Below are 243,793 nucleotides of genomic sequence, written 5' to 3' on the forward strand. Positions count from 1 at the left end.
GAAAATCTTCACCACCAGCCATCTAAAGGGAAATAGATGAAGTGCTAAAACAATAACACCCAGTGTTAGGACTGTAACAAATACCATCAATCAGACCACTGGCAGGCTGGCCACACCTCCAGCTGTGAGGCTGTCAGGGCTCATAATCTTAGTAGGGCTGGGCTGGAGCCCAGGGTCAAAAGCAGGCTTCCCAAGAGAGTCAAGCCACTGACTCATTGGTTGGTCCTCTTCCCCTTCAATTAAACTCCAGAACATGCATGACCAGGAGGCTGGAGCTGTTGGGGTGGCCTCACCCTGGTTAGCTGTCCTGCTGCCTGCACAGGGGAGAGGTTTCCAAGTTGGTGAGTGGGTGGTGGTTGTGCGGGCATGGGTGTGGTGAAGTGGAAAGAAGATGAAGGACTTTGGAATCAGACTCAGGGTCCATTCCAGCTCTGCCACTTAAGAACTGCGTGATTTAATTCCCCAGAGTCTCTGTTTTCTCAACTGTAAAATGAGGACATTAGTAGTTACCTTGTAGAGGTGTCGAGAGGAGTAAATAAGATAGAGAAAACAATCACTTACGGTTATAGTCAATATCAAAGCTCTTTGGAGGGAAGGAGAGTTTGTGAGTGGCGGCCTGGGGAATAGCCCAGCAAGTAAATAGTTATTGAGAGAAGCAGTGGTGCTTAGAGAATCAGAACACTGGCTTTGGACCCTGACACCCTTGGGCTCAAATCCTGGCTTGTCTACATGGAAGCTGTATGAGCCCAGGGAAGATCCTTAAGGCACCGCAGCACATGTGCACACATACACATATGTGAGTGCACACACACACACATGCAGCCGTTGTCTCATCTATAAAGCAGAAATAAGAGTAGCACCAACCTGGAAGAGTTGATACAGGATTAAATAAGATCACGTTTGTAACACGCATTGTGTAATATTTAACATAGAGACAGAGCTCCATAAATCAGCTATATTTAAAATGTTCAGGAAATGAAGTTTGTTTCATTTATATACACTTATATATTTTATTCAACACATCAATATATAATATAATATAATTACATTATAATATATAATACTTTGTCCCATATATAATATTATGATATTTATTTTCTATGAATTATTGAAAGATGCAACCTACATTGTTGATTTAGGAAATCTCCCACACATGTTTGATGTTGGTTAACTTGTTCAAATGGTTAAAATAACTAATAATTGTATGTAATCATACAGGCACATACATCTATTATAGTGACTTTCCAAGAGTCCCTATTTATTTGTGTTATTGAACAGTTACTATGTGCCAGGAACGATGCTATTGCACTTTACATATATTATTTTAAATCAATCCTCACACATCCTACTCATGGGGCTATTTTATTACAATAATAATTATTATTAGAATCATAGGGAGTGGGTCCATACTTCAGGCCTTGAATTTATTCCACCTCCATCCCCTCAAATAAAATACATTTTCTTGGAAATATTACCCATAGTAGGATGCGTACTTACTTACTGAAGATACCACAAGTATATGGAATTTTTTTCAGGAACCATAAACTCAGAGTCATGAACATGTTGATGGTACCTGCATGACACAAAATTACCTTTTAGAAGAAAGGAGGCTTAGGTACAAAATGGTCTTGCACAACTGGATAGTCCAAGAAAACCTGACCAGGCCACCGGATCTGCCTGAAAGAATTCTCAGCTAGCTCAGGGGACAGGTGAGTGGCAAAATGCCTAAGGCCCTTCTTCTTACTGGCCCTGAGCACCAATCAGGGACCCCTCACTCCCCATCACAGAGAGGAAAGAATGCCATTGAAATTCAAGTTCTTGGCAGAATCAATCTTCAAGGGGAAAAACTAACTCAATCTTGCCTGTGCAGTCACCAGGTCATCCAGGGGAGAGTCTCAAGCTGCAGTCAAGTGAAGTGATGAAGGGGACACTGAAAGGCAATCCAGGAGGCCAGATCTGATGGGCACCGCTCCGGCCAGCCCCAGCCAGGGCCAGCACAGCCAGCCACATGGGATCTGGGCTCGCTCCCTTTCCCATGGTTCTCTGTGCATTTGAGGACTCTGGACCTTTTCCAGCATGTTCAAAATTTACTTATTATATTTATGGTCCCCAAAGCTGTAAATAAGTCAAACATAGTAGATACAGCCAAAGCTCCATTGCTGGATCAATCACCCAGGTATAGTATGATTGTTTTGTGTGTGTGTGGGGGGGGTTGCCTATCAGAAAACATTTTTAACATTTCTTCCTGGATTCGTGCGAAATTTTTTGTGCTCTTTGCATTCGTGATATTTTAGTCACATGTGAATGAGCTCTTCTATTTGAACAGAAAAGTGAGTCCAAAGCATTATTTTCTCGTTTAAAAGTCATACAGATCCAATCATTATGAATCATTTAAGAGACTAAGACAAGGCCTGTCAAGTGGTTAAATACTTTGTAAAAGTGGATCTGCACTGACATACAAATGCAAAGATGCTCAAAAGAGGTCGATTCTGCCTTTGCATTGTATAATACCACGTTAGAACTTCTCGTGGGCTGAGGCAGGACGGGGAAAGTGGAGGGACGGGGGCAGGGGGGTGGTGAATGCGGCAGAGGCGGATGTGAGAGGAAGAGAAGGTGCATGGGCAGCAACACAGATCACGGGCCAGTAGAGCATCTAGTTTCTTCCACCACCTGGCAAACTGCAACCACCTCAGCCCCTGTGCTGGCGGCCAGCACACTGGGAGCAGCCACCCACCTGCCAGAGCCAGCTAAACAACTACCCAACTACTCCATCGCCCTATCAAAATGTATATCATGCCTGAGAAAGCAGCATTCTGAATGAAAAAGATAAGCCCCTCTTGTGCTGTACTGGTGAAGTTGTTTCTCCAAAATTCACAGTGAGTGAAAAATGTAAGGTCAGTGTAACTGACACACATCCTAACAAACATCCCCTCCAGGCTACAGAACCACCAATTTGCTTCTCCTCAGAGAGAGGGTGAGGCTCTCCTTGGCCCTGGGGCAGAAATTCAAAACATATATTGGATTTTAGGTAAAGACAGCAGAACAAACCCTGATTACAAAATCCTTTCCTTCTGGTACCTAACAAAATGCATAAAATTTAATGTACAAACAGGCAAACAAACAAAAGCAGCCAAAAAAAAAAAAAAAGAAAGAAAGAAAAGAAAGGGATTAAACCTCATGACATAAATGTTAAGAAAATGTCAAAGAAAAACAACAAAAGATTCCTTTGTGGCTTGCTTCTTAATGCCACCCTTCGAAAAATTATAGTGGAGAAAGAACAGACAAGAAACACTTCCCAGTTTGCACAGAGACAGGCTGTGGGAGACAGTGCACAGCTCAGGGGAAAGTCAAGGAAAAGTCTTAATGGGGAGAAGGTCCTAAACGCCGCAAGGGTCCAAGCCTGAAGCAGGAAATGCAGCCTGGGCTCTGAGCTGATTGGGGAACAACCCCAAACCATGGGTTTGTACTCCTGCAGAAGTAGGACCTCTTGAAACAGAGAGGAAAAAAACCCAGAGAGGATGCAGGGCTCCTGACAAAGACTGCATCCAGCCCCCAGCTAGTCTCCCCCTCCCTCCCTGCTCCAAAGCCTTCAGGCTACAGAAAAGTGGACAGAAATTTAAACTCAACCCTCAAACTGCAGCTGAGAGAGGAGGAAAAGTAGGCTCAAAAAAAGAAGGCAGGGTGATGAGGAACATGTACTCATAACCTCTCAGAGCAAAGAGAAGACTGGTTAGAGCTGTCTAAATTATACATTAAATATAAACAAGACGAGAAGAGGCATGGCAACTATGCAAACACACTAGAAGGAAAAAAAAAAAGAAAGCAAAAGGACAAAAAGGAACATAGCAAGCAGAAGATAGATGATGAACCTAGCCTCAAAGGAAATCTGTTTCAAGTAGCAGAAGTCCTTGGAAATGCTTTGAGATATAAAATTTTTTAAAGTATCTGAATCCAATACATGAGAATAATACAACTATAGAATGTATTGAAAGCATACCCTGCAAAGCTAAGGACACTATTGATTACCCCCCCAAAAGTGTATAACATATCAATAAGTAATAGCAAAGAACAAAATAGATATGTATGGCTGAACTCATTAATTTGAAAGAAAGAATTTGAATTTAGCACAACGTATATAGGTGAGAATGAGAAAGTGATGATAGCAAATAGAGAAGAGATGGTGACTATATAAAGAACAGATCAAGAAATGGTCTACCACTTCATACCTCTCAGGATAGCTATTATTTAAAGAACAAAACAAAATAGAAAACAAGTGTTGGTAAGGGTATGGAGAAATCGGAACTCTTATGTACTGCTGGTGGGAATGTAAAATGGTGTAGCCGCTATGGAAAATGGTGTGGTAGTTCCTCAAAAAATTAAAAATAGAATTACCATATGATCCAGCAATTCTGCTTCTGAGTCTATGCCAAACAGAATTGAAAGCAGACACTCGAGCAGATATTTGTGTACCCATGACCATGGCAGCATTGTTCACAATAGGCAAAAGGTAGAAGCAACCCAAGTGCCCATCCACAGATGAATAGATAAACAAAGTGTGTCAAACACACACAATGCAATGTTAGCCTTTAAAAGGAAAGACATTCTGGCCTGGTGCTGTGGCTCATTCCTGTAATCCCAGCACTTTGGAGGCCAAGGTGGGAGGATCCCTTCAGGCCAGGAGTTCAAGACCAGCCTGAGCAACATAGTGAAAGCCCATCTCTACAAAAAATAGAAAAATTAGCCAGGCATGGTGGCATGAGCCAGGGAGCCTGAGGCAGGAGGATTATTTGATCCCTGGCGCTCAAGGCTGCATTGATCTATGATGGCATGACTACACTCTAGCCCAGACAACAGCAGAGACACTCTCTCACAAAAAAAAAAAAAAAGAAGGAAATTTTCTGACACATACTACAATATGGATGAACCTTGAAAACATTATGCTAAGTGACATAAGCTAAGCCAGTCACAAAAGGCTTATTTCTAGGTAATATCAGTTACCTAAAGTAGTCAAATTCATAGACAGAGAGTAGAATGGTGGTTGCCGGGGTGAGTAAAGGGAGGAATGGAGAGTAGTTTAACAGGTAGAGAGTTTTAGTTTTGAAAGATGAAGAAAGTTCTGGATATGAATGGTGGCTATGGTTGCACAACCATGTGGCCTAATGCCACTCAACTGTACAATTAAAAATGGATAAAATGGTAAATTTTAGCAAAAAAAATTTAAAAGAAATGATCCAATAATATAGAGAATTTTGTGTCCCCCATACCCCCTCCTTTTTTTTAAGCTACAAGGCCCTGCTATGTTGCCCAGGCTGGAGTGCGGTGGCTGTCATTGCACAGGGCAGCCTGGAACTCCTGGGCTCAAGTGATCCTTCAGCTTCAGCTTCCTGAGTAACTGGGTCTACAGGTGCAGGCCACTGCACCCAGCTTTGGTGTCCTTGAAGTAAAACATCCAGTAAATAAAACAGAAAAAAAAATCAGAGCTATAATAAAGAAAAATTTCCATGAAAAGAAAAACCTAGAGATAGAAAAGAACCTGAAAAAAACCTGCTATATTGATCCATGTAGAGACATATCCTGGTTCCTTTATTGAAATTCAAAGAAACGAACAAATAAAGAATGAATGAGGTATTCAGGCAAAAGAAAAAGTTACTTATAAGGGAAAAAATGTCAGCCTGGCCTCTAAATTTTTCTATAAGCATCATTTAACTATTTTTTTTGATGTTCTTGTCAAAACTCTAAGGTAAAGAAACTATAGTACAAGAATACTATACCCAGCTAAGTTCATATTCAAGTAGAGAAAGGCATCAAGAAGGTATTCACAAATTTGAAAAACTCACAAAATATAACAACTGTGAACCCTTCTGGAAAAAACCTATTTGATGATGAAATCTAGCTAACTAAGAGATGAATAAAAATAAATCATTCAGAAATGGAGATACCATAGTGAAAAAGTGGTGCTAAACACTAAATCCATTTATATATAAAACATAACTGAAGATATTGTGTTTGTAGGACAGAATATAAACATACAAAGTTTTTTTTTAAAGTTACTACTTTTGATGCTGTAACAAACATAACTAATATCCTTCTGGCTTATAATAATACACATTTGTTTCTTGTTCACATTAGATACGAGCAGTAAATCAGTGGTGGCTACATTGGCTTCATCTCCACACATTTTCTCCTTGCTGAATCCAGACTGAAGGAGAAGTTCCTCTTCAGAACATGCTGTTTCCATTGTGGAGATAAACCAAGAGATCGCAAGCCACAGCACACATTCCTATGAAAACCTTCCGCTTAGAAGAGGCAAACATCAGGTCCAATCATAATTCCTTGGCTAAAATAGGTGACATCACCAAGCCCAAAGTTATTGAGATGGGACTTTAAATAAATACGGGACTTGGGGGAGAGAAGGGGGTGGAAGTGTAGAAATACTAATCTCATCTTTTCTATCAGGGAATCAATTGATACTTTACATAGTCCAAAGGTATTGTTATAAACAAATGTAATGATTTCAGCCTAATATTTTTCCACCTTAACTTTCAAGGAATCTTATACAAACTAGTATCTGTTATGATAAGGAAACAATTATGTGAAGTACAACAATTCCTTTAGTTTTATTTCAGTATTGTTTTTTCTATATTAAATATGAAATTCAATTAAAATTAAGTATATTCCTTTTTACTTAAATATAGCATATATAGTGTGACCCTATCTTAATAAAATTCTCTCTCCCTCTCCCCCTCCCCTCCCCATCCTTTTGTCTGTGGTTACCCATAGAGATACATCTAGAATGAGGCTCACCAACTATTAACATAGAATTGTTTTCTCTCAGTGACAGTATTTGGTATATGTTGCTTTCTTTGTTTTTTTATAATAAGCATTTATGACTTTTATAAATGATATAAAGTCACTGTTGTAAATTGCAACAAAATGCCAAACATGAATACAGTAAGTATATACTGATATTTCATTTACTACTCAAAAACTCTAAAAAGATTTTTTAAATTTTTTTTAATTAATAAAACTAAACATTTCTCCTAGGTCCCTATAACTTTCAGGAATGTGTGCCATCATAATAGGGTGGGGGAGTGGAACCTTCGACCCTCAACTCATCTCTACACTGGTTGTCCTGCCACAGCTACTATTGTCTGAATGTCCCCCAGAGTTGATGTGTTGAAACATAATCACCAATATGACAGTCCTAAGAGATGGGGCCTTTAGAAGGTGATTAAGTCATGAGGCAGAGCCCTTGCGAGTGGGATTAAGGTCTTTATCAAAGAGGCTTTATCCAGCATTCAGTCCTTTTTTGCTCTTCCGCTCTTCTGCCAGCTGAGGACACAGTCACAAGGTGCCATCTCGGAAGCAGAGAGCAGCTCTCCCTAGGTGTCAGCACCTTTTCCTTGGACTTCCCAGACTCCTGGACTTTCAGAAATAAATTTCTGTTCTTTACAAAGTACCCAGTCTGTGGTATTTTGTTACAGAAGCGCAAACAGACTAGGACGACAGCCTTCATTCATGTCCACGTGGCCCTGTAGTCTGGTGTACTCCTCTTCTCCTCATTCGAGACACACAGATCTCACTGAGGCCGGCTGTGGCATTATCTGCCTAAACACAGCAGGGAGCAGTTCCTTCCCTGGCATCTTGACAGCTCTCTGGGACTCTACTCCAGAGGCCTGAAAACCTGCTAATAGCATCCCTCCGCCTTTAGCGCCACCCCAATTCTTGGGGATATTTTCTAGCCTAGAGACACTGGGAAAAAGGAAGCTATTCTCTGTTTCTTGAAGCAGATAGTCAAGGTACCAACTGAGGCTCCTGATTGATGATCCTTCTCTCTTGAAGTTTGCCTCAAAGGCACCCAGCATAATCTTATTTATGTGCTTAGGTTTTTCCAATAGATAGGTAGCAAAGTTTTAAGTCCTGTTGCATCTCTTCCCTGAGGCTAGCTCCTTGCTGCACGGAAGCAAGGGAAAGAGGAAAATTACCTACAAGGAGGTAGGAGGAAACTCTTTTGTTAATGGCTCAAAAGTATTGTTTTGCCATATTAGCATTGAATTACAACACTCTGTGAGCTCAACCTAGAAGACAGTGTACCTGCCAGGTTACAGACTATTGTTTTTTGTTTTTGGAAAGGAGATGCTCACAGCTGATGGTGGAGAGGTTGAGAGAGAGAATGATTTCCTGGAAGACTGTTCTCAGTTTACCTCCAAAATAAAAAGCACACTTTGTCTCCCTCTCCAACAACCCAAGTACTCTGCAGACCAAGAGGGTGCTGAGGAAGGGTCTGGAATATTGGCAAGAGAAATAAGCAGGATATTCAAGCAATCCAACAAGAGCATTTATGGCTGTTGGGATACTCAGCCAGCCAGACTCTCATTCAGAGAGAAGGCTAAAGGAAGGAAAGAAAAGCAATACCACTGCAGCAAAAAGAAAAAAGGAAATGCGTTAATAAAGAGGTAGGAATATGAAAGGGCAATTACAGATCTGAATTTAACTTGAGGAAATCTTTCCACACCACAAGTGTACACTAATGCAGGATAAATCAAATAATTTTCAAAGGCATAGATGCACGATGCGTGCAGCATGACTCATACAATGAGTATGAAATTTTGAAAACACCTTTGCCTTCTACTGGTACATTAATCATAGAGCCACTTAAAATGAAGAGAACATCTGCTCAAAAAATGAGGGTTCAAAATTGTCTATGGAAAGCTCATATGCTCCAGATGACACATCTTCTAGCATAATACTAGGGACATTTTCTGTATTCCTACCAGGACTCTCTCTAGCATATCACATTTCCCAAACAAGTAGTGTTATTGTTTTTAATTCAGCTAAAATAGGAAAGATTGTTAAAAAAAAAAAAACCTTATAAGTAAACAAAGCTTAAAATAAGTAGAAATCTAGAAATATTTCCAGAGAGGAGTATTTTCCTAAAGTCAATCTTATGTGTTTGAAACAAAAGTTTTCACTCAACTATGCCTGAGGATTTGATTAAAATGTATTTACGTCCCACTTCATCCCAAAAGAATCTGATGCATCTGATATGGACAATGTATGTCATTGTGGCACAAACATTGGCAAACTCCCATAATATAGGTCTCACTGTTTTCCTTGATGTTCGTAACCAGAAGGTCAAGTTTCCAAAATCACTAACTCTCACTAATTAAAATGAAGGGCTTCCGTCGTTGTCAGAAAGAAGACCGTTGAAATGTATCTTACCATTGATTTTAAGCCTTTGAAATGGTTACTGGCTCAACTGTGCATCAAGAGTTAAATGAGTTTTAAAGTCTCTAATGCCTTTGAAAGAACTAATGCTCGGCAACTGCCTCCCCATCATTTCTGATCCTTTTCTTCCCAGCATCTCCCATAAGTTCAGAGCTATATTGATGATCTAAATGATACTTTAGTCTGCCATCTGTCCTTAACATCTAGTAATTTCTGGACAAAAGAATCTTAGTCTATCACTTAGGACTAGTGTTAAATCTAAGGAAATTTACAAAGCAGCAAATGTTAACTTTTCTAAATCAATTTAATTTTAAAGCAGGGGTGCATTTATTTTATTTAGTAACTTATTACCAGGATTATTTATTATCTATAATTTTCTTTTTAGCACAGCTACGGTCTGAATGTTTGTATCTCTCAAAAATTCAGGTTGCAACTAACTTTCCAATGCAATAGTATTAAGAGGCAGGGCCTTTGGGAGGTAATTAGGTCATGGCGGCTCCACTGTCATGAATGGGAGTAGTGCCTTTATAAAGGACGTGAGGGAGCCTGTTTTCCCCTTCTGTCCCTTCCCTCATGTGAGGACACAGTGGTCATCTTCTCCAGAGGATGCGGCAACAAGTGCCATCTTGGAAGCAGAGAAGGAGCCCTTACCAGACACTGAATCTGCTGGCACCTTGATCTTGGGTGTCCCAGCCTCCAGAACTACGAGACGTAAATGTCTATTATATATTAATTACCCAGTCTGTGGTATTTTGTTACAGCAGCAGAAATAGGCTAAAAATAGCATTCTCTCAAAAGGGGGCTCTTTTCTCCCACAAACATTGACATACTCTTTTATGCTTTATGTTATCTTACATTCAAAAGATTAGGAGTTACTTTATAAGAATCGTGCTTCATACAATGACCTTAGAGGGAATATTGGAAAAGTTGATGCCCTAAGTAAATGCATTGGACAGAATGTAGGAATGTTTGGTTTAACAATTAAATTGTTTCTTTTTGGTGCTATGAAAATATTCCAGTTTTACTAAAGCTCCAATAAGGATACGGTCCTCAACATTTATAAAAGATTGGTGCCTGGTTAAGAATTGTGATCTTTATGGAGAAGAAAATACACACCTACCTTAAATTGTGCTCTTAAATTTGTTTGATTTTTAAATTAGACTTTCATGCTACAAATAAGGAACTTCCTCTGTTTCCATTTTGAAAAGAGTTCACATCCTATGCTGTAGAATTCCAATATTTCTTAATCGACCCTAAATTGTTCACTGGTTTTATATACTACATAAGAATGAGGGAACATTTCTTGGTACATAGCCGTCCAACCTCCTGAATGCATTTTCTAATCAAATCCTCATGTTCTGCTCATAGATGTTCCTTATATCTGGGTGGGAACAACCTCTCCAAAGTTCAAGGCTGAGGTCACAGGCCTCTGTTTAAACCACAGGGACTGAGGGCCTGGCAGGAGTTGGGGATGAACGGAGTGAGCCACAGGCATTTAGGGAGTTGGGGCTGCCTGCCTGTCCCTGTGAATTTCATGTGACATCTGATACTATAGGGAGCTTTTTAAAGAATGAACAATGTTAGTTCCCCATATATACATCAGTTGCTGAGAATTTGCCATGATTCTTGGTTGAGAATGAAAACATGGATCCACAAGTGTGTACAACTAATAGTAAAATTGGTTTTCCCTGGGGCTGGAAAAAGGAACGTTGTAATTGGGAACGTTGCAGGGGTGTATAAGATGAGCATTCTACGCTGGAAAGCATTAAGCAGGGGGTTTTACAGGACGGGAAATTCAGCACAGTTTTTCTTTATGCGCCTTCATGAAGAAAGAAACTGTTACATCATCCTCCCTGGAGACAGATCACCCATTGGGCAAAAACAGCCACACCATGAATGAGGGGCAAGACTGGCTTCATCGACACAGATGTCCTTTTAAACTGGTGAAGGGGGGAAATGGTTTCTTTTTTTTTTTTTCCCAATAAAAGTACGCTTTGAGATCTTTCAGAGTGTCATTTCTTATTTGTAACTTCTATGACATAAATAGTGTTGAATTCTCACATTGTGGAAGGAACATTACCAAATGCACGCTTGATTCTCAAGGAGATATGGGACACTGACTTTGAAATAAAGCAAATGAACAGAGTTCCCTTCCCAGCCCACGGGCAAGAGAGAGGCTTGGTAACGATGTTGGAGCCATTTGCAGGCAGGTGTGAGCCAACTTCCCGATAGGGAAGTTCCACTTCAGAGACCCCAGCATCACACCTGGAACTAATTGGCCTCCTTTTTGGCAAATTCAGTTACTAGGCCAAAGATTAAATAGACCTTGGAGACTGTACAACCACTTCCGTCTCTAAGTGCCGTCAACCCCAGGGCAGGAAGGGGGGATGCCGGGGAGGTGGCCCGGAGAAAGGGCTGCCCCACAGGCCCCGCACCTGCACCAGAACACACAAAACACACGTCAGTGCTCAAAGCACCAAAATTAAGTGCCTGAGCATCATGTTGATGATTTCTTTCAAGTTATATCTTTCTGCATTCTGTATTAAGAACATTCACTTTTAAATGCACATAGGTACACAAATACAAAATAATGACACAGCATACCCTGGAGAAGGCTGTATATGAAATATAAAAATTGTTTTATTAGGAAGATGAGTTATTTTTAAATAACTTGGGGTATTTTCTATTTTTAAAAAATTATTATATTTTTCTTTCAATGTATGTGAATCGAATTAACATGTTTGGTAAAATTATATTCACTCATCTTTCAACCAGTGTTTCCTCTGTGCCCACTACATTCTCGTCTCCCTCTGAGACTCTGAGCATACGATTCATGAGAAGACCTTGTCCACAAGGAGCTCACAGTCTACTGGGTAAGAGAGATTAATGCCCAAGTGTTGCAGTGACATCATTGGCAAAGGGAAACACAAGGCCCTGTGTGAACCCAGAAGAGGGTTGGGGCATGAAGAAACAGGAGCTGTGTGTTTCGTTTGTTTGTGTTTGTTTTGGAGTCTCTGAAGACTCTCAGCTCAGAGACCCCCCCAGTCCCTGCTTCTCTGTCTGACTAGAATGTCCTGGCTCTGGAACCAGGTGAATGGGGCTTGGGTGTGGAGAAGTGAGGAGAGGAAGGGTGGGACTTTAAGTCCAAGGGAAAAGCCATCACAGATAAGGCTAAGACTGAAGTGGAAGCCAGAGTGTCAAGATCTGTGTATGTCATGCAGCAGAGTTTGGGTTTACCCTGAGGGAAATGGGAAGACTTTGAAGTCTTTTGGGCCAGGGAGTGCCACTAGCAGCTTTGTGCACGGGAAATACCCTCCGGCTACAGTGAGAAGGATGATTTGGAGGGTGATGAACTCAAGTCAGGGGAAATCAGCGTGAGGCCAAGGCTACAACTTTTGTTAGAGCTGATGTGGGTCTGAACTGGAAATGAGGGTAGAGAGATGAGGACTAAGTTTAGAGATATCAAGTAGGTAGAACTAGTTGAAGGATACTGAATGTTGGGGAGAGGAAAGAGCCTAGGGTGAATTCCAAGTTTCTGGCTTGGCTTATCCAGGGCAGTTTAAAATCTATTGCCCTGAATTACCTATTCTCATGGGAAGAGGTATCATTCATTCATTCGTCTATGGAACCGACATGCATTGAGTATGCCAGGCGCTGTCTGGGGTACCGGGGATGTGTCACTGAACAAAGCAGCAAAAATCCCTGCCCTCCCAGAGCTTACATTTCAGTAGAGAGAAGGACAATGGATAGACTAACTCGTGTCAGAGGGTAATAGCTGCTAAGGAGAAGGCAGGGAAAGCCAGATAAAGGCATGGGGAGTGATGGAGGGGTGCTAGGTGACACAGGGTGGCCAGAGGGTCAGAGAAGAAAACACTGGAGTAGAGAGACCTGCAGAGAGTGGGGAGGAAAGAGAAAGAATGTTCTAGAGAGAGGGAGCTGCTAACGCAAAGGTTTTGAGGGCAGAGCAAGGTGCTGTTAGAAAGAGCCCTGACCCACACAGAGGCAGCCACCACCAAGGGCACAGCCTGTCTTCCTCCCAAGACAGCGTTGCGTTCCTGTGACAAGAACTAATTGAGCTGGTGTCCCTCTGCCTTCCCAGGGGGGGAAAAAATGCCTGAGATCAGTTAAAGTAATTAATTGAGAGGTCATTAGACTGAGGCAGCTCCAGCGCCCTGGGTTCCTACATAAGAAAACCAAAATCCAACTGAATGTAATTGGTCATATTCTAGGAAAATGAAATTTAAGTTTAACCGATGAGAGATTGCCAAGTAACTTCCGGCTAGCGGCTCTGGACTGGAATGATCCAGCTAAGGCTACTGCTCCACTTTAACCAACCAAATATTTTCTTTGTCTTGCTTCTGTATTCACCTTACAAAAGCCTTCTTCTCCCGCCCCTTTAGAGCAGCCCCGAACAACTTCCGGTAGTGTTCTTTCTCATGTTTCTGTGACCGACGGGCTCAGAGGGGCAGTTCTCGCCTGGGGTCCCTCACGTGGTTGTGGTCAGATTCAGGCCGGGGCTGGGGTCACCTGCAGGCTGGGCAGGTGGCTGGGCAGGTATCTGGGCAGGAACGGCCGGACCAGCTGGTGACTGGGTGAGCTCCTCTCCCCTGAGAGAGCCCCTCCTTTCTCAGGGAACATGGTAGGATTGTTTTTAAAGCCTGAGAAGGAGGGTAGCACGAGGTGGTTTGGGATAATCCTAACACTCAGTTTGAAAAGAAGGGGGTGGGGCAGGGACGGGGCACAGACCTGAGAAGGTCCAGTGGAGGCAGTGGGGAGGGCAACCGAAAACGTGGGCTTTAGAGGTGGGACCCTCGGCTCACCAGCTGTGTGGCCTTGGGCAGATCCATAGCCCCCAGAGCTTCATTTGTCCCTCTCTAAAGGGGCTGATTGATAATGCCTACCTTGCAGGGTGTTTGTAAAGAATGAATAAGGTAATGAAGCGCTATGTTTTGTGTTTAGATGGTGCTTGCTAAGTGTCCCATGTTGGCAGGAGGCAGCATTTTAGGAGCTGAGTCTAGATGCAACCCAACAAATGAGAAATCCCAGTGCTAAGAAACTTGGTCGGTTCCACGATCTCTGGTGATGGCTAGAATCAAACATTCCTTGCACTATTTTAAGCTAAGACAGAAAAATTTACTTTTGACGAGCAAACTTGCTTTTGGATATTTGTTTCTACCTGCATCAACGTCCTTGTAGGGTGTCCCCAAAAGAAAGCTATGACTGTGGCTTAGGCTAGTGTCTTGTAAATGGGGTTTTTTTTTTTTACTGCAGTGGTTGAGGCTTCTCTTCATTCCGTGTGTTTGGCTCTGGGGGAAGGGGAAGCGCAGATCACAGCATGCTCTAAGTGGGTGTGTGCTGGGCATGCCCACCGCTGGTCCTTTGTACATAGCACCTCTCCCATAAACTGTCAGATCGCTCAGTGACAGCCAAATACATGCTTCAGGCATGTGTTAAAACTCAGGCCCGCCAGGCAGGCTCAGATCTTATCCTACTGGATCACCTGCTGCACGGGTCTTTAGGAAGGCGGCAGCCTCGAACAGATTAAGTTGCTTCCAGGTAGAATTACAGGACAAGGGTCTGGCTGGGTAAATGTTCTTATGATTTAAGGGTATCAAAGAGAACCTACTGCTTTAAGAAATACGGAAATTGGCAAGTTTTGGGTTTTTTTTTTTTTTTTTTATCTTTGTGAGGGTTTAAAACTCAACTTTAAGCACTAGTTAAAAACTGGAAAGGCAGCAAAAATTTATATCTCCATCAATATTAATGCTGGAGACAAGCCCTCCACCGAAGTGACAGGAAAGCATCCAGAACTAATTTGAGTCCCCAGGCAGATTTAGAAAATTATTATGCCTCAACAAGGGGTAGAGCTGAATCTATCTGCTTTTGGCCCACTTTGGAAGATGATCTTTTCCCACTACAAACAAACAAATGATGGAACATGCAGGCCAGGGATAAAGAGGGCCTGACTAGGCAATTTTAGCCATTGACACAGAGAATTTTTTGCTGTTCACCAAGGTCAAGGCTAAACTTGGAGTGGGCAGATTTCCTCAGTATCTCCTGTGGCTAAACATGCCGCTTGGCAATTAGTCAGGAGAGGCACGAGCACAAGATACTTCCCCTTCAGTTGGGACACACAGCCCAGCCATGCTCATCACAAGGAGGGTCTGTTTCTTTTTCCTGTATAGAAAGGTCATTTTAAAAAAGGACTAGGAAAAATCCTTGTCCAAATTTGGAGTATGAGGTCAAGGAATAAAATCATCAGTGAGCTTCAGTGGAAATAGACACAGAGACATCAATTACTCAGAAACGAGATTAACTGAATATATAACAAGTATTTAACAAATATTTTTTGAAGCTCTAACTATGTACTCAGCTGAGACTTCTAAACCTATTTTATTTAACGATATAGAGATGAAAATGGATTTCTCAAGGTAATTACCCAAATAACGTGACCACCAAAATCTAAACAAAATTTAGGCAGCATTAAAAGTATAGAAACTAGAAAGAGGAAGGTGAATCTGTTGTTCCACTTGTGCTGTGGGTTCCAACAGGACATTTTAAGAGGGGGTACTGACAACGTGGGGCATGTTCAAAGGAGAGGAACCAGGGTGGTAGGGAGATGCAAAACCCTGTCATGTAGAGATGTTCAAGAATTGGGCAGCTTTGGGGGCCAGAGGGGATTAAGGGACAAAGGGACATGATGCCTTTATAAAAATAATAAAGGCAATCGTGATTTTTAACTTGTTTGTATAAAAGTTCCAGGACAAGTACTAGGTATAAGCTGCAGAAAGTCACGCAAGCGTGGAATGGGGAGCCTCAGCAGTAGCCTGTTCCTTGCCATGGGAAGGGTGGATGGTCCCTTGCCAGTGGTGTGGTAGATATGTTTGAGCATTGGATGAAACTGCATCAGAATGACATAGAATGAGATAAACTGCGAGGCAGAGTGGTGCAATGGTTACATTAAGAGCTCAGCTCTAGAAAGAGACACATTTGGGGGCCTCGCCCACTCATTGTATATGGTTCTGAACACTCTACTTACGTTTTCTGAGCTTCAGTTGCTTCATCAGGAAATGGAGATAACAATACCTGTCTCATAAGCTTGTTTTAAGAAATAGATGCCTTTTTGTTTAGTTTTGTTTTTGTTTTTGACCCTCTGTGGCTGTGGCTAGAGTACAGTGGTGTCATCACAGCTCAGTGCAACCTCAAACTCCTGAGCTCAAGTGATCTTCCTGCCTCAGCCTGCCAAGTAGCTGGGACTACAGGTGCATACTACCATGCTTGGCTAATTTTTCGCATTTTTTATAGAGACAGGGTCTTGCTATGTTTCTCATGCTGGTCTCAAACTTCTGGCCTCAAACAATCCTCCTGCCTTGGCCTCGCAAAGTGCTAGGATTACAGATGTCAGCCACTGCACATGGCCAGAAATAAATACCTTAATGCACACAGAGAGCTTCTTATTCTGCTTGGCATGTAATGCTTAATAAATGGCACCTATTCTTAGCATCAGTTACAGGTATCATGGTTTTTATTAGCCTGATAGTCAAATGTAAACTTTCCAAATTCTCTAGATTCAAGGAACTTCACCTACAATACTTATATTTCTAACCACAAGGTGGAAGACAGATTGTCCCCCTAACTCATACTCTGGGACTGAGTTTATAGATAAGAAGCAGTAAGAAAGCATGTATATACTCATCCCTTCCTCCCCCCTCTCATCTGCCCGACACCCAGTGAATGTTATTACTGTATGTGCTCTTAGGTGTTGATCAGTTAAAACCAATTTGATGGTGAATATATGTGGTGCTTATTTTTCCATTCTTGGGATACTTCACTTAGTAGAATTGAAGCAGCAAAGGATGAAAGAGGAAAGAGAAATGAACCTGGACCTGGTGGGACCTGTGACACCAGGACAAGGATTTACAGGGAGTTTTTGTGCACTGACTTTTATATAATTAGGTATTTCGTTTGGCTTTTATAGGAATAACATATCTGTTGAATAAACTGGAGTTTTCCTGAAACCTGATACTTGTGGCAACTGATAGGGAGACAAGTGAAAAAGATGGTTAAAAAGGGACGTGTGTATTTACAGTCACACAAGGAAAACACCAGACGTATAGATGGCAACACCCTTCCCACCTGTCTGCAGCTGCCTCAGACTCAGGCTCACATCCACCTGCATGAAGATATAACCCACACATCCAGACACCCGAGTCCTTTCTTGCCAACGTTTCCAGCAAGCTTACCCTCCAAACTCCTAGTAAAAGAAATATAAAAGGACAACTTTCCCTGGGAAAGGACATTGACGTGGGACCAGATAAGTGGATTCTAGTCCCAGCTGAGCTACTTAAGGAGCTCTTTTGTCTCGGACAAGTCACTTAATTAGTAAGTGCTCTCACCCATATTGTGAAGGGGGTAACCTACCCTAACTGATCTCCAAAAGGTTCTCCCATCCTAGTAGTCACTTACTCTCTAAAGCAGAGAACAGTTTCCTCTGAAGCCTAGCATCGAATCCTTCGTTACCTGGCCCATGGGTTACAATTCACACAGAAGCACCCAGGTGCACAGAATGTTAGAAGAACTGGAAGAAACCTTAGAAACCAAGTAGTTCTGCCCCTTCAGTTTATAGATGAAGAAACTGAGATTCAGAACAACAAAGTCATTTTTACCAAGGACAGACAGCTAATTGGAGATGAGGCCAGGATTAAGGCCCAAGTCCTCAGAAATTTGGATGATCATTCCCACACATGCACGTGCAAATACACACACTCCGCACCACACACACAGTGATATTTTAAGAGCTTTGTTGAATATAATTGAAACACCATAAAATTCAACCATTTTAATTATACAATGTAATAATTTTTAGTAAATATACAGAGTCATAAAACCATCAGCACAAGCTAATGCTGGAACATTTTCATCACCCCATAAAGATTCCTTGTGCTCATTTGCAATCACTCTTCGTCCCACCACAGGCAAACATTAATCCGTGTTCTATCTTTGGCTTTATAGATTTACTTTTTCAGGACATTTTATATAAATGGAATCATACAATATAGAGTCTTTTCCCAATTTTAGAGGGAAAAGCAGTCAGTCCTTCACCAAGAAGTATGATGCTACATGCAGACTTTTCATAGAATCCCCTTTATCAAGTTGAGAAAATTCTTTTCCATTTCTAGTTGACTGAAAATTTCCATCATAGATGAGTGTTAGTTAGATTTTTGTCAAATGCATTTTGTGCATCTATTGAGATGATCCTGTGGTTTTTGTTCTTTATTCATATTATAGTAATATAATAGTACAATGACTGATTTTTAGATATTAGACTAACCTGGCATTATTGGGAGAAATCCTACTTTGGCATGGTGTATGATCCCTTTTGTATGTCGCTGGATTCCTTTCGTTAATATTTTGTTAAGGATCTTCACACCTAGACTCAGGAATAATACTGGTTTGTAGTTTTCTTGTGACGTCTTTGTCTGGCTTCGGTAGGAGGGAAGTACTGGCCTCGTGGAATTAGTTGGAAAGTGTTCTTGCTCATATTTTGTGGAAGAGTTTTTGAAGAATTGATGTTGTACAGAATTCACCATGGATATCTGTGCCTAGGCTTTTCTTTGAGGGAAGACTTTCCATTATTAATGAATTTTTTTTACTTATTTGGTTTTATTTAGATTTTCTATGTCTTCTTCAGTCAGTTTCACTAATTTGTATCATTCCATGAATCTTCCTATTTCATCAAAATTGTCTAATTTGTTAGCTGAATGTTATTCATAGTATGTCCTTATTATCCTTTTAACTGATGTAAGGTTGGTAGTGATGTCTTATCTTTCATTCCTGATTTTGCTAATTTGTGTCTGCTCTCTCTCTCTCTTTTTTTTTTTTTTTTGGTTGTTGTTGTTGGTCAGTCTAGATCAGGTTTCTCGAACTCAGTACTATTGATCTTTTGGCCCAATAATTTTTGTTATGGAGGGGCTGTCTTGCATTGTAGCATATGCAGTGGCAACCCTGCCCACTAGATGTCAGTTACACACACACACAAACACACACACATACACCCAAGGTATGACAATTAAAAATTCCTCCAGACATTGACAAATCTAGACATTGACAAATGTCTCCTAGAGGGCAAAATTACCCCTGGCTCAGAACCACTGGTCTAGACAAAGTTTTAATTTTGTTGATCTTTTTAAAGAATCAACTTTTATTTTCATTGATTTTATCTAATTTTTTGTTTTTCATTTCATTGATGTCTGCTCTTATCTTTATTATTTCCTACTTTCTGCTTGCTTTGATTTTACTTCACTCTTTTTTCATTTTCTTAAGTTGGCAGCTTAGGTTATTAATTTCAGGTATAAAAGATGATTTCAAGACAAATTGTATTTTAGAAAACCTAGCCTCTTAGCTGGAAGAACTGTCTATATATTAACAACCAGCAAATGATAAAGAAAAGCTTTTCTCCAGTATTCAACTTGACTTCCCTAAGCAACATACTGTAAAAGAAACTTAGCTGTGGAGTCCTTCTAGTCTTCTCTCTTATCTATCAATCCTGTCTTCCTTAAATTATGGAAATCCTCTGCTTTTACTTGAAACTTTTTTTCCACCTCTCATCCACATCCAGACTTATGGCTCCTCTTTGCATTCACTCACACTGATAGATTAGCTAATCTGATTGAACAATTGTTGCTGGTAATATAAGAGAATATTATCTTTTCTAAGTGCTGTAAATAATGAATAGTGCATGTTAGCAATCAATAAACACTAGCTGCTAATTTAATCATTGTCAGTGTGGTAGTAATGTAGGTAATAAAGGAAATATCTTTTCGAAAAATTAGACTTTAAATCAAAGATATTTTCAAGTCATGGAAAGACAGTGGAATTATGGTTGGGCACACCAGAAAGGAAAACTTAATTTAGTCAGGCTGATGGTCAACCCCCATGCCACGAGCAGGTGCTAAAGCAAGGATGGGGCTACCCTCAGGAGCTAGACAGAAAGAGGACATGAAGCCCCCTTAATAAGCAGAAGAGCCACCCCATGGAAACCAAATTCAGTTAGTGGGCACCAAGGTCAGGAACAGAGTTGACAACAGAAGACTGGACAAAGATGAGGAGTAGGGCAGAAAAGGAGTATTTGGTGCACAGAAAAGATGGTCTTGGGTGGAGAATACATCAGTCTGAGTGTTTGAGGTGGGTCTTCAGGGAGAACAAGTAGTCTGTGCTAACCTTGGGTGGTGAGAGGCAGTAGGGACAGTCTTTCTCTCATTAGGGTGCTCTCCCCTAGAAGAAGTTCATTAACAGTCTGGAGCAGGAGAGACACAGCCTCCTCAGCATCGCCATGGATGCTCTGGAAAAGGACATTCTGCTAGCAGGTGGGCTGTTTGCAGCTGGAGCAAAACAGGCTGTGTAGTCAAGGTGTGGGATTCCTGGGACAGGCTAGCCAGGCGGCAACCAGCATCAGGCCCAGATATCAGCACCAGCTTGGGCTACAGACACCAGAGGACCTGCTTCAGAGCAGTTTCAGGGCTCAGGCTGAAAAGAGAGTTAGCCTTGGCCTGAGTGCAGTTCCTGCCTGAAACAGAGTTAATTGACTCTGGTGAACATGGACATGGACATGACCAGGAGTCCAGGGGAAGCAGTAGTCACGGCAAGAGCCACAGGACCACCACGACTCAAGCAGGTGCAAAGACTCTGGGCCCAGGCCTTGCAGCAGCAGTTATAGTCACCAAAAGATGGGGGGAGAACACAGGGCAAAGAGAGAGGATGTGCCAGCAGCGACGGCCAGAGGACACAGCTCCCCCAAACACACACAGGGGGCACAGCCTTGGCACAGCTCTTACAAGGATATCCTGTGAGCTTCTGGTTATGTTCATTGGCTATGAGTGTTTTTATGACCATAGACTTTGATTTTTACCCTTTCATATTGGTAGGGCTAGCAAGTAAACCTGTTAATATTCTCAAACTATTCAGAAAAGCTACCATATTTCATAGTACCTAAGAGACCACATATTGTTAGAAGCACTATTATTTTATACACTACTAATATGCATAATACTGCTGATTAATTTTAAGATACAACCAATTGTAAGACATTTAGTTGTCATCTGTCTCATTGCCAGATCTCTGCCTGTCTCCCTCCGTACTGGGTACATGGTGGGACTGCGCCTCCTGACCACGCTGGCTGGGTAAAGTCATATGACTAATTCCTGCTAATGAGCTATGAGTGGAAGTGACTCACTACTTGTGAGTTTGAGACCTTCTAGGCTCCTTCATCTAAGTCACACAAAGTTACCATGTGGGCTAGTGGCAGCCATGGAAATGGTGCCCAAGGTGCATGACTCTCGGAGGTCACACAGTGCAATCCAGCCCGAGCTGGGAGTCAGCTCTGAAAAGATTTCTTTGTGTTTCTGTCTTCTCATACATTGGGAAAGACCATGGTTTCTGAGGTTAACGAAAAGTACTATGATTCAGAAAGACGTTTCAGGATATACAACTGGCATCAACTAACACAAGTTTCTGAACAGAGAAGAGCTATGTGTTTTCAAATGAAATGATAACAAACCACAACTGTGAGACATAATAAACGTGCCAGAGTTGTCTAGGGAAAACTTTCAGGACTATGGAAACAAAACTCACACATTATGTTAGTTACTTTTCCTGTCTACCTTCACTCTCTGTGTTAGGTTTTCTTTTGGAGGGTTGATATTTAGGGCATTTGGGAATTCACATGGAGAGCAAATGCTTTGGCAGGGCACTAATGCAGTCCTGAGATACTCAGAATAAGAGACAGCAAGAGAACGTATAAGTGCATGGAAGCAGAATTTATGAACTTTATTATTGAGAATTAAAGAAGCATAAAAAGTTTAGAAATGTGAACCCTACCTACATTTGCCATTTCGTTTCCTCATGTCTGTGCCCCATTTAAAGAGTGAGGTCTTTGTACTTGTTGATGGATATATTAATAATTTCTAGAAATGCCCTCATTTCAAATATCTAGTTTCATTCTACCCATAAGTACGTTTATGTTTGGGTGGTCATGCATTGCAGTTGCCTAGTTTTGGGTTCAGAACACCTGGTTGCTCTATGAATTGTTGGAAAGAAGGACTCTGAGGAGCTTGCAAACAACTTTGTAGCCACAGGGGGAATAGATATTACTACAAAGATGAGAGCAAACAGGTAGAAGCTTCTTCCTGGAAGACAGGAGGCAGCACATGGGTCCGGCCTGGGGTTGGAAAAATGGACCTTGGGTCTTACATAGCAGAAAGGCCCAGAAATTTTTCAAGAAGTGAAGTGATGAAACCAGGGCTTGTAAAAGTATCATTTGGAACATCTCAGCAAAAATAAACAAACATTAACACCCAGATCTTGGTTTCTAAATACTGCGGTCCACTAAAAGGAATCAAGCCTCCTTGAAGAACTGGCCGATTCCAGTAGATCTGGGAGAGTACAAGATGAGCCTGGAATACCTTGCTAGGCCAGAGGATAGAGATGTGCTCAAAGAATGTGGGGATATGTCAAAAGAAAAAGGAGTTAGTTGAAGGGGCTCAAACAGGGCCAATCTGAGCTTCAGAATAGATATTGATAGTATAGATTATAGCTCACAGACTACAATAAGAACCCAGGGGTCCGCACTTATGTAAATAACTTCCTTGCAGTAGAATGGCAACTGATAGATATAGAAGAAATGATGCAAATGGAATTAGGGAAAAAAATCGCCATTTGGCAACAGCCATAGTAGCAACTATTTTAGGCAGGAATCACTAAATGATGCTAAAACTAAAGTAAAAGAAAGGATTTTTAGATAGTCTGGAAGTATCTTCCCACAAGAATTTTATTAATTACAAATGAAAAATAAAATAATAACTTTACAGTATAGAAACCTCACTGACTCCACTTGATCCAAGGGTTCAAAGTTGACATAACTTATAATGCACAATCAATATCCTTTGCCTTCTGAGATCATGAGCCAAGAAAAACACATCATGATTTCTGTGCATTGCTTCCAAAGGGCATGACATGAATCTAATTCTGGGGAAGGATCAGACAAACCAAAAATGCAAGACATGCTACAAATTAACTAGCCAGTGCTCTTCAAAGATGTCTAGGTCATGAAGAAGATCGAGGAACTCAAAGGAGACTGAAGAGACATGGCAACTAAATGCATCACGTGATCCTAGATTGGATCTTACCCAGAAAAATATATTATTCTTTTGATATAAAGCATATTAGAGTGATGACTGGTGAAATTTGAATAGGTCTGTAGATTGGATAATAGCTGTGTGAATATTAATTTCCTAGTTTTGATAATTGTGCTATGGTTATGTAAGAGAGTGCCCTTGTTTCAAGAAATGCACACTGATGAATTGAGGCATAAAGAGGCTTTATATCTTCAATGTATTTTCAAATGATTCAGAGAGAAAATGATAAATCATCTCTGTGAAATGTTAACATGTTGGGCATCTGGGTTAAAAGTATATAGGAATCCATCACAATATTTTTCCAACTTTGCTGTAAGTCTGAAATTATTCCAAAAGACAAGACTTTTTTTTTTTTTAAAGATTTAAAAATAAATCACAAATAATTAAAGAAAAAGTGTCCAGGGGGTTTCTACTGAACAACAACAAAAGTTTCATAGAATCCCATCCAGGAGGCATTGGAGTAAGGGTGGAGGTAGGAAAAGATTTCTTCTCCTTGTACCCCTTGTGGGTCCAGAGTGGTGATTTTGCCCAGCCACATTTCCTATTGCCTCATGTTTTCTGGTCTAATTCCATAATGTGTACAACGGCCCAGAAACACTGGTTCTCCACCTCCATTCACACAGGTACCACATATGCAATGCCCAGATGGCACTCCTGGAACCCCCTCCGAGCATCCCTGAGATCACATTACCTCAAGGGCAGAAAAACCCCAAAGGCTCTGATTATTTTGCTGAGAGCATTGCCTCTCCAACTTCAGTCTTCTTTCCACTCCAAGAACCTAACCAGAGTTCTACAAGGTTTCAATTAGGTCAATGCACAACCTCTTCTGAGTTTTAATCATATTCTACTTGGTTCACATTTAATCATAATCTAATGGGAAAAAAATACTAAATTGGGAGAAACCACATGCTATAGTGGGGATAGTATTGAACTGGGAGTCTGACCTCTACCACTAAGTAGCTGTGTGAGCTTGGGTGATATCTATAAAATCAGAAATATGAACCAAATCTTCTTAAAAATGTTCTCTTCTAACTCAACAACCCATTGATGATTATTTAAGAAAGGGTCTCTGTGACTTTAGATAGGTTGCACCACCATGAGAACAAAACTTTTCTTTCTGTAGTAAAGAGATTCTCAAGGTTGACCTTGGTTTCAGTTCACAGCATTGACACTGCTTTACCCAAAGGAAGGATTATAGTTGAGAGGCAGCATTCCCACACCCAAGTTCTATTTTATAACAAACCCTGCCAGCTTTGCTATGTTTAGCATAAACTATTTCTGGATGCACAACAGTCACCTCCCCCAGTGAAAAATTAAAGGAGGAAAAAAAAGAAAAAAGAAAAAGTCCTATAATCACTCATAAACGCCCCTAAGTCTTCTCCTGGATCCCTGTCTCCCATACCCACCCTTCATCTCTAAGATTTCTCTGCTGTCACTGCGGCAGTGTGCGCATGAGCTGTCCCCTGTGTCTGGAATGCTCAGTTATCTATTCCTTTAGTCCTGGCTCAGATTCAGCAACTCCACATTGTCAGGGAGTTGGGAGAGAGAGCCTGGCTGTGCCCAGTTTTGCATGAAAGCAGGACTTGGACATCCACATATTAGAATCATTCTCTAGGCTTTGCCTCTCCATCTGGGCTGTTCATCCATGCTAAAGTCTTTGGCTCTTTTTTCCAAACTTCCAGAACATCGTCTCTTCTCTCAGTGACTATTAAACACAACTCCATTTATTTTTTCAGATTTCACTTTGATCTGATTTTTCTGTCACTCAAAGAAAAAAAAAATCCAAGTTAGCAAGAGAAAGTTATGCTCAATTTCCCTTATGGGGCCAGACAAGGGAATACAATGGGAGTCTTATATCCTGGAGGAATGCAAAGAATCCCGAAGATGGGCACAGTCTGCCTGAGCTGAGTGCTTTTTATAACAGAAAACACAAGAGCAATGAGAGAGTGGACTATATCCAGTTAGCACAAGCAAGATAGATAGACCCTGAGACTTAGGGGGCCTGCTGAAGTCATGAAATTTCTATACAAACAAGCAGGTGAAAATATTTTAAGTCCTCTAACATGTCAATTTTGTAAAGTCATAAAAATAACAAAATATGAAAAATGCCAAACACACAAAAAAGAGGTTAGTATAATGAACACCCACAGCATTTTGCCATGTTTGCTTTCATATTTTCATATATATTTCCATATTTGCTCTAATATATTCTTATGTATCTATCTATCTATGTATATATATTTGTATTGCTAAAGCATTTTAAAGGAAATTACATACTTCAGGATACATGATTTCTACATACTTAAGCTTTTATTTCCCCCAAAAAGGACATTTTATGACTTAACATCAATATTATTACTCTTAAAATTAACAATAATTTCATAATATCATGAAACACCCTGGTGTGTAGTCAATTGCCCAGTCATACTAAAAATGTGTTTCATAGTTGGCTTCTTCAAAATAGGACTCAATCAGAACAAGCCAGTTGTCTGCACTTATCTAATTGTTTCCTCTGGGTGTCATTTAACTTATCTGTCGCCCATTTTTCTTTATCCTGGCCATAAAGGCTTGGCTTGATTCAGGTTCAAGATAGTTGGTCAGAACTCTTCCTAGGTGATGCTGTATAGTTCCTATTACAACATATTGGGAGGCACACAGTGTCTCATTGGGACACTAAATTTGACCACTTGGTAAAATACAGTCAGTTCTGGTATAATGCCACATATACAGTCTTAAAAATCGCTGTGCTATGCACAATTGCACAGTATAAACCACAGGCTTATGAGGACAATGGGATTAGGGGTACAAGATTCACAAACTTTGTCAGGGACACATAAAAACAAAAAGAGATAGGTACCTATTAAAAATAGCACTACAGTTTTACATATGTAAAGTGGTTAAGAAATACATAAATACAACAACAAATATGACCCCTTGCCTTTAAAAAGACCTGAAGTTTGATTGTGGAAGTGGGCATCAGAATTGTTGCAGCCTGTGAGTTATTATGAGGTGGTGGAAGGAGAGTCATCTGAAATTGGATGGAAAGTTCCAATACCACATGTGGATGTGTGTGGCTCACCACACATGCAGTGAACGGGGGTAGCTGGTGCATGTCTGAGGTGTGCACATGTGTGCATTTTGTGTATTCCTACATGGCTTGGTTCAGCTGTATATAGTTTTCTGCACTTCGTGTTTCTTGTGTACAAAATTACACATAACCATACACAAAAGTATATTACGCTGAAAGTGTTCCCTAGTGTATCAATTGTGCTGGAAAGAATTTACATTTCAAAACAAATATTATATGAGAACTGACTGATTTGGTAATTTACATCTTCTGTCTTTTTTTCTTGATCAGTCTAGCTTGAAGTTTATCACTTTTGTTGATCTTGTCAAAGAATGAACTACTTGTTTCATTGAATTTTTCTATTCTTTTGTTCCCTGGTTCATTTATTGTGCTCTTATCTTTATTATCTCCTTCTTTCTGGTTACTATGGGTTTACTTTGCTTTTTTTCTCTAGTTTTCTAAGGTGGAGGTTTAGATTACCAATCACAGATTATTTTTTTCTAAGTTTTTAGGAGATATATTTCTCATGAAGTGCTGCTTGATCTGCATCTCACAAATCCTGATAAGTTGTGTTTTCAGCAGCATTGAGTTCAAATATTTTCTAGGATTTTCACATCTGAAAAGATAGAGTGGACATAGTTTTTTCTATTCTTCCTGTCAAGCAAAATTCCTGGACATTATATATAAAAGAAACATAAGAAGACTGAAGGGTAGAGAGCAAAAGGCAGACAGGCTAGGGACCTTGATAGTTGAGGAAGGACATGGCATCACAGTGATACCCATGATATCAGCAGAGGCTTGGTGGGGATCCTGAATTCCCACCTCTGCCCAGAAGTAATGAGGAGGCACCTGCCCCCTGCTACCCAGCAGTGAAGGCCAACTGGGAAACCTGGACTTTCATCCCCATGTGTCAGCAACAAGCCAGGTTCTCTTCCCCACTGGAGCAGTGTCAAAGGAAACCTGCTAAATAAAATAGATTATTTAAGTAAGATCCAGAATCTCATAATATAATACCCAAATGTTCAGGTTTCAATTTAAAGCACTTGCCATACCAAGAACCAGGAAAACGATGACTTGAATGAGAAAAGACAATGAATAGATACCAACAGCAAGATGACACAGATGTTAGAATTATCTGACAGGGATTTTAAAGCACCAATCATAAAAATGCTTTAACAAGAAATTATGAACACTCTTGGGAAAAAAAAAGTCTATGCAAAGAAAGAAAGCCTGAGCAAAACATGTATAGAACTAAAAATACAATGAGTGAAATAAAAAAAAAAACTCAATAACTGAGCTCAACAAAAGAACAGAGAAGACAGAAAATCATAAGTGAACTTAAAAACAGAAAAATAAAATTATCCCATATAAACAACAGAGAAAAATAGACCGGGGAAATAAAAAGAGGAAACAGAGCCTGGGGACTTATAGCACTATAACAAAAGATCTAATATTCATGCCACTGGAGTTCTAGAAGGAGAGGAGAAAGATGATAGGACTGAAAAGCATTCAAAGAAATAATGGCTGAAGGCATAAACCTACAGATTCAAGAAGCTGAATTAGTCCCAAACAGGGTAAACTCAAAGAATTTTATGCCAACACACTTCACAGTCAAACTTCTGCAAACTAAAGACAAAGAAAAGTTCTTGAAAGCAGTGAGAAGGGAATGACACCTTACCAATTGGAGGAAAACAATTCAAATGACAGTAGCTTTCTCTTCAAAACTATGGAAGTCAGAAGCAAGTTATACACAATTTTCAAGTGCTGAAAGGAAGTGGCTGTCAGCCAAGAATTCTGTACCCAATTAAAAATACCTTCCAGGCCAGGCGCGGTGGCTCACGCCTGTAATCCTAGCACTCTGGGAGGCCGAGGTGGGCGCATTGTTTGAGCTCCGGAGTTCGAGACCAGCCTGAGCAAGAGCGAGACCCTGTCTGTACTAAAAATAGAAAGAAATTATATGGACAGCTAAAAATATATATAGAAAAAATTAGCCGGGCATGGTGGCACATGCCAGTAGTCCCAGCTACTCAGGAGGCTGAGGCAGAAGGATCGCTTGAGTCCAGGAGTTTGGGGTTGCTGTGAGCTAGGATGATGCCACGGCACTCACTCTAGCCCGGGCAACGGAGTGAGACTCTGTCTCAAAAAAAAAAAAAAAAAAAAAAAATACCTTCCAGGAATGAAGGGGAAATCAAGATACACTCAAGGGAAGGAAGACTGAGAGGATTTGTTACCAGCAGATCTACCCTAAAATAATAGCTAAAGGAATTTAAGTAAACAGAACAAAATGATAAAAGAAGAATCTGGAAACGTCAGGCAAAAAGAAAGGAAAATGGAAAGAGCAAAAATATGGGTAAACAGAACTTTGCTTCTCTCGAGTTTTCTAAATTATGTTTGACAGTTGAAGCAAAAATTGAAACACTCTATGATTTGTTTCTCAATGTGTGTAGGGGAATTTTTTAATTTAATATTTATTTTAGATGATTATATTATAAATGGAAGAGGGTAAACAGATGTAAAGTGAGGTAAGCTTTCTGCACTTCATTGTAACTGGTAAAATACTGACAACAGTAGAATGTGCTAAGGGTGTGTGTGTGTGTGTGTAGTCTCTTTAGCAGTAGACATATTCTAGGTAGGCTCAAAGTTGAAGCAATTAACATTGACCAATTTAGGTTTAGAGTCCTATTTAAAAAAAAAAAAAAGCAAATGTACATTGAATAGCTGTTTGCGTGGCCATTAATCTCTTGAAGATCTAAAGAGTTATACACTGATTGCCTCCAGGTCTGGGAAAACCAGATTCACACACCACAAAAGAGGACTAAGAATGTAAGTAATAAATAGATTATGTAAGTGTTCAGAAATTAGAGAGTACTTTGCTTGATCAGGTGTTCAGAGAAGGCTTCACCAAAGATAAGAGACATAAAATGGGCCTAAAGAAGAGTTGGGATAGAGAACGGAACATGGAGAAAGGCCTGGCAGAGCACAGCGCAGTTCTCAAGCCTGGCTAACATCAGAAGGTCCTGGTAACTGTGACAACTACAGATTTCCAGGTGTCAACCAGAAAGCTCCCCAGGTGTTTGCAGTGATTAGCCAGGTTTGGGCAGCCACAGCAGTGACACGTGTTCACTGCTTCAATAACTGTGGAACAACATTTGGCTGTTTCCATACAATTATTTGATTCCTATAAAGCATATTTCATCAAAAACTACAAAGTCCATTATGAATACAATACCAACTATAGAAATAATTGATGTGATAATATGAATTATTTTTCCTATTTACAAGTAAGCCCAGGAACAGCACCATTTTCTAGGAAAAAGCTTTCTATGAAGAAACAATTATTATTATTATTTTTGTTGGCTTGCTTTCCAGTGGCATTTTTTTGCTTCCTTTTTTGTTTCCATCAGCTCCCACCACCCTGGCAGCCCTGTGGACTTCCTGCCTCAACAGCCTCCTTGAGATGACTGAGGATCTCTTGCTTACAAAGCTTCCCACAGCATTCAGCTCCTTCTCTTTCTTGGTATACTTTTCCTGGGGCTTGCCCCCTCTTCCCTGTGAAAGGTAAGCTTCAGAAACCCAGGATTTCACTGTGGACTTGGGAAAACGGAGTCCAGAAAGTTTGCTCTTCTGCTGTAGAACTAGATGTTAGGCTACTGCACTCCTGGTGAGAGACATTCTCCAAGTCCATGGGAGCTGGCTGAGCCAGACGCCAGGTTAGACCCTTTGCTGTCCTCATCCTCTCCTCCCTCAGGCTCAGGGGGATCAGAGGCTGTGGCAAGAGGGGATCTGAAGTTTCTGGGTCATCTAACCACCTATAAATCTCTCTCTACAAGATGCAAGCTCCATAAGATGCAAGATATTTTGTAGAAGCTTAGATGTTGGAGACTTGCAAACCTCATAGAAACCTTAATCACCATAATTAAATCATTGAAATCTAATTACTTTTAAAGTAATTTAGCATAGTAGGGTAATTGTGGAGTGCTGCAAAACAGCTGTGGACTAAGACAATTCCACCCTAGCACATGCTAAAATAACTACAGCATGATAAAATGTTCTCATCATTCTGGAATCAGAGTAACTTGTCAACTAATTTATAATTATCCTAGAAATAAGAGTTAGGGCTGTGTGTGTGAGAGTGTGTGTGTGTGTGTGTGTGTGTGTGTGTGTGTGTTCAACAGAGGTCCTATTCAGGGATTTTCTAAAGTCCATCTGTAGGAGTAAGTTATCTCCAAGTTACTCAGGAAACACTCAAATACACTTCTCCCAAGCTCTCTTCCTTTGGTTTTCAACCACGTGGATACTGGGTCTGAATGTGTAAACTATCTCCACAACTTTCTGTTCCTGTACACTATTATGTGCTTGTCTGTATTAGGGGTTTGCTTATATGAAACCTAAATTGTGCTCACAAATGTTTTGATGATGGCGATGATGAAGAATACAAGCTTATAATGAAAAAAAAGCAAACAAAACAAAAAACACAACAGTCACCTGCATAATCTGTACTGAATTTCAGATGGGTCCCCCAACAAGCATTCCCTCATGATCCCTTTGGCCCCTCTATTCCCAGAGCCTGAAAATCATATAACTATTGGATGAAAGAGTTGGATCAGAGGTGGCGGTGCCTTGATCCAATAACAGAGCTGTGGGAGGCTGGGCTGAATGTGCAGGGGGCATCTGATGGCACAAGTCAAAAAACAGTCTGTCTCATGCCCACTGAAATGGCCTGTCAACCACGAATTAGGACCTTTCTAGCTCCACCTGAAAAGATATGCAATTATTCCTAATCCTGCATCTTTAAAATGCAGAGGATTATGCTAGCGGTAAGCTTTCTCAGAGATCACAGAAATAACCTTTTCAAAAGCAGCATATGGAGTCAGACATCAGTGGCAGAGAGAGGGCCAAACCACATATGGATTCACATGTTGATTCATTCATAAATTCATTCACTCACCAGGATTTGTTGATAAACCAGTAAGCCAGGTCCTGAGTTAGGTTCTACAGGTATAAAAATGCATAATTCATGCTTTGTTCTCCCAAGTAGTTCACAGTCTAGCAAGAGATATAGACACACAAACAACAAATCATAATACAACACACAACAGCCATAAAGGAAATGCTTCCGCTACACCCTCTCCTAATGCCGCACACACCAGATCAATCAATACGACCCAAGTATAGGCAAGATGGGCAGCACACCTTATGGATAAGTTTTTCAGTGTGTTATGTTTTTATGCATTTCCTATGCTTCCTTAATCCTTAAATAAGAAACCTATGTCTAGCTTCCCTTGGAAACCAGTAAAATGAGTAGAAGTCTAAGCCCCCGAAACTCCTCTCACCCGAGGTTGGTCCCATTGCACTGCCCCCAAAGTGGCCATTGAGATGCTCCTGGTACCACTGGGGAGCAGCTGCTGATGCTCTTCTACCACCATTTTCCCATTCTGGAGTGGACAGGGAAGGCTTCCTCGTGCACCAATCTTTGTGGCTCCTAATTAGGCTCCAAGATAGGAATATGCCCCTACTGGTATTTTAGTCTCCTGTCTTCAATTTAGGTCCACATTTCCTGGGGTTTGTCTATAAGACATTTGAATAGTACTACCTGTATCTAGTTTTACATTAAAAATTACTCCCTCCCACCCCCAACCCTGAACTAGATCATACTAGATCATAGCACTCTAGCTGTCAGCCCAGAGGCAGGCATTAATTGTGAACTCCTAACATTGTTTAAGAGTCTTAATCTGGGTACTGAAGGTCTTGACTGTATATCTATCAATCAATTTATCATCTAACTACTTACATTTTTCTTTTGCCTTCTCCTTCTCTCATGAAAATAATATTTCTTCACACCCCAGAGCTCCCATGGCAGCATTTAGATCAGCCTCTTCCCCCTGCAGATACAGGACCAAGCAGGTGTTTGCAGATGTTACACCCTTCTGGGTCCAAAGCAGCATGAGAAGAAAGCTGAATCCATGCAAAGCTCTATATTTGTAACTTTCTTAATTCAAACAGAGTGTATAGAAAATGCTTCACTTCCTTTCTATTTTTATACCAGAACTCTCAAAACATTTTAAATTGCACAAGGGAGAAGGGGAAGGTAAGACAAAAATGGAGTTCTTTATTTAGCACATATGTGACTAGAACTTTACAACACATTGGGTAAATTAATTACATTTAATCTTATTCATCTTATCCAAAACATGTTAAATCTACAATTAATGCCAGAAAGTTCAAAGTGCTCTTGATAGGAGAGAGGGGCAATTCGATTTACTGTCTGTGGTGAATTGGGGCATAGCCCGTGGTTTATAAAGTGAGGCATCCCCAAACCTCATCCCAGTGAAAAGGGACATTTGGTCATTCCTCTCAGAATTCTTACATGAACTCTTACAGAACATTACAGGAACTCTTACAATCATCAGGAGGTGCTTGAGGACCAACAAAGTTAAAAACAAAATCTTTGGGTCTTTACTCGACAAGCAATCCATAAGCATGAATTATACCTCTGGTACATAACTAACCCCTGACATGTGACAGGAAGTAAACAAAACCTGATCCTCAAGTAGTGCAAGACATATATTCATATCATCGTAAATAGGAAAGGGTTAAAGGCATCCTGGCACATAGAAATCCCTTAACAAATAAAAGCTTTGGTTATTAGCTGCACTGTAACAGGGGCACATGAGGTTTTAAAAATCGCTGTGGCAGCGCAGAGAGGAATGGATGTGGGGAAGTGGCATGAGCTCTTCAGAGGAGGTGCTTTCAGCTGAGCTTGGCAGATCAGTAAGGAGTTTCCCAGGGAAAAAAGAAAGAGAATTCCAGAAAGAAGGAGCAGCACAGAGAAAAGCAAAGGGTTGAATTTACATTTGTACTAGTGGAATCCAGCGTCTCCTGAGTGTGTCCAACGTCAGTAGAACACAGGGTTGAAAAGACGGGGTGGGGAGAAGATGTAAATGTAAAGACATGCTGAGCCCCAGTTATGGACCTTAAAGTTCACACTTTATTCTGTAGACAGTGGGAGCAAAAGTTTTGAGAGGAAGAGTGATATTATTAAACCTGTGATTTAGAAAGATCACTGTGGGGTTTAAAAAAAGAAAGAAGGACTGTGTGGGAGAGGTGAGGGCCAGGGACTGCAATTAGGAGGCTCCTGTTGTGGTAATAAGAGAGATATGGGGTGAGGGTACCCCAAAACAGGCAGCGAGCAGCAGAGAAGGTGAGAGACGCAGGAAACATCAAAATGACAGGCTTTTTCATTATGAATTCCTATGCAAATACTCTTTCCAAGTTATTAGGCACAATTTTTAATGAAGTGCATATCCATATACTGCAAGTTCTTTTTATATAAAAGAAGTGACTGGATTTTGCATTCTACTCCTGCCAGCTCTGTTACCCAAGCCTGGGCGGCTCACTGTTGTGCTTTGCAGGCGCCACTTGGTGGCAGCTCACTGAAGTACAGGCACAGGACCCAAAAGCAGCAGCATCAGCCCAGACCAAGGGGTGTTGCCAACCTGTCTTGAAGTAAGAATAAATGCCACGCTGAGTTTTCATTGCACTTTCTCAGAAGGGACAGAAAATGTTCTTTATTGCTTCAGCTAACAAAATAAAGTGCTGTCATTCCAGATAAAAGAGCAGAAACAAGGCAGGGGTGGGAGGCGGACAGAGGACACTAAAGGCATGAGCAGGTGACTGGTGCTTGTGTTGCACCTGCAGATCACCTGAACCTGACCAACGGACACTGTCAATCACAGAGCAGGGAAGGAAGCCTCCATTCTGCAGTCCTGCTGTTTGAAATCGCAGGTCCTCATTGTGAACAGTGTAAACAACATTTGTTCAGTGCTAGGCTTAGTGTTAGGAGTCAAAAGAGTTCAAGGTGGATGGCTGGTTCAGCCTCTGTTTCAATTGCAGCCTCAGAAAAGAAAGAAACACAACGAGACTCTGGATTGGGCACCTCCCTTTCTCTCATGCCCTTTATATAATCCATTGAAAATCCTGGCAACTCAATCTTTAAAATCTCAAATGAAGCCTAATTTGAGCACTACATGCCACTTCCCTACTTCCTACAAACACGAAGCAGCGTTAGATTCAAATCCTCTTATGGCCCGAGCACCAGGTCCTGGACCCTGGACTAGCCTCCTGGCCACACAGCCTGCTTCCACAGCTGACCACCCTCTCCCACAGTCAACGGGATCTTCTTTTTAAAAAAATTAGATCAAGTCAGTCCTCTGCTCACCGTCCTCCCACAGCTTCCCAGTACACTGAGAAGAAAACCCCATTCCTCACCGGGACCATCCAGGCCCCCCTCATCCACCCGCTACCTCTCTGGCCTCACCTGCCACCCACCTGCCCCATGCCCCAGCTCCAGCTCCTGGAGCCCTTTGTAATCCCTTGAACATCCCAGGGACTCTCTTGGTTTGGGTCTTTGCACTTGCTGAACCCTCTGTCTAGAACATGCTTCCCTCTGTGGCACATATCTGAAACAGCACCCTCCCCATACCCCCAACCCTTTATTATGCCTTAGTTTTTTTCAGAGGAGTTTTCCTGTTATTATGTATTTGTTTGTCTCCTTTCCTGGAATGTAAGCTCCGTGAAGCCATAGACTTAATGTTTCATTTCACTGCTGTGACCCAATGCCTAGAATAGTACCAGCACATGATAGGTTCTCCGATATTTATCAAATGCATGAAAGACTAAACCAGTGAGTGAATGATACACTATCCTCATTTCCTAACCCAGATTCGTTCCCTCTCCATTTCTGAAATAACACTCCCCTTTCCCCTCCAACTTCCAAGGCCAAGCTGTCCTGATTTCCCACAGAGTGAGGAAATAACAGGCTTTGAGACAGGTGAAAAGTTAATATTTTCAAGACACCAGATTATGCTCTTCAGACCAACCACTTTAGTGCCTCTCAAGAACTCAGCAGCTGCAGCCACTCTGCCTTATGGAGGGAAATTTACAGTGTGCATCATTTTAGCAACAAACTTCAGAAGACTTAAGTGGAGGTACGCCTCAACTCTGAATGAGCTCAATATATTCCTTGGATGCATTATACAAACAAAATATAAATTTGAATAACTAAGGCATGAGTTCAGTCCTTTGATTAAAATACTCAAAATCAGTACTTCTTTTGAAGCAAGTAAAAAGAAATGCAAACAATGCTACAGGAACCAAACTGCCTCCAAAGGGCACTGTAGCCAAAGGCCAGAGTGCCCTCTACTGGCCATTGGTAGCTAACAAAACCATGGGGAAAAACATCACAAAGAGGAAGCAGCTTTATATTCTAATCTATTAATGCACTTATTAAAAAAAATTAGTCCCTTCAAAGAAAATGGGCTGTGGCTATCATAGGGGGAAAGACTCAGTTTCTATTTTCAAGGGGGTTGAAGATTAGTATGAGAAACAGATATTTGGTATTACAATAGAGTAGGATAAACGATGCAATCCAGAACATAAGATGGACATGTAGTCCAGCACGTCAGGGTCTGGGGTAATGCCTGTGCTGAGGCTTGACAAAGAGGAAGGAGTCAGCCAGGTGAAAGGAGGGGTGTGTACATGGGGAGTTACATTTCAGGTGATGGATCCACAGACAGAGAGGCATAGAGGTGAGAGAGACTGTGTTTAGGGACTTCAGGAGCTGAAAGTTAGGACAATTACTTTTGGCTGCCTACACAGCAACCATCCCCTGACTTGTTTTTCCTTCTGGTCTGCTTTCATGTTAGTGGCTGAAGTACCAGGTACAGATTTTCTCAGCTGCTTTATGGCGAGAGATAGCCAGGTGATCCAATTCTGGTCAAAGAGAAAGAAGGGGACATTTGCTAGGAAGGTGGCCAAAATAGAGTTTATTTGATGATACAAGAGGAGACACCCATGAAGAGAACCCACTGCTTTCAATGTGCTTGTCAAAGCTGTCAGGTAAAGATGTGGCCCTTGTTGCTGTTGCAGCTATCTGGTGACCATGAAAGGGAGCAATGCACACCCTGTGAAGATGGCAGTCCTTGATGACATCACAGAGCTACTGAACCACACGTGGAACCACCTGTCTCTGGACTTCCTGTTATGAGAGAAAAAAAAAATAACCCTTATGGCTTAAGTCACTCTTGGTTATGCATTCTGGTATTTGTAGCCAAATCACACTCATTGGTATGCTCACATTCTATGACAAGAGGAACCAGTGAGTGACTCTGAGAAAGGATGTAATGCAATGGAATTTTCATTTCAGAAAGATCAGGCTGAAAACAATCAGAGAATGAATCAAAAGAGAGCAAGACAAGAGGCAAGAAGACCAAATAGGTACTTATAATGGCATAAGGAGGGATGGAGGGAGACAGGGAGAGATTAGGGCCTCACCTAGGAATGAAACAGAAGGGAGAAACAAATATTTAGAGAGTAAGATGGACAATATTTGGTCATTCTAGGGGGGGCTGGAAGATGAGATGAAGGGAAGAGACAAGAATGAATCCCAAGTTTTGGGCGTAAATAATGAGGTAGGTGGATGGGCCATTTCTTGACATACTGAATTTAGGAGAAAGAACAGATTTAGGACGGGATGGAAATGGTGAATTCTGTTTACACACTGGGTTTGAGGAGCCATGTGGAGATGTCCAGTGGGCACTTGAATTTTATACATCGAAACCAGAAAATCTGGACTTAAGATAAAGATTGTTGATATATCAACATGTACAAGGTAACTAAAGATATGAAAGTAGATCTGTCAGCCTTTTTGGAACATGCATATATAAATGAGAGACAGAGAGAAGAAAAGAGGGCCAGGGAAGAGTCCTCACATCACAATGACCAAGACTCATGGACAGACAGGAAGAAAAGCCACATAGAGATGATGAAACAGCAAAGGGAGAAAGCAAAGGATGAAGTATCTCCAATGGCAAAAAAAAAAAAAAAAAAAAAAATCACAAAGTTTCCAGAGGGAAACTTCCTACTTCAGAGGAGATAAGAGAAATAGGGTCAGAAAAGGACACCCTGGTGACCTTAACCTGGTGATTCTGCAGAGTGCTGGGTACAGAAGTCAGAGTCAGTTAAGTTGAAGAGATGAAGTGGATATGACAAAAGTAGATTCTTCTTGCAAGAAGATGCCTAAGAAAGGAAGGAGGAAGATGGAAGGATAGTTGGGGAGCGCATGGGGAAGTATATGTTTTCAAGATACGAGACATTTGAATGTATTTACATGTTGCAGGGAAAGAACCAGCAGAGGCAGCGGGTCAGAGGGATGAGAGGGGAGACGGGTGACAACTGGTGGATGAGATCCTTGAGGTTTCAGGGGGAGTTTTAGGCATGGTCCTTGCAAACAAATTCAGATCACAGTTCCTTCAAAAGCAACTTAAATCCAGCTTTTTGGTGGAAAATTCAATCCCAGTCAATACTGGGGTTCTCCTACCTTCCAAGGATCATGCAAGGGTCCTAGCACAGAACTAAAACATCTGGTTGGACACTCCAGTGTTACCACATAGATGCTCAGTCTTCAAGCCTCCAGGGACTGACCTGCTGGGGGAGAGTGGGAACCCATGGCCTGGGGAGTCAGCATTGTGAGACTCACATGTCACCCCAGCACCCCAGGTACTACCCCTGAGCCCCCATTACTGTTCAGAATTCCCCTTTCCTTTCCACCTCCAACCCTCTCCTACAGAAACTCATTCCACTCCTACACATGGTAGCCTAATTGTATCATATTTTAACCCAAATAAACTCCCTCTCTACCATAGAGGAGGAGAAGCGAAAGAAAGTTCTGTGTTCCTCCAGAGACAAAAGCCTGTAGCCAAACTCCTCAGTAAAAATATCACATGGATATGCCTTCTCATGCTTGTACTTGCTAGAGAGACTTTAAAACATGATATTGGCACCACATAAGATTTGCATTGCTTTAATATCAGCCAGAAAATGATACAATGTCACACTATGTCAGGGTCAGACCACCAACTGGATTTAGTCACTCCATATCCTTAGTCTTATCTGATGATCAGATATGCAAACATGCAACTGTAATTTGTTGTTCTCACCCAGCAATCAGCTCTGTGAGTCAGGTGCTCCTTTGCGCATCTTTAGGTCGGAATGAAGTGCATCAATTTTGGAAACCAAAGTCAATAAACCTCTTCAGTTGTGTGGACAGGGCCAAAGTCTTCACGCATTTAAACAAATGCTGAGTGCAAAGCAAGCAAGAATTCCTTCAGCTAAAGATTCTAGGACCCTCTAGTTGACCTGCATCATAAAACGCATAAAACACCATATTTCTAAGACAGCAGGGGAGGTGGTGGTGTTAACTCATTTATAAAGAGGAGCCTTGCTCTTTACACAACCTGGAGGGTCTCCAGCCATGTCCAGGGAAGGGGGAGCTTGACTAGTGCAAAAGCGCATTCCAGACCTCCTGGTAGGAATGCCCCCATGGTGAAATAATTATATCTGGCTCTCCCAGCATGGTGAAGCTGAACGTTACGATTAACAACTAGCTGAACTCAGACAAAGCACACTGAGCTTTAAATTGAGCTTTCTGCACAGCTCACCTGTACAAAGAACATGCAGATTGGATGATAGGGCCTTTTCAGCCTATGTGATAGTTTTCCCACCAGCTGGCATCCCACATTACTTGGGTGAATGTTTAACCTTCATTAAATAAATAAATCCTCGCTGCTAGTCCTCCGGAGGCCTATTATAATACATAGGGCTGCCCATGTGAGAAACAGCTTGCTCACACAAATCAATGCCCGACATTTGAAGCATCTGGCCCAGTGACTTCAATTTTAGGCTTATATTTGAAAGCACAGTTTGATTTCTCTGTTCATTTAGCATATCTCATGTGATAGCAGTTCCCCAGGCCTTTCGTTGGATCTCAGCCTCAGCTCCTCTGGAGGAGATAATGCGGGGGGGGGGGGGGGGGTGGATTCCACAAAATCATTTAAACATACCTATGTTGCCAAACATACCCTGCAAATTTTCTGAAAATTCATACAGCCTTTTCATGGAATTAGTAAATCAGAGATATTACTTTTATAGATTGTAATTGAATATATTAGCATTCCTGTAAATTCAGAAAGTAAAATAACCCCCTAGCACCTAGGCTATAGTCTTGAAATTCTATCTCCTGCTCAACAGAACCAGGACTCCATGAAGAAATGTCCAATTCCAGTTCTGGGACAAGAAACCTATCAGAGGAGGCTGGTACCTCTCATCTCACTGGAAAGCAAGGAACTTAGAAGACACCTAGGTTGTATCCAAAGGGCTTGTAACTCAACTTGAATGGATTCACACTGGCCAAATGGGGACAATTTGAGTATCGATAAGGAGGACTCCAAAGGAGAAAAACATATTAGATATGTTTAGATCCATGAGTTCATAATGATACCTTAAGAAAATTATTGGTCACCATTAAAGATGCTAGTTTATTAATTCTCTATTTTGAAAACAGGAAAATTGAAGAAAAAAATCATGATTTTATTCTGCCTTTCTTATATAGATTGTACCACTGAAAAACAAGTAGCAGACAAAAGGAAGTTTCTCTTTATACAAGTATTTTAGCCAATAAATGAAGGAATGATAAAATTAAAATATAATTACTTTGTAACTCCTAACGAATTAATGCACCTAAAGAATGACCATCAATGGCTGCCAAAATCACAAAAAGATCCATTATCAAAGATTAAATGCCTCCTGATGGAAGAACACACTATGAAAGAGGTAAAAACTTGCTAAAAACTCAGGCACTTCCCTAAATCTCACTATCAAACTATTGGAAACAGAGAGGATATTAGGAACATGTAAAACAACACCATGGGGATACAATAAGTGGCACAATAAGTGCACCAGACTGTGGCACATTCTACAGAATGAATAATCTTGTATCTTCAACAAATTGCAAGAAAAAAAGAAAGATATGGAGAAGCAACCAATAGATTCAGTCTTGAGACATATCAACCCTTCCCCACATAAAAGGAAATTAAAGATGCCCCATGTTTCTGATTGACCCTGGAGTGATCCTGCTCCCTTTAACTTCAAAGCCCCAGTTTCCCAGGACTTGAGCTATGGCAATGCTCTTACTCTGATACACTGTTGGTCCTCAGGTCCTACCTCCTACTCCAATGCTTCTCCTCCTTCTACTCTAATGTTCTTGAGATCCCCCCCTCCTCAGTCCCTTCAGTGCGTTTATATAAAGCCTTACTACTTACTACCAGTGACATAAACTCTAAATACAACCCTGATGTCACACAACATCTCTAGTTCTGTGAAGCTCAAGGAGACTGGAAAGGTGAAACTGGTGCTAGGAGCTGGGTCTTTAGGGCTGGGTAATTGTCCAAAGCAGAAAGAGTGGTAGAGCATATCTGAACCACAATCCTTGAAGTGCAGCAAAGAGTCAAGAGTCAGGGGGTCATATATATAAATATTAAGTCTAAGGACAGATGATATTGTAAAAGATAAACCAAAAGCCAGAAGCCAGTTTGTACCTAGACTGGAGGAGAAAGAGGACAAGAACAATTAAGAAAGCCTGAGATTGGATACAAGGGGCAGGATGGACATCAATTGTTTGTTTGTCCAGCAATCCTGTTTCACTGTGGGAGCTACTGTGTGTCTGGCCTAAAGTCTTGCCTGTTCTACTGACCAAGGCTGGGACTGCCATGGGGCCCTGTCCACCTAACCATAGTGACTGGCCCAAGGATACAGATCCAAACAGGGCTAACCAGGCTTCTTCCATGAGATTTTCCTGTTGGGATATTGGAGAGAAAGGGTACTTCTTCCTTTAAGGATAAAGACTTGCATCTGTCAGCAATCATCTTTCTCATGACATGCAGAGTTGTCTGTGGCAGGACAGAATTAAGCCAACACATTAAAACAAGAGCAAACAAGCACAGTTGAGATTTTTTTTTCATAAAAAGAGCAATAAGCTCCAATGACATTGCTTGAGCCCCTAGATCTAGTCTTGCCTGAAGTGAGTTCCATCCTTGAGCTTACCCATTACATGTACCAACTCACTCCTTTTTTGTTTTGTTTTAGTGTGTGTTAGGTCACTGTCACAACCAGGATGTTCACTACTATACTGTGCAGGACAGTTATGAGCTAGACCCATTGCTATGCCCACAGGCTTGACTTGTCTTGCTCGGCTCCATTTATTTGGTCTCCCCAGTTCACCTCTTCCATTCTTTAAAGTTCCTTTGGCTCCAACCTTATGGTCTCCTGCTCTTTCCCTGGTCTGAATTTGAATTATTCTATAATAAATGAATTGAATTATTCTATACTGGTTGTAGTCTACAAATTTTAAAAAGCCATAAATTGTAACTATTCAATGCTATCATTGCTGAAAAGAGCATTTTGGAAAATGCAGCCCATTTTCCCACTGACTTAAATGACCATTTCAGAAATGTCCCAGACTTTGGAGCAGGAGTCTGTGAACCTGCTGTGTCTTATGCTATTGTAAACATTTCTCATATATTAACTTATTTAATTCTCGACAACCTGCCATAACAATTAGGTAGGTACTATTATATCCCCATTTTACAATTAAAGAAACTGAGGCACAGAGAGTTAAATACCCAACATAACAGAAATAGTTAATGGTGGGGAGAGGGGAAGGTCATGTGTTTTGAACCCGGGGACTTGTGTTCCTCATCCACCAATATTAGTTATTTGAAATGCTATCTACTATAGTACAAAGAGAGCATAAGTTTTGGAGTAAAAAAAACTTGGGCTAGAATTCTGAGCCTCAGTTCCTTTGCATGTAAAATCGACATCTTTCTCTTGGGTTTGCTGTGTCGATTAAATGGGATAATATAGGTCAAGCAGCTATGAAAACCCTTGGGAATATCCCTTCCTCCTGTGAAGCAAATGGGATTAACAGACTGTTGCCTATAGATTTTTAAGCAAGATACTTGAAGCATTCGAGTCCTTTCCTGGGACAGGGAGCTATGTGCCACAAATGAGGTAAGAGAGTGACAATTAGATAGCACCATGGGCCTTTAATTTCTACCCTGAAGAAAAATAGCAGAATGTGTCAGAACATGTACTCCTTCTCCCGCAAAATACTCACCTGGTGGCCACTGCAGAGGCTCAGCTGTGTGCAGACAAAACAGCTCTATGTCCACAGTCATCAACAAGGGAGCCTCACCAGCTCTGGGGTTTGGATTGTGAAGATCATGGACACATCCTGGCTTCAGCGGGGGTCTATAGTCAACAGAGTTGATATCTGAATAGTGTTTGGCCTTGAGTAGACAGGAACAGAGAGGAGAGTAAAACCTTCTGACTTGTCTCTCCCAACACTTCCATCTCCTTGTGATTAAAAGAATTGGAGTAGGAATTCTGGTAAGAACATGGCAGCATGACAGAAATTTCCCAGTTCTCTTCTAGGATGTCATACAAAACAAGATCAATAGAAACAAAATCAGAAGGGACAATGCCATTTTGAGCAAAGCTAGGAGAGCGAGAAAAAATCCTCAGGCTCAAAAAACATCTAAGGGCTACCCAAAGTAGCCAAATGAGGTGCAGCAGCTACACAGGAAGAAGCTGTGCAAGGCAGAAGCTCGGTGAGCTGGCTCGGGGGCTCACAAGATGCCTGCAAGAATACACTTCCTCTAGGTGCGGGGTTCCCCCTGATACGATAAACATCCTTGACTATAACAGGAGCTGCAAAATCTGGTGAGAGAAGGGCAGAAAGGGGCTGAGTGCACAGTGTGCATCACTTCAATGTCTTCTTGGCCCTACTTCTTGCTCCAGCCAACACTTCAGCACCCACATCCGTGCACACTTTGACTTGCTTGCGCAGATGCAGTTAGACAGTGCTTTGCTCTGGGTTAAGGCTGCCTACCTCACTTCCTGGGAATCCACTCATGTATGCAGCCACGTGAAACCCAGAAGTGCGTGGGACAGGAGCCAGTAGATGAATGCTTGCCCCTTCCATTCCCCAAGTGCATACCCATTTCTCCTCAGTAGATTCCAGTAGGGTGAAGCACTATTTGCAAAGCAGGAGGACACCTCAAAAATGTTCCTTTGTTGGCTATTCGGCTTCCCTGTGCCAATTATCTCCTTGGGATCAGTTAAAAAAAAATCTACCCACATGCAAGCCTTTGTCTCAGCTCTGCCTGTTGGGGTCCCAAGCTAAGAAAGTACTGAAAATGGCCCTAAAAAAGCAAATACTCGAATGGGTCTGGGGGCTGGTTACCAACCAGTAAGATGGCAATAAGAACATCATTTACAGTGGCTATTGAGGGACACAGCATCACAATGATTAACTTTTTCCTGTGGGGGTTAGGATTAGGTGCAGGTGGGAGGTGAAGATGAGACATGGAACTCGGACAGTATGGGACAGTAGTGATTATAAGGTTTGTAGCATTGACCAATTTGATAATTGCTTTATCTTGAAAAAAGAAAATGATAGCTATAGGTCAGTCCACCATAAACTGTGAAAACCAAAAGACCTCTAGGGAAGTGCTAGGAGACCCCTTATCTTCTGCAGCTGCAGGGAAGACTGCTAGAAATCAAGCTCAGAACCTGTTAAGGAGGCAATAAAATGTGCAAAATGGAATATACAGTTTTGACAGTTCTCTGTCAAAGTCAGGAAGAATGGGACACAGAAAACAGTGATGGAGCTGTCTAGGGGGACAAGGCTAAGAATCTTGAAGTCTTGGATTCCCCTGGAATATCCCATCTGACACAGGCAAAGCTTTCCTCCATTTTTCTGGAGAGAACAGCTTCCCCTTGCTTGGAGACTCTGCAGAGACTTCACCTGCCTCTTGGCTGATAAAGTGTCATAGCTCTGGACACCCAGGGCAGGGCATACACTGCCTGCTCTGGAGAAATGGTCTATGCACCGAAGGAAGAGTAGGCAGACATGTACCAGTGGGAACTGAGAGAGACTCGTAGAAGTGAACCCAGGTGCTGAAATGGGGATGGATGTGAGGAATGTAAAGTTGAATGGGGGAAGAATTATTGACACGGGAGGACTCTCCTGTGACTCAGCACTCAACACCTGGAGCCAGGCCTGACATGTTGCTGGGAGAGCTCCTTGAAGCTTGGATGTGGTGATAGCCCGAAGTAAACAAGCCAGAGATGCTGGCACTACCTTGCACAGCACTAAGGAAGTGTTGAGAAGATTCATGGAAGTGAGCATGTTAAATATTTTTCCAGTTGGATATCCAATTATACCGGTACCATTTATCAACTAAACCATTAGATTTTTCCACTTAACTAAAATGTCTCCGTTTTTGTACTTTAAAACATTACTTACAAATTAGTGGTTGCCTAGAGATGCAGGTAGAGGCAGGGACTGACTACAAATCGGCACACTGTGTGTATGTATATGTGTGTGTGTGTGTGTGTGTGTGTGTGTGTGTGTGTGTGTGTGTGTTGGAGGGGTGATGAAAATGTTCTAACACTGGATTTCAGTGATGATTGCACAATTCTATATATTTACTGAAAACCATTAAACTGTACATTTCAAATGGGCAAATTTTATCGTATGTAAATTGTACCTGAAAAAATCACTGGTAAGAATACTGTTAATACTTTGTAACTTTTATCATTGTCTCTGAAGATGGCTGCTGTCCAAGGTGAAATCCTGTGACTGAGAATGTCCTTTTCAGCTTAGTTTCTGACAGCTGAGTGAGACTGCAGAGCTACACTGCATCAGGCAACTCAGTCTGGGTAACTCTTACACTACGTACACGCAGCCATTCCAACTTGCCGGTCACTTGTGCCTGAACTGGGTAACTGTACCAGATGATCCCCAATCGTGCTTTCTTATTAGAAGAGCAGAAACTTGGTTCTCTTCCTTAAGATCACATATGGTTTCACTAGATTATCAACCTGGCACCCATACTTGCTAAAAATGACTGATTAAAAGAGCAATGGCCTGGGCAGCATGCCACGGGACAAAGGCGGATCTTACACTCTGCTTAGGTACATGATTATAAAATAACCATGCAAATCTGTCAGATTTTTAACTGATTAACATATATATAGAATATATATGTTTTGGCCAGCAGAGGGCAATCCAGGTCCCATGAAACTAGGAAAAAGAAAAAGAAAAAAGAACATAAAAGGCAATATACGATAGATGGCACCAACATTTTGACGACTGGGCATGGTGAATCCTTCAGTCCAGGTTTCCCCAGACTCATGAACAGCCTTCCTCCTCCCATCTCTACTTCATATGTAACAAACTCAGATCTTCTGATATTCCGGAAAAGCAGAATCAAGAGAAAAGGCCACGTTACCGCTGATGCCAGGTGTTAACCTGCACATTCTGCAATACTTTTTAACTGTCTGTTTCTTCATGGGAAGCATTACAAGGCAAGAGGAAACTGGTTCCCCCTTTCCCCTTGCTGGTTGCCAACCCATGTCTGTTAACTGATCCTCTTCTGTGGTAGTCACAAATCAAAGAACTCCCAAGTCTGAACTCAGTGGCCCTGAAGATGCAAAGAACTAAGGGGTGGGCAGGATGCCTGTTAAACACACAGATCCTGGCCCCACTCCAGACAACAGTATCTGAATCTCTGATGTCGGGACCCAGGAATCTGCACTTCAGTATGTGCCCCTTGGGATTCTGGTATGAACTCAAGTGTGGGACCCACTGATCTAAGTAAGAAAAGCAAGAGCTCTTAGAGCAGCCTCATCTGAGGAGTTTGGGTCTAACCGTAGACACTCCTCTCTCTGATTCCCTCACAAGACGTAAGTGAGCAGCAAAACATAAATGACCAGGATGAAGGTGGGAATTCCAAGTCAGCACATTTAATGTGTCTTTTATGTTATCAGCAAAGTTGGAAAAAACACCAGGATGCCCTGGATTTTCAGGATCACGCTGAGAGTGGAAACACAGGTGTCCAATGTTATTGAATCAATCAGTAAATGTCCTAAAGCAAAAATAGTAAATAAGAAAAAGTTGGTGAGCAGTCGGCTGCTTATTTAAGACAAAAAAATATATATAGACAAGTGCTTCCCCAACTTCTCTGAATCTGGGAGTTGCTTGGGAAGTTTGCTAAAAATACTGATGCAGACTCTCCAGAGCATGTTTAAGCAGCCACCAGAGCACAACTCAGGTGGGACTTCTCTAGTCTACAAAAATGTCTGGCTTTCCCCAAGCCATCATTCTCCACAAGCTCTATTCAGTGAGCGCAAAGAAAAATTTAGTTGGGGAAAATAACCGAATGATGCGTCTCTATGCTTTCTCATCATTCTCAAGACCAAAGTCAGAGTCTAAATATCGGAAACAGCTGGCTCTTCCTAAGGAATGTATTTGCTGGAGCAGCAATACCCCAAGTGTGGTCCAGGGACCAGCAACATTACAGAACTTGTCAGAAATGCACATTCTTGGGCCCCACTCCAGACCTATTGAATGAGAATACCTGGACTGGTGCCCAGCCATCTGTTTTAACAAGACCCAAGCGATTCTGATGCATTTCAGAGTTTTAGATGCAGTGTAGATTTTTTTCTTAAACTTTTCTGATGGTAAATAACTTTTAGGCCTGTGGGCAATTCTGATTGAGCCGCTGGAATGAGAACCTGAAAATTCAATTTGTACAGTTATCTCAGGTGACTGTTATCATCAGGTAAGTTTAGGAGACTCTAAATCCCTTCCTGATTTATTATCTCCATGAATCCTGATAGACGCAGATGTTTTGATAAGAGATGCACATAAAAATCACTGGTGGAGCTTTTTAAAAATGGATTCTCTGGCCTTTTCCCAAACTCTAGTGAATCACTGTCTTCACTTTCCTTTTTGAGAAAATGGTATTGAGATGTGCTTCTCCACTATTTTGCTTCCAAAGCTGACGACCTGCTCCACTCCTGTCAAGAATTACAGCTGCCCCTGCCCCAAGTGGAAGGCTGCCATCGTATGTGATAGCTGAGTGACATTCAACTGCCTGATCTTTAAGTGGTTAACATTCAATGGGCCCTTAAAAAATAGCTTTGTTCTTTTCCTCGACTGCTCCTTTAACCTGGGTGCTTATAACAGGTCCCCAATAAGTGGGCCAAGAAATTGCTGGTATGGCCTGGCAGCACCCCAAGTCTTCGCCAGCCACCACCCAGTCCTAATGGGGCTTTGGCTGCCTCCCTGTTAAGCACGAAGTCCTTCCTACACCCACTCACCATCCCCATGGGAGGAAAGGCAGCCTGCGAGTGAAGCAGTAACTCTTAACCTGGCTAATGAAACTCAGGCTCGAACAGCGCCCACGCAGCGTTTCCTGCTATCGCAGTGGGGAAAAAAGTGCCCACATGGTTCCATCCAGAACACTAGAAGCTGTCTTGAAAACAAAGCCTTCGGATAATCCTGATTCCTAAATAATGTATGCAGAATAGGCCTTAGCACAGTCCAGAATATATGCCGTATACTATACACAGTTCCAGGGAAATTTCCATTCTTGGTCATATCACTCTTAGTGTCTACTTACTTATAGCCAAATGAAACTAAGTGAAAACATCTATTTTTCCTAGACTTTTCTCTTTAAGACCTATTGAACCCATTAGAAAAATAAAAAGAAACAATTGCCCCACTGAACTTATTTACCATTTTAGTTCCGTTTAATTTAGTTCTGCTTCTGTTTCCACTTCAGATAGTTTGTTCCTGTGATTAGACTTAGAAGAACAAGTTGGGTAAGTTCAACTTTCAGTGGTGGTCCACGGAGTTGCATGTTCTTTTCTATATTTAAGGCTTTGTAATAAGGTATTTACTGTATGTCAACAGAAATAAAAGAATTCAGATGGTACTGAATCTGGTAAGTGCATTAGTAATGGTCTCCAAAAGACTCCTTTAAATAAAGTTCTTCCTGGAATCTGTGGTCATGACACTTCTGTTTCATTTGATACTGACTCATAATGAGATTACTGTACTGGTGCAGGGTTTTGATGTTAGTTTCCCTTTGGGGTTATGGAACTAATATTAAACAGGTATGGTTGATAGGAATGATAATGGAATTAAAGATAATGGAATACTTTTGGTTCAAATAGGCTGAATGCCTGTATGTCTCTTTCTGGACTTGCTATTCTATACAGATCATCTATTCTATCAGAGCATCAACAGTATACTTAAATTTTTTTTTCTTTTTTTTAGAGACAGGGTCTTGGTCTGTCACCCAGGCTGGGGCATAGTAGCCCAACCACTGCTCACTGTAACCTCAAACTCCTGAGCTCAAGAGATCCTCCCATCTTAGTCTCCCATGTAGCTGGGATTATAGGTGTGTGCCACCATGCCTGGCTCATGTTTGTAAAGTTTTTTTGTAGAGACTGTATCTCACTCTTGCTCAGGCTGGTCTTAAACTCCTGGCCTCAAGTGATCCTCCCACCTCGGCCTCCCAAAGAGCTGGAATCATAGGTGTGAGCCACAGCACCGGGCCAATAGCATACTATCTTAATTACTATAACTTTATAATGTTTTATCTCTAGAATGAGTCTTTATTCTTTGAGAAAAAATAACCCTTTGCTTTTCCACATAAATTTTACAATAGGCTTGAAAACTGAACTTGTAAATTCCTAAACCCATGCAGAAACAAACTTCCTGAGATTTTGGTTCAAACTGCACTGACTTGACAGCTAATTTGGGGAAAAAAATGATACCTTTACAAGGCTGAGTTTTCTAATCCATAAATAAAGAACATCTATTCACTTACTAAGATCTTTTTTTCTCAAACATGTTTTATAATTTACTATGGAGAGATATTGTACAATCTTGCTAGATTTCTATCTATGGGTTTGATTTAATGCCTTTGTAAACATTTTTTAAAAATTGCATTTTCTAGTTATTGGTATACAGAAATAAAAGATTTTTATATATTCGTCTTATATCTAGTAATCTCATTAAATTCACTTATTTATTCTAATAGTTTACCTTTGGATTCTTCTTGATTTTCTACATTCAGAATGTCATTGGTAATTTATTTTTAAAATTGGTTTAAAGAATTGATCTGTAATACTCTAGAGCTCATGCAGCTAGCAAAATTATTCTCATGTTAGACTAGTTCACATATAAAACTTAGTATATTAAAGCTATTCCTGTTAGATTAGAAAATCTGAACTATTGTCATTAGCATAAAAAAATAGAAAGGGTACCTAATCCAGAAACAGCATGTTTACCCTCTTACTTAGGAGCTCAGGAAATACCTTCTGAGTGTGCACTGCTCCTCTGCTCCCAGCCACCACCCGCAACCCCCCACCACATCACGAGAAAGGAATGCTGGCTTTTGACCCAACTATATTTCCACATCTATTTCTTCCTCTTCAAGTATGAAAGAAAACAAAAGACTGGTTGAAATGATATGTTTTATTCACTCTTCCTAATGTTATATTCTCTGATGTTATCACCATTGAGATCTCATTTAACTTTTAGGAGACCTCCTTCTCCCCACTTTCTTATCTTCTTTCCCAAATTCTCCTTCTTCCTGGGGTTACCAAGAAGTTGCCACTGTCCAGGCTAGCTCGCTCCTTGCTGTTTGAACTTTTCCTACGTACAGAGAGAGAGAGAGATGAGGCTGGAGCCAGGTCTGGTTTGGTTGCATCAGCAGGCAATGGAGACAGAAGTGAATCCTAATCCACCCATCGTCAGACCCAAAGAACTGACACAAAATGAAGGAGCGGAGCCTTTGGTTCTGTCTTTAGCAATGTTTATTGGAAACAGCGATGCTTCCCATGGTAAGAGTTTATACAATAAGCAGTAAGATTTGCCTTTCACTCCACAGGATCCACTACTGCAGGTGGCACATCGGAAGCAGCACGCTACACCTCTGAAAGAGCCTGTACAGCTAGATAAATAGAACTCTGAATACCTAACAGGACTTTCATGGCTCATACAAAAAAAAAAAAAAACCAACACTGATAAGTATACACACGGCACTGTACACACAAAATGAAGATGGAAGAGAAGGGAGTGAAGAAAAAGTAACGACCGAATTGGGAAAGAGTTTTGCATATGCAGCCACATATCTTAAGCTGCTAAGCACAAAAATCACCTTTATTTGGTCCTCATTGAGGGCAGAATATGCACAAACGATGTTCAAAGAACACAAGGTAAAAGTGGAAAGAAAAGATACTGTTTCTTGGTCTGTGAACTAGTGGTAACATGGTTACTAGTGTTTTTCCCCTTGAGTCTCTGCCAAATGGGTTCATGAAACATGTAATTCACAAATAATACTAAAGTGAAGATATCTGTTCCCCTTCGCTGAACCCCTCAGAAATGGCCTAAACACATACATGGTTTCTGTACAGCAAGAAATTTAAGCTTAGACACCAGATTTCTTCCCAGTTCCACATAATGGAGAATTTCCTCTTTTCCCTCCCACAACATGCTGATTGCTGTTCTTACTTGAAAATCAGCTGGAATCGCTCCTCTGGCTTTAACAGCAAGGAGGGCAGAAAACTGGCTGGACCTCAGAAATAGGTATGAGGGTGGGGAACAAATATGACTGTTTTCAGAGAATGCTTTCAACCCACAATCAACATTTTTCTATTGATAGCATCAAGAGACAAATTCACTCAGACCAGAAGACAATTTGCTGGTGAGGGAGGCTTTCTTTGACAATTCTGTGACTCACGTATTTGGGAAGGGGCAGTGGGAAAGCAAGCACTTTCTCCTCTTTGCATGGAGACCTTGGGACGGCCCCTGGGGGGGGGGTGATAGACGCTATCTTCGGTAGGAAGGTTTTTCTGTGATGTGGCTCAAGGTCATATTCTAAGAAGCCACAGCCTCCTGAGAACTGTGCAAACAGCAGTTCTGGGACTACTGGCTGGTCTCAGAGGGTGTTTAAAAAGCATATGTCATGCCCACCAGGCCAGGAAGATACCACCCATCACCATAACCCTTGCAGGTACACACAGGTCAACCAAAGACACTTGGTGGGGCTTGATGACGTGGACCACTGCAGCCTGCACTTGGGATGTGTTGTAAGCAGCGTTACCAAAGCAGTGGTTTAACCATAACTATCTGGGCCAAGAGGAGATGAGCCAGCCAGCGTAACACCCTAATGGGGCAGGGCAACCAGAATCTCCACATAATTGATGGGGAAGAAGCCTGACTGGCCACGAAGCATCCCCTCATACCAGTTCTCATCAATTTGGTTAGTGAGCGTGATGATATCACCCTCTTTAAAACCCAACTCCCCTTCATTTTCAGGCTCAAAGTCGTACAGGGCTCGGCAGCAGGGCTGATCCATTGGGGCACCTGGGAGCAAGAGTAGGAGAGACACAAAAGGACAAGGAGCGTTTAACTCACAGCATCACTGCCTGTGGTACCCCCTCCTTTCCTCCCTCATTCCTCTTCCTGCTGCAGCTTCCTCTTGAGGCGAGGCCCCAGTGTGCGTGGCATGGGCACCTTGCCCAATACCAGTCTTCAGGAGCTGTCTCAGATTTTTGGAAGTTGTTGGATATTCCCGTTTCTGTGTCCAATGTGAAAAATGGTCACATCTATTCTTGTGATACAGACAACAGAGTTCATTAAGGTTTGCCTTCCTGAGAATGCCCAGATATGGGAGACCCAATGCTTAGAAGTTTATGACGATTTAGGTTATCAACACAGCATGGCCAGAGTTCTTTCATGTTAGCACTTTAACATCTCTGCATATTTGAAATAACACAGTTAATTACAGGGACAATGCTTTGCAACCTCAGAACAGCAGCTCAGTTTTCACTCTTTGAAACAATAAATGTGGCCTCTGGAAAATTTCTGTAATGCTGTGAAAACAAAATACTGTAAAACACTGGGTTCAAGTTCTAAACTCTATATAACCTTGCACAAGGCACTTACTCTTCAATTTCTTTATTTGACATTGGAAGTAGCCATAGAATAACTTACTTTGCATTCCTATTTTGTGGTTATTAAATGAGATTATGTAAAAAATTATATAATTTATACTTGGTAAGTTGTTGCATATATGAGTAGTGCATTGGAGCTATGTCATATAAGAAATAATGTACTCTACACCTTGAGTAAAATAACGAAGGATGGAATCATATCTTAAAAGGGATATACTTCAAATGACCAAATATATTAATATAACCTGAATACACATTTATATAGACTCAGACAAGTGTACACAGCTCCTATGCCATTTTTAGGTGGCTTGGAGGGGAAACAATGTGATTTATTTTTGATTTAGAGACAGCCAATGAATGAGTCTCCAAATGAAAAGTGAAATATATGGCTGGTTTCTGGGCAGGGAGAAGCACAGTTATACATAATTTATATGACTAGTCCTGGTCGCCAGCTAACTTCAGAGAGCCACTGTTGTTTATGCCACACACTGGGCTCTGCGCACAAAAGACAGAGAGCTCCACCTGCCGGCTCAGACCTCCCTTTTTTTCTTCCTATTTTCCTGAGAGCATCTGGTAAAAAATTCTACTGTAGAGCATCAAGCACTGAAGATACAAAAGGTAAAGAAAACTGCATATCTTTAAAACCCATATCCAGGAAAAGATAGTTCACACCTTTTTGACCAAACAAATGTTAAAGTTGGAAATGTGTCAAGCATAGGCTGTTGTCTAAGCTGCATGTAGGGAATGGAGAGTGATCACGACACCAGAAAGAATGCATTACTGGGTATGCAACAATATTCCTGAGAGAAAATAAAATTTAGCTTTTATTATACCAACCTCAGTACCACAGCACGATGAACTGGTCAGGGACTGGGGGGTGGCTGGGAAAGGAAACCTAGCAGGTGTTGCAATTCAAAATATATTCTTTTGCAATGATACACTTCTGTGACTGAAGAAATCCAACTCCACATGTTCCTAGAGCTGCTTGCTGTCTGTGGGTTGTATGTGAATTGCACACGGGCACACATTGCCCAGGGGCATTCATTCTCGTGCGCGCTGGATTCACGTAAGGGAAAAGCCAGGAAGAAGGATGCCATTTCCAGCACCAAACTGACAAATAAAAGGGATTTACGACCACAAAGGAGAGTCAAAACCAAATCTGTATGTTAGGAAGTTAGCGTGTGCTGATGACTGAGCGTGAGAAAAAGGGACACACAAAGAAAGTTTTATGGAAAAGGAGGGAAAGATAAGGCGGATGAGAAAAGCAAAAAGGGTTCCTTTAACAGAGTTTCAACCTGACAAACTATCCCGTAAGACATGGATCACCGTATGTTTCCTATGCAGCCAGACTAGATTGCTCCTAGGATTTATGGCGAAGCGTCCACAGATGTGTTCAAGGCCCTTGTGATGGGATCTGCAGGTCTGGGCTCCTTACCTGAAGGTTTGGGAGTGCCCGTGTGGGAGAGACCCCCGTTGGGCTGAGTACTGTCTCCAGTTGGGAACTCCAGGCTCATTCGTGGTTTAGGCTGATACTCCCTCCTGGGCTGAGATGAAGCTTGTCTTATTCTGTATTGAGAAGAAAAGGGGGAAAAAAGATTATGTATCCAATTAAGAAGTGAAAAGAAAAGAAGTAAGATTCAGGAAATGCTTGGATCATCCACCAATCTACCATGATGAAAAGTGGAAAATCAGAATAGGACCCTTAGTTTTCTTATATGTGTATGTCCCTGCTGTTGGAGACGTCCCTCTACAGTCATGTCCTCACTGTCTTCATTCTTTCTCTCAACCCCTTCTCTCCTTCCCTCATTTTTTCAGAGCTCTTTATGCAAATATGCATAGTGCTAAGTTCTAGGAACACAAAGATGAATTAAGACAAAGTTCTTGCCCTCAAGCAGCTTATGTTCTGTAGGGGAGACAGAACACAAACAACAGATTACCACAAATTCTAGGAAGTGCTCTTATAGAGAAACCTACAAAGTGTCGCTGGAATACGGGCTGGGACTGAGGGGAGTAGTCTACCTCTCCTTGGGGAAACTGAGGAAGGTTTAAGGAAAGAGGTAAAAAATATGTAGGAGTTGTTTCCAGATGAACATGTGCAAGAAGGCAATTTCAAGCGAACGTGAGGGAGCGAATGGAGGGAAGGAGGAAATATCATGTGCTCTGAGAAAAGTGAGCAGTTTGAGATTGGAAGGGGGAAGCAAGGGGCAAGGAACAAGGCAAGATAGGAGAAAAAGCAGAAAAGTATGGTCAATAAATGCATTCTACACACCCCCAACTATGTCCCACAGTTTCAGGTATTCAATAAGCAAAACATACAATAGATTTATAAGAGAGGGGAGGGTTTAGGATATGGTGATTGTAGTACTGACTTTTTAAAAAAAAATTTATTGCCTGTTTTCTTTTAGTGAATTGACACGTTTGACAAGGAAACACCTTTACATTTATGACCTGAACCACCTGCTGCAAAAACTTGTTTCTTTGCCTACTGGTAACTATAAGGTGAAGCTGAATATCTGGCTCTAATACACAAATGAAAGCATACTTGTCAAAAGATGCCTCATTACCTGATTTCAGATACTGACTTTGAACATATTTCAAAGGAAAAAAAGGAAAGTGACCCCTTTATGCTCAACAGATGCATAAAGACATACTATTTCTTGAGTATTTTGAAGTGCATGGTTTTAAAACCTTTCTGGAGGCTTCAGTGTCACACACATTTCCACAAGGGTGTGTCGAAGGAAGATCTCGATCCAAGCACTAATCAAAGACGACACTGAGAAGAGGAGACCAGCCAGATGGAAACAATGGAAATGGGTGGCATTTCCAGTAGTCTGGCATCGTAGGACTGGAGTCTGCATTATGAATGCAGCCATCCGATCCGCTGTAAGCGTCTGACCTGGCCATCATCTGAGAGTAAAGGCTGCTGAGGTGGGTGGATCCTCTGAGGTATATACGTTTATCAAAATCACCCTGCTTAATCTGGCTAAATAAAATAACACGTATTATAATGCAGGGCCACCGCATAGAGCTGTGCAGGCTGGGCCCACAACCCCAGGGGCACCATTTACCCAGGAAACCCCTGCAGCCCCACTGGGAGGTGCATCTCAGGAGGCTGAACAGGCACATGAAAGCAGCTCCCTATCAGGGTGGAGGACTTTACCACCATTCAGAGAAACACAATGTGTGAATAGAAACCGGCTTTCAAATAGGTTATGCTTGCTTGTGCATCCCAGTCACACCACTGAGTGACCCTGGGCTAGTCACTTCACCTCCCTGAGCCTCAGTTTGCTCATCTGTGAGCTGGGGCTAAGAATACGTGGTTTACAGGGATGTTAAAAGATTGAGGATGATATGCATTTAGCACCCACACACCATATGTGGTCAGCAAATCGCATTCACTATTGTCAGAAGTATCCTGGTGTCTGTCCCGTCTGCAGCAGCCAAAATATAATCCGAGTATCAACCTCTTGTAAACATTAGATGAGATTCAACAGAATAATGTAAAAACACAAGACAAAATAAAATCAAAAACAATCCACAAAGTGCCTGTGTAGGATAAGCAGGAATTCTGGCAGATGTTTGTCTCCAAATGTATTCTATTATTTCCACTTCTTTATGTATCATTTTATAGCAAGAAAATGCACATATGAAATGCAGGGAACTGTAAAATACCTTTCTTCCAGTCTGACAGTGACTTGCTGCAGGATCTGGACTGCCTGCTTGTGGTACTCCAGCTGGGCTTGCACAAGCGCAGAGAGCTGGCTCACTTGTTCAATCTGCAGATCGATGGGGAAATCGTGCCTTAGTTACCAAGCTACTGGCCTTAAGCAGCTACCACTGCCCTGTACATACAGCAGAGACGCCCTCCACACACAGCCCACGGCTTGGGGAAGCTGTGCATGGGGTAAGCCAGGCTAAGACAGACAGTCCTTCAGGTTTCACATCGGTTAAGGATAAGAAAGCATCCTTAGGTGTGGAAGCGTGCCTGTCGGCGTCGTAAGGAGAGGGGCATCAGTAAGGTTCCTCATGGAGATCACACAGCTCTCTAATTAAACAACTCACATTTAGCTACAAACTTGTTTTTACGATTTGGCTTCTTTTATTGATTTCCTGTAGAAAAAAGGAATATTGACCAAAGGGACTCATTGTTCCTTTTACTTTCCTTGCTAAGTTAATAAAAATGTGAATATTGATTTCTCACATAAGGCACCAGGAGAGGCAGCATGCTATGATGGAAATTCTTTTGTCCTCTCCGAGCCTCATCTGTCACATACAGGGGTTGAATCAGGGGACATCTGGAATTCACTGCAGCTCTGTTATTCTAGGCATCCTTGACTGCTCTTCATTTTGTGTCTCCTGTTGGGACCAGCTGAGTAGCAGCCTCCAAGTCAACAGAGCCTATGGTCCTCTGAGTCTAGGGGTGGGGCGTGGTGCCCTGGGTGCAGGGAAGGAGCACAGTGATTCACATCACCCCTCATGTCCACAGCGTTCCCCTCGAGTAGTTAGGTGGATACAAATGTCTTACGCAAACACAAACCTACGCTCTTTCCGGGTGGTGGAAAAGTCTAGATATGTTCAACATGCCTCCCTTGCCAGTCGGGAGTAAGGCAATTAAGCAATGTACTGGTTAATTTTAGCTGTCAGCTTGACTAGCTTAAGGGATACCCAGGTAGCTGGTAAAGCATTATTTCTGGGTAGGTCAGTGAGGGTGTTTCTGGAAGAGACTGGCATTTGAATCAGTGGAATCAGTGGGCCGAGTAAGGCAGATACGCCCTTACCCTCTGTGGGCAGACACCACCCAACAGGCTGAGAGTCAGGATAGAACAAAAAGGCAGAGGAAAGGCAAATTCCCTCTCTCCCCCGCACCAGGTTCTCAGGCTTCCACCCTCAGACTGAGAGCCACACCTGCAGCTCCCCTGCTTCTCAGCCCTTCAGACTGGGACTCAGCCATGCTCCTGACTCCCCTGGTTCTTCAGCTTGGAGACTGGAGATGGCACAGTGTGGGAATTCCCGTCATCCATCATCACATGGGCCAATCCCCCTAATAAATTGCCTCTCATATGTCTACATCTATACCCTACTGGCTTTGTTTCTCTGGAGAACTCTAATACAAGCAATAAGTACATAAAAGCTCTGTAAACATCTTGGCAGAGGTTGATCATCCACTGATGGGGTGAGAGGTGGAGATGCACAAGGACGGGAAAGATGGTTTGACAGGTCTCACTACATGAGTGGCCAGAAGGAGGGACTGCCCTCATGGCTTCGAAGGCAAAAGGACACAGCATAATATAATCTCTAAAGCCATGAATAATAATTTAGTGCTCTGGAAATATAAACGCAACTTTTAACATCCATACTCAAAATGCAGTACCTATGCTACAATCATCAATCTCAATAAAAATTACTTTTTCAATGAAAATGTCAACTTGACTTCAAAATACAGAACATCTTAATCTATGCTTGGCACTCAATTTTGAGTGTATTTTAGTTGATATTCATTTATAGTCTGAAGTCAATCTATCCTGTATTTCAACAGAGTATTTTTTAAAGCTATTGCATTTACACATGGATCATCAGAAACATTCTTTATCTTCCTATTGGTAAGACAAACTGTCCCCAACTTAAGCTGCTTCAATTTAGAATTTTTTGACCTTATGATGGAGCAAAAGTGATACGCATTCAGTAGAAACTGTACTTTGAGTACTCATATAACCATTCTGCTTTTTACTTTCAGTGAAGTATTCAATAAATGAGATATTCAACACTTCATTACAAAACCAGCTTTGTATCAGATGATTTTGCCCAACTGTAGGCTAATAGAAGTGTTCTGAGCATTTTTAAGGTAGGCAAGGCTAAGCCATGATGTTCGGTAGGTTAGGTGTATTAAATATATTTTTGACTTAACAATATTTTGAACTTACAATGGATTTATCGGGCCATAACCCACCCCATAGTCGAGAAGCATGTGTACTTTAAGATTCATTAGTAGACAAAAACCCAGGTAAATCAAACTATGGGAATACAGAAATAAAGTTACCATTTCTCAACCTACTTTATCACTTAAAATTATGTAAAAGAAACAACTATCTACTGAAGTTCTGACCACACAGTTTCATCAGATATTAGTGCTTTTAATGACATACCCTTCAACACATTAATTTTGCACCTCAATGATAAAATTAAATTAAAAAGCACAGGGGAGTCACTTACATCCATCTCTAAGAGATTGAACATGCTTGACTCAGCAATTTCTTTCGATTCATCAAATTTCTCCAGAGCTTGACGAAGCTCTTCATCTGGAATTTTGCCTTGTCGTTTCTTCTTATAATCAAAATCCAGGCGACGACCTTCCAACTTCTTTAGATGATGCTGAAAAAGTCAAGGGCAGGAATATGCTTTGAAAGGACTTACGGAAAAGGCCTATTTGAAGCTTACTTCTCTATCACATCTACTAGCTTCCAAAACAGAGACAGGCTAAGTTTTAAAATATGTCACCAAAGAAATAAGAAACATGCATAAGTGGGGTGAGCACTTCTAATGGCTAACTGTGGGGAAGTAGCTTTAAAAATAATTAAGAAGAAGAAAGAAACTGTGGGAAACACCAGTGCCCTTTATTTTGGCCTTGCCAGGCCAAAGCCACGCTGGACTGCGCCTTTCCATCCCACGAAGACAGCAGGGAAGGCACGTACACACCCTACACATGCTGAAAGGACACACTCACAGCACCCACCAGTTCTCACATTCAAGAGAAATCATGAGAAGGCAGATGAAAAGCACTTTCCTTGAGATAAAGCGAGACAGAATGGCATTCTTGCTTTTTGAATCATCCAGTCTATTAGAATCACCTAAGTAGCTTATTAAAAATATGCATTTCTGATTACCGGAATCAGAATGTGCAGGGCTGGGGCCTAGGAATCTATACCTTAACCCTCATCCCGGTTGACTGACATAGCTTTTGGAGAGTCACTGATTTAGGTTAAACCTCCTACTTAATGATGAAACCCAAGCACAGAGGCCCCCTGGGAAGCAAGCGCAGAAGGGATTTCACCTCATGCTCCACACAGAGCTTCAGTCCTTCTGTGCACCACCCCCAGCAGGTGGGTGCCCGGCCTCTGCCCAACATCGCCAGTGACCAGGTAGGAAAGTAGCTTTCCAAAGCTAAAAAGTATCGTTTTTCCTGATAGCCACAGTCTTCCACTACTAATGGGTGGGAGAAAATGCTGAATTCTCTCTTGTTCCTGGTGTGTATGATAAGGAAGGGAAAGAGATGAAAACAGAGTTGGGAGTGGTAAAGAAATGAGCAGGAAAGGAGGGAGAATAATATCCTAGATCTTCCCACATGCACAGCTTCATCAAGCACTGGGCATCTCTGCCCCCAACCCATGCCCGGATCCAAACCAAATGTTTGTTCCTTTGGAAGGATTATTCTTTTAAGATATTTGAACTTATAGTCAGCTGTAGGGCAGAGCACTGGAGTCAGAGCTATATTTTGGATTTAAGGAGAGTCTGCCATTTACTGACTGAGTGACCTTGAGTGAGCGGTCAGGCTGAAGGGGATTTAAGCTGGGGTAAGCACAACCAGGAGGGCTCAGCTCAGGCCATGGCAGTCCACTTTACAGTCAGTAAAATTAAATTTCAAACAAGTTCAACAAATATTTGCTGAATGAATGAATGAGCAAATATTACACACACAGAGACAAAGCCCATTGAACTTTTTTTTTTTTTTTTTATTAGAAATAGCTCAACTGTCCTACATGTTTTAGAAAGAGGACAGCTGGGTATTCTTCCTCAATCCTAATGGTCATTATGAAAATACAAAAACATATGTTTACAGAGTGATAGAATATTTATTTAAGCTAAGAACTAATACAATTAGCATTTTAGGTGCTGAAATCAGCCCAGCAAATCATAGAATAATTAATAAAATTGTGTATTCTCAGGGAAAGAACATTATCCTTCTTTTTCTGGGAGAGAAAAAGTTTGAGAAAACTATTCGATGTGGAAATTGAATGTAGAGAAATCAAATATAATACTCATGAGTGGCACAGTCCTAACAGCAGGCCGAAACGCATCACATTTCTCGTTTCTCTCAATTTGTCTTGCTGGGTGCTTTTGCAATTCATGTGCCCAGCACTGACAACATGCACAGTAAGCTACAAAGGGATTTCTAAAGGAAATGGGCATCTGCACCTGCACGATTTCAACTGCCCACTTTCCAGAGAACAAGTTGCACATACTTGAATTTCCCTGAGATCTTTGTCATGAAGATTCTGAAGAGGGTCGATGAAGTTTTGCTTCACTTCCATGTCCAAAGAGTCTTTCACCTCTGACAGTTCCCGCATGGCCTCCCCCACCTCACCAAGAGCTGGGCCTGGAAGGGGAGAATGAAGCTCTTTTATACTGAAGAATAAAGATGACTTCATCATTTGCAGTAATAGGGCCCTTCACAGATGAAAACCCAAGGATTACTCTGTCTTCCGAAGGCAACACCGGTAAGAGACAATACATGATGCTGTCCAGGGAACAGTGACTTTTCCACTTAATATCAGTTAATTCTGGGCAACTGACTTGGAGCCCCCCAAGGGCATTCTTTTATCAAGAATGTGAGATTGTGCTTTCCTTTTAAAAAGCCATTTGGGAGGGTCCCTTGGGAGGGTCCCTCCCCTCCCCTCTAAGTATTATCATTCCCTAATATGGCCCCAGCTTAAGAGCACTGCATTTAGCAGAAGCAAATACCAGGGATAGTGAACACGGTTCAACAAGGAAGGACAGTCATTTGCTGAGACCTCACATGACAAAGGGGTGAAAACAGAAGGTGTTTAGTGTGGTATCCGAATGTCACAGGAGAGGGGATGAAGGAATATACTGTGCCTCACCTGGGGCAGGAGAATTTGGTACCACATACAAATAAGCAAAAGATCTAAGAGAAAGCCCATGTGGCAGGGAGTTGAATCAGGCCCATGGTGACTGTTCACTCCATCTCAATACTCAGCTACTGCCAGACACACCCGACAGAAAGTACAGAGGCATCTGGATAGGTCAACGAAAACTGATGTAAAGATTGGGGTCTCACCAGAGAGAGAGAAAAAAAAGAAATAAAACTCCTAAGACAAACCATCTTAAAAATGATGAAACAATTCTGGAAATGAATTTTTAGCCAATACAGACAAGATCTAAAACTGAGAATCAAAATATAAAATGGTTTGCCTCACTTCCTACAGAGTTTCTTACTGGCACTGAAATCCCCCCGGACAGATGCAGGAATTACGGGGTGAGAAAGCACTCCTTACCGAAGTTGCAGTCGTCTCCCAGCTCTCTTCCGAACTTGAGCATGGCCTCTGCCAGCAGCGCCTCCGCCTGCGGGTAGCCTGGCCCCTTCTCCTGGCCGCGGATTTTTGACATGGTGTTGATCATGCTGAGCTTAGCTCTGGAAGCTGAAGGCAAAGAGAGAAGAGGCTTTCAGAGCAGGCAATGTGACGCAGTGGAGACAGGACTGGATGCAAGACCCGGCCTCAAACCAGCCTGCAAACCAGCCCGACCGCTGGAAACTGGACCTTCATTTTCCAGGCTTCAGTGTCCTCACCTTAAATACATATATAAACTCTCCCTGTCCCTTAAACTGTTATGAGGAATCATGTAGAAAAGGCACAGCTGTCCTGGGGGAAGCATGTATAGGGAATCAGAGCCCATCCCTGGGCGCTCTTCTGCGTCCCCCTTCATTTTGGTGGCCCTGGCAGGCTCTCTGTGGAGCTGGGTGGTTCCACGGAGAGCAGTTTAGAAACTCCTGGATTCCACGGTGATCTCTAAGTTTTATTCTAGTTGTATATTTCAATTCTAGGAGTCTGTAGATTAAGGTAAAGAATCAATGGTAAATTCTTAAAGTGCGGGCCTTATGCCATCTTTCACTTATACTGTGTATGAAACAGAACTGTTTTCAAAATCATGTCTCAACTGAGATTCTGATAGTAAAGACCCATGAAGAACAAAAATAGTGTGTTCATTAAAAAGACTTAATCACTTCTCTAGCACCTAACTGCACCTGCAAATTAGTTTGTGCCTCAAAGATAGCATCTGAATTTTTTTTGCTTTTGTTTTTCTAAAAGAAGATGCCTAGAAAGGAATTCCAGTTTTAGTGGAAGAAACAATTTTATTAACAAATTGATAAAGCCTATGAATTAATGGATGCTACGATACCTGGGTTCCTCTGATTCAAAATTAGAGTTAGGGTTTCACATTAACCTGGGACTATGCCCAAGATCCCATCTGCATGGACACCCCTGATAAAATCACAGCTTAAAGTATGTCTAGCACTTAATGACTGACATTTAACCTGAACATCTATTTCAAATAGTCTAGCCTCAAAGGGATAGACTAGAGATGAAGAGAGTTATCAGGAGAGGACCCCCACCCACCACCGCGAACCCTGTCCTGGGGATACTATAATGAGCAAGACAATTATAGTTCCTGCTTTCACAAAGTTTATAACAAACTGAGGGTAGAGTCTATTTTAAAAGCAATTAGAGCAAAGCATATATACTAAGTGCCATGATGGGGGATTGCAGCGAGTCATAGAAATATGGCACTGGGCTGTCTGTGAGGGTAGGGTATTACAAAAAAAAAAAAAAAAACATTCCTGAAGGGAAGTATCTTTACACTTAGAACCACACAGTATGTAGAACTTAGGCTAACAGCAGATGCAAAAGCTGGTAGTGACTGGAGCAAATGTCTATTTGTTTTTGTTTTAATTTTCAATTATTATGGATACATAATATTGGTATACATTTATTTTCACAGAAAAGTATATCATATATGTCAAATTTCAAAAATTGAAAATGCCACATGATCATTTAGGAGACTATTATTTTCTGCAGTAAGTCATACTTGAGATCCAGGAAAGGCACAATCTCTGCTTTCTAGGTGCTCACAGTATAGTGAGGAGTCAGGTAAACAGACAACGGCCACAAATATGGTAAATATTATAATGGCTAATATGCACAAGGTACTAGGGGAACACAGAGAAGTAACACCAGCACAAATCAATGAGCAAAAACCAGACAAAAAGTACAGAATAAATATGAGGAAAGGAGATAAATGGAGATCAAAGAAATAATGAAACCATACATGGCAGGTAATCCCTTCAAATCTTATTCTGACCATTTTACTTTTAAAGATATGTTCCTTTTATAAAAGCTGGTATTGGTGTGTGCTTATATCTCTGTTAAGAGTTGTCTACTGTGTGTGTAATTTTAAACAGTCTAATACAGTGTGGCTGATTTTCAAATTCATCATTTTGAATGTTCAATTATGAAAGAGATTTATTCTCTTACTAATTACTGAAGAACATCTTTTCATGAGATGGAAGAAGAAAGCCATATTATATTAGCTTATCTATTTCTTCCAATGATTCAGAAAAACCTATTAATCCTCATATTTGAAGAGACTGGTTTTTAAATTCATTCACAAACTCATTAAGTTTTTATTAAGACTCTTGGGTTACTAAAACTTCTGTGTTCTTGAAAAATATCATCAGGCCTCTGAATAAACCATCTATAAATGTTAACACAATTCGTTTAAAATGACTGTTTAAAGCAGTACTTTAAGAAACTGAAGGTAAACCTGGAAAATACAAATTTAAGACACTCAAATTCCTATAACAATACGGGGTCTCAGCCTGGATTGCCTCACCAAGTTGTATGTGCCCTTAGAGCCCTAAATTCCTTCTCTTCTAAAAAGACCTAACTCCTCTCCTTCAAACTCTTTTTTACCCATAGTTTTGCTCCTTATAACAAATTGTCATCTCTCTGAATATGCCCCCATCTTTAACTCTCCCACCATCACTATCCCAGCTAAAGCTGCCCGCACTTGGTTTACTGCAGATATAGCATCCAAAGAGCAATCTCTGCTCCCCAGAGGGATGAAGCCTCAGGTGCCCACCATTGGACCTTGCTTTACATGATGCACCTTTTATTGGCTTCCTCTCCTTCCCTACTACCCTAACAGGCTTTCTGGAATCATCTCCCAAATCAACCACTTATGCTCAAATCTTTGCTTCACTGTTGGCTTCTAGGGGAATCCAAACTAAGAGAGCAACCAATCCAGAATGCGTTATTGGATGTCCCAAAGAGGATGAACACTTGACATGTTTCAATGTATTGACAGGAAATTCTTATGTGTGGCAGAGGGTTTGGGAAAGAATTAGCAGAAGTTACACAAAAATTTAAAAAATAAAAAACAAGACAAAGATTAACTCCAGGAAAAATAAAAAGGTTATACAAGAAAGGAAACATAATCACACTATTCTACATGTGTCATCTTTGCACAAAGGTTACCAGAACATAAAATATAAACACTGAATACTGATTTAACAAAAACTATGCTGTAAACATACTGGGAAAATGAGAGAAGGGAAGTATGTCGAAGAACGGGAAGACAGGAAAAGGGCAAACAATTTCCATCTTCCAAATTGGGGATCAAACAGAGAACACCTAAAACTGGAAAACCAAGCAGGAGCAATAAAAGCATGTTGTTTCAAGATTGGAAGCAAAAACTAAGGAAACAGCCCAAAGGGTCTCGGAAGTAGAAATGAGGCAGGGGAAGCAACCTGGAGGGTCTGCTATTTCTTGTAAAACACTTTACAAAACTGTTTTTTTATAATGTGTTCATGTATTATGTCCATCATAAAAAACTAAATTTAAAATATTTCCCACTTCTTTCCTCAGGAGAAAAGATGTTTAAAATAAGACCTAACCTTATGGCAGACACGATAAAAAACACGTGCAGTGTCTTGATCATCTGGCCACTGCCCTAACCTTTAGGGTCTTTCGACCTAAAAGTTTTACTAAGAAATGTGTTCACTGGTACGAAGAGAATCGGCCAGGAAAAGTTAATGAGGATTAACAGGTGAAATGCTATCAGAAAACGCCACCAAAGAAAAGGGCTTGATCAATCTACATCCAGGTGATTTCTGGAAGGAAATTTATTAGGTGAATGGAAACAGCAGGAAGTGACACTAGGATGACCATAAAAGGCTGATCTATTCCCCCAAGGGCTTCCACTGTTTTGTCCTCTAATAAAAAGAAGTTTCTTTTTTTTTTTTTTTGAGACAGAGTCTTGCTCTGTTGCCCTGGCTAGAGTGCAGTGGCATCATCATAGCTCACTGCAACCTCAAAGTGCTGGGCTCAAGCGATCCTCCTACCCCAGCCTCCCGAGTAGCTGGGACTACAAGTGTGCACCACTATGCCTGGCTCCTTTTTTCTGTTTTTAGTAGAGATAGGGTCTCGCTCTTGCTCAGGCTGGTCTCGAACTCCTGAGATCTCCAGTAATCCTCCTGCCTTTGCTTCCCAAAGTGCCAGGATTACAGGTGTGAGCCACCACGCCTGGCCTTATGCTCTCTTTTAAGGGAGAAAAATGCAGCCAAGGCTCAATCTTAATTAACTCCCAAATCTGAAGCATAATCTGTAGCATTCCTGGCAAAGTTTCCAATTCTGGGAACAGCCAAAGGGAACTCCAAGCTTTGCTGAGGATAAAACAGAAGCTCTAAATTCACACCTAATGGGTACAATGCACACTATCTGGGTGATGGACACCCTTAGAACTTTGACTCAAACTGTACAAAAGTAATTCATGTAACCAAAATGTTTATACCCCCATAATATTCTGAAATAAGCCTAAAATGGTAAATTTTATGGTATATATACTTTACCACCAAGAAAAGATACCATTTAAAATAGAAACAAAAATTTTAAAATACCTAACAGTAAATTTAAGATGAAAAAATTATAAAATCAATTGAAAATCATTAAAGAAGAGAAAATAAATAGAAAGATACATCATATTCACGATAAGGGAGAGATTCAATAAAGGTATCAGTTATTCCCAAATTAATCTGCTGATTTCATGAAAATGCAATTAAAACTCAAACAGGCAAAAACCCAAACCAAACCAAACCAAAACAAACAAATCAGAAGCGCTGCTAGCCATGCCCAAGTTATTTTCCTCTGACCTAAAAGCAGTGTCCATGTGAGTTACTGCTTAGTCTCTCCCAAGGCTGCTTATCTAGTGTGGCAACTAGCCGGAAATGCTGAAAACTCAGTACTTCTGGTTAGTCTTAGTTTTTTACATTTCTAAATCCAAACAAACAGAAAAATAAACCCTCAGGTCTTGCCTCTCACAGAAAGCAACAGAGTCCATTAAAGTAAACATGAGCTTTGAGCTCATATGGACATAGGTAAAAATCCAGGTTGTAAGTCTTGCCAGCCAGCTCTGCACCCGAGAACTAAATCATTTATAAGACTGTCAATCAGCATCAGTGATAACCTGCAACAAGAGTAACCAGCACAGATGACATGCCAGGCACTTGATACAGGCTGGAGCCCTCCTTCTTTCCCTCTTCCAGGCTGTTTTCTGAGTGTGTGTTCTGGAATGCTCTACTGACAACTTGGTTGTGCAGGAACCTCATTTCCCAGAGTCCCTTCCCTGCCTGTTCCCATGGACCAAGTTAGAAGTGGTCCCAAGGGAGGCTGGGCAAGATCTGGGCAGGAAAGGGGATGCAGCAGCCTCCACACTCTTAAAGCTGCCCTGTTAGAGGGGTGAGAGGCAGATGCAGAGGTGCTGGTGGACTCCCGCCCGCCTGGCTCCTGCCCACGGTGGCTGCATTATTCCATTAGAAGTGTTAATTTTTTATAAAATGCTTACATATACATCATTTTTTCTAATCCTTACATAACGCTTCTCTGTTTGAAAGCACGACAACCTCCCTCTGTGATCGGAATGGCGCTAGAGGCTGCTGATAAAATCTGCTCACACCACTCACTGTGGGGTCGGACGGGAGAGAGCAGGTCATGCTGCTGGTGGCAGCCTGCTTTGCCCCTACGCTAATTAAATGTTAAGGAGTCCGAGGTGGCTGGGCTTTTTCACTCCTCCTGACTCCATTTCGTAAAGAGCAGACGGGTACAGTCCCACTTCTCAGGTGGTCCAAGGGGCTGTGATCTGCCCCCCATTCACTCCAATCTCCCTCAGTAACCTGGCTCCCTGGAAGCACTACGTAAGTGCGAAAACCTGCCCTATGTGTGAATGACAGAAACTGATCACCTCTCCCAGCATCAGGAAATCAGTTCTTATTTTCCTCCACAAAAGAGGATTCCTAAGCTAAAGTATGAGCCCTAGCTAAGGAGTTAAAAAAAAGATCAAATTAATGAAAATCAATAAGTAGGTTACACTGCAAACAATTAGGTATTCCCCATACCAAAATATTTTAAAGTTGCACTGCCTGATTGAATTCTTATTTACCAAAATTCTATTTAATCTGTTTTTAAAAGATTTCCTCTACAATAAAATGAACAAAACAAATATGTATTAAGCACTTATGTGAATGGGAATGCTAGCGAGGCTCTGGAAGAAGTAAGGCCCAGCCTCTGTATGTTACAGATCCGAAAAAAGTATTAATATCTGTGTCCCACTCCCAGGGATTGTGATATAATTGGTTTGGCACGTGGCCTGGACACTGATGGTTTTTAAAGTCCCCTAGGTGATTCCAAGGTGCAGCCAAGGCTGAGGACCACTGTGTTTAAGTGTCTAGACTGACTACCTGGGAGGTGAGGATGTAAGTCTGAGATGAAGAACCCAGGATGAAGAGAAGGTTTGGGAAAGGAAGTGAGGACTTCAATTTCAGCAAACACAGTCTAACAGCGTATCCGTGCAGTTGTACGGCAGATAACTAAGCAGATGGGTCTTCAGCTCAAAAAGGGTGGGCTACATAAAGGGAGGTGGCTTATCTGACAACATCTGGACTCCTGAAAGCTAGGCCATTGGATAACAGAAAGGGAAAGAAAATCCCCTGAAATTGAGATGAAACAAAATTCTAGAACAGTTTTGTCTTCAGGTGGTTTTATATTTGGCAGGTGAGATTAGCCTTTAACTAGTGTCTACCATAAACCAGGAACTTTACATAAACAATTTAACTTAATCTTCACAACAACTCTGTCGTATTGTTCGTATTTGTAGAAAGAGGATGAGCTGTATCCATAAAGGGAGGATATGGAGGCTCAGAGAGGCTGAGAGACCTGTCCAAGTTCTCATAAGTTACTAACAGGCAAATACAGATTCAGATTCTGGTCTGAGTCACTCCAAAGCCCATTCTCTTCCCCATTCCATCAAATTTTCCATATGACTTAAAGTTGCAGGTGGAAAGTCTTCACAAGGCTCAAAGAAAAAATAAAACATCCTTTTATAAAGGCTTTTACCAGTGTCTGTCAACTTCATGCATATAAGAATTACTCAGAAAACTTTCTAAAACCATTGATTTAAGGACCCCATCTCTGTCTTGCTGATTTAGAATATCCAGCAGATTAGGCCAAAGAACATGTCTCTGAGGGTACTCGGACATAAGAGCAAGTCTGGGTATTGGGGTCCCTCCTCTTATTGGCTACCCGATCCCAGAATGTCCTTGAGGTCGTAAGCAGGTGATTCTCAAATGCACCTCTCCAGACCAGCCCTTTCCACCATACTACAGACTCATGTAGTGCGATACCTACTCGTCTGCACTAGGATACGTACGCATGTCAAACTTAACATTTGCAAACTAAACTTCAGATTTTCCACCATCATCCCATACCTGCTTCTCCCACAGTACTCTCAATATTAATGAACACAATTCCATTCATTCTTCTACTTGCTCAGGCCCTAAACTTTATAGTCATCTTTAATACCTCTCTGTCTCACACCCCATATCCAATTAGTCAGTGAATTCAGCACTACATTCAAAACATATCCAAGAGCAGACCACTTCTCACTCTGGTCCCAGCCATCATCATCTCTAGCCTGGATTACCAAAATAGGCTCTTACTTGGCCTGCCTGCTTCCACTCTTACCCGCTAAAATCTATTCTCCATGTCAGCATCAGGGAGGTCCTATTCAGTGCAAGTCAGATCATATCACTCTGCTCCTCAAAGCCTTTGATGTGTTCCCATGTCATCCAGAGTAGGAGCCAAAGTCCCAACAATGTGACAAGGTCCTATGTGCTCTGGCCCCTCTAACCTCCCCGTGCTGTCGTGGCTCTTTGCTACTCCCTGAACACACGGAGCATACCATCTTCCCAGACCCAGTCACTCTCCCCCGCCGACCCCCCACTTAGTCTTCATTTCCCTTCACTGCACTGATCACTGCCTGACATTAGGCGATTAGTCTCTATCAATCTCTTCCCACTAGAGCATCAGCTCCAGGAGGGCAGGGGCTTTGTCCACTCCATTCACTGACTTAGTAATAATAATATATCCAAGACTTAGAACATGGCCTTAGAAGAAATGTGGCAGATAACTGGGGGGGGGGGGGGGGGGGAGAATGGGCTTCTTACCTACAGAATGGAGAAAATCAAAGCTACCTTGCTGGATTATCTGAGGATTAGAAATGTTATTTGTAGAATACCTGGCACTGTGCTTGGCACTTACAGAAATACTCAATAAAATGGAGGCTATGAACAATATGATAAATTATTTGTATTATGGAAGTAGGTTAACCAAGAGGTACACTGAATGAATACATATGGCATTCTCAGATTATCATGGCCAAGAGCAAAGTTTCTCAGAATTTGTGAGCATAGATATAAATATCTAATGTCGCCCCTAGTATAACACTAAGAATGAGACAAGAGAGCCCAATTTAGGCCAAAGGAATACAAGTAGTAAGTGATGAAGGTAAAAAAAGAAGACTGCTATGGATTGAATTATGCCCTCCCACCCCAATTCACATGTTGAAGCCCTAATCCCCAAGTGACTGTATTTGGAAATAACGCTGTTAGGAGGTAATCAAGGTTAAATAAGGCCATAAGGTTGGGGTCCTCATCCAATAGGACTGGTGGCCTTATAAGAAGAGGGAGGTAAGATCTCTCTACACACACATTCACCAAGAAAGGGCTATGTGAGGACACAGTGAGAAGGTGACCACCTACAAGCCAGGAAGAAAGCCCTCATCAGAAATTAAACTGGCCAGCACCTGGATCTGGGACTGTCTAGCCTTCCAATCTGCAAGAAAATTAATTTCTGTTGTTTAAGCCACACAATCTATGGTATTTTCTTATGGCAGCCCAAGATGACAGAGGTCACATTCTGACATTCTGAGGGGACATGAGTTTTGACATTGTTCAATCCCTTATATTATCTTTTTATATCTGATTATTTTAACAAACTTTATATCAAAGTAATTTTTACAAACTAGTTGAATTCCTACATTTATGAGCAGATCATTTATTAAATACTTTTCATTTCACATGGATTTCTGAAGCTTTTATCTTTATAAAGATCCCATCTGGGTTTATTCTTCCTGAATAAGGTTACCTAGAAAAATAACTTTGAAAGAAGCCTCATAGAAATATACGATTTCTTGACTGCATGATTTACTGAATGCTTGGGTGACAGGTATTTTATTGACAAAGTGCTTTATATCGACAAAAGCATGAGATCAACCGATCAATGTATAATCTTAGATTTTCAGAAATAAAGAAGAGGCAGATCCCTAACATCCTCCATTCTACAAAGGTCTCACTGCCTCCATCTACAGGTATTTGCTGAGCACTTACTGCCTACCTACCTGTTGGAGCTACTCTTTCTTGGCAGCTTTACCCAGTGATGTGCCAGATTGAGCCAGCACTGCTCATGGGAGCAAAACATGAGCTGCTTTCTGCAACTCTAAGTTCAGTGACGTCATATTGGTAGCTTGAACATGGCCATGAGAGATTTTGCAACACAAAAATTGGCAAACGTTACAAGTTAATGTTACAAGTTAACGTTACAAGTTTTTCTTCCAGAGCCATGGCTGCTAAACCTTCAGCAGCACACTGCTGGTTAACCTCCCAGCTCATGGGGAACTTTATTGCACTCGAATTCTCATCTGCGGTGGCTAAGTACTATTCTACTTCTTGGCTTAAAAAAGATGAAATAACTTGAACGTTTGAAGAAGTACCGAGAATAACTTAGCACACTGACATTTATACCATTCAGATTTCTCACTGTTGAATACAATGTCCCTGATAATCTCTGGGCAGATACTTCTGTAATACCGTTTCTGTCCAGTGTGTCTATAAGTTCACTTGTCTTAGTGGATTCTAATGCATGTATCCTAGAGTTTTAGATTTGAAAGGCATCGCAGAAATTGGGTAAGCCACTCTTCTCATGCTGAGTGAAGAAGCAGAGGTTCAAGAGGTTAGGCAGCTCATCGAAGATCACGGACGTGGAACGATCTCCAACTCCTACCTCACAGTGTAGTGCCCATCCTGCTTCCTGAGTCATCCACACTGCCTCACCTCTGTATTTTTAAACACCTAACCGGTGTAAATATAGCTAAAGCTTTACATTTTGCTGCTGAGAAGTCCTAATTTGACCTATCAAAGTGGATACTGATGTTTTGACAGACATTTGTAGGAAAACCCTTGAGATTCTTGTTCTAGAAAGGTTCTGTGAAATGTCAGGACCTATATAGCTCACAGACCTCTGAAGACCAGACAAAAGGTGTTTTTTTGAGGGGATTTAGTCCCAAGGACAATGATTCCAGAATATGGAGTGCTCCTTTTCCTAAGGAAAAAAATAGGGGTTTCAATGTCATCTTTTTTTTTTAGTTTCATACACAATAATTCAAAATCAAGGTTTGTAACAAATGGGATTTCTGTAGCTCTGGAAACCAGCAGTTGCTGCAGAGAAGGAAGCTGGAGTGGAGAGGCCTTAGCACGGCTGGGGGTGGAGGGGCCTAGGGGAGGTGAGAATGAGTGTTCACTGCTAGAGGGGCAGCGAGGAGGAGTAGGTCTGCCCTTCTGCACCCCATTTTCCTCCCCACCCTCAATGATTATGACAGGAGTGTTTGGGATAAATAAAAGAAAAAAATGCAATCTGATTGAAACTGCTATATTATGGTCTCAAGAGTGGCTTCCTTCCCTCTTCAAATAAGGAAACATATTGACAGGGCATCTGTCTGTCACAACAGGGAAGAAGAAAATCCAGCCCCCACCCTTGGTTGGTGTTGATGAACACAGTTGACACACTCAGGCAGAACAGGTGGCCACAGTTTTCCAAGTCATGCTCATGTCCTGTTAGGGGAAACCTAGTGTATTTAGCATCCATAAGGGAAAACCACAGACATGAAACAGGTGTTTTGGAAGCTTTTCACTGCTTTTAGCGCCTTAATTCCTTTGTTATCTCTACCCACCTCATAGAAACCAAACCTCGCTGCCCAAGAGAACAGAGATCTTTAGCAGGACAAATGCTGAATGATTTGTACTAGTATTCACAAATGCTACTATCTGGTCTGAAAACACAGAAAGAGCCCTGATATGTTTTTGAAAAACTGAAGATCAGAACCACATTTCATCCTACAGCTATCATTTCAGAAAACATCTATTATATACAATTCACATACATTATCTCTTTAATCCTTACAGTAACAAAAGGACAGATTTTGTTTCTCCATCTTACAGATAAGGAAAATGAACCAAAGAAAACTGAGGTAACCTGCCCAAGGACACATAGCAACAAAAAGCTGAGCCAGAATTTGAATCATAGTTGTGTCTCAAAAGCCTGTTCTCTTCCCAGAATGCTACACCGGCTCTCACTGCTGTATCATATCCTTCATTAAAATAGGTCAAATTAGGACTTCTCAGCAGCAAAATGTAAAGCTTTAGCTATATTTACACCGGTTAGGTGTTTAAAAATACAGAGGTGAGGCAGTGTGGATGACTCAGGAAGCAGGATGGGCACTACACTGTGAGGTAGGAGTTGGAGATCGTTCCACGTCCGTGATCTTCGATGAGCTGCCTAACCTCTTGAACCTCTGCTTCTTCACTCAGCATGAGATGAGTGGCTTACCCAATTTCTGCGATGCCTTTCAAATCTAAAACTCTTGGACACGTGCATTAGAATCCACTAAGACAAGTGAACTAGATCTTTTGCAAATGAGTAAATGGTATCTATCGCAGAGTACAGAGAATTTTATTGTACATTTTCAAAACCAAAGAAACTCACTCCTTTACAAAACCATTACTGAAGTCAAAACCAGTAGGTCTTACTTTAAAATACCAATGATAAGATTTTATTTTTTTTATCCTTCCTCTTTTTTAATTTCTACAAAAATGTATACTACAGCCAGATCATGTGCTAATGATCTGGTTTCTGTTTATGGGTCTGTGCAAAAATAAGAATTTTTTTAAAAGATCAAATGAATATTTTAAGGAAAACAAAAGGTAAGTTATTCTCCCTTCTTGCAGAAAATTGTCAAATTTCATTAAGTATTATTAATTCCTGAACACAACTAACATTGTGAACAAGCATTGTTAAAATTTAGAGGATCAATGACACTTAAATTTGAAACCAGAACCTCCTTTTGAAGATTAAAAAAATTAGAACTGTATTCTGCTGTGACAGAATCCATTATAATTTCCTACTAATTAATGCAAGGATACATGGTAACAAAGGAATAACATAGGGCAGGGTTCAAAATGTTGTGACGGTGAAATGAGATGATGTGTATAATCAAACTGGGCACCAAACAAATGTCAGCTTTTTTCTCTTCTTTCCTATTTTGGCTGGAGAAGATTGTAGTTGATATCCATTTCATTGAAATGGCCACCAACAGCTAAAAAAATACTCACCTCTTTATCACCTATCAAGGCTCAATCATGTCTTTAGTTGAGGGGAAAAATTAGAAGTTGGTTCTTGGAAAAGATTAACAACATTAACAAACATTTAGCTAGATGGACTAAGGAAAACAGAGAAGACTCAAATTACTAAAGTCATAAATGAAAATAGGGACATGACTGCTGATTCTACAGAAATAAAAAAGATTATTAAGAGAGTACTATGAACAACTATATACCAACAAATTGTATAACCTAGATAAAATGGACAAACTCTTAGAAACACGAAACATACCAAGACTAACTCAAGAAGAAACAGAAAATCTGAAGAGACCTATAACTAGTAAGGAGACTGAATCAATAATGAAAAGATCTCCCAATAAAGATAAGCCCTGGATCAGATGGCTTCACCGGTGAAATCCACCAGACTTTTAAAGAACACACACCAGTCCTTCCTCAAACTTTTCCGAAAAACTGAAGAAAAAGAAACAGTTCCTAAATCATTTTACAAGGATAGCATTACCCTGATATCAAAGCCAGACAAAGAGACTATGAGAAAACTACAGACCGATAACCCTTATGAATACTGCTGTAAAAATTCTCAGCAAAATACTAGCAAGCAGAATTCAACAGCATATTTAAAAAAAAATTATACCCCATGACCAAGTAGGATTTATTCCAGAATGCAAGGATATTGTTCAACATATAAAAATTGATCAATATAACATACCAGATTAACAAAATGAAGTTTAAAAAACTACATGATCATCTCAATTGATACAGAAAAAGCATTTGACAAAATTCAACACCTTTTCATAAAAAAAAAAAAAGCACCCAACAAACTAGGAATAGGAAGAAACTACCTCAACCCAATACAAGCCATGTATGAAAACCCTACAATGAATGGACATCATACTCAATGGTGAAAGACTGAAAACTTTTCCTCTAAGATCAGAAACAAGGCAATGACCACTTTCACCATTGCTATTCAACACAGTACTGAAAGTTCTAGCCTGGGCAAATGAGGCAAGATAAAGGAACCTAAATTGGATATGAAGAAATAAAATTATCTCTGTTCATAGATGATATGATTTTATGTGTAGAAAACTCTAAAGATTCTACACACAAAAAAACCCTGTTAGAACTAATAAATGAATTCAACAAAGTCAACACAGAAAAACTAGCTGCACTTCTATACACTGACAATGAACAATCCAAAAAAGAAATTAAGAAATGAATTCCATTTATAATAGCATCAAAAAGAATAAATACTTAGGAATTAACTTAACCAAGGAGGTGAAAGATGTGCTCAATGAAAACTATAAAACAGTACTGAAAGAAATTAAAGACGACAAATAAATAGAAAAACATACCATGTTCATGAATTGGAAGACAATACTGTTAAGATGTCAATATTACTGAAAACAATCTGAAAATTCAATTCAATCCCTATCAAAATTTCAATGACATTTTTTGCAGGAATAGAAAAACCCATCCTAAAATTCATATGGAATCTCAAGGGACCCCAAATAGCAAAACAATTTTGAGAAAGAACAAAGCTAGAGGACTCATACCTCCTGATTTTAGAACTTACTACAAAGTTATGGTAATCAAAATAGGGTGAGACTGGCATCAAGTTAAACATGAAGAACAATGGAATAGAATAGAGAGCCCAGAAATAAACCCTTGCATACACGGTCAAAGGATTTTGACAAAGGCACCAAGACCATTCAAGGAAAAGGATAGTCTTTTCAGCCAATGGTCCTGGGAAAACTGGGTATCTATCTACATGCAAAAGAATGAACTTGGACCCTTTTCTAAGACCATGTACAAAAATTAACTCCAAATGGATCAAAGGTCTATTTTTAAGACCTAAAACTATAAAACCCTTAAAAGGAAATATAGGCAAAAGCTTCAAGACATTGGATGTGGCAATGATATAACAACCAAGGCATAGGCAAAAAAAGAAAAAACAGATACTTGGACTTCATGAAAATTAAACAATTTTGTGTATCAAAAGACACTATAAACAGAGTAAAAAATCAACCCAAAGAATGGGAGAAAATATTTGCATATCTGATAAGGGATTAATATCTGGAATATATAAAGAATTCCTAAAACTCAACAAAAAACCAAACAACTTGATTCAAAAATGGGCAAAGGGCTTGAATAGACATTCCTCTAAGGATAGGCAAATGGACAAGCACATAAAAATACTCAATATCACTAATCATTAGGTTAATGAAAATCAAAACCACAATGACATACCACCTCATACCCACCAGGATGACGACCATCAAAAACTAGAAAATTACAGAAAATTGTCAAAGATGTAATTAGAACCCTTGTGCATTGTTGGCAAGAATGTAAAGTGGTGTTGCCATTGTGGAAAATGGTATGGTAATTCCTCAAAAAATTAAAAATAGAATTACCGTAGGATCCAGCAATTCCATTTCTGAGTATATACTCAAAAGAACCAAAAGGAGGGTCTAAAAGGGATATTTGTACACCCATACTCTTAGCAGAATTATTCACAGTAGCTAATATGTGGAAGCAACCCAAGTGTTCATTGACAGATGAAATAGATATACAAAATGTAGTATTTACATACAATGGAATATTATTCAGCCTTTAAAAGGAAGGAAATTCTGACATATGCTATTACATAAATAAACTTTGTGGGCATTATGCTAAGCAAAATAAGCCAGTCATAATTACTGTACGATTCCATTTTTATGAGGTACTTAGTGTAGTCAAAATCACAGAGGTAAGAAGTAGAATGGTGGTTGCCAGGGCCCGGGAGCAGAAGGGAATGGGGAGTTATTGTTTAATGGGAATAGAATTTTACTTTTACAAGATGAAAAAGTTATGAAGATGGATGATGGCAATGATTTCACATTAGGAATGTATTATGAATGTACCACTGAAACGTACACTTAAAAATGACTAAGATAGTTAATTTCATGTTATATGCATTTTACCACAATAAAAAAATTAGAAAAAAATTCTAAATTATTTTAATTAAATTTATAAAACCTAGTACAGAGATTATAATTGAAATATAAGTATAAACCCTCAAATCACACTAAATTAGATCCAGGCCTTAATACTTGCAGCAAAATGTATGTAATAAATAGCACTTGAGTATGTAGTCATGCTGCAAACACGCAATGACTGCGCATAATGGCCTAATTTTCCTGGGTGAAATCTCAGAACACCTACGAATCTGAAATGTGGCCCTCTGATGCTCTGTGCATGGTTAGCAATGTGTTTCCCTGCCTTGCACACTAACAATTAATAAAGGACACAAAAGATTTACATGGTAATAAGGACTTAGGTAAACGTCCTCAAACCTATGCAGTTTCTTTTCAAGTTAAGTATTAGAAGAGATTGAGGAAAGGGAAGAGCAAGATTTGCCTGCTGACTTACACAAATTGGTAACTCTAGCACTGGATCATGCTACTCTCAGCCCAAATAATGGTATTTATGTAACACCTCTCTCCAAGGCAACAGAGCTCTCTCTCATGCCCCTGAGTGGGAAGCAGCAAGGAGGTATTTTAAGACACCGTGCTGTGGTAGTCAGCAGCCCTAAGAACTCGTGACATGGGACAGCAAACGTCTCCCACCTCAAGTTGTGGTTCTGCAAGGCACCAACATAGGTCTTGCAGCATGCCCTGGGAAAACAGATGCATAAAACTGTGCAGTTTGAGAAACACACACTCTCACTGTAGTAACATCACTACGATGAGCCTCTGCCTCTTCGGGTTTTCAGAGCACATGGAGGACACAGCTCAACACTGAAGTTGCTGTGGGGAGGGTCCTGCAGTGGACTGAGAAGCTCTGCCCAGGGAGGATTTGCTGGGTAAGCATCTGAAACGCCCTTAGGCAGAGCCACAGGCCCCTGAGAAGGGACAGTGAGCGACATTTCTTGAGCCCCTGTTAAGTGTTAGGCACTGTGCCGTGCCGAGTACTTTGTGCTATCATGTTTCAAAACACAGAGACATCTTCAGTCTCAGCTGGAGTGGATGATCCTGGCAGAGGTGGGGAACCTGCAGCCTTGGGGCCACATGTGGCCTTCTAAATCCTTGAGTGCAGCCCCTCGACCAAATCCAAACTTCACAAAACAAAGCCTTTTAATAAATTGTAAAATTTGGATTTGGTCAAAAGGCCACATTGAGGGATCCAAAGGATCTTAAAAGCTGAAAAGATAGTGACAGGTGTTCCCAAGCCAGGGAACCTAAAAGCAAAGGGCAATGGCCGCATGGCCCCAGCAGACAGTAGTATGCTTGAAATGAGGGCACTGGGAGGGCACAAACCACTCTGCATTAGCTTCTATGCTGCATAACAAAGCACCACAAATTTAGTGGTTTCAAACAACACATGTTTATTATCTCACAGTCTTTGCAGGTTAGAAGTCTGAGCACGACTTCACTAAGTCCCCTGCTCAGGTCTCAAAAGGCTGCAAACAAGGTGTGAGCCAGGCTGTCCTGTCATTTTGGAGCTTGGGTGGGGAAGAATCTGCAATGCAGGCTCACCCAGGTGGTTGTCCTCCTGAGCCCAGGCTGCTCACCTACCGGGGCTGCATGACGCAAAGCCCTGGCTTCTCACTGGCTGTTGGCTAGCAGCCTCCCTTAGCTTCTAGAGACCATTCCCAGTTCCCTCTGACAGGGAGCCTTCTCCTTAGGTAGCCACAATATGGCATTTTGCTGCTTCTAGACCAGCAGAAGTATATCTCTCACATTAGCCTGCTTTGACAGTCTTCCATAATGTGACATGATCGGGGAGTGACACTCCCCTCAATTTTGCCATATAATGTAACCTAATCAGGGGAGTATTGAGAGGTTGATCCTATTACCTTTGGGCTCCATCCACACTCAAAGGGAAGGGATTATGCAAGGATGTGAATCATCAGGGGTCATCCAGGACTGTATTTGCCACATACACCAAGACTGCAAATATCTTCATATTTTGCAGCATAACACATTTTGACAACAAAATGTATTTTGGAGATAGTCATATCTGAATGCAGATTCTGACTCTTCAACGATAATGACTTTGGGCAAATTACTTAATCTATTTTATCATTTCAGTTTTTTGACCAAAAAATAGGAACAACTATTATCTAGATCTGTAAATACGAACAGTCTATACATAGCTTTAGCCCAATAACTTATACATGAGAGTATGCACATCCACACTTTTTCCAAAGCAACTGTGAAATGTATGAATGGTGCCTGACACCAACGAGATACTACACAGACAGAGCAACGGCTCTGATCCTAGCCTGGGCACGTCTGCAGACCAGGACTCTACAGAGCTTAAATATGCTTCATGTAAGAATTGATTCATACATTCAGCAAATTAAGCAACTGCTAGAACCAAACACCGTGCTAGGCACTGGGCATATATAAATGAGGAAAACAGACACAGTCTTTGTCTTCAACGAGTTTACGGTACACAGAGAGATAAACAGCAATCATTCAACAAATATTTACTGAGGGCACTGTTTCTACATTAGGAATTGTACACAAGATAGACAAGTTCCTAGTCATGTGGAGATTACATGTTAAATGTGAAATATGGGTGATACAAAGACAATAAATAAAAAGATAAAAAAGAATATAATTTCAAATGGTGATAGGAAGTAACAGAAGGGGGTGGAGAGGGGCAGGGAGAGGCTAATTCAAACAGGGTGGCCAGGGAAGGGCTGTGCAGGGAGACGGCATCTGACTGAGGCAGCGTGGTGGGCAGCAGCAGCCATGACAGCAGCTGGGAGGAGACTGTTCCAGGCAGAGGAACTGCCTGTGCCAAGACCCTGAGGTGGGAACAAGGCTGAGGATCTACTCTCAGTCTCTTAGTTCAATGGAAGCCACTATAGAGTTAAAAGCAGAGGAGTGACAAGATTTACACCTTTAATAGATAAAACCGACCGGCTGCTATATGGAGAACGTAAAGTAGGAGAGTAAGAATTGAAAAAGGCAGTGTATTGAGCAAATCAACAGTATGAAAAGTACAATGAAATAATAGAATTGGGCGGGCTTTCTGCAGTGTACAAACAATAATACTACACCCAGGCCACTGCACTGTGGTGGCAGAGACAAGCAGCACTTTAACAAGTAAACATAAAGGTTTAAGTGCTATGAAGAAAAATAAAACAGGAAAAGGGTACAGGGAGCGATAAGGGTTGGTGTCTTAAACAAGAAGGTCAGGAAAGCTGCACAAACAAAGTGACATTTGAGCAGAGACCACAGTGAAGCTTTGAGAAGCTCTGGAGAGGACGTGGTTCGGTCAGAGGGGCTGGCAAGGCCTGGTGGAGGAGGTGACTGTGGGTTTGAGGGCAGCTGGCGAGGCTGGCACAGAGGACGCAAGATGGAGATTGCTGGGAACGCAGGACATGAAGTCGGATCCTCAGGACCTCATAACCCACAGTAAGTACTTTTAATTTTCTTCTAACTGAGGAACCACTCTAGATATTTCTGGAGGGAGACTCATGTGACATGAAGGTGTCATGAGAATGCAAAACTGAAGTGCACCTGATCGGGGGCCCAGGAGACGCCTCTTAGAGGAGGAGATATTTAAGGTGAGACAGAAAAGATGGTAAGAAAACAGGTGTCAAATCAGGGGCAGGTGGGGCAATCCAGGAAGAGGGAACAGCCTCATGCAGGAAAGAGCTTGGAGCACTAGAGAAATTAAATGCCAGTGAGCCTGCAGTGTGGTGAACAAGTGGGGACTGTGAGTACAGGGGCCACCACAGGCTGACCGTAAAGGTCAGGCCAAGGATTTATACTCTGTAGTGTATCAGTACCTTAGGACTATCCAAGCGAGACTCCCAATTTTCCATATATGTCCACACACATATTTTAAATGTATATTTGTTATGATTAATAGTATTTTAAATAAGGCCTGGCTTTAGCATTCTTTAGAGACACGGGAATGAATATGATTAATCCATCAGTTCCAGCTGACTTAAAACTCTGGATTACTTGAACTGTCTCAAATATATTAGGGGCCAGTTAACTTTCAATATTTCCCCCCAAGATGTAGTAAAAATAGGAAAATCCCTCCAGCCTTTTTGATACATACTGTACATGAATTATACCACTTACTGCCTGACTTACACTTTCCTCTTTAATATGTTTATCCTTAGAAGATCCTATTCCTGTGAAGTATAATGAGAGTTTTCTCACAACTGCATGTATAATCTGTCTTTTATGCGTTTTGATTATTTTTCAGTGTCAGGATTTGTAAAAGTAAAAGCTCTGGCTGCTAGAGTCAGCACACATCCCTATTCTTTAAGGGAAGGACGGATATATTCACTCATGCACCTGCTCAGAAAACGTACTGAGGGCAACGTGCCAGGCACAATGCTCAGGACTCTGAAAGACACAGAGATGAATACAACTCGCCCTGCCCTCCAAGAAAGGTAGCGCATTCAGTCTGTTGTGAAAGGACCTGGGTACATGAATGCCAAGTATTAATACATGCATTAATTTTCAGTTCCACTACCACAAAACACCTTATAATCACTGTATTTATTCATCTTTGGAAGGAGATGATTGAGAGGGCAGTGTGTGAGAAAGAAGTATACTAACTTTGATGCAGTATCTTTGCAGAGACTAATGAGACATTTCAAAACTAATCCAGCTAACTTTTATTTCCACAGGCAATCTTCCACAAATGAGATTTGAAGTAATTATTAAAAAATTCTAAATAGACATCTAATGACCCCAGTTGAACACCCCAATCTCAGGCATGCTGGGAAAAGCTAGACCATGTAGGCACCCAAGGGAAACGCGTTTCCTCAGAGAACCAAACCTGTACCGTGCACAGTGTTTTTCACGTTCAAACTGCTTTTTATCTAAGCAGCTCGGACATTTGTATTGGATTATGACATCAGGGTCAGATTAACTTCTCAGGGCAAACTGAAAATGTCTCTGTCTTAATAAGTCTGCCATGGCTGGAAAGGGCACACAGTCTAATTTGGCCATGTCTATTACTCCACTTGAGGGAACAATCTCCACAATAGTATCATCAAACAGATTCTTAAAAGAGTTAAAAAAACAAACAAACAACAACAACAAAAAAAAACCCACCAGACTTAAAGATAGTCTGATCCTAAATCAAGAGTCCTTTTCTCTATGGAAAAAAAAAAAAAAACCACTAATATAGATGAAAACCAAAGAGCTAAACATTAAACATATATCAAACATTATAGTTTCATCTTATAATAGTTTAAGGGGCAAACTATCTGGTGCTGTGCTATTATGGCAACCACTGGCCACAGGGAACTACTGGGTACTTGAAATGTGGTGAGTCCAAATTAAGGTGTGCTGTAAGTATAAAATGCACACCAAATTTCAAAAACTTAGAGAAAAATGTGTAATATTTCTGTAATTTTCAATACTGATTAATATTGTGGATATGCTAGGTTAAATAAAATATATTTTTAAAATCAATTTCACCTTTCTTTTTACTTTTTTAATGTGGCTCCTAGAAAATTCAAAATGACATGTGGTTTGCATATTTCTAATGGACAACACTGATTTTGTGCCTTTTTCTTCCCCATAATGCATGAGAATACTTAAATAAGAAAATTGATTTATATCTTCTCTGATGATCTTTGCTCTTAAATACCCTGAGAACAGGTGCTTATAACCAGTAGAAAGAAATTTGTGCACAGTACTTTTCATATTCAAATTATTTCTTATTTAAGCAGCTTAGAAATCTGTACTGGTTAAGGCTGCTCCTGTCAGAACAATGTCACAGTCCAAGCTGGAAGACTTTATAGCTGTTCCATATTCTCGAAAGCCCCGCTTTGCAGGGCAGACCCTTAGGCTTGCAACCCCAATCACCCTTCCCCACCTCCTCAATCATCTGGCATTTCCAGAAGGAATTTGCTGTGAAGTTTTCTGGGCTACTCTCCTTAGAGTATGTGTAATTTATGCAGTTAGATCGTGAGGTTCCAGAAGGCAGGGGCCCCAACTTGGTCTTATTTCTACCCCAAAGCACCTTAGAATTGGTCTTTGCATAACCATAAACACATGTGATAAATGCTGGTTACCTGGGAGGATCTGATGGTTTACGGCAACATTTTTCCTTCTATCCTTTGTATGAAAGCAGTTTTATTCCATTAGCCACAGACTGTCAACTGTGCTTTGTAACTGACTTATTCAAATATTCAAGTGCCTACTGGCTGCCTGCACTGAGCCGGGGACTGGAGGTGCAGCAGTGAATGAGACGGGCATTGCTCTGTCCTCACAGGGCAGGGAAGACAAAGCCATAAACATGACACAATTTCAACAGGCGTGGGACTACGAGAGGGACACTGACAGGGGAACCTAATGCATTCAGGAGCCAAGGAAGGCTTCCAAGTGACCTTCACACTGGCCTAGCAAGGTGCAGGGGAAAACACGAGATAGCCATGCACAGACGGCCTGTAAACCACATTGAACATTTGAAATGTAGTCCTAAAAGCATAAAGAGCCATTGAAGGGTTTTATGCAAGATAGTAACATGATGAGATTTGCCTTTTTAAAATATCACTCTGAAGGTGGGCAAGAGTGGATGTGAGGCCTTCACAGAGTATATCCACAGACCTTTGAAAATTAAGTAAACTCTCTGTGGTCATCATTTCAATAGGAACTGAGTTTTAAGAACATAAAAGATGTGTAAGCTCCACAACCACACGATCTGAAAGCCAACAAGCACGCTCGAGTATTAATACAGGGCACTTTCAAAGTATCCACAAAACATCAACCTCCACTAATCCTACTGGCCGGTCCACATAAATTTGTAACTTGGCATCAGTCAGTCCTGTCGTGACCCAAGCCAGATCTTGCTCATTCAGAACCAGCATCGACTTGACCTATTGCAGTTGTTTAAATACCAAGAAATAAATGTGCATTCAAGAGATCTTTGCATCTCTGTGGAATATAAAGTTTACCAAGAAAGTTCTGGGTAAAAATTAGAAACTTGATTTTTGCTGCTTCAACTAATTTGCTAACCATTTGAAAACTTACCTAGTCTACTGTCAGTTAAATTCCTGGTTCCTATAGCTTACCTTATTTTCTCTGATATTTTCCTCCCTCACATAGTCTCATCTCTAATGTGTTTTAAGAAGGAAAAAAATGCAGAATGTTATTCCCGTATAGTTTATTCATCTTCAGAACAGCAGCTGTGTTGGTCACAGGTAAATAAAGATGGAAGGAAAGCTGCAGCAGAGGCAATAGCAGCTGGCCAGCACGCACCACTGCACCCACCTGGCTCCCTCTTACCCCACATCCTCCTCATCTCTTGCTCACTAATGCCCAGTATCCAAACCCACTGGGACTAAAGCACTTGCCTGTACCATCTTCCCTAGGACTATAAAAGACAAAGAACCCCAATCTGAAACTCTCAAAGAAACTAGTCTCAAGACTAAGTTTTCCAAATATTCATATATCTCACTCAGATACAGTCAGCCTTGCTTCAAGTTTCTACATCCTGCAGTTAGGAACTAACACACAGGAAGTACAATGAGGAGGTCTACGAGGTAGGCTGCTTTGCTCTGCTACACCTGGTGCCTATAGAGATTGCTCCAATTCTATCTGGTTCTCTTACCAAGGCATAGGTCCATTATCTCTATTACAACTCCTTTTTCCTACAGTGTAACTGGTTAGCAGGAATGAATGCTGATCTGTGATGTGCTTGGAGAAGAACCCCAATCAAGAACGACCCCCAAAGACTTCAGTGATGTCATATGAACAGAGACCCTCCGTATTTTACAGAACTATTAATGTTCCTACTTTTTCACATCTTCTGGGAATTACTGTATATCTTGTCTTAAAACTATCCCAATTTTCTTTCTTACTATCTCTTGAAAATTAAAGGTCAACTAATAACACCTTATAGGTGTAGCTCATCTGATATTATGTGACACCCCAAGCTGTCCACACACACTGTTTGTTAAATACATCACAGTTGGACAAAATACCATAGATCTCCAGTTACTTCAATGTGAACTTTACAAAGCCCCTCTCTCCAAAGTGCTGTATCTGAAGTCAAGGAAATTCCAAGAAAGTAGACAGAACTTAAAACATCTAGAAAACAGAACTTAACACATCTGCCACAGAGAAACCAACAGTAACATGGAGGGATACTTTGAATAGATAATAAAATTCCTTACCTGGATTGGGTTGAAGGTATTCAATTGTTTTAGTCATTATTTCCATCACAGCTCTGCTGGTGACATCCACTTTCTGAAATGAGAAAATAAATAACAAAAATTATTAGAACTTTAGTTTTTGCTTGAGTCTGTATACAAGCACCAGGGGTGCAACAGAGCAATGACAAGTCTCGCAGGATGTGAGGAACACTGGGGAGTGTAGAAGTAATTGTACAGTCCAAATTGACACTGTATTCGGCAGAGTTCTATCAAGATTTGGAAAGCCCATTTGGCTGGTAATTTCATAAAATTTGTTTCAAAATACAGTTCATTATCTTCTGGCAAAAATAAAGTGTATATAATAAACCATATTTTGCCTCAGAGATCTGATGGATGCCTACAGTGGGGTTAGGCGTGGTGGCAAATTTGTGGATATATTGTAAACATGTAACTTAGAGCAAGCCTGTCATTACTGAATTTCAGGCTAAGCAGAAAGATATCTCTAAAGCTCATCTCATTTCGGGCTCTGCCCTTCTTATAATTGTACACTGCAGGGTGGGTGTCTTAGAACAGAGATCCCACCTCCTCCTCTCCTGCCACACCATGAAGGAGGCATCTGTGGGCATGGCAGACGTCCATGGCGCACCCAGGGATATGTGTCACTCTGAGCATGCTGGCTGGAACTTGACGCCTATCTCTCCCATTTGAGAGAGATCACTGGAATCCAGTATGAGTGACATCATTAAAAAGTGTCATTACTTGTAACAACCTAACCATGAACCTTACAGAAGATGACTAGTGGCCTTTACGTGACAGGTGGGAACTGTGGGTCAGCCTCTCTTTGAACGTGAGCAGTGACAGGGAATCCAATAATTCCTGAGGCTTTTTTTTTTTTTTTTAAACAGCCAAAAATTTTTTTTGCTATATTGAGCCAGAATCTATCTCCCTATGGTTTCTACTCACTAATTCTAGTTCTGCCACTTGGGGTTTTTAGAAAGATTGAACCACTCACCACCCGGTGACTGAATGCATGACAATAATGACCATGGACATCTTCCTATTGGCTTCTCCCCACACCCGCTCTGCCAGCAATCCTCTCTCACTCTCATATGGAATGGCATTCCTTCTGTTCTTTCTCAACATCTTGCTCTTCTTAACACTTGAGGCTACCGCTTAAAAAGAATTCCATTTTTATGAAAGGGGCTATAGCCATGTTTCCAACCCTTGGATTCCTTCTGGTTTCAACAGAAGGGAGCTCCCAGGACACTTTTCAGGCTGCAAAAAAAGATACTATACCCCTTGGCTGGGAATTCTGCATTACCCAAATATACAGGGACAAGAGAAAATTTCAGAATTTAGCTCAGGCACTCTGTCTCCTACAAAGCTTCCACTGATCTCCCCAGCTTGAGTTAGGCATCTCTCGTAGTTCTTCTATGGGAATCCTCCCCAGGGCACCAAGCCCTGTAAGCTCCTAATTTATGTACCTATTTTTTCCATCAAAACTGAAAGCCCCTTGTAGGCAGGGACAGTGCCTTAATCATCTTTGTATTCCTACTGCCTAGCACAATGCCTGCCACATGAAGACATTTACAGATTTTCCAGGTGAATTAATGAATGTAATTATACACACACACACACAACCACCCACCCAGACAGAATCACTGCAGCAGCTGATGGAAATTTAAGAAGGAACCAGAGGTCCCTCAAATTTCAGAACAGAAAAACTTGCAGCTCTTCAAAGAACAATTCCACTTAATCTCTGCACCATAGTAAGACATTTAGCCTGTATTTTAAAAAGCTTGTAAGCAACAGACAATATTTAAAACTAAAACAGAAACAATTCCCTGCAAGGCATCTAAGAGAAGGACAGAAATCACTGTGGGCAGGGATCCTGCAGAGACAACACAGCCATAGGATCCGCCCAATCACTCAGGGAAGGAGGCTGCAGGGGTATTTTACTGCATCAAGGCAGGAGAGCGCTAAGGCAGCTGATTAAAGAAATACCTCTAGGAAAACCCACTTCTCTCTCCCAGCAGTACTGCTTGATGCAAACCTCTCATTTATTTATTTTGTTGTCTAATTGTACCTCTGAGAATACAACTAAACAAAGGTCTCTCTATCCCAAATGCTTGATCAACAGAAAACCAACTATAGAAACGTGATTGTTCTGTAGGCTTGGGAACACTGAGTGAAAATCTTTTTGTGAATAATAAATAACAGGAGAAAAAAGATTTCAGAGTCTGAATCCAAAGCACAGTGCTTTTCAATTACTGCAGAAATCTTACACTATTAATGCAGATTTAGCACAGGTAGAGGGTACAAAATCTGCAAGAGTCAGCAACAAAACAAAAGATGTGTGAAATAAAATGGAATAAAACAAATTCTACACTGCAGTGAAATCTTAATCTCTCAATTTACTTAGGTATAAACTCACACACAGAACCATAAGTATGTTCCTGAAACCATCAGAAGTTTACTTTATTGCAGGAATATCTAGATTTTGAAATAAAAGCTTCAGAAACTTTTCTATGAATTAGGAGAAATAAACTTTATACTTTACTTTCAGACTCAGAGGAACTTATGTTGGTATTTGCCTAAACTATAATGAAATCCTTGCAAGATCCTCTTTTACTTTAATTAGTTTGCCAGACTGGCATACATTTCATAGCAAAATAAGCCTCCAAAGCTCTAATTAGTTGCTTAGTGATCAACTACTCAATTCTCCTGTTCTCAATTTCCTATTCTTTTCAGTTTCATTTAAGAAACAAAGCTAGTTTGTCTTAGCTTAGACAGTGAGCTACCTAGCTTATTCCCTTTAGTCCTGACAGAAATTAAAAGCAGGAGCCAAATTCTGATTCCCAGTACTTAGTTCCAAATTCCTAAATACTTTTCTAATCTGTCATTAACGACACGACTCCGGCCACATGGCATATTATAAATGCTCTCTTGAGGATGGGAGACGGAGCAGCATCAAAGGATAGGGGGGCCCAAGTAAGACTGGGTGTAGACAGAGGCCGATGCAAATGAACAGACCCAAGGGGCCGTTCATCACGAGGAGTGAGGAACTCCAATATTACAGGGAGTGGAGGAGTCAGAGCCAAGTCATTCTGGGAATGTGTCTCAGTGTCTGGAGACTTGGATGCTGTTTCCAGAAGTATGAATATCAGTGGCTACCAGCTTCAGTGGAAGATCAGGTGGTATTTAGAACTATTCAGAGATGAGAAACAGGGACCAGTGCAGACTTCAGTCCAGTCAGGGCAAGTAGCTGCCTGCTGGGCATTAGGTATCACAGGCTGGCTGCCTAGACTTCTGGCTGGGACCTAGGACTCTAGCAAAAAATGTCCGCAGCAGTGGTGCCCATTCCTAAGGCCAATCCTAAGATTTTAGCCAGAATGACCAGCTGGGTCAACACTACACAGTCTCATTTCACACGACTCCTGCCTCTTGGCAACTCATGTTTTTTTCAGGAACTCAAATGTTCTCTTCTTGCCTGCTTGCATCTGTTTCCTTACCAGAAACACAGTAGGCTCTGCTAATTCTTACACACCTTCACTTAAGTATCAGGGAGGGCTTCCCTGACCACCTGCCAGTGAGCTTCCTCTGAGCCAGACTTCTCTAGCATGTTTCATGAACTCTGGCCACTCTGGTCATTACTTGTCCCAAGTTTGTCTTCCCCACTAGACTATGAACTTCATACACTCAGGAGCCTTGTCTATATCCTACGTGCCTAGCTCATAGGAGGCACACAGCAAATATCTGCTGAATTTATCAACAAACTCCTCAGGAGAAAAACGGAAAAAGATAAGGCAGAAAGCACCTAGGAATTTTGTTTGATCCTTTGCACAAACATAGCAAAATAGCAAAACTGAGGCAGCCCCTGGAACTGATGTGGACTAAGAAAAATATTAGGCCCCTAAAAAACTTCTGGTAGAGTCAAAATTAGAATATAAATAAAATAATTGGCTTTGTTAAAATAATGTACCAAAGCAATATTCTTAATAATGCTTAAATGTGGTTTCCAGGTATATCACAGGCTTGCTACATCTTCTTCTGCCCAAGTACAGGATTTGTACTCCTTTCCTTATCCATTACCCACAAGCCACTTAATACCTGAAATATTTGCACAATTCCATGCACACTCTTCATCATAAGCCTAAATATCACTTGCTGTGAACAGCCTCAAAGTGAAAGAAAAAATATGGCTTATGTCCCAAATGAAATGAGATATTTTGTTCACTACCTCCACCTTTATTTGTTGAGAACCTGCTGTCTTTTGGGCAGAACGTTAAATGATTTACATTATTTTTAATCTTTAATAAAAATCCCCCAAGGAGGTATCAGTAGTTTCATTTTAAATTTATAAAAAAATAGAGGCTCTGAGTAATAAAATGGACTTGCAACAGATGGCAGAAGTGGAGTCTGGGCCAAAGTTGAAAGACTCAAAAACTGCCCAGCTGCCTCTAGCTGACACTGTCCAATCAGGGAAGTCCTCTGAAGCCAAAGAGTGACTCAGACTCTCCTGAATACATCTGAGACATCATCCTCCACCTTCTCCTCTTTTCTTACCACCTCACCCTAATTCAAACACCAGATCCACAGGGTCCTTATTTGAAGAAGTGCAGTATGACATTTCACCTTCACTGACGTTTTGTTCTTGGGATGGTATAAAGGCAGGACACTTTACATTTTCTGTTTTAAAATATACACTAAAAGGACAGAATTTTTTTAAAACAATAAAATATATTCTCAGATACCAGTGGCGAACAGTTTACCTTTTTCTCTCGTCCTCTTATGATGGTGGACAATCTTACGTTGAAAAGAACTCTAGGTGGTGAAGACTTACCCTCTCCATCTCTTTGAAGTCATCGTCTAGCTTGGTTCCTTCAGCTCCCCCAACCTTCTCACTCACTTTCTGTAGAAAATAAGAAAAGGAGAATTACCAGAAATCATTTCTTTTAAAAAGATGATGTGTTAAACATTTTAAGCACTGTCACACATCATGTAATGTCATCTCCTAACCATTCTCTGACTTAGGTGGAGGCTCCCATTTTCAGAGGAGCAAACTGGGGCTCACAGGGTTTAAACAACTTATCAAAGGCCATGCGCCTGGGGACACTGAAGCAAGAATTCAAACTTGTATCTTCGGATTTCAACCCCAGTGCTCTTTCTATTATATAAATCATTATATAACCACCTAATCACTAACATTTTCCTCTTGAGAGTTCTAAGGGTCAACAGCATCACAGCACAATCATTTCCCTCTGATAATGGATCTAAAACGCTATCTAGGTAGAAAATTGCTACTTCTTCAACCTATTCCTCAATGGGCTATTGAACAGATAATCACAAACATCTATCAAACTGTTAAGAAACAAAAACTCAGCCCAGCTCATCTTCAGATAAAAGGACTTGAATAGTAGTCTTACAAAGCTGCCTGTCTCGTAAACTTGTCTACATCCTTCTATATATATATATAAATATACTATAAGCTATGTGGAAAGATGTTCAATCATTTCCCATTATCAAACATTGTATATTAATATTTACCAATTAATGTGCAAATTTTCATTTTCTGCATGTAAAAGTATATTCATAAAAAATTAGATATCCTGTTTTATTCTGAAAAAATGACTCAAATTAAGTCAAGTAAAAATGTATGAGGGGATCACATGAAAGATACTTTGATTTCATCAAAGACAGAAATACTGAATGCTAATGACACAAGACTTTCATTCCCTTTTAAATTACCCTAAATGTAAAGATAGATGCTTTTTCCTAAGATGTCACTGTATTACATAAAGTTATCATACACAGATATCAAAGAATGATTTCTAACTTGGATTGGGTTAAGGGCTTTGCATAGGATTCCCCCTTATGGCCAACCTGAAGCAGTCTCAACAACAACCTGGGTCATTCCAGTGAGCTTGGTTCACCTCCCTCTAAAGGGGCCCCTGGATACCTGGCTCCATCTCTGGCCATGGACACTCTGATGTCCCCTTGTTGGGGCCTGAACTGTATTCTTTACCCTCTCCTCCTCTCTGTCTTTTACTCCTGCTACCTGCCATCAGGAAAACCTTCAAAGGAGACCACCCTTTGGAAATCTGAGAGTCCAAGTTCTATCACCACTCCAGCCCTGCATAGTAGAGGCCATTCATTTCACTCATCAGTAGTAACAGGAGGAATATAATTCCTCCTCTCCTTGGTACTTACACAGAGTGGTTATGAAAATTAAATGGCATGATAATTGTAAGAAATTGTACTAACCGGTGTACAAACCTATAATAAATCCTAGTTCCCTTCTTTCACCAACAAAGTGCATTTATGCTTACAGTATCCTGGTTTCTCTCATCAATTTATTTAATTGTTGTTTCAAACTTTGAGAAGTAGTAGCAATTTGCATTAACATAATACAATCTTAGATATATACAGGTCAATGATTCAAAGTGAAAGGTTAATAAAAACATATTAACAGTGACACATGCTCACACTTGCAATTTAATGTGTACCCTTAGAACTACATAGAACAGATATTACTATGTTGCATAAAGTGAATTACTTGTCCATAATAAACATCTTTAGCTAGGAAGAGGTGGAACTAGGACCTGAACTCACTTTTTTCATGCCAAACTTTGGGCTTCTTTACATTTCCACCACAGCATTGAAGAGCTGTCCATGGTGCTGGCCTTCTCTGCCTGAAGTTCCATTGGATTCAGATGGCCAGAGGTGTATTCACTACCTTAACTCTTGATCCTGGACATCAGCCCTGTCACTTAACTTTGCCCTGGATGATGCTATCACCTCTTTCAGCAGTCTGCACAGATCCCAGCTTTGTCTGGCAGCAATACCACCTCACCTTTAGATAAGCCTGTACCAACTGTGATCTGGTCTGGCAGCCAGCTTCTTGGCTTGTGTTCCTAAAGGATTTTTACCAAACTTAAAATTGAAGGGAAAGAAGGATAGAATTCAGTTTAGAGTCTTCTAGTGAAATTCCAAGTGCCAATGACTTGACCTGTATTTTGAGATGTAAGTTATAGAAAATAAGGAATAGCAGGAGCCTTAAAGATAATTAATACCAAATTTTCCCTATCACCAAATTTTTTATTCTGTAACACTGAATCCCTCCTTCCCACTTTGCTCAATGACAGCAGTTTTAGCTCATATGTCAGCCCATCTTGTGTCTTATTCTTGAAGTACATGGTTTGCCATTAAATTTAGCTGGGAAACTCTGATCTAGTTGAACTCTGACACAATAAAGAAACATCTGCTACACAACCCCAAAATCAATTATCATCTCCATTTTACATGACTGTCTCCAATGTCAGGAAACTCACTATATCCTAACATGTCATTTTTGCCAAAGAGGATCGATCATAATAGACTCACACTCACATGACCTGTGTGTCCACTTATTTGCAAAGTGGACACACAAAGAATGTACCTGAGAAATGCCTCCATTTATTAAAAATCCTGATAACCTTGGGTTAATCACATTTTGACCAATGCTGAGAATAAAAAGCACAAGGGCCTATATCACACTTTCAGTCCTATGTTTTTCAGATGATAGTGATTTTAATCTCCTCCTTTTGCATCCATCAACAGCTTATCAACACAGTAGTTGGCTCACTGCATCAAAGTGCATACTGGGATCCCACTGGCCATTAATAATTCAGAACTAGTCCTGGTAACACACTGTGGCCAACTCCTCAGTGTACGGGCTTTAACGATTTGGTTTACAAGCATGATGTATGCATGTTCAAAAAAGAGAGAGGGAGGGAGATAAGAAAAGGAGAGGAAGAGGGAGAGAAAAGCACATCAGTGAGAAGAGAGGAGGAGAGATCATTTCTCTTCTCCATAAAAGCTGACATTTGAGCTGCTCTGGGAGAGTTCACCAAATGTATGATGCCAGCAGTTAAATACTGATACTGGCCTCACTGGTGGGTTGATATAAAAATTTCTCCTCTAATTAGATTCATGGGGAGAAAAAGTAATATTCAAGATGACATCTATATTGTTCTCTGGGCTATTTTTCCAACTCACAAAGGATCTAAACATATCAAGGCCCTGAATTAAACAGTGGGCTAAGTAACAACTGACTCATTCCTTAGGAGCATGGCAAATATTTTCTCTTCTTTTTCTTTAAGTAACATTACTAAAACTTCCTTTCACTTTATGCATAAGAATCAAGGTGAAGAATACAGGTTCCCTGAGTCCATCTGGCCTATAATGAAGAGTTCTGGTTTCCTCAGGTACTACATTTTGTGCTATTATTTTCTAGTGAAGTGGTACCTAAAACTAAAGTTTCATAGTACAGAATATTTCTGTGATGCTGTTTAGTATACTTTGACTAATATACTTGCCATTGAAGAAACTGATCACCTATTTAAATGACCATCAGCAAAAGGTCATGTAACCAAAATGTTTGTAACCCCATAATACCCTGAAATTAAAAAAAAGAAGAAAAAAAGAAACACAGTATAAATATAACTGCATAATTTAAACAATTTTGGAAAATGTCTCATAGTATTTTTTTCCCATATTCCAAATTAGAAAAATGTCAAAGAAGACCAGCAGCAAGAGACAGCCTAGATAAATGACCACTGTTTTCAGCCCAAAGGATGCTGCAGTGCTTTCCAACAATGACTCATTCTCCCCAAGTTAGCTGTCACCGCTAGGCAGAAGACATTCCATCCTCTAGCTGCAGCTCTGATTCCTCCCAGCATTGCATTTCATTAACCAAATGCTTAAAAGCCAACTACTGTATCTCCCACTGCCTTTTATAAAGGTCTCCTTGAAAATCACATTGCTGGTGAAATTCAATAGGCTTAAGACTAAATTTATTCATACCTTCCACATCTGCAAAGTTGTTTACCTCCTAACTTCCCTGTTTTTGTTTGGCTGTATCTCTCACTATTCATCATACAAAGCCAGGTTTCTTTACAATCCACCAAACTGTGCTGTGTTTATTCCTCCTGCTTTGTACCTGAACCTATTTATCTTTTCTATTCTTCAAATTCTGCCACTTGTCTAAAATGCCCATCCAGATTTCACCTTCTCCACCATCTGTGATTGTCCATCCTAGCTGGAAGATATCAGACCTCCTTTGCACTCTCAATAACATTCATCATCTCCTGGATTACCCAAAAGCAACTACTTGAGTAAAATTGCTGAAGATCTTTGCTGATCTAAACTGTAACATGCTAACAGCAGGAATTATAATATACAGTACATGCTCTGTTGTTTGAAAATGTGAGACTGCAGTATTTAACATAGTGCTTGTAGAGCAGAAAAAATTTTTTTCAATGAATTATTCTAAAACCAAAAATTGCATGTAAATTAAAGGAAGACCCTTAACTATAAATTAGCATTGGCTCTGTATCTCCTTCCTAACAATTTAATCTCCCCTCTAAAGTATAATACCTTTTTCTCTGTCAGCAATAGGCAAAAAATCAGAAAATTCAACAATTATGTATCACATTTTATTTATAGCCAAGGCTAAAGAAAATTCTATCTTCATTGTAACTATTCTACATTCATCAACTATATTACCTTTAATACACCTACAATTACTATTAATGACATACATTCTTCCCACTAATACTGGGGCTATCCAAATATATTTTAGTTCATATGCATATGTACATATGTTCCTATATAAATACACACATATGTGGGCAAATGTGTTTGTGTACTTACACATATATGATACAAAATAAGCATAATACTTTTCCAAAATGCTTTTTTAAAAATCACCATAAATAATTTTCAGTATGGCACTACATCTTTACTCATATTAAAATGGAATTACTTTAATTGACATTCTATAAATTCAGTATACCTAGGTTTTAAGAGCAGAAATTGTAACACATCATAAATTATCCTGCCCAATCTGTATTATATAACAATCCATAAAGTAATTTATTGTTATGTACAAAAATCTCACTGACAATTCAGTAAATGAGAGTCACTTGAGGCAAGGTTTTCAAAAATTGGATTTAGACTCAAGAGACACGGATTCCAGTCCTAACAATGTCACCTAATAGTTGTGTGAAAGAGAAAATGCATAACCTCTTACTGCCTCAATTCCTTCACTTGAGAAACGAAAACTGATATCATCTAACACTGGATTTTTTGAGAAATAAATTACAAAATATGTGTAAGAGCATTTTGTAAACTATCACAAAAAATCATTAAAATAAGGATTACACCTTAATTTAATAAGAAGTCTTACTCATATGAAAGGTGGAATTCTTAGTTTCTTACATTTAACAACAAAAAAAATTCTAAATGTAATTTAAACACATTATTAAAGAACAACATTACTTAATATACAAGCTCTTCAGAAAGAAGTTACAGTAACTACCCTGCAGGACGCTGTACTCCGGTTTTCTCAGTTTGTAGGAAAGGCTGATTTTTTTTTTTTAACCCCAGCGAACCACACTAGAAACAAGTAGAGCATCAGGCAAATCAATTTCTGCATTTTCTGTGAAGTATTTCACAAGGAACAAGATAGGCCAGAAGCTGGGGAAAAAGCCAAGTACTTAGCTCACCCAAATTCTGATAATAAAAGCCCACCCTCTAACTCTTCATGAAAGTTCTTTGTTATTCATGAGCAAAGTACTAAAAATTTAAAAAGTTATATTACAATACTTTATGAAATATCAAATATTTAGAGGCAAACAAAGTCAAAATCACAGCAGCATTTTCTTAGTATTTGGCTAAATACATATAGATCTTGTTCTTCCAGATGGTGGTGGGTTCGCTTTATGGGAGACAAGTCTCACACTAGTTTTTCTCAGCTGTCATTAAATTGGAGTGCTTAAATGTCATGATGCTTTGAAAATGGATTTCAAAAAATACATGTTTATTTTTCCAATCCAGAAACTTACGATTTTCTTAGAAAATGAGTAAAGGCATTTTTGTCTATATACATTGAGATAATTCTATTTCTCACTGTCAAGTAGAATTTGCATATTGAAGAAAATCGGAAAGATTCCTATCATAAAAACTAGTGATTTTCTCCCCGAGAATTCGACAGGATGAAGACTGGTTTTCTTTGAATATCTAGAGCTAAAAACTTTTAAATGAGTTTGGGTGAGCTAACTACTTGGCTTTTCCCCCAGTTTCTAGCCTATCTCGTTTCTTGTGAAATACTTCATAGAAAATACAGAGATTGATTTGTATGATGTTCTAATTGTTTCTAGTGTGGTTCACTGGGGTTAAAAGTAGTAACTTTCTAAGCCCCATTTCGCCAAAGTGAGAATTTCCCATAGACTATGGGGATAATTACTTGCATACACCTGTCAAGGGGAGTTGGTAAAATTTATTATAGAGCTATCCTGCAGAGCTTTCAGTTCTCTGCTGGAAAAGTAATTTATAGGTATTATCTAGAGTTTCATTTGCAAGCAGTCCTATTTTTATTTTATAGAAAAGTTGTAGAAGTATGTACACTGTGCAGAATGAAAAATAACCACCATTTCTTTTGCAACTCCCTAAAATAATTTAGTTCCTCATCAGATGTTAATTTAAGAGGGCAGTTTGGCAGAGGGGGATGATATTTCCATGAAGTTTCCCACCCCTGGCAATAGGAAAAATTTTATACATTTTCATAGTCCACTGTAATAAGCCAGTGAAGTTAAACAAAATATAAAAAGACAGTATCTGCTAATAATAGAATTTAAGACTTGAGGCCAGAATTATGTCATATAGTAGTTTTTAAAATTCTGTTTAAAACTAGTCATAAATTCCCTTGAGTTAAAAAAAAAAAAACTCATAAAGAGAGGGGGGAAAAGGTGCTAGTAATGCTAGTAATTAATTTGGGATTTCAAAGCTTGTTTATAAATGGTGCAAACCCAATGCTTGATGACTCAGTTGCTAAGTCAAGCAAGAATCAACCAGGGCTTTCATTTGTAAGGGCTTCCTACAAGCCCTCTTCTACCAACCAGTTTTGTGAATTGAAGCTATAAACTACCCTGGGCCTCTTTCCTCATCCACAAAATGAGGTCAGAACAAGGTGGGATTGGATAACCAGGAGAATTCTAAGATAACTTATACAACTAAAAATGTGATGGCTATTTCTGTGACGGTTAGTTTTACATGTCAATTTTGCTAGGCTACAATACCCAGCTATTCAACCAAATGCCAATCTAGGTGTTACTATGAAAGTATTTTGTAGAAATGGTTAACATTTACAATCAGTTGACTTTCAGTAAAGGAGATTATCCATGATGTCGTGGGTGGGTCTCACCCAATCAATTGAGAAACCCCAAGAACAAAACTGACGTTACTCTGAAGAAGAGATTTCTGTCTCAAGACTGCAGCATCAGCTTCTGCCTGACAGTCTCCAAACCTGCTGAGCCGCCGGCCCTACAAATTTTGGACTTGTCAGCTACCACAATCACATGAGCCAATTCCTTGAAATAAAACTCTCCCTCTCCCTTTCTCTCTACATCCATATCCATATCCTACTGTCCTGTTTCTTTAGAGAACCCTAACTGGTACAATTTCTACCTGCTGCAGTGCTATATATAGTACAGCAAAGGAAACCATAAAGTAGGAAAGGAATGGAAAGAGAAAATACTATGCAAAGAGAAAATGCCATGGCACTTTCTCTCCCCTTACCCCTCCCAGATTTGGGTTATTCTGGTGTAAATCCCATTCTTTAAAAAAAAAAAAAAAAAAAGGCAAAATCATCTTCAGAGTACATCCACTAAATGGAATAAATATAACAGGATTTAAATTGAATGCCTACTATGTGCCAGGAACTTTCCAAGCACTCACGGTTTTAAATGCAAATCAGGGCACATGTGCCCTGGGAACTTACAGTTTGGTGGGTTATATGAACATATAAAAAAAACATTTCAATACAATGGGGTAAGTAAATTTTAAAAAGCACAGAGCATCCTCTGAACTTAGCATGGACAATCTGACCCTAGTTAGGAGAGAACGCAAGGTTGAAGAAAGCATCCTGTAGCCTTGGCTGTTTCTCACGTGAGTATAAGTAAGCCAGAAGGACAGACATGGGAAATGGGAAGAAGCTTTATTACATAAAAGGTTCTTCATGACAAAAAGCAAACAAGCAACACACACAGTATATGTACAGGAAGGTGCATACAGTTCAGTGTTGCCAGAGCTCAGAACACAAGGCAGGGAATGACAAGGACTGAGGCTGCTGGCAGAGGGAGGGATCCAGTGGTAGTAGGCCTTCTACCACATGCAAAAGACCAGAGGTGTTTCGTTTTGCTTTTTCTTGAGCCTATTTGTAGTCACAATGCCATCTCTTACTTACCCTTAGGCAAGCAAGCACTGATCTGCTTCCCATCCCTACAGTTTTACCTTTTCTAGAAAATGTCATTTAAGTGGAATCATATAATAGTTTTAAATATCTGGCTTTTTTCACTTAGCATAATGCCTTTGAGATTCATCTGTGTTGTTATTGGTATTAGCATTTCAGCTCCTTTTCGTGGCTGAATAGTATTCCATTGCATGGATATACCACATTTTGCTTATCCATTCACCAGTTTATGAACATTTGGATTGCTTCCAGTTTGGGAATATTATGACTAACACTCCTATTAATATTTGCCTACAAGTTTGTGTGAGCATGTGTTTTCATTCCTTTGGGATAGAAACCTAGGAATAGAACTGCTGGATCTTGCGGTAAGTGTACATTTAACTTTTTAAGAAAATATATTTCTAAGTGCCTTACCATTAAGACCTCATATTTTCTCTTAGTGTTTTTTGATGGGGCGCCATTAACAGGTTTTAAGCTGAAGAATGACACAGATAAATCCATTTTGTTGTTATCTTTTTCTTTATTTCAAAGTATTAGGTATAAAGGTTTCTGGTTACATGAATCGCTTTTGTAGTACTTGAGTCAGGGTTAAAGGTGTGCTCGTCACCCAGATAGTGTTCACTATACTCACTAGGTAGGTTTATGCCCATCCCCTCCACTACCCGCCACTTTATTAGAGATTTACTTCCCTCTATGAACATGTGTGCTCATCAGTTAGTTCCAATTTAATAATGAGTATAGGTGGTGTTTGTTTTTCCACTCTTGAGATACTTCACTTAGGATAATGGTCTCCCGTTCCATTCAAATTGTTGCAAAAGGCTTTAATTCATCCTTCGTCATGGCTGAGTAGCATTCAACGGTATACACATACCACATTTTGTTAATCCATTCATGAACTGATGGGCATTTGGACCGATTCCACATCTTTGAGATTGTGAACTGTGCTGCAATAAACATTCTAGTGCAAGTGTCTTTTTGATAAAATGACTTATTTTCCTTTGGGTAAATACTCAGTAGTGGGATTGCTGGATCAAATGGATCAAATGGTAGGTCGACTTTTAGTTCTTTAAGGAATCGCCATACTGTTTTCCATAGAGGTTATACTAATTTGCAGTCCCACCAACAGTGTATAAATATATCTTTCTCTCTGCATCAATGCCAGCATCTGTTGTTTTTGTACTTTTTAACAAAAGCCATTCTAACTGGGGTAAGGTGATATCTCATTGTGGTTTCGATTTGAATTTCCCAGGTGATTAATGATGTTGAGTATTTTTTTCATATGTTTATTGGCCATTTTCTATCTTCTTTTGAGAAGCTTCTGCAGATAAATTCATTTTAAAATTATCTGATTACAGAGTAAAGAGTGATTTGAAAACAGGGCTGGCAACACACCAGTTAGAATGCTACTACAATCATCCAGGTGAAAGATGAGGCCCTAAACCAAGAACTCTGGGAGTGGGAATGGATTCAACAAATAGGGCACAAAACAAGCAGGATTTTGTGACTGATTTGATATAGGAATGAAGCAGAGAATTCTAGGATGACTTCTAGGTTTCAGGCTTTGACATGTGGACAGAGGAATACAAATGAACAGAGCTCAGGTATGAAACCACTGGGTTTGAAGTCCACTTAAATATATCTGTCAGGGAACTGAATATATGAGTCTCAGCCTGTAGGGAGAGTTCAGGGAGAGAGATAGATATATGGAGTCATTACATTTGTAAAACCAGAAAATCAGATGAGGTTGCCCAGGGAGAACATGCATCCAGAGTGCAGCTATGAGTCAAGAAAGAAACTCTGGGTATCACTAACAATTAAGGACTAGGCAGGGAAAGAACCAGCAGAAAAGACCAAAAACCAGACTGAAAGGAGGAGGATCAGGAAGAAAAGGAGTCATAACAGCCAAGGAAGTTTCCCAAATAAGTATAAGCCAGCCCCGAGGAGGGGCAAGGAGGGGGTGGGTGGTGATCGGAACAATCATTGCAGAGCCATGATAATCTAAGTGTCTGATAGCTCAGTGGACGTGCAAACTGCTTTGCATGTGATGTAGATTAGTACAGTGGGATCAAAGGCAAAATAAACATGATCTAAAGGATACCAGGAATCAGACAATAAGAACTACATTCTCTTATGTTTGTGTATAGTATTTGTCTCTTTCTATATCTCTTTCGGGCTGTAGAAATATCATTGGGAAGTGTAGGAAATATTCATAAAAGGTAGAGAAATGACAATTGTTGGGTTCCAGTTACAGGGCAGGCAGCTCAGAATATGCTGTTTCCATCACTAAGATTTGGACAGCTTCCCTCCACCAATTCAAGGTAGGCATTTCAGCTTTGCAGAAAGCAAACACTAAGGACAAATTGCAAGCCAGTAGGTATTTGAAGACATTAGAGAGACTGCCTATTTCATACACGAATATATTCAGTTCTCCATATAGCATTTATGTCACCAAATGTGGCAGCCAAACTTGATCCTGATATAAATGCTGTTTTCTTCCTAAGCCAAAAGAAGCTACTAGCACCATGCTCACAGCTGCAATAATAAATCATAAGCTTTACCTTAGGTAACAGTAAGAGATATGAAGAGACTTCAGAGGCAGTAATGTAAGTAGATGGACAACCAGTTGGCATGCAAGGAAAAGACCACAGACTCACCATCTAATACAGAAAATCACTAGCCTTACTATGGAGGAAATCAAAGCTCTGTTTACTGACAAATAAATTAAATTAGGACAAAAAAATAACCACACGAAACTCAGAAAAATGGATTCTTGTCTGGAGAATCAAATTTGATAACTAATATCTGCAGAAATTCTATGATCCAAACCAAAATTTTAAAAAGCACCTTAGTGACAAGGAAGACATAAATACATATATTTCATGTACAGTCCTAGGCATAGTTTCCTGAATGCTAAGTGGCTCGTCACTGCCAGGGAAGGCTGTGCACTGACAGATGCTCTACTTTTCTTCCACCCCGTGCTCCGAGGTCTGCTGCCTGCACCGCCGCTGACTCTCTGGAGACTGATTCCTCGTAGGCTCATGCTGAAGGAGTGGCGGAGGCTGCCCCATCACACAAATTCCTCCTGGGTTGTTTTCTGCCCACAATATCAGGTATTAGAACTAAGGCGTCCCCTGCCCCTGAAGGGCCTATGTGTGTAACAGGAGAGGCTGCTGCAGTAGATGGAACATATATTCAGAGTCACTGCATCCTACACCATCTATGAGCTAACTGGAGTCCTTTCGCAATAAGCTTTCAGTGTGTGGAAAGAAGCTGCCAACTTTATCTTCCCATTTCCTGCCACCACAATCAACTATGTACCAATACAGTTGTCCCTTGGTAGAGGAGGGGATTGGTTCTAGGCCTCTTGTGTATACCCAAGTCCCACACTTGGCCCTGCAGAATCCGCAGATACAGAAAGGCAGCCCTGCATATACTCAGGTTTCACAGCATGCAAATACTGTATTTTTGATTCACATTTAGTTGAAAAAAAAAAAATCAGCATAAGTGGACCCATGCAGTTCAAATCTGTGTTGTTCAAGGGTCAAATGTAGTTGTACTTCACTCTTATATAAACACAAATACGTACAAACACACACACACACAAATATAGAGAGCATTTTATAAATGACAAGGAAACATCTGGCTTTCCTAAAGGCTTGGAGTTGCTCAAAGTCATGCATTAAACTGAGGACAGGTGCTAAATATTACTCCAGGATTCCAAACTGGCACTAATGGCTTCCTTTTCCTTCAGGTTTCTGTCCAGTGCTTTTCAAGCCCTGTGGAAGACTTGCTTTTGAATGAGTTGGACTGCTTGCAGAGTTCTGATGAAAATATGCCTTAAAATAAAATATGGAAAGGACACAGGAAAGCATATTCTCCTTTTAATTCTGCTCAGGCTTAGTAATGTGCTAATGTCAACATCTGCTAGTGAGTAGTAGGTAGTGAATACAGAGATCGTAAGAGGCTGCCTTCTTATTTGCTCAAGTTATTAATAGATATGAGAGGAAGGGAAGGAGGCATATTCAGAAAGAAATGACTTTTAAGAGGACGCTGGGTACCTCTTCTTAGGGCAAAAAGAAAGCAGAATATGTACCAAGAAGGGGGCCTGGAGGCAGTTATTTTGAAGTTACCTGTCCTCAAGCACTGGGGTGTAGGAAAAAGAGTTTAAAAACTTTACTGAGACATAATTTAAAGCCCATGAAGTTCACACATTTAAAGTGCAAAATTCTGATTTTTAGTATATTTACAGAGTTGTATTACTATAATAATCACCATACTCTGATTTTAGAGTTTAATCATACCAAAAAGAAATCTTGTACCCATTAGCATTCAATTCCCAGTCCTTTTCCCCCAACCCCACTCAACCACCAATCTACTTTGTCTCTATATGGATTTACCTACTATGCATATTTCATGTATATGGAATCATACAATTATGTGGTCTTTTCTTTCTGGCCTGTTTTACAAAAGTATAATGTCTTCAAGGTTCATCATGCTATAGCATACATTCCTTTTATGGCTGAATAATATTACATTGTATGGATATAGCATATTTTGTTTCTCTATTCATAAGCTGATGGACATTTTGTGCTATTTACTAAGTTGGTAATCTTGGGCAAATAGTTTTTCTCTTAAGTTTCCTGATGTGGATAATTAAAAGTTACCTCACTGAGCAGTTTTGTATGAAAACTATATAAGATAACGGAGGAAGTACTTTATCAACTGTCAATTACTTCACCAAAACAAGAGATTAGTGTCATTAATCCGTGAGCACTGATTTATGCCCTGTTACCTAAGAGTCACGAGGTGACATCATATGGACACTCATGGATTTGGTGACTGTAAACTTTCAGAAATACAGGTCAATTATAAGTTTAAGGGCAATTAATATATATCACATCATTCCAGATGATCTTTAAAAGCAAAATGATGTGCCTGTGGGTACTTATTATTAGTGACAAATTTAAGGTTTACATTGCAGGATGTAATGCTCTACTGAAAGCACATTTTTTAGAATTCTTATCAAATCAACTCATATTACCAGATTCTGTAGTACATTGGTTCACTGAGTTAGCAAGTAGAGGTTAAGCAGGAGAAGATGAGAGGAAAATGAATACATTCGTGATTCTATGCATTTTTTTTTTCAAAATGAGGGATCAGAATTTTGATTTTGGGTGAGGGCTGTAGGAACGAGAAGATCTGGCCAGCTATCAAGAGAAAATCTCTGAATGAGCGGACTTGTGTTTTTGATGGGAAGACACTATGCCACAAGTACCTATGTGTGTTGAAGCGGGTGGGGGAGCAGGGAAGAGAACCACCGAGAAGGTGGGAGCTAGATGAGCAAGTGCATTGTGGTCAAACAACCAGGCCATACCAGAGACCGGACTAAAACCAAGGTCCCCTGAATCTATGCCCAATCAAACTCCTGCTTCTGAGGAAAGGGTCTATTTGGCTATAGTCAATATGCAAATTTACTGTGCAAAACTTCTTTAAAATTTTTAATTTGCTTTCCAAAACTATTTATATTGCTAAAAATTGTTGGTAAACATTTTCTTCGTCACTAAGAAGAATTGATTAACATCAGTTAGGTTTTATTCTCCTTCAATAGTAAACTCATAATTTCCTGCCTATGCCTATATGTCTACTGAATCATATTGGCACTAGGTCATTCATACCCTGCCCTGTGAAGACTTCTAAACCCTGCTGTGCTCCCATAGCCCCAGGCCTAACTCCATTCAGCACTTGTTAGATTGTATATTGAACTATCATTGCTTATTTGAATGCCTCCCCAACTTTTCTGAGCTCCTGGAAGGCAGTGATTTTGATTCTGTTCATCTCTATTTCCCACTGTCTAGTGCAGCCGTGAAACATGGTTGCCCTGCAATGTATTAATATAAACAGACAAGGCAGTGAAACAGTACACTAACCTCTATACCAACTTGGTCTTATTTTTTCTTCAATTTCCTTTTTCTACTCAATTCCCTTTTATAGCATTCCCCTGAACAATGACTGTAATTAATTGCCTTTTCCTCTTTACTAATTTGACAGTGAGAAGGCAGCTGTCTACCAGTCAGGAAGAGAGCCCTCACCAAAACCCAACCATGACAACACCCTGATCTTGGACTTCCACCCTGCAATGGACTAATATAAACAGACAAGGCAGTAAAACAGTGTGCTAACAGTATGCAGGTTAAATATATTAAAGCCTCTTAGTTAAATATATTCAACCTTCGTGGTTAAATATATTCCTAGATATTTTGTTTTCTTTGTAGCTATTGTGAAAGGTATTGAGTCTTTGATTCTCGGCTTGACTGTTGTTGGTGTATAGGAATGCTACTGATTTGTGTACATTGATTTTGTAGCCTTAGACTTTGCTGAATTTATTTATCAATTCCAGGAGTCTCTTGGTAGAATCTTTAGGGTCTTCAGATATAAGATCATATCATCAGCAAAGAGCGATCATTTGACCTCCTCTTTCCTCATTTGGATACCCTTAATTTCCTTCTCTTGCCTGATTACTCTGAGTAGGACTTCCAGCACTATGTTGAATAGAAGTGGTGACAGTGGGCATACTTGTCTCATTCCAGTTCTGAGTGGGAATGCTTTCAACTTTTCCTAAAGAATGGGAACAAATATTCACATGCTATACATTCAATAAAGGGCTTATAACCAGAATATACAAAGAACTCAAGCAAATCAGCAAGAAAGAAATCAAGCAACCTCGTTAAAAAGTGGGCAAAAGACATGGACAGAAGTTTTTGAAAGAAGATAGGCTAATGGCCAATAAACATATGAAAAAATGCTCAACATCACTAATCATCCGGGAAATGCAAAATCAAAACCACAATAAGATATCACCTAATCCCAGTGAGAATGGCTTTTATCAAAAAGTCCCAAAACAATAGATGCTGGCATGGATGTGGAGAGAAAGGAACACTTATACACTGTTGGTGGGAGCGCAAACTAGTGCAATCTCTATGGAAAACAGTATGGAGATTCCTCAAAGAACTAAAACTCAACCTACCATTTGATCCAGCAATCCCACTACTGGGGACTTACCTGAAGGAAAAGAAGTCATTTTATCAAAAAGACACTTGCACCAGAATGATTATTGCAACACAATTCACAATTGCAAAGATGTGGAATCAACCCAAGTGCCCATCAGTTCATGAGTGGATTAACAAAATGTGGTATATGTGCACCATGAAATACTACTCAGCCATCAAAAGAAGAATTAATACCTTTTTGCAACAATCTGGATGGAACTAGAGACCACTCTCCTACACAAAATAACTAAAGAATGGAAAAACAAACACTACATGTACCACTATTAAATTGGAACTAAACAATCAGCACTCATGTGCCCAGATAGAAGTAAAACTCAATGGAAACCACGCAGGTGGATACGGGAGGTAGGCATGGGTGGTACCATACCTAATGGGCACAATGTACACTATCTGGGTGATGGGCACACTTTTGACTCAAGCAGTACAAAAGCGATCCATGTAACCAAAACATGTGTACCCCCATAATATTCTGAAATTAAAAATAAAGGTGTTAAAAAAAATCAGAAAGGAAGGAAGAAAACACTCAAGATGAAGGTGAAGGTGCTAGCTGAAGCCAGACCCTGCAGGCCCTTTTAGACTAAATAAAGGCCTTCATCCTAAGAGCAATAAAGGATTGTAGTAGTTAGCTGGGGCTGCCATAACAAAATACTATAGACTGAGTGGCTTAAACAATATAAATTTACTTTCTCACAGTTCTAGAGGGTGGAAGTCCAAGATCGGGGTGTCAGCATGATTGAGTTTTTGAGGGCTCTCTTCCCAGCTTGCAGACAGCTGCCTTCTCATCCTGTTCTCACGTGATTTTCCCCTTGTGTTTGTGTGAAGAGAGAACTATTTCTCTTTTCCTCTTCTTATAAGGGCACTAATTACATCATAAGGGCCCTTATGAACTCATACAACCCTAATTACCTTCCAAAGGACCTATCTCCAAACTATATCACACTGGGGATTAGGGCTTCAACATGTGATTTTGGAGAGATACAAACATTCAGTTCCTAGCAGGAAGAAAACCTAAGTTTCATGACTTTAAAACATCATTCTAGATATACTTAGTGCAAAGCCACTCAGCCAAATCAGAGCTTGGCATCACAGAAGGATTCTGCTTTAGGAAAAGGTTTCATTCGTGCCATAAGGGCTACATAACATTTTGTTTTCATTTGCAGGACCACAGAATCGTGATTGTCGCAAGGCTGGCAAGCACAAAAGAACATATGGCTTCTCTCTGGAAGAAGTCCTGCATGCTTCAAGTCCCAAATTTGCTAATAAAAACATCCTTTTCTCTTTTAGTGAACATTTTTTTTTATTGTTGTCCTCTTGTTTTTCTATTTCTTTTTTTTTCCTTTTTGGTTTTAGTTCCCCTCCTTACACAGCATGTGAAAACTCCCGGTGGGATTTAATTTTCTGAAACCTAAGAAAAATTTTACGATGAATTATTGTATAGTTTTCTGAAAATATTTTTTCTCTTGAGTGAATTACCATCCACTCTTACATAATATTTCCTAACTTAGAGCATGCTCAACCTGTCATTTAAAACTCAGGAGAATACTTTTAATAAAGCAGAAGGTTTTAGATACCACTATACTGCTGGAAGAAAAAGTTATACTATGAAGTACAAAATAATGGAGAAAAAGCCTCTTTTAATTCAATTACTGTGCTACATTATCTCTCCTCTATCAGTTAAATGCAGGCATCTTTCTTTTATTCTTATAGCAAATTTCACTCAGGACATAATGAACATGCCAAGGTAGAAATCTGATCTTAAGCACGACAAAAATTAAGTTCCTAAAGAATTAAAAGTCAAGGAAGACTAGCTTCAAATAGAAATCTGGCTCACTATTTCAAACTCAAAAATATAAACACCCAGCATTTAAAAAGTGAACATTTTGCCACATTTGTTACAGATACTTTCAAATAAAGAAATAACATGTAACAAATACAATTAAAGCCCCTTTTATGCCCCCATCCTCCCTGAGATAACCACTCTCCTTCCCAATGACAGTTTTATTATTTTACTGCCCATGTATCTGTCTTAGTCTGAAGGTCCCCAAAACAGGGTCTGGCACACAGATGGGAAGGGACAGTAGTCTATCTGGGCAGTGGTCCAACATGCAGAGTGAAGGAGTGGGAAGAGAGGGGCGGTGAAAGGCAAGGCCATTAAAGGGTGTGTCCTGGAGCTGATCATCACATTAGGCAGCGTGGCTGCAGCCTGCTGGGGGCCCTGGGAAGAACCATGTGGAACACACCTTAGCATCGTTCCTTGGATGAACAGCAAGCTAGGGCGATCATCATCAACTGACTCATGTTCCCATTGGTTGAAGGTTGTCTTTAACTCCTTATATTTCAGGTTGCACCCAGAACATGGGAGAAATTCCTGGGCCAGAAAGGCCAGAGGTGGGAAGCTGGAGCTGACCATCAAGCCTGGGCTGGAAGACATGGCCCTGGGCACACAGACCAGCTGTACAATAGGGGTCTTCAACCTTTTTTAGTAAAGGGGCAAACAGAACTACTTTAGGATTTGAGGGTCAGATATAGTCTATGTCACATGTTCTTTTTTTGTTTGTTTTCATAATACTTTAAAAATGTAAATATCATTCTTAGCCTGTGGGCTGTTCAAAAACAGCCCATGAGTCAGATTTGGCCCACCTGTGCTATAGGATCCATGAACAACACAAAGATTTTTGTTTTTAACTTACATAAATGGTATCATATGGTACACACCCTTCTTGTTACACATCAAACATATACATGCTATCTGTAGAGGTGGGCAGTTCATTTTTAACTGCTGTGTTCTACTGTAAGACTATATTAAAATTTATTTCCTCACTGATGCATTTTTGGGTTGTTTTATGTCTTTCACTGTTACAAAGAAAAGGTAGCAGTGACCATCCCTCTGAGTGTTTCCTGCTGCACGTGACTGAGAGTTTTCTCTAGAATATCTGCCTTGCAATGAAATTACTGTGTCATAAGGTATGTGAGTAAATAATCTTAATTATTGCCAAATTACTCTCCAAAGTAATTAGACCAATTTATAGCCCCACCTATAGTTTGCCAAAACTCCTGTTACTCCACATCTTGCTCCAATACTTAATTTTGTCAGACTTCTCAATTTTTGCAAATCTGATGGTTCTGAGTTTGTATTACATCATTGTTTTAAATGTCACATTCCTGGCAGGTTAAATATCTTTCCATGCTAATTGATTTTTTTGTGATTCCTGTTCTATAGGCTGCCTATGGGTATCCTGCACCTATTTTTTTTATTGCTAATGTTGTTCATTCTGCTATTGGGTTGTCTCTTCTGATTTGTGTGTTAAGTATTAACAGCAGTTCTTCATACCTTTTATTTTTCAAAATTCTGGCTGGCTCTGACTGGGCTGGGTAAGCAGAATCTAGACCTATTTCCACACCCAGAAAAGCGCCACAGTGCTCCAAATCCCTACTGAGTGCATCACTCCCTTTGAGTACAAATAAGCACAGCAATTGAACAATATTGTACACATCTATTCATTCATCCACTCATTCATTCACATTTATTGAGTCCTTACTATGAAATGGCATTCACAGCACGAGAGACAGGGAACACAAAGATATAAGAAGTCACAACCTAATGAGCACACTGAATGATAGTGAAGGATTAGTCCACCAGATAAGCTAAATGTCACTTAGCTTGGAGAAAAGCCTTGAAAAATTAGGAAAAAAAGGGGGAAGCTTTCTGAATGGCACGGTGAGCTCAGCAGACACTCTCGGCACAACAATCATTTATTTAACTGGTGAAAAAAATTAAAAAAAAAAAAACATTTAAAGTCTCTCAACATTTTCCTAAGAGTATACAGCAAATGGAGACACATCTCTTCAGGAAAATATGCTAGATCTTGGCAAGAATGTTTAGAATCTGTGGCATTGGAGCCATGACTTGCTCTCCCCGACCCCAGCTGTGTGTGATGGAAGCTCAACTCTGGGTGGAGATGGCCAAGAACACAGGGGCTCCCGCTCTCCCCAGCTCCTCATCGAGGGCTACAGTGTCACTTGCAAGGGGCAGACTACCAATGCCTCCCATTGCCCCTCACCCCCAACCGTGTGCCGCAAGGCACAATTCTTGGCAGGTGCTGCTGAGAACATTCTATCTCCCTTCCCCCACACTCAGTTCCTACTTCTGGGGCAAGGCTCTGCTCCAAGAGCAAAGGCTGAGAATACTGGGGCCCAGATCACCCCAACCCCAATTCATTCAGCAGGCAGAGATTCCACACTGAGAGAGGCAGGCTGTAAAGACCAGAGCCATCACTACCCCTCTCCCCAGTGTCTGCTCACAGTACGGGGTTGCCACTCTGGGAGAAACAGGCCACTGTTCCTGCCCAAAACTCTCATTCAGTGCCCCAGAGGTTCTGTCCAGGAGGAAAGGCAAGCCCCAAAGACAGAAAGCTCCGCCTTCCTGCCTGAGGAGACTGACTGTATTTGGAACAGATACGGAAGAAGTTCATATGTAAGGACACTGTTAAAAACAACAGAGATTTCAGTGCCAATCAACAATATGGAGGATAGTAACTTCAAGATATTAGTAGCAAAAAGTGTAATGATGGACCAGCCATGAATTTAACACAAAGAACCTGAAAGGCATCCAAGAAGAGTGTTTGTAGAATCACACTCATCCCTAGGGGTCCCAAAGGCTGAGCACATGCCCTAGGGTGCACACCGTTTTTATTTCTACTCAGGAGTCATCAGAGTGGGATGTGGGACAGACATGAAAAACATTCCCCAGGCCATACACACATCCATCAGCACAACACAGAAGGCCTTACTGGCTCAAGGGGCTTAAGCACAATCTTTGACCAAATACTGGCTGAACATTAACCTACTCTAAACCCAGGGGTAACTCCTCGGATATGAGGCTTAAAAATAAAATCACATTCATCTTTCATAGTCTGGAAGACTGCATGCATGTCCACACTGCACTCTCTCAGGAGAGACTGGAGAGAGAACCTCCAAGCTACTAGAGCCTGGCTGAACTCAGGACAAAATTAAATTCTCTGAACTGTGAAAGTCACACATATATCCGCCTGGCTAAGGCAGCTTAACCACAAACTTTGATTAATAAATGGTTTAGGCAGACTTGGGGGGTCACTCCTAGGAAGCCATGTTGACAGATAAAAAAAAAAAATCTGAGCAGGGATATCAGAGACTACATAGTGTAGGGAAAACAGACTTCAAAAAATGAATCTAGTCAAGTCACAAACAAATGCAACAACCTCAACAAACTTTCTCCAAAACAGGGAGATAATCACTATCCCGATAGACTATATTATCTAAAATGTGCAGTTTCCCACAAAAAATTATGAGACATTCAAAATCTCACACACACACAAACACACACTCACTCTTTCTCTCTCTCTCATACACACACACACAAACACACACCACACAAATCCAGGAAAATATGACCCATACACAGAAAAAAAAAAAGGCAATAGACACTCTCTTTGCAGGGCTAAGATGTTGGAATTAGCAGGCATTATAAATATTTCCACATAACTAAGGAAAAACCATGCTTACAGAAGTAAGGCATGATGGCAATGTCTCATCAAATAGAAAATATGGATAAAAAGACAAATTATTTTTTAAAAACCAAATGAAAATTATCAAGTTGAAGAGTACAATACTGAAATGAAAAACTCACTAAAGGGGCTAAGCAGTTGATATGAATAGGCAGAAGAAAACAGCAAACCTGAAATGGAGATTAGATAGCTCAAAGAACAGAGACAAAAAAAGAATGAATATAAAGAGTCTCAGAAATGTGGGACACCATTCAGCATACGAACATGTGAATAATGTAAATATAAAAAAGAGATGAGAGAGAAAAAGAATATTCAAAGAAATAACAGCTGAAAACTTCCTAAACTGATGAAAAACACTAGTCTAGACTTCCAAGAAACTCAATGAACGACAAGTAGGATAAAGTCAAAGAGAACCAGGCCAGAAACATCAGCATGTGGAAAGCTAAAGAGAAATTCTTGAAATCAAAATGAGAAAAATTACTTATTCCATGATGGTATGATGGAATCACAATAAGATTAACAACTGACTTCTCATCTAAAACAATGGAGAGCAGAAGGCATGGGATGATGTATTCGAAGCACTGAAAGAAATCAGTAATGACATATAAGTTTCCATTTTTACGAGAGAGAAAACCCAGAAAAGTATTTGAGAAGAGACTTCATGGGTAGCAGAAATCCTCAGGCAAACAGAAGAACACAAAAGTGACAGCAAGGAAATGCTGACAGTGAGTGATGAAGGAAAAGACGGATATCACTTGTTAAAAGATTTTATCTGAAACCTACCTTTGCATTAAAGGTTAAATAGAGAAAATCCCTCATGTACATTATTTGAAAGTTTACAAGAAGAGCTCTTTCATCTCAAGAGATCACTGACATAAATTTCTCAACCAGACCTGTTCGTGAACCATTCTGTATTTCAGTTGATTATGAAAGATGTATAAAATCATTTGTTAATTTTTTAGATAGGAGTGACTAAATTATTCACAACAGCTTACAAACATATAGCATGTAAGTGATACTGGGGGCAAAGATAATACGATATTAATTACATAGGACAATGAGAAAATCTATTCACTCAATTTTTTAATTGAAAATATAAGATATGAAGGTTTGGTAAAAAGAAAATAGTGAACACAGTCAGAAGAAATGTTAGAAGGCTCCCTGAACACTGATTAAAAGGATATAAAAATAAATAAGGTAAAAATTTGAAGGTACATTATGAAAACATTGGGAAACATATAATACAAATGCAATTCACAAGGACCATTTATTTACACCAATGCAATAAGCTTGCTTTGGCATCCCAGAAAACATTTTTCTGTTTTGTTTTCTCTGAGTGTGTTTTAAATGTGCTTTTTCTATAGAGAACTATTTATCTTTTACAATTTAAGAAAAATTACTAACCAGGCATTGGTAATTTAGATATAAGACATCTGAGAGAGAAAGCAGCCTCAGTGAAGCTGAGATAATGAGCTAAGACAAAGAACCAGCTAATTCTATTTAGAGCCCCCTGCATATGCATCTTTCACCCGCACCTGCCACATCCTACTAGCATTCTAGTTGCTACAGTCAGATATAGACATAAATTACTGACAAAAGAAAGTGGCCAATTTATGAATAAAACAACGGTGATGGTACGGCAGCCCTATCAGACAGTGAAGGGACATGACTGTGAGGTGTACAAATCCCAATGAGCTATTTGGTAAACAACAAATTTCTATAAACCAACATTTTACTGCACACTCCATTACCAAAGGGTTAAATTACACAATGAATGTTTCTAATAGGAAATGATTGCTCATGATTGCATGGAGAAAATATTTTCTCTTGAGTAACGGGATGTTACCTATATTCAGCAAGCTCCTAACCAGCATGGAGAGGATAACAGACACATATCTATGGGAACCTATAAGTTGGGATTTCATATAGGAAAAACTAACATTTTGTCTAGAAGTGGACACTAATAAAGCTCACTAAATAGAAGATTTTTATCATCACATTTGCCTTCTCCTGACAGGCACAGATCATATCTGAGGTTATCTTGAATAAAGAAGCCCAAAAAGCCATACTTCCTGGGTACCAATCCTGCCCACTTCCTGGTTATGTCATCTTGGGCAGGTGTTTCACTTTCTTAATACCCTCAGATTCCTCATCTACAAAAGAGAGTCTACAGATTTTACTTCCAAGTGGATGTGTAAACTAGGGGAGAGTGAATGCTTAAGCTATTGTTACGAAACTTATACATGTGTTTTGGATTACATTTCTCATGACCAAGGGTAAGAGTGCCACTGACTAAGAATCCCAACTACACCATCATTTCCTGAGAACTTTGTTTTCTTTTTTATAGGGTCACCAATTCTTGCCCATTTAACACAGGGTATTTAAGAATAACTCCAGTGAGGTATTTATATTTTCTAATGCTTTTTTGTGTTGCTGCCTCTATTGCTTCCCTCCATTGTTGGGTTTCCCTGCAGCAAGAATTAGTGCATCAAAAACGTATCACTGGCTGGGTGTGGTGGCTCATGCCTGTAGTTGCAGTGCTTTGGGAGACCAAGGCTGGAGGATCCCTTGAAGCCAGAAGTTTAGGCCCAGCCTGGGCAATATAGCAAGACTTTGTCCCTACAAAAAAGAAAAATTAACAAAATTAGCCAGGTATAGTGGCACACACTAGTAGTTCCAGTTACTCAACTCAGGAGGCTGAGGCAGGAGGATCACTTGAGCCCAGGAGTTCAAGGCTGCAGTGAGCTATGGCTGCACCACTGTACTCCAGCTTGGGTAACAGAGTGAGACCTGTCTCTTAAAAAAAAATTTTTTTTTTAAATGCATCACCACAGAAAGGTCTGCTGATTTTTGGAGTGCTGTCCTCTGTCTCTAGTCAAGAGACCTTAAGTTGCATATAATAGACTTTTAAAGTAGATAAAAATGTGCTTTGTCTTTTCCCCAGTTAAATATGAATTATGGCTTAGTAATTAGAAACATCCTTTGTATTGTTGTGCTTGAGGATCCACACCCTCCATAAGATGGTTGTAAAGATCAAATAAGCTAATGTATGTGAGAATACATTAAACCGTGTAGGGTACTCAGCGGGTGTTTTAAGTGTTGGTTATAATTGTAATCATACTATCATTTGATTATCACATTATCATATATTAATTTAATTAGATTATAAGTTTATTATTAATACAAAAAGGCATAGTGAAAAGTCTCTGGCTCTTATTCAGCTTATACAGTTCATTATCTCCCTAGTTACACATCATCTGGGATCACACAGGCAGGAAGCAACAACATTACTTACTGATCCCCCCTCACCACTGACATCACTCCTGCGTTCTTCTCCAGAACTGCCCTTATCTCATTGTCTTAATTTTCCCATTAGTGGTTGGATTCAGACTGTCCAGAGAAACAGAACCAATAGGAGATATAGGTATATAGACATATGAGAGAAGATTCATTAGGGGAATTGGTTTATGTGTCATGGAGGCTGAGAAGTCCCATGATCTGCCATCTTTCAGTTGGAGAACCAGGGAAGCCAATAGCGTGGCTCAGTCCAAGGCTGAAGGCCTGAGAACCAGGAGTTCAAAGTCACAAATACATACAGAGGAATGTGCATGTTAAGTGCATGCATGAGCAATCGCACATGAAAATACACTTTTTTTTTTTTTTTTTACTTCAGCTAGAATGATACGGGGAAATTTAAGAGAAACTTTCCCAAGCAACCAAGAAAAAAAACCAACAACAAACTAGTTGAGTAAAATAGGTACATATTCACTTAATGGAACACATAGCAACCATTTAAAATAAAGGAAAAGATATCTATTATATGTTGTAATGTGAAAGGAAATCATTCTTAAAACAGTATGATCCTAACTGTTAAAAATATACATAGGAAAAAAAGATTAATAGAAAAGACTAAGTCCTCACAGTATCAAACTATCTCTGGTAAGAGAATTATACATTAAATTTCTTTTGTTTATTTATACTTTTCATAATGAATATATATTATTTTTGCAATTCTAACAGAAACCCTGAAATGGTCAAGTCCATGGAAACTCCAGTACATGGCCATTTCAACGCTAATTTCCAAAGCTAGATTAGGGATTGGGTGGGTCTGCATCTAGGGGTCGAAACCAAAATCAAAAGCCAAGCAGTCAGTTTAATCAGCTGCCAAGTCCAGAGGGTTACACAGAGACCCAGAAACCAAGCACATCAGCAAGAAAGAGCCAGACAAGAGCAGAGGGTGCAGAAAGGAGAGCAGATGTGGCCTGAAACATAGTTCTCATTTTGTTACCAGTTTGATCTTCCTCGAGGCTTCCCACCTCCCACTCCCCACAGCTTCTATGCCCGGCTCCACAACACACTGCCACTCGATCTGATCAAAATGTTTCTTCTGGAAGGACACTGTAGTGACTACTGTAGCAAACACTGAATGAACACACTGATAAAACTGTGGTGGCTCACCTATAAAGAGGCCATGGTACAAAAGCACACCATGGCTCAGAAGCCAGGAAGTGCCAGCTTAGTCAGCTGTACAAGTTCCATACTCAAAATTATCAGGCTTTTTGAAAAGCTAAATTTAGGAAACTGAGTGGTAAGTCCTTTATTTTTATTTCTCACATCTCCTTACATCTCATTTCACCTATCAGGAAATAAATTTGTTTCTTTTGTCACCTCCTCCCTCCAAAGAAGCAGAAGATTAGGCAGTTAATTCACTTTCACACTAATTTCCTTGTTGCATCATATCTTGGTACCACGTTAATTTCTCTGTGAGAGGAGATGCTGCTAAAATGAAAATTTTAGAATCAAACAGAATTAAAACACCTTTCCTTCTATTGATAAACTAAAAATACTAATTTGTCATTGATGATTTTGTGTATTTGTTTTGGCCAACTACAACTTCATAAACAGGATACTCAATATATCAAAAATATATACCATTTCTTGTAAATAAGAAATAAAAATAAATGCTACTTATCAAAATTAAAAACAATTGCAATTTATATTTTATTACACACAGGTGGAACATGAAATTAAATGTGGAAATGATTCTTCACATAGTACTATACTTTAAATAGGGCATTACAACTTTCACATGTACTGAGAAGCACATGATGTTTCAGACTCTAAAAGCTTAACTTTATAGTCTAGGTAAGATTCTGTTCCTTCTTCATATTTATAAGCTGCCTTGAATTTGGCAGATCATGAAAATATTGATTGGAATTAGGCCTGGAAATAGTTGCTGGGAACAGTATAGAAATAGTTAACTCACACATACAATGCTTTAAGTTTTAGAGTTTAGAATCTTATTTAGTTAGCTTTACCACTTTGGAAAGAAGTAATATTCAGCAAAATTAATGCTAACAGAGGACTAAGTAACATTTGCTATAGCTGTGGGAAGGCACTTGATTTTCAATTCGTTTTCACAACAACCCTGAAGAACAGGTAGACTGTATTATCCCAATCATACTCAGTAAACTTAAAAGTAACCCACTCAAGGTCATGTAGCTACGCCGACTATACCAGACAGGCTATACTGAAGAGTCCTCGAGAAGAGAACTGCCAAATTCATCTTCTTGATTTCTCAGGATTTAAATTCTGATAAAAAGTAGACTCTCAGATGTTAGTAGATGGAAGAATAAATACAGCATCACAGGCTGATAAAGAAGAAAATCTCTTGCCCCCATATGACCGGCTCACTCCCCCCACGAGTGTTTCTCAAAGCAGGGACCCACCTGTGCCAGAGCCATCCAGAAACTAAAAGTACAGTGCACCCTCCAATCCCCTGAACAGCTGAGTATATGTAGGTGGAATCTTGGAATCTGCATTTTTAACATGCTCCTCAAGTGTAAGAAATGCTGCCATGCTATGCAGCCTCCCAAAATTCAACCTCAGCAGCCTGTCACATCAATATATAGTTCTCCTTAATTTCGTTTACTATACTGTTGGCAATGTAATGAGATGCTTGAAAAATCACGATACGAAGCTCTGACACTATCTGAGGGAGGACAGTGTGACCTAGCGCTACAAAACCATGATATAGAAATTTTGCTACTGCTTTCTTCTGAAAGTTTTTTCTGCATCTCCATATGGTAAATGCTGAAGTATTACCATTGCCATCTGGCTTTGTACAGTGTTAAGCAGTAGAGCATCAGTAGAGATTTACAGTGCCCCTAGCTTACAAGATTTGAATTCACATAAAAATTCACTGGGTACAAAGTTGTCTTTACAAGGGCCAAGCAAAAATAACCTGCAACAGCAGAAGGAAATATGAACTTATTGTCATGTTTCCACGTCCTGTTGGCACCATGACACACTAAAACTCATTAATTACATGGAACCCAGAGGTTTCAAACAGAACCTTAAAATTGAAAAAGTCAAAGTGTAACAGGCTTCAGAAAAAATAATGGGGACAGATCAGGTGTTGATATGTCTTTGACTACAACTAATAATATAATACCAAACACTTGCAGTCCTTTATAGCAGAGAACACTTCACACACCTGAATTAATGGGATCTCTAAAATCCTGTGAAGTGCCCAGCACACTTTGCAAACTTTTCTTTCCATTTTTATCTCTCTGCTTTATCATTTAACTTCTCTTTCCCTGATTTCTCTGCGAGTTTCTGGAAGGCAAAGACAGCATATTTTCTTCTGCATCCTTAGCATCTGGCATGGTGTCTGACTCATTCAAGGAAGCACTAACAGACACAGGGGTCCCTTTTTAAATAAGTATCACATTTTAGAGATGAGACAACTGAGGCTCACAGAGATCAAGAGGTTTTTATTCTGGGGAGATGACTTGGGAAGGAAGAGGGAAATAAACCCTCAAACATGGAAAAGAGGTCTATAATTATGAGAAATGTGTAAAATAGGAAATGTATTCTTCAACAGGGAGAGCTGCCAACGCATGGAAGTGTAAGAGAGACTGTACAGAAAAGGTTTTATGCAGCATCGGACGATCAGCCACACAACCTGTAAGGTTCCTTCCAACTAGGAGACTTCATGAGTCTGTCGCTTGAGACAACTTACACAGCTGGTAACCGATAGAAATAGCTTGAGACCCTTAGCTTTCTCCAATTGGACCATAACAGATGCCTTTGAAGATATATTTAGCTAACTGGTTCTAACCATACAAAAAGCATGCTATCAGCTACAGGCAAGATGGAGTAAGAGGGACTGGATTTACCCTCCTGCCTGAAACCAACCAACCAATCAACTTTATGTATGCATGTATGTATCTGTGTGTGTGTGTGTGTGTGTGTGTGAGAGAGAGAGAGAGAGAGAGAGAGAGAGAGAGAGAGAGAGAGAAATAACCATTTTTCAATAATGAGTATCAAGAAACAAATAAAGCGATCCCTGACTGACAGTAAACGAATGAGGTGAACTCTACCATCTGTCCCAATTTACTGCACTGAGAGATTTTCCAGACCACAATGGAAGGAGAGAGGACACAGGTGAAGCCTCAGAGATCAGAGACTGAGGAGACTAAGGCAACAAGCATTTGTAAGACAGAGTACCAGAGTGAAGAGAGCTGCAGAGAGAGAGAACCCTGGATATCTGTAGAAAGTCTCCCTTAACTATTCAGCAGAGTACTGATCAGCACATGCGTATGAGGAAACTAACCAAGACTGGGGAAAAAAAACATCCAGAAAGATTAGAGGGAAAGGCATTCAGCACTCCCATGGAGCCTGGAATACTGTCTATTCCCACCAGACAAAGTGGAAAACCTCATAATTGATCTAGAACTGAACAGAGAACTTAGACATGTTTGCCTCAGTAGTGCAAAGTGCTACTGAGGTATAAAATAAATGCTGCTCTAGTCCCCCCTAGTGAATACTGAAACTGTTCCTAAGTAATTTAGCTGTGTCCCAGAACAAAGTTCAAAATTTTTTATAGGAAAATAAAAATACCCAGCACCCAATCAGGTAAAATTCACAGTATCACAAAACTAATGATTATTAGGCACTACAAAGAAGCAAAAAAGAAAAAAAAAATCCATGAGAAAAACCAACCAATTGTGTCTTAATTCAGCAGGTCACAAATGATAGAATTGGTTGACAAGAACATTAAAACAATTGTACCTGCATTCCATCTGTTCAAAAAATTAAATAGAGACACACAATATATACATACACACAAACATATATACAGATGGTTCCCAACTTATGATTCGACTTATGATTTTTCAAATTTACAATGATGTGAAAGTGACATGCATTCAGTAGAAATCACACAAACACTGTTTTTCACTTCCAGGACAGTATTTCATAAATTACATAAGATATTCAACACTTTAGTATAAAAGAGGCTTTGTGTTAGATGGTGTTGCCCTTCTGTAGGTTAATATATGTGTTCTGAGCATGTTTAAGGTAGGCTAGGCTAAGCTACGATGCTCAGTAAGTTAAGTGTATTAAACGCATTTCAACTTATGATATTTTCAACTTATGACATGTTTATTGGGATGCAACCCCAATGTTAAGTCAAGGAGCATCTGTATACACATACTTATATATATGATGTATCACTCCTAGAGATAAAAACCACAATGTATGAGTTAAAAAATATACTAGATGGCATTAACAACATGAGATATCACAGGAAAAAAGATTAGTGAAATGTAAAACCTAGCAATAAAAACAAAGAAAAATGAATCAAAAAAGAGAAATGAAATGATCATCTGGGAACTATATGACAACATCAAGTGACCTAATATATGGCTAATCAGAGTTCATTAAAGAGAGAAAAGTTGTGGAGGGGCAAAAAATATTTTTGAAGAAATAACGGCTGAAAAATTTCAAACTTGAGTAAAACCACAAACTGGTAAGTCCAATAAGCTCAATGAACCCTAAACACAACAAACATGAAGAAAATTACACCAAAGGAAATCATAATCAAATTGCTCAAAACCAGTAATAAAGAAAAAAATCTAAAAAGCAGGCTAGAGGAAAAAAGACACAGAGGATTACAGAGATACAAATTCTCACTGACAGCATAGCATGCACAATACAAAAAGACTGTAGACAACAACTTTACTAAAAGAAAAAAAATGGCAACAAAGAATTCTATACCCACTGAAAACATTTGTAAAAAAACACAGGCAACATAAAGACATACAAAAGCTGAAATCATTCACAAGAAGCACACTGTAAGAAATATTAAAGAAAGTCCTTTGGGCAAAAAGAAAATCATACCAAATGGAAATCTGTATCTATGTAAGAAATGAAGAGCACAAAAAATGCTATAGATTAAATATTTGAGTTATTTTTATTATTAAAATTTATGTAAAAGATCATTGTTATCTTGTGTTATATACAAAAATAATAACTATGTACTAAGGGGTTTATAACATAGCTAAGAGTAAAATGTATGACAGCAGCAGCATAAAAGCCGTAAGAGGTAAAAATGAAGTATGCTGCTCTAACGTTTTTACACTATCAGTGAAGTAGTAAATATCACTTAAAGGTAGACTATAATGTTAAAAATGAGTATTACAGACCACCCAAGACAACCACTAAAATAAAAGACCAAATAATTATGACCAACATAACAACAAGGGAGATAAATCACAATCATTAAACTACTCAATCCAAAAAAGGCAGGAAAAAAATAGAAAAGAGGAAAAAAAGAACAAATGGAACACACAGAAAGCAAATAGCAAGATCACAGATTTAAACCTGAAGGTATGAATAATCACATTAAATGTAAATGTTCTAAACATCTGCAACTAAAAGGCAGAAATTTTCAGATTGGATAAAAGAGTAAGACCCAAAAATATTTGCTTACTTGAAACAATACTTTAAACATAAAGACATGAATAGTAAAATGATGAAAAAAGATACAGTAATACCAGTCAACATAAGTTAAAAAAAAAAAAAAAAAAAAGACACCACCATATGCAGTATTACCAGGGATCAGAAAGGTCATTTCATGATAATAAAGGGTCCGTTAATCAACTGAATATAACAATTGTTAGTATTTATGTCACAGTAATAGATTTTTCAGGCATGAGGCAAAAATAGAAATACAAGTAGAAACAGACAAATCTTAAAGTTAGAGATTTCAGTACTCCTTTCTCAATAATTAAAACAAGTGGACAGAAAATTGTCAGACATTTAATAGACTTTATCCTATCAACAACACTGACCTTGTTAACATTTATTGAATACTCCACCCAACAACAACAAAACACATCTTCTTTTCAAGTGTACATGAAACATTTCCCAAGACAGACAATATTCTCAGCCATAAAACCAGTTGTAATACATTTTAAAAGGATTGAAGTCATACAAGGTATTGTTTCTAACCACAATGGAACTAAATTGGAAATAAATAACAAAGATCTCTGGGAAATTCCAAAATATTTATGAAGTAAATAGTACAATTCTAAACAACCCACTGGCTAATGAAAACTTGAAAGAAGATCACAACATATTTTGAGCTGAATGAAAATAAAACATAGAATTTGTAGGATGGCACTAACATAGTACCCAAGGAGAAATTTATACCACTAAACATTATGTTAGAAAAAAAGAAAAGTCTTAAATCAATGACTTTGACTTCTACCTTAACTGAATAAGAAAAGGAAATTAAACACAAAGTAAGCAGAAGAAAGAGTAAACAATGAGGTTCAAAGCAGTGAAATAAAAAGCAGAAAAACAACAGAGAAAAGTCAACAAAGCCAAAAGCAGGTTCTTTGAGAAGGCCAAGAAAATTGATAAACTTCTAGGCTGACTTATCAGGAAAAGAGAAAGACACAAATTACCAATATTAGGAATCAGAGAGGTGATATCACTACAGATGCTACAAATTTTAAAGGGATAAGTGGAGTTAATCCTAGGAATATAGGGTTAGTGAAATATTCAAAACAACCATCACCATATTAAGAAACTAAAAAGAACAAACCATAAGATCACCTCAACAGCATTCAACAAAATCCAACACCATTTCTTCAAACTAAGAATCAAAAGGAATGCCCTTAAACTTTAAAATAGGGCATATAAGAAAAACCTACAGCTAACATCATACCTCATGGTGAAAGACTGAATATTTCCCCCTCTATGATCAGGAACACAGCAAGAATGCCCACAGGGATGCTCAGACTTACTATTTCTATTCAGCATTATAATCAAGGTCATGGCTAGTGAGAGAGGGAGGAATGTGGGGGAGAGAGACACATAAAAAATAAAGCCAGAAAGAGAGAAATAAAAGGCATCCAGATCAAGGAACAGAAGAGATTTTTACAGAAAATCTCATGTAATCTACAAAAAGCTACTAGAACTAGAACTAGTAAGTTGAGTTTAGCAAGGTTGCAGGCTACAGGGACAATATATGAAAATTGATTGTATTTCTATATACTAGTAACAAACAACCATAAAATGACATAAAAATACCATAGAAAATAGCATAAAAATAAAGTATTTAGGGATGAATCTGACCAAAGGAAAAAAAAAAACATATTACAAGGTCTATACAATGAACACAATAGCACTGCTAAGAGAAATTTTAAAATATCTAAATAAATGGATTGATATACCTTGTTCCTAGGTCAAAGGACTCAATATTGTGAAGATCTCAATTCTCTCCAAATTTATCTACAGATTCATTGCAATCCCAAACTCTTATGGGGGGTGAGGGTGGCGCAAGTGATGTGTGTGTGTGTGTGTGTGTGTGTGTGTGTGTGAATTAACTAGCTGATTCTAAACCCATATGGAAATGTGAAGGACACAGATAACCAAAACAACTTAGAAGAATGTGATTTTGAGACTTAACATAATGTAGCTACAGTAATCAATGAGGTATTGGCATCAGGAAAGACAAGTAGATCAATGCAACAGAATAGAGTCCAGAAATCAGCCTAGATATATAAGACAGGTAAATTTTTACAAAAATGAAAAGACAATTCAGTGAAGAAAGAATAGAGTTTTCAACAAATGATACTAGAACAATTAGATGTTCGTATGCAAAAACAAATAAAAATGTCAGTCCATACCTTCTACCATATAAAAATAAGCTCAAACTCATCATAGATCTAACTATAGTACCTAAAATTATAAAGCTTCTTGTTTAAATTTGTTCCTTTTTAAGGTTGGATAATACTCCATTGCATAGATATATACCACATTTTGTTTGCCCACTCATCGTCAATGGACATTTGGGTTGTTTCCCCATTTTGGCCACTGTGAATACTACTACTGTAAACCTGTGTGTACAAATACCTGCTCAAGACTCTGCCTGCAGTTCTTTTGGGTATACCCAAAAGTGGAACTGCTGGATCATATGGAAATTCTATGTTTAATTTGTTAAGAGATCAGCCTACCCTTCTCATTCCTAAATTGTAGTCCACAGAGCAAACTTCCTAGAAGACAAATCTGACCATGTCACTCCAAGGCTTAGTGGTTCCCTAAGTGACTTTAGGGTGAATTCAGACTTCTCAACACAGTGGTTTTTTCCCAGACAATTCCACTCTTACCCAAGTGCCCCTACCCTAAGGACCTCACTCCTTCCTCTGAAGTTCCAAAGCACCTTGTACCTATAGTACCTCTATTAGCACTGCCCTCACGCTACTGTTAAAATGGCTTATATGTCTATCTCCCTCACTAGGCTGTAAACTATTTAATACTTGAAAATAAGATCTATATTTTTCTTTGTATCTTCAGCACCCTCCCACAGTGCCTAGAACATACTAGAAACTTGACACAGATTTGTTAAATGAATGTCAGTTCAGCTATCTACAGAATAAAAATATCGCCATATTCTAAGTAACAGAGACAGAATACAAGTTAAATGTGTGTGTGTCTATGTATGCACACACATGCAGGTTAAACTATATGAGAAAACTCTTCTTTGTATGTAACATGTGGTTATTCACATGCTAGTTTCCACTTTCAGTTGTAAGCTCCTTAGGAAGCTGCCTGAGGGCTCCACTAAGCACAGTAGGAAGAAAAGAGGACAATGATACCCAGCTCACTGGCATGTCAGACACAATGCCAGAAACAAAGATCTGGGACATCTCTCTCTGCTTTGGAGTATTATGCATATGTAGGGATTGGGCCTTTGGTTTCGTGAAGATGCCACACAAGAAATATGTTCTTACATCTTGGATTATGAATCTGCTATAACTTCTTGATTGAAGCTTCTATTTTCTATTCATGAACTGGTACTATTCATGAGCGGTCGACTCAGTCCATGACAGATAACTGTAAAGGAGTGATATCTCTTACAAGGAAGAGATGCAAGTTGTGTCTTCCTTGTAAGAGATATCACTCCTTTACAATGAGCAAGCCCTGGGAGATATTTCAACCTGTACAATCAGGAACACTGTAGTCTAGTCTAGATATTTTATCTACTTTAGAAACAAAGAAAATGTATTAGTAGGAGTAACAATCATGGCGGCAGGAAATAAATTGATGGATATGAATGTATCAAGACAACACAATCAATATCTGAATATGGAGAAAAATAATAGCTTGGTCACTTAGGACTCAGAATGAAAGGTAACACACTAGTGCTGGAAATGGAATTATTCCTATCTAAAACCTTAACAGTCTAAAATTCAGTGTTTTAGTTCCAGTAAATTCTAAGATCAATGGTAACAAAGAACTGCAAATGCACTTCAAATTTCCTTAAACCTAAATCTCATAATCAGGTTGGATTTGCATGGCCTAATTTCTTAAATGGGGCCATTCAAGCAGCCTTTAAATAGCACATTTTAAACTGATCTGAGAAGTGGACCTCTTTCACATAACAAGTGTGAAGCACAACAAAGGGCATTGTCTTAACCACATGAGGGTAAAGTTTAAAGCCACTAGAGAGACCTGACCATGTGCTCACGGTTAAAGAACATTTAATTTATAAGTAGAATATAATGTAATCAGATATATTTGCTGAATATATACTTGTTGACAAATTTGTAAGACAATCAAGCTCTCATGGTTCCATCCTCAAATTTTATATGTTGTAAAAGCCCAAGTTAGAATATTTCCAAGCTGAAATTGTTCTACTCTGGGGTCTCTAATTACTCAAGGTAGAGTTTCTCTAGAAAGAAAGATCTGCCATGAAAGAAGGCTGAGAAGAGCCAAACTGAAAAAATAAAATATATCAAATGTGATAATCAGTCAACTTGAAGCAAAATTCATTATCACTTACTATGAAAACCAAACTCAAATACAAGTGAAATTGTAGAAAAATGAAGGGGTGGGGAGAAGAAAAAGGAGGGGAGATGGTGATAAGAATGTCAAGAAGCAGGCAGAGCAACTGGGGAGAACAGTGGTGACCCTGAGGGTAAGAAAGACGCCAAGACAATGAGAACAACCCAGAATCGGGGGAAAGGCAGTTCCCTTCTCCATCTCAGACACCCTAAGGGCAGCACTGAACCACCAGCTATTGCTAAAGGAGATGCTGAGATAAGGATTTGCTGAATCATCTTTGTACACTCTATTTAACATAATGGGGACATAATGCACAAAATTTACAAGCTTCCGAGAGGACAAGTGTGAAAATGTGTCTCTCCAGACCTCACCTTGTATTTGGGGGGAATGTGAGGAGTAAATACACATGATGAGTATGTGTCAAACAGTATATGCATATGAGATTACTTTTTTACCTATATGTGTTAGGACAGCATTTTGATTATCAGTAGCAAGTGAAACAGGCTTATATAGAGACTATGTTTTATATCTTAGAGATAAGGATTTAGGAGTAACTTCTAATAGCTGTAAAGTAAATGTCTGGTGTCAATGACAAGTTTCACTCTCCTTTGCTGAAACATATGTATATTTTCAGCCAGAAATAAATTTTCCATATCAGCTGATGACTGAAATATTTAATTTGATCTCTGTTCATAAACACACCCAGTTCACAAATGTAACTGTGTAACACAAACTTAGAATAGCACAATAAAATATAGGTAGATCATAGAATATGCTATAAGGTACCTTCAGCTTACCAGTGTTTTGTCTGTATTTTTCCGTCGATTACACAGCTTTAAAACACACAAAGGGCAACAGACAGCCCTAGAGAAAGCACTGAGACCTAAAACTAAATGCCTCTAGAGGACAGCTAATGAGATTACAAACACCTTCTGTATAGCCCCAAGAGGTAGAATCAGAAGCAAGAGATGACAATTAGTGAAAGATACATTTCAGCTCAGCTTCAGAGAATTAAGTAATGTGATGGACTGGTGAAAAATAATAGTTGTTGCTATCTCATTTAATTCTCTTGAGAACCTAATGAGATTACAATAAAAAAAAAATGAAGGATCAGAGAGTCTAAGGTCTTGGCCAAAGTTATGCTCAAGGTCACAAAGCATGTTTGTTGCAGACGGGATACAAAGAGATTTGCCAGATTCAAAAGCACAAGTTCTAACACTCTAGGCTGCTCTCCTAAGTTTCTGATCTTCAGTGTGGGTCAGACGGGGTTGGCTGACCATTGGTTAGCAGCGTAAGGGCTTTACATGTCAAGTGTTTATACATAGCTACTGCCTAAAAGTCCCTTTTCACCCTTACCTAGTACAATTCTCTTAGCAAAGCACACTGTTTGAATTTCCTTTCAAACACGTTCTGTAATATTTTGTTGATGCAAAATCCTACAGCAGGTTTCTCTAGCACTCCCTGACTCTTAATTAAGCTTCTCCTATGTGAGAAGCAAGATTCTACTTTTTTTAAAGGTCATTATTCATTTTAATGGTATAAAATTTGTCTTAGATGTCAGGAAGTGATGATCAGCATCAGCATGATCAGATGTCAGCAAAGATGATCCAAGGACCCCGAGCTACTCACCCATAATATGTCTAAAGGTGGGAGAAGACAAAGAAGATGCACATCTTCCTTCATAAACAAAGATGTCCCTTCACACAAAAGAAACTAAAACAAAGACATAAATAGTATACATTATATAATTTCACACAGGAAAGACTAAATATACTACATTCATTCATTTTTATAACAGAGATAAATGACCATAAAAGTTTAGCAGGGTAAGAAAAGATAAGAGGAAAATAAAGTGAGCTGTGGATTTTCTTAGGAATAGCGATTGCTCCTGCTGTATCTGGCAGAGCTGAAAAGCTGGTGCAGCTTAAAGGATAGGACAGTTCGTGAAAAGGTGCTACCATCACAGGAAATGTGGAGGAAGACAGTTTAAATTAAGAGAGCAGAAAATATATTCATGCCTCTCATGCTGTACTGAAAACTTCAACACACACTGTAAGGGGATGAAGATAACCTATTTAAAGGTTTGAAAGGAAGGAGATGTGAGTCCACAGAAAGGACCTGGGGTCCGGGCCCTACTCAGTGACCTTGAGCAAGTCCCTTTGCCACTCCACAATAAAATAGGTAAACTCTTAAATGACACAATTCTAATTTTTACTTAAAATATACTACTTTGATCTTTTACCATAGAGATACACATATTACTTGTCTGTAGCTTACTACAAAACTTTACATATATTACTTTGATCAGTCTTTAGCCCTAGGTCTCCAAAAACCTTTTTTATTAAATTATTTTTAAAACAAACTGGATGAAATGGTCATGTTATTCCAAACAAGCACGCATGTAAAAAAGTCAAATTAATAATAACAATATCAAAATTCACCCTCTGTCGATCTCATAATTAATTGGTCTCACAAGCATTCTAAGTATCTTTATGAAAAAAACGTTCACTCACTTAGGCTGGTTGTTAAAAAAAAAAAATTTTTTTTCCTGATCTGTAACATCCTTAAAATCATTCCCTACCCATAGAATGCAGTGCATTTTCATTTGGTGAAGGGTGGGAAATTTGGGAGACACCCAGGCTACCACTCCACATTTCATATTAGTTGAATCTGCCTTCAAGAGCTTAAGGTTTCTGCCAATGTCTGACGTAACACACACCTTGAGTGATTTATTAGAGACTGCTGGGCTGTCATCTGTCACAGTCCTAAGCAATTTTAAAGGGCAGGATAAAGCAACGGGCTTCATTCAGGTCAGAGCAAGATCCAGGATTAACAAAAGCATAATCAAGTGACATAACCAGCTAACAGCAAGGCATTAACAGATTCAGAGCATTTGCAACATAGCAAGGGGGAAATGTGTCTAAATTTAGTTTAATGGTCGTTTCTGCAGCGTATTCCTCTCTTTTTATTTCATTAACATTTCTAAAGTCATAGCTTGTGTCTCATAGATATAAGTGGATATTATTTACCAGAAGATTTACTTTTCTATGCCTTAAAAATTATCATGAATATTAGGGAATCATTAATTTTCTAGTTGTGATAATGGTATCTTAATGTGTTAAGGGAAAAAAGGACTTTGGTGTACACACACACACACAGACACACACACGCATTTTTTAGATGAAATGAGATGATAGTAAGGATTACCTTCAAAATAAACAAGTTCAGCCACGAGTTGACAGTGGTTGAAATTGGGGGACGGAAACCAGAAGGTTCATTATGTTTTCCTCCTTACTTTTCCATCTGTTTAAATTTTTCCAATACCCAGCTTATGGGTGATTTCTTTTTATACAGGTACATATGTTGATTTTTTCCAGTTGTACTTTCTGGGTTTGGGGTCATAATTACAAAAGCTTTCACCAAACCAAAATTATTTTTAAATGGTTTCGTGGTTTGTCCCAGTGCTTTTATTATTTCATTTATTAACATTTAAATCTTTATTTCATTTGGAACTTATCCTGGTATAAGATGTGAACTATGGGTCTAACCTTTTTTCCAAGAGGACTACCCATTTGTCCCAATGCCATTTATTGAATTATCTATTTTGTCTTCATTTATCTGAAATCCACTTGAATCTTCTGGTAAATTACTGACCTGTCTCTTCATGAACCAGTAACACACTGTTTTAAATATCAAAGATTTTTAAAATGTGTTTAATACATACCAGGGTTAGTGTTCATTATCCTTCCTTATATTTTCCTGAGCTATACTTGACTATTTTTCCATATAATTTATGATAAGCTTATCTAATTAAAAATAGTATTTTTATACATAACTCATACATTTATAGTTTAACTTAGGGAAACTGACTTCTTTATGGTGCTCAGTCTCTCCACTCATGAAAAGAACACACTATGCCTTTCTGTTTTTTATGTCTTTTCCTAGGAAAAATTTTAGTTGTAGTATTTATATTATTTCAGGATGTTATGGGGGTACAAACATTTTGGGTACAAATTATGACTCTGCTTCACCCAAGCCAGGGTTAGAGGCATGCCCTTCCCCCATACAATGCTCACCACATCCATTAGTTGTGAGTTTACCCACCCCCACCCCCCAAGCCCCAGTGAATATTACTACCATGTCAGCACCTTAGTGTTGATCAGTTAGTACCAATCTGATGGCGAGTACATGTGGTGCTTGTTTTTCCATTCTTGTGATACCTCACACTTCGGAGGATGGGCTCAAGCTCTATCCAGGATAATATAAGGGGTGCTAGATCACCATTGTCTCCTGTAATTGAGTAGTATTCCATAGTATACATATACCATATTTTATTAATCCACTCATGGATTGACGGGCACTTGGGTTGTTTCCACATCCTTGCAATAGTGAATTATGCTGCCATAAACATTCAAGTGCAGATGTCTCTATTATAGAATGCCTTTTGTTCCTTTGGGTAGATGCCTAGTAGTGCAATTGCTGGATCAAATGGTATTTCTATGTTTAGCTCTTTGAGGTGTCTCCAAATTATTTTCCACAGAGGTTGCACTAATTTACAGTCCCACCAGCAGTGTAAGAGTGTTCCTATCTCTCTACATCCTCACCAGCATTTGTTGTTTTGGGACTTTTTGATAAAGGTCGTTCTCACTGGAGTTAGGTGATATCTCATTGCGGTTTTGATTTGCATTTCCCTAATGATTAGAGATTTGAACATTTTTTAACGTTTGCTGGCCATCGTCCTGTCTTCTTTTGAAAAGTTTCTGTTCATGTCCTTTGCCCATTTATTGATGAGGTTGTTTGATTTTTTGTTGATTTTTTTGAGTTCTGTATAGATTCTTGTTATCGGCCCCTTTATCAGATGTGTAGAAAGCAAATATTTTCTCCCATTTTGTAGGTTGTCTATTCACTCCACTGATAGTTTCCTTGGCTGTGCAGAAGCGTTTTTAAAATTTTTTAAACAAAATAATTTATTCCATTTATACGTAGGCATTTTATCTTTTTTTTTAATACCATTGCAAATGAGATCTTTTCTTCCACCCTATCTTTTAACTGGTGGTTATTTCAATCCATGTAGGCTATTTCTACATGTTAATATTTCCATAGGTTAAAATGGATATGCTCTTTGTCATGTTTTTTCAATTGATCCTGTAAAGTTTTCTAGGTATACAATCATATCCTCAACAGTGATTATTTTACTATCTTTCCCAATTTCTATACTCCTATTTGTGACTCACTTTCAACTTCTCCCCACAAAGAAGCCCAAAGTTATATACAATAAAACTCAAGCCCCACCCCACACCCTACCTGCTACCACCTTCCCCTTACTCCTCCTAGAACAGCTCAGCTCTTCAGTTCCCACTTCATTTTTGACTTTTGATATTGCTTTCTGGTTAGCTCTGCTATGAATGAAAACGTGTACTTGTTATACTGCATCCAGCATTTCTAGGTGTTTTGTAGCAAGAGCTTTTCAAGTTTTCTAATGTCTTATTCCTATGGGAAGATTCTGTGTACAGATTTCCCCTGTGTACAGAGTGTTTATTCAGACACCAGAGGGAGTATTCTTGGCTAGATTAGTGACTCCATTTTCACTGCCTCCCTTCTCTTTATTTGTGGGCCAACTTCAAACTGAGACGCTATGGAATGATGAAAGGTTACAGCTCATTTTACCAATTGGGACAAAGTTTCAATAAGAAATGACTGCCCAAAGGGCAGGCACACTCTATATTAACATGATGAGACACAGCTGAAAGCTCCATCCATCTCTTTAAGACAAGCCTTTGAGATGAGTTCATCTGCTACTCTGTTTGATATGGTTCTAATATGAAAAACTATTCGTCTAGCATTCTTTATACCATATGTTTAAGTCCTCAGAGTTTGATTCAAAATATCAGAATAAGTGTTTTCTTTAGTCTACAGAACATCTAGGAAACCATATGGCCTTACTGCTGACAGAATTTTAACACAGGTCTTTGTAATTTCTAGACCTTCTAAATCAATCATAAGCACAAAATACAGGAACATTTCTAAAGAATAGGGTAAAATACAGAGAAATCATGAAAAATTCAGAATGGCACAGTCTACATTTCCAGAATGTGGCTAAAGAACCAATGATAGAAGATAACTGGTTATCTTAAGAAAAACACCTAAGACAGATTCAGAAATTAGTTCTGGCTAACCTAACCATGGACATCAGGAACCCGTGGAACAAAGAAGCCAAGGGAGAGATCGATCTCCCATGCTTCTAGAGTTCTGCAGAATTTTCAGTTCACAGCTGGGTTTTAGAGTATTGCTTTAGGAAGTTTTAACTTGGGAGACTGTGAATTTACAATTTTCCTACTGGGTAAATCATATGTATATGCAAAAACACAATAGGAGAAACAGAAATGCTTGGAAAGCTGAGAGAAATATGGCCATTCCCTCAAATATGGTAAGAGAACATAAGATAAATAAAATAGATCATTCTCTGAATCCAAAGGGGTTGACATGACCGATTCAACACTAACTTAGGGGGAAAAATGAGAAAGATAACAAATCCCTAGCAGATGGATCCTGAACACTAGAGGAACCCAAGTTCTCTAGAGATAATTTTGCCATGTGTATGACCATATGTTCCTCTTCTGAGATTGTGGTGGCCAAAACTATTTTCTTCTTCTAGAGACACCATCAGCAAATGTGACAATATAGGGCACTCTGATGCACTCTTGGGAATGTAAACTGGTGCATCTATTCTGGAATGCAAATTTATAATACGGGTCAAAATTTAACAGATCTACCTTTTGATACAGCAGTGTGACTCCTGATTATTAACTCTAAAGGAATAAATAGATGTTCAAAGATATACATAAAACGTGTTCATCATGACACTATACTGAATATTGGACATGACCTAAATGTTCATCTTAGAAGACTGGCTAAATAAATGATGGCACATGCCATCAGTGATATACAATGTAACACAGAAAATGAATAAGGCACTGACCTAACCGAGCTGCCCTTGTTCAAAGAGCCATGTGGTCTTTGCTGGGAGCCCCAGCTCATGACACGTCACAGTGACACAGGCAGGCACTGCTGAACAGCCAAGAGGGGCCAGAGTCCAACAGTGGTACCACAGGCAGTGAGGCTGAGGGGCAGGGAAAGCAGCAGGAGATGGATACTATGGCTATTCCCTGTCTGGCAGCAGATCTCAGTGAAATTCCTTTTTGGACTGTGTGAACTTGGTGATGGTGGCTAGAGAAGGGATTTAGGAAGCTGGTCACAGAAGAGGATATTCCTGCAGGGTGATACTGAAATCCCCTGTCAATCTGGCAAATATGAATTTCAGTTGAATTTCATTTAGTCTAGAAAAATGTAAAATGTCTGCTTGTTTCCTTCACCTTGAATGTTATGAAACAGTTTGTGCTGCTTGCACAGAAGTCTAATAGTATCTTTACCAAATGATTGACAGTGACTCAATCATAATTTTATATGAATGGAAATATTCAGAGAATTTTGGCTTTTCCTTCCCATGTTTTTCTCTATTTGATTGTTTAAATAATTTGCCTATACTATACCTTTAGGAAAAAAATAAAAACTAAAAGAAAAAATGAATAAACATCTTTACTTCCTCCTTCAAGGTCAGAAACATCTACTGTACTTGTGACCTACACAGAACAGGAGTTAAAGTACAATTTAGTCCACTCCTTTACATATGCAGAAACAAAGCCAGAGTTTGTTAAATGACTTGCATAGCATCATTTTATCTAGTTTAATATTTTATTTCCTTTTCTTCTCTCTCAGTTATTTATTATTCATCAACTTCAGCTGATGGAATTTTACCTCTTGATTGTATGGCTCTATTTTCTTAGTTTATCTGAAGTCCAGAATTCAGAATCATTCCAATATAAACATATTCGAACAGATTTTTAAAAATCCTTCCCAAGGATTTTTCTTCTCTTCTCTGCCATTTACTATAACATTCCAGATATCCATATCTGTCTTTATATAGTCCAGAACTCAGAGCAGTTTGCAAAGCTACCTACATACAAAGCTGATGTTAAAAGTAGTAATCACTGAAAATATGGCTTGGATCATTATATGAGTCAGAAATCCTGAGTCAAATGGTACCAAGTTTCAGACAAGGCAACTGAAGCCTGGAAGGAGTAAGATAAGATGTTGACTGAAGTCATAAGTGACTACCGGCATGTGGACTTGAATCCAGGTCTGCAAAGTCCTCCTATCTAAAGTATTCTTTCGACTCAAGTGCACAATATTCATCTTTCAGTTCTTCCACAATTAGCAGGATCCTCTAGGGGGAGTAACCAGTTAAGCATACTTAGAGCTGACAACAAAATCCTAGAAGACAAGCTTAGAAAAGATTAGGGGTGAATAAAAACAAGCACACAGAAAGAGGGAATGCAGAGAGTGAATTCGTCTTCTAGTTCCTGGAGTTTCAATGCCAGTCTGCTTTCACTAATTCTTCCAAGTAACATCCTGCCAATGGAGCAAATGACAAGACAAGAATATAAGACAAGAAGTCAGGAGACCTAGATTAAAATCCTAGTATTTTATGCATATGCAAACTTATGGGACAATTTAAATGGTTCCTTAGTCCATTCCAAGCTCAGGAGTCTCTACGGCTGCTTGGGAGGCAATGCTAAGGTTTGCTTGACAAAGCCACTAACAGAAATTATGCACTAGGGGATTTCTAATAAAGTTGCTAACAGAGGAGCTGTTAAGACAGATGACTAAAAATGTTGTTTTGCATTCCTCAGGTTATATTTTGAACACAAGAGCTGGGAATGGCCACTATTCTGACTGGACCCTAAACAGAAATTATCTGGGGATGAGCCCACGCTTAAAGTGCAAAGCCAGCTACCAACATGGAAGAGAGCAAATAGTCCATACAGCTGTTAACAACAAATCTGCCCAACCCTGAGCCCCCAGTTTCCACATCCCACGTGGCTGCTCTGGTTACTGTGGTGTGAGCTGGGTGATTTATAAAGAGGAAAGGTCAGCCTGTGGCGGAATCAGGGATCCCACAATAGACTCAGTACACCTTCCCAATAGTACATCTTGTATCTATAAGAGGCACTGAGGTTTCTTCATATTCAGTCTCTCGAAATCACCCTAAAATTCAAAGAGAGTGAAGGAAAATAAGAGGATTACTATTCAAAAAAGGATTGTGGAGAGCAATTTTAGTTGTATCATCCACACAAAGGATAAGGGATAAGAAAAACCAAAAATAGGAGGGGAGGATCCAAAACCCTGAGAGTGAAGTGAGGGTTTTTCTATTGTAATACAGGCAAGCATACCTTCTCTTTGGTTTTGTTTATAAAACTCTTTTCTTCACCAACAATTAGCTTCAAGGCACAAACATAAATTTGCAATCATCATTACAAAATATAAATGTAATAGTAATTTGTATTTAAAATATCATTCTTTCAGTTATAAAACCAGTTTTAAAAGACATTCTCTTTAAAAAAAATTTTTTTAAGTATCTTAATTTCAGTTGTATGGGCCTCCCCTGAGTCTTCAAGCTGCCCCTAATTAAAACACCAAGCTTCAGAAATGACAGGGACTCGGGCACTACTAGAGGCCCTTCGTAGAAGGAATGAGAAAGGAGAGGCTCTGTAGCAGCTTGCAGAACAACTCTGACAAGAGCACAGCCTGAACTAGAACTAGTGGGCCTGCCTTCTCTTTTTTCCCCCAATAGGTCAAGATGCCTTTTAAAATGCAACATCAGTACAAAAAAGCCTCTATTACTTACTAGGGTCAGATCTAAGAAATGACCCTGATGTTCCCTACCAATTCCTTCAGCTAAAATACCATCCTCCAATTTCACAGACGTCGAGTTGTTTTTTTTCATGACATTTCCATTTTTAAAGAAAATCTAAATAAGATTGTTCTTTGCTTATCCCTGCCAAGAAGTAATCCACTCCTAGCTCCCGGCATAAAGGCCACCCTGACTGAAAAGGGCCCGTGATTATGTAACTGCCATTCGACCCACCACTACCCGGGAGCATCAATACAGAAAGGGCTTTTGATAGAGAAGGTCACAAGGCCCCAGGGAGCACACAGGGAGTCCACATACCTCCTGGTCACCTCCTGAAAGTTGCCATCTGCAGGAGTATATTGAGATCTAGGCAACCACATTTGTTTCCCTGAGATTATGTGACACCAAAAACCTTACTGACTCAGTGAAAATAAACCAGTTACTCCTTATGTGTGCAGAGGCCTCTCCTCTAGGAGAGTGAAGTTTCTAACCTCTTGCAAATACAAAACCTCCAATATTTGTGGACACCTCAGGCATCTAACCTACTGTGTGTCGAGCAGAGACAAGCTTGAGGGCTCCCCGTGTTTCTCTCCCATCCTTCACCATGTGCCTGTCACTCCGAGAAGGCACAGGACTGCATTTCGTTTTGAGAAAAGGAAAATATCTTGGTAACATGTTGAGCTAAGAGACACCAATGAACACTCCAGAATTTTCACCCACTGAACAGAGCCAGGAAAAACAGACAGGAGAGAGAATAGGATGGTATTTCTTATTAGCTCTCTGTTTTCCAATTATTTTCTTCCCTTGTATTCCCTCTAGTCATTTTGCAACGCCTCCTCCCCCTCTAGCAGTCTCTGGCCATTTTTATATTCTTTCCTAATTATTTATTCATTTTATAGCATTTTATCATTTTCACTGGATTTCTTCAAAATTCAATATTGTGACTGCTGCACAAGATATCACCGAAGTGTGCTGCTGCCTCCCCACTCCCATTCTCTCTGCCTCACTGAAAAAATGTCTCATCCATAAACTCCATTTGTGAAGATTTTAGTAGGCTGTATGAATATGAATTTTGGTACTTAATTATTTCACTACCTGAGAGCAACATCTTAAGGAAATAACCGTCTCTATTCTACTGGCATGCAGACATCTTGAAAGAATAATCATTTCTCTCACCTTATCTAGAGGTGGTTATTTTCAATTACATCCATCATACACTCACGACATTCATATCCCCAGATATTTGCTTTCTTCTCCCTGGCTTCAGCCCTACTATCTCAATTGACAGGAAATAAAGATGACATCTTATAAATTCAATTCTGAAGGCTAAAAGACAGCAGCCAATCCTGTTAGCTGCTATGGGCACACCACTCCTAGTATATGGCAAATCTAGTGGTGTGGGCATTTAAAAAAAGCAATATAGAAGATACTTTTAGAACAGTTGAGAAATCCCAAATGAGAAAAATAAAACTTTCTTATTAGCATAAAAAATAGGCAATCAACACCAGACTCTTGGTATAATCCAAGTTCTGCTTCTATTTCCAATTTCCTTACCAAGATTTTTCCCTTCTAAATAATATGAAAGTTTCCAACTAGCGAAAACAGATTGCCCACTGCCACTGAAAATCTTGAGAATTATTAGTAGGTACAGAACAAACAGGAAAATCTAATATATACTTCACATAAATTCAGATTATTAATAACAAGCTTCCTGGTATCTGCTATACATTCAGTAATAAACTCTATCAACAGAAATTATTACCATGAAAATCTAACCAAGATAGAGGTGGTTATTATTATTCCAAATATACTGATGTTCAGTGTTTGTCCTGAGAGCAAAATGAGACTTCTCTCCCATCAATGGCTTTGCCAGGCATTCCATTCACTGCTGGCTTGATTCATCTAGCAAAGAACCAAAGTTCTTAGCGACTTCAACTCAGTTCTTGCAAAATAATAGTATTTAGAGAAAAAATTATAATTTTTTAGGTAGCAATTTTACTGTCCTTCCATATATATATAGAAAAACTGTTTTATAAAATGGCAGACTAAAAAGCAGCCTTTCATTTTATCTGTATGTGTGTGTTTTGGTGTTTGAAGAGCATTTATACCATTCTCATCTGTGCAAATAATAAAACAAAAACATTTTCTCTATTCACATTTTACACAGAAGTAATGGCAACTCCTAGAAAGCAGAAATTGTGTATTTAGTTCATCTCTGTTTCCTTGTCTATCTAACACAACCAAAAGTGCATCCATTCAGTTTCCTACTGATAGGATTTCTGTTCCAGGAGAAATGCTCAAGTGCTTGCCAATGGAGACAACACAACTGGCAATCAAAAGTCGCAAAAGCAGGACCCCAATCCATGTGTCTAAACATCACCTTTTATTTATTCAAAAACAGACATTCAGTAGATTTCCAAAACCTACTATCAATATCAGTATACATGCATGCTCCATACACTTTAAAAAAAAACTTTTTATATTCAATGGGCAATACAGTGGCATGGCTCAAAAAACCAAAACAGTAACAAAAAGTATAAAAAGTATTTCTTACTCATCTCTGCCTCCAACTGCCCATGTAATATTTACAGGCAATCATATTTATTAGTTTCATGGATATCCTTCAAGTGTTTCTTCAGGGAAAATAAAAGCAAATAATAATACCAGGCCAGGTGCAGTGGCTCACACCTGTAATTCTATTACTTTGGGAGGCTGAGGCAGGAGCATCACTTGAGGTCAGGAGTTTGAGACCAGCCTGAGCAAGATGAAGATCCTGTCTCTACAAAATATAGAAAAATTAGCTGGGTGTGGTGGCACATGCCTATTGTCCCAGCTACTCAGAAGGCTGAGGCAGGAGGATCACTTGAGCCCAGGAGTTTGAGGTTGCAGTGAGCTATAACGATGCCACTGCACTCTGCCCTGGGTGCCAGAGTAAGACTCTGTGTAGAAAAGAAAAACAATAAACAAAAAACAAAAAAGAATCCAGTACGCACCACCCCCTCTCCTTACACTAAAGCTAACATAAGTGTGTTCTGCCCCTTGCTTTCCTCCGTATCACTATATAGCAAGCTCTGATTGTTTAACATCTGTGCAGTATGCCACTGTATGGGGTGTACCATCACTTGGTCTATCCACTATTAATATACACTTATTTGATCTCTTTCCAATGCTTTGTCATTTAAAAAATGTTATATTTCATAATTCTGCATATAGGTTATTTCACACATAAGAATATTTGAGAAAAATTCTCAAAAATTGACTGCATTTGTGACTTCAATAGATATTGTCAAAATTAGGTCCTATTTTTCCATTGCTTCTGATGGTTGAAATAGTCAACTGTTCAGTAGGTACCATCAAAGAACATCAGGAAGTTTATGTGGAGTATAGAGTATTTTATAACTGTCAAAAGCATACAAAACCATTAATTTTAAAGTCAAACTCAAATACTGACAAGATAAAAAAAATGTTTCAGGAAAAAGAAAGTCTAAATCACAATCAAGAATGAGGAAAACTATAATCCATATTGTCACTGGAATAGTACAAGTTTTTTTTTTAATAAAATACCCATTATGTTAGTGTGGAATCTTCTCTACCTGCAAATCCCATTTATTTTTGTCAAGAGCAAGAACAGCAAATTTAAGAGAAAGCAACTCAGTTTATTTGTAGATTTAAAAAATCCAGTCATGTTTCATACATTCAGTGAAGTAATATATTTGGTTTCACATGTAGGAGTCATATGCACACAAACTGAAGAAGACTTAGAATATTATAAACTCTGACAAAAATCAGTTGTGTAGGAATTCATCTGTAGACTGCCCCAAAAGGTAAGGTTAGCAGGAAATGTACTAAGTACACTTTGTCTAAGCACTATATTAATATCCAATTTTCTATTATCTGTCCAACAAATTTTTGGACAGATAAACAAAACATATCATTCTAATATTTTTACTAATAATGGTGGCAATATTTTCTGTCTGATAAGGTAAAATACAAGTAGACGTAGAGATAGGAAGGAATTAAAAGGGCCATTTAGGTCTCAAAGGGAAGGGTCAAAAGCCTGGCAAAAAGCTATCAAGTAACAACTGGAACAGGAAATAAAGAAAAACAGAAAAAATATCCAGACATGATTTCACTGATTGACAAAAAGCTGAACAGTCCATAGCTCTGTTCAACGAAGTGTGCACAGCAGAACAATTACTATCAAAGTGCAAAACCACTGAGGAAGAAAGGGAAACAGCATGCAGTATAAGCCACCTTATAAAAAAGTTAAAGGTATTCTCCCAGAACAAGCTACTTCTCAAAATCACCTCCTGTGGTACGTAAGGTCCACGAGTTCTGGGGGTTTGTTTTCTTCACTGCATATGCTGAGCATCCACAACAGTACCTGGCACACAGTAGGTACTCCTAATTGCTGAGTGAATTACTGATCTCTTCTTAGAACATTCAGGCAGCCCACTATAGCACCCTAGCAGATTTTCCTCGGTAAGCATTATTCCACAGCCCCAATTATACTTTTATATTCTTCCTCATCAGAACTTCACTGCATCAGTATCCAGTCAATGCAGGCAATTCATGCTAAAACGATATGACTACCAGTAGTTTAAAGTCTTGTCCCTACATACCCAAATAAGGATATTCATAAATCCTAGAAAATAAATTCAAAAGCTGATGTTTCAGGTACCTGGAAGGAAATGGGGCGGTGGGGTGGGGGTATGATGGGGAACAGAAAATGCCTACTTTGAACTTCTCTATCCAACCAGCCTTCAACTTTGTCTTAATGAAGGTCAATTATAAATGAACTCTTCAAGCTCACTCTGGATCTATTTCACTATGGCCTGCCAGAAGAAAACAGTTTGGTCATTAACTAAATGAGAACAGAAGAAATGAGAGAGATGTCAAAAGGAAATGGAGTTTTGTTTCTTTTCTAAAGATACATGGAGAGGAGAAACTGCTTTCTTTTAAAGGTCACATCTGCCATTTCTAGACTTTACATAAAGACTCTAGTTCATAGGGAATTAAGAACTGAGACCATAAATTGGGAAAAGTATTCCAACAAATAAATCATCTAGAAAAGGAATTAGTTGAATGGAATTGAGGGCCTTGTCACAAGCATAATTCCCTGCTTTAAGAAATACTGTTGTGTTAAAGTGAAGCTGCTTTTCACAATTACAAAAATTATTTTGAACCAACGTTGACACCTAACAGTCATAAAAGTAGTCTTAAAACACAGGAATGACTTTAACTGCAGAGATCCTCTTGGTTCAAAGGATCAGTTAAAAGAAATATTCTCTAAAATTCCAGAGTCCTAAGATTATGAAAAACACAATATTTGGAAACATAAGGTTACAGAAACTCTGGAATGAGGCTCCTGAGGGAAATTCATCCCAAAGTAGAGAAGATAAGTACATAAAAATATTAATCATTTGGTCACTATTCCCTTAGAAACATAAAAAAGAACTTGTCACCCCTTGGCAGAGTAAAGTGAAAATAAAAACGCAAACCTTAATGGCAGAAGATCTAGCACGTGGCACCTGCAGGGACAGATCCGTCATTAACTTTAACTCGTATGCCAAGACTCTGGTGGGTTATGAAAGGCTACAAAAGTCTCCACTCTGCAAAGCATGCCCTTTCTCCATAGCAGGAGCTTATTTAAAAGTATAATATTTGCCACCACTTCCGCAGTAGGATTTGGGAGACTAGAATGCAGAAATCCGTTTAGTTATAGCTAATCACTGTGTCTACAGTTCATTCAGGCAAGCTCTACTAGGTGGACAGCGGACCCCAGGTTAAGCTTCATGAACAAATGCCCTGGCTTCCCATACAGTGAGTAATGATCGACATTACATGAGGACCATTTGTTTGCATTATGAGTTCTTCAGAGTCTTTGCATTTTATTCTGTAGGTGTCTCTAGTACCTGGCACTTTGCCTAGGAGCTGGGAAAGGAGGGGGAGGGAGTCAATTTCCCACTAAGCAGACTGCAACAGGCAAGCCACAATATACATTCATAATATTGAGCCTACTCCCCAGACAGGTGCGCTAACACCTGTCTCGGGTTTAGTTTAGCTGGTCATAGGCTCTCAGTGCCTCATAACCACAATTATTGGGCAAGATGAGGTGGCATCCTATAGGATTTCCAGGCCAGGGCTTTGGGATAAAAATTATGAGTGCTATCATGAATCCTTTTGAATATTATTATTATTATTATTATTATTATTATTATTATTTTGAGCTTGGGATCTTGCTCTCTTGCGTAGGGCTAGAGTGCAGTGGTGTCATCATAGCTCACAGCAACCTCAAACTCCTGGGCTCAAGTGAACCTCCTGCCTTAGCCTCCCAGAGTAGCTGGGATTACCAGCATGAGCCACACCTGGCCATGATGTCTTCAATTCTAAAAAGGACATGTGATGCAGGGGAAACCAAGACCAAAGTAAAATAGGTCAAAATCAAGTGAGCTGAAGCATGAAGACGTTCAAATGGTGGTAGGGAGGTAAGGCCTGGAGGATTACCTAAACAAAGTTAGATGTACCCAACTTTTTATACAGTGCCTGAGGCCTCTTACTGGGGAATGTTGAGAGCAGTTAAAGGAGAGATGCAAGGCAGATGCAAATATTTATCCCATAAATGCTATTTAAGCAGTGATTTTTTGCCAGGCACCAAGCTTGATATTATGCAGGTACAGAGATAAATCAGAGATACACAACCGCTGCAGCATTAGCAATCTATTATAGAAAGAAAACAAAAAAGATAATGTACAGCAGATTACAATCTTTATGAGAGGCACAGAGCATGGGTTGTAAGCATTCAGAGGAAAGGAAGGAGGCACAATTTGAGAATACTACTTTCATTCACGCAGTATTTACTCAGTGCCTACCTACCACATGCCAGTAGTTGGTTTAGTTGCTACAGATATGGGAGCAAACAGCACTAACAAAGTCTCTGACCACATGCTGATTTCTAGTGGGGTGGACAGAAAAGTTAAAATAAATTATTTTAGGAAATACTAAGTATTATGAAGAAAAATAACACAGCTTTTGTGGTTATAGACTACAGGAGATACTATTATAAGTAGGATGGTCAGCAAAGACCTTTCTAATGAGGTGGTATTTAGCAAAACATCAGAATGAAATGAATACATGTGAACACGCAGAGGAAGGAAATGGCAAATGAAAGGCAGGAACAACCTTGAATAGTGCTAAGGAGGAGGGGGGTTAAGAAATGGAATTAAAGAGAGAAGGGACCAGATCATGGTCTTGGAGACCATGGCAATAACACTATAAAATGAGGGACCATGTGCAATGGACTTCTCAATGTGTGTCTCCTATTAACACCTTACATTAGTATGGTAAATTTGTTACAATTTTTGGGGGGTTTTTTGAGACAGAGTCTCACTCTCTTGCCTGGGCTAGAGTGCCATGGCATCAGCCTAGCTCACAGCAACTGCAAACTCCTGGGCTCAAGCAATCCTCCTGCCTCAGCCTCCTGGGTAGCCGGGACTACGGGCACATGTCACCATGCCCGGCTAATTTTTTCTACTTTTAGTCGTTTGGCTAATTTCTTTCTCTTTTTAGTAGAGACGGGGTCTCACTCTTGCTCAGGCTGGTCTAGAACTCCTGAACTCAAGCAATCCTCCCACCTCGGCCTCCCAGAGTGCTAGGATTACAGGCGTGAGCCCCTGTGCCTGGCCTCATTTGTTACAATTAATGAACCAATACTGATGCATTATTATTAACTAAAGTACAGTTTATTCAGATTTGCTTCTTTTTTATATAGTGGCCTTTTTTCTGTGACAGGATCCATCTAGGACACCACACTGTATTTAATTTTCATACCTCCTTAGGATCCCCTTGGCTATGACAGTTTCTCAGACTTTCCTTTGTTTTTGATGACCTTGACAGTTTTGAGGAGCACTGGTCAGGTATATTGTAGGATGCCCCTCTACTGGAATTTTTGTGATGTTTTTCCCATGATTAGACCAGGGTTACATGGGTTTGGGGGAGGAAGACCACAGAGTAAAGTGCCATTTTCATCACGTCTCATTAAGGATACGCACTATCAACATGATTTACCACTGTTTACGTGGACCTTGATCATCTGACTCGGGCAGTGTTTGTGAGGTTTCTCCACTGTAAAGTGGCTCTGTCTCCCATCCCATCCCCTTTCCACGCTGTACGCTTTAGGAAATCTCTGTAAGCAGCTCAGACTTAGGGAGTGGGAGGTGTGCTCCCCTCCTTAGGACAGAGTGCATAAATCATTCGGAATTCTTCTGCACGGGAGAAGTGTCTTTTCTCCTCATTTATTAATGTACTCCATCATTTACTTACACCAGTATAAACTCATGGATATTTGATACTTTGAGCTATGATCCAATACTACTTATTTTATTGTTCAAATTATTCTATCTTTGGACAGTGGGAGCTCTTTGAGTTGGCTCCTGTGCCCCTCTGACAAGCTCTCATACATGTTTTGGGGTTTTTTTAAGCACCTCTTTACTTTCTGGCACTACAAGATGCTCCAGGCTCCTCTTGCATGTCTCTTGCCCCAGTATTAGAATCAGCCATTTCTCCAAGGTGCCCTGGTTCCTTTTACTGGAGAAGGGTATTGGAAACCAGACCTGGGCACTAGGTGTGTTCATGATTTCTGCTATTTTTTAACAATGGCTCTTATTTTCCCTTGTCTTCTCCTACTTATAAATAATTTATTTAATGTTTCACTTGTTAAAGAATATGTTAACTCTCCACTTGTATCTAATATTCTCCTTTTACCCAATTTCCATCCCAAACTGCATTTTTTAACTGTCAAAGTAAGCTATATTAAATACTATATACAGCAGAAAATCACTATCCAAAAGACAACTCAATTGGTTGAAAAATTCAGCCAAAAATGCTACCATGATGTGCTACTCATCCTCCCACAAAACTGAACTCGGTAATCTTGGTACTACTTTAAGGCACACATTGCTAAGAAGCATAAGTTCAAAACAAGTTCAGAGGTATCTGAATTTTACCAGTAGACTGAGACTGGAACAGATGAATTCATGTGTGTGCCGGGAGTAGAAAGCTAACCCTCATATCCTGGAAAAGCTTCTACTGCCATGCTGAACTATGCAATGCAATCTCTGTCTCTCCCTTTTAAATACTACAGACTTATAGAAACATACTATTGGGCATATCTTAAACGAATTTATTACGTAACAGAACTGGCTCTAGGAAGCAATCTTTGCCACAGTTTCAAATATGAAAATTACTTTCTAAATTATATGCCCCAGGTAATAAGTGGTCTTTGAGACCCGTTCCTCAAACATCCTTAAGATTCACCTCCTTATTTCTCTCTTGTTTAATAAGAGTAATTATAAGAGACAGCATAATAATAGTTTGGGGGGAGCACAGACAGATCTTCATTTTAGACTTTCTATATCACTAGGACAGAGAAATAGCATTATTTTATATAAGGAACATGATTTATAATTTAACTACATGAATTAGTTATAGTTTTAACAATCTGATTTTTATCATTAGGACTTCGAGTCTATGCTATGAAGAACATACTTTTAACTCAACTACTGCTTATGTCCACAATTTTGTCTATAATTTAAATCTTTTTTACTGTGCCTGAAAAGTTTATTTTCTAATCTACATACACTGTTACAGACGTAAAGTCAAATATAGTGTCAATCTCACCATTTGGCTTAATCCCCCTCCAATACCTGCAACAATATTGTACCTCAATGACTTAAGTCTCTCATGTTCTCACGAAATCCCAAAATTAATACTTGTTCACTTGCAAATGAAGTCATAGTAAATTTTAAACTTTCAATGCCACATATTAATTTTTGTTAATCAGATGACTTTCAATGAAGGAACTAGTGCTTAAGTGAAATTGGATTGAAAAAAACTCAGAATAAGTTTAAATGGTTCTAGACATTTAAATGATTAAGAAAAATCAAAGTATATACACTTACTATATGAGAGAACTTTTTAGAATCTTAGAAAGTTTTAATGCTGTTTACATCTTCAATTCTTACTTACTATTACCAGCTCACTTAATGTGCATCTTCTGTCTAGGATCATTTCTTTTTTTTTTTTTTTTTTTTTTTTTTTGACAGTCTTGCTCTGTTGCCTGGGCTAGAGTGCTGTGGCATCAGCCTAGGTCACAGCAACCTCAAACTCCTGAGCTCAAGCAATCCTCCTGCCTCAGTCTCCCAAGTAGCTGGGACTACAAGTGCGTACTACCATGCCCAGCTAATCTTTTTTTTCTATTTTTAGTTGTCCAGCTATTTTTTTCTATTTTTAGTAGAAATGGGGTCTTACATTTGCTCAGGCTGGTTTCAAACCCCTGACCTCAAGCAATCCTCGCTCCTCGGCCTCCCAGAGTGCTAGGATTACAGGCGTGAGCCACCGCGCCTGGCCTGGGATCATTCTTACCACCACTCTAAAAAAACAAATGATCTTGATGTAGTTCACTGTTGAAATTCCATCATTTTGCTAAGATTCCACTGTCAATCTTCCTACAATTCTAATGATGGATCCTGTGATGGTTAGTTTTGTGTGTCTTCTTGGCAAGCCTATGATACACAGTTATTCAATTAAGTACTAATCTAGGTATTGGTGTACAGGTATGTAGTAGATGTGGTTAAAATCTATATTCAGCTGACTTTAAGGAGATTATTCTCAATTTGTGGACGGGCCTTATCCAATCAATTGAAAGGCCTTAAAAGCAAACACTATAATTTCCCTAAAGAAAAAGACATTCTGCTTCTAGACTGCAGTATCAACTCTTGTCCGAGTTTCCATTCTGACCTGTCATATGGATTTTGGACCTGTTAGTCTCCACAATCACATAAGCCAATTTCTTGACATAAATCTCTTGATACACATACACACAACACACACAACCCTATCCATCCCACTGGTTTTGCTTCTCTGGAGAACTCTGGCTGATACAAATACCAAGCACATTACCCTCATAAACCATCAAAACTAAGAACCATGTATTAGGATCAAACAAAACTCAAAAGTCACAGAAAAACTCAGGAATGGGATCACATAATTGATTCATGACAGTTGTCACTTCAGTTCAGCGTGGCTGAGAGCAGGATCCTTATCTTCATTTACACAGACACTTAAATGTGGGCAGTAAAATGAAGAGTAATAAGGTCACTGATACATTTTTCTTTCTTTCATTTTGAAAGATATTCTTGATGGATATAGAATTATGCTTGATAGTTTATTCTGTTGGTACATCTGTCCTGCGTACTTTTAATGCAAAGTCTGCTTTGATTCTTACACCTTTGTTCTTTTGTATATACAGTCATCCCTCAATGTCCACAGGGTATTGGTTCCAGGATTGCCTTTGAATACCAAAATCCACACATATTCATGTTCCGTGGTCTGTTCTATGGAACCTAAGTATACAAAAAGCCAGCCCTCCATACACACAGCTATTGCATCCCATGAATACTGTATTTTTGATCCTCATTTGGTTGTGGATGCCGAACCTGCCAATATGAAGGGCCAACTGTGTTTATTTAAAAAAATCTGCATATAACTAAACCTACACAGTTCAAACCCATGTTGTTCAAAAGTCTAATGTATTGTGTCTTTCTTCTCTGGCTGCCTTTGGGATTTCTTCTTTGTTTTTTAGCAGTTTGAATATGGACAGAGAGAGAGAGAGAGAGAGAGAGTGTGTGTTTGTTTCACCCTGCTTGCTGTTTATTGAGCTTCTTGGATCTATCATTTGGTATTTGGCATTAATTTTGGAAAATTCTGTCATTATCTCCTCAAACATTTTTTCTGTCCTGTTTACTCTCTTCTCATTCTGGGAATATAATTACACATATGTTGGAATCTTCGATATTGTACCAAAGCTCTTGGAGGCTCTAATATCTGTTTTTCTTTCACCCTTTTTTCTCTTTGTCTTTCAATATGAGAAATTTCTTTTGACCTATCTTCAAGTATAATGAATATTTCTTCAGCCAAATCAATTCTATCAATGAGCCATCAAAGGCATCTGCTACTATCTGTCAAAGGCTCTGTTACTATGTATTTCATTTCTAGTATTTTTATTTTATTTTTTATAATTTCATCTCTACTGAAATTCCCCATCTATTCATATATATCATCCACTTTTCCACTAGAACCTTTAACATATTGATCTTAGTTATTTTAAAGTCTCCATCTTATAGTTTTAACACCTGGATCATATTAGAGTCTGCTTCTATGGAATGCTTTGTTTCTTGTATGTGTGCTGTTTTTCTTTATTTCGTGTCTCAGTAATTTTTGGCTGAAAATCAGACATCTTGTGCAGAAATGCAGAGATTGAGGTAAAATAGTATTTATGCCTAGAAATGAACAAGTCTTTTATACTGCTAGTCTTAAGTTTGGTGAGTGATTCAATCCAGTTAGTAGTTGAGAGCTGAATTGGGGTTTTACTGCTGTTATGGTTACCCTCTGCACATCACAGGTTTCATATGGCTTTAGCATTACCTCATGCTTAAGGTGAGGCTGGTTTGCTAGAATGTTTTTCTCAATGTCTGCTCCACTCTCAGTTTTAGGTCTTCCCTTTCTGTCCATACCATAGAAAGGGTCTCTGTGTTCTTCCCCCTCCCCTAGCAGTAGACTGTCAGTACTTGTTACTCCATGCTTGGTAGCCTGGTATGTGTAGAGAAGGAGGTATTCTCTTGCTCTGGTTGGATCTCAGGCAGGATTTGTGTGCGTGGGTATGGGGTAGGGCATTCCCAGTGATTTTGCGCCTCACCCAGTATTAGGAGATCTCTAATAGTCACAGTGAAGAATATTTCTTTGCCCCTCCTCCAGAGTTAGAGGGACTTTCCTATTTCTTTCCCCTAGCTGCAATAGGTCTTTAGTCTTTACCTGTGCACTGAGACTACAGAGTTTGCTGCTTTTCCCCCAGAAGTGTAAGGCTTTTGTTCCACAAGGGAAATAGGGTTAGGGGAGAAGGATCCCAGAGGATTTCATGCCCTTCTTGCAGTGGTTGCCATTTGCCTCCCCAAGGCCTGCCCCACAAGAAAGGCATTCTTCAGTCACCTGCATTGCTCCCAGTCTTGCCCATATGAGCACCTGCTAAGGTATGTGGAGAAGTGCCTGCACCTGACTATAAATTCTCCTTGACACTGCAGTTCTCATGCTAGCATACATTTAGCTTTTAGTACTTAAAACAAAATTTAGCTGAGCTGATTCTTACCAGCTTATATGACATCCAGCATTTGCCCCTGTCTACTTGGAGACTTATATCTTTCCTTAGATTTCAGGCTAGCTGGTTGCCCTGTGACCTAAAGTCTCTGACAGGTACAAGAAGAGTTGTGATTTTATAGGTTATACAAATTTTTTGCTGTTGTAAACATGGGAACAGCATTCTTTCAGCTTTCTACATCCTAGCAGAACCCTGTTCATATTGGGATTTTTGCTTGTTTTTGTTTTCAATAACAAAAGGCTCTAGAGCTTAAAATATATAAATGCTCATATATAAACATACCAATTTGCCAACTAGAAATATGTGAGAAAGTGATTTTAAAACTAGGACTCTAGTTAAAATGCTACCTTTTAGAATTATCCCAACCAAATAGGTTTTTGCAAAGGAAGAATATATCTTATGTCCTAACTTGAGCCCATGTTCCCTAATTCAGAGTCAGAGACTTAGTAAGTGACATATGACTGTGTCACAGGAAACCTTAATGCAGATTTAGAAATGAGCTTGCATTTTTGCAGGTAAATTAGGAGACAGAAGAAAACATAATGAAAACAAAGAAAAAGAGAACAAAACTGGAGGAGCATTAATTGGTAATATTATAAAGCACCACTCATTATAACATGGGCTCTCAATCCCCATACTGATGATACTAAGAGACTTTTTTTTTTACCACTTATCTCTTCCTCCTTAGTTCTAGGCTTAAGAGTAATATACTTCCCAAAAATGATTTTTCTAATACTTCCTATAAGCTTATACCTATTTTTTGCCATTTTAATATAATTACTTTTGAATTCCTTGGAAGCTCGAAGAAGCACAGGTAGCTAGAAGATGTGTGAAATAACTCATTCATTCAAAACATTAAGGGAAACATTGTATACCCCTAAATAAGTGCTTGGTAGAAGGTTAGGAAATGCTAAAATTTTCTAATTGATAATATTTCAAAGGATTCACTATAAAATTAATATTGAACTATCACCTTCACAATGTCAGAGTATTTTATCACCAGAAAAACCATCCAGTCCATTTAGCATGCATAAAGGTCAAACATAAGCCAAAAACAATATTATACAGTGCATGTAAACATGGGAATGGGCAAAGAGGAGAAAACTGTGACCATATTCCACTGTTTGCATGAAAGGGTATAGCTGAATATTTTCAGAAAAATAAAAATTGTTTTTAAAATCTTCACAGAGAACAAGTCAGATATGAATGCGGGTTCTTTCACAGAAGATCCTACAGAAATCTCTAAGTCCACAGGAATGACTGCAGGCGATGACAAAGGAGGAAGACTTCCCGGAACGGTTCCGTTTGGGGACTGGCCTGTGACTGCCCCTGAGCAGACCTAGTGCTGCAGTGTCTTGCACCAGGCTCTCCAGAGGGGAACCAAGACAGATGAGTCATGACACATTTGGCACACAGAGAATAAATGCCAACAAGGGGGAGGCAAAATTATGGAAAATAGAAAAGGCAAGAAAAGAAAAACTAGAGGAAGATAGGAAAGCAGACAGAGAAGCACCTGTTATGTTTCAGACCTTCTTAGCCACAAGCCTGTTTGATCAAGGAAGATGGTATCATCATTCTCATTTTAAGAGGACAAAATTGAGTTGTGCAAACTATATGGAGGCTATGTACCAAAGTGTCACTTTTAGAGACACATAATTATGTATTAAGGAACAAAATATAATGATATTTGTAATATAATTCTTGAAGGTTTGGCAAAAATAATTCTTCCTATTCTAGATGCTTAAATATTTTTATAGTAAAGTTGGGGGGAGACGGACAGAAAAAGGAAAAGGAGGAGGCACCAAAGACTAAGATCAGGAATTAAGATTAACAGCAAGGATTGAAGTTTTTCAGATATAACAAAAGGCAAAAACTGAGGTGTTTGCATAACTTCTGAACTAAGATGAATTTCTCTCCTTTCTTCTAACCAAACCTTTTGCCTTCTCTCACTCTCCAGGCCCCTTTGGTGCACATACAGCTTCTGAGCACTCTGGAAAAATCCATACATGAAACAAATCCAATATCCAAGGAAAAGTATTAGGATGTTTATCAGGGTATTACTGACAGCAAATAACAACACTAGACACAGCACATCTACATCCTTAAAGCACCTTCATTTACTCCTTCCTCTCTTGTAGAGCAAAGAATTTCGAAGTTCTATAGAAAATATAACTCTATTACAACTTCAAGAATTTTGTAATCAGTGCATTCTTTAAGTATCGATATTACCCAGATGCCTATAAAATTCACATGTACAGCAATTTCCTCAGCTTTAAAGGCAGCCCTAAATTAAGACTCAACTAAATTTAGTAATGTTATTTATCAGTTCACAGCACTATTTCTACCTGAGGAAAGATGTTCACAAAAGTGAGTAAATAACTATTGTGTTATTCTTTTATGCATACTTGAACTATTTCTTAATTTAAAAAAGATAATTCACCCCATACGTGCTGACTTAAAATCTGCCAAATTTTTAAAATACGGTATGTGCTATGGGGGATACAAACGTTTATTGTGCTACCCCCAAGTGTAAGAAAAAGATGACTTCCTAAAGAAACAGGCTCTCCTAAAGAAGGAAGACACAGAAAGTTTAAAGCATGTGAGATGACTACCCCAGAAATAACACAATGTGCAAAAAGAGCTCAAAAGGTAGTGAAGTCAATTCAGTTCTAACAAGGCATACTATAGTGACAGAACAAAAAAAAAAAAAAACAAAATCGCCTATTCTTCCCAGGCTTGTATGCACAGTTCTTTCGCAATGTGACTCGGCTGTTCGTTCCTCCCATCCAGACACAGTCCGTTTCCCTGTCTGTCCCTTGAATGGGGCTGGCCCAGTGACTTGCACTGACCAACGGAATGATACCAAACTGCCAGTGTGTGATTTCTGGGCCCGGGCCTCCAAAGGCCTTACAACTTCCACCCTTACCTTCTTGCTGCTCTGAGGCTGCCAGGGAAAAGAAGCCTTGGCCAGCCCATTTAAGAATGAGAGAAAGAGGCAGAACTAACAGCCAGTAACAAACTGACAGACATGTGAGTGAGGTCACCCTAGACCTCATTCCTCCAGTTGAGCCACCAGATGAATGAAGACCCATGAATAACCCCAGACAAGACCAAAAGAAGAAACATCCAGCTGAGCCCAGCCCAATCATGAGTCCTTGATTTTCAACAAAATCATGAACAAATATAATGTTTGTTGTTTTAAACCACTAAGTTTTGGGGTGGTTTGGTATGCAGCAATGGATACTAAAGACAAATACAAAGAACATGGCACTAACTCTCATTGGCACCAAAAGGAAAAGGCAAAGACCTTTCTTGCTACCATTATGCAATTATTTCTGCGTACCTTCATAAGCAAATGCACAGATCAATTTGTGATGATTTGCAGAACCACACTAGGCAAGAGGGATACAAAGAGAAGTAAAACATAGATGTTCCACTAAAGGTACTTAAAGATGAATTCAATAAAGTGGACAAAGATCTACCACAGGGATAGACGCAGGGTGCCCTAAGGAGACCTTAGGAAAGAGTCAACTGACATAATCTTGGATGGCAGCAGTGGGAGAGCAAAAGAAACCAAGGGAGGCACCCTAGAAAAGCCAGAGCAAAGTCTTGAAAGCAAAAGAATTAAATGAGACATAAGGGTCAGTAAGAAAGAATAGTACAAACACAGGGGAGGGTGTGCGACATATTATGGTGGTTTTGGGGGAACTAAAAGCAGTTCTGAATTGCTATATTCCAAAGTATATGTGGAGAATGGCAAGACGTTAAGGTGGAGACGTAGACAAGAGATCATGGTGCGTTATTAGGTCAAGCCAAGGAATCTGGATAAATCCTTTTGGAGGATCAAACATCACCGGAGTGTTTAAAGGGGAGTAATGTGGCCAGACCTGCGTCTCTGAGAAATCACTATGGCTGCAGTATAGAAGATAGACATGAGAAGGCCAAGACAAGGGGCACAAAGATCAGTCAAGGTCAAGGTGAGAGGACAGAGAGTAGAGGAGAGGGTAGACTTACTGGGGAGGACTACTGAGGCAGAATTGGCAGACCATGGTGAACAGCCAGATGTAAGGGTGACAGGACAAGAAATCAAAGAGGACAATGGTACGCCCAGGTATCCCCCCCAATATAGGGCAGGACAGGTAGGGCAGTCTTCTCTGGAGGAGAGGAGAGGTAAGAGATTAATTCCTTCTAGAACATTTTGAGTTTGACCTATAAATGAATGTCCAGCATATATTAGATTATACAAGTCTAAATTCTCAAAAAAGAGAATGAGCATAGAGGTATACATTTGGAAGCTGTCCATATAAGCACAAGAGTTAAAAACATGAGCTTGGATGAAATCATCTGTGGAAAGCTTCCAAAGTGAAAAAAGAGGTATTTATCTCAGAGAGAAGTAGAAGTCAAAGTTATTACAGGGTTTGATGAATACAGGGCGGATTTCTCTTTGTGTCTTTTATAAAATCAATCACTGCTTAGGTCCTCCGTGTTAGGTGGGAGGATGTAGGTGCCTCTCAGAGCCGGGGGCAGAATCCAGACTCTGTCGCAACTCATTTACTTCCTGAAGGGTTTCAGGTCAGGACCCCCACATTTGCTAAACTAAAGCTTGAAAACTAAATGCTTACTTAAGGTCCAACTAATTCTCAAGATCTATGTACATGCCAGAAACTATACCTGGGCTCCTTTTCAGGAAGGATTCAGCCACTCTACTCACTAAGCTGACCATAATGAGTTCAGGTCAAGGAGCTTAGAATTCAGCTGACTATAATGGCTGTTTTATTCTCTATTCAATCAATTATTTACATTTAGAGCATTTTAACATTAAGCAAGTGGTACACAGATCTGATATTATGTGTTCGGTTGCTTGGAAACCAAGATTTCTCAAATTTTCCTTGTCTGCTTCCAGTTTTAACTACTGCCAAACCACAAACTTTAATTAATCTGTAGGTATCACCTTAAATAACTACCAAGTAAGCAAATCCAACATCTACATTAAGGATGTTTAAATGACTGCGTATCTCACATTCCAGAGTAGATCTGGGTCAAAACAAAACATTAGATTCTATAAGTCAGTTCCCAATTAAGTATCATGTGACATACTAGGCTGCGACATTAGTGAGTGGGTAACTCCTAGTCAATTCTACAGTGACTTAAACAGGAGTAATTTACTGGTGTAGTTTCATTTCAGTCAAGGTATCAGTACTATCTTTGATGAGGTAACACAGTTATTACACTTAAAGAAATACTGATTCAACGAAAGGCCTTATTATCTCAAGACAACTGAGATGTCATTATCAGTTATAAAGGCCATTATTAAGTTTGTGAAATTAAATTTCAGCTTTAACTGTCAGTTCCACTACAGTTAATCCTGTGAGGAACAGAAGCACAGAACTGTGAAGGTTATTCAAAAGGTCCTGAAGTTAAGGGCTTTTGTTTTTAAAATATATGGTCTTAGAAAATATATTTAACTTTTCTTAAATAAAACTCCTCAGCAATATATAAAACACAATCCATTTCAGTGCCTGCAAATGCAGTTGGAAGCCAAGAAATCTGATGAACAATTCAATAAATGAAAGCTAAACTTTTCTATCTTCTTTCGGAACTAAGATTTAAGGTCTGTTAGATATCAGCATTATACATCTTGTTTCTTTAGCAGTATAAACATGGTAACAACTGTCCTATACGATCACTCAAATACAGTGTCAATCATAAGACCTCACAATCTTCCCTGAGATGCTCTGTAAACCATTCCTTAACGTAGACTAGGAGTTCTCAAAGTGTGGTTCCCCAAGCCAGCAGCCTCAGTCTCACCCAACACTGCAGAAATGCAAACAATCAGGCCCATCCCAGACCTACTGGATCAGAATCTCTGGGGGCAGGGCCTAGCAGTTTGGTTTAACAGGCCCCCTCCAGGTGACTCTGTCACCCACTAAAGTCTGAGAGTCACTGATGTCTATGGAAGTCTCGTTTCAAGTAGATAACAAAGAAATAAGAAAAGGAATAAACCTAATCCCATAACTTTATTTTCTTAAAAGAGATCACAGAGAAATTCAGAAGAAGTACAAACAAATGCAACATACTGAAACAACCGGTTCCCAGCTACACCGGACTAATAGTTGTTAGAGGTGAAGTTGGAAAAACAAAGGAAATGCCAATTAGTGGCCCAATTGCAATTCAATAAGCAGGGTAAGTTAGACAAAATCATATCATTGAAATAATACAACTATTTTATATAAAAGCTTGGAAAATACTTAAAAAGAAAAGTTGCCAGGGGCTACTAGCCCTACCAGATACTAAAACATACTGAAAAGTCCTCTACAATTAAAACAGTTTGGCAGTTTCTTATAAAATTAAACATACAATTATTATACTATCCAGCAATCACCCCTATGGGCATTTATCCCAGAGAAATGAAGACTTATGTTCACACAAAAACCTACACGTAAATCATCATAGCAGCTTTATTTCTAAGTGCAAAAGCCACACACAACCCTGGTGTCCTTAACAGGTGAATGATTAAACAAACTTGGAATGCTGCAATAAACATGCAACAACCTGGATGACTCTCCAAGAAATTATACTGATAAGAGTGGGAAAAAAGCCAATCCCAAAAGATTACATACTGTATGATTCTGCTTTTGTAATACTACTAAAATGACAAAATCACAGAAATGGAGAACAGATTAGAGGTTGCCAGAGGTTAAAGAGGGTGAGAAAGGAGGTGAACGTGGTTACAAAGGGCAACATGAGTGATCCCTGTGGTGATGAAACTGTTCTGTGTCTTGACTGTGGTGGTGAATACATGAAACTACCCATGTGATAAAATTGCATAGAACTAGATACACACATACATACACACAGACACACACAAATGAGTTCAAGTAAGTGGAAAAAAGTCTGTGGGCTGTTATTGATGTCAGTGTCCTGATTTTGATATTGTACTACAGTTTTACAAGATGTTACCATTGGAAAAAACTGGGTAAAGGTTACAAGGAATCTCTGTATTATTTCTGACAACTATGTGTGAATCTAAAACTAGCACAAAATTTTTTTTAATTAAAAATGTATGGTACTGCACAAATATAGCAGTAAAACAGACTAGAAAATCCAGAAATAGACCCATACACACATGTAAATTTAGTAATAGGTGGCCTCTGAAATCACTGAGCAAAATGAACTTTTAATAAATGATTTGAGACAAAGGGACAGGCATTTTGAAAAAGATATGATCACTAAAGGAAAATATGGGTGAATTTCTCTATAATCTAAGTGCAGGGAAAGACTTTGACTCAAAATCCAGAAAGCAAATGATTGAAGATTTGGCTAAATAAAAACTTCAGCACAGCCAAAAAAAATCATAAGCAAACTCAAAAGACAAATGGCAAACCCATATATTTACAGGTAACTTATTTTTTACAATGATGCCAAAAACACTCAATGGAGAAAGAACAGTTTTTTCAACAAATGGTGATGGGACAGCTCCATTCAAAAGAATGATGCTGTGGATGCCCACCCCCACTTTATACAAGAATTAACTCAATGTGGATCAAAGACCTAAATGTAAGAGCTAAAATTATAAAACTCTTAGGAGAAAACATCAGCATAAATCTTTGCAAACTGGATTAAGCAATGGCTTCTTAGATATGACACCAAACCACAAGAATAAAAAAAACCCTGAAAAGTTGGACTTCATCAAACCTTTACGTTTCAAAGGAATTGACTGAGAAAGTGAAAAAACAACCCATGATAGGAAATATTTGCAACTCATGTATCTGAAAATAGTCTTAGTGTCCAGAATATATATAAATGCAACAATAAAAAAGAAAAATAACCCAACATTTAAGATGGGCAAAAGATCTGGATAAGACATTTCTCCTACAAATGGCCAATACATACATGAAAAGAAGCTTAACATTGTTAGTCATTAGAGAAATGCAACTCAAATCACAATGATATACCAGTTCACATCCAATAAGATGGCTATAATCAAAAAGAACAACAACAAACATATTTTGGCAAGGATATGGAGAAATGGGAATTCTCATGTACTACTGAAATGTAAAATGGTATAAATGCTTTAGAAAATACTTTGGCAAACAGTTAACTTCAAAAGGTTAAATATAAGTTTACCATAAGACTTCCATTTGCATCCACAGGTATACCCAACAGAAATGAAAACTTCCATCCACACAAAAACATGTACACAAAAGTTCATAGCAGCATCATTTGTAATAGCCAAAAAGTAGAAACAATCTAAATGTTTGTCAACGGACGAGAGAATGGTGTATACTTATAGAACAGAATATTATTCTACCATAAAAAGGAATTATGTACTGGTGCATCTATAACATAGATGAACCTTGACCACATTATGCTAAATGAAAGAAGCCAGACACAAAAAACAATGGACAAATCCACATGGACAGAAAGTATAGTAACTGTCAGGGGATTTGGGAGTGGGAGTGTGGCAGCCATTCGGTGAGGTTTTTTTTTAGGGTGATGAAAATGTTCTAGAATTACATAGTGGTGATGGTTGCACAACTGTGAATATACTAAAAACCACTGAACTGTATACTTTTAAAGGATGAATTTATGGTATGTGAATTATATACTAATCAAAAAAGGATATATGACAAACTAGGAGAAAAACGTCTGCAACATACCTTGCAGTAAAAGAGCCAGTATCACTTACATATCAAGAATGTTTAAAATAGAAAAGAGATCAAAAACACAATTTTTAAAAAAAACAGCCCAAAGATATAGAGAACAATTCATGAAATATGATCTAAAAATAGTATTTTATCATATGAAAACATGTTCAACTGAATACATAAAAAATAAAAGCAAATTAAAACTATACTATGATACCACTTCTCATCTTTCAGATCACATGCTGTTGACAAGGCTATGAAGAAAGAGGTCTTCTCAAAACCTTGCCAGTGTGAATGAAAATTGGTATATCCCGTATGTAGGGGAATTTGACAACATCTAACAAAATTACTTATGTATTTACCTTTGACCTAGAGATCCTACTTCTGGGAATTTACCCTAATTATACAAATCCAACATTATGAAAATATATATGCACAAGGTTACCCACTGCAGCATTGTTTCTGATTGCAAAATACTGGAAAAAACCTAAATGTCAACATTTAGAAAACTTGCTGAATACACTATGTGATATCCATACAAAGGATACTACTTGGCTATAAGGATGAACAAAGATGATCTCTATGAACTGATGAAAAAAGCAAGCTTTATATATATAATATGAAGATATATATTACCTTTGTGTATGAAACAATGGGAAAAGAAAATACATGTATCTCAAAAGGAGGGAGGGGAAGGGGTGAAAAATTATCTATGGGGTACAATGTACACTACACTCAGGTGATGGATACACCAAAAGCCCAGACTCCACCACTATAAAACATGTACATGTAACAGAATTCAACTTGTACCCCTAAATCTATTAAAATTTTAAAAAGACAATATATGTATCTTATTTTTGTAACAGAAATACAAGAAGCATGAACTAAAAACTGATAACCCCAGTTGTCTACTAATACATACTAAGAACTAGGGTGGGAATGGGTGGGGAGCATTGGAGTCATGATGTTTCTGGGTACACCTTTCATTTTTGAAACCATAGTGTTTCACATATCCAAATAAAATCAACAACCATGGGTGAAGAGATGCTAAAATGGAATACAACAGAAATATATGAACTATATTTCAAGTAAAGGACATAACAACATTGAAAAGAGGAAAAAAGGAACTAAGTCAAGTCACTTTTGAAGATGATACTTTGACTATATATGCTAACTGTAAAGATACAAAGAATCATAAATGCTGAACTGTAGTTATTAGGTTTCCTTTTCATGGTAGTGTAGGTTAGAAATTTTTTAAATATTTTGTTTTTTTTTAGGATTGAGCAAATGAGTAGTAGATCAAGAGGAACAAAAGCCAAGTTTCTCAGATGGTGAAGGGGGTTACAAATACGGAAAGGAAGAATGCTACAATGAACCCTGTGGTACTGGACTGAACCTGAATCAATAAGAAGTCATGGTTTTAATGGATGGATGAACAGATAGATGTATATTTATTTGTATGTGTATTTTTTCCCCTAGCTTTGGTCTCCAAGAAGGCCTCAGAGTTATGTACTCTGGTAGCAATGAACATACCTAGCACCAAGATCAAAATACCATTCCCCACTTAAAAAACCCCAGGGTTCCTTGGAGAACTGGCTGATTCCAGGGATGGCAGATAAAGTATAAGATGAGCCTGGAACATCATGTTGTGCCTAAAAGTAACGAAATGCTCAAACAACGATGGCAAAATATCAAAAGGGTAAGAAGCCAGCTTGAAGGGGCTCCTTCCTGCTGACCAAATTTGGAACAATTTGAGCATCAAAGTAAATACTGATAGTAATAGTTTATAACACTCAATAAGAACCCATGAGTCTGTCTGGGCACAGTGGCATATGCCTGTAATCTCAGCACTTTGGGAGGCCAAGTGGGGAGGATAGCTTGAGGCCAGGAGTTCGAGACCCTGTCTCTACAAGAAAAGTTAAAAATAAGCCAGGTGTGATAGTGTGCACCTGTAGTGCCAGCTACTTGGAAGGCTGAGGCAGGAGGATGACTTAAGCCCCAGAGTTAGAGGTTGCAGTGAGCTTTGATGACACCCCTGCACTCCAGCCTGGGCAACAGGGCAAGAGACCCTGTCTAAAATAAATAAATAAATAATTAAAAAAGAAGAAGAATCCATGAGTCCATAATGAACGTGAATAAGTGAATAAGACAACAAATACCTGAATACAATTATGAAGAAACATCAGAGAAATCTGTTAGGAAACATTCTATAATTTGCCTGCACTCATCAAAACATCAGTCATGAAAGAAAAAAGGGTAAAGAATAATTCCAGATTAAAACAAACAAAAGGACATGACAATTAAATACAACATATATAGATGGAGTCGAGCCCTAGTGTAGGGCAGAAATGCTATAAAAGTCATTATTGAGACAATTGACAAAATTTAAATTCAGACTGTGGACTGTATGTAAAAAAGTATTGTTTTTTATTACTGTACTACGGTTATATAAGTAAATATTCTTTTCTTAGGAGATAATGCATTGAAATAGTTAGTTTGTATATAAGGGGGAAAGAGTTAGTGATAAAGCCAATGGAATAAAAAGTTAAACATGGGTCAATCTGGATATACATGGAAATATTTTACACTACTCTTGGAATTTTTCTGTAAGTTTGGTATCATTTCAAAATAAAGTTACTCAAAAAGTATCAGTTTCTTTAAAATATAATCAAAGCAAAGAAACATAAATATATTTTTTTCAAGCAAAAAAACTCTTCTTAAATATTCCTCTATGGTTTGAATAAATCTTCCTGTGAAATGTCACTGTTCTCTAGGACAGCTCTGGGAATTGAAAGGGAAAAAAACAGAAGGGCTTGGAAAGAAAGATTAAGCATGGAAATAGTTGGAAAATATTCCCTGACTCCTCCCAAAAAATACTTCTTAATTATCTATATGATTATATATTTCTATCAATCATAAAGTCACTATCACTTTCTCTTTTTGTTGTCAAATGTTTGTTGCTCATAAATTTGGTATTAATATATTTTAATACATAATGTATTTATAAATGCAAAATTTTTCCTTTCAAAGCTCTTGACTGTCTGACAACCATGTGAGTTCAAGATCATTATACTTTTCATTTTTAAAGAACAAATGAGGGCAAAGAGATATAAAGTTGTGAGTGCATCTCAGAATGAATAATGCAAAGCCAGCCAAGAACTGAACATTCCAGAAGGCTGATCCAATTCCCACGTTACAATTACCTTGACTTAATTTTGTTTCACATAAGCACATATTTGGAAATTATATATGGTAGGAGAAATAATAATAGGAAGTCCATTTTACATATTCATTGAAATTCATTTTTACCCAAATGAGATTAGAAAAATAATTTCCATGTTTTAATCAGAGATTTAAACGTAACAGCCATTCCTTTAGCAGCTAGGAGCTTCATTTAATCATATTCAGTGAACACTTTGAGTATGAATATAGTAAAGCTAAAACAAAAACCATTTCCAAAGGACAAATATTTTTTTAAAAAGCAACAACCACCACATTTCTTTTTCAGTATTTTTCTCCCTTAGCGTTCTTTTATTTAAAACTGCCACTGGTGGTGGCAATAACTGAGATGATAATTGGAGAAGTGTCTTTCTCCATACCAAAAAAAAAGTCACTAATGAAGTGGTAAGTCTTTAATTTACATTATTCCAAAAGATAGTTTTCAGTGTTAGCTTATAAGAAGTTTATTTTTGCTTTCGATTTTTTGCTGTAATCTATTTTGGTTTATAACTCAAGTTCAGCCACTGGCAGCAACTTCACTTTAATTACAGATTCATTAACAGTAAGTCTGCAGTGCTGAAGCATGGATTAAATCATCCCACAGTAAATGTATACCAGCCTTGACATCTCTATGATAGATCATTCCCCAGAACCATTAATAAGAATATAATTAGCATGTAGCTATGAAATGTCAGACTAGAGTCACAGAACAACAAATCCATATTTCAGAACTCTGAGTGTCATGTTTTTTGATATCAGAATAAATTTTTAGATCTATGATTCAAAAAATCGCTAAAACCCCCAAAACTCAGATTCATCTTTTGTAAAATTAGTCAGAGTGGATGTGTTAAAATTTAAGTCTAATGGAAACAGAATGCCTAATGTCCAAATTAGTGGATGTAAAATAATGAAAAAAATTTAATTAACGGGGAAAGCAGAAAAACAGAAAAAAGATTAGTAAATAGTAAAAGAGCAAAAGTAAATAAAAAAACTATGGAGGAAATAAATTCCAATACAACAGTCACCACACTCAACATAACTGTTGTATACTAAAAATCATCAGCTGAAAGAACAATTCTCAGTGTTTTTTTATTCCAGCAATATATATTTAAAACAGACCTATCTAAAATATAGTGGCATTGCCCTGTTCCAGTTATAACTAAATGCTGATGTTAAAGAGAAGATCATGTTATTTATCTTCTTTGACACTAATAGATGCCAAGCTGTTTTAGTGTCTCCTAATCCCAGAGAGAAAAAGAACCCAAAGAACTTGACTTTCTCCAGAAAATGAGGGGTACAGAAACAAAATGTGACTTTCAATAGTGACTGCTTTGTTAAGGCACAAAGCCTGATGATATTTTTGTCACTTAACACCCTTTCTTTTCCATTAGAATATATCCTGAGAGGCTTATTAAGGAAGGATTTGGCTAAAGAACAGAAAGCATATAATTTTACATGTGCAACTGTGAAATGTGAAAACAAGTTGATTCTATGTACTAACATGCCAAAAGAGAGGGCCAAACATTTGGACCTGTATCTGACAGAGTTACTAAACACTTGAAGCCTAATATAATCCAGTTCATTTTCTCAAGAAGGAATTGGAGGTTCTGGTACCCATGCTTGCTCAATAATCATGAGAAAGACAAAGGAATGACAGTATTTCTATAAAACCCAGAAAGCTAATGATGACAAACTGTGTTACCGAATTCATGGGAAGCCATTCGATGAGAACACTTTCTGTTGTATGGAGCCACTGTTCTCCCCCTACAGCTGCTTTGCATTCCTTCTATGTTTGGATATGATGAAGAGGGATAATTGGCTATTTTCCTTAAAGCAGCCCTACAAATACTTGAAGATCTAATATGCAAGCATTAACTTTTCTCCTCTCTAGGCTATCCTATGCTGACTATTCTGGGTCACACACAAAAATTGTCTCATCATGGGGACTAAACATCTCATCCTCAGCAATTGATAAAACTACTAGATAGAAAATGAGCAAAGATATAGAAGAACTGAAGAAGTCATCAACCAACAGGATCTAACTGACATTCACAGAACACGCCACTGAACAGCAGAATACACATTCTTATCAAGCACTCACAGAATAGTCACCAAGATACACCATGTCCTGTGTCACAGAAACCCCAAAATTTAAAAGAATAAAATTATACACATATTTCCCAACTACAATGGAACCAAACTAGAAATTAACCAAAAGATAACAAATAAAATCATCTCATTGCGACCACTCAACATACACATACCTATGAAAGTATTACAACATGCATTTTACATTTAATGAAATTGAGACTCAGAAAGTTATGTTACATAAGCATTTAGTGTTAAATCCAAAATTTATATTCAGGACTATCTAATTCCAAAGTCTATATTTTCCACTATACTATACAACTTCTCAACAAATAGTACTTCCAAACCAGTATTCTGCAAACTTTTGATCACCTCCGCCTATTAGTTAAAAAACAAAGTTAAGTCTGTACCCCAAATGCATATATTTTTATTTTTATTCATGTACTATCATCTCATTATGTATGTCAACACAAAAAAATAGGTATTTTGAAAAGTGGCTTATCTAAATAAACATCAGTAGAAGTCCTAATATTGTTTATATGTGACACAGTGATGGCTATGTATAGCCTTTGAGGTTGAATTATTCCATCTAAAATCCTAGCTCTTTTTCACCTGCTCTATGTATTTCCTTCCCCATCCTTACTTGAACAGTTAGTTTTTCAAACCCAACTTACACCACTGTACACTTATCCTTGTTCAATTTTGGTCCACTGCTCCATTCTTTCAAGACATCTTTCTATTCTGAGCCTGTCATTCTTCAGCTTTCCAGATTGGTATTAACCAACGACTTTGAACATTATTTTTCAGCCACTTTCTAATTCATCTAATTGTTCTTACAATCCATACTTCGCTATTTATAGGATATCATATAACATTTCTTCAAACATCCTGTAGAAATTTATGTGTGGTGTGTACCACTTTTCAGACAAGTTCACTACTGGAAGGAACCCTGAGAGTCAGCTAGTCCAAACCTCCTAGTGTCCCTAGGAAAACACTGAGACTCAGAGACATTAAGTGGTTTTCCCAGGTCACACTGCCAACCGAGACGGAACCTTCTAGTTCAGGGCTGAAATCACCTGGATTTAAACCTTCTCTTCACTACATCATCAGGAGCCTAATAGAGAAAAAGGAAAATATTTAGTGAGTAACTGTTGTGTACCAAGTATCACACCCAGTTCTATGCACTTTTTAACCAAAACCTCTGATTATTGGCAAAATAATAAATGCATACAGGCTGAGCTAAAGAGCGTAAGTGAATGAAGAGCGAGGTGTAAGACGGCAGGCAGCGGCAGTACTGTGGAAAACTGGAGAATACTTTCCACCCAAAGAGGTCCACAGGCACACAGCTGGAGGAGTGCGTCAGCCAGTGGTACAGGTGCAAGGCTGCCAGATCTCCTGATTTCTGAAATTCAGATATTACAGTGAAATCTTCTGGTGCTTAAATGTTGGCAACTATTTCAAATTTAACATAGCTCTAGCCATACCTGAATGGCAAGTCCACTTAATGCACACCAGGCATTTTGTACACATTCTCTTATTAAATTCTTACCACAGCCAGGGTTTTAATGGATGCGGCAACCGTAATTCAAAGAGATTAATAAAGTTGTCCACATGGCTAATAGGTGGTAGAGTTATAATTCAAGCCTGTTTACTTAATACTTCCACTATACTTACAACCACCCTTAGAAGCAATTATTATCTACATTTACAGCCTGGGGAAAATTAAGTCTCAGAGAGCAGCAATTCTGGCCTAAAGTCCTATATCAAGAACCCAGTTTTATTAAAATCAAAATCTTTTTGTCTTCCCATCTTAACAGGGATGAAGTACTTTCAAGAGTGAATCAAACTAGAAATAAGATATTTCCTGACTTCCCAAGTGCTTTGTGTTGAGCTTAGAGGTCATCTTTGAAATTCTTATGCTGATTTCCAAAATTGAGCTAATTTCAACTTTCGTAAAATAAACAACAGTAATTTTGAACCATACATGATGAAATAATCCATAAACCCTGAGAGTAAACGCATTTCTTTGTTATACCACCACTTTCTATGATTCCAGAAAGCACGTAAATATGATATTCTTTGTTGCAAGGACTAAGAGTTCTCTCCCTGAACCTAAATGAGACATCCCAGAGATGAACTATTGTATTTTTATAACCTCCACAAATTCATCAACATCTCTCCAACCCAGGGACACAAGAGAATATATGTTGGTATGAAAACACACACACACACCCCACTTACTTCAAGGACTGATACTGTAGGAACAAGGTCTGTGGTATTGTCCCCCAAACCTACAAGGCTACTCAGGAATGGCTTTGCCAGCCCTCATCCTAGAGCAGCTGTATCTACTGCTTACTACTGAGCCAACCACCACTCAGTTAAAGACCAGAGAGAACCAAACTTTTATTTGAGGTAGGGGCCAGAGCCAAACAGACTTTCTTCATAATGTGGGATTCCAATGCAAAAGCAGGGAGAGGCCTTAATAGTCACTTAGCTTGCCCCCCATCTCCCCTGTCCCACTCTACCTACTTTAAAATCCCCCTCCCTGGCTTCCCAGTTCTACCTCCAGTTAATTCCCCAGAAAGTATCACTAGCAGAAAATTTCCACCACCCTTATTTTCTGTTCCCATTATAAGTTACTTGAGTCTTCAGCTCCTTTCTTGCTCAGGGGAGGATAATTTCATAACTGAATTCTTATTTACGTGTTACATGATGTAATCAGTTACCCCTCCAGGGGCAAGTGCATTTTAAGTAGGGGCTCCTAAAGATAGAAAGACTTATTCCAAAGGACTCATTTTTCATGGTGGATCTTCTGGTACCTTGGTAGGGGCAAGCAGTGGTGATCTCAAGCTCAGAGGATTTGGCACATACACGTACACCTCCCATGATTTGCAACAGATATCCTCCCAATAAATATGCTGCAGAGTGCTTGCTACATAAATGCAGCTTTAAGCCACCTTTGAACAAATATCTGGTTCAAGTAAAAAACTGCTATGGGGACACCTCACAATGTTATTACACAATTTAAATGAGGTTATGTATTTAAATGCCTAGCACTGTGGCTGACATAGATGTATAGTAGACATTTATTAAGCAATATCTGTTACTGTTTTTATGGTATTATAAATCCATTGTCTTTCACACATCCAGTGAAATTTAGATGAAATAAAGCTTTTTTTCTAGACATCCCAAGGAGGAAGGAAAATAACATATGTTACTAGAAGAAATCAAACCAAGCCTCATAATTCAATAGTAAAATAGACAAGGAATCAGAAATGGCTATTCAAGCTTGCTGTAGTTGTCTAAACAAAATAGATCTGAATTTTGCTTTTTCCTATGAAAGTAAAAGGTACCGGAAGGAAGCTGGCACCAACACTATGCAGACCTCACAAGAACAGGAAATTATTTTCTCTTGTAAGCAGCCCCCCTCTGAGGGAGCAGCAGCAGACTCTCTAGACCGGGGTTTTTAATTAATAATTTCTTAATGACCATCAAAAAGGCAGCATCTTGATCACTATTCATTAAACTGACTTTCTGGAACCAGAGAAGAGTATATAAACTGAATATCAGAGAGAGGCATTTCCAAATAATTCAGTCTCAAGTGCGAGCTAACAGGGAGTACCTGCTCACCGCTCACGCTCCCACCTGCAATCAATCAGTTTGCCCAATTCTGGACGCTCACCTCTAACAACTGTCTGACAACATATAATTTTTACTATGTTATCAAAATATTAAATCTTAATGCTCCAAGCACTGTAAAATGAGTACAGTGAAAACCTTCCACCAGGGCAACAGAGTTAGGATCAACCTCTTCTGCGGCAAGAATAATCATTAAAATAATAGATAACATTTACCGCATACCAGACACTGTTTTAAGGGCTTTACATATTTTAACTCATTTAATCCTCACAATGACCCTTTGTCAGAAAAACTATTATGATCTCCCTTTTATAGATAATAAACCCAGAACACAGAGAGGTTAAGTAACTAGCCTGAAGTCACACAGGGAGTGCCAAGAACGTTAACGATTAGCTTGTACACTCTATTTCTCTGTTTACAAAGCTCATGTAGGTACGTTATCCCATCTGGTCCTCATAATTGCTTTGGAAGGCAGGTATTTTTATCACTGACCTTAATTCATAAACAAGGAAAAAGAGCGGTAAATGACTTGCCTAAAGACACAAGTAATTAGAGGAGCTGATGCCAGAATCCAAGTCAACCAAGTCAGCTGACCCATGTTGGCTGTACGGCCATGCTACTGCCAAGACCAGGGATCTTACCTCTACATGGTATTATAAGTCACGTGTACATACATCTATTGCAGTCTTTGTTACAGTCTATTAAAATCGCCTGTTCATGCATCTCTTTCTCCTACTAGATTAAGAAGCTCCCACAAAACAGGAGTATGTGTTATCCAGCACTCAATATAAAGTGCCTGGCAACTAGTAGGCACTAACAAACGCTGAATTAAAATGGTAATTCGGTGTGCATGAATTCATCAGATCACCCACGTGAGGTGGATGACTAAACAGTAGTTCATGAGCATTTCCTAGAAAGTCACATTTTACTGATAACTTAAGACTTTTTATGTCTATGGTATCAGAGAAACCTTTTGTTCAGGAGTGCTTCAAATATTTATGTACCACCCAGTGATTTTTTTCTGAAAAGTCACTAAATGAAATCAATTTTTCAATCTTCATCGTAAGAAAGTTTTTTAAAAAAAAACAAATGTTTCTGGGTTTTTTAAATCCTATTTTCCTAACCTAAATTGTATACTATTTAACTTGTCAGGTAATAACATGTATAATCTAAGTGAATAAGAGAATATCCATTGAAAAGCCTTTTTCAATAAACATAAAAAGTACTGTGCTCTGTCAACAGATTTGAAACAGCTACCACTGGCAGTTATTTCTTCTCTGAATGTCTAAGACCATGAATAGAATTAAAGTAAAGGATATCAAGCATAGGCACACACCTTAATAATTTATTATTTGAGTACTTGTGATATTGCAGCTATAACTGATGATTTTCACCAAGGTACCACAGGTAAGGTTATCCATGTTACTTGCAATCTACAAAGCAATGGCATGGAATTATTCTTTCTTAATTATGGAATTTTCAACATGTTCATCCAGTCAAAAAGTTAAATTTTCAACAAACTATTTCCTAAAACCAGTCACTCTACTTATTTTATGATATAGTGGTCAGTTAATTGATCTTAAGAATATTACATATTAAAGCATATTAAAATGTCCTCTAATATTCTATCCATGGGTCACTTTCTTAATGCAAACCACTCCATCAAAATAATTAAAATAAAAACATTCCAATCAAATTAATGAGATAGTATTATGTACAGATCAACACAAATTTATGTAGAAAACAAAGAAATTAGAGTATTGTCTAAGTAAGAGAGAAATTATTTTTAGAAAGCCAATCTAAGGGGACTGATTTCTAAACTCTTCTAGCTATTTCACTTCAAAGAGGATTTCGGGGCACTTCTAAATAAGAGAGAATTTAAGAGATGAGCCAGATGAATGTTATTACTATATGTGCACTTAAGTATTGATCACTTAAAAGCAATTTGATGGTGTCTGGCAGAGGGGGGAGGGGAGGAGGGGATGGCTATATACACACCTAATGGGTGCAGTGCACACCGTCTGGGGGAATGGACATGCTTGAAGCTCTGACCCAGCTGGGGCAAGGGCAATATACGTAACCTAAACATTTGTACCCCCATAATATGCTGAAATAAAAAAGAAAAGAAAAAAGAGGTGAGCCAGCAGCCACAAATCTAATCCTGACTTAAAAACGTGCCAGGTCTTTCTTCGGGGTTAAGAAGTGCAGATGCCCGTGCAAAGTGACCTGGACCCAGCTCTGCCTGTCTCTCGGGATGCAGCATGCTGGGACTTGGGATGCAGCAGGCTGGTTCTGGCTGAAGGTGAGCATGCAGGGGCGGATATGGCGAGCCTCAGAGATCATCAGGCTCAGCTCACAGGGATCGGTATGCTCAAAAAACATGCACAGGGCTAGAAGGCCAGAGGAGGTAGGCCCAGAAGATGGAGACAACTACATCACCCAACAGGAAAAATAAAGAAGTGCTTCAACCACCATTTCAAAGCAGTTATTTTTAAGTGCTATGTTTATATAAATACTGGGTGGGGGGGGGAGGTTAACAGTTTTGGATCACTAAGATGCAATGTAACACAAATTTGTCCATAAATCACTTTTGAAAATTGACTATTTAGGCTCAACTTACAAGGTACCATAAATCAATCCATCAAATAAAATCTATGGTGAAACAGTAAGTTATGTCGTTGTGTGTTTTATTAGAGTGGACTCAGTTCATGCCATCATTTCCCAGGCTGTGTTGATCAGGAAGGAAGAGCCAGAGATGGCAGTGAAACACTCAATTTCCCTGGGAGGAGGGAAGAAAGCTTGCATGCATGCTGCTTGTCATCCTTCCAGAGCTACTGGGAAAGGAAGTACTATACGAATTTAGAAAGACAAGAAAGATCTAGGTATTCATTTTATCAGAAATCAGTCTTCTGACCTGTTGGATTGTGACTTTTCTTTTTTCCTTTCCAGATTTCCACTCATGGGCCCTGGCTTGAAGTCTGTTAGGTGTCCAGAGCATTACCAGAGGAAGGGGAAAATGCACGCTGATCTAATCCCATCTCATCACCTCCCTCTGCAGAGGGATTTTTCACAGAACAGCAAAGAACCGTTTGATCTGTGAACAACCGCAGAACACTGGGCCCTGGTTTCTCCCGGGCCTATTTAATCTCACCACAGAGCTTTCATCACATCCTCCAGGAGCAGCAGGACTTTGTCATTAAAAGTAACGATTTAGATGGAAAATGTCCACATGTTACCAGATGCTAGTTATTTTTCTGCTTTACTATAACCTTGTTTCCTCTACTTGCTGTAGTCCCTTGCAGTAGGGTATTATTATACTTTTGTCACATAATAATAGGTTTGCATTCCCTCTAGCACATTATTTCTTATTCACACTAACTGCTGGTTGATACAGTCATTGATGATTAAACTCACGTTTACCTCTAACTTGATTAAATTCATGACTTTATTTTCATAAATCTATCTTTTTAAACCATTGCTTATTTTGTCTTATGAGATTCCTAGACACCATATATATTACTTTCATCATTAAATTCTATTCATTCTGAGCTCTAATCTATGCTTTTGGACCAGACTTACTGACAGGCATACTGGCTCAGAGAGTTCTATAAATAAATCAGAAACCTCAGTTGTCTAGCCAAAAGGCAAGATTCTTATCTACTGCTGTGTTTTCAATGACTGCTTAACCATTTATTCGGTTAACAAAGCTTCACTGAACACAGGAAAACACACAACAAGCCCCCTTCCCTCTAGGAGGGCAGTTATTCAGGGGAAACAGCACAGAAAATCATAAGAGTAATATGTTATAATCACCATCATAAAGTGAAATTAAGAATGATACACGAGCAAAGACACAGAAAGTGATTCATTCTTCAGCAGGGTTCAGTGGGGAGCAGAAGGAGCAGGCAGAAAAATATTCATTTTTCCAACCTGGTTTTCTTCTTCTCACTGGGAAGGATTCTCATCTGACTGGATTTCTTGCCCTCCCCCAGCCTGCCGGCCCTCTAATTAGCTTGACACCTTCTAGAAGCCAGCTGCTAATTAGAGTTGAGGGTAAAGTCAAAGCTTAAAATGCAGAATGAATAAAGAGAGGAGGCCTACTGTGTAAATATAATACATACCTACTTTTCCCGGGGTATAAAAACATCTTCCTAATCATTGTTTTTGTTAAAAATTTTATGTTTTCTACCTATCTGAAGCCAGGTTACCACATCCTTTCCATGACAGCCCCTTGTGAATGTCCTCAAGAATGTTCACCAAGGAAATATCTCTCTTATTCTTTTATAGGACTAGCCCAATGCAGCTGCCCTCAAATTGAACTGCTTTCACCCTCTGGGCTTCCATGTAAAAGTCAAGTTTCTTTGAGCAATAAATCACGTCAACACACAGTCCTTCCTCTACCCCATCCCACACATCATTACACAGTGAACACATAACCTTAAGTAGTACGACCTTTCCACAGCGTGTCATCCCAGGGCGTCTGAAAGCTGGTGGCTCTGCTTCAGACTCTGCTCACCCTTGCTGTTCACCACCTCCAGTCAGTTCTCTCTAGGCCTATTTGTAAAACAAACCTCAGAGGATTTCTGTTGGAATTAAATAAGAGTACTACGGGACGGCACCTAGCATGTAAGTGAAGACACGGAAAGAACTCCATCACCGAGAGTGTCCTTTCCTCCTTATATCCCCCCCTGCACAAATCTACCTGCCAACAAGTTTTCCCATAAAGTCACACAACTCTTGCTTCTGAGAGGGTCTTAATTTCTCACTTAGACAAAGGCTAAGTAGTTCTCAATCTCAGTCACTAGTGAGAAAATTTACTAAGAAAACATGGTACAGCAGCATAGCTTGATAATACATATGGTCAGGATGTATTTTTATTTTTACTATTTTAACACAGTTGGATCCTGTCAGCTAATATCATGTGCAGATTTTCTATATCTCTGTACATTGGTCTGTATTGAAATTGTCCTATAATAATCTTTTCTTGTATGGCTCCTCTTCTTCTCCCATCAAAGTGTTCCAGTTTCAGGCAGACATCATAACCGAGGCAGGTATCTGAGTACATTTGTGCTACCATAACACAATACCAGAGACTGGGTAATTTAATAAAAACAAAAGAACATTATTTTCTCACAGTTCTGGAGGCTGAGAAGTCCAAAATGAAAGTGCTGGGAGCTCTGGTTGACTAGTGAGGGGCTGCAACCCCAGAGAGGAAGAACACTGTGTCCTCACCTGGCAGAAGGCAGAAGGGCAAACTAAGCGAACACATGCTGCCTGAAGCCTCTTTTGTAAAGGCCTTAACCCCATTCCCCAGGGGAGGAGCCCTCCTGGCCTAAGCACCTCCTTGAAGGCCCCACTCTTTAATACTATCACATTGGCAACCCTTGAAACTTGGATGTGACACATTCAAACAAGAGCAGCAAGTAACATCTCCACTAGAAGGTAGAAAAGAAGAAAGCAAAGCAAGCAAGAAGGAAAACAGGTAGGTAAACAGAAGACACAAAATAACATGGCAAAAATAAGCCCCATAAAACAGTAACCATGATAAAACTAAATGGATGAAACTTAATGCCAAAAAACAGACATTCAAACTGGCTTTTAAAAAAATCATGACCCAACCAGTCAACATTAAAGATAGGGAAAATATTATGTCAGAGAGGTATAAAATGGAAGAAAGCCAGTTGTGGCAATTTTACTATCAGATAGAATTGAATTTAAAGCCAAAAACATCATTAAGAACAAAGAGTGAATTTGCCTACTTGTGAAAGGAATGATGTAGAAAATATAATAATCACAGCGTTGTATGTACCTAAAATGTGAGCACAGGTAACAGATATGCTGGGATAAATAGGCAATTCAACCATTTTTATTGGATAATTTAATATGCTCCCCAGGGAAACTGAGAGAAGATTTAAATAAATGATTAACAATACAGGTTGAGCATCCCTAACCTGAAAATCTGAAATCATTCGTTAATGCAAATTAACCAATGAGCATCAAGTCTGTGCTCAAGTCTGTGCTCAAATTAACCAATGAGCAACAAGTCTGTTCTTAATGATGTTTTTGGCTTTAAATTCAATTCTGTCTGATAGTAAAATTGCCACAACTGGCTTTCTTCCATTTTATACCTCTCTGACATAATATTTTCCCTATCTTTAATGTTGACTGGTTGAGTCATGATTTTTTTAAAACGTGTTCTGTTTCTTGACTTTGCTTCTTGATTCTTCATTAGTTTTTTAATGTTCTTAATTACTATGACATAATTAATTTCAATAACTGGCAGGGTAAGCCCTTTTCAGCTTTTGCTTTATTTTCTTCAGAACATGTGTCCTATCTCACCCACACAACACATACACTCGTGCACACATGTACACACACATACACACAAATAGGGAAAAGGGGAGAATCAGAGAAAAGGTATGGGGCCAGTGGATATGGTGTTAGAATTCAGCCCTGGGGAAATTTTTATTTTTCTATAATTAGGACATTGGGGCCACCAGTGAAGGGGAAAAAAACATGTATTCTATAGAAGAATAAACACCCCAAATGTGATAGAGGGAAGTCTCACAATGCTCTAAAAAGAAGAATATCATGTGCAACCTCACATATTAATATGTGAGAGCAGTTACAAGGATGTCATTTATTTCTAGTTTAAGTAAAATCCTGGCAATAATTCACATTTTACTTATTTTGTGTTATATGGATACATAACGTGTGCAGTATTTTATTCCATAACTAAGTTGGGAATCTGAATGAAGATATCATCCCAACTATTGTTCTTAGTTAAAATTCTAATCAGAGTTGGTATGATGTCAACATTACTCTCTCCAGGGAAGACGGCAGTGTCAGAATATTTAGAAGTATGTGGGACGCTAAATAAAAATTGGTGGCTATAAAGGGGGTTTCCTTTTAGATTAAAGTATGAGTCACATTCTACATTTTTCTCCAGATAGAACATCTGGATATATTAAACACCATTTTGGTACAAACCTGTCAAAACTGTTAACTGTGATTTTTCTTCCTCATTTCTGTTACAACAGATGTATAATAAATTGGTTTAAAATGTTTATCTGTCCAAAATTCAGGCATAGCAGGAAAAAGAATATTATACATTTTTTATTCAAAATAACTAAAAACAGTCATTCTTCTCCCCCCCCCGAAAATGACACCTTATATATGTTTTTATCAAAAGAAAACTCATGTTGCCTCATTTGAGGTAAGTCTAATAAAGCAAACTCATTTGCATGAATTAAATAAGCACACAATAGTATTTTTTTTGTCTGAAATAGAAAAAGTAAGTTTTATAGCATTTCCCACTGCCCTTTTAAATATCATACTTTGGTAACCTACAGATTTATCTTTATTATTTCTTCATTTAAGTAATATTGAAAACAGAGACCTTTCAGCCAAATCAGAATGTAATATTTGTGAGCTAAAGTGAGTTGTGTAATATAAAACATGGATTTTAATTGTGCCTTTACAAATGTACACTGTAGAACCCTATGATGAATGCTTGAGTTAAGAGAAAAAGGCAGAAAAGCCAATGTTGACATATTAATTTTATACACATACACACACACACAATATCACATAGGAAACAATTATACTCAGAGTAAAATACAATCCTTGATGGAGCAGTGCTCTTTGTATCTAATTTCATTTTAATAATTTAGGAAAAATTGATTCATATAATGAATAGTTTACAGTACTTTGCTTCTGGGTTGTCAGATGCAACCTAAATTGTCAGCTCTTTCCAGAAGTTGTTTTCATCATTTTCAACTTGAATGAGCTAAATGTTATCACAGGAAACTCTTTTGAACATTTCAGATATACCAAAAGACAGACTTAACACAATATTTGAGATCTGCCAACACAAAAATTCAGAATCCTAAGAAGCTATCTGAAAGAAGTCAGTGACTCATTTTCTGAGCAGCTTTCTATCTCAGTACATTTTGGAAAATAAATATATTAAATAATAATGGCAACAAAAAATATTTCAAGGGAACTCTCTCAGTGTCTGAAGAATTAACTTCCCAAAGCTAAGAAATAAACACTGTATTTTTTTTTTATCAAGTTAAATCAGTATACTGACTTTCCATAAGAAGGAAAAAGCCAAACTTCTTTGTCTGGCATTCAAGATCTATAAAACTTTGACCCAAAATTACTTTCTAGCCCAGTTTCCTATTCTTCCTGTATACCTTAATGTAACTAAACTCACAATTTAATAGTCTTAATTTCATCTCAGTACCTTTGTACATGAATTCCCTTAATCTTGATCCTACTCTTTTCCCCAACCACTGACCTCTCTATATACAATTGACCCCTGAACAACGTGGGCGTTAGGGGCAGTGATCCCTACGTAGTCGAAAATCCACATATAACTTTGACTCCCCAAAAATGTAACTATCAATAGCCTACTGTTAACTGGAAGTCTTACTGACAACATAAACAGTTGATTAACACATCTTTTGTATGCTAGATGTGTTATATACTATATTCTTACAATACAGCTACAGAAATTATATTAAGAAAATCATAAAGAGAAAGCATATTTGCAATTCATTAAGTGGAAGCAGATCATTGTGTAGGTCTTCATCCTCATAATCTTCACGTTGAATAGGTTGAGGTGGAGGAGGCAAAGGAGAGGCTGGTCTTGTTATCTCAGGGGCGGCAGAGGTCCAAGGAAATCTAGTTTTCAAGGTCCAATTTAAAAGATGCCTGTTTGAGTCTCTGACTGCTTACATGCCATGCTCTGTGCTAAATGCTTTATATGCATTGTTTAGTTTAATCTTTACAATCCTTCCTCAGTGGTAGCCAAATAATTACTACCATTAAGTGCTTTACTATGTGGTATCAAGAGTTTTACAGCACTGCTTTATTTAACCTTTGCAAATGAGCTAGTTTGTTATCCTCACTCTACAGATGAGGAAGGTGAGGCTTTGTATGTTAGCTGTGAGAGTTAAGAACAGCAGCTCTGTGGTCTGAATTTGAATCCCAGACCCAACACTTTCAACTTCCTAAAGCAGTAGTTTCCTCAAATGTGAAAGTGTATAGGAGAGTGTGTGTGTGTGTGTGTGTGTGTGTGTGTGTGTGTGTGTGTGTGTGTGTGTGTGTGTGTGTGTAACTAAGAAGAGCTCTTTCACAGTGATGTGGTAGCACTAAATGAAATCACCCTCATACAGCATTTAGCATAGCATCCAGCATACAATGTGAACTTGCTGAGTGTTGGCTATTATTCATTTTAGTCTTTCTCCACAGTATCTAGCAGTGTATTACACATTGGAGAAATAAAGGTATATTAGTGATTAGAAAATATTCTATCTTTTCTTAAAATAAATTTCTTTTACAAGACAATTTAGAGGTGTAGTCTGTGCCCTGTTAACTTCAGATCATTAAAAAACAATCTGAATTCAAAACATTTATGGATTGATCTCACTGATGCATCTTTCCTTCCCCCTACCTGCTACCATAAGCAACACACACTCCAGGAACAGTGAGGAAATGGTGATGGAGCTTAACTTCAGAGGGAATGGAAAAGCTATTTGCTTGGAAACACTACTGGGAGTTAAAAGGCTAAAATGTAATATTCAACTCAAGCAGAGATTTTATAATATTGAAAACTGATAAAATAATCAGCAGCTACTCCAAAAAAGGTTCCTTTATAAAAGCTTAATAATAATTTTTAAATGAACTTATGTAGGTAAAAAACAAAAATATTTTTTCAACTTTCTGATAATCAAAAGGATTCTATAATTACATATCTAAATTCAATTCCAGAATTTTACTTAGATTTTATGCATAAATTTAGGCAATCTCTAACAGGAAGCTTTTTTATGTTTACATTATTCCTTGGAAATCAATTTTAAAAGTGAAAATACTATGCTATTAACTATTATGCTACATTAGGCAACATGTTGAAAGAAAAAAAACATTAGGCTTAAATGGTATGTTAAAACTGATCTGAATATTTGTATAATATAGCCTCCATTTCAAGGACACAGGACACAGTAATAGGAAGTACATGAATAAACAAAATAGGCACAGTAAATACTTTTCAAATAAACATTTCAAAATATTCCCTGACCTTGGCTCTGAGAAATAAGAAGTGTTATGGGGAAACTACAGCAAAGCCACCAGCCTACTGAGGACCATATGCTGTCTGGTACATTTGGCATAGGTCATCTAAGGTCACCTTCACAACAGCCTTGCAGGTAGGCCCTAGTGGGCCTATTTCACAGAGGAGAGAGCCGGCTGAAAAAGGTCCTTTTAAATAATATAAATGATGTTGGTTTTCTTTAATATTATGAAATACAAGTTCTCTGGTTCAAAACAAAAAAATGTGTCCCATAAACCTGTCCAGTCTTTTCATAGTGGAAATAATGCTCTTAAAAGAAGAAATACAGGGCCTGCAAATTGGATTCATATGGTTAAAAAAGAGAGAAAGGAAAAAAGTAACCACTTTTCAAATCCTCTAGCCACATAATGACTAGGAAAAGAATAAGATATAAAATGATTAGAAAAATAATCCTTTATTATAATATTTAATGAAGAAACATTGTAGGATGCTTCAATAATAGAATCAAATAAGATAAATTGCCAAAAATCATATATTTTTAAATGTTTTTGCTTTATTGAAGTACAACTTATAATTTCCCAAATTAATATCAATTAAAATAAATTATAATAAAAGTCATTCATGGGAGGCCGAGGAGGGAGGATCGCTCAAGGTCAGGAGTTCGTGACCAGCCTGAGCAAGAGCGAGACCCCATCTCTACTAAAAATAGAAATAAATTAGCTGGACAACCGAAACTATATATAGAAAAAATTGGCCAGGCATGGTGGTGCACAACTGTAGTCCCAGCTACTCGGGAGGCTGAGGCAGGAGGATTGCTTGAGCCCAGGAGTTTGAGGTTGCTGAGAGCTAAGCTGATGCCACGGCACTCTAACTGGGCAACAGAGCGAGACGCTGTCTCAAAAAAAAAAAAAAAAAAGTCATTCAAATTAATTTCATAGTTTGATGAATTTTTATGCCTGCACACAACCTTGTAACCACATTCAAAACATAGCAATACTATCACACTACACAGTTTCCTGGTACTTCTTCCTGTGGACACTGGCTCCCAACTCCCAGCCCAGGCAATCACCAATCTGCTTTCTATCACTAGTTTTCCCAATTTCAGAGTTTCATATAATGAAATTGGACAGTATTCTTTTGGGTTTGATCTTTTTCACGTAGCATAATTTTGAATAAAATTTACTATGTATTTTCATGTATTAATATTTTTGTTGTTGTTCAGTAGCATTCCATAGTACAGATATACCACAATTAGTTTGTTTCTAGCTTTGGACTATTATGAATAACACCACTATGAATATTCACATAACAGTCTATACAGACATGTTTTCATTTGTCTTTGACAAATACTAAGGAGTTGAACTGCTGAGTTATAAGGCAACTTTATGTTCATCTTCTAGATACTACCATACTGTTTTCCAACTTGTATTCCCATCAACAATGTATACAGATTCCAGTTGCTCTACATCCTCGCCAGCACTTGGTATTAACAGTCTTTTTAACTTTAGCCACTCTAATGAGTATGCAGTAGTATTGTGGCTTTAATACACATTTCCCTGAAATCTCATGTATTTATTGATCATTTCAGTATATTCTTTCATGACATGTGTAATCAAATCTTTTACACATATTTTAATTGTGTTGTCTGTTTAATGTGTTGTAAGAGTTTTTTATTGTGAACACAGCCTTTATCAGATTTATGTTTTACAAGCATTTTTTCCCAGCCTATGGCTTGCCTTTTTCCCCAGGTGAATCTTTTAAAGAAGTTTTGAGTTTCTATGAAGTCCATTTTACCACTGTTTTCTTTTGTAGTTCATGCCTTTTGTGCCCTTTTAAATAAATCTTTGAATAATCAAATGTCACAAGAGAAAATAGTGATGGTTGCAATTCTTGTGATCGAGAATTCATATTCATTCAACACACCTTTATAGAGCAACTGTTATAAAAACTACACTTGACTAGTAGCCTCTCCTGCCAAAAGTCACTCCCTAATTAGCATTTTAAAGCAACACAGGGCTTAATAACTAATAGCTTAGCCTCCATATTTACAAATGGAATAATGATAAGAGAAAGATGTCTTAAGAAAAACCACGTCAGCCCACTACATAGGTCATTCTCATTTAAAAAACCCTAGGAAATATATACTATCACTACTTCCGTTTTAGCCTAGTCATTAAGAATACAGACTAGGGAGCTAGATGGATTGTCCCTGTTCAAATCCCAGATCCACTATTTCCTGGCAAAATGACCTTGAAGCCATTTAACCTCTCTTTGCCTCCAAATCCTCATCAGTTACACAGAGGAAAATATTACAACGTATCTCAAAATATCCTATATATATTACTGACGTAACATCTGCAAAGCACTTAAGTTAGTGCCTGTCATATGGTAAGCACTACGTAATTGTCAGCTCTCCAACATTTATTTTATATTCATAGATAGATAAAATGGATGATAGACAGAAACTTACTTGTCTAAGGGCAAAAAGCCATTATTAGCTCTCAAAGTATGGTCCTTACAGCAGGGGCACCAACCTCACCTGGGAACTTGCTAGAAATGAAAACACTCAGGCCTCCTTGAATCCGAAACTCCAGACAGAGCAGGATTCAACAATGTGGTTCTGACAAAACCCCAGCAATGCTGATTGTCCACTGAAGTGTGAGATGTAGGGACGTGGAGCGAAGTCAGACCTCCCCAGTGTGGTGGGGTGAGCCTGTAAGCTACTGAGGAGGCACGGCTGGTGGGACCCTCTGCTGGGGAAAGGGTGGCACAACTGAAGGGAGGCCCACCTACCTGCTGACGTTAGCTCAAAGGGCAGTGGTGAACCACAGTGGAGCCCACAGGGCAGGAGGCCCTTGCTCCGCAGGTCTCCCAGGCCCACCAAGAGGAGTGCGGTGGCACCATCTCATTCTTTATATCTCAGCTCACATGTCATTTCCCAAAGGGGCATTCTCTCACCACTCTATACAAAATATTAATAGTTTTTCATCATCCTCAACTGGTCTCCACCTCATCATTTGGTTCTCTGCATGACAATTTTCACAACTGAATATGCTTTCATTTACTTGTTGACTTTTTCTTCTGTCTCTACTATAACTAAGGGGCTCCATTAGGACAGAAAACTTGCCTGTTTTGTTGATTTACATATCTCTAGCTCTCAGCCCAGGGCCTGGAATATAGCAGGAAACAAAATAAATATTTGTATCATGGATGAATAACAAATGAACATCCAACAGCACAAGGGCTTCTTTGATACTGACTTTAAAAATGTGCTGGGGGATGAGAGCACTTTAAGGGCCTCTCTGGGACATCCTGCAAAACATCAGTCTTATGAAGTCAGCGTTTCAAGATCCAAAAGTAAGCTGGATGGAGGAACAGACACCGAATATTTGATCTAGTTTATTAGTAATAGTGACATGAGTAACAGCTACCCTTTGAGCACCTACTAGAAACACAGGCATTGTGCCAGACATGTCATTACATGTTACGACTCCCTGAAAACCACCACTCCGGTTGTTTTGGACACATTTGCAATAACTTATCCCACTTAGATAAAGAAGCTAAGGCTCAGAAGGGACAAGACACTTGCCTAAAGGCACACAGCTAGTAAACAAGAGACAGAATTTATGAAAGCCAGTGTGGAATTCTGTCTTTCATATGAATTTATTCATTCAAAGATATTACGACATAGTTCCTGGCTTTAGGAGTTGCCAATTGAGTGAAGAGCACAGACATACCAACAGATAATAAATAGTACAACAAGCACGACAGGGATCTATGAGCAGAGGTTTATGGGCATTCAGAAAAAGTCCCCAGAGTTCCAAGGCAGCTCTTATGTAAGAATGGGAATTTGAGAATAATCTGTTTGGGCCTGATTCTGATGGCCACACATCCAAACCACTTTCCATTTACCAGAAACACTTACTCAAGTAGTAATCATCATTAATAAAATATGTGGTCAAAGCCGTGATATGGCCTTAACTGTTGGGCTGAAATATAACCATAACCTGAATTAACCATTAAATGTTTGTTCTCATGTCCAAAAGCTATCAAACCAAAAATGTCCCAATTTACTGCATACTCCACCCACCAACTTCAGTTCTTCTTAGAAAAGACCATTTTAGCAACAAATACTTCAAGCACTAAGTTCATCTTCTTAATTCTTTTCCCTTCTTGCAATCAGCAGGTTAAAGCAGGATCCTACTGCAAGCAACACAAAAGAAAATTTAGTAATAACACATTCACACACACGAAAGCTTTTGTTCTGCACTAAGGTACAACACACTATAATAGTTATAAATTTAAAACCACAAAGACAACCACCGGGGAAAAGTAGTGCCAGCAATTGTAACAACAATAAATAGAGACAACTGGCCTTGATTTTGGTTTTGCCTTCAAAGACTATGTCAACGATTAGGTAACTAGTATCAGTTCAGTGGACACAAGAGAAACAATATGTGAATTAAATGTCCACTGAAAATTGTTTCCCAGTCTAATGTAACTATTTGAGTTGATATAAGGGTGAGGGTTATTAACTATATGGCAGTAAACTTGCACGATGGGAAAATAATCTTCCTGGACCAAAAGAAAATGATACCTAAATTCCTTTAACGTTATCGAAACGGCTAAACTGCTGGAAGTTGTACTGTGGCATGATTCCAGCAGTGAAACAGTCATTTCATAAAGTTATGATCAACATGGAGAATGGAATGATAGATTAGGCTATGCCATGCTGTTGTACATCATAAAGTTTCCTTACACAAATAGTTTCACTGAAAGAGCAATACAATATTGTTTGGGAATATGGGAGTTGGGTGTGGTATATGTTGGGAATTCCGGGTAAGTCAGGCAGGTTGCTCATGACCCAGACTATCCCTACATTATTGAGCACTGCCATGCTACCCATGGTGGCAAGTTCTGTGCTAGAATTTAGAAATACAGAGGTAAAATGCAAGTTAGTCTTCTCAATCTATTTTGTACTAGATATTTCTTTTTAAGAAACATTTTTTTAAAAAATCCCAGCATAATATTCCACACGCAAGCACCTGTATGTGTGCACACACACAGAAACCCCAACATCCAACCCCAAGTAGTATCTTTTTGCTGTGATTTTCATAGAATAAGAGATAAAATAAGCAAACTTTGTGCCAAGGAAGTAAAGCTTCAGTGTTGCTATATTTGAATGCCTTGGCAGGTCATGTGTCCATATGCAGCTTAGTCACTGCATTCAGGAGCTCTTGGTTACTTGTTGCCATTGCCTGGCTGATAAATGGCAGCTAGAGAAAATAGCAGTGGCCAATGTGTGGCTTTCATCCTTCCAAACCTTCCAGTAGCATTCATCAACTTGAGTCGGGAGCACCCAGGAAATCCTCACAGAGCCTTAAGGGGTAAGGAGTCCACTCATTTTTCTCTCTTGTTCCTGACCTCCCAGGAGCATCACATCCAACTCCAAGAGACACCCCAAAGAGATAACAGAGACAAGGCAGATTTCCCTGTTACGGACACACAGAGCACCCTGTACCCTTCACAGCACACACCTGCCTTCCCAGCTTGACTGGGTGCTCTGTGAGGGCAGGATCTGCACATCCCTAACCCCAGAAGGCAGGTGCTGGATACATTTCAGGCACTCACATAACTGAGTTCAACTGAGCTTTTACAGAGGCAGCAGATGAACCTAGGCCTACTGACTCTGAGCTGGGTGCTCATTTCACCACCTCTTTCTTTTTCACTTCATTCCAATTAGAAATGTTGCAGGAAGTATTCACATAAGTACTCACATTGGACCCTGTTCCTCCCGATCCCTCTCCAAGAAGCTTTCATCACACCATAGCATGAGGATGTTTGCCCTTCTCTATCCAGGGCTCTGCTGCAAGCTCCATGAGGCAGACAGCATGGCCATATTGTTTGGTTCTGTAATTCCCAGGGCCAGAAGAGTGTCTAGCACTTAACTGATGCTCAACATTGGTTAGCTAAGATGCGCAAAGTCATCTTCTCTGCTCCATTCACTGGAGACATAAAAAGGAAATGAACTAAACTATAGATCAAGTAAGTCAAAGGTTAAGAGAAGAAAGAATGACAAAGCTAAACTAACCCTAGCTTTTAGCCTTAAAAACTACATAGAAACATTTAAGTGATTTGCCCAAGTCACAAAATTGAGCAGTAGAACAAAGACTTGAAGCTAACTCTCTACGGACTGGCAATGAGCCTGGTATTGCACTAGGCACAGGTATTAACAGAAAAGGGGGATCTATTTCAGGGGTACTGGAAACACCTCATTTATAGACACCTTTACTTCCCCAAATGGCCAACACCTTTATTTCATTATCAGAGAAGACTTAAAAAGCAAAATCTATTGTGGAATTATGGGTTATTTTTATTCTTTTGGTACATTTCTCTATTTTTCTGATTTCCTATAATTAAAAGGAAAACATTGGTAATGAGGAAAAAAAAACTGCCCTAGAAGATTTATCATACATATACCCTCATCACTACAGTTGAGTATGATGGATCATGCACCGTGCTCACGACTTCACTAGTATAAACTAGTGTAATCCTCACAACCACCCTGCGAGTGGGTATGCTGTGGCCTTCGCTGTATAGATGAGGAAAATGCCTTAGAGAGAGCCCAAAGTCACAGAACAAGCCAGGACTCAAAATCAAGAGTCTGAGTCCAGAACCAGCATTCTTTACTTCTGTGCTCTACTGCTTCACACAAGGTATACACAATGGAGCTGGGCTTTTGTGAGCAGTAAGGGGGAACTGGCCATTCAAGATGTACATCATGGCAGTAGAGAAAGTACAGAAGGGGGTGGCCAAACGACACTGAAGGCACGCCTGCATACCTCAAAACTGTGCTTAGCTTCCTAAATCACGTGGATAGTGAGAAATTTTCTTTCAGCTGAAGATACACTTCTTCCCTAAAAAGATCTTAGAACCCACTCACGTGGGCATATAACAAAATGGGCAGAGTGCTCATTTCAGCTTCAGAACATATGCAGACAAAAGCTTGCCATTGTCATCTTCGCCTTCCAGTGGTTTAACCAGAATCTCAAATCCTCCTCCTTCAATTTCACTTCACAGACTTTAGAATCCTTGGTACCTAGTTTGCAAAAATAACTTCAAAACTCTACTATAAATGTGCTAAAACACTAGAGGACATTTTGGTGCAAAATAGAAAAAAAGAAGAAAAATGCCTTTTAATCTCACCATACCCTGCTACAGCTATTTATATTTTATTATAAATAGCTTCATTTTTGACCATATGCAAAAATTTTAGGATATTTGCACAGTATCTAGACCATTTGTATTCTGCTTTCTCATGTAACACATTCTAAACAGTTACCTACACATTTACATGGTCTCTCAGAAGACTTTTTAACATCACTGGCACCAGTGCAGTCATTCAGAGCAGTGTCTCAAGTGTATCAATGGACCAGGCTTACAGGGACCCCGAGGGATTTCTAGTTCACTCCTGCCAGGCAGGACAGGTACCCACATTCACCACAGAGTCATACTCTACTGGCATTCCCACATCCAAGTTACCTTCCCAGATGCCCAGCTCCACCCTTGAAGACACACCCACTTGAGAAGCAAGACTGACACCAGAAAGCACTGGAAAGCCTCTGAGGACAAAGTGAAAGGCAGCTTGAAAGACCGATGACAGCTGGCCACAAGAGGGAAAACACAAAGTTGGCAAGCTCCAAGCGATGGCTCCTTAAAACTCACAGCAGAACTCCAAACTACTTTTGTTCTTGAGCTAATATCCTCCCTTTTTCATTGAAACTTTATCCAGCAATGATGGAATAAAACGCTATAATCAGCTACCTGTTTGCTACAAAACTGGACCAATTCAATTTAATTAGCAGAAGCCCCTAACAGAAGCCCGTTCAGGCAGACCCAAATAGCAGGAACACATTAAGAGCACAAAATCTTCAGGATGCATTAAGAACATAAATGACTTATATAATTATGACTCCTCCACACACTGAAACTAAAACCTTACCTGTCATTTGTGCTCTGGTTGGAAGAACAAAAACTCTTTCTAAAAGTATAAAACAGAATATTACTTCAGGGCCACAAAAGTAACTCTGACCCAGTAATTCTAAATTTAAACTCCAAATTTAATTTAAGGAAATAATCCTAAAAAGGAAAACCCCACAGGCAAAAATATGTTCCCTACAACATCATCTGCAATATCAAAAAATTCAACCTAATTTCTAATATTAGTTATAGTAAGTCAACTGAATAACCCATTAAGTAGCCATTACAATGATATTTGTATATGTAAAAATTAAAATAGTGATTATATAAATGGTAGCAAAAATCAAAAATACAAAATAATTACTGTAATTCAAATAAGCGATTTGTAGCTATGTCAACAAAGATGAAAAGAACATGCAAAACTAAAAACAGTTGTGTTAGAGATTGTGAATTTTTATATATTATTTTTCCTTATTGTCATAGATAAGTTGTTTTTATCATGAAAGGGCAATCTGTAATATTTTATTTCTGACACCAGGATTTATTAAATTTTAAGTTCAAAGACAATTTTAGAGCCAATGACATTCATTAATTAGTGTTATGCTAACCCTCTCATTGATTTTTCCCCCATTTATACAGGGAATTATGTTGTATGTGGTTAAGAAAAGCCTTTAAAAGCTCTACTAAAATCTTTTCAGAAAGAACCCTGAAAAGATGACTAACCCTAAAAAGAAAATGCTTTTGCCAAAGAAATTAAAATTTTAACATGCCCAGAAAGGAATTATCAGATAAATGTCAAAATCATAACAAAATATTGACATTTTTTAGGTCAATTTCAAAAATGTAAACATAAGCATATAAGGAGATACAGCCCTGAAGCCATCAACCTCTCTACTTTTCAGCCTGACTCCTCCAGCTGTGGATTGGGAGATTAAAAAGCTCATTTTCAGGAAAAGGACAGAAACTAGTAATGCTTGCAGAGGAGAATGGACAGTGGGAAAATAAAGAATACTTAAAAGTTCCACAGAACCCAGGATACTATGCTTGGGGGTGGTATTCAAAACACCCAACACTAGTGGCTTCAAAGCACAAACTCACTGACACTGTCATCCAGCCCAGCTTAGGTGAACATCCAGTACGGTGGGGCTTTGTTTTATCCAGAATAGAAACCACTCACTGACAAATTAAGTCTTTATATAATATTTTCCATCTAGAACTGCCAGAAGTCTTGTTTGGTGGGTTTACATTACAATAAAACCCAGAAAGGGACAGCAAGAGAGACAGCAACAGGAACAGTCAGAACAGCCAGGGTTCACCAGATACATCCTGTGCCAAGGTGAACACAAAGACCTGAGCAAGAGAGGGTGTTGGAACACTAACCTGTTGTTTTTACTTTAACTATATACCATGAAAGCAAGAACTGCATCCTTAAAACCCACTCTCCTTTCAACAGCCCCCAAAATACATAGTAGTCAAATAAAAGTTTGCGGAACTGGACACACTCAAACAATTATTTTGTACCATAATCCTTCTCAAAAAAAGGGAGAATCTCCTGTTACTTAACAATCAGAAATTGGAATGTCCTAATCAAACATATTCATTTGGGTAAAAAAATACATATATTCTATTCCTATGGTCTCCTAACTTTGAATATAAAACCCAATCAGTAAAAAATTTCAGCATTCAGATCCCCAATATTTTTACATATAAACTATATATATCTTACTATATTAACTCAAAATATAACAAATTTCTAAGTTTAAGAAATACATAGATACACTGCATTCTATTATTTTTTTTCCTACACTTCCACACACCATCTCACATATCCAGTGGGGAATCACTCTTGTATTCTAGTCTGCGTTTGGATTGCCAATGTTTACTGAATTAGAATATAAGTTCATCTTACATTCAAACTGTGAGTAGTGTAATTTCTTCAATGAAGACGGCATTTTAGTAAACTGAAGCACCCAAGGTATCATTAATAGATCATCTATTTTAATGCTTACCTAGTAACAACCCTCTCATTTTACTGATGAGTAAACAAAGGCCAAAAGACATTCAGTGGCCTCCCCAAGGTCATACAAGCCATCCATGACAAAACCAGGAATAGGCTGCGGCCAAGGTTCCCAGTGGCCATGTATGCACAGACTCCTGGTTCTCTCCGTTCTTTACAAGCACGGCCTCCTACCATAGTCATCATCATTGCAGTGAAATCAGAGAGGGAATGACTCAACAGAGTGCAGGGAATGGCCCAGCACAGAAATCCACCATCAGTAGTGTTCATGGAAATTACAGTTGGCCCACCCTTGAAATACAAATAATTTATCTAAAACCCAAGTTCAACCAGATGCTCAGAGCCTTTCTATAGCAATTCAAACAAACTGTAGCATATATTTTCAATAAATCTAGGCAAGGTAGGGGATGGAGATGGGAAAATAAATTTTTAAAAAAGAAATTGGGAATTGATTACAGATATAAAGGGATCTGAAAATACTGAAAGTGTGACCTTCATTAAATTGATTATCCATTTTGAAAATGTAGCCTCTTACCCAGAATCTAATGATTAGATCTGAAAGAGGCTTCCAAGATCAATTTATGGTACAAAACTCTCATTGTAGAGATAAGAAAACTGAGACCCAGAAGACTACAAAAATAATTCAATTTAGGAGCATCATAAACATGAATTGTGTAAAGGAGGTTATTATGAATTCTAGGAGGGACACAGCTGGATAGTATCCATCTTGCTCTCTGAAGAATGAATTACTAAAAATCATCTTTTTTCTTTTAAAAAAAAATGTACTGCCAAAACAGAATTACTTAGAAGAAACGTGAGAAGGGTGAAGAGTCTCCTATGTATACATTATTAGCTAGTAAGTTTGTATATTTCACATTTTTAGGCTTGTTTTATTAGCAGAACAGTTCCCGAGGATTAAGGTTAGGTATCAGTTCAATTTTTCCTTTCATCTGCCCCTCTACAGAATCCCCATCTCTTTGCCATAACTCAAATTAACCAGAGCATCAAGCAACTTGCTCCATACATAGGCTCTGGACACTTTTTAATGCTGTCAATGATAACATATTAAATCAATTGCTACTTATCTTTCCTTCCTATCATTCTGATTGGATCTATACATTGAATACCCAAGTTCCTAAACAGTTACAGGGTCCTAATCCTCTACAGTCATTATGGGACAAAGGGGCCATGACTAAAGAAATTATTAGGGGTCCACCCCGGCCTTGCCCGTAGAACAGTGGGTAAGAGACTGGGCTTCAGAACCAACCTCCCACCTCCAACCCTCCTATCTGCCAAATAGGATTTAGAAACTGCTAAGGCTACATCATTACATAATAAACTGAGGAAATATGTGAGTTCCAGATTAACTTTAAGTAGTAGTAATTTCTTTAATCAATGCATCTTTGGCTTATCCTCGTCTCTGGCCCCACTGGTGTTATGTAACTATTGCAAATGTCTAAAAACAATAAGAAAAGGCAAGGAGTCAGAGCATGTGCCTTTTACTTTTACACACCTATGGCATTCTGCCCTTCCTAATCAGTCCACTTGATGGCCCTCTTATAGTGCTGAAACCCAGTACATATGCTCTCCCTGCAAGCTTCTGACACGGAGTGGGGGTGGGAGGAGAGGGAGAGAGGGAGGGGAGAGAGAGAGAGAGAGAGAGAGAGAGAGAGAGAGAGAGAGAGAGAGAGAGAATACAAGGTCAAAAACATCTGTGTACAACCAGAGCACCATTACTTCCATTACCTTGTTATCAGTACTAATCATTCATTCAATAAATATTTCAGAGCCTTCATTATAAAAGGGCTGGTAAAAGGATTTTAAAGCTTTCTAATTAACTGTCACAAATACTTCCACTCATGCAGTGATCTACCTGCACAAAAAATATCCACTGAACTCCAATTGTATGTCAGATCCTGAGAATATGAACAAACATATAGCCCTCAATTCCTCAAAACGATGATTCTGAAGCCTGTTTAAATTTGAAAGTCCCTTGGGAAGCTTCCAAAAAATGAGGATTTTAAAGTCTTACCCCAAGAGATTTGGCTCCAATAAAAACAAGATGTGAACCAGAAATACACCTTTTTTTTTTTAAAGCACCTCCAGGTGATTCTATTGTAGATAGATAGCCTGTGCCCCACACTTTAAACAGTGATCTAAGAGAAGTCAGAATATATAGAGGAAAAAAATATTCAAGGAAGCCTCTGAAAGTGGAAATCCATGGCATGAACAGGACTACAAGACTTCACTGGACTGAGACACCTGGACACAGGTGTGCTCAGAAAAGACTTTCAGTGGACTATCAATAAAAAGTGAAACCTGGATAAACAGGAAAGAAATAGGCTTAACATGAGCTAAAAATGCTCTTTGAATATAAAACACTGAACATGGGAAGGTGTAGTGCTGGGCTACCAAAAATCAGTATCCTGGTTTCATAAAAACCTTATTTTCCCCAAAGCAATGCTTTAAAATCACCCAAGCAGCATGGCTGTAATAGTTATGATATCACAATTTTAGGAGAAAGACTTACAAACACTATATTTAATTTCTATCATGAAGCTACATTTACTGAAATTAAAATATAATGGGAATTTAAAGATCATACAACCCATTTGTTTAATAACTACACACCCTGAGAGCCAGAAGGGCCTTATTAGGCCAAAATCACACTTCATGAAAGGCAAAACTGGGGCTAGAACCCAGGTCTCCTGGCTCCCGGCCATCCAAACACCAAGCATCCCTCACACTCTGAAGGTCAACATCCCAACTCATCCAAGTCCTCTGCAAACGCCATATCCTGAGCTCTGCCACAGTTTCATACAGTTTGATGGACAACAGACATCAGGAAAAAAACGTGGTTTAATTTTCTAGAAATTAATTAAAACATGGATTTTTATAAACAGTTGGTATTATATATCACCGTATGTTGTGCTAGGTTGAGCGTTACTTCTAAAAATAATCAAGCTTCTCTGATGGAATTGGATCCAAGATCAATTTCTGGCTGGCAACCTATACAAAGCCTTGTTTCACACTGAAGATCTATAAAAGGGCAGCTGGCAAGATTTCACCCATTAATAGTTAGTGCCTAATATGCAATTCTCCCTTGAGCTAGACAAAATCTACCCAGAACATTTTGCTTGAAATTAGAGCTACCTATTAAAAAAAAGAAAGTTACCCATTTAAAAAAAATCTCCAAGCCAGCTGCTGAGGCTTCTAGCTCCAAATACATGCTGTTACTCTATCTCTACTCTTACCTTAACATCTTAAAAGGTATGACGTCACCAAGGCCAGCTGTATCTCATTAGGCAGAACTCAGATTTAGGCATACTTACACAAATAGATAAATGTGTGCACACACACACACAACACACACCCAAATATAGTTACCTGGTCATCTTCAGAACAAGAAATGCATTTTTAAGTTTGCATTTGAGAAACAGATTAATGTTCCTATACTCTACTTCTGGCCAATCAAAAAATTCTATTTAGGTCAGGGGCATTTGGGGAGGTGAAGGCATAGGGAGAAGACTTTTCATTTTTTATTTCAAAATATTACAGGGGTACAAATGTCTTTGGTTACATGGATTGTTTCTGCTATGCTTGAGTGAGAGTTATATGTGTGCCCATAACCCAGTTAGTGTTCATTGTACCCATTAGGTAGGTTTTTGCCCCTCCCCTCCTTGATTACCACTGAGTTTTACTTCCCTCTGTGCACACATGTGCTCACCCGTTAGTCCCAACTTAATAGTGAGTACATGTGGCGTTTGTTTCCCATTCTTTAGATATTTCACTTAGGATAATGGCCTCCAGTTCCACCCAAATTGTTGCAAAAGGCATTAATTCATCCTTCATGGCTCAATAGTATTCCATAGTATATACATACCACATTGTTAATCCACTCATGAATTGATGAGCACTTGAGTTCATTCCACATCTTTGCAATTGTGAATTGCGCTGCAATAAACATTCGACTACAGGCATCTTTTTGATAAAATGAATTCTTTTCCTTTGGGTAAATACCTGGTAGTGGGACTGCTGGATCAAATGGTAGGTCTATTTTTAGTTCTTTGAGGAATATCCATACTATTTTCCATAGAGGTTGTGCTAATTTGCAGTCTCACCAACACTGTGTAAGTCTTCCTTTTTCTCTGCATCCTCACCAGCATCTACTGGTTTTGGACTTTTTAACAAAAGCCATTCTAACTGGCATAAGGTGATATCTCATTTGCATTTCCCTGATGATTAGCGATGTTAAGCAATTTTCATGTTTATTGGCCATTTGTCTATCTTCTTTTGAAAAGCTTCTGTTCATGTCTTTTGCCCATGTTTTAATGAGGTTGTTTGTTTTTTCTTGCTGATTTGCTTCAGTTCTTTGTAGATTCTGGTTATTAGTCCTTTATCAGATGTGTAGCTTGTGAACATTTTCTCCCATTCTGTAGGATGTCTATTTGCTCTGTTGATTATTTCCTTAGCTGTGCAGAAGCTTCTTAATTTAATTGAGTCTATTTAATATTTATTTTTGTTATTGCTGTGATTGCCACCGAGGTCTTTTTCATAAATTCTTTGCTTAGGCTGATATCTAGAAGAGTTTTTCCAACATTTTCTTCTAGAATTCTCATGGTTCCATGCCTTACATTTAAGTCTCTTATCCATCTTGAATTAATTTTTGTGAGTGGTAAGAGATGTGGATCCTGTTTCTTTCTCCTTCACGTGGCTATACAATTCTCCCAGCACCATTTATTGAATAGGGCTTCTCTTCCCCAGTGTATACTCTTGTCTGCTTTCTCAAAAGTAAGTTGGCTGTATGTGGATGGTTGTATAACTGGGTTCTCTGTTCTGTTCCATTGGTCTATGTCTCTATTTTTGTGCTAATACCATGCTGTTTTGGTTACTGTAACCTTGTAGTATAGTTTGAAGTCTGCTAATGCAATGCCTCCAGATTTGTTCTTTTTGCTTAAGATTGCTTTGGCTATTTGGGCTCTTTTCTGGTTCCAAACAGAAGTGTAGAATTATTTTTACTAGATCTATGAAATGACACTGGTATTTTGATGGGGATTGCACTGTATCTGTAAATCACTTTGGGCAGTATGGATATTTTAACAATGTTAATTCTACCAATCCATGAGCCTGATATGTTTTTTCATTTGTTTGTGTTCTCTGTGATTTGTTTCCTCAGTGTTTCATAGTTCTCTTTGTAGAGATCTTTCATCTCCTTGGTTAAGTATATTCCTTGATATTTTATTTTCTTTGTGGCTATTGTGAATGGTATTGAGTCTTTGATTTGACTCCTAGCTTGACTATCATTGGAGTATAGGAATGCTACTGATTTGTGTACATTGATTTTTGTAACCTGAGACTTTGCTGAACTTACTTATCAATTTCAGAAGTTTCTTGGTGGAGTCTTTGGGGTTTTCTAGATATAAGATCATACTGTCAGCAAAGAGCAACAGTTTGACCTCCTCTGTCTGATTTGGATACCCTTTATTTCTTTCTCTTGCCTGATTGCTCTGGCTAGGACTTCCAGCACTATATTGAATAGAAGTGGTTACAGTGGGCACCCTTTTCTTTTTCCAGTTTAGTGGGAATGATTTCAACTTTTTCCTCGTTTAGTATTATGTTAGCTGTGGTTTGTCATAAATGGCTTTTATAATTAGAGATATGTTCCCTCTAGGCCTGGTTTGTTGAGAATTTTTATCAGGAAAGGGTGCTGAATTTTGTCGAATGCTTTTTCTACATCTATTGAGATGATCATATGGTCTTTGTTTTTGCTTCTTTTTATGTGGGGAAAGACTTTTTTTTTTTTTTTTTTTTTTGAGACAAGGTCACACCCTGTCACCTAGGCTAGAGTGCAATGGCATCATCAATCATAGCTCACTGCAGCCTCAAACTACTGGGCTCAAGTGATCCTCCTGTCTCAGCCTCCTGAGTAGCTGGGACTATAGCCATGCACCACCATAGCCAGCTAAATTTTCACACTAGGCTTTTTTTTTGTTTTTCTGTTTTTTTTTTTAAGAGATGGGTTCTAGCCATGTTGCTCCAGCTGTTCTTGATCCCCTGGCCTCAAGCAATCCTACTACCTTGGTATCCCAAAGTACTAGCATTATAGGTGTGAGCCAGTGCACCCAGGCAATATTTCCTGAATGCCCATGAGCCAGTAACAATGCTAAATGCTTGATCTACTCTGGCTCATTTAAAACACAATCTATTATACTGAATGTCATAATCATGTTCAACAGAGAAAACTGAGACTCAGAGGAGGGTAACTTACTTCACCATGGGCTCACAGTCATGTCTTAGATACTTGATGACTGTGCTTTATACTACAAAAAAAGGGATATCATTCCCTTGGCTCTAGAGGACTTAGAGCTCTTAAATCTTTCTGCACTCATCGTCACAACCACTCTGTGCAACAGCAGAGGAAAAGTAAGAAACCTGAGACACAAAGATGTTAAAATACAGTAAAGAGGAGGCCAAAGCCAAATCTTCCCAGACCACTTTTTTTTTTTTTCCAGCAACCTCAAATGCCTGGGCTTAAGCAATTCTTCTGCCTCAGCCTCCCAAACAGCCGGGATGACAAGCAGGTGCCACCATGCCCAGCTAATTTTTTTCTATATATTTCTAGTTGCCCAGCTAATTTCTTTCTATTTTAGTAGAGACGAGGTCTCGCTCTTGCTCAGGCTGGCCTTGAACTCCTGACCTCGAGCTATCCTCCCGCCTTGGCCTCCCAGAGTGCTAGGATTATAGGCGTGAGCCGCTGCGCCCGGCCCCAGACCACTGTTATTAATACATTATCGAGTCACTAGAGCAGGCAAAACAAATAATCTCCACAGTTTGTGTACAAAGAGCCACACAGCCACTATGGATGCCAGGTGTCTTTTTAGCTAATGCCATCTGGAACCTCTATCTCAGGAGGTTTACCTGGGTTTTTAGCCTTTGTTTACACAGTTATCACAGACGGATGACAGGGCATGGGAGGATAATGAATACCTTCTGAAAATGCCATCAGAGCATAGCCACAACCATTTATTTTTTAATTGATGATATTCATAGCATTACCTACAAATTACACTCTCAAAGTAAAATTTTTCATGCCAATATGACTACATTAAAAACACCTTGTAATTATGATTACTTTAATTATTATTTCTAATTTTAAAAGCCAGATATCATATGCGGTCTGCTTGCTAACACTTCATTTCTGTTACTTTTCCTTCTCCAGATAAGTCACTGTAGGCAAGGAGGCCACATTTTCAGGCCTTTGCTTCTAGAACAATGCTTGGCTGGGCTACGAATGAAGGACCCAGCAAGGCGGATGAGGATTAAGTACCCTATGAGCTCTGCCATTACTCCCCAAAGATCAAACTAGTTCTCTGCCACTCACAGGAAGATGAGCTGACGGCAGCCCTTGGGCACGATCTATGCTCTGAGGTGACTATGGCACTGCAGGATGAACAACAAGGGAACATGACAGGATGATGCCTTGCTGGTGGGTGCTAAGAAAAATGGCCATGACAGCTGGTGTTTTTGTTCCTTGAGTGCACTGAAAGAATACTGGCTTCGGAATCTGGCAGATTTTACTGAGAGTATCTTTGAATTATTAAATAAAAGAACTGGGACTATTTAATCTTTACCACTTACATTACCGGGTAGTCATGACAATTAGATAAGGAGAGGTACACACAGCATATAATCTGGTGCCTGCCACAAAGTGGAGGTTAAAGAAGGTCATTGTGGTGCGGAACCCTGCTCAGGGGACCAGGCAAGGAGAGGGGTGGACTGAACCAGCCCCCAAATTTTGCAGTAGGAGAGGAGATCAGGAGATCATTCTCAAGGCCTCTGCTCCTTTGATTCTCCCACAAATTAAGGGGCTTAGAAATCTACGAGGGACACAAGAGGCAAATGTCCTCCAAATGAACATGGAAAAGAAATACCAGAGGCCATGCTTTGGAGAAAGGCTGTCAAATGTCTATGTGAATCTGCAGAAAGCTATGGAAGCCTTTCTTCAGAAAAATGGATTCGTGTAGATATATAACATTTTGCATTTCATTTCAGGGGGTCCACTGACTCCCTATGAACTCCTGATGTAATGGCCTTCCATTTATTGATAAAGGTTAGCTAATAATGTGTCCTGAAGTAACTGCACTAGATTGCCTTTGTTTTACTCTTTAAAAAAAACAAAAAAATCATCACTGCCATTTAAAAAATCCACGAGCATGAAGCCTTTAACAAAATGAATGACAAAAACAAAACTGGAGCAGGAAACACAAGAGAGATGAGAACACAAATAGCCCAACTAGGGCCCTTCTGAAGCCACATCTCAGGCCCAGTGAGGATTCTAGAAGGAGCAACTGTACGGTCCTCTAACCTCGGGCCGTCTCCTCAACTGCCCCTCTCAAAAGTCCCCCCTACATAACTCCTGCCATTGCAAACATGGCCTCAGGCCAGAACAATCCAACAGTGCTCACATGGGCTAAGATTTCCTTGACATATGGAGGCAATAAAAGGAACAGGTGCCAGGTAGAGGTCAGAACCCATCTCAGACCTGCACCTGCAGAGGCATACAAACAGGGTTCCCACAGGCTCCATCTGCTCTGTCCTGCAGCCAGAGCCTCCCTCTGGGAACCATAACCGAAGAACCAAGATGACGCCTCCCTACCCACACAGGGTAACTCCACGGGCTCAGGTAAGGGAGAGCAGATAAGGAAGTCCAAAATAAAGGACAAGGAGAAAAGAACAGCTTTTCTGCTCTGCTTCACCAACCACAGGCAATAGACTGATGCCTTTGTACGGTTTTCTGTAATTGCCTTGAGGTAACCCTGAGGTGTAGGTCATACTTCCTAGGACAAGTTTCCCACTAAGACACAGTAACCTCAGCCTCTCACATTGGAAAACTGTACCTTCAATATGCAAAGCCCCAGATAGGAAGCTGATTAAGAAGGAAGACATTTACCCAACTTCCTACCCCCACCAATTTCAATACAAGGTGGAGATCCTGGACCAGGACCCATCAACAGCAGATGTGGAAAGCATGGCCTCTGCAGGCTGCTCCCACCAGGCAGGAGCCAGAATACACTCTCCTCGTCACCTCCTCCTGCTCATTCACAGAGGATAATCCAACATAAAAGACGAGCCTACAGAGCTTGGTGAGACAACAGGATAACTGAAAATGCAAGCTGGAGAGAACATCAGAATATGCATGTTCGTTCAAATGCAGGCTAGCCCCCTTCCCAAAAGGTATGGCCAGAGGGAAAGGGACACAATCTGTCAGGCCAACTCTAGCCAAAGCTTACGAATAAATATAAGAACAATTTTCACCTCACTCATACTCTGAACACATATTCTTCATTTAACAACTGCAAATCAAAATTGCCCTTCCTCATAACCCCAAGATTTCTGCTTGATCCATCATCAACCAAGAAATGGAGATGTCCAAAGCCCAGGCCTAACCCTTCACACAGCAGAGAGGCTCACTAGAAACATGAACCTTACAGCCTGGACCCTTTCTCCACTAAAAGGAATCGGGGGTCCTCAAAGAAATGGCTGATTCCAGGGCTGGGGTAAAGCTTATACATAAGAGGAGCCTTGAACACATTGTTATGCCAGAAAGCTAAAAAGTTCTCAAAAAAAAAAAAAAAAAACACGGAGACATGCCACATGGACACAGGAGACAGCTTGAAAGGGCTTCCCCTGGTCAACTCTAGGATAATTTGAGCACCAAAATGAGTGAGTACAGTGGTGAATTATAAACCAATGCTGCATGGGAATTCATGAGTCCATACCAATAATACATAAATAAATAGGAATGAAGGCTCTCGTTTACAGAATGCCAAAGGCCGAATGATAAAAACAGAGGGAGGACTGAGATAGAAAATCATGATTGTGCACCTATCATAGTGAAGACTAGTCCAGTAAGAATCATCAGTGGATGCCATACCTTGTACTGATTTTGATGAGAAGCAGGATATCTACATGATCTTACAGTGTCTCCCCACACACTGTATTGCAAGGGAAGGAAAAGAAAATAATTATACAGTCGAGAAATTAGATAACACCTTGATGGGATGATCAAAGTCATCACCACCAATGGACATTACGTGCCTGCAGATGTGATACCCTAAGGACACAATATCACTTATGCAATATTACAACTGAGATTCAATAACCTGAATCTAATCATGAGGAAATACCAAACAAGCCCAAACTGAGGATCACTGCATTTTTTTAAAGAGAGGGATGCACTCTTAGAAATTGTCAATATCATAAAAGATAAACAAGGCTATGTGTTTCAGATTAAAAGAAATTAATGAGCGAAATAAAATGAAATATTTTCTCCTAGACTAGATCCTGTACTAGAGGGGAAAATGTAATTAAAAAAACATTGGGTTAACTGGCCAAATTGGAATATGAATATTAGATCTGATTTTAAAATCTGCATCAACATTAAATTTACTGAAGTTGACAACAGTGCTACAGTTATAGTAGAAGAGAATATCCCAATTTTTAAGTATTTAGAGATAAAGAGCCATAATATATAAACATATGCTCAAAAGGGTTAGAAAAAATATATACATTATATTTATATATATACACACACACATATATATATATAGTGTGTGTGTGTGTGTGTGTGTGTGTGTGTAGGAAGTGATAAAAAAGCAAATAGGGTTAAATTTAACAACAGGTATATCTGGGTAAAGAGTACACCCTTTGTACTTTGTGTTCTTTGTACTTTGTTTTCCTTAAAGTATTTCCAAATAAAAAGTAAAGGCAAACAAAAGTCACATTGTGCTCTCATTCTCTGCCTGTCTTCTTGAAACATTGTCACGTCTTAGCTTCCAGAACATCATTCTCTCCTGGATTTCCTACTTTCTGACTTTCTCCTTCACAGGCAACTCTTCTTCAATTCATCCCTAAAATTGATAGGTCTTTTGTTCTCAGTCTACACACTACAGGATACAGAATCTTATTCCCATCAAAGGTTTGAACTATACATGTACACAACAACACATAAGCCACATTTCCAACAACTCTACTTTCTGTACCTCTCCAGCCAGATTCCCACAAGCTCTTCAAACACAACTTAACATGGACTGAGAACAGCTTTTAGGTTTCAAGACATTTGGACACAGTCTAGGGACCTGATAAACATCACCAGAGACCAATCTCTCAGCCCTCACCCCTACCACTAACAGGCCCACTCAGATGGAAGGGAAATAAGAAAGAAGAGAACCAAAGCTTTTTTTCACACTTCCAAATAACAGCAAAGGAAAGGAGAATGAATGCTAAAAAACTCAAAAGAAAGAAAAGAGCTACCGAGCTGGTATAATTCCACCTTGCTATATTACAGCAAGTATAGTTCTTACTCTTGAAAACTGCAGCAACAGACGTCACGTTAAGTCTTTGTTTTCATGTCCCAAGTGCATACTCTGAGCCAAGTGAGTGACCAGCAGACCAGGCTCAGCATGCATTATTATTTACATATCATAGCTGGCTCTCATCTTCCTCATTTGTTTTTGTTTTGTATTTCAAAGTATTAAGGGGATACAAATGTTTTTGGTTACATGGATGGCTTTTGTAATGCTTGAGTCACAGCTGTAAGTGTGCCCATCACCCAAATAGTGTTCATTGTACCCGTTAGGTAGATTTTTGCCCCTCTTCTCCGCTCCACTCCCCACTGCTTGATTTCCACTAAGGTTTACTTCCCTCTGTGCACATGTGTACTCATCAGTAATTTCCAGTTTAATAGTGAGTACATCTGGCGTTTGTTTTTCCATTCTTGGGATACTTCACCTAGGATAATGGTCTCCAGTTGCATCCAAATGGCTGCAAAAGGCATTAATTCATCCTTTTTATGGCTGAGTAGTACTCCATGGTATACATATACCACATTTTGTTAATCCACTCATGAACTGCTGGGCAGTTGAGTTGATTCCACATCTTTGCAATTGTGAACTATTCTGCAATAATCATTAGAGTGCAGGTGTCTTTCTGAAAAAATGACTTCTTTTCCTTTGAGTAAATACTCAGTAGTGGAATTGCCGGATCAAATGGTAGGTCAACTTTTAGTTCTTTGGGGAATCTCCGTACTGTTTTCCATAGAGGTTGTACTAATTTGCAGTCCCACCAACCATGTATAAATGTTCCTATCTTCTCTGCATCCAACATCTCTTGGTTTTTGGACTTTTTAATAAAGGCCATTCTAACTGGTGTAAGGTGATATCTCATTGTGGCTTTAATTTGCATTTCCCTGATGATTAATGATGTCGAGCATTTTTTTTATACGTTTATTGGCCATTTGTCTATCTTCTTTTGAAAAGCTTCCATTCATGTCTTTTGTCCACTTTTTAATGGTGCTGTTTTTTTCTTGCTGATTTGCCCGAGTTCTTTGTAGATTCTGAATATTAGTCTTTTATTGGATGTATAGCTTGCAAATACTTTCTCCCATTCTGTAAGTTGTCTATTTGCTCTGTTGATTATTTCCCTTAGCTATGTAGAAGCTTTTCAGTTTAATAAAATCCATTTTTTTTTGTTGCTGTGACTGCCACTAGAGTCTTCTTCATAAATTCTTTGCCTAGGCTGACATTTAGAAGAGTTTTTCCTACATTTTCATCTACAATTCTTATGGTTTCATGCCTTATATTTAAGTGTGTTATCCATCTTGAATTAATTTTTGTGAGTGGTGAGAGATATGGATCCTGTTTCATTCTTCTGCACATGGCTACCCAGTTTTCCCAGCACCATTTATTGAATAGGGCTCCATTTCTCCAACATGCATTGTCTCATTTTAAAATTCAGGACGTCGACATCACCTACCAGCCCACTTTCTCAGGGAATGAGACAGGCCCAGGGTTGCAACAGAAAACCACAGGTATTTTCAGTCCCAATTAATATTCTCTCGTGTTTTTTAATTGGTATCACTTTTTCTGTATTTGTAGAGGGATTAAAAGAATAAAGTTAAGGATACCTATGATGGAACAGAGGTATCCCACAGGTGGGGCTGAATCTGGAAACACAGAACTTTTCACTCACAAGTGGTCTGGGCACCCAATTCCAGTGTCCCTATTACTATGGGAACATTTTAAATTGTGCTACTTCTTAAGAGACACTCTCCCCTTTAAGAATGCTACTGAAATTACTATCCTGCCCCTGGCAGGTTTCTGATTAAGAAGAACTGGAAGCGATCCCTCTCATTTGGACATTGCAGATGGCCGATTTGCATATTACAATTCTGCTAGTTGATGACTGTTTGGGGGATTATGGGAAGAAGCAGATGGGTGGGCAAACTTTCTTTTTTAACGTGTCACTCTGGCGAGTGACCAGGCTAATAAATAACCCCTAAATAATCAACTTTCAAAACAACTCATAGCACATATTCATTAAAAGGTTACAACAAACTGTTCATGAATGCAGAAAACTCCAAAGTGACAAACAGAGAAATAACTCGATTCTAGTTTTCCCAAAATTTACATTTGGGAACAATCAAAAGAATCAGGTCCCATAGTTCTGAAGGCAGAAATCAGTAACTTCAAGAACACTGCACAAAATAGGAACACTGTGGAAAATCAAGGTGGAAAAATTACAGAAATTAAGGGTTGAAGAGCAAAATTTTTTACTGAGCAAAGTAGAAAACAAATTCTAAAACTAGGGAAGTTACTGGCATAATTCCAGTCCAAAAGTCATCTTAATTTTTCCCGCACATCACCAGATAATTTAAAGTAAAATTTGTTTTGATTCTGACTTATCCACATAATGGCTTTAACTCTCCACCATTTAGCACAGGGAGGGAGGCAGGCCAAGTGCACCCCCAAAGAACAGGAGTCTTAGTGGGTTGTAGTGTCTTTGGCAGGCAATCTCAAAAACTTTAAATATCATCCTGGCATCATTACTTTAGACAGAGTTAAAGTACAGTGATCCTGATATCTCCCCTTTCTTATCTGACTATATTTGTAAAACTTCCTGGCAATATTCTGTGTGAATAAGGCATTGATTATAATAAAATAAAGACACAGTACACAAAGTACACACAGCACGCAGTACACACACATATGATCATCATATGGCTGTGATCATGGGATATGTTACAAAAAGTAGAAAGTAAATGAAGGTGTCACAAAGATCACCAGGACAACATTCAACTCACTGGCTAATTAAGAGGCAAGTCTTGCACACATTTGGCAGACCTAAATTAGCACAGTCTCTCAAGAAAGTAATTTTGCAATATGTACTATGATTCAGTAATTCTAGTTCTGATATACCTCCAAAGAAATAATCCTGAATACCAAAAATGTTTAATGCATAAAGACATTTGCTTTAAAAGTATCTACAGTGAAGAAAAAATGGTAATAACCTATCCATTCCCAGATTACTGATTATGCAAACAATGGTACGACCACATTATAAAGTTGTCCACAGGTATTAAAGTGAGTTTTTAAAATGGCATTAAAATGACACAAATTTTGAGGCCTGGTATGGTGGCTCACACTTATAATCCCAGTACTTTGAGGCCAGGAGTTTGAGACCAGCCTGGGCAACATAGCAACATAGCAAGACTCTGTCTGTACAAAAAAATAAAAATAAAAGAAGTTAGCAGGGCATGGTGGCACGTGCTCGTAGTCCCAGCTACTCAGTAGGCTGAAGCAGGAGGCTGAGCCCAAAAGTTTGAGGTTACAGTGAGCTATGATCACGTGACTGCACTCCAGCCTGGGCAACAGAGTGAGACCCTATCACTTACAAAGAGAAATTTTCACATTTCATATACGAAAACCACAGCAATCAAATGAAACTTTGTAAACATCTTTAAAAGCTATAAAGCTTTCTCACAAACTACACATTGTAAATATTTAAAGAAAATCATTTTCTCACAAGTAAACCACCAGGGCAAGTTTGTTGACCTTTAAAGCTATTAACTCCCCAATATTTTGGAGATTATGCCCTTCTGAGTGTCTCCACCCTTCAGACCCTCCAACCTAAACAGTCCAAAACACGCCCCTCATTCTCCCCTGGTCTCCTCCAAAGGGGACCACCATCTAGAAAGTTGTTCAAACCAGAAAACCAAGGTGTTACCCTTGACTTTTCCCCCTCTTCCTCCACATCTAATCACCAAGTCTGAGAAATTCCATCTTGAAAAATGTTCCTGATCCTTCCATTTCTCTCCAAGCCCCTTGCTGGACTGTTGGCTAGAGCCACCGTTTTCTCATGGCCAGATTGCTGCCCCCACCCCCTTAATGCGCACCCCCAACACTAGCAGAGCCAGTCCTCGCCTGGCTCAGATCCCAACTCTGCCACTCAGGAGCTGCATGTCCATGAGAACATTACTCATCTCCTCTGTGCTTCAGTCTCCTGAATAAAATGGAGACAATAACAGTATCTGCCTGACAGCGTGGTTTTGAGGGTTAAGTGAGATGATATAGTAAGTAGTTAGAACAGTGCCTGACTAAGAAGCACTACACGCATTTGCTATTACTGTTACTGCAAACTTGTCCCTCACTAGATCCCCAACACAAAAGGCAGTGTGTGTCCCACAGCAGACACTCCGTAAACGCTTAGTGAATGGCTATTTTAGGCACACACTGATCACTCACATACCAGTAAGATTCTGGTCAGAGTATCTCCTAATTCTGAATATCCTAATTTCTTCATAATAAAGTGAAATCGAGTCTCAATTTAACTTCATGGATTAACTTATTAACCTGAAAAGAAAAGAGCTCTAAATTCTTTTTATTTGAAGTTTTAAAAAATCAGTTGTTCCAACTACTTAATTTGGGTGTTTTTTTCCTGAAAATTTTTTTTTTTAGTTTTTAACTCTAGTTTCCTCACCAATTAAAAAAAAAAAAATCATACTACGTGTCCAGTCATCTCTGTCCCATCTTCTCACAAAACAAGATACTACATTGCAGAATCAGAAATCAGGGGGAAAAACTTTTAACACTCCCTACCAATGATGGTGAGGTGCCATCTCACCATCTCAAACCGGTATGTTCTGCAGCATACATGAAGAGTCTATAAAATAGTTATACGCTCTAAGTGATTCCCTTTAAAAATATTCCCTGAAGAAATAATCAGAGATGGGGACAAATATTTATACATAAATGTTCATGGCAATGTTCTATTGTGAAAAACTGGAAACAGACTAAACGCCCAACATAAACCATAAATAAATTATGGCTCACTCAACTATTCTTTTAACTATTTTAGCAGCCATTTAACAATCAGATTTTTGAAAAATACTTAACATAACAGGAGAAACACTCAACCACAGAGAACAGGGTCAGCAGAAAGAAGGCTGTAAGGAAATACACCCAAGGACAAGCAGCTGTCCTCTCTGGCCACCAAGATTACGGATGATTTCCTTCTTTGTGTCAGAGTTCAAAGCCTAGCTCTGCCCTCCACTAAGTATGGGATTTGGGCAAGTTACTGTGCCAGTTTGCTCACTTGTAGAGAAAGCATAATAGAATTCTGAAGTTTAAATTAGTTAATACATTTAAAGTACTGAGAATAGTATCTGGCACACAGTAAGCACTGCACAGATGGTTGATAATATTATTACCATTTTTGTACTTAAATTCTTCACAAAGATCCTATGTCATTTTTGAAATTTAAAAAAATTACTAAAAGTTCTGAATTTTTAAAAGAAACTGAATTTCACAAAAATTTAGTTCAATATATAAATCCACAATCCCTTCCCTGAAACCTCTGAGGCTCAAAGTGTTTCCAAATACAGAATTTCTCAGATGTTAGAATGGTGATACAGTGTGTTCACCACACTAGATAAAACCCCAAGCCAGGTCTGGGCCAGCACCCTATAATCAAATATGTTAACATTCACAAAATCCAGTAAATCAAGATGATAAATACTTTCATTCACATCAACACAGGTGAGGTTTTGCTGCTAAGTGAATTAAGAAGAAACTTCACATTTTTCAGGGCTTTTTAAACTTGAGAGTTATGAATAAGAGGTCAGGAGTCTATGCTATCGAATGCTTGATCATAGCAGCGGCAGCAGTTCGGAAAGACATATGGCCAATGTATGTCACCTCAGGTGCACAAAGAAATAATGGCAATTTCCAAAGTCCCCAACCCATTAGAGCATATATCAACGGAGGTATGATCAATGGAGGTATTACTGACATTGTGGACTCAATAATTCTTTATTGTGGTGTTTTGTCCTGTGCACTGTAGGGTGTTTAGCAGCATCCCTGATCTCTACCTACTAGATGCCAATAGCTCCGTTCCTTCTGGTCGTGGTAACCAAAAACATCTCCAGATATTGTCAAATGTTCCCCAGAATGGGGAGGGTGTAAAATCATCCCTGGTTGAGAATCAGTATGCTAGAGAAAAAAATCTACCACTATCTTCTCCATATTCTATAACAGAACTCTAATCTGCAACTTCTGCTGTAGTGCTGCTTATTTTAGAAATCTCACCACTCTCCTACATCCCCTTCTCTCCCCAAGCCCCAGCCAAAATCAACTTCTTTATTTTTGTCCCAAAATACAACATGATTTTACAACTCGAAGCTTTAGCTCCCACTGGGCTCCACCCGAGATATCTGACCCCACCTTCTCTCACGTTCACAAACGAAGATAGTCCTGACGTACAGGTTTTTATATAAGCCATTTCTTACATTAAGCACTAGGACCAGAGAAATTAACCAGCTACAGACATCAAGAAATATGACTCCAAAGGCAAGCAATTTGTCAGCTGTTAAAATTAAATGTTTTCAGTACCTATAGAATTGGAGAGACAGGAAGGAATCACACAGGTCAGCATATGACAAACTATTTTTTCCCAGAAACTGTCTTGAAATATGTTAATAGGCATCTTGCAATGTGTGATACTCAAATAAGTCTGAAAAATCATCTCTAATAGATTCTTTTTTGGTTGTTAAAACCATGAGTACTTAAAGCCTTTAAAATGCTCATTCTTTTATGAAGCTGCAAGAGAGAAAATTGAGAATACTCCAGTTCCCAAATGTATTTGACCATGAGATCCCATTTTCCTTCTGCTCCAAAGATATCTATTTCCCTGTGAGGGTTCCAAGGAGCACAAGTGCGGGAAACAATGACAGAGAGCCCTAACCACCAGGAGACAATCCTAAAGCCATCTTTCAGCTATTGGTTTCCACCTCTTTCTAAACGAATCTACCCATGAATACAATTTTATATCCTGCACCATTGTTCAAAAGAACAAACTGGAAACTCTTAAACATCAGTAGCATATTGGTTAAGTAAGTCATGGCAGAACACAACCAAATATTACCCATCTATGAAACAATGAGGAAGCTCTTGGAATACTGAAATGGAATCATCTATAAGTAAAAACAACCAGGCAGACACAGAATATTATATTCTGTACGCCAGCATTTGTGTAAGAAAGAAAGGGAGGGAAGGGAAGAGAACATATACAAGGTTGCCAACATTTGCAGGAACTATCTTTAGAAAAACATAACAATAGTTGCCTCTGGGGAAGGAGACTAGCTAGGGGGAGGAGGAGAGAGACATCACTGGCTAACCTTTTGTACCATGCTTAACGTAGGCGGAAATAAGGCAGAAAAGGAGGGTCAAGGGAGCCCGAGTGCAGCCATTTTGGCTGATACCAGACCCTAACCCCCCTGAACAAGGAAGTCGCCAGCCCATGACCATCAGGGATGGTGAATTACTAAACTGGATGCCTTACAAACTGTCTGTGCTTACCTTTCTGTGACAGCACTTCATAATTAACCTCTATGTCCTGATCTCAAGGCTGGTTGAGTGTGGCTGTTTCCTAACAGGGATTCTGAACACTTAAAAACATTACCACTGCCCCATAACGGGTTCCCCCTCCTGCGTGGGAAAGGACCCCTACTCTGTGGAGTAGGATCTGTTGTCTGTCTCTCTCAAACTTTCTGCCCCTAGTTGCCGCACTCTCGAATTCTTTCCAGCAGGAAGCCAAGGATCCACCTGGCGAGTTCAGGGGCCTTCTTCCCTTCACTGGGACACTCCCTGCCTCATCCTTACTGTTTTATACATTCAAAAATTACATTAAAAAGTAAGTATATAAACTAATTTTACCAGTCTTTTTGGAATAAAAATCAAAGACGTTAAGATAATCTATTAAACAGCAAGCTATTTAGTAGCAATAAGCTACTAAAATAGTACGCTATACTAGTGGAGGCAAAACAAGGAACTTACCAGATCAATGATATGATTCTAAAAGCTGATTGTTTATTGTTTTCTTAATAATAAAGGAGAAAATATTTGACAAAGCAGTAACAATATTTGATTCCCCTTCATGGTCTCATAAAGATTTGTCATCTATTCACTTTGCTCTATCATTTGAAACTCCTCTGATTCTCACAGCCTCAGCCTCTTCTGTCCCTCCTTCCACCACTTCACAATGAAAAAATAAAAACACCACTCCACAAAAAAAAAAAAAATACAACAGCTTCTTTTATTAGTTCAGGACATACGTAATTATTTAATAGTTCAGGCAGATTTCTCCTTGATTTCAATTTTTTAAAAGTATCACTACAACAAATCAGCTAGAGTTGAAGCTGTACCCGTGTATTACGGTATTACGTTTTCTTCCCAATGGAATAAAATGCAGCTGCCAACTTCCTAAAAAATGGGTCACTGACTCACTGCGTGTGTCACACAAAGTCATCATGCCTCTTTGCCAGCATTGTCTTTCTTTAAGGAAAAAAAAAAAAATCTTAAAGCTTCCTAGTTTACCTTTTTTCCAAGAACCTAAGTGCTTCATTCACTGGAGTACATAAAATAGCTTAGTAAACATATTTTCCTTAAAACATTAAGGATGATGTAGGATAAATATAATGATGGGTAAGTAACTCTCCACTCCTGACCCAGGGCCTCATTAGTAAGGGAGACCTGGAGAAAGCTGAAAACAGACTGCCTCCGAATCCTGATTCCCAGAAACACTTCTCTAGGGTCCTGACACTGAGCACAAATTTTAACTTTCTTATTCAGAGAACAACCTATCATGCAGTAGAAAAAGTAAAATGGTACAAAACTGTTTTTTAAAACTACCATAGCAAAATATCAGCTGATCAAAATGATTATACTGCCATTTGACTGAGTTCTACAAAGTTAGTATTAAAAGTTTTTTGTTTTTTTTTTTTACAGAAAAGAAATACAGACTTATTTTAATGAGAAACTCTTTGTACTGGGGTAAATTTTTTTCATTTAACTTTTGTTCTAAGTTTTTTATAATGAGCATGTACTAATGGGGGGGAATTTAAAATTAAGGTGGAAAAATGACAAATTTTGACAAGATTGTAAATTTTTAAAGGCCCAATTGATTCAGAGAAAAAATATTAATAGGTAGTCAAACATATGGTTTAATCTGAGAATTGCTAAACGGTCCCAGAAATCACTTCATTCAAAAGAGACTCAGGGCAGGACCATAGTAGCTTCAGCCTGCTGGAGGGTGCTCACCAGGGAGTCAGCCTTTATTTCACTAAATTGTGCAATAAACACTCACCAGTGGGTTGCTACCAGGCACTTAGCACCTATGAGCAGAAAGCACACACCCAAAGTGGCCAAAGTAGTTGGGAGGGGCCCAAGGATCGAAGACCTCAGAGCAGGGAGGGTAGGGAAGAATGTTCCCTCCTATCAGGAGTGTCACTGGCAGGTGGGCACTTCTGTGGGTCCCAGGAGTCCTATGCTGTTGTAGAGCCATCTGCATGCAGAGGAATTTGAGTCTGTTTAGGGACACTGTGCTTTTGTCCTATGTCTATTAGCGTTTCCATCAGCCACATCACCCTTGTAACAACTGCCCCCTTTAAAGAATATGGCAGAGACAGAATAAAGACAGACTTCACTTGGTACGAAAGGACATCAGCTTTGGGGACAGCAGCCTCTACTCACTTTCCAGCTGTAGAACTTTATGAAACTTAACCTCTCTGGGACTCAGTTTCTCCATATGTAAAGCAGTGATGGTAATAATAACAGTAATAATAGTAATACAGAGCTCACAAAGTTGTTACGCCACACAAAGATATATATAGTGTTTATATAACACTCCCTGACACACAGGAGCTTCTCACAGAATGTTGCTTCCCTTCCTCTTTCCCAAGAGCTTGCTCTATTACAGAAGATAGCTACCCTGTCCCAATTCCAGTGCCACTACAGATAATGACACAGATCTCTAGTGGGCCAGCCCATCCTGCTCCCTGAAATGCAGCCAAGTCAATTTCCTTGACATAAGGGCTCAATCCAGTCCTTCCTATTTCCTGCAACAGAGGGACCTGGCTAGCCCAGTCATGGTAACTTCCAAGTCTAAAAGAGGCAAGGAATTTAAACTTTCTTTTTTCAGAAACTATGCTTTTTCGGTGGTAAATACACACAAACACACATATGCATAACAGCCACTTTGTCAGCACCTTGAGGAAGAACAGAATGCTGGTGATTTGCTGAGAATGACCAACACTTTATAGAACCTAGAAAAAACGTAATCAGGTTAGAAAAAGAACCTGACATCCCAAAGAAATCTGTTAAGAAAGCCTGACTCCTCAAGTTGAAAAGATAGATAAATGGCATTCTGCCCAGCGCCTTCTCAAACAGAGTCAAATAATTGAGTCTCCCCACCAACGAGGGGGAAGGAGACAAGAGTATAAAGGAGGCACAAAACCCTTTAGAAAGTGGCCACACAAGCTCTCCAGTACTGTCGTCATTCGATTTACCAGGCAGCCTGCCAAATAAGGCGCTGGTAATTTAGTGGCATTAAGATGAGCTTAGCTAGAGAGGAGAGAAGAGGAAAAGGGAAAGCTTTTTGTGTTGCTAAAGTAAAAATAAGACTTTCCAAATGACCACCTAACACCATCAAAGCAGTGACCTCTGTGCGGGCCGGAGCAGCTTGCTGACGATTCTTCTCCGGGTCACCTCACCTTTATGGGAGTGATGAAATGATTGCTGGAAAGCCCAAGAACCAAACCAAGATTGTCTCCAATCAGGAAGGCACTCTGCCGAATGGATTTCTTAAAACATCTCTGAATGAGGAAAACAAGTTTGTTCTTTATTTGACAAATAAAAATTTCGGAGTGTAGCACAGACAGCAAAGGAAAAAATGCCACCTTCCCCTGGGAAGCTTAACATTACCACACATTTAGAACTGCAGGGAACAGACTGCTTGGGGGAAGGACAATCGTGTGGTTTCTTGCCAAAAATACAGCCATTGTTGTTATTTATCTGAACACAATATTTTGTCATTTTGATTTTCAGCAACATCAGCTGGATATTTTGCAAAGGCAGGCATAGTCTGCAGCAGAGCATGGATGGCAACCCACTGCTTTCATGGAAAAGGCGGTTAAAAATTAAGTATTCAAAACTTCTCTAATAGAAAATACTAATATTTTATTTCTTCAGCTGAATGCCTTTAACAATGCTCCTACTGTTTCACTGTCACAGTTCTGATTCCAGGGCATGTGGCATTAGAAAAGCAATGGTCATACTAAGAAATTACTGTTGAATATTACTATACAATGAAAACACTGACTCCGTTTCATGAAGGCTAAGGAAAAAGGCAAAATCTTATTCTTGCCCCAAATAAACTTAAGACAAGTAAAATGAGGGCAGTAAAAAGGCATGAAGCATTGACACACACTACAACACGGTGCAAACATTATGCTAAGTGAAAAAAGTCAGACACGAAGGACCACATATTGTATGATTTCATTCATAAAAGAAATGTCACACTGGAGACAAATCCAATTCGCAGAGGCAGAAGGACATTAGCGATGACCGGAGGCTTCTAGGAAGGATAAAGGGCACTGGGGGCAAAGGGGGAGTGACTGCTAATGGGTATGGGTTTCTTTCTGGGTGATGAAAATGCTCTAAAATTGATTGGGGTGATGGATGCACACGACAGTGAAGACACTTAAAACCAATAAATGATTTACTTTAAACAGTACACTTTAAATGGGTGAACGGCATGGTGTGTGAATTCTATCTCGACAAAGCTTTCTTCTTTAAGTAAAATGAGAACACATCCTCACACACACAAATGCAAAGTGTCCTCTCAGTCACACCCACACGCGCACATACTCCTCTTCCTCTCCTCACTGTATTCCCAACTATAGGCTCTCTTGTCCTCTGTATTCTAGAGCTGTGCTTTGCAAATGTAATGTACTTGAGGATCACCTTTGGGCTTGTTAAAGAACAGATTATAATTCCTTACGTCTGAGGTGGAGCCTGAGATTCCTCATTTTCTAGCAAGCTCCCAGATATGGTGAGTTCAGAGGGTTGTGTCAGTCCCCAACAAGGTCGTACTACATAAATGAATTCACAACATCATCCTAAGTGCTAAAAACTGACCTTAGCTATTACAAATCCAGCCACAAGCCACACCCAGAAGCACTCTTGGGAAGAGTTTTTCCTCCCTATTCCTCCTGTGCACAGAACTGGAGAGAAAGGACAGACGGGCCATGCCCCCACTGAACAGCCGGCCTTCCCTCTCCACAGATGGGTCGGTCACAGGCTTGCCCCCTACACCAGCTCTGCTGCGGAGAAACCTTCCACTGAGAATTTCCTCATATGTACAAGTGGATCTAATACTATTAGCTACTGACTTAACAGGAGGAAGGACAATTATGCAGTTCCTTGCCAAAAATACAGCTGTTGTTATTTACCTGAACACGATATTTTGTCATTTTAATTTTGAGCAACATAAGCTGGATATTTTGCAAACGCAGGCATAGTTTTCCTGCAAAAAGAGCTCAAAGAACCATAAAGTACTATTATATTACTTTATGGTGGGGAAAGAGTGCTGTGATAGGTATGTTGTCGTGACAATTCCCCTGATGGACACAAAAGGCCAGACTCTGGGGCCAGCATTCCTGATGCCCCCTGTTGGCACTGAAGACACAGGCCAAGGCAACCACCACCTCAATCTCCTCCTGACAGGGTGCAGCAAGTGCCAGGCCAGTTCCTAGAGAAGGAAGACCTCAGCAAACAAGGTTAATGAGACATATTCTGAGCTGTGGTCAAAGCTTTAGTCCATGTCTTAGGGATCCACCAGCTTCTTGTGAGAATGTCAGTGTGAGACTGTAATGTGTAACAGGGAGCTTTGGTGACCAGTCATGGAGTCTCAGCTATGTGCCACTCTCAAGTCACACGCATCTCCAACACACCACTGCAATGACATCAAAATTCAAGGTCTCTGATTGTGCCATAGCCAGAAGGAACTGAAGTCAATAAAGTTCTAAATGAGCTTTTCTTTCTATTAAACTGTAGTGCCCTGAGGATAACACAGAACTTATTTCACTGTAGAATATGTTTTAGATTCCACAATTTCAACCAAAAGCAAAACTGAAAACAACAACCAAAATGTACTATATGTCTATCATGTACCCACATTCACCCCATGAAAATTACCCTTGGAAGTTACTTTCAAGGCTACTTTCAATAGTCATGAAACTATTCAAGAAATACAGAATTTATAATGTATTGCTCTAAAAAATGGCTTCAAAAACATGTTTAGAAAACTTGTAAAAAGTTAGCCATCCATATACTTATTACAAGATAGAGTAACTCCATCTGATTTTAAGACTACCTGTACATTTTCCCACAGCAAACTGTTAAACTTGATGAAATAAAAAAGACCAATGAAGGACATCTTCCTGTTTGCAATGTTATATGATGCCTACTATATAAACATCAAAAATGAAAGAAGTCCTTTACATCTTTCATGAAATGAAATCTGTCATATCAATAAATCTTACAGATGTATAGAAAAATTCAGTTACCTGCCAATTCAAAAAAAGAACCTTTACTAAGAAGCAATACTTATTTAACACCCTGGTATTAACAAATTCTCTTTATTCAGATGGTCATTTTTTTAACTGTATTAACTGTAGTGTAAGGAGCCTACCACTTAAAGAATGAGGTGACTAAATTTTAATATAATGGATTCATAAAAAAAGTACCATATAACATAAGAGAAGACCTCATTTTGAGGGGGCATTGCCCTATTTTTGGTACAATTCAATCTGTGAGTTAGACAACTAGCTTGTAAGAGAAGAACACTTTAGCTTTTATTTGGAAAAAAAAAACTAAAAAATTTACTACACTTCTCACAACAGCTTTGCTTAAGAAATTTGTGTTAAACTTGTCTCCCCCTAAAAAAGAAAAAAATCCAAACTTTATTCAATCACCATGATGCTTACATCTGATTGTTTAAGTATATGTTTTAACAGTTAGTGGGTTTCCCCGAAGTTATAAAGCTCCCATTGTAGTGTACACTCACCTAAACAATCATCTTAGTCATTCCAAGCATGCAGCAACCACTTACACCAACCTAGCAGACAGACATCAGCTTTTTCTGTCACTCTCTCACTAAATCCTAAACTCCTTGAAAATAGTAACAGGCTTGTAACGCTCCTAATGCCCTAGAGCAGGTACCTATCGGACAGAATTTACTGTTTACTGAATAAAGAGGACCTGAGCCCTATGCTCACATATAAAACTGATCTTCACAAAGCTCACTTGTTATCATGTCCATAAATCACATAAACAAACTAAAAAAGAAAGGATACTATCATTTGTTATATGCCAGACCCTACAAACATTTTGGTATTTAATCCCTGTCATGCCCTGAGGAAGCCGATTTTGGAGAAGGTGGGACTTGCCCACAGTTGCACAGCCAGAATATGCCTGGGCTTCGATTCACACCCAGACCACACACACCACAGAGTTAAGACTGCATATAGGTGATACCATAACACTGACCAATTTAGGAAACAACCAATTTGTTTGGTGGTGCCAAGGGCTCTGCCCCTAACATAGCAAATAAATACCTGAGCAGTATGCTTGCATCAGAAAGTATCTTTGTTAGTGGCCAATCGTGTTTGGAGTACTCAGGGTCAGCAAAAGGATTCTGTAAGAGCACAGGTGTGTGGCCGGGCGTGGTGGCTCACACCTGTAATCCTAGCCCTCTGGGAGGCCGAGGCGGGTGGATCGCTCCAGGTCAGGAGTTCGAGACCAGCCTGAGCGAGACCCCGTCTCTACTAAAAATAGAAATAAATTATCTGGCCAACTAAAAATATATATAGAAAAAAATTAGCCGGGCATGGTGGCTCATGCCTGTAGTCCCAGCTACTTGGGAGGCTGAGGCAGTAGGATCGCTTAAGCCCAGGAGTTTGAGGTTGCTGTGAGCTAGGCTGACGCCACGGCACTCACTCTAGCCTGGGCAACAAAGTGAGACTCTGTCTCAAAAAAAAAGAGCACAGGTGTGGTGCACCTTGCTATGATTTCTAAGAATCTTCCAACCTACCACCCATTATCAATGGGGGCCCATACAGGGATGAGCTGGGGGGCTCATGCCCTTCCCATAGGGCAGCCTCTGCTCAACTACAGACCTATAACATGGTCTGTAACTTTTAGAGAACAAAATGTTGCCCACATTCCCAATAATTCTCCCCCAAACCATATCAAGTACATGTCCACAGCTTGCACATCAGAGACTCACAAACTTGATATGACTCAAAGACCAATTTTTATGACTCACAGATTTTTTAAAATCTTTAATTAGTTTCCCTTGTAAAGATCAGCCATACCAGGCTCACCTCCTCCCTGGTTACACAGCTGCACGGAGGCTGCCCCACGGGCAGGCCTCACCCCAGCCCACCGGGTAGGCTTCACTCCTCGATTCCACCTGCTTGGCTTATGTAGGCATTTGATCTGTAACCCCTGTACTTATCGGAGTCTTATGGGTACAGAGACCATGACTCAGAAAGTGCTCAATGGATCTGCTTAAACACCAGGGTGACCATCTTTGCTCTCTCCTTCTTTTCAGTCCCAATCCTCCTTCACGAAATCCCCAGAAAAATTGCTGCCTTAACTACTCATGTGGTGCTCCTGCTGTACAACCCTGACTACCTATGTCCATACTCTAATTCTCCCTCTTACAAACTGTGATCTTGAGCAAGGTATTGCAAGTCTGCACTTCCATGTCCTCATGCCACAAACGACAATTAATACTTCATTGATCTGTGAGAATTATTGTTTATTAAATGCTCAATAATGTTGGTTACTAATGTTGTTTGCTGGATAAAGTCCACTGAGAGCCAGGACCATTCCTTCATTAGCTCTGTCTCCCCCATAGCCCAAACAGATACTGAGATCAATGAAAGAGCAGATCACCTATATTTGTAAGCGTGTCTCTTGGATCTCCATCCACTAAAACAAAGCTGCTGCACTCAAAAAAAAATAATTATTATAAATTAAGAGTAATGCAGCCACCTCCATGAAATTGTGTCTACATTCACTAAAAGATTGATTAAATTATATTTCTGCATAGGTTACTGAAAATAATTCATGTTGTTCCTCATCTAATTTCAACCTCAAATCCAGCTGACAACTCCTTTGCTTTGAGCCCTGAGGAATAATTTTATTTGCTTCCTTGAAACGTCTATGTAAGGAGAGACAGTGAAGAATCATGAAAGCATTTGCAACTCTCTCAAACCTCAGGGCTCTGTTCCTGACAATACTTTTCCTAGAGAATGTCAAAGCAGCTTAAAATATCACTGTGTTTCATCCATCAACACATTGTCACTTCACTTGAGAAAGTATGACTCAAAATCAAAATACTTGTTGCTTCCAACCTGAGTGAGGAAGAACCAAATCTGTTAATTTTGTTTATCAAATTTTCCATTAACAGGAATGCTTACAAGTTCCAAATTCAAAAAAAAAAAAAAAAAGATTTTATTTCTAAATATCTAGCTTCCTCACAGTTGTTTACGTACAAGTGCAAATCAGCCCCCTAAACCCAAAGAGTCCATTTTCATCTCAACAGAAGAGCTAAAGGGAAAGAAAATACTGAATTTCTTCAAGGGAATAAACATTTCATATCAGTTTTATGTCCATCACTGAACACAAGTATTTGGCACAGAAAAGCATTCAGTAAATCATGAAATGAACAGTATTTCATCCATGAGTTTGAATGGTCATTTTGTGATCATTTCATAGAATCAAGTTTCATAAAATTATTTTCATTTAATTTCAACCTAGGCAATTTTGTTATGGATGAAACAAACACAATAGAAAAAGACAAGCTCTTGGAGCCAGCTGGAAATTTTAGCCATTCAAAATCTGAAGAAGCAAGCCAAAAATACAATTGCACATCCTATAGTATGATGTTAACATATACAGAATGTGAATAGTGAGCAAGTAAAAAATACTTTGGAAAAGGCCTTAATACGATTTATTCTACTTAAGCATTCAGCTAAATATAGTCGTGCACCACATAATGATGCTTTGGTCAGTGACAGACCCAATATACGATGGTGATCCCATGGGATTATGATGGAGCTGAAAAACTCCTAATCCCCTAGTGATGTTGTAGCCGACTGGGTGTTTTCCTCTCCACTCACTGACACCCAGAGCAACTTCCAGTCCACCATTCATGGTATGTCCCCTGTACAGGTATACCATTTTTGTCTTTTATACCATACTTTTACTGTACTTTTTCTATGTTTAGATATGCACATACTGACCACTGTGTTACAATCGCCTACAGTATGCAGTACAGTAACATGCTGTACAAGTTTGTAGCCTCAGAGCAACAGGCCATGCCATAGAGCCTAGGTGTGCAGTAGGTACACCATCTAGGTTGTGTAAGTACACCGTATGATGTTCATACAACGATGAGATCGCCTACAGACACATTTCTCATGATGTATCCCTGTGGCTAAGCAGTGCAAAACTATATATGTCATTGTTTTAAGGAACTTTCATAAAGTTGTCCTTTCCCTGGACATATGAACTCTCTTCCTCTATAATAGGCCCTATAAGAAAAGGAGGAAAAAAGGGCTTCAGCTGGTGAACACGTTACTCTAAATCACTGTGCGTTTGTGGGGTTGCTCTCATCTTTCACATGAATTCACGGGAAATCACAGGGAGGCCTTGCTCTCAACTGATGAAGCTCTTTCTAAATTGCCATTTCACTGCTAGTCAAGAAGGTGCCTGGACAAGAAGTGAAGCTAGTAAAGATACGTCTTGAATTTCATTATTTCATTTATCGGCTGTGATAGTTTTCAGCACCGCAGGACATGGAACAACACCGAATTCCTCCTTTACTCCCCTAGTAAAGCAAAGGAAAACTTCAAACAGAAAATATTAGGCAGTTCGGATAGTGAGAGGCTATTAACCTTTCACTTCGCCAGAGAGTGTCAATTAAATCTGATAAAAACCTCTTAAACTAATTTTAGCTTTTTGTTTCCTAGATTAAAGCTCTCAGGATAGCTATCAAGGAGAAACCCAACTGGTGCAGCTGTGGACCATGAAAGCAAAATTAGCATCGTCCACATCACTGGAAGTGGAAAGCAGATCCCAGACGAGCGAAGGGCAGGCTAGTGGTGCTCAGCTCAGGCTGCCCCCTGGTAACACTCAGGAGGCGTCCGGTGTAACTGGCCTGGGATGGGAGGGGGTCTGGGCTTTTTGTCTAAGTTCACAGAAGTGAAGCTAACCCAGCAGTCAGGGTTGAGAAGAACTGAACTGGACTACTTGAAAAAAACATCAGCCATCAGTGAAAGTGGTCACGTAGTCAAGCACAGAAATTTCAGAGTAGATAATGTATTGATTTTGGTGGAACTATCGGTCCAGTTACTGCTGGGCCGGACACGGGTGAGCAAGCACACAGACAGACAGGAAGACAGGCCGGGTGCCCCTTCTGGCACCAGAGTTCTCAAGACATTCTAGATTCACTTGGTTTGGATGTCCACAATATTGAGAGGTTCTTTAAGGATGTCATAGACTATGATAAATCTCACACCATGAATTTTATGACACGCAGTTTATTATATATTTGACACTTATCCAGGAACATTTATATGTACACTGAACACAAATACATGTTTAAATAATACACAGTATGATTGGAAAGTCAGTGCCAGTCCGCCTCACCGAGGAGCTGCCTGGGCTAAGACAAACATCTCTGCCTGGTTCCTTCCAGCTTTCAGGTACGAGGACGGCAGACCGAGAGTGCCTAGCATTTCATTCCCCTCTGTATCTCCAGCCTCTCGCCCCCAGGTAGGCACACAGGTGCTCAATACATGCTTGCAAGATGAATTTTCCCTTAGCACAAACGACCTCCCTAGTAATCTCAGTCACTCATCAAATATTATAAAGAAAGTCACCTAAATAATCTCAAATTTGGATGAAGTTTTTCTCTGAAAGCTGGTAAGGCTGAGCTAGAAGGAAAAAAAAACCCCAGCAAGACAATGAGTCAGATGAGTCGGTAGTCAGAGGATGTTTATTATCTGGGATCAGAAACAAAAGGACTTGTGAAATAACACTAATATAATACTTCTGTCCCTGCCTCAAACTAAACCAAGTTCTACCTGCAGGCTCCTGACCGACTTCTGGGGACAAGTAAACTAGAACAGCTGGGTGACTCCTTCCTCAGGAGGCCCTGGAAACCACGTGGGCCCCAGAAAACACACCTTAGCCTGCGGCCCAAGGGCAGAGTTCAGCGTGTCTGTTCTCAAACACTGTTCTCGAAGATCATGACTCAGTAGGCGCCAGGCCTCCTGCCTGCAGTGACCTCCCCTTACCCAGTAGCAATGACCTGGATTGTTACCATGAACCAAGTGATCCGGCAGGTACTTCCCTACCTTCCTTCCTAACTACCACACCAAAACAAGCACTTCACCCATCCTTACTGCACACACTGGTTAACAAGGGGAAATTAAGCAGCATAGTTAAGGACAGACAATCAACAAGTAATTACCACTGAGCCTCAATGCGGAGACCTCTGTCTCCAAATCCTCCTTGCAGCAAATGCCAGTAACAGCAACAATAACAATACACAGCTAACATTCATTTGATACTTACAGTGTGAGAACACTATGCTGGGTGCCTGATATGGATTAGCTCAATTAATCCCCATAACCTCATGGGATGCTGATGTTATTCCCATTGTACAGATTTGGAAGCAGGCTTAGAGGAGTTAACATTCGCGTGAACTTACCGAGTGAGCAGCAGGGCCAGAGTGGAGCCCAGGTAGGGCAACTCCAGAGCCCAGCTCTTGCTGCACTCTGCTCTGCCTCCACAGAAGACTGCAGGAGCCAGAGGTTTAGGACGACGCCCACCCCATGAGGTGGGTAAATCACCTCACTTCTAAGGCCCAGTTTCTCACCTATAAAATGAAAGTGCTGGAGCAGATGATAGCCCTGAGGTCCCTTCTTCTCACCAATAGTTTTGCCTAGCATAGGACCAGGAGAGCCACACCCCACTATGACCAGTAGCTTAAAAATAAATAAATAAATAAATCAGAGTGACTCACTCTGAGTTTTTTAATTTTTAGAAAAATTTTAATTATAATTAAATATACATAGCATAAAATTTATCATCTTAACCATCTGTAAGCACACAATCCAGTGGCATTAAGTACATTCACATTTTAGGCAACCATCACCAATACCCAGCTGCAGAACTCTTTTCATCTTACCAACTGAAACTCTGTACCCATTACACAACTCCCCAGTCCCCCTCCCCTGATAACCACCTTTCTACTTTCTGTCTCTATGAATTTGACTACTCCAGGCACCTGGTAGGTGGGATCATCAAGTATTTGACCTATGACTGGTTTAATTTGGCATAATGTCTTTGCAGCTCATCCATGTTGTAGCAGGTGACAGGCTCTACCACATTTTATCTATTCATCTCTTGACGGACACCTGGGCTGCTCCCACCTTTTGGCTACTGTGAATAGCCAAACATTGGTGTACAAATAATTCTGGGTTCTCAATGAGGCAAAATAGATTCAATTTATGTTCAAAAAAGTTTCTTGAACGTATCAGGAGATGGCTCATAAACAAATCATAACTCTTTGCTGTTCCAGAATTAAGCTGATCTAAGCGCAGGCCCTGCAAATGAGGCTCTTCATCCATGACTGAAGAAAACTATGCTACCTAAAGAAGATAATCTCTGAAAAAAGTCCCACAATGAGGAAGATTTGCATGCACTTTGTAGGGGATTTAAGTTGGATTTTTCCTGACAGCACATCAATTTCAGGAATAATTGCAGGACTTACTTTAACTATCCTGAAGTTAGTTCAAACATTAAAAAAAAAATAGAAAAGAAACGCTTCAGTGATAAAAAGTCTTTGTTATTCCTATAAGGAATTTTTTCATTTTGGTGCACGTGTTTCCTACCTTTTTCCCCACCCCATTTTCCCCAAAAATGGAAGAATAAAGGGGAAAATTTGACCATCAACCGTCTAGTTAGCATTTGTTTATAATCCTTCTTTCACAGATCAATGATATTTGTTATTTTTCTACTGCTAGGTCTACATGGGACCAGGCCACTCCCCAAAGGAGGGGTCAAGTCTCATCTGGAAGGCATGATCTGTCATGACAGCCGTCAGACCTGCCAATCTCCTGGAGACAAGGGGTGAAACAGACAAGGTGGCTGGTGGCCTCTGCATTGGGATATGCTACAAAATACTCGGAAAAAGGGAAGCAAAAGTCTATCAAAAATGTTCTGGCTAAAATGTACCAAATCAGAGAGAGTTCTGGATGTTTCATCATAACCTAACCATCCATATAAAGGTATTGGCTTCAACCGACAACTAAAAGGTATTGACCTCAACTTCAACCTCACACCAATTCCCTAAGTAAACAAAAGAGCTCAGACAATAACAATTAAGCTGACACTCAATGGACTGACTTTTCAAGGTCAATAAACTAAAGCAAAAAAAAAAAATGTCCCTGCATGTGATGCAGCATCCTTGTGGGAGACAGGGCCAGGCAGGTCGGGTCCAACCTCAAACGGACTGAGTGGGCCACAGCAGCCTGGAAGAGCACCACACCTCAGGCAGAGAGCGCGAGCATAGAGGCTGCATGTTTACACAGTGCACTGAGACCAAACTCAAAAGTTATTTCAAACTAAAAAAAAAAAAAAAAAAAAACCACGAGAGATGGGAGCCCAGCAGCCCTATTGCAAGTTGTGGTCCCAGGAATTAAGATCATTTCTGTCCCTCGCTACCCTGATCCAGAGGAAAGCTGCTGAGATGCCAAGAACATCCTGCCTAGAGTCCAAAGGAGAACTTCAAGTTAGTCTGATGTTCACCCTTTAGTCTTTTTGTCTTTTAAATCATAGAATCCAATAAATGGACCTTTTCATTTTTTAGACTTTATATAAAGAGAGACAATGTGTTTTTCAAAAGGTGGGAGAGGCGGTCTGGGGAGGAAGAGTTAAGTTTCATGAAGTTAAACCAGAAGGCTTTTGCAATGCCCTTAAAATGGTGACGTCTCAGCTCTCCACAAACGAATATCTGTATGATTCCTAGCATGAAAATACAATTCATGACTGCCAACCTACTCATTTCTCTTTTCTAACTACCAGAACTATAATTACTTTTAAGTATTTGACAGAATCAAAGCCACTACTGACAGATGAGGATTTCTTACCACTAAGATTCTCTTTCCCTAGTGACCCAAGTTCTGAGGACAGGATTCAACAAGTCATCAATAAAATGCACCCTACTCAAAATGACTTAAAAAATTAATTCAGGCTCTATTTAAGCATTCTAGAGGACTTGAAAATTAACAATGTCATTTAACCACTCACTGGCTTTCTCTTCTACCCTTAAAAAAATAGAAAAAGTTAATTACTCTCATGGTTTGTTTTAATATATAACTTAATCTTTTCTGAAGCCTACATGGGAAAATGATTTGATTTCTATAATAACTAAAAAAGATACTTTACAAGAGATGAAAGGGAATACTATCCACATAGTCTCTAAACAAGATAAATACACTCCTATGACCCTGAAGAAATAACACATGCATTCACATTTGCACACATAGAGTTAAAACCAGCACTTCGTCCTTTAAATAAAAACCACCAAAAAGGGAAATGTGAGTCATTAATTACACTCAACTATTTCATGGAAAGCAGCAAGCTGCTTCTAAGTCTAAAAATATCCTCTGAACATTAAGTCCCGTGTTTAATTTTTCCACCTTTCACCCACTTTGCTCTATGTCCTTTGGGAACAAATTGGTTCCAACTAAAGAAAAACATATCAGTTAAGACAAAACGGGCTTCAACAACCAAAAAGAAATGAATGTGTGCGTGACAAGCACACCTTGGGACCTGAGCTATCACCTAAAGATACCAAGCAGTGCGATGAAGCTGGAAAAACTCCACCACACAGGAAGCATCCAAGGAAAAGCTTGGATAGTGCAAATATACAATGATTAAGAATGCTGAGTGATACACTAATTATGGGGGGGAATCACAATGGTTGTCACAGGATAAGGAAAAAAAAAAAAAATCACACACAAAAAATTTAAAGATCCATCACCTATTTCAGCACTCATTACAGCTGCCATATCCCAAACACTAAATTCACATGGCATTTCATCTACTTAAATAATTTATTTCTGTCTTCCCTCTGCTCTGCCTTCCAACAATTTCTCACCTAGGACAATGTTCTTAAAAATCCCAAATATAAGGCCAGGTGCAGTGGCTGATGCCTGTAATCCAAATACTTTGGGAGGCCAAGACAAGAAGACTGCTCAGGGCCAGGAGTTTGAGACCAGTCTGGGCAATATAGTGAGACCCGGTTTCTAGGAAAAAAAAAAATTTTTAAATTAGGCGTGGCGGTGCATGCCTGTAGTTCTGGCTACTCAGGAGGCTGAGGTAGGAGGCTCACTTAAGCCTAGGAGGTCGAGGTTACAGAGAGCTGTGATCACACCAATAGACTTCAGCCTAGGCAACAGAGAGAGAGAGAGAGAGACTGTCTCAAAAATAAATAAACAAAATAAAATAAAAATCCCAAATGTATCCCCACATTGTGGATTATCATGAAACCAAACTTTAAAGTCCATTCCTCACAAAATCCAAAATAGTGGCACATATTCAGATAGTGTGATGAATATTATACGCTGTTTGTAATTCTGAAATCAGCAGATGCCCAGTAGCTAAAGAGCAAACAGGTAGCTTACAGTAAGACATAGCATTCCATAAATGTGTCATTAGTAAAATTAAGCAGCTAGATTATCCCTGTCCACAGTGCATGTGAGGCTGCTGCATAATTAATCCTTTATTAAACAGTTCTCTGAAGATCTGATGGAGAAAACATCAGAATTTGAGCCAGCAGTGCAGTTTCATACTCTGAGGGAGGTGCATGTGGAGATGGGCTATTTGAAATTGTCCCTTCAATGTTATACTCCTATCTTTGCCGCATTATTTTCCTCCTTTATCTTAGTTACTCTGTCTTTTAAGGCTACAGAACATAGAACATTTAATTAAAAACAAAAGAGTTTAAGAACAGTGATGCTTAAAAGGCTGTGTTTCTATTAAACATTGATCCAGTTCATCCAGGAAGGCTTTGAGCTGTAGAATAAACTCCAGTGTTCATGCAATTTTAATGAAAATGCTCCTGCACCCCATCTCCTTCTTTGTGTTTAAACTGCTTTTCAGTACCCTGAATATTTCAAACATCCCTAATACAGTGGCTAAGAAGGCCAAAAGTGAGAATAGCATTTCCAGGAGCCAAGAATAAGTGTTATAAGAATTTAAATACAAAATGATAGTAAATGTCTTAATTTTGTATTTCATAAGCAAGATAACTGTTCAGATTAGGAAAAATAAATAAAGATGCACAGTCTTAGATATTTATTCTCACTTCCTGGATAGTTTTATTATCAAAAGGTGTATGCTCACTATAATTTTAAAGGAAACATCAAAAAATTTTAAGAAAAAGAAAACCTGAAAGCCCACATCTAGAGATAACTTATCTCTATATATTATCTCTGTATAACATTGTGAACCTTGTTCCACAGCATCCCACACGTACAGACACAGGCCATACCCATAACTTCACACATGGGTTCATGCTACAGACGCCTGGCAAGAATCTGTCCCATGGCCATCAAATACATCAAGGAAAGGCCTCCACGTGAATATAGATCACATCATCTGTAATGACTTCACACAGAACTCCACTGCATGACTGAACCAGTATTTCACCACCATTAATACGACAATAAATTTTGAACATACGTCTTTGCACATCTCCAGTTACCCTACCTGTGATAAATTCCAAGAAATGCCTTCATCAAAGGGAATCTACGTATTGACACATATTGCCTATTTAGAAAGGAGGAGCCTGCAGGACACAAAGTACCCTTTGGCTCCATGCCAAGGCTGGGTTTTGTAAATTTTATTTTTTGGTTGTATGCTCCAAATCTTTACCCCATTAATCATTTCAACCATCATTAGGATGCTTTTGCTACTCAGCAGTTCTTCATTTCTATGTAGCCAAAATCAACCACCTTCACTCTAGAATCTCTGCCTCATCAGTCATGTTCAAAACGTACTTCTCCAGCTCAAGAGAACCCATATTTTCCTTTTATACTTTTACCTTTACACTTTCCAATTACCTAAAATTTATTTTATCAAAAAGTGTGATAAAAGGGATCCAGCTTTATTTCCCAAATGGACAGTTAACTGTCCAAATACCATTTACTAATCCACTCTTTTCTCCACTGATTTGAAATGCTGCCTTTATTGTATATCAAATCACCACAATATACCTGTGCTATGCATTACTGGACTTTCTATTTTGTTTCATTGACTGAACAAATAATTTGTTACGTGATTCATTTAAAATCTATTCCAGCATCCAAAGGATGGATTTCCAGTGTCAAGTTCTGCCTCCACCATTATCGTAACAAAGGGCCCTGTTACTCTAGATGAGGCACTTACCTTCTCTGTGCCTTAGTTTCCTCAGCAGTAAAATGGGCATAATGAACGGTACCTAACCCACGAGATCAGCAGAGACTTGATCCTGCCTTCAGAAATCTAGAGACCAATTGAAGGAGATAAGATATTTAATAAAATGGCCACAAAATAATGCACAATCCCAAATCATAGTAAATGTACTAAAAGAAACCTGATCCAATCCACTAGGTCAGAGAAGGAGATTCTGAGAAGTAACATCTGGATTAAGGTCTGAAGGATGAATAGGTATGAACTAGCCCCAGGGTCTCACAGGTGAGCAGGCGGGTGGGGGCTGCTCAGTCCAGCCACAAGGCCCTGACTGCAGAGCCCCACGTCTGCCTGTTCTTGGGGGGCTTGTGCATGCTGTCCCCTCGGCCGGCAACTCCACAAAGAGCTGGTTTCTTCTCACACTCAACTTCTCGGTTTAAAGTCACATTCTCAAGGAGACACTTCATGACCACCGACTTCTGAGAGCCAGAGATACAGTCTTTGGTAAGAAAGATAATGATGTAAATCACACACACAATCTTATTTGTTCAATAGCAGCTATTCCAACTGGAGATGTTCTACGACCCCAGCTTCAGTAAGACACAAAAGGTAGTTCTTTATCCTCAAGCCCATCCTCTCTGAATAAAAATGTGAAATGTCTGTGAAACCATCATCTGCTCTTTCTTATGTGCACACAGTAGTACCCTGCTCACAACTGGAACGATCTCAGCTGGTAAGAGCTTCCCCAGCTGTACCGGATAAATAACCAGTAACCTTTCTGCACACTGAAAAGAAAGCGGTCTCTCTTGCCAACATAAAATCAGGTATGACCTCCACATGACAGTGCCCTAGTATTTTCCTCTGTTGCACTTGTGACAAATTCTAATTATACATTTGCATGATTATTGGTCTGTCTCCCACACTGCACTGCCAGTTCCTCGAGGGCAGGCAATGAGTATTTTATTCACCTCTGTATACTGGGAACTTAGCAAAGAGCCAGGCAGATAATTGACTAATGCCTACTGTTCCCAAGACAGATGAATGACCAGAGCACAGAGAGGGGGAAACTGGCCCTAAATCAGGGTGGAGAAGAAAGGGTTAGATCGAGCAGGCCCTTGTGATTCACTGGGTAGGATTCTAGTTTTGGAACTGAAAAGCTTTGAGCACAAAAATGTCAAGGACAGATGTGGCTTGGCTAAAAGGTAAACCAACCGGAGGGCAGGAAGGATCGCTCAGAGAACAGTCAGGAGGCCGCAGAGCTAGTGCACCTGAGAGATGGCCACGTACTGGACAAGGCTGGAGGCAGTAGGGCGGTAAGGAGCAGACAGTCTGAGGCACCTTCAGAGCATTTCAAAAACTGACATCATGACAAGTGCCAATATTTCATAGGGATAGATTTAGCATCAGAAAAGGAAATTCTACATGACTTGTAACCTTGTTACAAATTATGAGGCTATATAATGTAGAAGTAAGTCGTTGTAATCAGGCAATCTATAAAGGAAAAATGGGAATGCAACCTGGAAAAAGTCTACCCTCACAGAAGAGCCCCACTTCTGAGAAATTTCACTCATCCAAATGAAAGCTCCTATGTATTAAATATTGAATGTGTACAATATTCAATCAAGACCACAAAGCATGGCAGCTAAGGCCTTTGCACCGCCATATTTGTAACTTGACAGTACCATGGTTTATTGCTTTTAAGAAAAAAAAAAAATAATATATTGTAAAACTTCTTTCCCACAATGTAACAGCAGGAAAACAAAATCTTCTAATGATTTTTTCCTAATCCTTCAAACATTCCTGAAAACCCTACTGCTGCATATTTTTAAGTTCTAATGTGAGTAGGGCATGAGTTTCTGTATTTCAGAAGACAGAATGCTCCCAAGGCAGGCAACCTACAACCCTTGGCACCAGTAGCACTGTGGGATCATCACCCAACATCCCCACTATGCTCTTGGGAGGCTCTTCTCTCTCCCCATCCCTTGCGGCTGCCATGAGCACATCAGCCACTACTTGTAATGGCGGCCCAAGGAGCCTGCTGACTGGCAAGAAGAATGCAAAAGAAGCTTCCAGACTCTCATCATTTTTGCAGAAACTTTGAACAAGTTATGCAGCCTGTTTTCCCATATGTTAGATGCTTCAGGATAAATATGCCTTCTCCCTATGCAGGTCTTACGGTAGTAAAATAAGCACATGCACACTATAAAATGTTAAGGTGTCACTCTACATTCAACAAAGACAAAAAAGTTCATGTGAGTTTCCTGTCTGAAATTAATGTTAGAGATGCACATATCTGAGTCAAATCATGATGGTCTAGTTATTTGCCATACTGATATATTAAATAAAGAAGTTTTATTTGGTGGGGGGTATTCAAAGACAGTAAAAATACTGTTTTAAAATATAAATAATGCTCCTACTTAAACTACTTTAAGAACCCACTTTTAGAACCTTTGAGGGAAACCATTATTCATCTTATGAGTCATATGTAACCCATATATGACTCATAAACTCAATATTAAAAAATTAAGATTTTTAAAAAGATGGATAAAGAAAAACAAAGAAAAGAAGGAGAAAGAAAAAAAAGGAAGTAGACAGGCAGGCAAGGAGGGTTTACTCATCAATGAAGTTTGGGAAACTACATAATCATACCCTGCTTCGAGAATTCTGACCATTTTATAATGTTCAGGATCTGGAAAGAGCTGCAGCACGGAAACTTGCCTACTTTGCTTAATCTGGTAGTTCCCAAACTTATCTTGCCTCAGCACCTATCTTTCCCCCACGTTCTGGTAATAGGAGACTTTGGACAGCAACCATTAAAGCTGAGGACTTGGGGGTTTTTGTGTGTGTTTGACAGTAATGCCTGTTCCCTCCTCAGACTCCCATGTGATGGGAACCAGGGTGACACACAGCGAGGTTTGGGAACCACGGTATCAGCTTATGTGGTTCCCAAACTACTTGCAGGGATGCTAGGCTGGGGTCAGACCCCTACTAAATGAAGCATGAGAAAAAGGTAAAGCATCTTAAAAATTATAATGTAAGAAAAAGTAATTTAATCCACAGAATCACACGCTTTTTTCCAGTTCATATGTATGTACCCCACAAATGAAGATAGACTTTATGAATCCAACAGTCTACTCAGGAATAAGGGGAGACTGAAATATTGATACAGCTAAGAATCCATCTTGCATAAGAAGGGTTTTATCAAAGTAATTTATAAAGTAGCTTATTAAAGCACAGTTCAACAACCTGGTAAGGAAAACTTACAACTCAAACAGACTAACTCACAACTCACCTTTTCCCAGTAATGCCCAATCATGAAAAAGTATCTTGCAAAACCCTCCCACTCTTAAGAGAACCACCTAAGAAGCACATCATACAGAATACATAGGTAACAAAGTTCCCTTATGCTATATGTACTTTAATTCAAAAATCAGTTATATGGTAATTATTTTTAAATGCTGAAATATAAAAACACTTTAAGAGGACCAAAACCTGAAGTTTTGCAGCAAATAAAAGCATCCTAGTATATGCTCCAACAGATTACTATGCAGGAAAACAAATTTCTTCAACTGTTTCTCAACTTACAAGTTAATATTGGCTCCAGAAATTGAAAGAGATTCTGCGGAGGCTGGACAAGCAAGTTTACTCCAGAAATGACTTCATGATTATTTGTCTCAGAGCTCGAAGCACTTTTCACTGAAGCCATTAAGGACTGCCAGGCCCCAGGGAGAGCCAGATCGTCCACAAAGGCACACTTGTGCCCAAGAATCAGCCACCCTCAGTGCGCCGGTGGATCTTGCCAGACGTGTCCTCTCTGGGAGGAAGCTGAGAGTGGTCTGCCTATCTCATTACTGGGGCTGTGCTTCATGGTGGTAGTTTTCCTGTTTTCTTCTATCTTGTTGGAGTGGGGAGAAGCTTTGGCTTCCTAAACTTTGTATATTTTGTCCTCAAAATAGAAGCCCCCCAGAGGCTACTAACAGTATTTTGCATTCAAGTTCAAAAAGAGATCACTGTGAATGTCTCCAATCTTCTTAGGTGTCTCCATCTCACTTCATTCTTTGCTGGGATGGCACTGCCTATAGGCCTTTTGCAGAGAAGCTAGGAAGTAACAGATGCCCAGGAGACGCTGGCATAAGGGCTGGAGAGGCTGAACAGCTCACACCAAATTACTAAGAACCTCTTACAGACGCAATCTACACTTCACATGGCCTCGCTGCCCTCCTCTTTGCGCAAAACACAGTCAATGTCATGATACTGTCTTTCCTAGGGATAAGACGAGGAATCGGGATGGGGTTGGGGGGGAAAACCTTCATTTTTTAAAAAAATGCCAGCGAAAGTCATTAGCAGCTTCTTATTAATGATGCCTCTACACTTTTCCTTGGAGAAACAGAAAAAGCAGCCATGCATTCAGAAGAAACCCAAGCAGCACAATTTAATTCAAGTTCCTACGGAGGTGAGGCAGGTGTTCCAACTGTCTTAAGCTATTTAGCCTAATGAAGCAAACCCACATCCATTTATAGTTCTAGAACTTGGCTAGAAACTGGGTTTGCTCCCAATCCCCATGATAGTTCCCACAATTTATCTTCCTTGTTTTCAACTTAACCTGGGGAAATGCGGATGGAAATAAGAAGCAAAGAAAATAGAATGAAAAAAAAAATTAGTTATGGATCTAATTACCAAAGACAAGAAAGAAAATGCAGAAACACAAATTGCTCACCCGTAAACCCACTGACCAGGAATAATCACTGTTGAAATGTTCATTTTAAAAATAATCTTATAGTAATAGAGCATAGCACCTGGCATAGAAATTCTCAGTGTATTTTAGCTATTATAATAACTATATTTTATGACATTAGGCATGTTGCATATCTGTTTTATGCCCTGTATTTTTCACTTAACAATAATCATGAATTTTCCCTACATCAATATATACTGCCCTCTGGATAAAAGAGCTATAGAGATTCCATAGTACAGACACACAGATTTCCTTCCCTGTTCCCTATCATTTGACACTTAGGCAGGTTCTAATTTTTTACCACAATAACTACTAAAGTGAACAATCTTGTACACAAGTGTTGCATACTTATACATTTATTTTCTGCAGATGGATCCTAACAACACAATTACAGGGAAGAGAGCTGCTGATCTCTAAAAGTGCTGTAACAGCTAACACTCCCACCAACAAACGAGAACCCATGTTCTTACTCTTGTTAACTCAGAATGTTATCATCCTTTTAATCCCTGCCAATATAAACAATAAAAAAATTCATATTGCTACTTGATTTTCTTGATTTTTATATTCATATCTTGGCCACTTGTAGTTCTTTAATATACTGCCTTTCCATACTCTTGTCTAATTTTTCTAACAAAGTGGTCATATCGTCTTCTTGCTGATTATTAAGAGCTTTTACATGTTCCTTGGTTTGACATAGAAGACTAGGACTCATGGTTAAAAATTATTGGCAATTATTTACCAGCTCTAAAACCAGCTGGTCTGGTTTCAAATCCTGACTCTGCCACGGAGACTGTGTAACCTTGAACAACTTACTTGACCTCTCTGTGCTTCAGTTTCCTCACCTGCAAAATGAGGACAATAATGCTACAACCTCATAGGGCTGATGCAGGCAGTAAATGAGTTATAACAGTGCCTAGCCATGCTAGCCATTTTCACAATTAAGACATCTTATTTTAAATTTGCGAACTTACAATTTTATGAGGATATGCTTTCATTTAAGTTCTACTTTTACAAATTGAGGTATTTTTAAGTAGAAATACTTAGATCAAAAATATATGCATAGGACATTCCTTTTAAATATATATAAATATGGATAAATAGAAAAGAAACAGGAAATATATATTCATTCAGCAAACATCAAATTGAATGTCCACTGTGGGACAGGCACTGGGGACACAATGAAGAATACAATGACAGGGTCCCTTTCCACACCCACTCTGGAGGATACCACCACAGAACAGGTCCCTGCAGACCAGCGGGCCAAGCGCTACACTCAAGAGGTGCAACAGGCAGTTTTCATTCTACCTGGAAGGGCATGTAACCCACACCAAAGGAGGGAAGGGTGAAGCTCCCTGAGCAAACATCAAGCTGAGACCTACAGAAGAGTAGTGGTTAGTCAAGTATGGAGTGGAAGAGAGGGAGGGGAATTTCCACAGAGAGGAAAGAGCATGGTACAAAGGCTCAAAGGTAGGCACACTGGGTGGCACAATGGCAAGACGTCCAAGATAATCAGTGTAGCTACAGTGTGTAGCTCACGCAGCGTGAGAGATGTGATTAGACCAGTGAACAGGGGACAGATCACACTCCAAACTTCTTAACTGGACTTATAAGGGATTTACAATGGGAGCCATAAGAACCACTGAAGAGTTTTTACGCAGAAGAGCAACGATAGATTTGCTCTTTAGAAAGATCACTATAGCTACAATTAAATAACGAATCATAAGGAGACACGACCAGAAACATAAAATGTCACAACCTAAAATCATGCCCAAGACCATATTACCTCAGCTGTGGAACTGGGGGACCAGAGGAGAGAGAAAGGAGGAGCTGAAATCAAGTGACTAGTGACTGGTCTAGTCACAGGTGCTCGGAATGGGGACACTAGGACATCTGAAGTCTCTAATTCTGAGCACCTACTGATCATGTTCTAAACAGCCTGATGATGGATGGGCTTACACCATTTTCTAAATTATTTCAAGTGCTGCTCTTGAATTACACCTCTACCTCCCTTCTGACCATCGGGCATAGGACACTGACATGACTCAGTGCTGCTCTAAACAAATGATCTTTCCTTTTATAAAATATAATCAAATCCCTTGTTACCAGCAGAAAACTCCTTAGTGGTCAGAAAATGGACAAACATTTCCATAGTCAAAGTGTGGAATATTTTGAATAATACAGTTGGTGCACACTTTTGACCTTGTAAGAATGTAGGAAAAAACTCAGTTTCTCCTACTATACTCTCAAAATACCCAACACGGAATACTTCTGTAACCTCTGGTCACCAAAATGTGTGGGAATTTCTGCCCCCCAGCAACCAATTTTGCAGATGATTCTTCATCGGATGCCAGCTGGGTATCCTCTGATTCCATTCAATTCTGACACTATAAACCTGGAGATAGCATCAGACCCCATCCGTTGAGGGCTCAGGCCCACAAGATGCCCCCAGCTGCAGATACTGCAAGCACAGGGTGTGGCTCTAAATCTGGGTTCCCACAACCCCCTCCTTGGGTTCGAATAATTTGTGAAAGCAGCTCACAGAACTCAGGGAAACACTTTACTTACATTTATCCACTTATTATAAAGATATTACAAAGGATACAGATGAACAGCCAGATGGAAGAGATGCCCAGGGCAAGGTGTGGGAGAAGTGGTGGGGCCACCCTCTAGGAATCGCCACGTGTTCAGCTAGCTGAAAATCCTCCCAAATCCTGTGATGCTGGGTTTTTAATAGAGGCTACATTAAGTAGGCATGATTGATTAAATCACGGACACTGGTGATCAACTTCACCTTCAGCCCGTTTTCCCTCTCCCGAGGACGGGGCAGGGGATGGAGGAGGATTAAGTCTCAACCCTCTAAGCTCCCCATCCTGGAGCTATCCATGAGTCCCCAGGCACCAGTCATCTCATTAGCAGAGAAAAGACACTGATCCCTCTGGAAATTCCAAAGGTTTTGTAAGTTTTTTGCCAGGGAACAGAGAGACCAAATATATATCTCACAATATCATAGTCTTCAATGACACTGAATCCCTCAGCGAAGACATCCTTCTTTTTATTCTTCTCTCAATCAATCATTATGGTTTAGTGAAGGAGAAAATCTCAGGGTATTATTAGGATGCCTAACACTTGTTTCTTAATCTTTGGTTTTTACAAAGGCAGAATAAACCTGAAACAGATTTACTCAGGCAAGAGTATCTAGGACTTATTTTTGTATAAGTGATAGTACTTTTTGCATTTATGACAATGATTCAATGATTTGTTTTTAAATTAGGTCAGTGTGATGGTTAATTATTTGTGTCAACTAGGTTAAGGGACACCCATATAGCTGGTAAAACATTAATTCTGAGCGTGTCTGAAAGGGTGTTTCAGGAAGAGATTAGCATTTGAGTCAGACTGAGCAAAGACCTAAGGGCAAACCTCATCTAATCCCTTGGGGGCCTAGATAGAACAAAAAGGCAAATTTGCTCTCTTTTCTTGGGCTAGGACTCTCATTATCCGCCTTTAGACATCAGAACTCCAGATTCTTGAACTGTTGGACTTGGCACTTACATAAGCAGGCCCCACCCTCTTCTTAGGCTTGTGGCCTCAGCTGAGAATTACACAATTGGCTGCTCTGGGTCTCAGGCCTTTGGGTTTGGATTGAATAACACCACTGGCTTTCCTGGTTCTCCAGCTTGCACAGGGCATTATCTTGGGACTTCTCAGCCTTCATAATTATATGAGCCAATTCCCATAATAAATCCCCTCCCACATATCTGTATTTATCTACCCTATTGGTTCTGTTTTGCTGGAGAACCCTAATACAGTCAATACTTTGAAGACCAATACAGATGCCCAAAAAGTCATGAGTCATGAAGATAAAATTGAATGATAAATTTTGGAAACAGTCAAGTTACTTCACCATAATCATATGGAAAGAGCCGACAGAAACAGATTGCCTAAGTTCATTTGAGTCATTCATGGCAACAACCAGCTGAAACAGTTTCACTGGACACTGTGGGCTTAGCCATGTTCTAGGCTTGACATCAGTGACTCACTGACTCCACTTTGAACTGATGAACTTTGAGACCCACAAAGGAACTATGAAAAACATTTCTTTCACAAACAACCGTGCTCTCAACAACATACAAGTAAAACTGGTCCTAATCTTTACAAACACTCTGTATATGGATTTTTCCTGACTGACACAAATGCACCGTTCTACTAATGATTAAAGACTTCTTTGTTGCTTAGTATCTCTAATCATCAGGGAAATGCAAATCAAAACCACAACGAGATATCACTTAACTCCAGTGAGAATGGCTATCAAAAAGTCCCAAACAATAAATGTAGGCGTAGATGCAGAGACATAGGAACATTCATACACTTGCTGGTGAGACTGCAAACTAGTACAAGCTCTATGGAAAGCAGTATGGAGATACCTCAAAGAACTAAAAACTACCATTTGATCCAGGAATCCCACTACTGGGTATTTACCTAAAGGAAAAAAAGACATTCTGCAAAAAAGACACCTGCACTCGAATGTTTATAGCAGCACAATTTACAATTGCAAAGATGTGGAAACAACTCAAGTGATCATTGATACATGAGGGGATTAATAAAATGTGGTATATGCATATCATGGAGTACTACTCAGCCATTAAAGAAATGGTGAACAAGTACCTCTTGTATTAACATGGATAGAGCTGGAGCCCATTCTTCTAAGTACACAGGAATGGAAAAACAAACACCACATGTACTCACCATTAAACTGGAACTAATCTATCAATACCTATGTGTACATATAGAAATAACATTCATTGGAAATCAAGCAGGTGGGAGGAAGAGGGACATGTAAAATCACACCTAATGGGTACAATGCACACTATCTGGGGGATGGGCACAGTACAAAAGCAATTTATGTAATCGTTTATACCCCGATAATACTCTGAAATAAATTTTAAAAAAATAAATAAAACCCATTAAAGATCTACTTGCTCTGATTAAATGGCACCATTTTAAAGGTTAAAAAATAAAATAAAATAAAGACTTCTTTGTTTAATCCACCAAAGAAATAATCTAACAAACAATTTATGCAATCTATGTAAATTCCTATAAACATTAGTCCCTGTCTCACCCCTCTCAGGTGGTAGCCTCTGACTTCTATCCCCGTTGCAACCCCCATTCCTAAATCCTTATTTACCTCTGACATGTTGGTTCCTCCTTTTTTCTTTTTTTAAGAGATAGCACCACCAAGAATTTAGATGTTATAAAGGGTAAGCCAGTACATGTCACATATCAGCATAACTCACTGCTTCATAAAAGTAAAGGGGATAATAGTCATCAAATTTAGACAAACAATTGACATAGAGATTTTATGATAAGCTTTCTGTTTAAGACATGTCCTTACACATAAGGTGGTTTATGGTGAAAATGGATCAAAATGCTTTAATCTGTATACCTTGAAACATAGAAAGTAGCTGAAAGAGCTTGTAAAAAAATTAAATGCATCTTAATGATCACAAAATATTTGTTGAACAATTTAAGTTTTGTAAAGAATGAGAAGCTTTTCTAGCTTTTGTTGGAGCTAGGAAAACGTAGTTTTCCAGGTCTAGAACACGTGGATAATGAGCACTATAGGTATCTTTCTGGAAAATCCACACTGAGTAAAGATTTCAGATTTGTGAGCTTCAAAGGGCCTAAAGGTACACAGAGAATAATATTAACAGAAGAGACGAATGGAAAAGAGCTTAATGAAGAACAAGTTTATGTTTGTTAAACTTAATTACAACGTGCAATAGAAGACAGAACCCAAGTGCAATGTTGAGCATAAGAACAGGACCTCTGGATAACAAACTATTAACTTTCATGAGTAAAATCTTGACAGAAGTGTTAATGATGAACATCTCCAAAAAACATTTCCTTTAGTGTACAAAGATGGTGCAAGATGACCAGAGATGTAGCCACTTAAGTAGTTAAATAATGAATGGTATAAATATGGCCATCAAGCCACTGTGCACAGCATTAACTCAACAGAAAGAGGCACACCAGAGTCACCTCAAGTGAGCAGTATACGCAGAGAATGACAAGGGTCAAAGGTGTACCCACCCTGGACTTAAGTCCACAGGACACTGCACCTTCAGGTTACTTATCACTCAGGCACAGAACCCGGGCTGGCTATGCTCTCCCCAGCCAAGCTGCTTGACTGACACCCAGTCCTTAAACCACATCTCAGGGCACCAGACCTCATCCTTTCCAAGTGATGTCTGCAACTGTCTACCAGTTGTACCCAGAAAACCATTCAGAGCTATGGATCCACAAATCCTGCCAAAGAACATGTGGCTAAAACATCACAATGACCCATGTGCTGCGGGGCCCACTACTGCTCTCACCCCAGTGCTTACACAACAACAGTCAAGTGTGCTGCTCGAATCTCCAAGCCTCAACAACTTAATAAACAAATTAGCATGTAGCCATCTGATGTGCCCATACTAGGTAAGGTAATCTCACTGGTCTATGTTGGCATCAGTTTTCCACAAACACAAAATCAGATACAGAGTTAACAGCCAACTACTCTACTTTCACTGGTAAAAATCCCTAGCACACTGTTGGAGGCTAATAATTCAAAAACTTCTTCACAGATATACAGTCTCTCCATTCCAATGTTAATGAAGCTGTCACTGTACTACCAAGCCCACCAAGCTAAGAGGCAGCCCAGACTTAACAGTACCATTATTTAAAACTCATCAGGGACACAGAATAAACTGCTTCACCAAAGAAAAAACATCTAAATATCAAAAAGCGTAAGCATTGTAGGAAAAAAACTATAAAATATAAACTGTATTTAAAAAGGCACATGGAACATTAAACCTTATGTAGTAAGATTCAGCAAACCGGACTTAAATTTCACATGTGAATGTGTTTATGTTGTGCATGGATATAGGCATATACACACATATACATACACTTATAAGCACATAAATATACAGACCCATATAAATTAATGTTAGTTAATTATAGATTCGAGTGATGCCAGAAACTTCTAACTTTTAACCAAAACCCACTTTTACATTCTGAGCACATGGCTAGACTAACTTGCCTTCTTGCTTTGCACTGAAATTGCCATGGATTGGCCATGTTACAGGTTCTAGCTAACTGAACATAAACAGAAGTGACTGTTCCTTCTATTGGTTTTCTGCTGTTGTATAACAAATTATCACAAAATTAGCAGCTTAAAATAATGCCCATTTATTATCTCACAGTTCTGCAAATCAGAAGTCTGGGCCAGCTTGACTGGGCTCTCTGTTCAAGATCTCACAAAGCTAAAAATCAAGGTGTTGGTGAGACCAGGCTCCTATCTGGAAGCTCTGGGAGAAGAATCCCTTCCACTCAGGTTGTTGGCAGAACCCAATTATTTAAGTCTATGGGTCTAAGGTCCCTATTTTCCTTGATGGCTGTCATCTAAGAGCTGCTCTCTGCTCCTAGAGGCTGCCTGCACTCCTTCTCACGTGGCCCCTCCATCTTGCAAACAAAAACAGCATGTCCGGTCCTGCTCATACTTCCAATCTTTCTGATTTCTCCTTCTGCTACCAGCCAGGGAAATGCCTGCTTTTAAACGGCTCATGAGATTAATCCAACCATATAATCTCCCTTTTGCCTTATGAAGTTACAATCTCGAGAGTGATATATTTTCTGCAATTAAAGGTTGTACTCACACTCAAATGGAAGGGGACTATACCAGCGCAAGAGTCACTGAAGGTCTTACATTCTGCCTACAACTTTCCTCTTCCAGCCTGGCCCATGAACATCTCCCATGTTTGTCCAAACATACTTCTGCCCTTTGGCAACCTTGAAAACCATGTGTTAAAGATGGAGGAACCCATCCAGGGTCATCCTGGATCCCTGAAGCAAATAACAGGAAATAAGAACAGAAAGGGCTTTGAGCAACAAAGTACCATTAAGGCTTCTTGGTTAAACCAAAGTATTGGGCCCTCTTGCAAAGTTCAGATTAACAGCCAAGTCTAATTTTCTGCTGGTTGGATATGAGGCCTAAAAAAGAGTTTCTATTGTAGTAATTGGCATACGAAACTGACAGGAAGAAAACAGATCAGAAGTCTGCGAAGTTTCCGAAGGAATTTTATAACACAAATCAGCTATGAGTAGTCAAAAGCCGGTGACTATAAAGTAATCCCCAAACATTTACAAACAGGACTTGACTAAGTTATGCAGTTCCCAAAGAATCTGTCACTCGTTAGATTTGGCCAAATGTAAGAAAGAACAAAAGAGTTCTTCCCAGATTGTGGACCACAGTGTAAAATCAAGGAACTTCCTCTACTGTCGGAGCCGGAGACTTCACAGCACCTCAGCATCACTGTTATGGGCAACGACTGCCCCAACTCCCCCAACTCCCGTTTGTTCCTTTCCCAAATGGGAGTGTTCACTGGGACAATATTTCTTGTATATTTAAAAGTAGAGGCAAACTGTTTTATGTGCCTAACAAGCAATATACCTTGATGTTGAGTTATCTTAGCATTATAAAGCTGCTCCAGTTCGCATCTATGGGGAAAGTTCAATTTGAATTATAAGATATTTCTATTTCTTTCACATATCATAATTCAAAAGAGGCCAGAAAATACTGCCTAGAGGTCCTTCAGCTGCCTGAGCATCTAAGCAAACCTCCTAGGAGCGAGGGGGTTCCGCGCAAGCATTAAAGACAGCTTCTCCACACTCATCCATATTGTACACAAACTGACCCAGGGGGTGGGGGAGGCAGATTAGGGTAGAGCAAGTACATCATCATATCAGAATTTAGAAGTTGTGCTAACTGTAAATTCTTCATAAAATTATTTCCCGAAGTATGAGACATCAGCTAATGATTTAGTATCACATCAAAATATTTTGTTGACAGTCTACAAAACACTTGACAGGGTCTCACAATCATGACATTTTAATAAGTACAGCTATAGCCCTCAGTCTTTATGGTCCATTACAGACCATATAAATCACTCTTAAGCAGCAATCCCCAACCTTTTTGGCACCAGGGACTGGTTTCATGGAGACAATTTTTCCACAGACTGGGTTGGGGTGGGGTGTCATGGGTCGGGGGATGGTAGTGTGGAGCTCAGGTGGTGAGGGGTGGCCTGTTTCCTAACGGGCAACGGACTGGTACTGCGCCACAGCCCTGGGATTGGGGACTGCAGCTCTTAAGTATTTGGTCACCTAAAGTTACTAGGGAAACGAAATCTAAATCAAAAAACATTGAGGCCGGGCGCGGTGGCTCACGCCTGTAATCCTAGCCCTCTGGGAGGCCGAGGCGGGTGGATCGCTCGAGGTCAAGAGTTCGAGACCAGCCTGAGCAAGAGCAAGACCCCATCTCTACTAAAAATAGAAAGAAATTATCTGGCCAACTAAAATATATATAGAAAAAATTAGCCGGGCATGGTGGCACATGCCTGTAGTCCCAGCTACTCGGGAGGCTGAGACAGGAGGATCGTTTAAGCCCAGGAGTTTGAGGTTGCTGTGAGCTAGGCTGACGCCATGGCACTCACTCTAGACGGGCAACAGAGCGAGACTCTGTCTCAAAAAAAAAAAAAAAAAATTGAAAAGGGTTCTACTGTTCTACAGTAAAATTTTAAAGCTTCACATTTTGTCTCCTGCTGCCTCAACATCCCCACACCCAGGTGACCAGGTACACAGTGTGTGAAGGTTGAGCCCTCTGCCTTCTCGCCCACCACAGGTCTCACCCTCTCTTGGCTCCCACCTGTTTCCCCGCTTGCTCAGGTGAGCCTGCTCCCATGGCTCCTCCCTTCATCCCCCCATGTCCCCTCTTGGTGGACAGCGATTCCATAACTCTAGTGAACACAATAAACTTTGTTTCCTTGAGGCTTTCCTGGGTCCCCTCTTGTGGCACCTGATAGACCATCACATAAAAGAACAAGGGCATAAAGGATTAAAAGAACAAAAAGGAAAAAAGGAGAGGTCAAGGAATCTGCTGATTTCTGACCCACTTAGCCACTTAGTATCTTGCCTATCTGGCCTTACATTCAGAAAGACTGCTAATCCCTAGAAAGCCCCACCAGGTATCCACTTTAAACCTTGGAGTGGTTCTTAAACTCCAGTCCTCACTCAGTTGTCATTATTCATTTGTCAGTGGGTCTCGCCCTTCCCTCTCCACTTCCTCAAGCCACCACTCTAAAGAATGTCCTGGGGTTGCCTGACGCCCTGAGACTCTGCATACAGCACAAGCAACTTGGCAGAATGGAACCTGCTCTGCAAGCTTTAGCCCTCCCTTCCCTGAATATCAAACCTCTACCTCCCACAATGACATCTGTCCTCATAACAGTCATCATTTCCTCCAACCAATTCTTGCCATTTTCTAGGGTAGCTCTAATTAATTTGGAAGATACTTTAAAATTTTCCAAACAGACTGAAACAAAAATTCACATACAGTCAATTTAAAACATTAAATAATCACTGTGGGGAAAAAAGCTTGCAAAGACATAACTGTGTCAGCAAAAACTTCAATCGAGGAATCTCAGTCTTGAGGGAAATCATTTTTAGTTGCCACTTTCCTTCCTACACCCCAAGGCCCATGTGCCAGTGTATCAGTGAGTTTGAGCTCATTAACCTTTTGTTTTACATGGTTCAAGTGATCCTTATTATGCAAGCATGGCACTCTCATAAGCATTATCTTATTCAATCCCAACACCTCTGGAAAGGATCTTTTTTATATTTGATTGTCCCTAAAATTAATTCAGAGAAGGCTGCATTTTGCTCAGACATTCTAAAGTCCAGTAACAGAATGGTTATTATAAGAACCACCCCATTATCTCCTGATGACATGATCGATTTCTTACACTGCATTTTATTTTTTAGGGGAGGGGCAGTGATTAGGAATTCATTTAAGAAGCCAGAGATAGGCAAAGGACCCTCTCTCTCAGAGAAATGCACATATAAAATGTGACTTATAATTAAAAAAAAATACATAGGCCGCTGCAGCCTAGTATAGGCATCAGGCTAAGAACCTAACAAAGGGTACAGGAACACTGCTTCAAGCAATAACCCACACTCAAGATTTTAAAGGCAGCAGAGATTCTACTGCTTAGACCAGGCAATTAAACAACTGAGAACTTCACTCAGACAAAGTCATAACTAGTATATATTTAATTAAACACCGTAAGTTTAACATCTCACCAAATCAACAAATGCATGAAAATATTGTTATGTTCTCCTGAGAAAAGCATCTACATAAAATACTGTATTTTGAATGTCATGAAAGCATGAAGAAATTAGTTAAAACAGAAAGGCACAGAACACCAATGTAATTAAATTTTCCCAGTTAAAGAATCCGAGTGTGACAGTGAGCACATACCAGACTGTTATCCTAATACACAGCCTACCCAAATGTGTTTTATCATTTAAAAAAAAAAAAAAAAAATCAAGCCAGGCATAATGGCGTACACCTGTAGTCCTAGCTACTCAGGAGGCTGAGGCAGGAGGATCACCTGAGCCCAGGGAGTCTGCGATTGCAGTGAGCTTTGATCATGCCACTTGCACTCCAGCCTGGGTGACAGAGCAAAACCCTGTCTCTCTGGGGGTGAGGGGGATTAAAACAAAACAGAAAATATAGTCTATAATGGGTATATTTCTGTCTTAATTTTTTGGGGCTACTATGAGAAAATATCATAGCATGGGTAATTTATAAATACAAATTTGTCTCTCATAGTTCTGGAGGCTGGCAATTCAAGATCAAGATGCTAGTAAATTTCATGTCTGTGGCAGGCTCGCTCTCTGCTTCAATGACAGTGCCTTGCTGCCATATCCTCACCCAGTGGAGAGGGTAGGGGTGCTCCCTTCAACCTCTTTTATAAGGTCATTAATCCCATTCATGAAGGCCCTGCCTTCATAACTTAATCACCTCCTAAAAGCCCCACCTCTTAATGCTATCATTGGCAATTAAGTTTCAACATATGAATTTTACAGGGACACACTCAGACCTTAGTAATATGTTAACCAAACTCATTAAAAAAGAAGAAAGCATATCCTATTGAATGCAATAGAAAGCTACACATTATTTACAGACTGAATTGTCTTCTTAGATGGTGAATCAACTGTAATGGAAGAATACCATGGTGAATCATTTTATGTAAATGACTGTTAACAAGTCAAATTGTGTCCCCTGCTAAAATTTATATGTTAAAGTCCCAACCCCCAGTACCTCAGAATGTGACCGTATGTGGAAATCGGGGCATTCCAGGTATACTTACTTAAGCTGAGGACATACTGGAGCCAGGTGGGCCCCCAATCCAATATGACTGGTATCCTCACACACAAGGGAGAATGCCATCTGAACATGAAGGCAGAGATCAGGTGACACATCTACAAGCCAAGGAAGGCCAACAAAGCACCAGAAGCTAGGAGTGGCCTGGAATAGCTCCTTCCTAGTGCCTTCAGAGGGAACATGGCTCTACAGACACCTTGATCTCAGATTTTCAGCATCCTTGTCTCAAGAAGTGTGAGACGATACTCGTGTGTTGTTGAAGCCACTTGATTTGTGGTACTTTGTTATAGTAGCTCTAGCAAACTAAAGCAATGACATAGTACATTTTACTCTATAACAGACTTTCACATGTTGCCATAAAGCAAAATATGTCCACATCAAATGCAAGATAGAGTGAAATTTTAAAAGCCACACATTTTGTAAGAGCATCACCGTTCCTTGGAACAAGAGTTATTTTTACCTAAGTTGCTGCCAGTTTAAAACAAGTGAAAAAAACTGACATTGCTTTTGTAAAACAAAATCTCAATATGAATAAAACTTACTAAATGTAGAGTAATGTGTGCTCATTTGCCCTAATTTACAGTAAAAAAATACCTTGTTTATTCTGATTGCATGGTAAATACATTTTTATGAGCAATAAAGTACATTAAAATAAATGATCAATTTTTGTTATTTTAATATATTTACATAGTGAAAAGATTTTCTCCTCTAATAAATTTTATTTGGCAAAAGCCTTTCTTCACCTCCAAACAGTAAACATATTGAAAATAACTGTCAGCAAGAAGGCAGAAATACTCAGTTCTAATATGGACAGTTGTGACACACGTGATCAAAAATTCCAAATCAGTGGTACAAACACTAAAGGTATACTGATTTTATTAACACAAATGTCACCCCTCCTTAACATAAGCAAAAAAGCTCAATTCCATAGAAAGAAGAAAAATGATTGCCTGAAAAGCAGCCTTCTACTTATAAACATAGGCTGTATAATTAATTTGTCATGTAAGTTCTCCAAAGGAAGTAATTCTAGGTCTAAAAGCTTCCTCTGTAGATAACATAATGGACCTGTATGGGGAAAACGGCTGCAAAAGTAGGACATGACTGTTTCCCTAATTCTCTGTCACATGCAAACATTAACACTAGCTTTACATGCCCTCCAAATACACATACACACACAGGAGAGTAATTTTTGCCTTTGGCTTTCTAACACTGTGCTACACTAAGTTATGGATAAGAGATTATGTGTTGTTTCACCTTTAAAATAAAAGGTTTTTCAGCTTAAAGAAAAAAAATGATCAATTGATTCTTCATCTGGATTCAGTGTGATACATAGTAATCTTATCTCATCACAAGCAGACCTTCTCCAACCATTCAAGATGTTCTCTCCTGACATAATTCAAATTTTTTACTTCAAACTTAAGAGCTGCATACAACCTCAGGATTTAGCTGTCTCATTCTGTAGATTAGCAAAGCTAAAAAATCTAGTTTGGATAATTTCCTCTGTCTTATTACTACTAGTATAAGGAATAGTATCTTATGTTAATAAAATTATCTTCAATGTTAGTAGCTATCATTTATTTAAAACTTTTTGTGTGTGTTCTACAAACTCATTTATCCTCACATCAACCCTAAGAAATAGGTATTATCTTCATTTTTAGCAAGGACAGATTCAGAAGTTAAATAACCCACTCAAGGTCAGAGACAGCAAAGGGGGTTTCAAACCTTAGCCCTTCCCACTCCAAAGCCAAGGCTAATTGCCTTTTAGGGCACCAAGCTTTGCAAAGGAAATCTTCAGGATCAAAATCGAAAAGGGATGTTGTGTTGGTAAATGCAGTGCTGAGTTCTGCTTTTGAGAAGTGACCAGAACCTGGAATTTAAAAAACGTCAGTAACATCAAAGAAGTCCTGCCAAAGAATTCCTGGGCAGCACACATCCTGGTTCTTTAAACCTGAAGGAACTTGAAATACAAAGTTAGTAGAGGCCTTCCAAATTCCACCAACAAACAATGCGCTTATCTTTACAAACATTTCTGGCAGAGAGGTCACAGAAAGCTCCAACTAGAAAAGCAAAAATAATTACGTTAAGGGACGTTTTTAACCGAAATAGTCTTACTTTTCTTGATTTCCTACACTGACATAAACATACATAACTGATCGTATCAAATCAAGTCTATGGTGATAGAGATGACGCACAGGCACGCACACACACAGGAGATGAATGTCACGCTGCATCTGTCCCCCTAACTTAACGAAGATCTGTAAAGCACAGCCCTCATCTTTTCTGGATGTGGTTTATAATAGAGCTGTTATTGTGGGAGCCTGGGAAAAACCTCACTACTTCCAAGAAATTATGAGAAAGCTCACCGTTAATTAAGGCAAACCTATGAAAAAATACTTAAGGCTAAATTATGCAAAATGTTTAAAGGTAAGCCAAGAAAGTCCTTAGCTAAAGATCCCTTAAACTTGAACCTGTTCAAGAATAAAAATAAAACAGTAATCACACACATTATATAAGAAATAGGTCACAGCACAAGTATTCATTTATTTTTCGCTATGTAAAATTCTTCAGCTGAGCCCAGTGAGACTTAAATTATTAGCACCTGACTTAATCAGTTTTATTATAATCGCTGCTTATTAACCCCATAAAGAAAACCGGGCACAGCCAAGATGTAGAAGTAAAAGGCTCACTAAAAATAATACTTTAAAATACATGGTGGTTTTAAGTCTTCAACAATGTGGTTATGCCAAGGCAGCAAAACCCAGGGGAAATTTTTAAAGACGCGCAGACTGCTGGTCAAGCCGTGGCCTCAGAGGAGTTTCAGGACCTCAAAGGAGTTCTCCAGGGAAAAGTTAACGCACGCGCTTCCCCGAGGAAGCCCCCGTCCTCCCTCCGAGCCCGAGGACGCCGGCAAGGAGAGATTCCGATCGTGGTGGCGGAGTGGGGAGAAGGGGAAGAGCGCAGACCGCGGGCACCTCCGCAGCCACCCCCAGTGCGGGGAAGCCGCTCGTGCCAGCACATCCCGGGACGGCCGGGCGCACCGGCACCGCAAGGTCACCGGGAAGCGGCGACTTTACATAATCTCCCGCCGCGCCGCCCGGGCACCTGCTCGCCACGGCGGCGGGGCAGCCACGGTCCCCTCCCGCAGCGCTGGCTCCAGGGGGTGCGGGGACGGCGAACGGGGAGACCGCGCGGGCCGCCGAGGACCCGCGGGCGCCCGCAACGCCGCACCGAGCCCGGGGCGGGGGACGGAGCGCGGACACCCAGCGCAGGGACGCCCGGAGCCGCAGCCGCGGCGGGGCGCGGTCGGCGCGGGCGAGGCGCCGGGCCGGGGTCCCCAAGCTCCTGCCGGACGGCAAACGCCGAGCGCCCCGCCTGCAGCTTCGCCCGGGACCGCTGCGCATCGCACCTGTCACGCGCCTTACCTGGGTGGCTTTGTGGAATTGCTTCTTGAGCCCGGCCACCGACATGGTGCAGGAGGACGCGCGGGCGCTGCGAGCGCAGAAAGCAGGCGGCGGCAGAGCCGGAGCGGGAGCCGGGCGGGGCGGCGCGCTCGCCGAGCCACCGCTCGTCGTGCCGCCGCCGGGGCTGTAAGCGCGGGGCCGCGGCGCCGAGCGGGACGCGGGCGAGTGCGGAGAAACACCCTGACGTCAGGGGCGGGTGATGCGGCCTCTTAAAGGGGACGCGGGAAGCCCCGCCCCGAGCGCGGGGCCGGCCGGGCAGGTGCGGCGGCGCGCAGAGCCCGGGCGCCGGCGCCGGAGCCGGCTGCGGGGCGGGGCCCCTTGGCTCCCGCGGGCCGCGTCCCGGTCAGGGTGCCGAGGGCGTCTTCCCGGACGCCCCTCCGGAGGTGTCGGTCGTGAATCCGCGGGCTGCGGAGGGGTCGCTGCAGCTTGGCGGTCCGGGCACCCGCACGACTCAGGTGACTCGCAGGAATTCCAGGTGGCCGAGGCAGTTCTGCCTGCAAACCGCCCTCCTGCCCTTCGAGCCTGGCTTCGTGCAGCCTGAAAAGGAGGAGTGGCGTTCTGTCTGGGGTAATGAATAAATCATTGCTCCTCTGTGCCTTGCCGCGTTTGGTTGGTCACAGAAAACATTTCTCCGCCCTGGTTTCAATATCCCTCATGCCTATATTACATTAGGGAAAGCCACCAGTGCTTCCCACCCCCCCGCCCCAGGTCTGATAAAATTTAACAACTGAAAAAGAAGAAAAAGAACGCTTAAACCAGGACAGGTAAATAGAATTGAATTGTGGCATTACTACAGAAATGGCATTTAATCCTCTGTTTACAGAAATGAAAAGATCCAAATGTGAGCTTGGCGTTCATGAAATTGTGTTAGTGGATTTAGGGTTTCCAATCTAAAATAATCATGTGAAAAGGCATGATACTAAGGTTGTACAAATACTACGTATGTAACCAAATACACATGGCTGGCTAAAGTGAAACTGACAGAATTAGGTGACTTGGGAG

The 243,793-nt window shown here is 39.5% G+C and overlaps 1 protein-coding gene across 1 annotated transcript; it reads right to left on the bottom strand.

Annotated features, from left to right (window-relative positions):
- Window positions 1-50,040: 50,040 nt before the first annotated feature.
- SH3GL2 (SH3 domain containing GRB2 like 2, endophilin A1) lies at window positions 50,041-242,976 on the bottom strand. Its single transcript, XM_045562185.1, has 9 exons — window positions 242,753-242,976; window positions 89,800-89,868; window positions 84,978-85,050; window positions 61,491-61,634; window positions 60,438-60,571; window positions 58,411-58,569; window positions 55,873-55,976; window positions 53,636-53,766; window positions 50,041-51,610 (listed from the first exon to the last, which is right to left on the bottom strand). The coding sequence occupies exons 1-9, from the start codon at window positions 242,795-242,797 to the stop codon at window positions 51,411-51,413; spliced, it is 1,059 nt and encodes a 352-aa protein (XP_045418141.1). The 5' UTR covers window positions 242,798-242,976; the 3' UTR covers window positions 50,041-51,410.
- Window positions 242,977-243,793: the final 817 nt, after the last annotated feature.

This window comes from Lemur catta, chromosome 10 (assembly GCF_020740605.2).
Source record: "Lemur catta isolate mLemCat1 chromosome 10, mLemCat1.pri, whole genome shotgun sequence".
Lineage (NCBI taxonomy): Eukaryota > Metazoa > Chordata > Mammalia > Primates > Lemuridae > Lemur > Lemur catta.

What these genes read in the sequence shown, in the direction of transcription:
- SH3GL2 (XM_045562185.1), bottom strand. Translation starts at nt 242,797, where the DNA reads ATGTCGGTGGCCGGGCTCAAGAAGCAATTCCACAAAGCCACCCAG. An exon ending in ATACCTTCAACCCAATCCAG is followed by an intron (nt 61,635 to 84,977) that starts GTAAGGAATTTT and finishes CTTTGCCTTCAG; the next exon opens with CTTCCAGAGCTAAGCTCAGC. An exon ending in GGGAGACGACTGCAACTTCG is followed by an intron (nt 60,572 to 61,490) that starts GTAAGGAGTGCT and finishes CTCCCCTTCCAG; the next exon opens with GCCCAGCTCTTGGTGAGGTG.